At 44.1% G+C, this 285,968-nt stretch overlaps 4 protein-coding genes and 1 long non-coding RNA gene across 18 annotated transcripts; 2 read left to right on the top strand and 3 right to left on the bottom strand.

Annotated features, from left to right (window-relative positions):
- Positions 1-2,025: 2,025 nt before the first annotated feature.
- On the top strand, positions 2,026-39,711 carry CCDC62 (coiled-coil domain containing 62). Of its 5 annotated transcripts, XM_061603386.1 has the most exons (15): positions 2,026-2,594; positions 8,725-8,901; positions 9,222-9,414; positions 10,556-10,722; positions 11,888-11,989; positions 13,190-13,361; positions 14,565-14,666; positions 17,867-17,955; positions 25,342-25,442; positions 26,694-27,389; positions 30,239-30,241; positions 36,268-36,445; positions 36,997-37,125; positions 37,330-37,422; positions 38,880-39,638. In XM_061603386.1, the coding sequence occupies exons 2-14, from the start codon at positions 8,866-8,868 to the stop codon at positions 37,414-37,416; spliced, it is 2,055 nt and encodes a 684-aa protein (XP_061459370.1). In that variant the 5' UTR covers positions 2,026-2,594; positions 8,725-8,865; the 3' UTR covers positions 37,417-37,422; positions 38,880-39,638. The 5 variants fall into 5 exon arrangements, with proteins under 5 accessions (XP_061459370.1, XP_061459369.1, XP_061459367.1 ...); XM_061603385.1 differs by lacking the exons at positions 26,694-27,389; positions 30,239-30,241; positions 38,880-39,638 and adding an exon at positions 39,691-39,711; XM_061603383.1 differs by lacking the exons at positions 26,694-27,389; positions 30,239-30,241 and having other exon boundaries at positions 38,807-39,638.
- LOC133373509 (uncharacterized) lies at positions 33,462-57,852 on the bottom strand. Its single transcript, XR_009759683.1, has 4 exons — positions 57,773-57,852; positions 44,717-44,825; positions 39,989-40,094; positions 33,462-36,864 (listed from the first exon to the last, which is right to left on the bottom strand). It is a non-coding gene; the product is annotated as an uncharacterized LOC133373509 (long non-coding RNA).
- Positions 57,853-65,152: 7,300 nt separating this feature from the next.
- Positions 65,153-166,667, top strand: HIP1R (huntingtin interacting protein 1 related). Of its 6 annotated transcripts, none has more exons than XM_061603374.1 (32): positions 65,153-65,495; positions 109,429-109,492; positions 111,749-111,891; positions 112,863-112,919; positions 113,703-113,783; positions 115,583-115,659; positions 118,195-118,256; positions 120,785-120,925; positions 128,255-128,312; positions 131,319-131,394; positions 132,147-132,284; positions 133,352-133,410; positions 134,092-134,164; positions 136,626-136,809; positions 137,953-138,041; positions 139,634-139,750; positions 140,389-140,490; positions 142,170-142,364; positions 143,510-143,657; positions 144,195-144,281; positions 145,653-145,760; positions 150,593-150,729; positions 151,128-151,238; positions 152,581-152,639; positions 154,427-154,457; positions 154,722-154,784; positions 155,607-155,707; positions 156,227-156,332; positions 160,743-160,866; positions 162,071-162,132; positions 163,176-163,376; positions 165,071-166,667. In XM_061603374.1, exons 1-32 carry the CDS (start codon positions 65,403-65,405, stop codon positions 165,131-165,133), a joined length of 3,210 nt encoding a protein of 1,069 aa, XP_061459358.1. In that variant the 5' UTR covers positions 65,153-65,402; the 3' UTR covers positions 165,134-166,667. The 6 variants fall into 6 exon arrangements, with proteins under 6 accessions (XP_061459358.1, XP_061459359.1, XP_061459360.1 ...); XM_061603375.1 differs by having other exon boundaries at positions 165,086-166,667; XM_061603376.1 differs by lacking the exon at positions 65,153-65,495 and adding an exon at positions 106,793-106,866.
- A 408-nt stretch (positions 166,668-167,075) lies between these two features.
- On the bottom strand, positions 167,076-213,147 carry VPS37B (VPS37B subunit of ESCRT-I). Of its 2 annotated transcripts, none has more exons than XM_061603387.1 (4): positions 212,814-213,147; positions 177,793-177,964; positions 177,242-177,324; positions 167,076-174,545 (listed from the first exon to the last, which is right to left on the bottom strand). In XM_061603387.1, exons 1-4 carry the CDS (start codon positions 212,916-212,918, stop codon positions 174,051-174,053), a joined length of 855 nt encoding a protein of 284 aa, XP_061459371.1. In that variant the 5' UTR covers positions 212,919-213,147; the 3' UTR covers positions 167,076-174,050. The 2 variants fall into 2 exon arrangements, with proteins under 2 accessions (XP_061459371.1, XP_061459372.1); XM_061603388.1 differs by lacking the exon at positions 212,814-213,147 and adding an exon at positions 180,839-180,950.
- A 19,929-nt stretch (positions 213,148-233,076) lies between these two features.
- On the bottom strand, positions 233,077-285,318 carry ABCB9 (ATP binding cassette subfamily B member 9). Of its 4 annotated transcripts, XM_061602863.1 has the most exons (13): positions 285,147-285,190; positions 265,866-265,976; positions 263,822-264,550; positions 257,258-257,372; positions 253,558-253,688; positions 247,809-248,014; positions 243,378-243,575; positions 241,597-241,725; positions 239,421-239,609; positions 238,171-238,344; positions 237,425-237,584; positions 236,403-236,539; positions 233,077-235,044 (listed from the first exon to the last, which is right to left on the bottom strand). In XM_061602863.1, the coding sequence occupies exons 3-13, from the start codon at positions 264,438-264,440 to the stop codon at positions 234,751-234,753; spliced, it is 2,352 nt and encodes a 783-aa protein (XP_061458847.1). In that variant the 5' UTR covers positions 264,441-264,550; positions 265,866-265,976; positions 285,147-285,190; the 3' UTR covers positions 233,077-234,750. The 4 variants fall into 4 exon arrangements, with proteins under 4 accessions (XP_061458847.1, XP_061458846.1, XP_061458849.1 ...); XM_061602862.1 differs by lacking the exon at positions 265,866-265,976 and having other exon boundaries at positions 285,147-285,318; XM_061602865.1 differs by lacking the exons at positions 263,822-264,550; positions 265,866-265,976 and having other exon boundaries at positions 285,147-285,318.
- Positions 285,319-285,968: the final 650 nt, after the last annotated feature.

The raw sequence follows: 285,968 nt of genomic DNA on the forward strand, positions 1-285,968 counted from the left end.
CAGTAAATCTGTTTTAAGTCTTTTGATATGCTACAAAGCACTATTTTTTTAACATCTGCGCTGCAACAGACTCACCTAGTTGTCCCTCTGGAATTTGCAGTTACAAAGTTTGCCTTCAAGATGTTTGGCTTTTTGTGTCACCATAAAAATTCTAGCCTTCATGGCTGCAGAGAGCTTTTGAAAATGAATTTAAAAATTGTGTTAACAGATCTGTGTCAGCTTAAGGAACGAGCCTGGGGGATGTCAAAAGCAATGCCACAGTAGGGTGACACCTTTAGACCAGCTAAACTGTCCCATGGTATTAAGTAGGGTTTAGAGTTTTCGAGTACTCTAAAACAATTGCCATCCTGCAGCTTTTAAAACTAGGTTATTCTGAGGGAATTGCGGACCTGAGGAAGGCTTCCAGCAATAAAAGAGGGTTTTTTGGTGCTGTATTTAGTCCTTCATTCCTGTCCATAGCTAGTAGAAGCAAAATAAACGATGCCAAATAAGCAGCACTGCATCCATGTTCTTAATTTGTTGGTGTCTTACAATTTGGATTTTTCTCAGCATGAAATTCAGACTCCTTTTGTTTTTTTTACTGTGTTGCATGCATATTCTTAATGACTGTGTTTACAGCTGCCTTCATGGTGCTTTGAGTTGCAATCTTTCAAGTCTGATGAAGAGCTGAGCATGAACTGAAAGCATGCATACTTTTACACTGTGACCAAAAGCTGACAGATAAAAGCTATCCCTTTAAACTGCTGGATCTTTAATTAGGACCATTGGAGCATTGACAAAATGGTGCCCAAGAAAGCACATTTTAATATCTGGATGTAGTAAATCTTATTGCCCCAACATCTCATTCTCAAAATAGTGTGATTTTTGGAAAGTCTAAATTTAATACATTCTAGCAAAGTTGTGTGATTCAGCTTTTGCATAAATGTGAACATATTGCCTTGAGTTGACGCAATTCACAGATCAGTTCTGTCATCACACCTACCTGTCTGGTGAAAAAAAAGGAACTGTTGAGACTACATTACATAATAGTAACTTGGAAGTATTTGGGGATGTGGAGGGCAGTTTCTATGTTGCCATGGCCTATTTAAAGTTGCTAGAACTCTGTTCTAAATGAATATGGGGTAAATGTATTTAAGACATCTCTGTTTGGGGTGTGTGGCAGGATAGATGGATGAGCTCTAATGTGGTACTCACGTGGGATTACTTTGAGATGAGTAAGAAACCTCTGGCTCTCCAGATGTTGGACAATTCTTATCTCTCTTACAATTTGCCTTGCTGGCCAAGACTGATGGGAACTGGAATCCAACATCTGGAGGACCACAGGTTCCTCACTCCTGTTTCCAAAGGAATAAAATCTGAGGTGGATTTGTATGTGCTTATGAGCAAAGTATAGATCCTGACCTGTGGCAGTCATTCTGGATTAATGCGGAGTAAAAAAATGAGCTGAATCAGTCTGGGGCTAGTGCATGTTTTAAAATGTAAGGGCTCAGCTGGTGGAGTAAAATTTTATTCCGTCCGTTCAGCTACAGCACATTTGGAAAAAACGAGTTATGTGGTGGTCACAAATTAAATAAACCAGAGTGCAGCCCGGTGTGATCTTATATGTGTGTGTTATGTAACAAAAATGCATCGGTGGAGGAAGAGGAAATTCTAGTCCAGGAGAACAAACAGCAGCAAAACAAATGTTTAAAATGGGTGAATGCTGGTCATGCCTCCCGTGATTGTGTGCAGGGCAGTATAATCCTAGGCTTCCCTACTCTGCAGCAGTAGTGTAGTGGCAACTTCCGAAGTTCAGGGTCCCTTCATGTTAGCCACAGCCTCTCACCCTTTTTTGCAGCTGAGATCTTTGCTAATGCCTTCTCCCACAATAGACATCCCTTGCAGCCAATAAGGATCAAAGGGGTGAGTGTTAGCTACTGAGAAGAGACTTCTCAGTGGCTGACTCCCTTTCACTCTGGCTCCAATCAGTAAAAGGACAAGGAAGCATGTTCGAAGACTCTGCTCAGTGGCTAACACACCTCTTTCATGCTGATTGGCTGATAGGACGCTGGAGACATAGGGACCCTGCTCGCAAAAAAATAAAGGGTCTAAGACTCGGTAAGACCCTGGACGACTACACCCCTGCTGGGCAGTACGCCCCACTGAGATCAATTAGCCTCAGTCCCAGGGAAGCGTGCATTAGGATTGCAGCCGAAGGCTGGGAGCAAGCCCCACTGAACTCAGTGGGGCTTACTTCTGAGGAGGCACGTAGAGGAGGGCACGAAACCGTGTCCGGGGCAGAAGAGGAGATTCTATCTAGTCTGTGGGGCGCCGCCGCTTCGCATTAATGAAAATGGAGTCAAAACTGGAATGATGAATGGGTGACTGTGTGGAGACGACTAATGGGGGCAGCCGTTGGGAACAGCAGCGGGCGCAGCCGGAGGAGGAGGCGGGGTCCAACTTCGGCGGGACAGGGACAACTGGAGTTCCGAGGGCACAGGCCAAGCTAAGGGGCCGCTGCTACTGCCGCCGCCGCCGCCTCCTCGTCTCTTCACGAGGGCCGGCGCCGCGGCCGAACGACTCGCCGTTTTGACGCGCACGTGCGCCAGCAACGGGTAAGCGATCCCCCCCCCGACGCCATTTGCCTGCCCTGACGGGGGGGAGACCCACCTGCCCTCGCTCGCTCCCAGTTTCCCAAGTTGGGGCGGGGGCGGAGGCGAGGAGGCTGTTGCGCGCGCAGATGGGGGGGTCTGCCCCCCCACCCCGGCCTGCTGACCCCTCCCCCCGCCTGATGGCGCGATAAGGACTCCCCCACCTGCCCCCTTTTTGCTTCGCCCCCCACTTTCTGGCGGGGTGTGCGCGAGGGGGACTCCCCTGACTGACTCCCTCCTGGGCAGCTCCGTGGCTGGGCTCTTCCCTGAGCGATAATGCACTGTCTTCAACTTTACTCCACTGAAATGGAGTGAGCCTAAAAACTAATTAAGAGGCATGAAATTAATTCAGCGGGTCTACTCTGAGCAGGGTTAGCATTGAATACAATCCAGTGTATTCGGTCGCCAGGGCTTGCCGTCTTCATCTCACCTATGTCTGGGTATAAATTGATTCATTTTGGAAATTATTACATTTATATTCCACTTTTCCCCAAGGAGCTCAAGGTGGCATACTAACATGGTTCTTCTTCTCCTGTACCTCACAACAACCCTGTGAGGTAGGTTAGGCTGACAAGTAGTGGCCCAAGGTCACCCAGGGAACTTCATGGCCAAGTAGAGACTTGAACCCTGGCCTCCCATATCATAGTCCAATGATAACCACTACAGCACACTTTATTATCATGCTCCCTTAGTAATGACTCTCACAGGGTGATGCATGCTATGTATATATGTGTGTGTGTGTAAAAAGTGTGGCGTAGTGGTTAAGAGTGTTGGACTACAACATGAGTGACAAGGGTTCGAATCCCCACCTAGTCATGAAGCTCACTAGGTGACCTTGGGCAAGTCACTGCCTCCCAGCCTCAGAGGAAGGCAAATGGTAAACCAGCTCTGAATACTGCTTACCATGAAAACCCTATTCACAGGGTCTCCATAAGTTGGGATCGACTTGAAGGTAGTCCATTGTCATTGTCATATGTGTAAATATAGGTATTATATGCATGCAGGCATATTACTTTTTTATATTTAGTATTAAATTTATATCCCTCCCAACTAAAGGGAGCCCAGGGCAGCAAACAAGTGATCAAACGCTAAAAAAAAATTTAAGTCAATATTTTTTTAAATCCTTAACGTCTTAAAAACAGTTACAATACAGATGGAAACATGCATATTGTGTCTCTGTGTGTATTATACAGCCACGAGAGTGTTATACAGCCATGAGAGTGGCTGTATACTATAGCCAGCAGGGATTTTTCACATTCCGCAATGTTAAATTGAAAATACCCCCATGCCATTCTGAGGCTTCCTGTAAGCTCATTTCAAAACAAAACCTTACAAAACTTATAGTCCTGAACTCAGAAACGCTTGCTTAACAACCCTGTCAATTTTCATGGCGATACACAAAACAGTCAGAGATAATAGACAGTTCAAAGTGTAAAAAGAGAGAGAAAAACCTCAGAGCCCTTTTGGACTTTTTTCTCTGAGAGTTATAATCTGTTGAAATTCATTAAAAATCAGTCATGTTCACAGAGCACCTGTAATCCTAATACTGACGTTACCCCATACTCTGACCTTCATCTGCTGCAGATTAAATGTTGAAAAAATGCCTGGCTGATTTTTAATTAATTTAATAATTTTTGGCTGGGACCCAATGATAGCACGGAGCATGCTCAGTAAGAACCAACTGTCAGAGTTCTGAAAGCCTCACAGCTGCTGGGCTTGGCTAATCAGGGGGCCACACCCACACCAGACTTTGATTTCATGTGAGACAGTCATGGCTTCCCTCAAAGAATCGTGGGAAGTGTAGTTTGTGAAGGGTGTAAGAGACTCCTATTCCCCTGAGAGAATGGTTTAACAGTCAGCCACTCTGATTGAAGGTCTGTGAGGGGAACAGGGCGTCTCCTAGCAACTCTGAGCACCCTTCACTAACTACACTTCCCAGGATTCTTTGAGATAAGCCATGACTGTCCAAAGTGAAATAAAGGCCTGGTGTGGATGTGGCCAGGGACCGCTTTGGTTTAAATTTGGGTGGGAGGCTACATGTGTCTGCTGTAGAATAAAAAGGTGGGGGAAAGGCTGAAAAAGAATGATTCTGTTTACAATGTTTTCCTTTTGGAAAGGAAAGGGGCTTCCCTTCTGCCCAGTGCCCACCCACCCAATCTCCTCCACTCCCTGCCCCTTCCCTGGGTCAGTGTTGGACTACGACCTGGGAGACCAGGGTTCGAATCCCCACACAGCCATGAAGCTGACTGGGTGACCTTGTGCCAGTCACTGCCTCTTAGCCTCAGAGGAAGACAATGGTGAAATCACCTCTGAATACCGTTTACCATGAAAACCCTATTTAAAGGGTCGCAATAGGTGGGGATTGACTTGAAGGCAGTCCATTTTCATTTCCAAACATGATTGCATAGAAATAGATCCCACTGAACTCAAAAAATATGCAAATGATCAAACCCACCCTCCCTTCTCCTTCCTCCTATCCCCTCCTCTTGACCCTTCCCAGCCCCTTCCTTTGCCCCTCACTCCCCATCCCCTTCCAATCCCCTCTTTCTCCTTCCTCCTCCCCCTCCTCCCCCCCTTCCTCCTCCCCCTCCTCCCCCCCTTCCTCCTCCCCCTCCTCCCCTTCCTCCTCCCCATGGTCAGTTTTACCTATCGTAAACATGATTGCACGGAAGTAAATACCATTGAACTCTATTAGCATGCAAACGATCAAACCTGCCCTCCCCTCCACCTTCCTTCGCCCCCCTCCAATACGCTTCTTCCCACTCCCCTCCTCCTCCCCCATGGTCAGTGTTTCCTATCCTAACCAAGATTGCATAGGAGTAAATCCCATTGAAAATAAGCATGCAAATGATCAGACTTGCTTTTCCCCTCTCCTCTCCTTTCCCTTCCTCCTCCCCTGCCTACTCAAGCCCTGCCTCCCTCCCCCCCCCCCCGTCAGTTTTACCTATCCTAAGCATGATTGCACAGGAGTAAATCGCACTGAATTTAATAAACATGCAAATGATCAAACATGTCCTTCTCCTCCCCTCCCCATCCTGCCTGCTCCCATCCCAGTCCTCCCTTCTGCATTTCCTCCCCTCCCTCCTCCTCCTCCTCCCCCCATCCTCTGTGGTCAGTTTCACCTATCCTAAGCATGATTGCAGGGGAGTAAATCCCATTGAACTCAATAAGCATGCAAATGATCCATCCATTCTCAGCAAACTTGGACGGGATCCCATTTCTTACCTCCCGAATTAAAAAGCAGGGAAATTCACTAATAGGCAAAAAACCTTGTGGTTTAAGAACATACCTATAGCCCACAGCTATTCTATCAAACTTTAAAAAGCAGGGAAATTGGGCAGCTATAGTGAATGCACCAGGGGAGCAGGAGACCTGAACTCCTCTCTGAGATATTGGACTGCCCTACAAATTGGTCAAAATGCAAACACCATTTGGGTTGGTCTTTCACAGTCCAATCCAATTCCTGTGTAGCTTGGAAGAATTTGGTAAAATGTGCCTCTGAGCATATGGTGAGTGGTGGCAACACCTGCAATCAGCCCAAATAATAGAAAGAAGACATGTGCTGTGCTGATCTTGTTTTAGCAGGGAGGAAGCAACATTATTAAGACAGTTGATATAGTTCAGATGGTCACTTTGAATATGTCTGATTTCCTTTGCAATTTTAGTGAAGTTTCCTATAGGAAATCATTTTCTTTTGTTTCTATTTCTGTGAATATGTGTATAGCAACTCTTTGCAAAATTTATACTAAAAGAACTCCAAACATAATTGTGGAATAATGGCACTGACTTCTGCAGAATAGTCTCCAGTGGACTTCAGGAGTGTCTCAATTTGCGCAAGATAAAACAGTGGGAGGTGAAATATATTCTAGCCAAATGCTAGGTGTGCTCTATGTTTTTAATTGACTGTGCCCACCTTGCCTTAAATGAAGTGGTTTAAACATAGCAGGCTGAAAATATGCATCCTCTTTTTTCCAACAGCTAGAGTCATTGCTGAAGTAGCAGCATATTGGAATCAGTCTGATTTTTCATCAAACTGCATATCCAAATTCCACTGTTAATGCACCCAAAATAGAAATAGGACATAACCTCCAATTTGAAACACAAAAGGCTGTCTTCACCATCATATGACACTGACCAATAAGAAGGCTTTGAAATTAATAAAAATAAATTTGACACAGATTTCTGGGATGAATAATGAGGGAAATAAAATTTTCTAGTGTAGATTCTCTGTAGAAACATTAATAACACAGGAAAGAAGCAAAGTAAGAAGAACACCAACAAACATACAAAAATACAATTCTCTATCTTTGGAGATGGCAAGTGTTGCCACCACTCACCATATGCTCAGAGGCACATTTTACCAAATTCTTCCAAGCTACACAGGAAGTGGATTGGACTGTGAAAGACCAACCCAAATGGTGTTTGCATTTTGACCAATTTGTAGGGCAGTCCAATATCTCAGAGAGGAGTTCAGGTCTCCTGCTCCCCTGGTGCATTCACTATAGCTGCCCAATTTCCCTGCTTTTTAAAGTTTGATAGAATAGCTGTGGGCTATAGGTATGTTCTTAAACCACAAGGTTTTTTTGCCTATTAGTGAATTTATATATACACGCTCAGATCACACCTGTGTGTGTGATTTTAAATAAAGTATTTCTCAACTGCCTTTCATCCAATGGATACCAGAGTGGTGTTCAATTCACATTTTAAAAAACTGATATGTATGTATACTCATTCATCTACACTCGCACTATATTTTTTTAGTTACTTCTTTCCACTTAGGAATAGCTTCCCATAAATTATCTTGAAGCAATTTCCCAATCAAAACATCAGCAATAAAATACATATATACTGGAACGAGGTCTGCCTGGAGACCTCATTACTATATCATCTAGGCGCCTTTTAAGGACTGCTAATGTAAGCATTCTTTAATTAATTAGTGCAGTTTGATTTTGCCATCCATTCAAATGAGCCGTTGCTATAGTTTTTGTTTGCATTGATTTACTGTATCATTTTAAATTGTACTTTTCCCCCTTTTCTTTTTGGTATTTTTTGTTTCTTGGTGCTCTGGTTAGCTGTCCTGGCAACATAAATCTATTTTTAATATGCGGAACATAAATTATGTAAATAAATAAATATAAATATAGGGAGATGTTCCTTCCCCCTCAAAAAAAATCACAGTCAGCTATTGCCAATCTGATGCCCGCCATATGTTTTGGACTAGAACTCCCCATCAGCCCATTCATCATTCAGCTGTGCTAGCTGGGGCTGATGAGATTTGTAGTCCAAAATATCTGAAGGGGCACCAGATTGTCAAAGTGAGGTTCCCCCCCCCATATACCCAAATGTGCATGTTTAGCATATATGTACACCCCTGTTAGCAGCACTATTTTTTTCTATTTGTACTGCCCTCAAGTCTATCCCAACTTATGGCGACCCTATGAACAGGGTTTTCATGGTAAGCAGTACTCAGAGGGGGTTTACCATTGCCTTCCTCTGAGGCTGAGAGGCAATGACTGGCCTAAGATCGCCCAGTAAGCTTCATGGCTGTGTGGGGATTCGAACTCCGGTCTCCCAGGTCATAGTCCAACACCTTAACCACTACACCACACTGGCTCTTGCAGTTAGCAGCACTAATACTATTGTATCTAATGCTAGTTCTACTCAGAGTAAACCCATTGAAATGAATAAACATCACTATCTTAGGTCTGTTAATTTCAGCAGGTCAATTCTGAGTAAAATTTAATTGGATACAATACAATGTGTCTTCTTTGTCCCCAGTCCTCCTCCTGGCATATACCTGAAAGAGCTCCCATGTTACGTCATCATTGTTCCCCCTCATGCCCACCCCAGTGGTTCGTAAATAGATGTCTCACCACACACACACACACTTCCCAAGGATATGCTGGGAAGTGGGAATGTGTCTCTTTGCCGCCAAGTAATTAAAATTTTCCATATGGATTGAGGTGGCCTCTAGCTATAAGCAATAAACTTTGCCGCAGGGCTCCTGCCGGGAGGAAGGGCGGGATATAAATCAAATAATAAATAAATAATATTTTCCAATGTATTCCCCTCCCCCACATCTCTGTTGTGACAGTTAACAGCTGGATTACTAAGCTGCAGCACAAAGAATAGGATTCTTCACTTCTCTCGGACCTTTGAACTGAATTTAAAAATTGTCCATGCGATTTTCCACCACACCATTTTAACGTGGTAGAATCCTGATCCCAGAGCCCTTATGGATTCATCTTTGCCTCATTCCACTCCTCCCCAGGTAACAAAACCAAGTGGAACCTGAACGCAATGTTGAAAATGTAATTTATATTTTATTAAGCACCAAAGGGTGATGGACCTACATGTATATACTCCTTTTTGCTTTCAAGATTAGTTCTAGATTAGAATTTAGGACACTTCTGGAAGGCTTCTGGTTTCAGACGATAGTCTCTGGGCTTTGAACGAAACAGTTGCAAGCTTTTCATTTGATACAAACAAGGCACAGCGCTCTTAAGAAGTGCTTTGTATTTTGAAACACATACTTCTGTAACATCTTCCTAATTTGTGATGTGATGTGGGATGGCTCTCTCTCATTTGCAGAATACAGCCTCGGAACTGGAAAACAACACCATTCAGAAGCAGAGGAAAGAACTCCTGCTGTTAATTGCAGAGCTGAAAGATCGTGATAAAGAGCTCAATGATATGGTCGCAGTGCATCAGAGGCAGCTGCTGGCATGGGAGGATGATCGTCAAAAAATACTGACACTGGCAGAACGGTGCAGCAAGTTGGAGGGTGAGAGCCATACAAGCCACAGTCTGAGGAATCAAGCCATTGTAGTAGTTGTAGTATACCCATATTGCAGATGGGGGAACTGAGCCTGACATTGACTTGCCTAAGACCGCTTGGTGAGTTCGTGGCATCGGTGAGACTGGAACTGTGATTTCCTGATCCAGATCTGCTGTCCCCAGTTCCCCTTCAGGGGAGGGGACATAGTTCAGTGGCATAGCACTTGTTTTACATGCAGAAGGTCCCAGGTTCAGTCCTTGCCATCTCCAGTTAAAAGGACCAGGTATGGACCAGATGATGGCAAAGGCCCATCTGTAGCTAAGTCTCTGCATAGCCACTGCCATTCCTGAGTAGGAAAGCAATAGACAAGGTGGATTAATGGCCTGGCTCTATTTAAAGCAGCTTAAGAAGTTTAGTCTCTTAGCTGTTACATTATGATTTGTGCTCTACAATAATTGGTTAAAGACAGAAGAGATTAAATTAAATGAAAAGATAATAAGCCTAATTAAAGCACAAGTGCATCTGTTCTTACATATATCCTAAGCTGTGTGTTGGAACTTCAGAAATGCTGCAAGCCATCAGGAAACAGACTTAGAGGATCTGTTTGCCTGGTCCCACAGGTGCTGGCTGACAACAGAATGGAGATTTTATCTGAACTGAAGCACCATGGAAATGCTAGAATGTTGTGGATGGCAGGAAATGCGTAGAACCTTTTGCAAGTGATCCTGTAACAATAGCAAGATGCCCATAGAGTTTTCTCAAAGAACCAATATCTCATAAACCAGATTATGTTATGCTTTTCAAGAAAGAGCTATATCGTTTTGTATTAGAGTCATTTTTATATGCTTAGCATCTGAAAGTAAAACCTTCAAATAAAACATGAAAGATGTACTGAGAACTCTGTCAAAACTCCCAAATCGTGGAGTTTAAGAGGAAGGAACATGGCAGGTAAATCAATCCAGATTGCTGCTTTAGGATGGCTCCTAGCTATGCACTCCTTTCTGGAATTAAGATTTCTGTGCGTGTGCGTGTGTGTGTGTTTACACTTAAAACCTCAGCTTAGTACGAGAAATATTTTTTTTGTGTGTGCATCACTGCTTTCAGTTGTTGTTTTCCCAGAAATAATACCTGACCTTTTCCCCCTCAGATGAGCTGCACAAGAGAAATGAGATGATTACCACGCTGACCAGAAGGTTAAAGCGCCTTGAATCTCAGCAGAACAACCGCAAGATGACACTTGAGACTACTCAGCAGAAGCTTCAAGAACTCTCTCGGAAAGCATCTGACACATCACTCCACTGCCAGGCCCTTGAGGTAAGCGTCAGTTCAAGGCTAGATTCAGAATGCCTTGGATGGGTTTGAATATATCTCTGAGTGAAACTAGCTAAGGGCCAAACTAGACCTAGTGCCAATTCCAGCGTTGTTTTGTGGGAGGGGGTGCTTGAACAAGATGCTCTAAGTGTGACTTCCTCCTCCTACTCGCCATTGCTACCACAAAGCAGTTGCTTGCCCTTTCTCTCTGGGCTTAATCTGCACCACCTCCCACTGGGAAAGGATAAGTTGTGCAGAAGTTACCACTCCTTTGTGTGCTGGTTGTTGGTTTGGAGAGGGCAGATCAGCAACAGAAGGAGCAGGAGGGTCTTGCAATTGGCAGTCCACTCCCTACTGGATCTTGGGCCTTTGTAGGTGCCCAGCAGTTCCCACTGCTGGTCCTGACTAGCCCTGACATGGAGAATCCATGACTGAGATATTTCACTGTCTTTCTTTAGTGAAAGGCAGCTGCCAGGGATATGTGTGTGTCTGTTGCGTATGTGTGATAGGATTGGGTCATAGGAAAGAGAGTTCTTCCCTAACGAAATCTCTTGTATTGTATGTTTCTTGTTTCTCACCCTTCATGGCTAATAGCTTCAGGGAGAGGGGTGGGTTTCCATCAGGAGGGGAGCTAAATCTTTTTTCTCCCAGTGCCATGGCCCTGATCCAAATCCAGGAGGCTTGCAGCTGCTTTTAACTAAATGGGAGATCCTGTCGTGGATCTCCCACTTCACTCCTACTTTGGTGTGTTAATAAGGTTCCTGTTCATTATGCTGGTCATTGACCGTAATAACAAAGATTTGATTTGAAGGTTCCTGTGTGAAATAGATCAAACAGATGTCAGTTATAGCATATTGATAGGAGGAATGGGGAGAGAGGGGGAGAACTCAGCTAGTTCACATTGGCCAATTTGGGCGTGTTACAAGCTGGAATGCTGCTCTCATGATAGAGTGTTGAGTTTGCACCAAAGCGGCTGGTTCATCACTTCCTTGCAAACACAGGTGAGGAGCTGTCATGTCTTCTCCAGTCATCCATAAATGGCCTGAGCAAAGTTGCGGCCTGCAAGGATGGCTTTATGCCTGTGATGCAATAGGGTAGTGAAGGAACAAACTGTGCATGGGGATTGGACTCTGGGTCAATACTTTTTCCTTTCTTTTTTGTTGCCTAGGAGAAGAATCAAGGTCTCAGTTGCTCAGTGATGAAGCTGTCCAATAGAGTAGGACAACACCAAGCCAGAGAACAGGAGCTGCTTACTATGTTAAAGTTAAAGGTAATTTTATCTATCCATTGGGAGCGCCGCCATTTCTAGGCACATTTAAATGTGGCCATGGAAGGACCCAAACAAGTTTCTGCTAATTTCCTTATAAAGTGGGGAAATGAAACTGGAATTTAAAGTGTGATGTCAGAAGCGAGGAGTTGAGCTCTTTCCACCACCAGCACCTGCACATCTCTACATAAACTCATATTTCACCTGTCTCCCCTCCCAGTCAGGGTTGTTTTTTTTCAGTTGTGGAACTCCATCTGGAGAAAAATGGGTTAGATAAGCCTGGAGGAGGGGGGGATGCTCTGCTGGACATGAAATTCCCATTCCCAATACTAAGCTTTAAGTTGCTTTGTAGGGATTTGGCAACAGACTTGGTTCTCCACACAGATCTGCCGTCGTCAGGGTCATTCTGCCACTTAAAACTAGGAGAGGGCGGGAGACAATTGAAAATGCCATCATACATCTCCTTTAGATAAATTTAAGGGTGCATTCCTATGCACACTTACGTGAGAATAAACTCCCATGAATACAGTGTGGCTTAACTTCTGAATAGACATGCATATGAACACAGGAACATAGGTAGCTGCCTTATAGGAAGTCAGACCTTTGGTCCATCTAGCTCAGTATTGTCTACACTGACTGGCAGTAGCTCTCCTGAGTTTCAGGCAGGAGTCTCTCCTAGCCCTGTCTGGTGGTGATGGATCAGATCTAGGACCTTGGACATGCAAAGCAGCTGCTCTACCACTGTGCTATGGTCTCTCGGCCAATTTGCAACAAATTGTGATGTAAATGTTCTCCCCACTGGTAGTTTTATTTTTAATTCCTGTTTTTTGTTTTGGAGTCCAGTATTTTAGAATATGTTTTTCAACTTATTCAGCTCTTCTCTCTCTATTCCTCCCCTAATAGCTTTCCTTGTAGATCTATTTCTTTCATAGCTTTTATTTTGAAAGCATAAGAGTTTTGATAGAACAGTTATATTTTTGAAGATTATGAGACACTTTTGGGGACTCTGGTCAGAAAGAGGGATACAAATCTATTAAATAAATAAAATGTGATGGTGTTCCATCGGTCAGATGAACACAGCCAAGTTCTGAACTAGTGTTAAAAATGAGATGAATTACTGTCAGCATGCAAAATGAAAGATGCACAGATAGCCAAATGCAAGGCAAAGCTATGAACAAAATTGTTTTTGTTTGTTTTGGTTAGGATAATGATATACTTGAAGCAACCAATCACATTACTGAATTTACATGTAAATTTAAAAAATTAGAAAATGCTCTACGTGCAGCAAAGATGGAAGAGTCAAGCATCAACAGGGAAAAGCAGGATTTTAAACTCAGGCTGAAGGAACTTATGTTGGAAACAAACAAATTAAAAGGTAAACAATGCTTAGAATTTGATATCCATAATTTAAAATCTGAATATGGGGGAAGAGAGTATTCATATTTGCATTTCCTCAGCCAATCAAATCAGGCTGTCCATCAATTAGAGAATTTTCAGTTGATTATTCATCTCCCTTTAAATTTCAGTAAATTTTCAGTTTACCCAAAACTCAAAATATAAGTGTCTTTTTCAGATATTGAAGGAAGCATGTGAGAACTTAGAATTTAAAGAACAAAAACTGTTGCCCCTGTTTGGAAGGGAAAGGGCAATATCTAATATTTTCTCTCCCCCCCCCATTTCTTACTATAGGAACGCGTTAGAATGAAAAAAAAACTCCCAAAAACTTATATGCCACTTTTCATAATCAGACTGTGGTTTAACATATATTTGTTTTATTTAAAATATTTGTACCCCGCCTCACCAATATTGCTCCCCCCCAGGCAGCTTACCAAAATAGCATAATAGTATTAAAAATGACGCATTGCAATAAAACAAAACAAAAATGATGGAGACAGAAGCAAAATAAGATAAGCAGATTGGTTGGGAAAAAGATTTTCCAAATGTAACGCAAATGCCACCCAAAGTCCAGGCAATCAAAATGCTTTTAATTGGTGCCTGAATGATGATAATGTGGTTCTTGATAAATGTTCCCAAGGAGAGTGTTCCATAACAAGGAGGGGGGTGCCACCACAGATACGGTATCAAATGTTGCTGTTGTCAGAAGCCCTTGAGAAACTGCTGCATTTTTAATTTAACATTTCAGTTCATATTAACACAACAGATTAAGATGTCATGATTAATAAAGCTAGGCCTGGTCACCACCTCCTCACCTCTGAAGATGGGGTACCCAGAGCAGAAGATCTTAATGCGCAGGCAGATTATTATGGGAGCCTACTGTCCTTCAGTGCCCCTGACATGAATGAGCCAATTATAGTTATTACATAATTTTAATGGTAATACAATATATTGCTGCTAATAAACAGTATTTTCAGTGTGTAATTTTAACCATGAAGACTTATTCCCACTGGTTTCAGTAATGTGGATTTGTGTATTGCATTGCAACAAAGAATGGCCTAATTGGACATTTGGTTTATTGCATCACACTTACGATAATATGAGAAGATGTGAACTGCCTATATGAAAGAGTTCATTTCAGTAGCACTCTTTTATATATATATATATATATATATATACATAGGAGACCTCACTGAGAAAACAAAAGAAAGCAACGAACAGAGGGAGGAAATCATACGCCTCAAACAAGAAAATGGTTGTTTGAATACTGAATTGATGCTTAGTGGTGAGTAGACAAGAACTAAAGTTTGGACCTTGGCTTTTGAGGAGGTCTATCTCTGATTGCAGCTAATAGGTTTGGATCTTTAGACTATAATTTTGTTAAAAGTGTCGGGAAACAGCTTAGATCTTTGATCAAAACTACCCCAGCATTCAGGACTAGTTACTTTGTTTCTATGCTGGGGGTTCAAAAGTTAGAGGGTTGCCTGATCTACGTCGGGGGTAGAGAACCTTTTCAGCCTGAGGGATGCATTCCCTTGTGGTCAACCTGCCAAAGGCTGCATGCCAGTTTGTGGGGGGAACCAGAGACAAAAAGGAGCAATGGGTGTGGTCCTTACCTTTGTACTATAGGCTACATTCCAGACAACCAGAAGTAAGAAGTTTCTTCCAGATGCATATCTCGCCATCCAGACAAACCAAAAGGCATTATCACAGTTCAAACGTACATTCCAGCCAATCAAAAGCACCGAGGAGGCCTGGTGAGAGGCGCATGGCCTGGAGAGAGTTCTGAGGGCCAGACAGAGAGGTCTGGAGGGCCATATTCAGCCCCCAGAACTGAGGTTCCTAGCCCTAATCTACATATAATAGCTTTCATGAGCACAAGTAATGGCATCATGGTCCATATGTACTACACAATGATCCACAGAGGTGCTCACCATTGGCGAGGACATATTTTGCTCTAGCAGAAGCACAGAATCTAGAAGAACCCCTGCCCTCCTGCTGTGCCTGGGGAGGACTCTCTGTGAAACCAGGCTGACCTCAGCAGGACCGGAGAATGACAGAGGCTTTCCCAGATGGTGCACTGAGCCTCAGAGACATGTGGAGAGCTGTAAGGCAACTTGCTGCCTTCTGAGTGCTTAGTGCAATGGAGATGAGCTTCCATCCCTCAGCTGTTGAGAAGGGCAGGGCTCACCCACCCACCCCAGCTGTGCTGAGTCTCAAGCTCAGTGTATATTAGAAGACCTGTACTCTCCCTCAGACCTTGCTGAAAAGAAATTTTGATTGGCTGCCAAGCTGTGTTGACCCTGAGCACTACATGTGTTCTGTGACTTATCTACAATTAGATTTCTTGGAGGGCCCTTTGGCAATGGTGTTTTTATTTTATTTAAATATTTGTAAACTGTACTTTCATAGGAAATATAACAAGGTGGTGTACAACATAAAAAACAATGCTACAATAACATCAACAGCATGTCAGCAAACAGGCTGATAAAAAAGTCAAGTTACAATAGCATGCCTGAACAGCACAGTTTTTAAAAGATTCAGAAAGGCAGCTCGGATGACTCTTGCTGAACTTACATTGGCAAGGAGTTCCACAGGGCAGTGCCTTGCACACTAACAGGAAGCTGGGATGACTGTTGCCACCTTAAATCAGCAAGGTGTTCCACAAGGCAAGACCTTGCATACTAAAGGCTTGGTCCCTGATAAAGGCAAACTGAACATCAAGGGGCACGGGGGACCACCAAAAGTGACCCATCAGAAAATCTCTATGATTGAGGTAGAACATCAGGATTCAGGTGGTCCTTAAGGTACTTTGGGCCCAAGTTGTTTAGGGCTTTGTGAATACAAGAACCTTGAATCTGGCCGGGTAGCCGCCTGGCATATTAGCTTTCAGTCTTCTCTGAAGCTTTATTATACTGAACACTCCCATGTCCAAATCTACTCTCTCTCTCTTTTTAACACTTTTGTGGATTTAAAATAATCTTGGCCTACCCTCATTTCAGGCCAAGCTACAAGAACTTATCAATTCATTAATGAGTTGTGTTTGCTCCAGAACTTGTGACAGGTTTGGCCATTCAAGCAACCCAGCTGCCAGTCTCTGAAATATAGAATCATAGAATAGTAGAGTTGGAAGAGGCCTATAAGGCCATCAAGTCCAACCCCCTGCTCAATGCAGGAATCCAGATCAAAGCACTCCGGACAGATGGCTGTCCAACTGCCTCTTGAATGTCTCCAGAGACCACTACCTCTCTAGGTAATTGGTTCCATTGTCGTATGGCTCTAACAGTTAGGACGTTTTTCCTGATGTCCAGTCAAAATCTGGCTTCCTGCAACTTGAGCTCATTATTCTGTGTCCTGCACTCTGGGACGATTGAGAAGAGATCCCAGCCCTCCTCTATGTGACAACCTTTCATGTACTGGAAGAGTGCTATCATATCTCCCCCCAGTCTTCTCTTCTCCAGGCTAAACATGCCCAGTTCTTTCAGTCTCTCCTCATAAGGCTTTGTTTCCAGTCCCCTGATCATCCTTGTTGCCCTCCTCTGAACCTGTTCTGGTTTGTCTGCATCCTTCTTGAAGTGCGGAGACCAGAACTGAATGCAGTACTCAAGATGAGACCTAACCAGTGCTGAATAGAGGGGAACTAATACTTCACACGATTTGGAAACTATATTTCTGTTAATACAGCCTAATATAGCATTTGCCTTTTTTGCAGCCACATCACACTGTTGGCTCATATTCAGCCTGTGATCAACAACATTTCTAAGATCCTTCTCACATGTCATACTGCTGAGCCAAGGATCCCCCATCTTATAACTGTGCTTTGGTTTCTTTTTCCTAGGTGTAGAACTTTGCATTTATCCCTGTTGAATTTCATTCTGTTGTTTTCAGCTCAATGCTGCAGCCTATCAAGGTCCCTTTGAATTTTGTTTCTGTCTTCCACGGTATTAGCTGTGCCCCCCAATTTTGTATCATCTGCAAATTTGATAAGCATGCTTTGTACCTCCTCATCCAAGTCGTTAATAAAAATGTTGAAGAGCACTGGGCCCAGGACTGAGCCCTGTGGTACCCCACTTGTTACTTCCACCCAGTTTGAGAAGGAACTATTTATACGCGCTCTTTGAGTATGAAACAAGCAAGTTACTGATAGGAGCCTAAATCACAGCTTCAAAGTATCATTAGGGAATTAGCTATCTGTTTGCAGGGTTGGGGAACTTGTTCAGATATTGTTTGGACTCCAGATCTCATCAGCCCCAACTTGCATTGCCAGTTGTCAGGAATGATGGGTACTGTTGTCCAACAATGATGGCTGGAGATTCCCTATCCCTGGTTTACGGGACTCCCCTGACTTATTGATTTTAAAGCAAACCCTGCATATAGAAGTGACAATGTTAGGTTAATGTTTGATTTCTTTGTGACATTTATTGTTTCTCCATGTGTTTTTTTGTTGTGGAACATAACTGAACCTTCCATCCTGCTCCCCAACAGCTGAGAGAGCAAACAGAAAAGACCAGCTGCTTCAGTCTGCCAAATCTAAGCAACTACGGACTGACACAGAGCTGAGCAATTTGCGACAGGTTTGACTCCAGTTTCTGGCTGTTTGGTGATGATGGTGGGGAGGAGTTTGTATTTGTTATGTCCTTTTATGTTGCAATGAGGAATGGAACAAAATCAAAAGTGAACAGAATTTGCTGTTGCAATAAGTTCTGCTGGACTGGTTTGAAGAACCTGTTTTTGACACTGGGATTCAGCCTTGGAATATGTGAACTAAGCAGAAGGAGGAATGCCTCTAAGTATCTTCAGTAAAAGATAGTAAAGCTTTTCGAATCCACATGCGCTGGAGGATATATCCAAATGCTTGTGGTTCAATAAAAATTGGAGGAGAGATTGCATTTTTTAAATGGTGTTATTGTACTGGGAGCCTTTTTTGGTTGAAGAGCAGTATAAAATTCTTTAAACAAAAAAAGTGGCTAGACTGTGGAGGTCCAGGTTCAAATCCCCATTCAGCCACATATCTTACTGGGTAATAGTAGCCCAGTCACCATCCTTCAGTCTAACCTACCTAACAAGGTTACTAAGAGGATTACAATTTGGAAGAAGGGGTGGAAGAAACTAGGAACACCACCTAGAGCTCCTTGAAGGAAGGCTGGGACATAAAAACAATAACAATGGGGTACTACTTTGTACATGTGCATTTCTGTTGAAGATATAAGAAGACTCTTTTTCTTTCTTTTTATTCTATTATCTATGAAAACAAAATATAAATATTTTACTTCCCCTCAAAAAACTCGATACTCTTTTACACATACCTTGATTGGTGGTGTGGGAGCATGCACTGAATATGGAAAAAATGGGGTGGGATATGTTTCCGCTTCAGTTCTCTGAAATCTTAAAAACAAACCATTTAAGATTTCAGAGAACTGTATCTGAAACACCCCCATGATGATTGTTTTTGTCTTAAATACCTTGCTCATTTTAAGACTGCAGCACTGTGGGACTGGAGGAGACCTGCCCTGGGAGTGAGTATCTGAGCATCTGGGTGCTTGCTTGCTCGCTCCTCTGGGTTGCTGTCTCTTGAGACAGCTGAAGTCCCTGGTAAGTGCTGCAAGGACTTGGACCCCCTGCCTGACCCTGTCTCCAGAGAGAGGCTGCAGTCAATCTCGCAGCCTCTTGCACAGCTCCTGACTGGGTCAGGGGGCATAAAAAACTGGCTGCCCTTGGGTGGTGGGTCTGCCACGGGCAGGGTTGCACCTTGGGGAGTTCTGAGGGCGAGGGCACTACCGCCTTCTATTTTTTTTAACCAATCTAGAGGAGATTGGTAGGAGGAGAGTATGTGTAGTTCCTGTGCAGGGCGAGAGCCTGTGCTATGAACTGAATGATAGGAGAAAGTCGCCAGATGCCTTCAGAGTGAGAGTCTGTAAATGGCAGAAGGCTGGCCCTCCCTGGGTGTGAGACGGGGGGGGGAGTAGATGTGCCCTGTGTAAAAGATATTTAATGGGTCTGACTGTTTCCAGTTCTCGCAAAGGCCTACTGGGAAAATTGGTTCAGGCAGGTTTTGTTTGTGGGCTCTTACTGGGTCCATATCAGGTGTTTAGAAGGAGTCTTAGTAAGGAGGAACATGGGTGATGCCACCCCAATTTCAGTGATCATGGGTAGAGGGAGGTAAGGTCATAGGGAGGTGGTGAAGAGGATGAGGGCAAGGCTATCTGTGCCTTGTTCCTCGCTCCCACTCTCATGGACGGGTTCCTCGTTGCTCATCTGCTGTGCTCACTGGCCTGTGTGTGCTGTTGTTTAATGCCAGATTGGTGCACAATAAGACCACATTCATCCATTTTATTTATTTATTTTATTCAATTTATATACTGCCCACAGCCCGAAGGCTCTCAGGGCGGTGCACAGCATAGGATAAAATACAATAAAATCACAAAAACAGTAGAGCGTAAATATTAAAACAATAAACAACCAAATATACATTAAAAGCTTAAAAGATAGATTAAAATGCCTGGGAGAATAAAAAGGTTTTCACCTGGCGCCGAAAAGATAAAAGTGTAGGCGCCAGGCGAACCTCATTGGGGAGACTATTCCATAATTCGGGGGCAACCACTGAAAAGGCCCTAGATCTTGTTACAACCCTCCGAGCTTCTCTTTGAGTCGGAACTCGGAGGAGGGCCTTAGATGTTGAACGTAGTGAACGGGTAGGTTCATATCGGGAGAGGCGTTCCGCTAGGTATTGTGGTCCCGCGCCGTGTAAGGCTTTATAAGTCAAAACTAGCACTTTGAATTTAGCCCGGAAACGGATAGGTAGCCAGTGCAAACGAGCCAGAGCAGATGTTATATGTGCGGACCGCCTAGTCCCCGTCAGCAGTCTAGCAGCTGCGTTTTGCACCAGCTGTAGTTTCCGAACTGTCTTCAAAGGCAGCCCCACATAGAGCGCATTGTAGTAATCCAATCTAGAGGTTACCAGAGCATGCACAACTGAGGCGAGGTCGTCGCTTTCCAGATAGGGACGTAGCTGGGCTACCAACCGAAGGTGGTAGAATGCATTCCGTGCCACCGAGGCTACCTGCGCCTCGAGAGACAGGAATGGATCGAAAAGAACCCCCAAGCTATGAACCTGTTCCTTCAGGGGGAGTGTAACCCCATCTAGAACAGGTTGAACATCCACCATCTGGTCAGAGAAGGCACTCACCAACAGTGTCTCAGTCTTGTCAGGATTGAGCCTCAGTTTATTAGCTCTCATCCAGTCTCTCACGGCCAGGCAGCGGTTCAGCATATTAACAGCCTCACCTGAAGAAGATGAAAAGGAGAAATAGAGTTGCGTGTCATCAGCATACTGGTGGCAACGCACTCCAAAACTCCTGATGACCGCACCCAGCGTCTTCATGTAGATGTTAAAAAGCATAGGGGACAAGACCGATCCCTACGGAACTCCACAATGGAGAGTCCAGGTTATCGATCCATGCTCCCCAAGCCCTACCCTCTGGAGACGATCCACCAGGTAGGAGCGGAGCCACTGCCAAGCAGTACCTCCAACTCCCAACTCTGTGAGTCTCTCCAGAAGGATACCATGGTCGATGGTATCAAAAGCAGCTGAGAGATCAAGGAGAATCAACAGAGTAACACTCCCTCTGTCCCTCTCCTGACATAGATCATCATACAGGGCGACCAAGGCTGTTTCAGTGCCAAAACCGGGCCTAAAACCGGATTGAAACGGATCTAGATAATCGGTTTCATCCAAGAGCACCTGGAGCTGGCTGGCAACCACCCGTTCCAAGACCTTGCCCAGGAATGGAACATTCGCTACTGGTCTATAGTTGTTCAAACTATCTGGGTCCAGGGAAGGTTTCTTCAGGAGTGGTCTCACTACTGCCTCTTTTAAGCAGCTAGGGACCACTCCATCTCTCAAGGGGGCATTTATCACTTCCCTGGCCCAGCCGGCTGTTCCAGCCCTGCCAGCTTTCACTAGCCAAGAGGGGCAAGGATCCAGTACAGAGGTGGTTGCACACACCAGTCCAAGCACCTTGTCAATGTCCTCAAGCTGTACCAACTGAAACTCATCCAATAAATGATTTGATCATGGATGAAGGTGCCGATTTGGTGTGCATTACTGAGACCTGGGTGGGTGAGCTGGGAGGAGTTGATTTGACTCAGCTTTGCCCACCTGGATACTAGCAACACTAGCACAGGCTGCAGGGATGGGGAGGAGGAGTTGCTGTGGTCTACAGAACTTCCATCTCTGTCACCAGGAAACCATTCTGTCTTGGAGCTGGCTGTGAGGGCCTGCACCTGGTGTCGGGCCGAGGAGACAGTAAACTAGGGTTGCTGCTGGTGTACTGTCCACCCTACTGCCTGGCAGCTTCTCTGACCGAGCTGGCGGAGGCTGTCTTGGCTATGGTATTGGAGGAGCCCAGAACGATAGTGCTGGGTGATTTCAATGTCCATGCTGAGGCTGCCTCTGGTGTTCTGGCTCGGGACTTCATGACCTCCATGACAATCATGGGGCTGTCTCAAGTTGTCACTGGCCCAGTGCATAGAGCAGGGTATACCCTCGACCTGGGTTTTGCTCCAGATGGAGGAAGGGGTGGTCTGAAGATGGGGAGGTTGATGTCCCCCCATTGTCATGGTCAGACCACTTCCTGGTGAAGTTTAGATTTATAGCTCCAATCCTCCCTTGCAGGGGTGGCGGTCAGATTAAGATGGCCCGCCCCCTGAGGTGAATGGAATCCATAGGATTCCTGAATGCCCTGGGGGAGTTCCCAGTAGATAGAGCAGGTGACCCTGTTGAAGCCCTTGTCACGCTATGGAACAGTGAAGCATGCTGGGCTATTGACACGGTTGCCCCTGAATGCCGTCTCTGGCATTGTGGTGCCCGGTTTGCACCTTGGTACACCAGTGAGCTAAAGGCAATGAAATAGGCTGGACGACGGCTAGAATGCAAGTGTTGTGACGCTGATTGGGCACACATAAAACATAACATTGCCTACTGTGTGGTGGTGAGGGCAATGAAGAAGGCCCACTTCTCTGCCTCCATCACATCCTCAAGTAGCCATCCAGTGGAGCTTTTCTGTGTTGTCAGGGCTCTGTTGACATCAACTCCAGGAAACTGAGTTTTAGACCGTTCAGAGGTTCACTGTGAATTGTTTGCAAGGCACTTTGAGGGTAAAGTTGCTCGCCTCCGTAGTGATCTTGATGCCCCGTTCACATCTACTATAGTCCCCAGTGAGGTGTCCTGAGGTGTCCAATGCAACGTCTGCTGCAACTTCTTGGGAACGGTTTCAGTTGATGCGGCCTGATGATGTGCACAAGGTAGTTGCAATGATGCAGCCAGCAATGTGTCCTCTTTACCCTTGCCCTTCTTGGCTTATTAAAGCTTGCTGAGGGGTTTAACCAAGTGGGTACAGGGTGTGGTCAACGCATTGTTGTGGGAGAGAGTGGTTCCAGCTGCCCTGGAAGAGACGGTGGTCCAACCACTCCTGAAAAAGCCCACCCTGGACCCATTGGTTTGTGACAACTACTGACCGGTTGCAAATACCCTCTTCTTAGGGAAGGTGATTGAGAGGGTTGTGGCGCAGCAATTGCAAGTATTGAATGAAACGGATTGTCTTGACCCCTTCCAATCTGGGTTCAGGCCTGGTTATGGGACTGAATTGGCCTTGGTCGCCCTGATGGATGACCTTTATCGGGAGAAGGACAGGGGGAGTGCACCCCTGTTATTCTTACTTGATCTCTCAGTGGCTTTTGATACCATTAACCATGGTATCCTTCTGGGCCGACTTGGTGAGATGGGTATTGGAGGCACTGTTTTACAGTTGTTCTGATCCTATCTCCAGGGTTGTTGTGAGAGAATAGCATTGAGTGATTGTCTTTAGGCCCCCTGGCAGTTGTTTTGCGGGGTGTCGCAGGGTACTCTCTTGTTCCCTATGCTGTTTAACATCTATATGAAGCCCTTGGGAGCTGTCATCAGGAGATTTGGGGTGAGGTGTCAGCAGTATGCTGATGATACCCAGCTCTGTTTCTCTGTAACATCTGAATCGGGAGAGGCCATGCAAGCCCTAGATCACTGCCTGGACTCAATGATGGGCTGGATGAGGGCTAATAACCTGAGTCTGAATCCTAGCAAGACGGAGACACTGTGGGTTGGTGGTTCCCAAGTTTGGACAATTGGTCAGTTGCCTGCTTTGGATGGGGCTGTACTGCCTCTGAAAGAGCAGGTCCATAGTCTGGGAGTGCACCTTGTGACGCCCTTCCCTGGCTGTCCCTGTCAGGTTCCTACCTGCTCGTGGTTACTGCCTGTCTCTAGGCACCACCAGGGACTCCACCAGTCCGGACTGTCCTTTCTTATGGTTTCTCTCCCCGTTCTAGCACAGATCTCAACAGATCCCCCTGCTAGGCAGCACCACCAGTCACGTCCTATAACCAGTAGTCCCAGAGACTCTGCCTGAGTCTCTCTATCTGGTTACCTCTGTGACTGAGTGCTAAAGCTGTCCCAATCCCTTTGATTTACTCAGACTGCTTATAATTCTGGTTTGCTCTGAATACTTGTGGTGTTATTCTTCCCTTCCCCGCTGCCACCATTTGTCACTCTTCAGCCTTGGTATTTACCTCACCCTCCCTTCTGGTCTGTGAAACCCCAGCCAAGGATCAGGCCTTTGGTAAACCAAATAAGTATTTTATTATATAACAGAGATAACAAGATTTCTTTAAAAGGCACTTAAGCATATGGTTACATCTATTCCTGAGGTACTGGTCTTAGTATTAATCCGAACTCCACCCTCTCCTCTCAAAACCCACCAAAACAACCCTCTCAAGTCCACCAACGTCCACCCACGTCCACACCACATCCACCCAGATTTACCTGACATTCTTCCTTTTATACTGTCAGCCATTTTAAACATTCAGCCAATCATCCAGCATTCTACTGCCCATTCACTCCCCCTCCTCTTTCACTCCATTTACCATGTATCTTCTAAACAAACAGCACTTACCCTATTTACACTAATACAGGATCATCACACACCTCAATTCATCTTTGTTGCTAGAGGCCCAGGTGACCTCGGTGGCTATCAGTGCCTTTTACCAGCTTCAGTTGGTAAGACAGCTGCAGCCGTTTATGGACTGTGATAACCTGACTACTGTTGTCCATGCACTGGTAACCTACAGGCTGGATTACTGTAATACGCTCTGTGTGGGGCTCCCCTTGAGGTTGGTCCGGAATCTGCAGCTGGTGCAAAATGCGGCAGCGAGACTGCTCACTGGGGCAGGGTATCGCCAACATGTCACCCCGCTGCTGAAAGAATTGCAGTGGCTACCTATTAGCTACTGGGCTAAGTTCAGGGTTCCAGTTTTGGTGTACAGAGCCCTATACAGCTTGGGACCAGGATACATGAAAGACCATCTTATCCCTTATATACCCAGTCAATCACTACGCTCTGCAGGTGAGGGCCTCCTGCAGATACCATCTTACCAGGCAGTCCGTTCCGCACAACATAGGAAATGGACCTGTAGTGTAGTGGCACCAACCCTTTGGAATTTCCTCCCCTTAGAAAGGCACCATCTCTATTATCTTTTTGGCGCCTACTGAAGTCCTTCCTCTTTCAACAAGCCTTTTAAGTTGAGACCTTATCCCAGTCTGCATCTGTGTTGGAATTGCTTTTTAATATGTTTTTAAACATTTTCTTTAAAAAAAATGTTTTTAAAACTTTTTTTAAAAATGTTTTTAAATATGTTTTATTTTAATGTATTTTAAAGTCTGTTTTTATGATGTTTTAAAGTGTTTTTCGTGCATTTGTTTGCCGCCCTGGGCTCTTACTGGGAGGAAGGATGGGATATAAATCACATAATAAATAAAATTCTTGTAAGCTGCTTTTTGTGTCTGTGGAGAGGGAAACAGGGCAAAAAGAAGATCTTAAAATGAACTCCTCGGTCGTCTGAGGTTTGTTGGTTGTTTTGCTGTCTGCCTTCAGATCTATATGAAGCAGCAGAGGGATCTGCAGTTTCTGCATTTCAACTTGGAGAGTTCCCAGGAAATGAAGCAGAAATACAAGGCAGAGGCACAGGAAGCCAGGTAAGCAGGATGAATGGCTTTCCAGAGGGGAGGTCTCTTTTAAAGGGGACTTACACATTGCACACAGCCAGGGCTGGGAAGATACTTCAAAATCCTAACCCACAACAGATATTTGGAACCCAGACCTGAACATCGCTGTGAGGCAAAGTCAGGAGAGGAAATCCAATTCCTAGGCACCACCAGCATCAGTGTTCTAGGAGCCTAGATGCACAGGGGCATAGGGTACTTCTAGCCCCACTTAGAGCATATTTGAAATCAAATTCACTAACACTCATTCATAAGGAAACCCCTAGAAGACTGGGCTAGAAATATGGAAATAAATCATACCCATTATAGTGCAGCTAGCAGGAGTTGGAGAAACTGCATTTGCTGAACTGTTCCCTTCCGCTAACTCTTGGAGCATAGCCACGTAGTAGCTGACCATACTCCTGCTCTTGGTTTTTCAATGTGGCACAGAGCTTGGAGCACCCTTGTAAAGGCCAGCTTCCCTGGGCCATCCCTGTGCTGGAAAAAGGAAGCCGGAAATGGAAGCTGCCCAGCCTCTGCCAATCCCCATTAGCTGAATGAATGAATGGGAGCCCCTTGGATGTGCCACATCCCTCACAAATGGAGCTGTGACTCTGTTCCCCTACGTTTGAGCCACGTGGACTTGTCTCTGGTGAGAGCCACCGGTTTTCTAGGCTGTCTCACAGCATTTCATTTACTCAGGGAGAGTACAATAATAATTTGCTTAGGAATAACGAATGAAGTAACCAAGGAAATCTTCCTTAGGCTTGATGTTTTTCTAAAAAACAAATATTGAAAAAGGTGGGATGTTTCTGGTAATGGCCATGGTATTAAGTCCTGTACCGAGTTTGTTTCAGTCTGAAGAGGAACAAAGGACACTGTTGCAGACTAAGTAGGCATGCTGGGAGAGAGAAGCAACTAGAGGTTGAAAAACCAGGAGTTATCTGAGTCTGTCTCTACCAGTAATTACAACTCCCAGCTCCCTTGAAAGTCAGCTAACAGAAGCAAAGAAAAATAAGGTAGTCCTAATATTAGATGAATTGGAGAACACATGCAGAATCAAAAGAAGCCAAATGGGACAGGGTTACCTAAAAGGTGGGAGGATCGTGGATGTCCAGACCGGCAATGACATCCCATGTCATTGGGTGGAGGAAGAGGGTAGAGATTGATGGAATAGATCATTTATAGATTTTAGTTGTTAAGTGCAGCCTGGATAACCTGAATTCCTTATTATGCCATTTATAGCAGAGGGATGGTTTTGTCAGATCTCGAGAGTAGCAGCGACAGAGACACGGTGCATTGCGAAGTCAGTCAGAAGATACATACCCGGTTCATGCATGCTCCCAGCTGTAGTTCGACAAATACCTGCCAAGCATGCAGAGCTGAGAATAGGCTGCAAATGGGCCCTGAGGAGAGACTGCCAGCAAGCTTGGATCAATTTCAGGAAGGGCTGTTTTACGGGCCGAGGACTCTGCATAGAGAAGAGTTGAAGCAGAGCGGTTCCTTTAGTGCTGGGGAGACAGAGAGCAGACCTATCTCCCAGTCGGAGACCGTGTGGAAGGCAGACGGCAGGGCATCAGAGCCAAACTGTGTGGCATCTTTGCCAATACATGAGCATTGGCTTGACCTGACTTCCTATGCGGAGCCCTCAAACAGCCAGAGTCGTGTGTCGGGGAAGTCTGGCAAATCCAGTGAGGATACGGAGATGGACACACTTGGGATTTCATGTGGGCCAAGTCCCAACAAGCCTCCCAGTTCAGCTAAAGGGATGGATTCGGGCTACTGTTCCCACAGCTCCATCAACAAAGCCACCCTGAACCAGCCCGTAAGCGACCAGGAGTGGATGCAGATTTTCAGGCCTGTAAAAGCAGAAGGAGATTCATGGTGTGGAGCTTTTCCCAATAGTCCTCAGGCTGGGATTAAATGCACCAAGTCTAAAAGGTTCAGTATTTTGCTAATTGCCTACAAAATTAAACTATGCTGTTGTTGGCTATGATTGTCCCTACCTTGAATGCAAAGTGTAGGACAAGGAGCAATCTTTTAACGAATCAGCTAGCTGTTTAGAAACATTGCACACTTTCAAACTAGATATTTTTCACCAAGCTGTTCAAGGCAAAAAAGGAAACAAAGCAGATGTTGTTAAATGTCCAGGCAAGTGTTTACCTGGCTTGTCTGCCACCAGACTAGAACAAATGCTGTCTTAATTAGATTAGAAATAATTAGGCTTTAGCCAGAGAAGACTGCTGAGGAATCAGGTTTCTGAGGGCTTTTAAAGGTAATTCTGTGTGTTTGTGGGATATTTTTTTCAAGAGATTCTGCTGTGGGCATATGAACACTGAAAAGCTGTGGTTATTCAGATTAATAGTATCATTCATCTCCCCCTCCACCCCAGGGACAGTTCTATGAATACAGAACTCTAGAATCCTATTCTTGGAATCATCCTTAGAAGTGTGGCATGTTCCATCCTGACATGAATTTTCATTTATCCAAGACCACTTCCTCAAGTCAGCTGGGCACGAGCGTCTGAAGCTGCCTTGTGCGAGTCAGACTCTTGGTCCATTTGGCTCAGTATTGTCTAATCTGACTGGTTCTCCAGGACCTTTCCCTCTCCTTTAGCTGGTGCTGATGCTGAGGACAGAATCGATGACCTTCTGCATACAAAGCAAGGTCTCTAACCCTGGACTAAGGCTCCTTGCCAAATCATCCTGCTGCAATTGGCCCTTAAACCTCAGTGAACTTTGCTGTGTTATTATATTGTATTTGTTGGACTTTACTGCTTGAACCAGTACCTGAATGGCTGAACCTAGCCTAGAGAGCTACCTGGGGCTCTCTGTGGTCAGGCTTTAGGACTTTCTCCAGGTGGGGAGGAGCAGCCCTCTGCAACTGATAGGCAGCACAAAGCTTCTGGATCAGCCAAGCTTTATGTCAGTCTGAACTATCTGGCTTTTTGCCCTTGCCTGCACCACAGAATAGCACCTTCTGCCATCTGCACTTCAGGTTGGGGTCCCAGCTCAAGTCCACAACTCCAGCAGTGGACCTTGGGAGCTCTGGATCAGTCAATGCATGCTCCAAGCCTGGTCCTAACTATTAAAAGCTGTGCTTTAATAGTTAGGACTAGGAGGGGGTGAAAGTAGAGGGCCGTAGATGAAATCCACAAGCCTTACTCTTGGACTCCCCTCTCCCCCCCCCCCCAGTTTTAGGCAAACCGTGGTGCCTTTGATCAGAAACTAAAGGAGCACCACCCCGTAATTTGAGCACTCTTAAATCAGGCTTCATTGCAAACATGGTCTGAAATTGTAGGCTTAATTTTGGTAATTTATGTGATCCACACAGTTCAGTTCAGTTTATTTATTTATTTATTTATTACATTTATATACCGCCCCATAGCCGAAGCTCTCTGGGCGGTTTACAGCAATTAAAAACAATAAAAATAAATATACAAATTGTAAAACACAAAAAACAATTTAAAAACACAAAAAACAATTTTGAGCTTCTAATATGTGTGGGTTTCTAAGGGCCATCTTTTGGGGGGGAACAGAACGTAAGAGCCTCGTTCTACAATTCTGCAGACTTCAGAATATTATCACACAGAGAGATAGAAATCTGAAAGAAAAGAAAGGAACTGCAGGTAGCTATATGGTCGCTATCTCAGCTTTCTTGTGGTCTAGAAGAACAGCATCTGTTTCATTAGAATAAGCTTCACAGTAAATAACGGAAATAACAGATAGAAGAACAAACAAAAGAAGAATAGCATGCAAAAGAGCATGAATCAATTACCAATGAGATACAATGGAACCAAAAAAACGGTGAGGAATCTTCTGTGCTTTACCAAAACAGAATGACAGACACCAAACACACATCTAGAATCAGTATAGATAATTGTAGCCTGACCGGAGGTGACAAGTGCAGCTGCTTGAGCATTCTTATGGTCCCTGGAAGAAAATAAACTCCGGGAAGAATATTACAGTGACTATTACAATTAGAAATGCCAGCATAACAAATAATCAATTTCCAATATCATTTTGTATGTGTATTCAATTCTCAATGTTCTTGCATATGCAAGACCCATCAGTATGTGATACCAAAGCAAGAATAGAGAAGAACATCAGAAAGATCAATACTGGGTATAATAATCATTTGCACCAAGGCTCTGGGTGTTCACTTTTGCAAGTGGGTGTCCACTTAAGGCAATACAATTATCAGGAACCAAGCCATGAGATTCTCCATCTGTGGGACTGGGAATAACATTTGGACTTAAATTTACAAAAGCATTCCTTTTAATAAAGCATTTTCTCAATCAGTAAAAGACATAGCCTTAAAATTTTCATAATATCTCATAGAATGTAGTTAGGAAATCAGAATGGATCAGAGCAAGAAGGGGTGCTTATTCCTTAGTAAGTGGCCTGAAATGAGACAAATCTTAAGAAAAGGGGGGAAATTTGCAGTTAATTCTGTCATTTAACAATTGAATTATAACATGTACTCCTTGCTCCAAGGGGTTTTTTATGACATGGCAATGCATAGTAATGCTTACCTCCTCCCCTTGGTCCAAGGGGCACAGGGGTTTACCATAGGGAAGAGCCTGTTGTACTTATAGTGATTCAGCTGCTAGTAGCTTCATTGGAAAGCTCACAAACACTCTGGAACATCTGAAAGTCCGGAGCAGGAGGGTGCCTCCTCCGGGCTCAGTGCCCCCATCTGTCACTAGCAGCCAAAGAAAAGAAAAGCAATTTAGGGTCAAATCCTGAGGAAATTCCACGTGTGCCATCAGGTGTATTCAATTTGCACAGCAGGTCCTGCCATCAGGTTTACAGAAGTAGAGCCTATCTGGCTCGCCAAAATTTTGGAAAACAAGAGAAAAGCATATAATGAGCCAGATCTTTTCAAGGGTCAGATGCCCAAGCTGGCTAACAGGTCTTTTGAAGGATGAGAGCAGTCCATTCTTTTACCACCACCCCCACAGAGGATAATGACAACAGTCTTTTGAGGGCATAGAAAGAAACTCCTGTGTTCACCAACAGATACAGTCTCAGTAGAGGTCTCAGTAGGTGTAGAGATAATATAAGGAGACTCAAAACCTTTTAAATTGGGTGCACCCTGAAATGGAGAATAGAGAACTTGGGGTCCTTCTATCTATCTGCGTTGAGGCCCTTAAAGAAGATGAGAAACAGGCTGTTGATGGCAGGAGACACTGGTTGGTATAGCTGCTTAATAGGAAAAAACATGGGACTTCCTGTGTATCGAACAGGAGGAAGCTGTCTTAGTCCATAATGCATAAGAGTGGCCACATTATGAAGCAAATAAGACTTGGCTACAAAAGGCAAAAATAGCAGGCAGGAATAGCGGCAAGGGAGCAGCAGTAGGAGCTCCAAAAAGGTTATAAAATAAAAATTGAAAAAACAAAACAAAAATACTTTAAAAATTTCAGCCTCTTTTTCAAAATGCTGAAGAGGAGGAAAAGTCTTTTTTGAGGGGGGGGAACAGAGAGAGAGAATCGAGATGTAGCAACAGAAAACTGTTGGGCCTGGGGCTGGTCAGATTAGCCACATAGCTGTTTTGAAGGGCACATGCTTTAAAATGGAATGTGGTTCTGGAGCAGCCCCATCTGACTTTCCTTGGAATTCAGAAACAGTCCCTCCAGCTTACTACACCGGCTGTAAATAAGTTTCTTCACTTTCTTCCAGAGCCCATGAAAAGACCTGTGACTTTCCTTTAGCCTGCAACCATGTGAACCAATGGCAAAGCTGGTTTGTACACTGGCAAGTCAGACAATTCCCTGTGCATGGTGGCAGGTGCAGACCTGAATCACACTATGCCGGGACAATTGCCAGTTAGGGCAGGAATAGCCAACGTGGTGCCCCCCAGATGTTGTTGGACTCCATCTCCCATCAGCCCCACCCAGCATGGCCAATGGACAGGGATTGTGGGAGATAGTCCAAGAACATCTGGGGAGGGGGCATCACATTGGCTGCCCCTGAGATAGCGGAACGTATCTCCCAACTGTCCCAACTTACCTAGGTTGATCTTTGTCTTGGGTAAATCACTGTTGCTACTGGGTCCCTGTTTTTGCATTTTGGGGGTGCCTTGTTAGCATTTTGTTGCTAAAGTTGCCATTCTGCATGGTTCAGCTCTCTTTCCAGGGGGGTCTCTTACAGTTTTGTGTCTGTGTAGGAGGAAAGCGAGCATCTTGTCTCTAGTGCACATGTGCATAAATACGCCCGCATGAGCACTAAGGCACCGTATAGTGCAGAGTCTGCCATTCCACACACTGGAGTCTCTGGAGTATATGTTGATACCACACTGTTGGAAGAATGATATATTCCTGTTGCATCTATCTTGAGTTTTTCAACAATGAAGGACAGACCATTGCAGAGCCAATCGATACAGCATACAGAGAGGCAGTGGAGCCAGGACTGGCCCCACCTTGCAGCAGGCAGCCATGACCTGCTTCAGGCAACACCATTAGAGAGAGAGAGAGGTGGTCCATCAGGAATTTTTAAAGTGTTGGCCCTAGAAAGGGGGAAAGGGCCCCTTGGGCTCTGCTCCAGGTAGCAAAATGTCTTTGGATGGCACTGAGTAGAGCAAGGGTGGGAAACCTCAGGCCCAGGGGCCAAACGTGGCCCGCTAGACCTCTCTATCTGGCCCTCAAGGCCATCCCCATCAACTCAACAACAAAGGCCCTCCTCCGGGTGCCTACTCCGAGGGAAGCTTGGATGATGGCAACAAGGGAGAGGGCCTTCTCAGTGGTGGCCCCCAAACTATGGAATGATCCATCTGATGAGGTGCGCCTGGTGCCAACACTGGCGCCAGGTCAATACTTTTCTCTCAGGCATTTTAGCATGTGTTTTTAAATTGCTTTTAAAAAATGTGTTTTTAAATTTGTATATTTGTTTTTAATGTTTTTAATTGTTGTAAACCGCCCAGAGAGCTTCGGCTATGGGGCGTTATACAAATGCAATAAATCAATAAATCCCCAGGCCATATCCATCCCTAGGCCGTGTCCCCTCCACCAAAGCCACGCCCATTACTGGCCATGCTCTCTGGCTTCCTTGAAGACTTTTGCCTGCCTGGAATGTATCCTCAGACTATGATAATGCCTTTTGCTTGCTTGCATGCAGAGAAAGGAAATCCTGGGGAAGGATTTAGAAACCTCTCACTTACGTGCATCTAGAACGTAGCCTACTGTAGAAATGTAAGGGTCACGTTCATGGCTCCATCCACCACTAGCATGGAGCCCCAAAAGGTTTCCCCACATGGGAATGCAACCCTTGGACTGAAAAATGCCCCCCCCCGAAGTAGAGCTTTCAACAGTGCCTAATAGTGACGGTTTGGGCAGTGATCTTTGGCATGACAATAAAGATGTCACAAGCTTGTGTTTTATTTTCACCTGTGAAATTATGGTGGATGTAGAGGAATAAAGAAATCTCTCCTTCCCTCCAATCCTTTGTCTGTAACAGCTGGTTGTTACTTGTTGAGGGAAGGGATCTCTGCACATGCTCAAGAGCTCTAAATAGTTTCTTCATGTGTTGTAGGGCTCATCCCTGCTTCAACTTTGATTCGAGACCTAGAGGCCTTTTGCTTGTTCCTGCCTCAACCAATCCCTACCTCCTTGCCTTCCTACCTACAATCAGCCTCTGTAGAACTTAGCAGGGAGGAGGATGGCGCTAAAATTGGAATAACATGGCTCTGCCTGTCACTGGCTCTGACTCCACCTACTGTTGGCCTCCTACCCTCCCAATTCCAATGGGCACTGACCACCATTGGCTAATTGTTGTTTTCAGGAGCAACGTACGTGTGCTATGTCCAGATAGCTAAGGGAGATGGCTAGCTGTGTCATGATACAAACCTCCCTTGTTTCCTGTTTGGCGTTTTGTAACTCCTGGCAACTGCGATCCCATGACCCATTGTTGGAGAATTCTTTCTCCACTGGGATCTTTTTCTGGGGGTCCTTAAAAAAAATTTGACGACACAGGCTTGAAGCAAAAAGGTAGGCCTTTATTCTTTACAAGCATATGCAGGGTCACCCTCCCAGGAACATCCAGGAGTGACTGCACTGAAGCACTGTGTGCAAGCTCTTTTATAGAGTACAGTTACAGCATGTGACAATGATTCCACCAATCTCATGAGTTCCTGCCCACCCAACATCACAGTTCCTCCTCTCTACAATCGTTCCAAACCAATCAGAAAGTATTAGCTAACTCCAATGGTGATCCAAGATTCTGTCCATACCATTAATGTCTCGATTGTCCTACTGTCTTTTCAAGACTAATGAATTTTGGTTCTAGTTGGAACAGTTATTATTGTGAATATGCTTTCAAGCATACTTGGTACATTCCATTGTTGCATTGTTTCTGGTGGGTCAGGCTGACCAGGTACACCTGCTTGGGTTTTACCTCAGCTCAGGCTAACTGAAATCTCATGAGCATCACAGGTTTTTAACAGCTATGGGGTCTTATATGTTCTTATACTTTCTCAGAAATCCTATTTCCTTGCTTATAAAATACACAACTCATGAAAGAGGATTTTGTTTAAACTCCTGAGCTACATTGTGAAACCACACAGACTAAGGAAAAAGCTGGATGACTCTGGCTAACCAGTATCTTTCAGCCTCAGAGATATATAGAGGAGGCAGGCCACCCCTTTTTCTTAATGAAGACACACTTATAAAGTTGTAAATATAACAACACACTGGGTTATTTTTAAAAATCATTATTACATCTCACTATTTCTCTTCATTAAACATTTGATTATGCTGTAAAGCTTTTTTCTCTCTAGATGGCATAATTGCTATATTCAAGAATCAAACATTGGCAATTCCTATTTGTTACATCAATCACAGCTTCTCTCACAGGTTAAACGCTCCTTGATTCCAAACAATAGAGAAATTAATCTCAGCCAGTCATGTACCGGCCGGGTCTTGGCAAAGAAACAGAAAGTCCCTGTGACCGCTGCTGTTTTGCAACAGGTTTTCTTGCTTACAAGTCTGAATTAAATGCTAAGATTTTAGAGTCTTCTATGAGCCTGAATCTCAGTTCTTAATAGGCCTACAAGCCTATGCTTAACTTCTTATGATTATAAAACATATACCCTTTTAATATCTATGATTATATATATGTGGATAAATAAAATTCCCCATCACCATCACATCCTGATATAGTATTGATGGGACAATTTTTGCTCTCAGCCTGCTGATTGCGGCAGTAGCAGCTTTTCCGTTGTACAAGCACACTTCTTTTTCCCTGTGGATGTTAATCCAGGCCTGATAACGCTTAGAAAGCAATAGCTATAGCTGCCTTTGTCATGCCATTAGGTTGGTTGACTAGATAATTCATGCCAGCTTTATGTGGGACTGGTTCTTTCTTCCATTCTGTTTTGTGCTGTTTTTGACATGCCATTTAGGTGTGACATGCCATTTATTTGTTCAAATACAAATGAAGCAAAGCAATCACATTGTAAGGTCCAGCGCCTGCCGAGAAAGTAAGCTATAGTTTGCAGAACTGGGGCCAAGCGACTGGCATTCTAGTGAGCTTAGAGCTGACGACCTAAAGCAGAAGCAGTTAGGTCCAACTACAGTCTGGGATGCACCACGTAGTGGAAATGGGGAAAGTGTCTGTAAGATGGCCTCATTTCTTCCTTTCAGATTTCACATGACTTTTAACTGGGCACACCCTGTCTCAGGAAGAGCCCTGCATATCCCAAGTGCATCACATGACATTTATACAGTTATTTTATCCCTCTTTAAAGAAGTAACTCTGCTATCTCTGGCACCAGGGGCCACCTTTTGCAACGGGAAAAGCTGTGCAAAAAGCAGGTCTGCCACCTAAATAGCATTCTTTAAAGCTTGCACATACGCACAACAATTTAAGCCAGCCCAAGGAATTATTTTGTTTTACCTGCTTTGTATCTCCTGGATTCTTTTGAGCATTTGCTGATGCTTGCTTGTTCACTCACCTCTGAGCATTTTAAATGGGAATAACACACGAAGCATGAAGTGGACCAGCTCACCTTAGCGGCTGATAAGAAAAGGGTAACAGCCAACAATGGAGATTGGTAGCAAAGCCCCCAAAGTACGCTTGCAAATGACTGTGATCAGGGCAGAGGTTCAGCTTGCGTGTAATGAGCAAAGAGATTTAGAATCAAATGTAATACCTGCTGTCTATCCGACAGACCCCGACCCTCTTCAGCAGTTTGGGACTGCTTTCTGTTGAACATTTAATAAATCTTGAGTTTTATATTCCACGATGTATCATGTTCAACCACAGAGGGAGCAGCATCAAATTCTAGTGTTCCATTGTTTTCTGCACCCCAGACTGTGGGGCCATTATCACGGTCTACAGAACAGGCAAACAATTGTGCCCCCTGACAGAGGTATTTGATAATGGGTGCACTATGGAGCCGCACCATTAATTTCAATTGAGAAAGCTAGAGATTCTTTTGGGCTCTTGCTTGTGCAACAGAGCAGTGGGGCTTGCCTAGAGGCTTCATGGAATTGCCTAGTGGAGCCTGTCTGTCAAGGTATGCAGCAGAAAAGGGGCCCTGGCTGCACTGCTGCAGACCAGGTTTCTGTAATCACAAAAACTAGAAATTTGTTTTTTAAAAAGAGGCTTAAAATTAGAGTCTTTGGGTCAAGATGAATTGCCTTATGAGCCTTGGCATCCTGTTGTCGTCTCATCCTCTTACGTCTAAAAAAGGATGATGGGGTGCCATACCCTTGTATTTATGCTACTTCCTTACAGTGTGTGCTGGAGATGTCTTTTTCAGGTCACTTATTATTTATTATTATTATTATCATCATCATCATTGTTGTTGTTGTTAACAGTGACCAAGATGTGGATCTGAAATTTTTGGACTTGAATGCTCCATGTCTGACATCAACACAAAAGACAAGTGGGAGTAAAAGACACGAGAAGTTGTTGGACATGGAGCTGCCTTTGGAGCTCACAAGCTTAACAGACGTCCAGGCAGCCAATGGGTGCTGCCATCCTACTGTCCGCCATGTGAGTGTCTGCTTTTGAAAGGCAGCATGTTTTGCTGGGCCAGCTCTGGGCATTGTGGTGCTCTTGAACCATGGCCATCCCTTCCTCTTGGTGGCCACATTTGTCCCGGGTGCTGGCGCTGCAGAAGTCTCACAGCTGCCTGCTTTCTCCTCTCGCTCCTGCTGTTGCTCACCTTTGTCAGAGCTCTGGACTCAGCTGTTTTGCTAGATTCAAGGTGCAGTGGTGATGTGGCTACTAAGGAGCTGCACAGTTTACTCTGCACTCACCTTTGGGCCCTTCACAATCCCCATCTTCTCCTGAAGTTGAAACTCGGGACCTGCATCATCTCTGGTTTGGGTCCCAAGGCTACCACAGGTTCTTGCTTCTGGTTGTCCCTGTTCCCACTGTTGCCTGCCTTTCCAGATTACCTGTTCACAGTCCTGGATGCAAATAGAGATATTCCAAAGTTAGGCTGTATCGGCCCTTTTCTTCCAGGTGATCTCTGTGGCCAAGCCTGCCTCATATCCCTGGTTCCAGCTGCCCCTCATGCATTTTGTTCTGGTTTGTCCTAGGATTCCTGCTCACCCACCAGTAAGCTGCAACAGCTGCTTGCCGAATCCCAACAGATGGTAGCAGACCTTGAGCTCAGCAACCTGCTTGGTGCCAGCCCCGGCTGCAGTCCCAACAACAGCCTTCATATGGTATGTATTGGCTTTCCAGAAAGAAAATAATCTGGAATAGAAGGCAGAACAAAGATAGAACCTGCCTATCTATCTTATGTATCAATCTAACATCCAATTTCAGGATATTTATAAGTAGTTTTTATCCCAGCTTGTGCCCTAGAAACACACAATAATTTTTGTCCATGATTATTTTCTTAAGGATATGTTTATGTCCTTTGACAGGCAGCGGAGTATACCGAATCTGTTTGCAAAGGGAGATTGCCAGCTGTGGAGGAAAGTGAGATGAAACTCTCCCTTTTTTCTTTATAACCTCAGGTCAGTTCTGCCTTTCCTGTCCGTATTTGTTACTTCGCACAATACAGAACCCAGGTGAATGGTAAAAATACAAGTATGAACATCTATAGTTGTAAGGTTCAAGTGCCATTTGCAAAGCAGTACATCTTGTCTATACAGACAACTTGTGCCAAACTTATATCTAACTTGCCTTTTATGTTTCATATATATTGCATGTTTTCTGCACACAGCAAATTAAGTGTATTTGCAGGTGAAGAAGATGTGATATTCAGGGAGTAATTTGAGTGGGATTGGCTACCTAGTCTTAGGCTGCTGAAAACCATAGTTGCAGTACTGTATTGTGGCAAGGTTTTGGCTCCCTGGCTGCAGATCCTGAGCTGTTCCATTGCCATGTGTGGGCACTTAAATGCCATAGCAGTGACGGGATCATTTCAGCATAGTCTGGGAATCGGGTTCAGTGTGTTGTGCTCAAGATTTAAATGCTTTTAGCATTAAAAGCCCTAAACAACTTGGGGTCAGGTTACCTAAGGGATCATCTCTTCCCATATATCCCTGTTGACAACTGAGCCTCTTAGATGGGGCATCAATGAGACTGCTGCATGCCCCAGAGGTGCACTTAGTATGTTTTAGAAACCAGGCTTTTAGTGATGCAACTCCTGCCCACTGGAATTAGTTACCAGCTAAAATTAGATAACTGCCTAGCATCTTGATATTTAGGCAGTTATTGAAGACATTCTTGTTTTAAGAAGGCTTTCCCTGAACTGTGACACAGTCATTTTATGGGATATTAATTGTACTATTGTAGGAATGGTTTTATTGCTTTTAGTTTATTCAGTCTGTAATCTTTTATATTTTATTTTATTTTATTTTATTGTGTACTGCTTTCAGTAGCTTTTGGTTGTGAAGCAGTTGATAAATCTGCAAATGAAATTAAAACAATAAGGTGTACAGTCCTCAAGCCTTATGTTTTCCCATTGTGTAGGCTTGCATTGCAAAGGAGTTTAGACAAATGTGAAAGAAATGAGAAAAATGTTACATTAATGTCACATTAGAGCTGTTGGCATCTCTGGCATGTCTCATGGCTTGTAAATCCTGATGATCCTGATGTTGGCAGTAAAGAAGAAATAATTTTGTCAACATGGAAACTCCTGAGCTGCCAGCTGTTTGCAGAGCAATGGAAATAAAAGTTTCCAGCAATGACACAAAGACAGCTTTGAAGCAGGGAGTTTATCCAATGGATTAAATACACAAAAAATCTCCAGCCATCCCTGAGGTTCTTAGTGGCCGTGTTTTTCCATATGCTAAGAAACTGACCTGTCATAAAGCAGCAAACCTGAAACTCAATTACAGTGTAGAGTTTCAGCATGTTTTGCTTTTTCACAACTCTCTCTTTTTCTTTTTAAAGGTAGATGCCCTGTGTTTTCTTTGCTGCTGTGACAAAACACTCATTTTATATGCTCTCTCTCTCTCTAAAACAGGAGATTATTGTTGTATGTTAAGCTCAACAAACAGTCACCCAATCTCCTACAGCTCATCTAAATCTCTCGAAACCTCATAAGTGGCAGAGACCTGTGACTAAATACTGGCATTCATTCCTTATTTTTTATTTTTAAAACTAGAATTATGCTGAAATTAATAAAATGACTTCACAATAGATCTATGCTCAGATTAATTGCAAGTATATTTTTGGAAGGTTATTTAAATACATAATTGCTCATTCAAAAGTTATTTTTAAAAAATAAAGATTTTTTCTTGGCTTTTCCCTGTCATTGTACAAATATTCTGCATTTAGGGTAGGAGACTAAAGTGTTCATATATGCTCAGTGTTTTACCGCTGGATCCTTTTCATCCCTTATATGAAGTATTTCATAAACAAAGGAACACTCTACACTGTTGTTGGAATATATGCATTTTATATGTATGAGCCATTGTCCACAATGTGGAGAAAAGATTTTAACCATAATCCAGGAGGAAGTTTCTCCTCCACAAAGCCCCACTGAAATCAACAAGAGCTGTAGTCACAGCTACTGCAGATTTCAATGGGGCTTGTGAATGGGAACCACTTTCTGGATTATGCCTGTCTGGTCTAGGCCTTGACTCCGGATTGTAATGGGAGTAAGGCCATACCATGCAGACTGTGCTTACCTGGCTATGCCGGCAACAATATATACCTTCTGTTAGCTGCACCTTGTTTGTCTTTTAGCTGTGCCCTATTGGTCTGTGTGTGTTTCAAAATATTTTGAGCATCATGGCGTGCATAAGCTAATAAACATTATGTTTCTTTTTTAGACTTTGCTTGTCCTCCATAACAGCTGATGCTGAATAATTAATCTGTGTTTAAATTACTTATAACTTCCACAACAGTGTTGCCTAAGTTGTTGGGTGAGGTGCAGTACTGCCTGATGCCGTCACTAATCCCATGTGCCTACTGCTCCTTGGCAAGCTATTCTCAGCCGTTATATTTCCCCATGATGCTGTGCATGCACAAGTTGATAACACGGAAGGAGGAATCAGGACATGTGGAAACCCCTGCCAGGAACAGCAGGGAATAGTGGCGAGAAGGAGAATGTCACTTGCGGAGGTTTACCTGTTCTAGCTGCCAACCAGAGAAGCAGACTCAGGACTTGAAGACAGGGTTTTTCTGCATATTTATTCCAGAAATCAGAACAGGGATCTTGCTTTTCATGGTAGGCCTAAACCAGGATTCAAACAGGAACAGGCATAACTAGACACTGGAAGCAACAGCAGACGAGTTGTCGCAACAGCAAATACAAGCAGTACTATTTCTTATATACAGAAAAAAGGGGAGGCATTTAACACTATGAATTAATTCAGGCTCTTTTTAGGTTGAGCTGCAAGGCGGGGGCTGTGATGGGAATGTGTGGACAAAATTGGGCCACCTGTAACCTCTGCAACCTTGAAGACACGCCAGGTTCTGACTCTGCTGAGTCGCTTTCATTTTCCTCTGCCTGAGGAGTTTCAATGTTTTTGTTAGCACTCATCTCTTTTGCCATTATGCTTGGCCTTGGTGCCTCACCAGCCGGCTGAGACAAGGAAAGGCTGTCTCAACCTTAGTAACTCCAGCTGCTAGCTTTCAGGCTTCTGGAGACACATCCACTGTAACCTCCTCATTTCATAGAATCATCATAGAATCATAGAGTTGGAAGGGGCCTTGTAGGCCATCGAGTCCAACCCCCTGCTCACAGCAGGAAATCCACAGCTAGAGCATCTCCCGCAGATAGCTGTCCAGCCTCTGCTTGAAGACATCCAGCGAAGGGGATCCCACCACCTCCCTAGGCAGTCGGTTCCATTGCCGAACTGCCCTTACTGTCAAGAAGTTCCTTCTAATGTCCAATCTGAATCTACGCTCCTGCAACTTAAAACCATTAGACCTAGTCCTACCCTCTGGGGCAGCAGAGAACAAATCTGTACCCTCCTCTATGTGATAGCCCTTCAGGTACTTAAAGAGTGCAATCATGTCACCCCTCAGCCTTCTCTTCACCAGACTGAACATGCCAAGTTCCTTCAACCTTTCCTCATAAGACTTCTTCTCCATACCGGCTATCATCCTCATCGCCCTCTTCTGAACCCGCTCTAATTTGTCTATATCTTTCTTAAAATGAGGCGCCCAGAACTGAACGCAGTATTCCAGATGAGGCCTGACTAATGCAGAATATAGTGGGACTATTACTTCCCTCAACCTGGAGACTATATCTCTGTTTATGCAGCCCAAAACCGTGTTTGCCTTTTTTGCCGCAGCATCACACTGCTGGGTCATGTTCAACTTGCGATCCACTACAATGCCATGGTCCTTCTCACACGCACTACTGCTAAGCCGGGTATTTCCCATCCTGTACCCGTGCATTTTGTTTTTGTGGCCTAAATGCAGAATCCTGCATTTGTCTTTATTGAATGTCATTTTATTAATTTCAGCCCAATTTTCTAGTCTATCCAGGTCCCTTTGGATTTTATTCCTGTCTTCCATTGTGTTAGCTATCCCTCCCAGTTTCGTATCATCCGCAAACTTCATAAGGCTTCCCTCCACTCCATCATTGATAAAAATGTTGAAGAGTATCAGCCCCAGGACAGAACCCTGTGGCACTCCACTCGAAACCTCCTTCCAGTCCGAAGCAGAGCCACCGACGACCACTCTTTGAGTACGGTTTTCCAACCAGTTGTGAATCCACCTGACAGTATTTCCATCTAGTCCGCATTTGACCAGTTTGCTAATCAAAAGGTCGTGGGGGACTTTGTCAAACGCTTTGCTGAAATCTAGATAGATGACATCTACAGCATTTCCACCATCTACTAAGCTAGTGACCCGATCAAAAAAAGAGATGAGATTAGTATGACAGGATTTTTCTTGACAAACCCATGCTGGCTCCTACTAATCACAGCATTGTCATCTAGATAGTTGCCAATGGACTCTTTTATTATCTAATATCTTTCCCAGTATTGAAGTCAGACTGACCTGCCTGTAATTCCCCAGATCTTCTTTTTTACCCTTTTTAAAGAGTGGGACGATGTTTGCCCGTCTCCAATCCTCCGGCACCTCTCCCGTTCTCCAGGATTTCTCAAAGATGATGGCAAGAGGTTCCGAGAGTACATCAGCAAGTTCCTTCAATACTCTGGGATGCAGTTCATCAGGCCCTGAAGATTTGAACTCATTTAGGTTAACTAGGTATTTCCTGACTATCTCCTTATCAATCTGGAACTGCAATCCCGACCCCTTACTGAGATTGTTACCGATGCAAGGTTGCACACTGTTCCCTTTTTGGGAGAAAACGGAGGCAAAATAGGCGTTGAGCAGTTCTGCCTTTTCCTTGTTATCTGTCAACATTTTGCCATCCTCATTGAGCAGCAGTCCCACCGTTTCCTTGGTCTTTCTCTTGCTTCGAACATATCTGAAAAACCCCTTTTTGTTGTTCCTCGCTTCCCTCGCCAGCCTCAGCTCATTCTGGGTTTTAGCTTTCCTTACACTATTCCTGCAAGCCCGAGCCACTCGTCGGTACTCTTCCTTGGTGATGCGTCCTTCCTTCCATTCTTTATACATGCTCTTTTTTACTTTTACCTCCTCCACCAGTCTTCCGTGTAGCCACATTGGCTTTTTCCGACGTCTTCCGTTTTTCTTCCTCTTTGGAATTGTTTGCGATTGCGCTTTTTGTAATATGTTCTTCATGAACTCCCACGCTTCTTGGGCTCCTTTTTTCTTTAGTCTATCTAGCCACGGGATCCTACCTATCATTTCCCTGAGCTTGCTAAAATCGGCTTTCCTGAAATCCAAGGTCCATATTTGACTATATTCTTGTTTGGCTTTCCCCAGAATCACGAATTCCAGTATTACATGGTCACTTTCCCCCAAGGTACCGACCGCTTTAATTCCCGTGACCAATTCGTCCCTGTTAGTTAAGATCAGGTCCAGGATTGCCGATCCCCTTGTTCCTTCTTCTACTTTTTGAAAGAGGAAATTATCAGCAAGGCCCATCAGGAATTTGTTGGAGGCTTTGTGCTTCGCAGAGTTTGTCTCCCAGCAGATATCCGGGTAGTTGAAGTCCCCCATCACTACTACTTCTTGCCTCCTTGAGATTTCAGAGATTTGTTTGAGAAAGGCCTCGTCTACCACCTCTTCTTGGCCAGGGGGTCTGTAGTAGACACCTACTACCATGTCGGTTTTATTTGTTTCTCCATTTATTTTTACCCAAATGGTCTCTATTGGACCCCTTTGTTCGCTCTCTTGGATTTCCATAGAGGTGTATTTGTCTTTGACGTATAACGCTACTCCCCCTCCTTTTCTGTTGCTTCTATTCTTTCTGTAGAGTTTATATCCTTGAATGGATATATTCCAATCATGGGAGTCATCCCACCAAGTCTCTGTTATCCCTATGAAGTCATATTTGCCTTGATGCACTAAGACTTCAAGCTCCTCTTGCTTGTTTCCCAAGCTCCGCGCATTGGTATATAGACAGCAGAAGTCTCTTTTGTCCTGATTGGATTCCTCCATTAATATACCGTGAGCTTCGCCGTGCACCCCTTTCTCTGTCCCAGTGTCTCCTGTACCCTTCAAATCCTTGCGTTTACAACCTGCTGTCTTTGGATCGGTCTTTAAGCTATCATCTCCATCCCCCAGAGGCTTTAGTTTAAAGCCCTCTTGATGAGTTTTGCGAGATTCTTCCCAGTCCTCATGAGGTGCAGCCCATCTCTTGCCAACAGTCCCCCCTCCAAGAAGCTTAGACCATGGTCCCAGAATCCAAACCTCTCCCGTCGACACCATCTGCGTAACCAGTCGTTGACCTGCAGTATCTTCCTTTCCCTTTGTAGTCCTCTATCCTTCACAGGAAGAATTGACGAGAAGACCACCTGCGCCCCCAAATGCTTGACCTTCCTACCCAGAGCCTCATAGTCTGAGGTGATCTGTTACAAGGTGTTTCTGGCCGTATCGTTTGTGCCCACATGGATGAGGAGAAAGGGGTACCTATCTTGGTTCCCAATGAGCCTCGGCAGGTTGTCAACGACGTCCCGGATGCGTGCCCCAGGGAGACAACAGACTTCCCAATTCATTTTGTCCGGCTGGCATACCAGTGCCTCTACCCCCCTGAGCAACGAGTCTCCAACCACCAGCACGCTCTTTTTGCTGCGAGCGGTGGTTGCATCAGCTTCCTTCTTCTGGGGTGTGGAGTCTTCCTTTGCAGCCAGTGACTCTTGATGCAGGTGAGTTTGTTGAGGCTCTTCAGAGGTGCTGTCTGCCGAGAGACGCTGAAAGCGATTTGTTAGTTGCAACAGTTCCGAATCCCTCCTGTTTTTCCTTGCCCTTACAGTGACAGTCCTCCATGGGGATTTGTTGCTGTTGCAGTCCTCTTCTTCCTTGTCACTTTCTTCCTGTACTTTGTGTCATTCCCTTAATTCCTCTTGTGTTCTATCGAGGAAGTCCTCGTCTGATAAGTCGCAGGGTGTCTATGCGTTGCTGCAGCCCCCTGACCTTTTCTTCTAGGAGCGCCACCAATCTGCACTTGCTGGAAGTGTATGGTTTCCGTTAAGAAAATGAACATAGCACACATCTTGCAGGTGACAACAACTGATTGATCCCCCTCCATTTTCTGTTTGTTGTTTACTATTCCTGTTGTCAGTGGCAGTCTTGATATTCCTGTTGCCAGTGGCAGTCTTGATATTCCTATTGTCAGTGCCAGGAATTAGTTGAACGGATTGTAGTTTGTTTGTGTGTGTGTGTGTGTGTGTCTGTGTGTTTAATTTGCGTGCCCCTATCAGGCACATACCCCCAAGCCTGGTGGGAGAGAAAGTATGCAGATGAGCTGCTTACCTCACCAGAGCTGCTGCTGCTCCTCCTCCTCTCTTGGTCAGTTGCCTCCTAAGTCTTTCAGGGTCAGGAATCCCGAGTCCCTTCTCTCTCGCAGTGAGCGCCACTGAGTCTGGTGGGAAAGAAAGTATGCAGATGAGCTGCTTACCTCACCTCCTCCTCCTTTCTTGGTCAGCTGCCTCCCAAGTCTTTCAGGGTCAGGAATCCCGAGTCCCTTCTCCCTCGCAGTGAGTGCCGCCGAGCCTCACCAGAGCTCCTTCTCCTCCTTTCCTTCATCAGTGCTGGCCATGTCCTCCCCAGTGTTGGCAACCTCGCCTCCATCCTCTTAACTTTGCCAGAGAATCTCCTTAGGGCCCATGACATCATCTAACGAGGAGGGATGCTCTGTGGACCCATCTCTAGACAGAATCGTTTGGGGTGCATGTGTTCAAGGGGGCCTTCTCCCAGTGCCTTTTGAGTGGTGCTGCTCTTTCCAACTGAAATGTGGCCAGCAATTCCATGTGGCAACTGAAAATGGAAATAGACTGCCTTCAAGTCAATCCCGACTTATGGCTACCCTATGAATAGGGTTTTCATGGTAAGCGGTACTCAGAGGGGGTTTACCATTGCCTCCCTGTGAGGCTAGTCCTCCCCAGCTGGCTAGGGCCTGCTCAGCTTGCCACAGCTGCACAAGCCAGCCCCTGCCTTGTCCGCAACTGCCAGCCGGGGGGCAACTGGGCTCCTTGAGACTATGCAGCTTGCCCACGGCTGCACAGGTGGCAGGGCACGTAACCCGAGCCACTCACTGTGGGGGTGATCTTTAGCTGGCCCTTGACACCCAGGAGACATGAGCGGGGATTTAAACTCACAGACTCTGGACTCCCAGTCAGGCTCTCCTCCCCACTGTGCTATACCAGCTCTTGCCCCATCGAGATGCAGGGCTAGAGCTTCTCCCTCTGCCTACAGCATGGCCCAGACACTCAAATTGGTAGCTTTCAAGGAGGATGTGTGTTAGCCAAATCTTTTTTCAGTTCAGGGTCTGTAGGACTATTGATGAGCCTGTGCTGAGGGATAGGGGAGAAATTCAGTTAAATTTGGATTTTAATGCAAACCTACCTAATCAGCACTTTACAAAACAATATGTGCACCGAAATAGAACTGAAATTTGTACTTCTCCAAATTTTGTGATAGTTCTGCAACCAAATAATGTGTGCAAAAATGTGTATATTAGGGGGAAATGTGCATAAAAATTAGTGAAAATAACAAAAGTACATTATATGGGGGAAAGTGCAGAAATGTGTATATTAGGAGAAAATTGCACTAAAATGCTGATGAATTTTCATGAGGCCTTCCCCCCCAAAAAAAAATTGTTGTAAAAATGGAGAACTGAAAAGACTGAAATTGTCAGATCTGTCCATCCCTACCTCACACTATCATTTTTTGGTGGGCTGTGTGTGTGTGTTTGATTTCAGACGTTTGTCAGAAGTGTTCCCAGATGTGCACTGTGTTCTTCAGATGGCTAAGAATGGGGGTGTCCTTTTGGAAATGCAGCAAATAAGGGCAGGGTTGGCTGCCTTGTAGTCACATTCACCACTCCTATGCAAGGAAAACAACACTTCCATTAATTCCAGCTTGCCTTCAGCTAGGGTGTGTAGGCTTTCCCCATTCCTTCCTGCTTTGTGTTTAATTAGAGGGTCAAGACACAAGAAAGTGGTAGAACAGAGCTTGTTTTTTAATGTGTGTGTGTATAATCAAGTTACAGTAGTTTCTGCAGCAAAACAGTGTTGGTGATTAAAGATCAAGGGCAAGTGCTAGCAATTACATCAGCAAGAGAGAAGGGAGGAAAAGCAGAAGCAGCACAGTTTTTTCCTTTAACTTTTTTTTAAGTAATTGACAGTCATGCGGCGAAACTTTGGGTGAAATTTGCAGACTTTTATAGAACTGTTGCTGCTGTTATGTTTTATTCAGCTCCACCAATGTACACAGTATTTATTTATTTATTATTATTTATTGTATTTATTAAATTTATACCCCACCCATTTTCCTAGAAGAAGCCCAGGGTGGCAAACCAAAGCACTGCTGGGCTCCTGCTGGGTGGAAGGGCGGGATAGAAATAAAATAATAAATTAATAAATAAAAAACACTCTAAAATATCTTTAAAAAAGAAAAAAAAGTATAATTTCTGGACCATCTTATAGGCTGCAAAAGTGATATAAGAATCTAATTAGCAAACTCATAAAAGCTGCTCCCTCCGTATATAAACTGGCTGCTTATTACCTACCAGGCTACGTTCAAGGTTCTGGTTTTGTCTACAAAGCCCTATACAGTACAGCTTGGGACCAGGATACACTATCTATCCACACATTTCACTTTTTTTAAAAAAGAAACAAATCAGTACAGTTGAAACATTTTGCAGTTATCAGTCACTCGTCTTGAAAGTTTCTGGGTGACGGAGAAACTTGAGTGCTAACATCATTGTCAGCTTTACCAGATGGCTCAGGCATAGTCTCAGCAGCAGGCAAGTTTAGGTTTTCAGGTGCTACTTGTGTGTTTGGTGATTGCACCTTCTCAGGAATATGAAGAATAGGTCGGTTTCTTTTCAGTCTTTAGGGTCAGCAGAATGTGATCTGGGTGTTTCATTCTGCTCCCCCTTTTGCTCACTAATTACCATTATTTATAATTATGTTTGCAAAACCAACTGTTTTACACACGCAAACTTCAGCAGATGTAAGGTGATGAGATATAAACGCACCTAAATCTTTGCAGATTCAGCTACTCCTGAAGATGATGATGGTGGTGGTGGTGGTGGTTGTATCCCGCCCTCCTCCCAGTAGAAGCCCAGGGCTTGGAGCAGAGTGGGATGATTTCTGTCCTCTTGGCCAGAAATAGTTGGACAGCATGACACCACACACTACAGAATTTCATAGGGCGGTGATCCCAAAATGGGTATTTTCAGTGTGATTGCCCCCATGCTATGGAAAGCCCTTCCCTCTGCCATACATGAAGCAACAACCATCAATTCCCTCAGATGCTGACATAACTTTTTGCCCAGGTTTTCCCTGGTCCATAAGATCAGACTGTTTTTATTTTTATTTGTAAGAATGCTTTGAATTCCCGTTTTTATATGCTTTTATATTACTGTTTTTATGTTGTATTTTTCTTTTAATGATATTGTTTACTGATTTGCTGCTGTACACTGCATGCAATTTATAAATAAATGTCTTCAATAAGTTTGTTCTGGCCACTGTGGCAGGGCCAGCACCAGGCATGACTGGGCCCTAGGGCACCAGCCTGCCCTGGGGCCGCCCCACCTACTTCTCCATTAGTCCTTAGGAAGAATGCCCTGCGTGCTGTGCATACATGGCTGCCATCAACTAAGATGGCGGTGGGGGCTACCCTGAGGGGCTGATGCCCCCATTGCCATCTTGGTTGATGGCAGGCGTGCATGCATGCTACGCTACTCATGCACACATGCCTGCCATCAACCATAATTACAGTAGGAGCATCAGCCCTTTACAGAAGCTTCCGCCCCCATCTTGGTTGATGGCAGGTATGCAAGAGCAGCATGCACAGCATTCACGGCAAGGGAGAGGAAAGCAGGGGGTGCGGATGGGTGTTGCACGTCTGCCCAGTCTGTATGGGGGGGCTGGGAGCTCCTCCTCTGCAATCTGTGGCAGGGTCGGGAGTCAACACTGCCGTAGATTGCAGAAGGGGAGCGCTACCCTCCTACCCTAAGGAGGGGCTCCTCTGGGCCGCAGGGGCCCTCGGCCAGGGCCCAACCTGGCTGCCCTCTGCACCTGGCACTGCATTGTGGGCTTCCTTTTCTATCCATCTCTATTAATTTCCTTAAAATAGCCCCTCCTTGTGATGGGATTGGAGGTAAGAAGAATAGGAAGGACCCATATTGTCGATTATATCTCTTAGGCCAGGGGCAAGGAACTTTTTCAGCCTGATGGCTGCATAATGGATGTCCACAGGGGCTTCAAGGGGGGCAATTGTCCCCCCCCAATGAACCATAATTCCCAGATTCCCAGCTTTTCTTTTTTTAAAAAATAGTTTCTAGTATATCGAACCTGAGATACGATACACTATTCTTCTCATTTCTTGTGAGAAATTAGCTTGCCCCCCCATTTCAGTGTTTTACTCCCCACCCCACGCCAAAAAATTCCTTCAGACAACTGTGGTCACATTCCCTTCCGGGGCCACATACAAATGGTGGGTGGGGCCAATGGCAAAAGTGGGTGGAGCAACAAATGTAACTGTTACATTTGTACTAGTTTCTCTAGAGTCATATGTGACGCCCTTCCCTGGCTCTCCCTGTCAGGTTCCTACCTGCGCGTGGCTACTGCCTGTCACTAGGCACCACCAGGGACTCCACCAGTCTGGACTGTCCTTTTTTATTTTTTCTCTCCCCGCTCTAGCACAGATCTCAACAGATCCCCCTGCTAGGCAACCACCAGTAACGTCCTAATACTAGTATTCCCAGAGACTCTGAATACTGTATTGTTATTCTCTTCACCGCTGCCACCATTTGTTACAGTTCCCCTTCAGCCTTGGTCATTACCTTACCCTCCTTTCTGGTCTGTGAAACCCCAGTCAAGGATCAGGCCTTTGGTAAACCAAATTAAGTATTTATTAAAGATAACAAAGCTAACAAGATTAACAAGATTTCTTCTTAAGGCACATAAGCATATGGTTTTACTCAATACTAATCTGAACTCCACCTCCCTCCTTCTTCACTCTCTCCTGGCAAAACAACTCTCTCAAACTCCACCAAGCAACCCACTCAGTTCTCTTCTCCCCCCCAGATTCCACTCTCACTCTTCCTTTTATACATTCAGCCATTTTAAACACTCAGCCAATCATCTCGCATTCTACTGCCCATTCACTCCCCCTCTTTCACTCCACTTACCATGTATCTTCTAAACAACTAACACTTACCATATATACATTAATATAGGAACATCACATTTCCCCCCCCTTAAACAACAGCAGAGTATTATTCGTGTTCCAGGATTTATACGTCGCATTAACAAATAAAAGTCTCTATGGGGAAAATGTCTTTTTTGTTCCTTCATCTGGTCACGTCACTGCAGTCCCGGCCACTTGCCTGGAAAGTCCATCGGCCAGTACATTGTCCTTGCCTTTTATGAACTGGAAGTCCACTTGATAGTCCTGTAGGGCCCAGGACCACCTCTGCAGCATAGTGTTATGGTTTTTCATAGTCTGCAACCATAACAAGGCCCGATGATCCGTAGTCACTGTGAATCTTCGTCCCCACACGTATGGGCGCAACTTGTTCAGTCCCCACACGACCGCTAGGCACTCCTTCTGGACCGACGAATAGTTTTTCTCCCTCGGCGTCAGCTTGCGACTCAGGTACACCACTGGATGTCTGGTGCCTTCTCTCTCCTGTAGCAAGACGACTCCCAGCGCCAGGTCCGACGCATCTGTAGCCACGATGAATGGTTTCTCATAGTCTGGTGCTATTAATATGGGTCCTTGGCACAAGGCTTGCTTCAGTAGATCAAAAGCCTTCTGACATTCATCCGTCCATACCACACGCTCAGAACACTTCTTCTTTGTTAATTCATGCAAGGGGGTTGCTATTTCCCCAAAATTTCTCACAACCTTCCTATAAAATCCAGCCACACCCAGAAATGCCCTTACTTGTTTTTTGGTTAAGGGGATCGGCCACGCTTGTATTGCCTCCACCTTGCTCCATAAGGGGGTGATTTTCCCACTCCCCACCTTATGTCCTAAATAGATTACTTCCTTTAGTCCAAACTGGCATTTCTTAGCTTTTATTGTGAGGCCTGCTTTTCTTAAGGCCTCCAATACTGTTGTCAGGTGTTGGACATGCTCAGGCACCGACTTGCTAAAAATGGCCACGTCATCGATATAGGCCACTGCAAAATCTGACATGCCTCGCAACACAGTATTGATTAGCCTCTGAAATGAACTCGGTGAGTTCCTTAGTCCCATGGGTAAGGTCACAAACTCATATAACCCATCTGGTGTACTGAAGGCAGTTTTGGCTCTGGATTGCTCGTCTAGTTCCATTTGCCAAAATCCTTTACAGAGATCTAGTGTAGAGATAATGGTTGCTGCCCCCAATAACTCTAACATTGCGTCTACCCTAGGCATAGGATACGCATCTGGGACAGTAATTTCATTGATTAGCCAATAATCAATGCAAAACCTTGTCGTTCCATCTTTTTTCGGAACCAGGACAATACTTGAGGCCCAGGGACTGATGGATTCCCTGATCACTCCTAATTCCAGCATATCTTCCACCTCCTTTTTGATCTCATTCAAAACTTTCCCATTCACACGGTACAGAACAGATCTGATTGGGGCATGATCTCCAGTATCAATGGAATGTATAACTATACTGGTTCAGCCAGGTTTGTTGCTAAAGAGATTCCTATAGGTTTTCAAAACTCTCAGAATCTCCTCTTTTACTTCCTCCTTCACCTCCTCTGACCATTCCACTTGATCTACCCCTCCTTTGTCTTTGCTTTCCTGTACCAAATCTGGAAGTTCAGGCCCACTTCCCTCAGGGAATAAGGTAACTTGCAACAGCTATGCATCCCTGGTATGGTAAGGCTTCAACATATTTACATGAACCACTTTGCTTTTGTTTAATTGGTCTGTGGTGATTACATACGTCACTGTGTCAAGCCTTTCTCTGATGGTATATGGTCCTTCCCAGTTAGCCTGTAATTTGTCATGTTTCCTGGGTATGAACGCCATAACCATATCTCCCACATCATACACACGTTCCCTGGCTGTTCTGTCATACCAGTAACTTTGCTTCTCCTGTGCATGACTCAAATTCTCTTTCACTACTTCCATCATTGATGTTAATTTATTGCGGAATTCCAATACAAAATCTACTACAGAAGTTTTGTACTCTCCCAGAGTTCCTTCCCATGAATTTTTTAGCAGTTCCAAAGGTCCCCTCACTTTTCTAGTAAACATGAGTTCAAAGGGTGAGAAGCCTGTTGACTCCTGAGGGACTTCTCTGTATGCAAATAAGAAGCATCCCAACCGTTCATCCCAGTCTTGTGGGTGATCTTGAACATAGCTTCTGATCATGCCCTTCAAAACGCCATTGAATCTCTCTGTTAACCCATTAGTGGCGGGATGGTAAGTAGTGGTCTTTAGATGTTTTAGACCACAACATTTCCACATACATTGCATCACTTCTCCCATGAATACACTGCCTTGATCCATCAGCACTTCATGAGGGAAACCCAGCCTCATAAAGATTTTTAATAAAGCCTCTGCCACTACAGGGGCTTCCACGGATCTTAGTGCTTCTGCGTCTGGGTACCTGGTGGCAAAATCCACCACCACCAATAGATATTTCTTGCTATGCCTTGTGGGTTTGGAAAAAGGGCCCACCAAATCTATTCCCACTCTATAAAAGGGTTGTCCAATTATAGGAAGGGGCTTTAAGGGTGCCTTAGTCTTTACTCCACTTTCCCCCACCTTTTGGCATATTCCACAAGATAGACAATGTTGTTTTACATCTTTGGAGATGTTTGGCCAATAATAGTGTGCAGCCAATCTCCTCTTGGTCTTTTTTATTCCCAGATGTCCTGCACATGGGACATCGTGGGCTACCTCTAGCAATCTGGTTCTGTATTTGCTAGGTACTATCAATTGCTTCACTGGTTCACATTCATCCTTTCTCTCAGCAGGCATCCACAGTCTATATAAAATCCCATTCTCACACACAACTTGATTCCTCAGTTTGTCAGTGAAAGGAATCTGTTGGGTCAGGGCTTGTTCCTTTATCTGCTTCAAACTTATATCTTTATGCAGCTCTTCCCTGAATTGATCTGCTTCTTCCCCAGAGACCACTTGATACAGTTTGTCTCCTTCAGCAGGCCTGCTAGTGGTTGCTATGGTGACCTGAGGCTGGTTAACAGATTCCACCCTGTTTGTTTCAGCCCCCCTTAATATGGCTTCTTTTTCTCTGCCAATTTGCTGTCTGGTCACTACATATATCTTTCCTTGGGCGCCCATTACATCCCTTCCCAGTATTACTGGTTCTTGTTGCTGGGCATTAATGCCTACTTTATATCGGCCCTCTCGGCCTCTCCAAGTCATATCCACCAGGGCCACAGGCAAACTTTCTGGTTGACCTCTCACTCCTTGGATAGTCACAGTTTCCTGAGGTAATATTACCTCAGATTTTATTAAATCTGGCCTCAGTAATGTCTGAGCGGCACCAGTATCAAGCAATGCCCAATAATTTGCCCCTTGTACACTCACTTCCTCTCTCAGACTTGAATCAAGGTCTGTTACTCCTGTCCAGTTTATCTGGCAGAACTGAACCTTTTTCGCTGTTTCTAAAGCCTTGGGCTCTATTTTCACTACCCTTGTCTGAGTAGGATTACTAATGGGGTTGGCAACCTCACATTGAAAACGTAGGTGCCCCGGTCTACCACATTTGTAGCATAATTTCTCCTCACTTTTAGGGTACACAGATCCACTCTGGGGTGTCCTGTGCCCTTCAGATTTTACTGGAGGACTCACTCGCTGTGGTACCACATCCCTTCTGCCACCATTATATGGTCTGGGTTTAAACTCTCTTGATGTTTTCCCCACCCAGCCAGTTCTGTTGGAGGCGAAGTGATCCGCCATCTCTGCAGCCTCCTGCACCGATGTAGGGGAACGGTCTTTGACCAGGAGCCTTATTTCGGGTGGCAATTGATGGTACAACTGATCCAATATCATGAGGTTTTTCACCTCCTCCACAGACTGAGCTTTTGCACTTGTCAGCCATTTCCCAAATATGTCCATCAGTTTTGCCCCCAGCTCCACGAAAGACCTCCCTGTCTGTATCTGGCAGTTTCTGAAAAGCTTTCTAAAATAATCAGGCCCCAGTCTGAATCTTTTAAACACTGCTTCTTTGAATTCAGCATATGTTACTGGCCTGTCTGAGGGGAAGTACTGATATACCTCTGCCAATTCCCCTTTAATCAAATTTGATAAATACTGCATGTATTTATCTTCAGGTAGCCCCCACAACTGAGCTGCCTTTTCAAAGGTTGTGAGATAAATTTGAGGATCTTGACCAGGCTCATACACAGCAAAGTCCTTTGGAGTAATTTTTATTTTTGCTCCATCTCTGTCTTTCCTTGTCTCCTCAGAGTGAAATTTCTCTCTATCCAATTTTAATTTTTCTGCCTGTAATTCCGCATCCACTCTCATTCTCTCAGTTTCCATCCTCAATCTCTCAATTTCCAACTCCCTCTGCTTGTCTTTTTCCTCAGCTTCCATCCTCAATCTCTCAGCTTCCAACTCCCTCTGCTTGTCTTTTTCCTCAGCCTCCATCCTCAATCTCTCAGCTTCCAACTCCCTCTGCTTGTCTTTTTCCTCAGCCTCCCTCCTCAATCTCTCAGTTTCCAACTCATGTTCCCATCTTAACTTTTCTCTCAAATACTCTATATAAGTGGGATTGCTTGAGTATCCTTCTGGGGTCGATTCCCTGACAGGTTGTTTTTGCTGGGCAGTTGCAAATCCTATAAGTCCTACCCTCAATTCATCTACCCCTTTACCCTCGTGAGGTAAATTGAATGTTATGCACTTCTCCACCAGCTCCTCTCTTTTCATTTTTATGTATTCAGCCATGGTCACTCACTCTTTGCCACACACTCTTTGCCAGTCACTCTCACAAGGTTCGTATCTGGATTCTCTGTTGTTCGTATCCCACCGCTACTGCCACCACGTGTGACGCCCTTCCCTGGCTCTCCCTGTCAGGTTCCTACCTGCGCGTGGCTACTGCCTGTCACTAGGCACCACCAGGGACTCCACCAGTCCGGACTGTCCTTTTTTATTTTTTCTCTCCCCGCTCTAGCACAGATCTCAACAGATCCCCCTGCTAGGCAACCACCAGTAACGTCCTAATACTAGTATTCCCAGAGACTCTGAATATTCTCTTCACCGCTGCCACCATTTGTTACAGTTCCCCTTCAGCCTTGGTCATTACCTTACCCTCCTTTCTGGTCTGTGAAACCCCAGTCAAGGATCAGGCCTTTGGTAAACCAAATTAAGTATTTATTAAAGATAACAAAGCTAACAAGATTAACAAGATTTCTTCTTAAGGCACATAAGCATATGGTTTTACTCAATACTAATCCGAACTCCACCTCCCTCCTTCTTCACTCTCTCCTGGCAAAACAACTCTCTCAAACCCCACCAAGCAACCCACTCAGTTCTCTTCTCCCCCCCCAGATTCCACTCTCACTCTTCCTTTTATACATTCAGCCATTTTAAACACTCAGCCAATCATCTCGCATTCTACTGCCCATTCACTCCCCCTCTTTCACTCCACTTACCATGTATCTTCTAAACAACTAACACTTCCCATATATACATTAATATAGGAACATCACATCATACACCTCTCTCTATCCTCCCATCCAGACAAGCAAGAGCAGTCATCAAATTTCAAGGACGCGTTCGTACCACACTCAAGGAAGGGGCAAAGCAGGGACAGCAGGGGGTGTGGTGTGGGGAGAGTCCCAAGGGCCAGACAGAGCAGCTTGGAGGGCCGCACTTGGCCTTCCAGCCTGAGGTTGCCCATCCCTGTCTTAGGATGCCCTACTTCACAACGTTGTGAAGGAATCATTAATTAGACAAAGGCAGACTTCAGTACATGGCGACTGTACTTGAATGTGAGAATAGACTCCATTGTGCTTGATCTGATTGTGAAATTACATGTATGTCTGTGTGATGTCGACCTGTGAAACAATGAAGCCATCACGCAATCAACAACTTCCGTTCTGCAACTGGAATTCCAATAAATCTCCTTTCAAGGTATGCGGAGGGCATTTCCTGGAGCCTGAGTTCTGTGAAAGCCCTGTGAAGGCTGCGAGAGAGTCAGTGGCTTAAGGTACTGTGCCCTGGTGTGCTTAACCTAGAGCTGAGGATGACACCTCCGTGAAGCCCACAGCCAAGGCATAATGGCAAGAGCCTTCCCTTGCTGTTTGCCTCCAGCATCTGATATTCAGAGGTATACCGCCCCTGAACATGGAGGTTCTGTTTTACCATTATGTCTAATAGCTATTCTGAGACCTATTTTACGCAGAGTTTGTACATATGGTTCAGAAATGAGCTATAAACTGTAGTGGGTGACCATGGGCTACTCACCATCTCTCAGCCTATCTGCCCCTCAGGATGAAAACAATGGAGAGCCATGACTACCCCAAGGCATACTTAAAATATAAAGGATGTATTGTACAACCATAGTGTGAAATCGGATACTTATAGGGACACAGCATGACAAAACTGGGTGGAAGTAACGAGTGGGGTACCACAGGGCTCAGTCCTGGGCCCAGTGCTCTTCAACATTTTATTAACTACTTGGATGAGGAGGTACAGAGCATGCTTATCAAATTTGCAGATGATACAAAATTGGGGGGCATAGCTAATACCGTGGAAGACAGAAAGAAAATTCAAAGGGACCTTGATAGGCTGGAGCATTCGGCTGAAAACAACAGAATGAAATTCAGCAGGGATAAATGCAAAGTTCTACACTTAGGGAAAAGAAACCAAATGCACAGTTATAAGATGGGGGATACTTGGCTCAGCAGTACGACATGTGAGAAGGATCTTGGAATAGTCGTTGATCACAAGCTGAATATGAGCCAACAGTGTGATGTGGCTGCAAAAAAGGCAAATGCTATATCAGGCTGCATTAACAGAAGTATAGTTTCCAAATCGTGTGAAGTATTAGTTCCCCTCTATTCAGCACTGGTTAGGCCTCATCTTGAGTGCTGCATCCAGTTCTGGTCTCTGCACTTCAAGAAGGATGCAGACAAACTGGAACGGGTTCAGAGGAGGGCTACAAGGATGATCAGGAGACTGGAAACAAAGCCCTATGAGGAGAGACTGAAGGAACTGGGCATGTTTAACCTGGAGAAGAGAAGACTGAGGGGAGATATGATAGCACTCTTCAAGTACTTGAAAGGTTGCCACACAGAGGAGGGCCGGGATCTCTTCTCGATGGTGCCAGAGTGGAGGACACAGAATAATGGGCTCAAGTTGCAAGAAGCCAGATTTTGACTGGACATCAGGAAAAGCTTCCTAACTGTTAGAGCCATATGACAATGGAACCAATTACTAGAGAGGTAGTGGGTTCTCCAACACTGGAGGCATTCAAGAGGCATCTGGACAGGCATCTGTCGGGAATGCTTTGATTTGGATTCCTGCATTGAGCAGGGGGTTGGACTTGATGGCCTTATAGGCCCCTTCCAACTCTACTATTCTATGATTCTATGAAAATATTTATATAAGCATGACTATCAAATATATTTATTATTTATACAACCTGTAAAGATATAGGGCAATCCTATGTTTGTTTACTCAGAAGCAAGTCCCAATGTATTCAATGGGGCTTACTCAACCAGGGAAAACTGTACCCTGAAGTGATAAGGAACTTGTTCTTTTAACAAGTCTTTCAAGTTGAGACCTTATCCCAGTCTGCGTCTGTGTTGGAATTGCTTTTTAATATGTTTTTAAACCTTTCTTAAAAAAAAAGTTTTTAAAGCTTTAAAAAATGTTTTGTTTTAATATATTTTAAAGTCTGTTTTTATGATTTTTAAAGTGCTTTTAGTGCTTTTGTTTGCTGCCCTGGGCTCCTACTGGGAGGAAGGGCGGGATATAAATCAAATAATAAATAAATAAAAATAAATAAATAAACTTCATTCATTTTTTAAAAAAATCAGTATTAGTTTCCTACATAATAAAAACTGTGATAAACCCTGCCTAATTTCTTTAAAAATAGGGTTGGAGGAAAAGAGAAAGATTTACAACACAAACACAAGTCTGCGCTATGTTTACTCACAAGTCCCATTAATTTACAGCACAATCCTAACCATGTCTACTCAAAAGTAAGTCCTAATGGAGTTCAATGGGGTTTACTCCAGGTACATGCTTTACTTCCAGAAATTGCTTTACTCCCAGAAAAGCAGATATTGGATTAAATACTTTCATATTTCATAGCCCAGGGTCTGACTCTTGGATAGAAGAGGAAAAAAAACGTTAAGCCATATTACTTACGCAAACTGCAAAAATCTTAAAGCCACCATTTCCTGACGTTCAGCCTAGGCATGCCTGGATCAACAAGTCACAACTCTGGCTTCATTGGCTACAATCCTGAAAGGGCAGGGTTACAGCCAGAGCTTTGAAAAGTTACTTTTTTTAACTACAACTCCCATCAGTCCTAGCCAGCATGGCCACTAGATTGGGCTGATGGGAGTTGTAGCTAGAGCAAGGATCTATAAAAAAAAAGTTGTGGGGGGGGGGCGGTTGACGTTTTGGTGTATATCTCGGGAACTAGACCACCTAGAAACTTACTTTTTTTTTAAATTGAAGCTGAGAGTCCGGAGATTAAGGGGTGCTAGCCAGAGAGCTGGAGGGCCCCCCAAAACCGGATACTCCAGCCAAAAACCGGAGATTACACAACATGGAGGCAATTCTGGCTGGAGGTGAGAAAGGCAAGGGCGGGGATGGAGACTCCGGCCGTTTGCCGGAGATCTGGCAACCCTAAGTGGGGGCCACAATCGAAAAAGCCCTCTCTCTAGTCCTCACCAGTCTAGCTGTTATTATTTAGACCATTTATATACCACCATTTATATTTAAATAAAACTAAATGGTGTACAACAAGTCAAAACATCTTAAAACAGCAGATACAAAAAAATCAATAAAATAGAATTAAGTGAACAAAACACCTTCTTTAGTATCAACATAATGTAAACATTGCACATAAAATTAAGTACAAGAAAAAAATCATAACATACATAATAGACTAAAGAGAATATTCCCTACGCTTCAAGGCAAAAAGCAAAACAAAAACCAAGTTAAAACAAGCTTATTTTTAAACATAACAGATTAAACAAATCAGCTCATTTCTTAATCACAGTATAATAAAAAGCAAAACAATTAAAACAACCAGCCCCTTTTATAACAGAATTTCGTCTAACTATAGTTGGGGGGGGGAATTGTTTAGTTTACTCAAACACACTCTTACAATATCAGTGCATTCATATTTAAACATAACATTCTAAACCAACACACTCAGGCTTACCTCAGATCACACTCTACAAGCACTCACAGAATTCAGCCTCACATCCTAAAACCAACACATTCACATATCCATACTATGAGAACCACTCAAATCTACATACAGCCAAATAACGCGCACACATATTCTACGTACAACATTCATACCAAACACTCCCCCTTGTCTCTCAAGGGGGCAGAAACTATGCCCACCAGGCTCTCACCCTAGGGGTAGAGAAACCACTTTTCCAACATAGTAGGCAATGCCACTGCCCTCATCTTTCAACCGAGGAACAAAAACCATTCAAGTATCAAATATTCATCCTAAAGCAGGGCAGGCTTTCAGTCACAACTTATTGGTTTGCCTTTTCTCTCCAGCACTTGCAGCAATGATTTTTCTTGGTGGGCGACGGATTTCAGACTGCAAGATGACTCCAAGTGTGACGCTAAGTGCGCACTTAGCGTCACACATTGCGTGATGCTGAGGCACCACACCTTGGGCAGCCTTGCCAAGAAGAATAGGCCAAAATCCCTCCAACACTCTGTGCAAACGTACCCCGAGACTTAAAGCTGTTATTGCAGCGAAAGGTGGCTCTACCAAATATTAATGTGTGTGGACTGAATACTTATGCAACCAACATGTTTCAGTTTTTTATGTCTCTTACAAACATTTCCCAACATAAAACCAATGTCACCTTACAATAATTGATTTTGAGTTTCAGTGATTCAAAACAAAGTATCATACAGAACGAAATTACAATGTACCATTTGTAATTCAGTAATATGAAGGCATTGGTGAGGGGTCTGATTACTTTTACACAGCACTGTATGTGCCCTACCAATGAGCTACAGCCTTTCCCGTTTCAAAAAAAGTATCTTTTAAAATTTTTATTTTCAGTTCACTAAATGAATGCACAGCGTACCTAGGGCAGATTCACACCATTCATTTAAAGTACATTCAACACCCATTTGAAGCACATGAATCCCACCACAGAATCATGGGTTTGTTAAGGGTGGTGTCCCGTCCAGAGCTGAAAGAATGAGGCTGGAGTGTGTGTGCGAGTAGATCTCGTTTTATTAGAGTAATGGATACATCAAAGGCATTGCACTTCATAGGAAACCTTATGCTAACTCACTAAAACCCCTGACTATACTCTAGACATGCTCTGCAGCGTGTGAAGGAAGTTGACTCAACGACCCCCCACTGGGAGCGGCAGGCTTATAAAGGAAATGTTTTTGAACGTAATCTCTGGCTCCTTCGTAATTCCTGTCTTTGCCCTGTCCGTTTCTCGCGCTGGCGAGAACGAGGAGACAGGGGGCGCGCATCCAACTGCTCATCAGAAGACACCTGCTCGCGAGCAACAGGCTCAAGGTCAGAGGGCGGTGCCGCACTGGAATCCTCCTTGGAACTGCTTGGAAAAGGAGGAGCTGGCACTGACTCTGAAACTTCCCCCCACCCGTTCTCTGCATCAACTGGGGGCGGTGCGCTCGGCTCCTCGGGAAGGGCGTTACTCGTGGGAACTGGCTGAAGAGCAGGCTGCCCTCCTCCCGTTCGCTCCTGCTCAGACACAACAATCCCCAACTCTACTTCTGGCTGCGGAGGTGCCTGAAACTCATGCCTCCCCCCTTCCTGTCCCTTCTGAGTTGGCTGCAGTGTAACAGGTGGTGGGAACTCTAACTGTGAGGGGGATAGTACACTTCCCAGGATTCTTTAGGTGAAGTCATGTGCTTTAAATGCGAGTTGGATGTGCTTTAAATGGTTTGTGTGGATCTACTTAATAAACTTTGCCTGCATGTAAATCATTTTAATTAACTTTTAAAAATGAAAATCAGCTACAACGTTTACTGGGTGACCAGGGGCTACTCACCATCTTTTGGCTTAATCTGACCCTCAGGGTGAACACAACAGAGGGGGACCATGACCACCCCAAGGAAGAAGGGCACACTTAAAATGTAAAGGAAATAATAATGTACAACCATAGTATGAAATCAGATACTTATCAGGACATAGTAAGAAGAAATATTTATAGAAGCATGCCTGTGAAAGATGTTTATTATTTACACAACCTGTAAAGATATTTATAATTCAGTCCTACGCATGTTTACTCAGAAGCAAGTTCCAATGTATTCAATGGGGGTTATTCAAACAGGGAAGTGTGCAGAAGGCTGCAACCTCAAATGATAAGGAACTTCACTCACCCAACCCAAAATTAAGAATCATACCACTTTAAGCTGTTTTGCAACTGTTTTATATTTTTTTATGGTTATTGAATTTTAAATGGATTTATTTCTTGTTGTGAGCTTCCTTGGTTTCCAAGTTGAGACCTATCCCCGTCTGCGTCTGTGTTAGAATTGCTTGTTAATATGTGTTTTTTAAATAATATGTTTTTAACCCTTTTTCAAGAGATGTTTTTAAAGCTTTTAAAAAAATATTTTTGACGTTGATTTGTTTTAATGTATTTTAAGGTCTGTTTTTATGATGTTTTAAAGTGTTTTTAGTGTTTCTGTTTGCCACCCTGGGATCCTGCTGGGAGAAAGCACGGGATATAAATCAAATAATAAATAAATAAACCCTACCTCATAGGGTTGTTGGAAAGATTCCATATACACAACACTGGATAAAATAAGTTTATTGTCAAGACCAGTTGGTCATTGCAGAGCATTTTTAAAATATATATAAAATCAGTATTAGCTTCCTACAAAATAAAAGCAGTGACACCTAAGTAAGCCTGGCCTAATTGCTTTAAAAATAGGATTGGAGAGGGAGAGAAAGATATACAACACAAACACAATCCTTTGCTATGTTCACTCAAGAGATCTATTGATTTACATCACAATCCTAACCATGTCTACTCAAAAGTAAGTCATATTGAATTCAGTGGGGTTTACTACCAGTATGTGGGATTAGCATTGCACGTACACTTATTTTAAAATTCTGTTCAAAAATTATTTTAAAGATAAAATGTATAAATATGTTATTTTTGCGAGTAATTAAAAAAACCCTGCATGTACACTTTTATTATAATCATAACAAATTATTTACAGTAAACAATTGCCTAACAAGCACCTGCTTTGATTTTTTGTTCAACATCTCCTGACCTGCACAGAGAGAAATGGACATTTGCTCCTGCTGAAAGCAATAAACTTACTCAATTTATGAGATTTTCAGACAACCAGGAAAAGACAAGTTTTTCTGGTCTTGCAATGGGTTCTAGCTATCACCTAGAGGTCAACAAATCCCTTGTCATACACAACCCAGATTTCACTTACTGGATACAAACCTAAAAGGGCGGGGTTAGAGCAGCCAGCTAAGAGCTCATTTAACAGAAGTTGTGGGGGATGGCAGCTGATGTTTTGGTGTATACATTTTGGTGTATATCTGTCGAACCAGACCACCTAGAAACTTTCATTTTTTAAAAAAGGAAAGGTGAGAGATTGGGGTGACTCACCCAGAGATCCCCAAAAAGCCCTAGATGGGAGCCAGTGTGGTGTAGTGGTTAGAGTGTTAGACTAGAGACCAGGTCTCAGATCCCCACACAACCATGATGCTCATTGGGCGACCTTGGGCCTGGCATTGTCTCTCAGCGTAACCTATCTCACAGGTTGTTGTGAGGATAGAATGGTGAGGAGAGCTGTTTGAGCTCCTTGAAGGAAAGAGTTGGATAAATAAATATAAATAAATAAATGGACTAGCAGTAACATTATCAAACACCTGAACATCACCAAGTGCAATGCTTCATGCGTTAAGTGAATGGGACTGTAGTCTACAAAAGTTCTGCTGTAGTTTTTCAGGTGCCACAACACTCTGCAACAGAGTTGTTCCTTCAGTTAGCATTGAATGTGTTTGGTGGAGTTCTATTGCTGTTAAAAATCAATAACCTCTGATAACCAACATTAAAAAAATGAAAGGTTTTTAAAAATGTTGAATGAGGTGGAGAAAGCGAATTGTGTCTGGGTTTTTATTTAAATGTGCTAATTATACTTCTTGACATGCATATTTAAGAAAATTCAGTAAAATAAAAAGATGAAGTGAATAGAGAGAATCCCCCCTCCTTTCTCCCACAAGACAACTCTGGAGCTTAAGGCCCTGGGCTCCTACTGGGAGAAAGAGTGGGATATTAATCTAATAAATAAATAAATAAATAAGGGTGACCCTACTAAATTGACTGATAGGCAATTCAGATAATACAAAATTAAAGCACTTTTGGGCACACCATGTATATAAAAATAATTATAAATAAATTAAGGAACCTATATTGGTCCATTAAAAAAAAAACACCTCCAAAATCCAAAGCTAGATAATACCTTTATTAGGCACCAATACCAACCAACATTACACAGAATTGTGTACCAATGCGGCTTACAGTTTAAATCCACAGAAAGGTAAATCTTATTTGAGCTGCATATTATGCATGGAATGTAAGAAGGGTCACAGCTCAGTGGTATTTATTTATTACATTTATATCCTGCCCTTCTTCCCAGGAGGAGCCCAGGGTGGCAAACAAAAGGACCAAAAACACTCTAAAACATCATAAAAACAGACTTTAAAATATATTAAAACAAAACACCCTTAAAAATCTTAAAAAAAAAAAAAAAGCTTTAAAAACCTATTTCTTAAAAAGGCTTTAAAAACGTATTAAAAAGCAATTGGTAGAGCATGTTTTGAATGCAGAATGTCCCAGGTTCAGTTCCCTGCGTCTGTAGGTGGGGTTGGAAAAAACCTCATATGAACCCCTAAAGAGCTGCTGCCAGTCAGTGCAAACGATACGTCACTAGATGGACCAATGATCAGACCTGGTGTAAGGCATCTTCCTATGTCCCTATGCCCAGGCTTTTTAAATTTTGTAAATTTTTAAATATTTTAAATTTAACATTTTAAACTTAATATGATCTTAATTTATAAATCTCAATGGCAATTTTATTAATGTTTTATAATTGTACTATATATATATATATATTTTCCACACTTGCTCATATTTTAATTGTGATTTTATTTGTTGTACACCGCCCTGAGAGCTTTCTGCTATAGGGCGGTCTAGAAATGTAATTAAATAAATAAATAAATATTCAATTAGGCCCTTTATTTGGAACCATGAGAACTAGAACCTTCTTATAGGAAGGCCTGTAACTCAGCAGTAGATTGCCTGCTGGGCAGGCAAAAGGCAACAGGGTTCAATCCCTAGCATTTCAGGCTCGAGTTGGGAAAGACCCTTGCCTAAAACCCTGGAGAGCTGCTGCTGGTCACTGCAGACCAGTAGTTCTGAAGCATTTCCCCCCACCGGCCACTGGGAAATTGCAGAGAGTCTTGGTAGGCCACTTAAGGACGTTCCTGCCTGTTGCAGCCATTGCAATTCCATAGAATTCAGATGGCAATGCATTCAAATATTATATAAGACATGAAAGAGGCAATAAAAGACATTGACCAATCAATATGAATATTCAGGGTGATGGTTGTGCCATCTCCCACCTTCAACCACAAATCCACAGACTGGCCCTGGACCAGCTGAATGAAGCCTACAGACCACTATAGACCACGGTTTGGGAATTCCTGCGGTATTATTATTATTATTTATTACATTTGTATTCCGCCCCATAGCCAAAGCTCTCTGGGCAGTTTACAACAATTAAAAACATTACAAACAAATATACAAATTTAAAAACACTTAAAAAAAAATTTAAAAACACATGCTAAAATGTCTGGGAGAAGAGGGAAGTCTTGACCCGGCACCAAAAAGATAACAGTGTTGGCGCCAGGCACATCTCGTCAGGGAGATCATTCCATAATTTGGGGGCCACCACTGAGAAGGCCCTCTCCCTTGTTGCCAGACTCCCGGCTTTCCTCGGAGTAGGCACCTGGAAGAGGGTCTTGGATGTTGAGCGTAGTGTACGGGTGGGTTCATGGCAGGAGAGGCGTTCTGTCAGGCATTGTGGTCCCAAGCTGTGTAAGGCTTTATAGGTTAAAACCAACACTTTGAATCTAGCTCAGAAACATACAGGCCGCCAATGCAAGCGGACCAGAATCGGTAGATAATATTGAACCAAACAGTCTGGCGTTTAGCCACTGCAAGGCCCATGGCTCAGCGGCAGTGCACCCGCTTTGCATGCAGAAGGTCCCAAGTTCAATGCCCAGCGGGGTCTCCAGAGAAAGGCTGCAAGAAACGTCTGCAGAGCCGCGGCAAGCGCCACAGGGGTGTGGCGGAGATCATTTTGGAAGGCGGATCATCCCGACCCTTTCAGCCACGAATGAGCCTGGAGGGGGCGTGGATTGGCTGCCTGGCAGATGGGCGCGGCTGCCCGTCGCCTTGCGAATGGCCAAGCCAGGTCAGGGAGCCAGGAGGTGTGATTGCTACGGAAGGCGGAGAAAGAGGCGGAGCGGCAGTTGCGCGGCACGCCCTCTAGGGGCGCCCTGGTGCGCGGCCGGCGCTGCCTCGAGCGCCTTTGCATTCCGGTCCCCGGGAATAAACGGCTGAGTCTCCCGGGTCGACGGGGAGTTGCTGCTGCAGCCGCCGCTGCTCTTGGAGAAGCGAGCGAGCGAGCAAGCAAAGCGGGAATCGCAGTAGCCAGGGACCTGCCAGCCTGGGCCAAACCGGATCGGACTTGCTGCTGGTGGAATCCTTCGCCTTGCAACATGAACACCATCAAGAACGTGCCTGCGCGCGTGCTGAGTCGCCGGGTGGGCCATAGCCTGGAGGCAGAGAGGGAGCAGTTTGACAAGAATCAGGCAAGGCATTTCTTGGGGTTTTTTGGGGGGGGGCGTGTTTATGCATGATGGGAGTAACAGCATGGCAGCCCTGGAAATTGCATTGGAAAGGGGTGTGTGTTGAAGCATAACCTTCTTTATGAGTGAGAGCGTATGCATATTATTTTTAGGGGAGGGATAAAATAGACCCCCTTTGCATGCATGCTTTTGTATCCCTCCCCCTCCACCGCTTGATCCCGTGGATGGTCAGTAACCCCCTCGTCCTGTAAAAGGAATCCTTTCTCTTTTGACACACACCCCGGACTTTATGCACGCTTCCTCCTTAGCTAGGGGAGAGGGAACTCTTGTAAAACGACCCCCCACTCCTTCCCAAGCCACCTGGAGCATGGCTACAAATTAGCATTGGGGGGGAGGCCGAGGACATCAGAGCACGATGGAGCCTGTGTGCCTGGAAAGGGGCTACCTGGATAAGACATCCCCTCCTCCACAAGACAAGGAGATGAAGCATGCCTAGGACCTGGGGGGGCAACAGAGAGGGAAAGAGGTGTCTTTGGCAGAGTCATAAAGGGGGGGGAGAGGATCACCTTGATCAGAAATAGGTAAGGAGAAAGGAATATTTGAGGGAGGCTGTCCTAAGACAGGCCAGAACCCCAGATTTCATTTGAAATTATTATCAAGGTTGTAGTCCTTATGGTTACAATGGAGGAGGGGAAAGAGGAGTGACTCTCTCAGATGTTGGGAGGATGGTAAGAAAGCTATTTTTTCCTTCCGAGGAGGCAAAAGACAAATTAAGAACATAAAAAGTAACTCTGCGGGATCAAGCCAGTGGCCCATCTAGTCCAGCATCCTGTTCACATGATGGCCAGCCAGATGCCCCAATGGGAAGCCCGCAAGCAGGACTCGAGTGCAAGAGCACTCTCCCCTCCTGTGTAATTGAGGGACTATTCATAATAATAAATAAAAATTGTGAGGTTTTTCATAATAATAGTATTAAGGTTGTAGTCCTCATGGTTGCAAGAAGGGAGAGGAGAAAGAGGAATGACTCTCCCACATCTGGGGGGTGGCAAGGAAAATATCTTCCTTCTGTGGAGGCAAAAGAAAAATTGAGGTATTTACTGGAGCAGTATGTGGAGCAGTATGGCTAAAGGAAGGTATCTGTGCACCCAAATAATGTATCGGTGAATGTATGAGACATGTGAGCATGGGTTTTGGGAGAGGGGGCAAGATGCCCCTAGGCAAGATAACCCCCAAATTGAGGTTTGTGATTGTCATCCCCACCCCTGTCTCTCTAACCCCTCAAGGACTGGTTTGTGAAACATATGGCAGAAAAGCATTGAGGGGTGTGTGCTTCTGCTGCACCAGTTTAGCACAGGGTCTCACATCCCAAAGGCGCAGGGAGCATGCCACTTGCTGGCCACAACTGTGTGGTTGCCTTGCTGATGAGAACTAATTTTAGCTGCCACTTTTAATGCTTAAACCACCCCCACCCCATATTAATCCAGTGATTTTGATCATTTCTTTTTACGTTATTTTAAAAAAATTATGGTGTGTTATTTATGAAAGCCACCCTGGATGTTGTGTTGAAGAGCAGTATGTAAAATGTTAAAATAAATAACTGTGTTTGTGTGTCACGTCTGCTGTTCGGGACTGGTGTGTCCCCGTCAGTAAGTTCTGTGTTTGAGTTGTGTTATCTGAATGTGCGTATTGTTAAATACTGTATATTTAACCCTGATGGTTTGAGGGGAGAGGCTAGGTTTATAATCTTCAAGAACGGCTTTTTTTTGAGGGGATGAAGGGAGGGGAGATTGGCACTCCAAACATGAGCTTGAATAATGATTTTGACATGCTCGGTATTTGGCCTCTGGCTTGACCTGTGTTTTGGTGTTTCTGGGGAAATTGTCAATAGGTTCAGAATGTATATTTCTGTTTGACATTCCTCACGTGTTGTGTTTAGGGCTGATGCATAACTTCTCAAAGGGAAGTCCTGAGGTGCTTGCAAGCCACACCCCATGATCTGGAATTCCTTTCCCCTGATACTGGCTGGGTGTGACTTGTGTTTACTTCAGTGTTGGGGAGGAGAAAGCCCTCTGCAGATGCTCAGTAGTGCTGGTGTCTCTTTATTTCTGATGTTCCTGGGCAGAGCCTTGGCAATAAAATCACATCTGGGGCTTGAGTCCTTGTTTGTGTGAGCTTCCTATGGCTTCTTTCTTTGGCTGTTTCACCCTATATGGTTGTTTTATGCTCTGTGCATACATGTATCAGGAATGTGCATGGCCTCTCTGGTACCCTATAACAGAATTTTGTGTGTATCTGTGAGTGTGTGTGTATGTTCTTACGTAAATACTACTGGAGTAATTCTTTCTAAGTATATAATACATAATGGGTAACAGAGAATTTGTATTTTCTTTGCTGGTTCGTAGGGCTGTATTAGTTATTCTGTGTATGTGAGTCTCTACTTCTCTGGCCCCATCAGCATTATACATTTAAAGACCTAGGATTGAAACAGTCATGGCTGCCCCCCTCCCCAACAATCCTGGCAACTGTAGTTTGTTAATTGTGTCAAGGAGATCTCTATTCCCCTTAAATGGAAATGGCCTGCCTTCAAGTCGATTCTGACTTATGGCGACCCTATGAATAGGGTTTTCATGGTATGCGGTATTCAGAGGCGGTTTACCATTGCCTTCCTCTGAGAGGCAGTGATTGGCCCAAGGTCACCCAGTGAGCTTCATGGCTGTGGGGGGATTCGAACCCTGGTCTCCCAGATTGTAGTCCAGCACCATAACCACTACATTACAGTGGTTAAGGTGTTGAACTACAACCTGGGAGACCAGGGTTCGAATCCCCCCACAGCCATGAAGCTCACTGGGTGACCCTGAGCCAGTCACTGCCTCTCAGCCTCATGAAAACCCTATTCAAAGGGTCGCCATAAGTTGGAATTGACTTGAAGGCAGTACATTTACATTTACCCTTTGGGATCAAAACAAAAAGAGCTACAATTGCCAGAGTTCCCTCTGAAGAGGGATTGACTGTTAAACTACTCTGAGAATTTTAGCTCTGTGAGGGGAAAAGGGCGGGGTCTCCTAACAACTCTCCGCACCCTTAACAAACTACAGTTCCCAGGATTCTTTGGGCGAAGCCACAACTGTTTAAAGTGGTATGATACTGCTTTAGATGTATTGTGTAGATGGGACCTTTCTAGAGATAAAAATCTGGTCCTAAGTGGTATAAATGGTTTGTTTGTTTTTAAACAGATCTTTTATTAATACCTGTAGCATCTTGAAGAGGAATGTACTTATTGGGGCAGAAGTTTGCGTAGCCTGTGCATGAGTCCGCTGAAGTGGCCTGTAGTTCACAAAAGCTTCTGTTCCACTTTCACACGCCACAGGACACTGTATGTGTATGAGTGTTTGCAGTAACATATGAACACGCTTACTCTTCTGAGGTCTTTTCTGTTGGTCAAGAAAAATAAATCCTGAGCATATGCAGAGTCCCTTTCCATCACCAAAACCAGCCTGTCCCTGAACACTTACAATGAAGGAGGGACCCTCTGAGGCAGGTGGCATGCGTCCTCAGGACTGGCTCAAGACATTTTGCTGCATGAGGCCAAAGACAAGATGGTGACCCCTTCCCCCCCCCCCCCCCGCAATCCCATGTAAAGAAACTGACCAGATCGGCAGTTGAATCTTACTGGTAATGGAACAGAGCACCTGGGGGCAATTTTGGGGACACAAAACAAGTTGTGTGGCACACATAACTCTGCCCCCCAACAGAGGAGAATGACTGTGAGGCTCTTAAACTCTGCCCCACCTCTTTTCAAAATAGAGTTTTGAGGACAGAATTGAAACTCTTTTATTTTGCCTTGGGAACTTCTTAAGTCCCTGATTCAGGTTTGGAACTGATACCAGAGCTCCACCATAAGCTTCAAAACAGGGGTGCCCTCCAGATGTGGTTAGACTGCAACTCCCATCATCTCTGACCATTGGCCCTGCTGGCTGGGGCTGATGGGAACTCGAGTCCAACAACATCTGGAGAACTAAATCTGAATCGGGGACTTGCTTTCAAGACTGACTATTGTTCCTTTGCAGGGAGGAAATGGTGCTTTTGTCGGTGTGAAATACACTGTGTTTATTGTCTCCAGATGCTCTGCGTCTTTGAAGGTTTGAGGAAGGACAGGCTGCTCTGACAGCCTAGAAGCCACACACCTTTACAGCAGGTTTCAAAATGGTTTTGGCAGAGCCGTGTTGACTCTCTCTCTCCTCCCTCCCTCCCTCCGCATGTGTGTCTATGTGTGTGTGTGTGTATGTGTGTGTGTGTGTGTGCACGCTCCAGGAGAAACAGGCAGAGTGTTTATGGATAAACATCAGGAAGTTGGGGGAGGCCTTCCTTAAAAATTCCATCTTTCCTGGTTAAAAATGAATCTGGGAACACTTTTTTGTGGGTGGTTTGTGTTCCGTCTGCGTTTGTTCTCTATTTCTCTCATAACTGTTAGGGTTCCAGAAACAGATCTCTCTTGCTTCCTAGTTGGTCTGCTCTCGAATCCGGTTTGGCACACTCCAAAACTGGAGAGGTCAAAAGTTTGTTGTAGGTTTTGTCATTGGGGCTCAGTTAAGTGACATACTTATTGAACCACAGTTTTGAACAGTGGGGTGGCACAGAGTTTGTAAAAAGATCAATATCTTTTTAAAAAGGGGGGGCTGCCCTTGTTTTAACAAATGAGCAAATTTTATATTTCATGCATATACTATCTCTTGGCAAAAAAGGCCCAGTTATTTATTTATTACTTTTATATCCCACTTTTTGTGCCTGGCAGCATATCTAGTTCTCCCTTTACCCCTTTTATCCTTGCAACAACCCTCTGAGGTTGGTTAGGCTGGGAGAGAACACCCTGGTTCTCCTATGGTGTGAAGCCATGGTTAATTTTAACCGTAGTGAAGCCACATTCACACCAGACATTTATTCTACTACTATTCTTCTTTAAACAGGCATGGCTTCCCCCAAAGAATCCTGGGAAGTGTAGTTCATTAAGGATGCTGAGAGTCGGCAGGAGACTCCGATCCCCTTCAAAGAGCTGGTTTAACAGTCAGTCCCTCTTCCCAGGAAACTCTGGGAACTGTGGCTCTGTGAGGGAATATGGTGACTGAACAACTCTCAGCGCCCTTCACAAACTAAGTTCCCAGGATTCTTTGGGGGAAGCCATGACTGTTTAAAGTAGAATAATAGTTCTTTAAATGTATGGTGTGAATGTGGCCTTAATAAACTATGGTTAAAGCTGAGGCGTCATTAAAACCTTTGTTCGTTATGTCTACCCTCCCTTCCCCTGTTAAAGGGGACATAATCCAGGAAGGGCCACTCTCCACTCACGGTTCTGAAGCATTTGGGTGGTGACAGCTCCTTCCCTTAGTTGAGGAGGTCCATGTTCACACTTAAAAGGCCCAGTCTGCATTATGCATCATACCACTTTAAACCATCTCACTTTGTTTAGTCATGGCTTCCCTCAAAGAAATCTGTATTTTGTTGAGGGTGCTGAGAGTTGTTAGGAGATCCCTCTTCCCCCCTCAGAACTACAATTCCCAGAGTGCCCTGGGAAGAAGGATGGATTGATAAACCACTCTGGAAACCGTCACTTGAGTGGGTGGAAGTTGAGCCCTTGGTCTTTCACTCCAGTTCCATGGTCAGAGTGACCTTCCACAAATGAACGAACACATCCTGCAGCTGCCTCACAGCAAGGCAGAGTCCTGGCCCAACTTTCATAGAATAGTAGAGGTGGAAGGGGCTACAAGCCCATCGAGTCCAACCCCCTGCTCAACATTGACGTTATCCTCATGGCCAGAAATTCTGCAAGATCTCAGCCACAGATGGACCTTTCTCAGTCCTGTTACAGTATAAGCAAATTTGTTTTAACTGAAGCTACCAAGGAATGAATCCAGGACTTTGTGCATGCAGAGCATCTTCTCCACCTCCCCCTAGTTGCTGACTAGGAGCTCAGGGAGCGGAGGGGCATGGAAGATGGAGAAGCGGAGTATTCATGGATTGTCAGGTGGGGGTACATATAGGGCACTTTGGGGCAGGAAAGGCTGGGCAAGGAGAAGGGGATGCAGAAAAGTCATTAGGACCAAGTTCTGCATGCTTAATTGCTTCTGAATAGGAATCCGTGCCTGCTTATAAAATCTGGGTTAATTTATCTATTCTAATTAGCATTTCAGAATAACTTTGTGTGGGGCTTATCCTCTAGGAAAGTATCCTGCTTGAGGGTTTTCTGGCAGATCATGTTGTTGTCCAAGGAATTTGCCAGGTTTGAATGAGTGAAGAAGAAAAGAAGTGCTGAAGATCGGTAACTGTTTTCTCTTTTGGCTCAGTCCTAAAACTTGTTTACTTAGAAGCAGGGATGGGAGAGAAATTCAGTTTAGCTCACATTTAAAACGCAAGCCTACCTAATTTGCAGCTTCTGAAACAACAGACGGACTGAAACAGAGTCGTCCTTTGAAATTTGCGCTTCTCTGAATTTTGCAATGCGATTCTCCAGCCAAGTACCAAAATGCTCAGGTTAGGATAAAGTTTGCATATGCATGCATTTATTAGTGAAAGTAACATGCACAAATGAATACTGTTAGGGAACACCACTTTGCGAAAATGGTACACTAGGCAGAATTGCATGCGAAGATGTGTATGTTAGGAGAAATTTGCACTAACATGCTGATGACTTTTAAAAATAAAGTTCACAAACGAATGTGGAGAACTGAACTGGATTGGGAAAATAAACGGAGAGAGACCAAAGGTGACAGATTTGCTTCTCCCTTCTTGGAAGTATAGAGTAGGGCTGGAAAGATCTGTCAGTGTCAGTGCTCTCAGTTTCTCATTTTTCCAATCTTAAATTGAGTTCTCCAGTTTCTGCTGCAATTTGTGGGTTACTTTTTAAAAAAAATTCTTTTCAGATTTAGTGTGAATCTCCTAATAAACACATTTTTGTATGCACAGTTGACTAATGTACACATTTTTGCAAGTAATTTCTCCTAATACAATGCATTTTTGTTTGCAATTTTCATACACATTTTATATACATTTTTATGCACATTTTCCCCTGATATATGCATCTTTGTAAATGTTGTTTGTTTGGAGAACTGTATAGCAAAATTTGGGTAAGTGTGAATTTTGAAGGATGGCTGTCTTTTGGTTCTTGCATTGTTTAATAAAGTGCAAATTTGATTGATTCAGCTTTAAATGCAGACTGAATTGAATTCCCCCCTCCATCCCTGCTCTAGAGTCCTTATCCCCTTGGGAATGATTACCCTGACCCGCCTGTCCCCCACTAGGTTTGAACAGAGGGGAATATTGTTGTAATATGGTAGAAGACCTTTCTTCTCATCCCACCTTATCGCCTATTACAAACATATCTCCAGCGTTAGCAAAGAAGTGAATAGAAAGTTTTATCGCAGTGGGTTAAGATCTGGAGGAGGGAGAAACGATATGGAATCTCTCCAGGCATGAGGAAGCCCTCTGAAGGTTAAAGAAACAACAGCAGCAGCAAACGCTGAGATGGCATTTTCTTTGCTACACACCCGAAGTGCAATGTGGGCAAAACTGTGCCCTCCTGATGGCCTGGTTGCTATTGCAGTTTGTAACCCTGACTGGGGATGAGTAAGTCTCAACTATTTTTGTCTCAGGGACATATTAAAATTCACTAATAGGCAAAAAACCTTGTGGTTTAAGAACATACCTATAGCCCACAGCTATTTCTACCAAACTTTAAAAAGCAGGGAAATTGGGCAGCTATAGTGAATGCACCAGGGGAGCAGGAGACCTGAACTCCTCTCTGAGATATTGGACTGCCCTACAAATTGGTCAAAATGCAAACACCATTTGGGTTGGTCTTTCACAGTCCAATCCACTTGCTGTGTAGCTTGGAAGAATTTGGTAACATGTGCCTCTGAGCATTTGGTGAGTGGTGGCAACACCTGCCATCTCCAAAGATGGAGAACTACATTTTTGTATGTTTGTTGGTGTTCTTCTGACTTTGCTTCTTTTCTGTGTTATTAATGTTTCTACAGAGAATGTGAACTAGAAAATTTTATTTCCCTCACTGTTCATCCCAGAAATCTTTGTCAAATTTATTTTTATTAATTTCAAAGCCTTTTTATTGGTCAGTGTCATATGATGGTGAAGACAGCCTTTTGTGTTTCAAATTGGAGGTTATGTCCTATTTCTATTTTGGGTGCATTAACAGTGGAATTTGGACCTGCAGTTTGATGTAAAATCAGACTGATTCCAATATGTTGCTGCTTCAGCAATGACTCTAGCTGTTGGAAAAAAGAGGATGATGTTTTCAGCCTGCTATGTTTAAACCATTTCATTTAAGGCAAGGTGGGCATGGTCAATCAAAAACATAGAGCACACCTAGCATTTGGCTAGAATATATTTCACCTCCCACTGTTTTATCTTGTGCAAATTGAGACACTCCTGAGGTCCACTGGAGACTATTCTGCAGAAGTCAGTGCCCTTATTCCACAATTATGTTTGGAGTTTTTTTAGTGTAAATTTTGCAAAACGTTGCTGTACTTCACACATTCACAGAAACAGAAACAAAAGAAAATGATTTCCTATAGGAAACGTCACTAAAATTGCAAAGGAAATCAGACATATTCAAAGTGACCATCTGATCTATATCAACTGTCTTAATAATGTTGCTTCCTCCCTGCTAAAACAAGATCAGCACAGCACACGTCTTGTTTCTGTTATTTGGGCTGATTGCAGGTTTTGCCACCACTCACCATATGCTCAGAGGCACATGTTATCAAATTCTTCCAAGCTACACAGGAAGTGGATTGGACTGTGAAAGACCAACCCAAATGGTGTTTGCATTTTGACCACTTTGTAGGGCAGTCCAATATCTCAGAGAGGAGTTCAGGTCTCCTGCTCCCCTGGTGCATTCACTATAGCTGCCCAATTTCCCTTCTGTTTAAAGTTTGATAGAAATAGCTGTGGGCTATAGGTACATTCTTAAACCGCAAGGTTTTTTGCCTATTAGTGAATTACCCTGCTTTTTAATCCGGGAGGTAAGAAATGGGATCCTGTCCTATGCAAGTTTGCTGAGAATGGATTGATCATTTGCATGTTTATTGAGTTCAATGGGATTTGCTCCCCTGAATCATGCTTAGAATAGGTGAAACGGACCACAGAGGATGGGGAGGGAAGGAGGAGGGAGGGGACGAAACACAGAGTGGAGGAGGGGGATGGGAGCAGGAAGGAGGGGGAGGGGTGGATCATTTGCATGTTTATTGAATTCAGTGCGATTTACTCCCGTGCAGTCATGCTTAGGATAGGTAAAACTGACCAGGTGGGGAGGGGGGGAAGGCTGGAGTGGGCAGGGGAGGAGAAAGAAGGAGGAGGGGATGGGAGGAGGAAGGGAGAGGAGAGGGGAAGGAGAAGAAAAGCAGGTCTGATTATTTGCATGCTTATTGAGTTCAATGGGATTTACTCCTATGCAATCATGGTTAGGATAAGAAAAACTGACCATGGGGAAAAAGGGGGGGAAGGAGTATATTGGAGGGGAGCAAAGGAAGGGGGAGAGGAGGGCAAGTTTGATCATTTGCATGCTTATAGAGTTCAATGGTATTTACTTCCATGCAGTCATGCTTAAGATAGGTAAAACTGACCACGGGGAGGAGGAAGGGGAAGGAGGGGATAGAAAGGGGATGGGAATGGGGAGGGAGGGGCAAAGGGGCAAGAGGGAGAGGATAGGAGGGAGGAGAAGGGAGGTTGGGTTTGATCATTTGCATACTTCTTGAGTTCAGTGGGATTTATTTCTATGCAATCATATTTGAAAATGGAAATGGACTGCCTTCAAGTCGACCAGACTTATGGTGACCCTTTGAATAGAGTTTTCATGGTAAATGGTATTCAGAGGTGGTTTTACCATTGCCTTCCTCTGATGCTGAGAGGCAGTGACTGGCCCAAGGTCACCCAGTCAGCTTCATGGCTGTGTGGGGATTCGAACCCCGGTCTCCTAGTTCATAGTTCAACACTGACCCAGGGGAGGGGCAGGGAGGGGAAGAGGAGGGGGGGAGGATATTTGGTGGATGGGCACTGGGCAGAGGGGAACCCCCTTTCCTTTCCAAACGGAAACCGTGGAAGACAAACAAAGGGACCTTGATAGGCTAGAGCATTGGGCTGAAAACAACAGAATGAAATTCAACCAGGATAAATGCAAAGTTCTACACTTGGGAAAAAGAAATCAAATGCACAGTTATAAGATGGGGGATACTTGCAAGAAGGATCTTGGAATTGTCATTGATCACAAGTGGAATATGAGCCAATAGTATGATGTGGCTGCAAAAAATGCAAATGCAATTTTAGGCTGCATTAACAGAAGCATAGTTTCCAAATCGCATGAAGTATTAGTTCCCCTCTGTTCAGCACCGGTTACACCTCATCTTGAATACTGCATCCAGTTCTGGTCTCCGCACTTCAAGAAGGATGCAGACAAACTGGAACATTCATTACATTCATTACATGCCACAGGGGGTTTGGAGCAAGTTTAAAGCAGACTTTTTGGAATCTATTTGTGGCACTATCCTGAAGAGCAGGTGTTTAACAAGCAACAGTAAGAGTCACATGATGACACACTGAACATTTAACAGACATAATTTTTATAATATTTATTGATAAATCACCTAGTATTTAAAGGAAAGAACTGAATTTAGAAGTTAAAGGCTGTAATTCTATGTTCACTTTCACTTCAAGAGTAAGCTGCAATAAACTCAGTGGAACTTACTTCTGGTGATGTGTGTGTGTGTGTGTTCCCACCCCCGCTGTCTCCCACAGCCTGCCCTTTCCATTGGCTCAATCACCCTGCCCCCACCTGCACTCTCTCCCACTGCCTACCTTCCCCACTCGCTGAATCTAGCTTGAGGGAAGGAAAGAGTCAAAAAATTGGGGGGGGGGAGCTTTGAAGGACTCTGCAATTTTTAAAAAGTCTATTCAGAAGCTCTGCTCCACTTACCTGGGAGTAAGCCCCACTGAACTCAATGGGATTTACTTCTGAGTAGACAATTTTCCACCTTCGTTCCCTGAAGCTCATCGCTAGCACACACATGCTCCGCTCCACTTACCTGGGAGTAAGTCCCACTGAACTCAGTGTGATTTACTTCTGAGTAGACTTTATCCTCCTTCCCTTCAAAATCATGTGCAATCAATCTAGCTTTAAAATCTTTCACAATAATTGCGCAAAAATCTAAAATGTAGCTGCTGCACCCAGATATATTGGGTTGCATCTGTGCTTGCATGTGTGTTCCTGACCCCATCCCTGGTTTAACCCTTCATGTGTTAACCTAAACACACCTAAATAAGTATCTGCTTCTAACATGGGAAGGGCTAAAGGTGTGTATATTCACAAGAAAGACAAATCATGTAAAGACCACAGTTCAGCTAGGAATGGGGGAGAAATTTGATTCAGTTCACATTTAAAAGGAAATGTACCTAATTTGCACTTTCCAAAACAATATGCAAGCTAAAACACAGTATCCTCTGTCGCTTGTATGATTTATAGGTGTACCCCAATTACTTAAACCTGTTAACATGGGAATCCACAATTTTCCTTACTTGATTTATTTATATACTGCCCCATAGCCGAAGCTTTGATGTTTTAAAAAGAAGCCTGTAGGTTTCATGAGAGTTTACTTTGGAAACCAGTACATTTCTCCAAACCAATCTTATGTTACACTGGAAATTCATTCTAGCTATAGAAGCACAGCACCATTCAATGCTTATAATTACACAAGGCAGAATCAAGAAAAGCAGGTTAACGTGACCTTCTGGAGGATCCAGCTAGCAAGACTTAGCTGGGCTCTAGGTCTTCTTATTTGTTCACTCTGAAGCACATCAGACTGGAAAAAAATATTCTAAACTTTCCCACTCACCTCCATTCTGCTGCTGCTTTCTCCCTCCATCGGCCATTTTCTCTCTCTTGCTTCCTCACACAGAGCAAGCTCAGGAGAAGGCCGGTGTGAGTCACATGTCTGTTGCCCACCAATCACAGGCTTCCCCTGCTTCCTCCACGTAACTGGAAGGGGAGGGGGAGGGAGAGGAAGAGTGAAACCGAAAGAACTCTTCTACGCATGTGGTACGTTATCACCCACTACAATGCATTTTTTTAAAAAAATAATTAAAAATAAACCATGCCGGTTTTTTTAATATAAACCTACTTCAGATGAAGTACTGTGTTTGAGGCAAGCTCAGGCAATTCATTAGGGATACCTTAGAGTCATCTCTGAGTTGTAATCAAGGACAACAGATTATGTCAATTTCAAGAAAAAAAAGTCCAAACAGCTTCTAGTTTTTTTCCCTCCCGTTTTTCACTTTAACCTGTGGATTCTCCGTGGGGGGGGGGGGTTGTGTATTACCAAGAAAACTTCCAGAGTTGTAGAGCAAGCGATTCTGAATCCAACAGTATAAGCCTTGTAAGTTTTTGTTTTGAATTGGAACTACAGAAAGCACCAGAAAGGGGTGTGGGGGGGTATTTTCATTTAACATGGTAGAATGCGAAAAATCCCTACTGACTATGACTATAGTATACAGCCACTCTTGTGGCTGTATAATATATTGAATGAATTAATTAATTTATTTGTTACTGTCATAGACCAGCAAGTATACAAAACAAATAGTGTCAGAAATATAATTATACGTGATTACAAAAACAGCTCCAAATTTAAAACTGCGTCATTAAAACTGCATGAGCCCCTATTAAAATGAATGGTGACTTCCTGATGGATTTTGGTATTTTCCACTTAAAGGGGTTTGCAAGAAGGTCTATGTTTGCTTTTTATTTTTTAAATTTGGAGTGTTTCTATCCTGCTCTTAAGCCAAAAAGACTCCCAGAGCAGAGCAATGAATAAAAACAAGGCGGTCCCTATCCACAGGCTTACAATCTAAAAGACAGCACACGAAAGGAAGAGGGGATGAGGAGGGAAGAGGAAAACTTGCACACTCAGGCACCACTTTGTAAAGTTAAATAGTTAATGACCAGCTGGAACAGAAAGTGGAATGCTTGCGATCTAATTTCACTGGCAAGATAAAGATGAGGTTGCCGATAGATTCCCAAAACTCTCTTATGCATGTGCGTGCACAAACAAAAATGGTTGTAATTTTTGATTGTTAAATTTTAAACACAGACAGACCTTGGAAGCTACCTTATACTGAGTCAGGCCATTGGTTCATTTAGCTCAGTATTGACTGTACTGAGTGACAGTGGCTCTCTGGGGTTATGGATAGGGAATCTTTCTCAACCCTACCTACAGATACCAGAGATTGAACCTGGGACCTTTTTCATGCAAAGCATGCACTCTGCCACTGAGTTACGGCACTGCCCCTTAAAATACACAAATATTATTGTATATTGGACTTGGAACCTTTGGGATGGTTGTTATGTGCCTTCAGGTCGATTACGACTTATGGCGACCGTATGAATCGGCGACCTCCAATAGCATCTGTCGTGAACCACCCTGTTCAGATCTTGGAAGTTCAGATCTGTGGCTTCCTTTATGGAGTCAATCCATCTTTTCTTTGGCCTTCCTCTTTTTCTACTCCCTTCTGTTTTTCCCAGCATTATTGTATTTTCTAATGAATCAGGTCTTCTCATTATGTGTCCAAAGTATGATAACCTCAATTTCATCATTTTAGCTTCTAGTGATAGTTCTGGTCTAATTTGTTCTAACACCCAACTTTGGGATGGAGCAGAATATAGATCAAGCAAATGACTTCAACAGAGCATGCAATGGAGAGCACCTGGAAATCCCAGGGCTGAATTTATCCCCATGAGTGATGCAGCCTCCCCAAAGCAAAAGAGGTGTGGAGAAAGCTATGAGTGAATTGGTAGGCCACTGTGGCTGGTAGTGTTGAGGTGCTGGCCCATCTCCCTTTATTTGTGGTCCTTTCATCAGTGGCTAACACAGTTGGGCACTTGCCAAGGTGCAGGCACTAGCAAAGGATCCACCACTGAACTAAGGTTTTGCCCCCATCTTCCACTTCCCCAATGGAAAGAGAATTTGGTGGCTTCAGAGGAAATGGAGCACATGTTATAGATGGCTTTGAAAGGGGCTTGGACACATTTAAGGGGAATGGGTTTAACAATTCCAAAACAAAAAGGAAATGACGGATCTTTCCGAAATAGATAAGTTTGCATACGGCATAAAGTCAAGTTAATTAGCACTAGTTAAAGTTCTTGAAAACATCCCTGCAAGTATTTGCAATGGTCGTCTGGACAAAAACACTTTAATCCAGCCTTTCCCACCTTTGGGTCCCTAACTGTTGCTGGACTACAACTCCCATCCCCAGCCAGCATTGCCACTGGTCAGGAATTATGGAAACTAGTCCAACAACATCTGGGTATCCAAAGGTTGGGAAAAGCTATTTTAATCCATTGTTCTGGTGCATGACACATCTCATTTTCAATTTATTATATTTATATCCCACCATTTCTACAAGCTCCACCCCCATTTTATTCTCACACCAACCCTGTGAGGTGGGTTAGGCTAAAAGAGAGAAAAAATGGCTGCCCTAAGGTCACCATGGCTTGAATGGTGATTTGTTACATTTAATGTTTTTGCATAATAACTCAAAAATTAAATAATATAAACTTAAACAATGGCATACTTTTTTTTGCCTAAAATCTGTTTCTGCCTAAAAAACTGATCTATAAATATTTCCTATTTGAGTTCCTGAAGTTGCTTTACTGAAGAATTTTATGCTTTGTGTCTGAGTTGTGTTGCCTGGCATTAGTTTTTACCCCAGATGATTGCTTGTAATTGAAATGGGAAGCGCAAATCAAACTCGGGAACCCTTTGACAAGTGGGCTGCAGCAAGGACAGGAAATGGCGGCCAAGCTGGGGTGGGATTAATAGCTGTACTTTCTGGAAGAAGCATCTCTTCTTGACTATTGGCAGTCTTTCGAGGCTTCCTATAGCTGCTCTGGTGCACCCATTTTTGGGAAAATGTTTGGTCTGCTTTGGTGCCACAGCTCTCCAACCAAACCAAAAACTGGCTGGAGTTATTTTTGCCAAAGCAGTAGCATTATTTGAAAGTCTCAGTTAAAAACAAATCTGTTTGTTCCCTTACGCATTTCTATGTTGTCTCCCCACCCCCTCTGACCATGAGGACTACAACCTTTAATTTTTGTAAAAAAAATGAAATGAGATGAAATCTGATTCTGGCTCTTCTTACTTTACCTGGTTAAGTGCTGATGTTGCAAAGCTGCAGACAAATAAAAATAAACTCAGCCTAGAATGGGTGGCTGCTCTGTGCCTGAAACCTTGGAGACTTGCTGCCGGTGATGGCAGACAACACTAGGCCATACAGATCAGTGGTCTGACTCAATATGAGGCAGCTTCCAGTTGTCATAACTAATACAACCTGCTGAAGAATGTCACTTAGCATGTGAGTCAATCTCTGCACTTTTGATTGAAGCAAGCTCCTTCTGGAAACAGTGTTCTATTATTTGGAAATGGTGCCTGTGAGGTAAGTGTTGCTCATGGGGAATGGTTTGGTTTGCACACCCAATGAGGCTTTACATAATTGCAGGTCTCCTCAAGTTTAATTGTTCCAATAAATTCTGGAGGGCACCAGGTTGGAAGGTTGCCACACAGGTGAGGGCCTGGATCTCTTCTCGATCATCCCAGAGTGCAGGACACAGAATAGTGGGCTCAAGCTGCAGAAAACCAGATTTCAGTTGAACATCAGGAAAATCTTCCTAACTGTTAGAGTGGTACGTCAGTGGAACCAATGATCTAGGGAGGTGGTGGGCTCTCCAACACTGGAGGCACTCAACAGGCAGCTGGACAGCCATCTGTTGGGGTGCTTTAAGTTGGATTCCTGCATTGAGCAGGGGGTTGGACTCGATGGCCTTATAGGCCCCTTCCAACTCTACAATTGAATGATTCTGTGGTTCCCCACTCCTGCTTCCAGGGCTGTAGCTGAACTGTAGAGCAGGTGCTTTGCCTGCAAAAGGTCCCAGGTTCAATCCCTGGTATCTCCAGTTCTGAGAAAAGGTCTCTTTTTGGAGAGCCACTGGCATGCAAAGTAGATGATATTGAACTAGATGAACCAGTGACTAAACCCAGGCTATGTACCCCATACATTAAAACACACACACACACATGAATCCTGGTAGCCGTAGTTTAAGGTCGCTGGGAATTGTAATTCTGTGAGGGGGTCATCTATAGTTTCCAGGATTCTTTGAGGGGGGGGGGAAACCATCAGGGCTGTGGAGTCGGTACGCTAAACCTTCAACTCTGACTCCTCTATTTTTCTACTGTCCGACTCCACCCAAAATTGCTTCTAACACAGCCCTGGAAAGGGCTGTAAATGTCTTTTTAAATTGGAAGCTCTCATAGGAGCATTTTTATCGCTGCCTGAATATGCGCTGATCTTGGCAGCATTTGTCTTCATCTGGGTCCAGTGTCATACCCTGACACACAAAATGTTTTCCATCTTGAGTTATGGTGAAATGCTCAACTACAGATGACTTCGTGGGAAGCTTCTTTGACGTTGTGAATTTATATTTTAAAAAATTTGTCAATCAAAATTTATTTTGAAGTTGGAGTCGGTACATTTCTTCCAACTCCACCCAAAATTGCTTCCGACTCCACGACTCCAACTCCACAGCCCTGGAAACCACGTTGCTTTAAATGAATAGCCCTTGTAGCATGCAACTTCACTTGTTTGTAAGGGTTGACTGAAAGCTTTGATGAGGTCTGGTTTGGCTTTCTTTTGGTGCTAGTTGTCTGCACTTCTCTGTCACTTTCCTGGAAAGGTTTGAATGATACTTGTTGGGGGGGGGGATTTAAAAAACAATCCAGAACAATCTCATACACCAACCCTTTCCTGATTCCCTGTGATTTTTGTTCTTTCGCTTTCGGTCTCAACTTTAAGTCAGTGGCCAAAGGGGAAATAAGATCAACTTTGAAGGAAGTATCCTTTTTTTTTTTTTTTTGCAATCGGGAAGCCTAAATGCATTTGCCACCTCCGAACCAGAAATACCAGTTTGGTTTTAAAAACAAAGCAATTACAGCCTTGCTTCATGACTGTACATTTACTCTGGTTCTGAGCTGTCTCTGAGTCATTTCCTTTTCCCTGGTTGGCTTAGGAGACCGTGGGGGCGGGGGACGGACGGATTGGCACCTCGGAGCCTAGTTGCTGGTTGGCAAGGGGAATGAGGCTGGCACAAGATGTTTGGATCTGGGAAACTTGTTGCTAAAGAACTGGCCAAACAGCTTGATTGCATTGAAGGAGGGATTCGTGTCTCTTAATTTTAGTAACCATGATAATAATGCAAAGCTTAATGAGGGACAAATTGTTGTCCAAATGTGGAGGCTAATGTGCTGATCCACTAGACTTTTGTTTATCTATTACGTTTATATCCTCACTTTCCTGCAAGGAGCCATACGTGGCTCTCCCCTTCCCCATTTTATTCTTACAATGACCCTGTGAAGTAGGTTAAGCTGAGAGAAAGTGGCTGCCCCAAGGTCACCCAGTGAGCTTCATGGATGATTTGGGGATTTAATCCCTGGTCTCCCAGGTCCTAGCACAACCACTGTACCACACCGGCTTTCTTTGTTTGGATTTTGAATGAATTTGGATGTAATGCCCCCCGCCTTGGGGGGGTGGTTCAGGAAACATGATTCCAATTGTGTGTGTTTAAGATTGCAGTATGTGTTGCATGGTATGCCTTCAGCGGGGGGCTTTCTGTGTGAGATTCGGGGTGTGCTGTGGTGCCATAACTAGTGGTTTGTCTGCTTGGGGAAGAGTTGCCTGGACTGTTGGTGTTCAGAGGCTGTGTGCCAGGGAATGCCAGTTGTTAGAGAGCAACAGCAGGGAAGGGCCATTGCATTGGTGCTCTGCTTGTGATCTTCCTCACAGCATCTGATTGGTAACTGTAGGAAAAGGGTGGGTGGGAGTAAATGAGCTTTTGATCTGATCTAGCAGGGCACTTCTTACATACACCTTATTCTTTCCCTTTCTCCTTCACTGAAGACCTAGTAATTGGGGGAAAGTATTTAAAATAGTTTATTTTTCATGTATTATTAAATTTATATCCCACCCTTCCTCCAAAGGGCAGCAAATAGCAAGCGATAAAACAATGCAAACCCCTTTAAAAGAATTCCAAAACACATGAAGACTAGGATAAGGCCTCTCCTTAAAAGGCTTGTTGGAAGAGGAAGGTCTTCTGTAGGTCCCTGAGACTACACCTGTCTAATATTTAAAGGGAGGGAATTTCAAAGTATAGGTGCACAACATTAAAGGCCTGATCCTTATATTATGCGAAACAGGCCACCTGGTAAGGCCCTCACCTGCAGACCATGGTGATAATCTCACCCCTTATATACCTAGTCTGTCTTTCAGGCTGTGGGCCTTTACAGCTGCTGAGATTCAAAGTTTTTGTAGTTTCACGAGATGTGTGAACAAACTATCCAGTGCTGCATTTCTCCTAATTTCCAGTAGCATTTCAAAGGCTGGAAGCTCTTAATTGTGTTAGGTTGCAGGGATAATGAGGACAATATTACCTTGCCTCCGCTTTGCATGTGACCCTTCCTATGCCTGTAATCAAGCTGAAGTTGACCCTTTCACTTCCTATTGTGGGAAACCTGCTTGATTAAAGATACCAAACAGCAAAAACAATAAGCAGATTATGTACTCTTTGCCCGTCTAAGTTGTGGTACAGTTGCACTGCTGGCACGTATCCTTCAATACTGTGATGGAAATAATACAAAAGTGTGGCCTCCTCAGGTTCATACCATGCTATAAAGCAGGAGTGGGCTACTTTTCTCTTGAGGTCACTGTCTTGGGGTATCTGTTGGTGGCCACATGCTGCTGCTGGTGGTGGATAGAGTCAGAAATGAGAGCAATTCCAAATCAAGCTCCAGTGGGGGCTATATATACCTCTCACTGGATCATCACCTTGTGGTGGTGAGTGGGCTTGTGTGTTCCAATGAACCCTTGTGAGCGATGCCGTCGGGAGTCATGTACTCCCAGCAGGTTCACCCATGGCAGTAAGGTCAAGGAACCAGACAAAGAACGATCCAAGAAAGTCCTCAATGGCAGAACAGGCGGAGGATAACAATGTGTACGTTACAGCGGCTGTGAAGGAAGATGAAGGCTGCAGCAGATAAAGGACTTCCAATCGTCTTGATATCCCATGCCATTGGATCAAAGCCTTTTTCTGTCAAGATTGCGTGTTGATCGTTGTGCACCGATCTCCCCACACGACACAAATTCACGCACAGGCGTCTTCCAAGCAAATCCATCTGGAAACCTATGTCTGTGTGGATCCAGAATTGGCCTCCACAGTCACTTACGGACCCACTGTTAAAGACCTTATCTTGGAAGACAATCTTACTCAGCCTCGAGTGATCACCAATGATGAATGATATATAATATATATGTATATATATATATGTGTGTGTGTGTGTATGTATATATATATATATATTTATTTATTTATTAAATTTATATCCTACCCTTCCTCCCAGTAGGAGGATGCTTTGAATGAGATGAGTACTTCTTGAGGCATGAGCTTATCCCCCTTTGCATTGTAGAACTGCAAAACCCCTGAGCTGCTGCCTCTGGAGGAAGAGGAAGCCACTGCTTTGCCCACTTTCCTTTTCTTTCATTCACTTCTAAAAACTCTCTTAGGGCCTTTCCACACTGGAGTTTTTATGCGAGTGTTTTCTGCAACATGTCATTGATGCCACAGTAGTGCATCAGTGGTGGATTTATACAGGACTGTCCACCCATAATTCCACTTTATTAGTTGTACCGCAAAATAATTTACTGGAGGGGAGCACTCTTGCGCTATAGCACAACAAAAAAGGGACAAAATATGAACTGGAACGTTTGTGGTGTAAAACATTTCAGGATTTCAGCAGGAAGTTACAAAATGTGTACTGTTTGGAAATGAAGCAGCATGTTGGCCCTGAAACTTTTGCAGGCGGAAACAGTATTGAAAGCAGGATTGTGCATAATCTCCCCATGCCATCATGAGCACACATCATCATGAATGCATAATAAAAAGGACCACTGAATGGCCCCTTAACATCTTTAGCACCTTAGCCCTGGTTGACACAGACAGCAAAGTCATGAGGTGACATGATGATGTCATGAGGTGGTTGAAAGGACTGTCCCTTATTAAAGGGGTATCTTATTTAAAGGATTTCTAGTTCAAGGTTGCAGTTTTGGTGTACAAAGCCCTATACAGCTTGGGACCAGGATATCTGAAAGACCATCTTATCCCTTATATACCCAGTCGATCACTGCGCTCTGCAGGTGAGGGCCTCCTGCAGATACTATCTTATCAGGTGGTCCATTCTGCACAACATAGGAAACTGACCTTTAGTGTGGCGGCACCAACCCTGTGGAATTCCCTCCCCTTAAATATTAGACAGGTGCCATCTCTGTTATCTTTTCAGTGCCTATTGAAGACCTTCCTCTTTCAAGAAGCCTTTTAAGTTGAGAACTATCCCAGTCTGCGTCTGTGTTGGAATTGCTTTTTAATATGTTCTTAAACCTTTTTTTAAAAATGTTTTTAATCTTAGACAATGTTTTTAAAGCTTTTTTTAAGAAAAGTTTTTAAAGGTGTTTTGTTTTAATGTGTTTTAAAGTTTGTTTTTATGATGTTTTAAAGTTTTTAGTGCTTTTGGTTGCCGCCCTGGGCTCCTGCCGGGAGGAAGGGTGGGATATAAATCAAATAATAAATAAATAAATAAATAAACAAACAAACAAATAAATAAATAAATAAATAAATAATGTCTATGCAGGCCTTCAGCAGAGCAGTTTACAAAAACAGGATACAGTAAATTACAAACGAAACATAGACAACATGTTAATACATTAAAAGGCCTGGGAGCATGACAATGCTTTGTTATCCTTTCAATGCCAGGCAAAGTTGGCACACTGGGAGATAGATCTCTATAGGGAGGGAATTCCATCACCAGGGTGCCATCAGTACGAAGGCTCTGTGGTTACCACCCACCTTACCCCAGTTAATGGGGGGACTTGGAGGAGAGCCTCCAAAATTGGCCTCAGAACATGACCTGTGAGCAGGAAAAGTTTAGGAACTGCTGATCTAAACTAAAAAACAAACATGGGCTTGTTTCTCATTCCCAAATGCATTGCTGATGTCACTTTTTCATCTGTTGTATCTTGCATTCACTCACTATTTTTACTTTTTTATTACAGGGTGCTTTCAGAGACAGATGTTTATTGTGGGATTGGTGTTCCTCATGCATGCAAGCTTTTTTGGGGCGGGCAGCATATGCATACCATTGTTGTCACCAAAATGCCCCCCTCATTTAATCCATATTTTTACTCTTTTCTGGGAAAATATGATGTTTAAAAAAACCAAACAGTTGCCAATGACCCATTTACCACATTAAGCCCCTGTCTGGAAGCACCCTCAATATTTAATTGTCCATGTGTTCTGTCTGAAAAGGGCCCCCATGGCAACTTACAGAAATGTTGAAAAGGTATAAAGAGAATTTTAAAAAATGATCAAGGAGTACAAAATCTAGTTGCATCAGAAAAAGCACTACGGTAAAAACATTTTTTTAAAAAACCTACAAACCAGTCTAGCAACAGACATACCCTTCACTCACATGAAAAGACTTCCAGAAGAGCCAGCTATCTACTGCTTGTTGAAAGGAAAGCAGTGTGATTAGGGTCGGTGGGCCTCTCTTGGGAGAATGTTCTGTAGCTGTGGTGCTGTGATGGAAAAGGCCCTCCCTTTTTTTTTTTTTTACTCCAGTCGGCTTGTTTCTGAAAGCAGGAGAAAGCTAGGGCAGGTTCCCCCAAAGGTATTCATATGGTAATATTGGACTTAATATTGCAAATGGGGTGAGGTGTTCTTCATACTAACTCTGTGGGAGTTTGTGCTGGTCTGGTTTTTGAAGCAGGACTCGTTTGTAGGTGGGACACAAGTTACCTTTTTTATAAAAAGAAAGAAAAAGGCAATAATGTTTTACCGGTGTGTGTGCTTAATTTCACATTGGATCTAGTGAAATGTGCTACTAGATAACAGCAATTCAAACTTCTTCAGCAACATTTGTTCCCCTGGGCTCCTACTGGGAGAAAGGGCAGGATATAAATCTAATAAAAAAAATAAATAATAATTTACTGTCTCTGGACAGGTAGGGGTGTGTGGCAGGGGACATTCAAAGGAAATAATGCGCAAGTGTTTTGTGTCCATGCACTTTCATTTCTACACATGTGCCTGAAAGTTGAGATACATCTTCCACACAAGGGCCCCCAATTTTAAATGTGCCACTTGGTGGGTAAGAAAAAAAATATCTCCGCAGCCAGCATCTCTATTAAAGATCTTTGGTCTATCATGGTAGTGGGTGAAGACCTGGTTTTTAATGAGACACCAGCCTCAGAGGGAGCCAAGTGGGGTTTTAAACTGATGCTGTAATCTGTCTGGGAAAGTGCTTACAGCCTCCTTCTCCTCTCCTCCCTCTGCAGTGGGTGGGATGGGCTGCTCTGTTTTCCTTTTCCTTTTTTTGGTACTAAACTGAGCTTCAAACGCGTTGCTCCTATAGCTTAAGGGGTCAATACGGAAGCTTGCCAAATGCTGCTTATTACAGAACATGGCAGTGAAGAGAACGTGATAGATCGTGTATGTGGGTGAGAGGGGTTTGTTTACTTCCCCTCTGCCTGCACACACTCTTCTGTGGAATCTTCTATAGAAGAATCTAGGTTAGTAATCCCGAACTCTGTGCTGGGAGAAATGAATTACTTAACCTCACATGAGGGTTGTTGTTGTTTTTAATCCATCCAGAGGGGAATTTTCCTATTGCGTCTGCATAGTATGCTCCTAGGGTGTTGACACCTTAATGACTCAGTTCGCACCATGATGGTTTACTGTGAATGCACCCAAGAGAACTGTTTGTCTCCTCACCACTCACATTGAGAGGAAACAAGCCACAATCCCTGGCAATGGGTGAATCTGTCTATTTAATGCAGAAGAGGTTAATTGCCTTCTGAGGAGGTTACTTGCTGTATCTCTGCATGCATCACTCTTCTGAGGATATTTCCTTCCAGTTAGCAGGCATGCCCAGACCAGTAATTAGCAATGCTTCCCCACTGTGGAAGGTATGAAATTAACTAAGACAGGTTTTTTTGACATATTCCTCTCAATTTAATTTGGGGAAAACAGCATGCCCCAAACATATTTTATTATTATTATTTATTTATTATTTGGTTTATATCCCGCCCTTCCTCCCGGCAGGAGCACTAAAAACTTTAAAACATCATAAAAATAACTTTAAAACACATTAAAACAAAATATATTTAAAATGTTTTGTTATATTATGCTATGTTATATAAAATGTTATATTGTAATTTTTGGTGATGCTGTGCTATGACCTGGCTTCTAAATAAGAGTCTGTTAGTGTGGACAGATTACCATTGCAGCTGTAGGATCCTTGCTGCATCAATGATCATTCATTTGTTAAATTACATACAGGAAATTTAGGTAACCATTTTGGAGAAGTGTGGAACTGCTTCCCTTTCACTTGAACCCGCTACACATCCAGTGCTTTCAATAAGTGTGAACCTCCCCCCTAAGTATAGCAATCTTCTCCCGTCCCCTTCCCTCGGCTATCGCAGTGCTGTCAGTTGCTGCTGCTATAAATGCTCTGCGCATTGCACAAGATAGTTCCACAGGTTTGCAAGGGACAGAATGCCAGGCATGCTCTTGGGTTAATTAAGAGAGAGTGCCGTTGATGCCTTGCGTTTGGTCATCTGCTTCACCTGGCTTTTGCATTATGTTACCTGCTGCTGTGCTGCGTAAGATACTCAACTCCTGGCAACAAATCTGGTACATATTTACATTGAGGCGGAAAAAGATCACAGTTGTGGACAATTCTTGTTTTTCCAAGGTTTTCAATGCTTGCGTTGGTGTGACCCTTAATTGGCCCTGTATATTTGCCTTTGGGATTAAAATGTTGAGAATGGCCAGTTGTGCTTTCGTGAAGGAGCTGGGGATTCCTAACAGAATGACGAAACTATAATTCACAGATTTGTATGCCTCTAATTTTCTTGGATTTTTAGTGTAGTTTTTTTTAAAAAAATCAAAAGTGACATCTTAGCAGCTTTTTATACACATATTATGATTCAGAAAAAGGGTGAGTGCATAAGAGCACAAGAATTAGGAAGGTGCAAAGCCTGACCTGGCATAAGATAGCTTCCTATTTGTCCATCCATCCCGGTAATGCCTACTCTGACTGGCAGCAGCTTTCCAGAGTCTCAGGTAAAGAAGGCCCTTTCTCATCATCTCCTCTCTGATCCTTTTTAAACTGGGAATGTTGAGGATTGAACCTGGGACCTTTTGCATGCAAAGCAGTTGCTTTAGCACATATCTGTGGCCCTTCCTGAAACAGAATAGGCTGGAGAGACAGAGCAGAGAAAGCAGACTTTTTTTATTTTTAATGGAACCGCCTTTGTACCAAGTCAAACTCTTGGGTTTGTCCCATCACCTGCAGTCAAAGAGCCTTTCTTCAACTGGAGATACCAGGGAATGAGCCTGGGATCTTCTGCATTCAAAGCATCCCTGCAACTAGGGATGTAACGGGTAGCATTTTCCATTCTGCCCTCTATTTGTCACATGCCGCGACAGTTCCATTGTGCTGCAGTTAATCTTCCACCAAAAACTACATTACACATCTCACCGTCTGCATTGGTGAAATGACATAGCTTTTGTAAGTTATGTAATAAATGACCTAAGTTGAGTTGTTCCACTCAATTCATTTCAGTGCAAAGGAAACACAATGCAAATTGGGGGGAACGGGGACTTAATCAATTGCATATCATTTGTGGACTGAAAGCAATAACAACAGTAAATACTGATTGTATTCGCTAGATTGATTTCCATTCCGGACATGGGACAAATAAGCAAACACTGGCAATTTCCGCTTCTGTTTCTGTTCTTGTTTGGAATTCTCTGACATCCCTTCCTACAACTGAGCTATGATTCCTTCTCCAAATTAACCAGATAATTCTTCCACATACAGTAAATGCTGTTACAACTGCTTCCAAAGATCTACTGAATCCAGAAAGTCTGTTTCCAGTAGTCAGTTTATTATTATTATTATTATTAGTAGTAGTAGTAGTAGTAGTAGTAGTGGTAGTGCATTTGTTTCCCTCCTTTCCTCCAAGGATCTCAAGGTGGTGTACATGGTTCCCCCTCCTCCTCATTTTATCCTCACAACAACCCTGTGAGGTAGGTTAGGCTAAGAGTTGGTGACTGGCCCAAGATCACCCAGGGAGCTTTATGGCCGAAGCATACCAGAGGTACACTGCCCCTAAATTACATGTTAATGGCAAATTGACAGTGGTAGATTTGTCCTGGATTGAATTTTGGTATTTGATGAAGCAGTTTATCAAATTTTGCTTTCTGTGGGAGGCCATGATGCAGTCAGTTTCATTGTAGGCAGAAATATGCTGGTATCAGTGAGTGACATACTTGCATGCGTTGGTGAAAGGAAATGTAGTTGATGTTCTGTCAGTGTGAACAGAAAAGTTCCTGAAGGGAACACCCCTTTACATTAGCATTGAAGGATTCATAATATAATCACTGAGCATTCTTACAGCACTTCCTAGGTGTTCACAGTGCTATTCTTTTACCACAGCCCTGTGAGGTAGGTCATTGGGATCATCCCTGTTTTATTTAACTGATTTATTTTAAAGATTATAACCAACTTTCAGTGTTGCCATTCCCAGGGTGGCTCACAAGAGTATTAAAACAAACAATTCAACCTTATTAAAAGCAAACAAACCTCAACCATTACAAAAAACTACTACAACTCCCATTATCTCCAACCATTGACCATGCTTGCTGGGTCTGATGGGAGCTAGAGCACAAAACATCTGGCGGCTCCACCAGGTTGGGAAAGGCTGGTCTGGTAGCTGCTTCCTGAACCACAAACTGAATGTCTTCAAAAAGTGCCCCATGGACAATACACTGTGGTAGTCCAGTTTGGATGTTACAGACTGCGCATAACAGTAGAAAGGGGGATTGAAGTTGAGAGAGAAAGTGGCTTTCATTATGCTTCACTAGGATCACCCATGAGATGGATAATCAAATATCTTTTGAGTCCTCCCAAATTGCTTTCCAATACTAAAGATAGCAAAGTGGCACTCTATAACCTTTGAAAGACTGGCACTCACTAGTTGGTTCCTCTAGTCTTACCTGGGTTGGCATGGTTGCCCATTCAAACTGCTGGTTTTGGCCTATTAAGCCTTATGAGGCTCAAGACCTCAGTATATTAAGGATTGCCACTCCCCGTATGAACTGACCCGGACCCTGCCTTCATCCTCCGAGGCCTTTCCTGATATGCCCCCTGCACTGGAAGCGCAGAGTGTAGCAACAAGAGAATGGGCCTTTTCAGTGGTAGCGCCCCCGGTTGTGGAATGCTGTCCTCAGGGAGGCATGCCTGGCACCTTCTCTATCCATCTGTAGGTGCCAACATTTAGTGTAAAGGCGGAATACAAAATTTATTAATAAATAAAATGATAAATAAATAAACAAAGACCTTCCTCTTCACTCAGCCATTGGGCCTTGAGATGTGCTGTCTTAGTTATTCCTTTTTGTTATTTGATGGGTTTTAGGTTTTTATTGATTATTGTCTATAGCTTTTAATGTATTGTTTTTATTGAGGATTCTTATTTAAATTTGTTTTAAATCTCTTGTTAAGTTGCCTAGAGACTGCTTGTTAGTCACCCAAAACCAAATAAATAAATAAATAAAGTGCCATCTTCTCTCTGCCAATGCTAGAGTCTGGCAGAAGCTTACCATAAATGCTGTCATTTTAAAAAAAGAACCCAGTGAGGTTGACCCTGTTTAAGAGGGTGGCAGCCTCACTAGCCTCCTTACGGTGTAATCCCTTAGCTAAGCGCCTTATTAAGAATTTAGTACCAAATTAAAATGTGGCAGAGAGCGAGCGAGCAAGTTTCTGTGTGCTAGGCCCATCTCGCTCCGATTAAACCCTGTCATGAGCAGGATGTGGTGGCGTTGTTGTCATTGTAGGGTATTGGTTAAGACACACAAGTGATGAATTGAGGAAATACTGAAGATTCCTAAATCAAGTTCCTGGTAAAATGACAGCTTAATGAGAAGGTGCCAGAGATCAAAGGCAGAAGGAGCTTGCTTCAATTAAGGCGCACAACTTTGTCTTGCATCTGTATGTAGGTGGGGAGTTGCCCTTGTGGGGCATTGTATCGGCTGTGGCTAACCTGCCTTCAGTTTGCATAATACATTAGGAAAGGGCTCAGTGGGTAGCCAGTCTTGTATAACAGAGTCAAACAAACCTCTTCCTCCCCCTTGCATTGAGGAAATTCCTGTTTCTTGATTTAATAAGGAATATCTTTCTAGTATTTTGATGTTTCCATTTGAATGGCTGTAACAGTTGTTAGTCTTGATTTTTATGCGAATAGTTTGACTTAACAAATTGTTAGTTCTTTTTTACCTTGTTAGCTGCCTTGAGTTTCTTCTGAAAAAAGTAGGCAGGACTATGAGCAAAGACTGAATAACTTTCATGCTTATGGCTGCCAGATTAGAGTTGCCCAAAAACTGGAAGGATGCAAGCAGGTGCTTATCAATGGTTCCTTCTCAAACTGGGCGGAAGTAACGAGTGGGGTACCACAGGGCTCGGTCCTGGGCCCAGTGCTCTTTAACATTTTTATTAACGACTTGGATGAGGAGGTACAAAGCATGCTTATCACATTTGCAGATGATACAAAGTTGGGGGGCATAGCTAATACCATGGAAGACAGAAACAAAATTCAAAGGGACCTTGCTTGATAGGCTGGAGCATTGGGCTGAAAACAACAGAATGAAATTCAACAGGGATAAATGCAAAGTTCTACACTTAGGAAAAAGAAACCAAATGCACAGTTATAAGATGGGGGATACTTGGCTCAGCAGTACGACATGCGAGAAGGATCTTGGAATTGTCATTGATCACAGGCTGAATATGAGCCAACAGTGTGATGTGGCTGCAAAAAAGACAAATGCTATATTAGGCTGCATTAACAGAAGTATAGTTTCCAAATCGCTTGAAGTACTAATTCCCCTCTGTTCAGCACTGGTTAGGCCTCATCTTGAATACTGCATTCAGTTCTGGTCTCCACACTTCAAGAAGGATGCAGACAAACTGGAACGGGTTCAGAGGAGGGCTACAAGGATGATCAGGAGACTGGAAACAAAGCCCTATGAGGAGAGACTGAAAGAACTGGGCATGTTTAGCCTGGAGAAGAGAAGACTGAGGGGAGATATGATAGCACTCTTCAAGTACATGAAAGGTTGTCACATAGAGGAGGGCTGGGATCTCTTCTCGATCGTCCCAGAGTGCAGGACATGGAATAATAGGCTCAAGTTGTTGGAAGCCAGATTTTGACTGGACATCAGGAAAAACTTCCTAACTGTTAGAGCCATATGACAATGGAACCAATTACCTAGAGTAGTGGGCTCTCCGACACTGGAGGCATTCAAGAGACATCTGGACAGGCATCTGTCGGGAATGCTTTGATTTGGATTCCTGCATTGAGCAGGGGGTTGGACTTGATGGCCTTGTAGGCCCCTTCCAACCCTGCTATTCTATGATTCTGTGATTCAGGTTGACAATGAAGAATTGGTACAGCGGACTGTGGCAAATTGCTATAGCAGAAAAAATTAACGCCTAACTTGAAGGTGGCCAGGGTCAAGGGTAATGTACTAGACTTCTGTTCAAAATGTTTCTGCTTTATCCAGAACACCAGACAACAAAATGTGGATTTGATGCTTGCACCTGCCTTTCGAAGGCTTTGGGAGGGTGGGTGAAGTGGGAATTGTTCTGTATTGAACTTGCATTGAGCAGAGGACTTGGGGATGCGGACATGGGGTCAAGAGGGGTAATTGTTTTGTGCCGGACTGGACACTCAGACGTTGTCATACTTTTCTATGTACTTATAACAGCCTTGCAGGACTGCCAAAGAACGGGGGTGCAAATTTGAAACCATCCCTGGATGTGGTTTGTTTCTTTGTGATGTTTCTTATGTTTTGTTCTGTTGATGTAGATTGGTTGTGTTTGTACACACTGACAACAAATGAAATTCTTTTAAGAATATAAGTAGGCAGGATATAAGTTTTGGAAACACATGGCCAGCTTTTCCAAGTATTCTTCAAAGCTTTACAATGAGGTACACAACACATATGGTATCAAACATATTTTTCAGAACAAGAGGAGACACCATATAAAATGAACAAGCAGTTACTAAAGTTCCCTCAGCAAGATGGCTAGCCCTTTCTAGGCCCAAGACTGTAGAGGAGAATCCCGCCCTAGCTAGGCACAGGCTGGTACTGCTGCTGGTAATGCTGGCCTTATGCCCATTGCCCTGTTCACACATTCGGTGTGTGTAAGTGAGTGAGTGACAGGATCATAATGGCAATTCTTATCCCCCAACTGACACATGTCCAGGACGGAGACGGGATCTCTGGGCTGGTGCCGGTTCAAAAGCATTCCATGGCCGGTATCGACTGAAGCTGGTTCTTTGTCCGCTAGTCTCTGCTTATACCAATCTGTTTCTCCCCCCTCGGAAAAAATATTTATATTAATACTGATATTTTGAAAGGAAATATTGATCAATGAAATATCAATAAAATTGTTGTTCTTATTTTAGAGGCGGCATTTTTTAAAATAGTTGTGGAAAATTGCTACATAAATATCTAATCCACGATGACAGAGAGTAAGTGAATTAATAGAACATTCAGTACCAAATCCGAATTGGGCAGAATTCTAGCACATCCCTAGTCCGGGGCGGGGGGACCTTTTTTTAGCCCGAGGGCCACATTCCCTTCTTGGCAACCTTTTGAGGGGCCGCATGCCAGAGACAAAAGTAGGCAGAGAAGAAATGTGAATTTTGCCTTTTGTTCACTTTCTGCACACACCGCTCTCTGTTCTCCATTCAGGCATACAAGAGAGTATCAGAGTTCAGGGCCACATTCCAGCCAGGCCAAAATGCCTCAAGGAGAGCATGAAGCAGGGCGAGTGAGGGATGTGGCCTGCAAAAAGGAATGTAGTTGATGAGGGGGAGAGTCCCAAGGGCCAGATAGAGGGCTTTGGAGGGCCACAGTTGACCTCTGGACCTGAGGTCCTGATAGCCCTACGATTGTCCTCACAGGAGTTCTCTTTCTCCACACGGCAGAGGAGCTTGCATTTTCAGAGTTTCTGATTATGTGGAGAGAGCTCCACACAGGAATGCACAGCTGGGGGGGGGCACAAGAACTCCCCCTCCTTGCATTTATTGACTTTGTAAAAGGCTGGGTGTTGGCATTGGTTTTTGTTGATCCATAAGGCAATAAAATCAAAGTATCAACCTGACAAGTGAAATAATTCCCCCGCAAAAAACCCCTAAAAGGAATGTAATCCAGGGGTAGCCAATGTGATGCCCTCTAGACCAGGAGTTACCAAATTCTGGTCTGCAGACCACTACTGGTCCCCAAGTGTCATTCAGGTGGCCTGCGATGTGTATGTAGATTTGTGGTTGAAGGTGAGAGTTGGCACATCCATTGCATTCAGTATTCATAATGATTATTAATTGTATTTTATTCCTTCTTTAATTTCTTGTATTGTTATCTTATTATATTACAGTTTGAATTCTGTGGTAGTCTTTTCCTAGCCTTTGGGTCTCCAGATGTTGCTGGACTGCAGTTCCCATCATGCTGACCATTGGCCATGCTGCCTGGGGCTGATGGGAGTTATAGTCAGCAACATCTGGGGGCCCAAAGGTTGGGAAAGGCTGTTCTATGGAATGCAAATTGTAATACGATAAAATACAACATCTGAAAAATAAAAAAGCAATAAAAATACAACTAAAAATCAATATGAATGTTTAATGCGATGGATGTGCCATCCCCTGTAAAAATCGTGCAGCATCTAGCACAGCCCATTCAAATTGCTGCAACAATAACAAAAAACATTAAATAGTCCACCAATTCCCTCAGCAATTTTCAAGTGGTCCATGGTGACAAAAGGTTTGGGAACTGCTATTCTAGATTATGTCGGACTACGGTTCCCACCAGCCCCAGCAGTATAGCTAGTAAACAGGGCTGATGGGAGTCGTAGTCTGTCACTGAATCTGTAACTTAAGATGTTTTCTTAACAAAAAAAATGATATGATGAAAATTACATTTGAAAACTGACAACTTTCTTGAAGTTTTTCCACAAGCATTGTTTCAACTCTGCTTAAGAGTTAAGATATTAATAATGAGTATCATGACAGAAGTTTATGTCAAGTCGAGCCCAAAAATTCACTCTCCCTTACTCTGTCGTGACAACCGGAGCAGCAAATAGCAGTTTGCGCTAACAATGTGTAAGAACAAGTCTAGGGTGGCTCTGTCAAGAATGGATATATGATTTTTTTGCTGCCGACATGTGGAAACCTTGCAGGTTCAGAAGACAGGACAATTAGTCATATATAGCTCTCAAAAGAGACATCTTCATTCATTTTTGTACAGTTCAGCTGCAGAGCTAGTTCTTGGAATCTAAATGAATCGGCGCCACAATGGACTTCTGTATAAAATGAGGTCAGGCCTAGAGCGATTGAAAAAAAGCCCCTCTGCCCAAGGGATGGAGCGTCCACAGAAGGCGATCAATTCAGCTTTCAGATAAAAGCTCGTCCAAAATCTGAGGGCTGAATGTCACTTTTTAAACATCTCCAGACGGGTGCTGCTAGCAAACTCCGTAAATTAATTGTCCGCTGTGTGAAGATGGCTGTCCTGAATCTCGTGCCATTCAGCTTCATTGCATGACCTTAAGTTCCAGCATCATAAGAGAAAGGGAAAGGGAAAATAGCCTCTCTCTATCCACAGCAGGCATAGACATTATAAATCTCTTTCATGGCCCATTTCTGTATAGTTGCCTCTTTAAACCCCCACACCATTTTAGTCTTTCCTTGCAGTCCTACTTCCGACTGTGAATGTTAATGTTACAGTGCCACTGGCAAGGATATCCTAATATATCTTAATATCAGTTACTCCTGTGCTATCCTTGCTTCATGAATGTTTCAAGACAGCTGCTGCAGCTGCTTTGGCTTTTTGTAAAGATACTGTGAAATTCCTGCCCTCAAGGTGTTGGTAGAAAACAGGATGTTGCATTTTAAAAGGCACACAGTAGGATAGCTGTCCAGATGCAGGGGATAATATTTTGGATGTGGCTCAAGAAGATCTGGTTTTAAATACCTACTCTACCATGAATCTTGCTGGGTGACTTTGGGACAGCCACCTTCTCTTGGCCTAAACAGATTAAAACAGAACTCCTTGGGGGAGTGGTGTTTAAGGATGTCAGAGAATTCTTATGGAAACGGAAATGGGAGTGGAAATTGCTGTTCACTTCTCCATCCCATGTCTGGGCAGAAATAAGTCCAGCGAATATTATTGGTATTCACTGCAATTGTTGCTTTCAGTCCGCAAATGATACGTAATTGATTGTTTCTGCACCCTCTCATTTGTATTGTGTTTCATTTTCTTTGAAATGAATGTGTTGGAATAATGTAATGACAGTGTAATTTGTGCAATTAATTACGTACATTAGGTAAGCTGGGTCATTTTGCTACAGGGGACAGCAAGATGAATAACGTAGTTTTGGGCAGGAGACGAACTGCAGAGGAACAGAAACCTTGCTGTATGCAACGAATACAGAGCGGAACAGAAAGCGATGCTTTCTGACATCTGTGGTGGCTAAGCACATGGTAGAACTGTTTCCAGTCAACAGCATGTGGAAGGTACAAGCATGCACCCCTCCCCAAATTGAAACAACATAAATAAGCAACAGCAAATAAACCTCACTGCAAAAAAATCTAGGAGGCCTCAAAAGCCTGATTAAGAAGAATAAGCTCAAGCAGTGATGGAGCCATATAAATCTCCAGGGGGAGAGAACTCCACCAGCGGCATGGGAGGGGGCACCACAGAAAGCATTGCCTTGCTCATTATCGCCTTACCAATACTTGAAGAGGCAGCCCGAAGGGCTTCTGTGGAAGATCTCGATTCATCTCAGCAGTTTTATAGATCAATAAAATGTCCATTGGAGTTGTGTTTAGAGAGGAGTGAGTCATTTTGTGTCTCTCTACATGGGTGTCCAAGAGGGAGGGAAGGGAGCACAGTTCACCCTGCTCCAAAGATGAACCATGATCTCCAGAACATCTGCTTTCATTTAAAAAAAAAAATGTCGGAATTCTATTGAGTTGTGTAGTAGAGTTGCGTAGTGCTGCGGAATGGAGAGTATCGAGCGAGCTTAGTGTGTGTGTGTTTGAATCTTTGCTAAGATTCTACCTTCCCTGCAAATTAGTCAGACAGAAACTTTAAGCTTTAAAATAAGAAACAACTACTTTATTCTGGAAGTACATGCTTGATAGGAAAGAGTTCTATATCTAGCTAACTGGCTATGCTGGAGCAGCAAGCACTGGTCCCAGTACTCGCCCTCATCCTGGTTGAGAGGAGAGACAAAGGAAAGATGTCTGCTCCCCTCTCGAGAGAAAGAGAACACAGAGAGAGGCGGGAAGGAACTGGGGTCAAACATCCTGTTACTTATCAATCTAGCAGGAAGGGAAGAGACGCAGGATCAAAGGGATAGGTATAGCCTCAACCAGCAAGAGGTCTAGCTCTCTAGCTACCCTTATTAACCCCATGCAGCCTCAACCCACCAAGTTGGAGTTGAACCTCATACATTCCAACAAAATAAAGAGTAAGTTTCTAGCATTTGTAGAACTTGAGATAGGAGGCAAAACGTTCAGGCACTTTCTGCTCCTTTGCTGGTGAGAAATTAGCCTGGTCCCCCCTTTCAGTATTTTACTCCTCCCTGGAAGAAAATTCCTGTCGATTCCTGTTTGTGTGAGTGTGAACATATGATGTTGTTGTCTTGGATATATCCAAGATTTTAAATTAGATTGCAAATTCTTGGGGCAGAGACTTTAAGATGGAATATCCCATACTCTGGATCTATATGCATCATTAATAAATAAACGATACTTTTTCAATAAAGCAAAGTTATAAACACAGCTGAAAACATTTACTTTTTTAAAAAGTGAAGGCATTTTTGGCATGTAAACCCAGGTTTATATTATGAGATTTATGATTATTATGAGTGGTTCAGAAATAAAGTTGCTGCGGATAAATATCCACATGTGATTTGAAACTCAGGGGCAACACCCCTCCACACACGCAAACATTTGTAGGTCTCCCTAGAGAAAAATGAAATGTTGGAGGTGTAGCCATATCCAGTTCCAGCCTTGAAGAATCCTTGGAAGCTTTTAACAACAGGTCAGGTTACAAACCTGCCCCGATGAACATTGCTGAGGTGGTAATTAATTCTGTCTCGATGTGGGATGCACCCCGTAACCTTGTGAGACTGGGTTGAGAGATTATTTTTGGCACACACAGAGCCTTGTTAGAAATGTTTCCTCAAATGGGGCCACATCACTCTTCTCTTGTGACTGAGCCTGAGGTTTGGTTTTGGGACTAGTAGAGGCTTCTGTGTTTTGTTTGTTTTTTAAAGGGATTTTCTGGTGTTGTTCAGCAGTAGAACCTCAGACGAGTCCTGCTGGATCACACCAAAGGTCCATCTTGCCTAGCATCCAGTCAGATACCTCTGAGAAGCCCACAAGCAGGACTTAACTGCAATAGCCTCTTGCACTCATGTTCCCCAGTGGCTTCTACTCAAAAGGCATCGTTCCTCTGGTGCTGGCTTGTAGTGCTCAGATATCATGAGCAGTAGCCACTGAGATGCCACGTTTGACTCTTGAAAATGCACATATTTTCACATAGACTGTGCCACTTTGAGAGTCTATACATCTGTTTGATTCCATGTTCATGTATACCTTGGGCATTAATGTTTTATCTGCAACCATGAGGTCTAGAACCCTGGTTCCCAACTATTCCCCCCCCCCACTGACCACTTGAACATTGCTGAGGGTCTTGGCAGACCACTTGATGATTTTTCTGCCTGATGTAACCATTGTAATGCACTGTGCTAGATGCCATATGGTTTGGGGATGTATTTTGCTTCTAACAGCATTTGATGATCATAACTAATTCAGAAGTGGGAATCTTATAACCGCAAGATCATTTAATTCAGGTTGCCACCACTCTTTTTATTTTGATTTTCAGTTTAGTTAATGGAGTCTGCAGTTATTCATAGGGCTTCTTCAGAATCCTCTTTTAAATCCTCTTGGTTGTTTTCTGTGTGTTTTTGAGAACTGGCGCAGACTTCCTCTTTGGTCTGCGGTGGACAGGAGAGACAGAAATAAATAAATAAAAGATCTCTGTCCCTTCCTAAACACTGTATCACAGCTTAACACTATATGAAAGTACTGCAGTGGAACATGCTTCCCGCCCTGACTATTATCAAAACGGTCCATCTGTTCAGGTAGTTCCTCAGTTTAAGTCTGTAAATATACCTTGCTGCCTGATTTTTCCAGTTCAGCCAGGATAAGTATTTCAATTCAGAATGCACACTTTGAAACGTCATGAGAAACAAAGAAGCACAGTGTGTTGAGACAGGGAAGAACAAAAAACTATGGATATGGGTGGTCTGTTTCCGAGTGAGCTGTGGTTAAAAGATGATTTGCTGTAGAATCGAGGTGGAAGATTAGCCTTCCTTAGCTTAGTGGCTCTCCCAATATTGTTGGACTTCCAACACCCATCAGCCCTGATCATTGGCTGAGCTGGCTGGGGCTGATGGGAGTTGTACTCCAAAACATCTCAAGGGTACCAGGTTGTGGAAGACTGTTATAGATATATGTATCAGGTGTAGGCTACATAGTGCCCTCCAGATCTAGTTGGACTACAGCTCCCATCAGCCCTAGTCTGACCAGTGGTCAGGGATGATGGGAGTTGGAGTCCAGCAACATCTGGACAGCATCACATTAATTACCCCTGCTGTATATTTATTTTATGTATTTAACAAAATTTATATACTGCTTAATGTAAAAACCTCTAAACGCTTTATAAAAAAACATTAAAATTATCAATAAAACAGTTAAAAGCAAGTAATTAAAACCTATTTTAAACAATTAAAATAGCTGCTAACTAAGGGTGCAATCCAATTCATATTTATACTGGGCTGAGGGGAGTTGGATCAGAGCTTGGCAAAGTTACTTTTTTGAACTACAACTACCATCAGCCCAATCCAGTGGCCATGCTGGCTGGGGCTGATGGGAGTTGTAGTTCAAAGAAGTAACTTTGCCAAGCTCTGAGTTGGATATGGCAAATCCCAGGCCAAGCCTGGTTTAGCCAGGGGTCTGCTGGGAAAACCCAGAAAAAGGAACATTCTGGGGTGTGTCAGAGGAGGGGCTGAGGGGGGGACTTATGCAACATCCAGCTCCCCTTCAGAGTGCTCCTATGGGTCCCGATGCGGGCCAGTTACTATGGAAGAAAGGTTCGGTCTAAGAAAATAATTACAATGGAAGTCTATGGAGAGTGTTTACTCCCTGGTCAGGCTTTTACTCTGTGGTCCCTGCATGCAGCTCCCGGCTGAGCCGTCATTCAGCCAGCCCGGTGGCTCCCAAATGCAAAATGGACGCTGTGGAGCTTCCAACTGGTCCTTCGTCTGCCAGTCCCCCTTTCACCAGCTTCCCATGAGTTGGATTGCTCTGTAAAAAGATTAAAACAGATCAACATCTATGTGTCTGCACAGGCTTTCCTGAACAGAAAGGTTTTAAGCAGGCATCGAAGGGAATACAGCGAAGGCGCCTGCCTGATATCAGTAGGCAGGGAGTTCCAAAGGGTAGGTGCTGCCACACTAAAAAAAATGTTTTTTTTTACAATGGCTGGAGGGCATATTCATCCTTTTAACAAAATAAAACTGCAGGAAATAGCTCAAAGCGTCACAGAAGAATAAAAAAATCTTCATTCAAATTTGTGTTAGATAAAAGGTCTTGAAGCCTGGAAACATTATGAAACCTCACCAGTTAATAGCCTTAAACTTTTGCTGATAAAGATTATCCCTCGAAACAAATGGAGAAATCTGAAAGTTTCTTTTTAAAAGATGAGATATACATTTGTTTAATAAAGAAATGAAAATTCCAGGAGCTATAAAAAGTATACAAAATTATCATCATTGCATGAGGTCTGATTTTGTTTATCATTTCAAGAGATAGCAAAGAGAATCCATTTCTGAAATAAACCTTTTTCTACAGTGATCAACTTTGTGCCTTATTTTCTTGTGAATAGGACTGTTAACATTTTTAATAAATGGGGAGGGGTGTGTGGTTTACTAAAAATTGTTATTGGAATTATTCATAAGGAAAGAAAACATGGAGGTGATCAGAGGAAAGTGTTGGATGTTACTGTGGATGAGAATGAGCAGTGTCCCATTTCACTTGTAACACTAACCCAAACTGTAGTGTAGCATGAACAAGCAAGCATGTTGGCGCACAATTGGTTACAGCTTGTGGTTGTTGAAACGAGACAAACCATAATCCCAGGTCCATACATAATGCTAAACCAAACCATGGCTTATGTCTCAGTGGTAGCAGCAGATGAATGAAGTGGCTGTAACGTCCTGACTGCATGCTTGTTTGTCTGTGCTAAACCATAGATTGGCCAAGTGGTATGTATGAACAAGGCCATATATTGTTGAACCAAACATAGCATTTAGAATTTAGAACACTTGAAAAAGTTTTTAAATGAACACTCAGTGTTCAGTGTGTTCTGTATAGCTTGAATAAGGTGGAAAATGTCGATTTTTAAAATGGAAAATGATTGTCTAGTTTTTCTCCTAACAGTTGGTTCAGTGATAAATGCATAATTTTACCTCCACTTATAATGCAAGACCCGCTTGCATTGGCTGCCTGTACGTTTCCGAGCTCAATTCAAGGTGCTGGTTTTAACCTATAAAGCCTCACATGGCTTAGCACCACAATACCTGATGGAACCCCTCTCCCAACACAAACCCACCAGTACACTATGCTCCACATCCAAGGCCCTCCTCTGGGTGCCTACTGGGAGGGAGGCTGGCAACAAGGGAGAGGGCCTTCTCAGTAGTGGCCCCAATTATGGAATGATTTTTCTGACGCCAACACTGTTATCTTTTCGGTGCCTCTTCTCCCAGGGATTTTAGCGTGTGTTTTTAAATTGTTTTTTAAAAAAAATAAATTGTGTTTTAATTGTTTTTGTGTTTTAAAATTTACATATTTGTTTTTAATGTTTTTAATTGCTGTAAACCGCCCAGAGAGCTTCAGCTATGGGTCGGTATATAAATGTAATAAATAAATAAAATAAATATATCTGTCCTATATAGCAGAGATGGGGGATCTGTGGCCCTCTCAGTATTGTTGGACTCCAGCTTTAATCAACCTAAACTGGCATGGCCATTGGTCCAGGAAGATGGGTGCTGCAGTCCAGCAACATCTGGAGGGCCACAGGTTCCCCGCCCTTGCTTGAACCAGAGATGCTGAGGATAGTTCTCTTTATCATACACGTGCAAGCTCATTCTGACTGCTGTTATTTATTTAGCCACAAAGGCACCATTCACACCCAAGATGAATGTATCCCCAGGCTTGGGGGGAACCCCAAGGTTTGTGGATGTACCTAAAAAAACTTCTAGGGGGGAGGAAAAAAAACAAAACGGAAGATCCCAAAACATTCCATAGACAACTGAGCATGCTCAGCGGCCACAGAATGTGTGAGTGTCTGTTGGGCAGTAGAATGGGCAAGCGAAGAATGGATGGGAGGAATGGAGTGGAATATTTTGGGAAAAGGCATGGCTGACTGGCTAGAACTCCAAACCTAAACACTCCATGCTGCAGCACTTTGTTGCGGGTCCCGCTTGTCAGTATTAAATATCAAGCCTGTGTGCCTAATCTAATCCTGGAGGATAGGGCTGTGGAAAGCTATTAGGCATGTACATTCAATGAAACCTCCATGTTCAGGAACAGTATGCTTCTGAATCCTAGATACTGGAGATCAACAGCAGGAAAAGGGTGTTTTGCCTTGCTTGGGAGCTCTGAAAAGTATTTGGCTGGCCAGTGCTAGAAACAGTCCTGGGAAGTGTGGTTTGATTCAGCAAGGCCACTGGGTTTCAAATTATGTTCTAGGGAATTTTGGAGTCCCTCAGAAAATTCTTGGGGGTCCCTCAATGAAAGGATTAGTAACAATCAATAAACTTCCCTGGAAGATTGGTCGTCGCTGCCAATCTATCTATGCCAGTTTTGCTGTAGAGTTTATTTCTAATGTTGTTGGACTACAACTCCCATCACCCTTGAACAGTGGCCATGCTGGCTGGGGCTGATGGGAGCTGGAGTGTTATTTAACACTTTGGCTGGGGGGGGTCTAAAAAGAGGGATCGTTTTGGATTAGAATGGATTGATTTTATGAAGTAAGTGAATAAGAAAAGGAATTGTGCAATGCTGCCATTTCAGTAGGCTACTCTGTGGAACTTGTAGTTCTTTGGGTTTGTTTTATTTGGGAATAGTAACATTATGGATAATAGTGATATTTGTTCTAGGGAAGTGCCATAGTAGCTCAGTGGCAGAGCAGCTGCTTTGCATGCAGAAGGTCCCAGGTCCAATCCCGGCATCTCCGAGTCGGGCTGGGAGAGACCCCTGCCTGAAACCCTGGAGAGCAGCTGCCAGTCAGTGTAGACCAGCCTTTCCCAACCAGTGTGCCTCCAGATGTTGTTGGACCACAACTCCCATCAGCCTCAGCCAGCATTGCCAATGGTCAGGAAAGATGGGAATTGTGGTCCAACAACATCTGGAGGCACACTGGTTGGGAAAGGCTGATGTAGACAGTACTGAGCTAGAGGGACCAAAGGTCTGACTCCCTATAAGGCAGCTTCCTGTGTGACATTTCTGCTGTACTTTATAGAGAGTAATTCTTACGTAATTTTTGATGTGCCATTTAGTCTGTGGAACTGAATTTTCTTAAAGCGATATTCAGAATTTTATATATGTTTTAAATTCTGTTCTTTGTACGTTTCTGTGGATGAAATCAGTAAAAATATATATTCAGGCCTCATCCCATGTCTATAGGGACTAATTTCTGTCAATTTCATTGAATGCTTGTATTTCATTGAATGCTTGTATTTGTAGTGGGTGATTCGATCATTAGGAACATAGACAGTGGGGGGTGTGATGGGCGTGTAGACCGCAAGGTGTTTTGCCTGCCTGGGGCGAAGGTTGCGGATATCGCCCGTCGTTTAGATAGTTTGGTAGACAGTGCTGGGAAGGAGTCAGTGGTCGTGGTGCACGTTGGCACCAACGACATGGGGAAATGCAGCCGTGAGGTCCTGGAAGCAAAATTTAGGTTGCTAGGTAGGATGCTGAAAGCCAGGACCTCCAAGGTGGCTTTCTCTGAAATGCTACCGGTTCCACGCGCAGGACCAGCCAGACAGGCCCAGCTTCGCAGTCTCAATGCGTGGATGAGACGATGGTGTCGGGTGGAAGGGTTCGGATTTGTTAGGCACTGGGGAACATTTTGGGACAAGCCGGGCCTGTACAAAAGGGACGGGCTCCACTTGAACCAGAATGGAACCAGACTGCTGGCACTTAAAATTAAAAAGGTAGCAGAGCAGCTTTTAAACTGACTGAGGGGGGAAACCCGACAGGAGCTGAGAAAGGTCCGGTTCGGAATAAACCTCCCCCCTGGGATAAAAACCAAAGAAATGATGAAATGTTAAAAGGGGTAGGCCTAGAAGTAGGCATTGTGAGAGCAGGGGCACAGGATATAAATTCAGAAGAGCAAAATTACCACAGGCCTAACCACAAGTGCCAAAGACACTTGAAGAAAGACACTGCTTACAAGTGCCTGTACGCTAATGCTAGGAGCCTCCGAACCAAGATGGGAGAACTGGAGTGCTTGGTCTTAGAGAAGAGCATTGATATAGTGAGCATAACGGAGACCTGGTGGAATGGAGAAAACCAGTGGGATACGGTTATCCCTGGATATAAACTATATCGGAAGGACAGGGAAGGACGTATTGGTGGCGGAGTCGCTCTATACGTGAAAGAAGGCATTGAATCCAGCAAGCTCGAAACCCCAAAAGAGGCAGACTCCTTCACAGAATCGTTGTGGGTGGTGATACCGTGCCCCAGGAGGGACTTAATACTGGGAACGATCTATCGTCCCCCTGATCAAAATGCTCAGGGAGACCTTGAGATGAGATATGAAATTGAGGAAGCATCCAAACTAGGAAATGTGGTAGTAATGGGTGACTTCAACTACCCGGACATAGACTGGCTGCATATGTGTTCCAGTCATGACAAAGAAGCAAAGTTTCTAGATATTCTAAATGACTATTCCCTAGATCAGTTGGTCATGGAACCGACCCGAGGGACGGCAACCCTGGACTTAATCCTCAGTGGGGACCGGGACCTGGTGCGAGATGTAAGTGTTGTTGAACCGATTGGGAGCAGTGACCACAGTGCTATTAAATTAAACATACACGTAACTGGCCAATTGCCAAGAAAATCCAACACGGTCACATTTGACTTCAAAAGAGGAAACTTCACAAACATGAGGGGATTGGTAAAAAGAAAGCTGAAAAACAAAGTCCAGAGGGTCACATCACTCGAAAATGCTTGGAAGTTGTTTAAAAACACTATATTAGAAGCTCAACTGGAGTGCATACCGCAGATCAGAAAAGGTACCGCCAGGGCCAAGAAGATACCAGCATGGTTAATGAGCAAAGTCAAGGAAGCTCTTAGAGGCAAAAAGTCTTCCTTCAGAAAATGGAAGTCTTGTCCAAATGAAGAAAATAAAAAAGAACACAAACTCTGGCAAAAGAAATGCAAGAAGACAATAAGGGATGCTAAAAAAGAATTTGAGGAGCACATTGCTAAGAACATAAAAACCAACAACAAAAAATTCTATAAATACATTCAAAGCAGGAGACCATCTAGGGAGACAATTGGACCCTTGGTTGATAAGGGAGTCAAAGGTGTACTAAAGAACGATAAGGAGATTGCAGAGAAGCTAAATGAATTCTTTGCATCTGTCTTCACAGTGGAAGATATAGGGCAGATCCCTGAACCTGAACTAACATTTGCAGGAAGGGATTCTGAGGAACTAAGACAAATAGTGGTAACGAGAGAGGAAGTTCTAAGCTTAATGGATAATATAAAAACTGACAAATCACCGGGCCCGGATGGCATCCACCCGAGAGTTCTCAAAGAACTCAAAGGTGAAATTGCTGATCTGCTAACTAAAATATGTAACTTGTCCCTCGGGTCCTCCTCCGTGCCTGAGGACTGGAAAGTGGCCAATGTAACGCCAATCTTCAAAAAGGGATCCAGAGGGGATCCCGGAAATTACAGGCCAGTTAGCTTAACTTCTGTCCCTGGAAAACTGGTAGAAAGTATAATTAAAGCTAGATTAACTAAGCACATAGAAGAACAAGCCTTGCTGAAGCAGAGCCAGCATGGCTTCTGCAAGGGAAAGTCCTGTCTCAGTAACCTATTAGAATTCTTTGAGAGTGTCAACAAGCATATAGATAGAGGTGATCCAGTGGACATAGTGTACTTAGACTTTCAAAAAGCGTTTGACAAGGTACCTCACCAAAGGCTTCTGAGGAAGCTTAGCAGTCATGGAATAAGAGGAGAGGTCCTCTTGTGGATAAGGAATTGGTTAAGAAGCAGAAAGCAGAGAGTAGGAATAAACGGACAGTTCTCCCAATGGAGGGCTGTAGAAAGTGGAGTCCCTCAAGGATCGGTATTGGGACCTGTACTTTTCAACTTGTTCATTAATGATCTAGAATTAGGAGTGAGCAGTGAAGTGGCCAAGTTTGCTGATGACACTAAATTGTTCAGGGTTGTTAAAACAAAAAGGGATTGCGAAGAGCTCCAAAAAGACCTCTCCAAACTGAGTGAATGGGCGGAAAAATGGCAAATGCAATTCAATATAAACAAGTGTAAAATTATGCATATTGGAGCAAAAAATCTTAATTTCACATATACGCTCATGGGGTCTGAACTGGCGGTGACCGACCAGGAGAGAGACCTCGGGGTTGTGGTGGACAGCACGATGAAAATGTCGACCCAGTGTGCGGCAGCTGTGAAAAAGGCAAATTCCATGCTAGCAATAATTAGGAAAGGTATTGAAAATAAAACAGCCGATATCATAATGCCGTTGTATAAATCTATGGTGCGACCGCATTTGGAATACTGTGTACAGTTCTGGTCGCCTCATCTCAGAAAGGATATGATAGAGTTGGAAAAGGTTCAGAAGAGGGCAACCAGAATGATCAAGGGGATGGAGCGACTCCCTTATGAGGAAAGGTTGCAGCATTTGGGGCTTTTTAGTTTAGAGAAAAGGCGGGTCAGAGGAGACTTGATAGAAGTGTATAAAATTATGCATGGCATTGAGAAAGTGGATAGAGAAAAGTTCTTCTCCCTCTCTCATAATACTAGAACTCGTGGACATTCAAAGAAGCTGAATGTTGGAAGATTCAGGACAGACAAAAGGAAGTACTTCTTTACTCAGCGCATAGTTAAACTATGGAATTTGCTCCCACAAGATGCAGTAATGGCCACCAGCTTGGATGGCTTTAAAAGAAGATTAGAGAAATTCATGGAGGACAGGGCTATCAATGGCTACTAGCCATGATGGCTGTGCTGTGCCACCCTAGTCAGAGGCAGCATGCTTCTGAAAACCAGTTGCCGGAAGCCTCAGGAGGGGAGAGTGTTCTTACACTCGGGTCCTGCTTGCGGGCTTCCCCCAGGCACCTGGTTGGCCACTGTGAGAACAGGATGCTGGACTAGATGGGCCACTGGCCTGATCCAGCAGGCTCTTCTTATGTTCTTATGTTCATTGAATGTGTGCATGCTTTAATTTGGATTCCTGCATTGATCAGGAGGATGGACTCGTAGGCCCCTTCCATATAACTGATAATTGTATCGCTAGAAATAAGCACTGTTTTTCATATTGGTTTTCCTTTTGTCTCCCTCCCAGGCCATGAGCATCAGCAAAGCTATCAACACAGTAGAAGCACCAGTGAAAGAGAAACATGCTCGCCGTATCCTTTTCCCTCATCTTTTTCTTTTTAACTATATATCCCTTGCTCTCTTGGCTTCCTTGAGTTAAAAACTTTGTTGCTGTTTAATAAAGCATACCTTTAATACAGTACACATTCAGTAGAGTCTATACCAGTATATATGATGGTTTACAAGGTAACATAAGCAAGTGGGGGGAAATCTGGTCTGCGCCAAGTCCTCAGAGGAGCCGTGCTGGATCAGGTCAAAGGCCCATCATGGTCCAGCATCCTGCTCTCGCAGTTGCCAACCAGAGGCCTATGGGAAACTCACAAGTAGAACCTGCAGGCAACAGCCCGACTTGTGATGCCAAGCTATTGGTGTTTATGAGATATATAGCAGCGGGGTGCAGAAATAAAAACAGTCTGGTAAGACTGATAGCTGCAAGAATAAAGAAACAGTAAGGTTTATTACTCCTGGCAAATAAAGCCTTTCTAAGTACAGACATAACGTATGGCCATTATGCAGTCATGAGTTTAACACTCGCACACTATCTAAAAAGAAGGAAGAAGGAAGTAAAACCTGAGAAAAACAATATACATATCAACAAGTGGATTCTAAAGAAGGAATCAGCGGGGCAAGAACAGGTTCTCTTTCTGCCTATCACCCCCCCCCCCCGGTTCAGGTTACTTGTTACAAGTGTTGGTGCACTACTCCAAGCACCAGCAACTGGTATTCAGTGCCATACTTCCTCCGACAGCAGAAACAACATAGTCACCATCGCCAGCAGCCATTTGATAGCCTTACCCTTCATGAATTGGTTCAACAATGTTGAATCTAGGAGTACCTCTAGACTATGTGCCTGCACCTTAAGAGGCAATGCAACCGCATCCAGGACAGACAACCTACCCAATTCCTGGACACATGATCCTCAGTTTTGTCAGGATTCACTCTCTGTTTATTGGCCGTCAACCAGCTGACCAAACTGAGACACTGGTCAAGAACCTGCGTAGCCTCTTCTGACTTGGATGCCACAGAGAAATGAAAATACTGTAGATACCTCTATTTCTATATTGAAAAGCCTTAAACACGTTGGCTTTAATTTCTTTTCAGTTGAAGTTGTGGCATTCCTGGAGGTTAAGCCAAAAATGGAAGTATTTTGGGAGGGATTTGTGGTGGGGGGGAAAAGAGAAAGAGTGGCATCATTTAAGTCTTCTGAGAGATGATTAAAAACATTTGCATGCTTCCTCTGCCCATAAATGAGCATGGGAATGGCCCTCATAATGCCCACACACTCTCTAATGTGCCTAAATGAGATCTTCCTCTAGGCCTCTAAAGCCTTCTTTTCCTGACGAGGCAGGCTATGTACCAGAGAAATGACCTGAGGGCAGGACAACAAGCTCTCGGGATACTAGGCTGCCATCCAAAATGGCTGCCTAGTGTTGCGTTGCCTCGTCTCCCTCTTAATATGAAGTTAAACTCACTTGGTGTCCTGCTATCATTGTGCTGTGTGTTTTCTCCATCCTTGTGCCACATGATTGGCTGCTGTTGGGAGAGGTGGACAAGCACCCAATATAAGGGCCGTAGAAGATGAGGTAAACTGAATTGCTTATCACAGAGGGAAAATTCAACATGGGGCTGCCATTTTTGGTGCCAATATTCTTTTCCAAAATGTGGTGTTTTCTCACCAGGCGGTGTGCACACTGTACATTTAAAGTGCATGGCTTTCTGAAGAATCCTGGGATCTGTCATTTGTTAAGGCTGTTAGGAATTGTAGCTCTGTGAGGGGTAAACTACAGTTCCCAGAATTCTTTGGGAATCCATGTGCTTTAAATGTATGGTGTGTATGCAGCCACAAGCACAAAAAGAAGTTCTGCCATGATAAGCTTTTGAATTCTGTTGCTTACAAAAATGAAGCTAATAACTTGAAACTTGGCATGCATGATCTGTTTGGTGAGGCTTACAAATGTGCCAAACTGCAAATTGCCCCGGTTAAAAAAGCCACAGGTAAAGCAAGTTAAAATGTTGGTGAATACTGTTGATGTGCTTTAATTAGGTTTGTTGAGGAAGACAATCCTTCATTAGTTTCTGAGCAGCAGGTCAAAAGTTATGAGAGAAATTAATAAAAATTCTACTTATTTATTTTTTACATTTATATCCCACCCTTCTTCCAATGTTTAAATGTTTTTAAATGCCGAAGTATCTGAGAAGGCTGGTCGTGTTTGGTTGTCATTACCTTTCCCCCTCCCCTCCGGCACTCAAACACCTGGAATTTAATACCGACCTTGACTTCCATGAAGGAATTATTTTGGGGACTCATCATGAGAAAGGAGCCTTTACCTTTTGGTCGTACGCGATTGGCCTCCCTCTGCCTAGCAGCTCCATCCTCAGCTGGAAGTTCTGCCATGTTCTCCACAAGGTCCTCCGCGATGGGCATCCGAATGTAAGTTCGCTGGTCTCCTTCTATTCACCTGATGTGTAAAGGCCTCTTGACAAAAGCAGAGCTCGGAAAAGTTACTTTTTTGAACTACAACTCCCATCAGCCCAATCCAGTGGCCATGCTGGCTGGGGCTGATGGGAGTTGTAGTTCAAAAAAGTAACTTTTCCAAGCTCTGCAAAGAGACCATGTACCTGAGGCTCTGTATTAAAGTGGATATTCTAGGTGGGACAGTCTATGCGATGGTTAAGAAAACAACAGCAAAACATCCAGAAATGATTATCAAAAGTAACTGGATGGCCTGAAAAGAAAAGCTGAATTTTGCAACCTCTGTAAATTATGCAGGTATTGCAACCTGTACTGCCCTTAAGGGTCGTCAAAGGCCATAATGCTGCTGAATTTCACACACTGCTTTGAATTAATCAGCCAACTCTTGAGCTTCTACTTTGCATCATATATTCCCTATTGATTATCAGGCAAAGGTGCCTTCATTGTACTGTTTCATTGCCTGCTAAACACTTTTTTGTTTAGGCAAGCCAGCTCAGACATGTAATTTTATGAGATCCTTTCATTTGTATCTATGAGCTGTCTCCAACTAAGTCCTACTCAGAGTAGACCTGTTGAAATTAATGAACCTAAGTTATGTTCATCCATCTCAATGAGTCTACTCTGAATAGGGCTGGCTGCAATCCTATATTTTGAAATTGTAATTATGACTGTTCCTTTTAGTGCTAATTTTAAATAAAAAAGCCATTTTATGTTAAAACAGATTTTTTTAAAAAAGAGATTAAGCAGTAGATAAATCTAGTTAAAGAAAAATAAATAAATAAGACTTGGATCATCTTTTTTTTGCTGGGGGGACGGAGGGCAGACAGACTGGGATCAGTTTAATATTGTTTGGAAGTTATAGCTTGAATTTCTCACGTGGCTGATTCTCTTGTGTTCCTAACCTTTCTTGACAATGCCGTCTTCTCTAGGTTCTTCAAGATTGCCAGCGGTATCGGAGTAACATCCGAGAAACTGGAGACCTCTGGGTAAGTTCCAGAAACACACTGCTTACTCCAGCTTCTCCAAGAGCCTTAAATTTTAAAGAGATTTGGAATGCTTTCTTCAAATATTGTCCTGGATTTAGGACAGGGGCTATAGGCCCCTGGTCAGCAACTACACTTGGTCAGTCCTGTTGGGAGCCATTTTGATCTGGGAGGGGGGAGGGGCAAGGCTACCATCTTCCCTTCGGCAAAGGCCCTATTGCAAGGGTGGGGAACCTTTGGCCCTCCATATGTTGCTGAACTACAACTCCCATCAGCCCCAGCAAGTATAGTCAATGACTAGGGACTATGGGGGTTGTAGTTCAGCAGCATCCGGAGGGCCAAAGGTTCTCCAGCCCTGCTCTGTTGCAACAGATGCTCCTGATCTATTGTGACTTGACAGTTGACAGGAGGAGGGCAGACGACACATCCAAAGTGATAGATTTTGTCTTGGGGCTGCCAGTTGCAGATCTAAGCCAGTAAGGTTTGAGAGCCAGTGTGATGTAGTGGTTAGTGGTTAGAGTGCTAAACTAGAACCTGGAAGACCAGGGTTCAAATCCCCACTTGGCAATAAAACTCATTGGGTAACCTTTGGCCTGTCACCATCTCTCAGCTTAACCTACCTCACAGGGTTGTTGTGGTTGTTGTGAGGCTAAAATGGGGAGAGGGAGGACCATGTATGCCACCTTGAGCTCCTTGTTTACTAAATGTAAAAATAAACAAGCCTGGTTTGTTTTCATCTCTTTTTTTTAAAAAAAATTTAATGAAGTCCATTTTTTTCCTTGTTAGGGCCATCTCCACGATCGATACGGCCAGCTTGTAAATATTTACACCAAACTTCTGCTCAATAAAATCTCCTTCCACCTAAAGGTAATTTCTGTTTATGCAGTTCCTGCACCTCTTGCAACCTTTTGAGTGATCTTTGCTGTGGGGCTGGTACTCTCCTGTTTGTGTGGGGTAGGGAAGGTGACTTGGGGTAGGTGTATAACTGGTTTCAACCCCAAGACCTGCAGCCTAGTGTGGGAACCATGGGAGTTCTTTCTCCTTCCCCGCAAAGAGGAAGTATTTTTATCATCACCTACAGTGGACATTCACGAGGAAGGTAGTCTTACTTATTAGGGTTAACGGGTATGCACATCTGCCTTAAACTATGGCTGCCTTGTAGCCAGGATTTTATTGATGTGGCCACTCAGGGATGCTTCCAGGCTGGCGTTTTATTGCGGGTGAATTCTACAATATGTTCTTGACGCAATGATAATGCATTAGTGGTGGATTTGTTCTGCTTTGTTAGTTGTCCTGCGATGCTTACCCAGCGCTACCACATGATTGCTGTCTGGAGGGGCTGTAGCACAACAGAAAACAGGACAATTAGATTTATTAGTGGCTTGTTAGCCGAAGGTCTCCAAGAGACTGACAGCATTGTTAAAAACAAAAGTAAACATGTCCTACCAAATAACAAAACAACCACCCCCATACAGCCACACAAAACTTTGGCAGTATGCTAGTACAAACCACATCATCTTAGTCTGTCACATGCCTGCGGGGAAAGGTGAGTCTTTACCTTACACTGAAAAGATGTCAATGAACGGGTCAGGCAGACCTCACTGGGAAGCTTCTTCCACAGATGGGGAGCCACCACTGAAAAGACCTGCTTCCTTGTCACCGCCCTTCAAGCCTCCCTCAGTATGAAATGTTAGAGGGTTTCAGCAGGAAGTTACAGGTTATGCACTAATTGGAATGAAGCAGTATGACTGCCCTAAAACTTTTGCAGGCACAAATGGTATTAAAAGCAGAATTCCGTATGTCTGCCTGATACCCTCATGAGCACCAATCATTATGAATGCGCAATAAAAAGGGTGTTTGGAGGGCACAAAACTGCAATAAAAAGGATGTCTGGAGGGCACAAAACTGTTCTGTTAGATAACCAGTGCTGAGGTCTGAAAAGCCAGTAAACATGAGATTTTGCCAGGCTCAACTCAGCTATTCATACCAGTTCTAGCCACCACCCTATCAAATTGCGCCTTGGCCCCTGGATTCTGTGCCATGACCTCTCCGGAGGAGAGTCATGCTTTCAAAGGTTGACAGCCCGGACCTTCAGCTGAATGAGATCATCATGTAGCTTTGAACCGTCTGCTGTTAGAGCCTCATCATACCTAAGGAGCAGAGCTTGGAAAAGTTACTTTTTTTTAACTATAACTCCTATCAGCCCAATCCAGTGGCCATGCTGGTTGGGGCTGATGGGAGTTGTTGTTCAAAAAAAGTAACTTTTCCAAGCTCTGCTAAGGTGGACCTGTAAAAATATTCTTCTGGGCACATGAATGAAACTGATGTGTGAATGTGCTGGGCCCATGGGGGCAAAACATAGGAAGCTGCCTTATACTGAATCAGACCATTGGTCCATCTAGCTCAGTCTTGTCTACACTGACTGGCAGCAGCTCTCTAGAGTTTCAGGCAGGGAGTCCCTCCCTGCCCAAACTGGAAATACCACGGATCGAACCTGGGATCTTCTGCACACAAGGCAGATGCTCTACCCCTCAACTATGGGCCTTACCCAGCAGAGGGGGTTTAGACAGCTACTAGCACGGGATGTCTCTCTCTTTGGGTTTGTTTAGGGGCAAGGCAGCACACTCCTAACTAATGAATGCCATTTCTTATTTTTCTCCTCAAAGCACCCTGAATTCCCTCCAGGCCTAGAAGTGACTGACGAAGTGCTAGAAAAAGCTGCTGGAACAGATGTGAATGACATGTACGTTTCACCCCTAGTCCCCCACCACCACCTTTCTGGTTACTTGAGATCTTCCACAAAGCATAATGGCTGCCTTTGTTCCCAGGGTGTAAATGGAGTGTCCCAAGAGTGAAATGTACCTCATTAAGGATGCTTTGGACAGGAGCCCAAATAGCTCCTTGGCTGCTTTGTGCTGATATTAACTGACCCTCCCAGATCACTGTTTCCCAAACTTCCAATACCTGGACTGGTATCCAGTGTATCATTAAGTAACAATCCCACAAGAATTTATGAGTGTGCAACAGAAGTCTCCCTCCTTCTGCTCTTCTTCCTCCTGTGCAGCCCCTAAATCTCTCCTGGTGGTTCTCCCAACACTCTGGAGCAGATTGGGAGGAGAGTGTCAGGTCCCAGCCGGGGGAGTCCTCATGAGAGGATAACCAGGAGGCTCCAGCCTTAGACTCATCCAGTGTCCTGCAACGAGGCCAAGGAACGGCCATGTTTACCCAGGATGAGTTCTGCCTCTGACCTTGAGGCCGGAGGGATTCCAAGCCCAAGAGAGAGGCATCACCTCAAACACCAGCTGGAGTCCTGGCCTATCCAGAAAAGTATCTGACTGCAAACCATGAACTGGGCTTAACCATTGCAGATTAGAAATGGACAGCTCTGTGGTTGACAGAACCCTTTCATTCTCTGTTGGCTCAAATAAGGGAAAACTCCTTTGAGGTCATCCACAGATGGTACATGACCCCAGCCAAACTATCCAGGGTTACAAGCTCTATGTCCAGATTGCTGGAGGTTATGTGGTCATCTTGGAACTTACTTACATATGTGGTGGTTTTGCCCTTTAATACAAAACTTTTGCATGGCTGTATTCTCTGAAATTGTTCTAATTACGGGGCAATCCATTACTATGTCACCGGAGCTAGCTTTTGTAAATGTGTTTGAAGGTTCTATCCAAGATGTGTTGTGTAAAGCTTTAATTCTATTACTGTTGGTGGCAGCATGCCTCGAAATCGCTTATAAGTGGCATACATTGGTTGGGCTACTCTTAGACTCATGGTGTGGTCGAGTACGGACAGTGGCGTTGGCAGAGAAGCTAACCGCAGAGATCAGAAAAGCACAAGGTCGAACCAAGAAAGTCAAATTTGAACTTGTGTGGCTTCCCTTCGTTCAATTTGTTAATGCTCATGATAGATGGACCCATCCTCCCAGTACACATGGCCACTTATGGAGGTCTACTTTGAGACAATGATTAATCTTTTGTTTGCCAATTTCCAAATGCCTAGCTCTTCTATGATTGCATTTGTCTCTTTCCATGTTTCCTGTCTGTTGTTTGCATTTCTGTACATTATATAAAATGTTAATAACAAATATTTCCAAAGAAAAAAGGAAGTACTCGACTACAAGCAAGGTCTCCTCAGGAGTAAAGTCCTCCTCTGGAATAAAAGTCTGGCTGAAGGTGGTTGATAGGAGTCAGCTGAGGTTGGGGATGTGGTTCCAGCAGCTGCAGCTCAGAAACCCCAGTGCTTGGCTAGAAGAGCTGCTGGATTGACATCTATATACCAGCTTTGTACTTGGCCTGTTAGCTGATCTCCTGCTGACTCCAAGCCTGACCCCAGACTACTCAGGACCACCTCCTGGCCTTGCCCTTGCCTGCCCCGGGCTGACCAGACCCTGACCGTAGACTGCTGTGAGCCTGCCTATTGCTTGACCCTCTGTTGTGGACTCTGCTTGTGTGAACCCTGATGTTGGACTGGCCCTCGGTCCTGCCTGAATTGGTGTTGTTGCTTGGGAAGTCTCTGGCTTCCTCAGGCCCCTAGTGTGTGGGGCACAAGCAAGGGGCAGGAGAAGCGCCGTTGCACAGACATAAATCCTTGCACTGATGGGACGGTTACTTACTGTAACACGGGATACAAAACCTAGGTCAGAGTTTTGGGCTGTTGGTTTTTTCCTGGATTAAAACGGAAGGTACCAATTCTTTCCTTGCACTCAAAAAGATCTGTATATATTCTGAATCGGCTCCCAGAATGCTGAGAGGCCTCCTCCTCCTTGCAACTGTGGGATAGCCCAATTAATACTGCCTCCTGGCATCCACCCTTCCCTTGGACTAGTCAGTCCAGGCTCAGGTATGGGGCCATGTTTTCTGGGCCAAGGGGATGCTTCAAAGCGTCCCCCATGCCCATCAGTTGAAATGTAGGTAGTGTCTTTGAATCACGATGGGTTGATTCAGATGTAATGCCAAACCATGGTTTGCGCTATCCGTCGTGCAGACTCCCAACTGGGATGTGTCTTCCAGGTGTACTGGCAAACAGTGGATTGTGTGGGTTGGCCTGTGGCCCTCCAGCTGTTGCTGGACTACAATTTCCATCATTCCAGACCGTTGGCCCCATGGGCTGAGGCTGATGGGAGTTGTAGTTTGACACCATCTGAAGGGCACCAGATTAGGGAAAGCTGGTATACTGTCTCTGAAAAGGCAGGCTAATTATGGGATATTTTGACAATCATTACATCCCTTGTTTTATGTCTTCTTTTTTTTTTAACAAAAAAAAATTATAGCTTTCAGCTCACGGTTGAGATGTTTGACTACATGGATTGTGAACTCAAATTGGCAGAGTCGGGTAAGTTGACTTCAGTCCCTCCCTTTATTTTATTTTCAGTGTTTAATATCCCACTTACTTCCCTCCGTTTTTGTACATAGTCTGCATGTACTCCAGGACTGCTGACAGAGCCCCCCCCCCCAAAAAAAGTTCGAACTTGCTCCCATCTCTTTAACAGCAGCTTGATTTGTACAAATCAGCAATTACAGTTTTCCACAGCAATAGGCATTACTTGTGGATCAAACTGCTGTTAAAAGTACAGGAGCAGGCCAGGCTGGTATTTTCCATGTAATATATTACACATTTCCCCTCCATTTGCATTGTGCTTCCTTTGCATTTAAATGAATGGGATGAAATACTGTAATGGCAACGTGATTTACGTAATTTTGCCACATCAGATGGCAAGATGAATAACATAGTTTTTTGACAAAAGGTGAACTGCAGCGAAACAGAAACAGTGCTGCGTGCAACAAATACAGAAATCGAAAAATGATTCTTTCTTGCATCTCTAGCTACTAGTCATCAAACCCATTCATACCTTTTTAAGTTTAATCACCTCCTAGCCATTCAGGTCCCATTATTTCTAGCCATTTGACATCAAAAGCTTAGGGGGAAACTTTTCTTCAGTTGAAACAAGACAAGGACATTCCTGTTCCAGACTTCTACATGTGACATTTCTTAGAACAGGGCTGTGTGGAGTTTCTCCTGGCGCAGAGCATCGAATGGGCCTGCCCTCAGGAAGTTGCTGGTCATGACTGCACTACTGTTTAATCCTTTCCTCCTATCAGTCATTATGTGAACCTGCTATTCCTTCTGCCAGCAGGCAAGGCTGTGTAGCTCCTGGTTAATGATAAAGCTTTTGTAATCTGGGTAGAACCTGCTTGGTCCTACCCAGCAGCAACCTGAGTAAACAAAGGCAGTCACAGGGAAATCACAGTTACCTGCTGCATGCCAATTCTTTAACAGGCCAGGTGTCCTATGCTTTTCGTTACCTTGGGCATTAAAATGCTGGAAACTGGAATCGCCTTGCTGGATCCAAGCAAACGTGTCCTGGGTCCAGGACTTTTTCCTTTTCCATTGGTGGCCTGCCAGATACAATGGTGGCTGGTGCCCATTGGGAATGGTAGGGCAGAAGGCAACGAGGCCCAGCAGTAGATGGAATCAGAGCCAATGACAGGTAGAGCCAGAGCCAATCACAGGCACAGCCAACTAATTCCAGCTTTGTCCCAATCCTCCTCTTCCCTGTTGAGTTCTACAAGGGCAACACTGGAGAGGAGGAAGCTGTTGGGCAGCGCCACCTCCTGGAATGGATGGAAGTAAAAAGGCCAGCAGGTAGTGGCTGCCTGAGCACAGAGTGAAGTTGGTGGGGCAGTGCCACATTTGCCCTCATGGACCAGCTTCCATTGGCCAAATATCTCTGCCATGTTCACCAAAGGGTGTGAAAGTGGATGCGAAGCTACTGTGTTTTGTCCTTGACCTCTGGGACACAGTGGGTTATTTATTTAGAAACAATTACACCTTCATCTTTCTAGACTTGGTTAGAACAATCTTGAAAACATGCACCATTTTATATAAGCTGCAAAATTCAGTTTATCTTATCATGTTTATATATTAAGTATGTGTGATTGATTAATAAATAAATACATAAAGTCAGAGAGAGAGAGAACCTACTAGTCTGTGGTGTTGTTTAGCTGCTTTTAAGACTGATTGATCGAAGATTATATATGTGTGTGTGTGTGTGTGTGTGTGTGAGAGAGAGAGAGAGAGAGAGAGAGAGAGAGAGAAATAAGTAAATGATGACACAGATATAGATTTCACACTGTTTAATTAAACACTTCAGCAGAGGAAGATAGAAAGTGAAAGTATTAGATCTATTTGTTTTGTTGGTTCATATTTATTTTATATAGTTTTTGGAAAATTATGTATAAAAATAAACCTACGCATGTGCATACACAAGCACATGTATTCCACAGATCTTTTTGCAGTTACTGCTGCAGCATTTGTTGTTGTTATTATTATTATTTCCATTACCCACTGTTCACCAGAAAATCCCAGGGTGGGCCACAACAATATAAAATACAGTATTAAAAACAAATTACAAACACCACTAGAAAGGGTCCTAAAAACATGTATCTTAGGTGTCAAAGGCCAGGGTGAAAAGGTACGTCTTCAACTTATGATAAAAGCTGTACAGTTAAGATGCCAAATGCAACTCTGTGGGGAGGAAGTTCCACAATTTAGGGGCTGTTGCAGAAAATGCCCTCTTCTGGGCCACTCCTGCCCAAACTTCCAAGGAATAAGTAAGAGGGCCCCCTCGGCTGTTCTGAACACCCGTGGGTTTGTAGGGAAGGAGGGGGTCTTTCAGATATGTGGGGCCTAAGTCATAATTACTAAGTACTACCACTAGCAGTTAAAAGCACCATTTCATGCTTGGCTTTCTGTCCACAGAGGACACTCAAGGCACCTCACAATATGAAAAAATAAAGTGCAATAAAACAGATGTCTCCAGTCAGTGTATGGAATTTCCGTTGCCCCTTTCCTCTGTTCAGTTTTCAGACAGCTCAACACCTCCATGGCCGTCTCCCAGATGTCAGCAGTTCAATGCCGGCTGGCTCCTCTCATTCAAGTGATCCAAGACTGCAGCCACCTCTACCATTATACTGTCAAGCTGATGTTCAAGCTCCATTCCTGTAAGTAGCTTTGTGGGAGTGGGGGTGGAAGCATACCCATTGTTCAGGCACAACTCTGGGACATTTTGGTTCCCTGATGCTGGTAGGCTCAGGAAATGGCTTTAACATACTTTTCTGGTTAATTTGGGAAAGGGTCCCTAGCTCAGTGATAGGGCACATGCTTTGCATGCAGGAGGTCCCAGATTCATTCTCTGGCATCTCCAGTTAAAGAAGGGTTCTCAGGTAGGAGGTGATGGATGAGACACTGGCCTCAAAAATGACAATATTCAGCAACCAGGAGGGGAACATTTTAGTTTACTGGAACACCTTGCCACTGGTAAGGTGGATAAACAAAGGAAACCGATGAAGGGCAATTAGGGATGGAAGGATCTGCCAATTTTGGGTTCTTTCAGTTTCTAATTTTTCCAATCTTGAATTCAGTTCTCCACATTTCTGCAGCAATCTGCAATTTATTTTACTTGCTTTTTAAAAAAATGCTGTTGAAAATTCTTCAGTATTTTAGTGAGCATTTCTCCTGATAAACACATTTTTGGATGCAATTTTGACCAACGTACACATTTTTGCAAGCAATTTCCTCTAATATAATTCATTTTGTATGTTATTTTCACAAATATATTAACTGTTATGCATACTTTCCCCTAATATATACATTTTGTAAACATTGGTTGGAGAACTGCATCCCAAAATTCAGATAAGTGCAAATTTTGAAGGATGGCTGTGTTTTGGTTCTCATATTGTTTCAGAAAGTGCGAATTTGATAGATTCACTTTTAAATGTGAACTGAATTGAATATTTCCCCAGTCCCTAACTGCAATTCATCAAGAAGTTCAACTCTTTATCATTTAGGTTTAAAGAGAGACAGTGTTTCCTTTCCCATTACAGATGTTAATTAACTCTGTGTTGCCAATTTGATTGTTTTATCAACTGTCGCTGCTGTTGTAAAGGGTCCCTGCTCATATCTGCATGTATTCTGCCTCTAACTGAATAGTCAGTATCTGTACTTTTTGCATTTCATTTCCCTCTGAGCTTACTTGCTTAAAACACCCCTGTCCCTTATTGCCACATGTGTATATCTGCAACTGAGGATTGCACTTCATGCATTTGATGAGGTAAACTCTAGTCCATGAAAGCTTATGCTACAATAAAATTATTTTATGATTCCCTGTTGATTTTGCTGCAGCTGACTGACACTACCCTTCTTGAAGTTACCCGATGGTGTAGCCAATCGGTAGATAAAGGGTCTGACCTGGTATAAGCCCACTTGCTATATTCCAGGGGTGGAGAATGTTAGTATTTGGAGCTGAATGCTGGCAGAAGCTGAACTGTAACAGGATTACTACTGAGTGACCACACTTTACCCTGGATGTGATCACACTGAAACTCTGTCTTTAAGAAAACAAGAGAGTGTACATTTATTGTTGGGGATGGGATCCATAGGCAGGTGCTGGTTCAAAAGCATTCTGTCGATCTAACAGGCTGGTATAGATTCAGATTCATTCTTTGTCCACTAGCTGCAGCTTTTACCAATGCATTTTTTCTCACGCAAAAGAATTGATGTTGTTATTGATACGTTGAATGGAAATATTGATGTTTTGAAAGGAAATACTGATAGAATTATTCTTAATATCAGTATTTTAGAGACTTTAAAAATAAAAAATCCATTTTCGAAAATAGCTGTGGAAACTAACTACATAAAAAGCCAATCTGCAACAACAGAGAATAAGTGAATTAATGGAAAATTTGGTATCATTTCCGAATTGGGCAAAATTCTAGCACGTCCCTATTTATTTATTTCAGGAAATACATAATGGATAGGAAAGATCCTTATTCTAGCTCACTAAAGTTGCCGATGCAAAGAGCCATGCTTGCTCCTTTAACTCTGCAAGCAGAGAGAGAGACAAAGGAAAGATGCCTCCTCTCCCAAGGTGGGACAAAGAAGAAGGGAGGGAGGCTCAGGAAATGAGGTCAGCAACTGCTAAGAGTATCAGTCTAGCACCTGAAGGAAAATCAGCACAGGCTAGGTCAGAAAGACAGTCTAGGAAGCACGGAGGTTCCCTCCTCTCTCTTCCCTTTCCCATGCAAACCCTCCAACAAACTGAGTTGCATCCCAGCACTTTCAACAGGGAATCCCCAACCCCCCCAGGCCAAACTTGGCCTGTGAGGCAAGTTTGGGGGAAACCACGCCCACCTGCCTTGCACCCAGCAGTGTAATGGCAAATTCAGAAGTGCACGGTCCCTTCGTTATAGTTACAACCACTCCCCATTTCCACTTTCCCTCATCTTCCTTGCTCTCCATGCAATCCAAGTCCACACTCCACTACAACAGACGTCCCTAAGAGCCAATCAGCATGAAATGGGAGGCTTTGTGTTAGCTACTGGGAAGAGTCTTCTCCGTATTCTTAGTAGCTGACTTGCCTCCTTTCACTCTGATTGCCTCCAACCAGCACAAAAGGACAAGAACTCTTCTCAGTGGCTAACATGCTCCCCTTACATGATGAGTGGCTTGTACATAGAGACCTGGCTGGGACCTCAGATGACTGCACCACTGCCTACTCCTGACGTCATATATGACAACACATGTGGGGCAGGTTGAGATGTTTTTCAAGTTGTGTTTTAAAGACGTTTTTGAGGTGTTTTGTTTTAATATGTTTTTAAAGATGTTTTCTTTGAATATGTTTGAGTTTTGTTTTTAAGATGTTTTAGAGTGTTTTTTAGTGGTTTTGTTTCCTACCCTGGGCTCCTTCTGGGAGGAAGGGGCAGGATATAAATTTAACAAATAAAAGAAATACTCCTCCTGGTGGTTTACAAAGAAATTTAGGAACCCAGAAACCTGCCTTTTGCTGAGTCGGACCACTGGTCCATCTAGATCAGTGCTGTTGACACTGACTGGCCATGGCTCCCCCGGGTTTAAGAGGGAGAGCCATTCCCAGGCGTTACCTGGAGATGCTGAGGGTTAGTTTTCATTTCAACGCTGAATCTATCAAAATTTGTACTTTCCGACACACTTATGAGGACCAAAACACAGCCACCCTTTGAAATGTTCGTATTTTGCAATGCAGTTGGCCAACCAACCAAGGTTTACAAAAATGCATATATTTGGGGGGAAGTGTGCATAAAAATAAATATGAGTGAAAATAACATAGAAAGATGCATTATAGGATGAGAAATGGTTTGCATAAATTGCACATTAGTCAGAACTGCCTACAAAAATGTGTTTATTAGGAGAAATTCGCACTGAAACGCTAGTGAATTTTCATGAGGATTTGTTTTTTTAAAAATTGCGAATTGCTGCAGAAATGTGGAGCATTGAATTAAGATTAGAAAAATGAGAACCAGAGAGAACTACAACGGGCAGATCTTTCCATCTCTACCGAGGATTGAACCTGGGATCTTCTGCATGCAAAGGAGGTGCTCTACCACCAACCGCTGAGCTACAGCCCTTCCCCAAAGCAACGGAAAAAAACCCAGAGGAAGTAACTCCAGATGCTTGAAAGATTTATTTCTTCTAAATTTAAACCTTCCTTCAAGCCCCTGGAGTTGCTTCCTCTGTTTTTTCCTGTGGAGCTTTCTTTGTTTGCTTTACAAGAGGATTAGACAAATTCACGGAGGGCTCCGTTCTCTCTCCACTGTCGAAGGCAGCATGCTTCTGAATACCAGTTGCTGGAGGGGAGAGCGCTCTTGCACTCAGGTCCTGCTTGTGGGCTTCCCACAGGCATCTGGTTGGCCACTGCAAGACGAGGATGCTGGACAAGATCGGCTGTTGGCTCGATCTGGCAGGGCTCCTCTTACGGTTTTCTGGTTGTTTTTTAACAATAGCAACGATAACAAAAAGGCTTCCCATCCCTTGTGAATTAGGCTGATGGAACCAAGAAAGCTTTGCGGGGGGCTGGGTGGGAAAACCAGGAGTGGATTTCTATGTGAAAGGGCCCACCGTGAGCTCAGTTTGCAACACCTGCATCTGCTCATTGCTCACCCTGGCCTTTAATTCTAAGGGTAGGTCTGCCTCCTGAATCTGTTCATTTTGATTTCTCTCTGTTTCTCACTTTTCCATCCTTAAATTTGGTTCTCCACTTTTCCATGTCAGTTTGCGATTTAAAAAAATTAAGTCCTCATGAAAATTCATCAACCTTTTAGTGTGAATTTCTCCTAATATACACATTTTAATGCAATTTTGCCTAATGCACATTTTTGCAGAGCAATTTTCATAATATATCACTTTTCTGTATGTTATTTTCACACGTGTGTGCGTGTTTGCATTTTATGCACATTTTACCCTAGTAAATGCATTTCTGTACACATTGCTTGGCTGGAGAACTGCACTGCAACATTAGGAGAAATGTGGATTTCGAAGGATGGCTGCGTTTCAGTTTGCACATTGTTTCGGAACGTGAGAATTAGGTAGGTTTGCCTTTAAATGCGAACTGAACCCAATTTCTCCCTCCCCCTAGTCACTATTTTGTGCCTTGCTCCAGCTGGTTCTACTATTAAAAACCCCGCAGCACCATAGTACAGATGTGGGGATCCTGTGGCCCTCCAGCTGTTGCTGAACTACAACTCCCATCAGCCCCAGCTGTAGTTCAGCAACAGCTTCAGGGCCAAAGGTTCCCCATAGCGGCTGCTACAGTAGATCCTAGGAAGCTGCCCATTCTTCAAGGTCAAGCAGGTAAGGCCCAACCTGTCCTAGCCAGTCCTGTGTGGACTGGCTAGAGCCCAGTTTTCACTCAGGATGGTAATGCTCTGTCTGGGCTGCTCCGCTTCCAACTGCACATGGAGGCTTGTGTGATTTGAATTCCACTCTATTCAAAAATGCTCTCCATAAGTAAAGAGCATAGTTGTAGCTGTCCACAAACTTGTATAGTTAAACTCTGGAATTTGCTCCCATAAGAGGCAGTGATGCCCACCAACTTGGATGGCTATGTTTCATCTCCACAGCCGGAGGGCTCAGGGGTGTAGTCGTCTGGGGTCCCGTGGGGGTCTTAGACCCCTCACTTTTTGGGGAGCCAGGTCCAAGCAGGGTCTCTATGTCTCCAGTGTCCTACAAGCCAATCAGCATGAAATGGGAGTATATTAGCCACTGAGAAGAGTCCCAATGCAAGTCAATTGCAAGCAAGTCTTTATTACTTCCTACTTCAAAAAGGCAAGACAAGTTGTGGAGAAGGAGAATTCTGTAATTGCAGAAGGAAGGGATAGTGAATTCTGATGATAGCATCCCATCTGCATCATCAAGCAGTTCAGTAGCAGCAGGTAGATCAATGTGTAGATACTGAATTCAGAAATTCAAGTCTCTGACAGTGAGAAAGACATTCAAATGGTGATAGCGATAGAGAAACAGAAAGCAGTGTATAAGCCTGGGCACATTATTCTATAAACTTAGAAGGCTGTATAATCTTAGAAGGGGTATAGCTGTGGCTATCATGAACGGACCTTGCACTTCTGAATTTACTGCTACAATACTGCCTCTGGCAGTATGCCTCTGAGTACCAGTAACTGGGAACAGGCCAATTCCCAGAATTCCCTGGGAAAAGGGAGTGACTGTTAAACCACTCTGGAAACTGTAGCTCTGCGTGGGGAATGGAGTCTCCTAATAACTCGCAGCACACTTCACAAACCAAACGTCCTAGGATTCTTTGGGGGAAGCCATGAGCGTGGAAACAATGTATGGTGTGAATGTGGCCTATGTGTGGACAGCCTCTTACAATCCCTGCTGAGAGTTCTCTGCTCTTCCCTTCCTTGAGTTCTCTTAACTAGCTTCCTTCTTTACTGTGGCCTCTCTCTCCCTCTCTTTTAATTTTAAGAAGGGGGAGGTTTGACAAGGATTCTTGAGGAGATGTGGAAACCGGCATTCCCAGGTTTCAATTCCTCCTTCAGTCAGGGAGCTCAAACACACCTTGCCATTGGCTTTTCTGAGGGAAACCAGAGGAGCAAATGCCTCTGTCCAAGATTCAGACATTGCAGTGGCACCTCTCAGCAGAACCGGACTAGCCCTTAAGTATGTCATAGGAATGCCAGCTTTGGGAACCTGCGCATTTGTGTCCCTTTAGCCTCTTTTGGGTTTGTTCATGTTGCTCCTGTAGCCACAGGAGAGGGCAGGTGAGGAAGGGAAAGCCTGGAGCCTCGCCTTCCGAACACCTGGGAAGGCCTGCTTATTGTGGTTGTGAAGGGAGTGCATTTGCCCTCAGAAGAGCTCCAACATCCAGACATTAAATGCTTGTGTAAACACATGGCCCTGCCTTACTCTGAGGCAGACCAGTGGTCTATCTAGCTGAGGGGTAGAGAAACTCTTTCAGCCCGAGGGCCACATTCTTTTCTGGGAAACCTTCCAGGGGCCACATGGCAGTGATGGGGCAGGGGTAGAGCAAAGAACGTGAGTTTTACCTTTGTACGGTAGGCCAGTTTCTACGCACACTCTCACACCCCTCTTTCCAGGCAACCAAGAGTTCACGAATGCATTCCAGCCACGCGAAAACACACAAGGAGAGCATAGAGATGTGAAGGGCTGGGAAAAAAACTTGGAAAATCCAGGGAAAGTACAGTGTTTTCCCATTTTTTCAGGAGAAAAAACTGGAAATTTTCAGGGGAGAGGAAGTGAAACAACCCTCCCCCCCTGATTTTTTTCTGGCTTTTTTCTGGGCCTTCACATCTCTAAGAGGGTGTGAAACTGGGCTCATGAGGTGTGGCCTGGAGAGAGTCTCCGAGGGCAGGTGGAGAGGCCTGGGGGGCTGCATTCGGCTCCAGGCAAGAGGTTCTCCATCTCTGATCTACCCCAGTAATGCCTACCATGATTGGCAGTGACTCTCTGGGGCTTTGTGCAGGGAAGGGCTTTTCCCAGCACCTGCTGCCTGGAGTCCTTTTAACTGGAGATGCCACAGATGGAACCTGGGAGGTTTTCCATGCAAAGCTTGTGCTCTCCCGCTGGTGCTGTGGTGGCTCCCCTGGGTAAACAGACAACCCACGCTGTCTGCCAGCATCCAAATCAGTGACTGTGTTCAAATACGTAAACGGTCTAAGAAACATGGAAGGGTCATAGCTCAGTGGTACAGCATCCGCCTTGCATGCAGGTTCAATCCTCAGCCTCTCCAAGTAGGGCTGGGAGAGACTCTGGTCTGAAGCCCTGGAGAGCGGCTGCCAGTCAGTGTAGACAGTACTGAGCTAGATGGACCAAGGATCTAACTTGAAATATGGCAGCTTCCTGCATTCCTGACTCAAGTTGAAAGTCCTGGTTGGGTACTCGTGCTTTTCTGTGCCTCATCCCCCTGTGTGTGAACAGCGCTCACTCGACCAAAGGTTCTGACTTCCTGCTCCGGTCTCTTGTCCCCTTGGTTTCCTCAGGTCTCCCCGCTGATACGCTGCAAGGACATCGCGACCGTTTCCACGAGCAATTCCGCAGGTAACGACGTGAGACCTGTTCATCAGCCTGCGCCTGGGCTGGGCTACATCAGACTGTGGGAGCGGGGAACTCCTGTGATGGGATCCTAAGTGCAGATTTATGATCTGCACGTTTTTAAAAAAGCTAGGATGTCAGAGGGGACGGTTGTAGCCTCACCTCCTCTTTGTCCGATTCTTGTCAGTTGCCACAAAGCACCCCACAAATCAGCTGGAGTGGGAAAATTCTGTGTTTGCACACCCAACCTCTTCTAGGTTAAAGAATGGTGCTGCATACACCATTCACTATTTTATTTATTTGTTATTTATTAAAAACTTTTATACTACACTTCATTAAAAAAAACCTTCAGGGTAGTGTACAAGAAAATATCAGAACCCAAAATTACAGTACTTTTTTTTTTAATGAAACTAAGGTAACAACCATCCACAGCAGCAAAAACAAGCCAGTATTAATCAAGAATAAAAGCTTGACTCTTGGAAAAATAACTCTCTCTCAATGCTAGGCAGAATAGCTGCATTACAGATGATGCTACTTCCTTGATTCCTATTTCTATTTCAGGTTTTACCTATCCATATATCTAGCGATGTCATAAAATCATGGTAACGTACAATTATCAAATTTATTTTTCAGCAGAAAAAATCTGGATTAGCCCAAATTTTAATCTATAGAAAATCAAATTTAGGGGGATGGGGCATTCCAAATCTAACATATTATCACAATGCCTTTCAAATTCGTCAAATGGTGTACTTAATTAAAAACATAAAGGAGAAACACTGGGTGGAGATGGAAATCAACCTTGCCGCTGATGCTTCACTTAGGTCCTTACCCTTTCTCTCAGTAAGACAGCAAACTATCAATAACATGGCCAATCCATTTACTAAATGTATGTTTCAGATCTGGAAATTATGGCAGAACAGATTGGCCCCCATAATTTCACTTTTGATACCTATTGCCTTTCATCCCAAATTTTATACTACTGACAGGGAATATCAGCTAAAAGAGTGGAGTATGAGGGGACTCCATAGATTATGTGATTTCTTTGCAAACTCTCTTCCCCTTTCAGTTGAACAATTAAAACTGAAATTGAGAGGAATAAAACTGGACTGGCTAACATTAGCCCAGGTCCGCAGCTTTATTATTTTAAAATACACGAAACAACAAGCAACAAGATCTCTAACACAATTTGAGCACTTACTCCAAGATACACACAAAGGAGAAAAAGGTCTGGTCTCTAAAATTTACTCCATTTTGCTTAACTCATCTCTAAAATCCACTCTTTCTCTCAAGGAAGTATGGGAGACAGATCTGGGCTCTGAAATACAACTTCGAGACTGGGATAGGTTATGGGAAATGAAACCGTTTAAGACTGTCTCTAGCTATGTCAAAGAACATTCATTGAAAATGATACATCGATGGTATCGCACACCTGTCCAGGTATCACGCATGTTTTCCACGGCCTCTCCACTATGCTGGAGAGACTGTGGAAACAAAGGAACATATTTTCATCTCTGGTGGGAATGTGAAACAATACAAGCTTTTCGGCTCAGGGTTTATGATGAAATGTTGTTGATTTCTAAAGAACACTTTGATTTTATGCCAAAATTATTGCTATTAAACATATTTGATGCTACAAACGCAAAGCTGCTCTCCAAAGAATTGATCATCTACATGACCTTAGCAGCAAAATTAACAATTGCATCGCAGTGGAAATCAGCAAATGACCTCTCAATAAAACAATGGTATAACTCCCTCTGGAATATAGCCATAATGGAAAAACTTACACATGAACTAAAACTAAGACAGGGTAAGGAAAAACCAGACTCCTTTTATTTAACTTGGCACTCCTTTACTGAATACACTTCGGAAGATACGTTTATGCATCGTCCATCAATGGAAGCCTGGCGGATATGGAGACACTTATAAACGATGTAATGGCCTAACAGAAAGGAAACAGAATTTATTCACAATCATTTAGACTGCATATCAGTTTAGTCAGAGGTTGAGTGTCTGAGAGATTTTATTTTCTTTGTTAGCATTTGAATACTTCTTTGTTTGTTGTTGTTGAATAACTATTGCTTCTTAATTATACTGGTGTCTGATGTAAATGAGAAAATTCATGTCATATAAAGATACCTGTGAAGAAACAAAATAAAAAAAATATTAAAAAAAAAAAGAATAAAAGCTTGGGCAATAAGAAATCAGCAAATGCTCAGAGGAAGAGAAATCCTGCCTGAAATCATGGAGATTTCAAGATTTGTGTGTCAGTGTGGTGTAGTGGTTAGAGAGTGTCAGAATGGGACCTGAGCGACCAGGGTTATAATCCCCACTCAGCCATGAAGCTTGCTGGGCGACATTGGGGCCTCTTACCATCTCTTGGTCTAGCCTACTTCACAGGATTATTGTGAGGATAAAATGGAGAGGGAGGAGAACCGTGTACACAACCTTGAGTTTCTTGGAGGAAAGGTGGGATATAAATGTAATAATAAATAAAATATACTGAGCTAGATGGTCCAGTGGTCTGACTCAAGATAAGGCAACTTCCTTCAATCTGTCACATCAGGTTTCCACTGCCACTTAATCCAGTAATTTTGTCTCTGTTTTTTTTAATAGTATATACCACAAGAAAACTGAGTGAGCTAAATTCCTAGTGAATATTTTATTCAACAGACTCCCTGTTTGTGTAATCTGCATTATTTACAAGAAAAATCTGCAGATATGTGGGTCAGGAATTGCCTGCCCACCAATACATCTTGCAATCATGAGGTCTAGAAACCTGCTAGTCTTTTTTTTTAAATGCAGAGCCCTGAATTTGTGTGGTTCAGTCATGAGACTTGTGTGCCACTACAAGATGTGGTAATGACCTCCAGTTTGAAAAGGTGCGGAAAGACTAGACTAGACAGTTCTTTTTCTCTGGTGTACCTGGACTCTTCTTATGTTCTTAAGAAGCAAATTACCTTGCTGTTGGCCTCTGTATTGACAATTCTGCTTTTTTTTCTCCCCTCCCCGTAGCCTCAAAAACTTTTTCAAAAGAGCATCAGACATGTTGTATTTCAAGCGGCTCATCCAGATCCCACGACTGCCTGAGGTACCGTCTCCCCATCCCGACAAACGACCCTGGACATAGGCCCACATGACACATATTTGCATAAACGAATCTAGAGTGCCTAGGGCAGCCTTTCCCAACCAGTGTGCCTCCAGATGTTGTTGGACCACAACTCCCATCTTTCCTGACCATTGGCAATGCTGGCTGAGGCTGGTGGGAGTTGTGGTGCAACAACATCTGGAGGTACACTGGTTGAAAAAGGCTGGCCTAGGGAGACAAAGTTGGCAGGCGGTCTGGGGTCTCGGTGGCCCTGCGCTTCTCAGCACACCCTGCCACCCTGCAAACCAGGTGTGGGGAACCTTTGGCCCTCCAGATGTTGCTGAACTACAACTCCCATCATCCCTGGCCATTGGTTCAGTAACATCTGGAGGGCCACGGGTTCCCCACACCTACTGTAAACCAAGTAAAATAAATATGTTTATTACAAAATGGAAGGCAGTGTCAGGAAATCTGGGGCCCTGAAGAAAAGACTTGGGGCTTGTGCCCCCTGGGGCACCCCCTAACAACAGTCCTGCCTGCTTCCGTGTTATAAAGTTTTTCCAAAAATGGGGCCAGTTGACCCTAGAATGGTGGTGTGTGTGCATCAGAGACAGAGAAAGAAAACGCATGTTCACCCAGTTCAATAGGTGGGTCACCAGCCCAAAGAAATATTTGTGAAGCTGTCATTTTGCTGGTGCAGTCTAGTTTTATTTACAGTGCAAATGTGTCTGACGCCTTTCCCCTCCCTCCAATAGAACCCTCCTAACTTTCTCCGGGCATCAGCTCTGGCAGAGCACGTGAAGCCTGTTGTGGTGATCCCAGAGGAAGCCCCCGAGGATGAAGAACCAGAGAATCTGATTGAGATCAGCACAGCCCCTACTGTGGAGCAGCAGGCAAGAAATATTAGGGGGGGGTGTCTCTGGATTGGTCAGCTGAGACTGGAGAAAGACTCCTGTGCTCCTCAGAAGCTGTAACTCCCTCTGTCTCTTCTGCTCCAGGGGCGTACTTTGAGCTCATGCTCAGCCCCAGTTTCTTTTCCCTTCTTCAGGGCCATGCTTTCTGGCCCTGGAAAAAGTGGAATCATAAGAGTGCTTTTGAGCATGGGCAGAGTGTCTTCTCCTTGCCCCACTGAGTAATTGTAGAAAATTCCTTGCAATTGTGTACCTGGCATTGCAGGTACACACGTGGATGTTGAAATAGTAGATTTTTGTTTATGTTGTTTCATTTTGGGGAGTGCATGTTTGCATCTTCTGCAAGCTGTCAACCGAAAACAGATCTGCCATGTGCTTATATTACTACTGGAGGTGTAAGAAACCATTGTTTTCTGTTCCACCCTATATTCATCACATGCAGAACGGTTTCTGTTCCACTGCAGTTTGCTTCCGCCAAAAACTACATTATTCATCTCACTATGTGCTGTGGCAAAATTCTGTAACTTATGCCATTTATGTAATTAATTAATTACATAAATTATTTTGTCATGACATTATTCCATCCCATTCATTTCAATGCAAAGGAAACATAATGCAAATGGAGAAAAAATCAATTACGTAACATTTGCCGGCTGAAAGCAAATACTAATTGTATTCACTGGATTGATTTCTGTTCCTGTCATGGGAGAAATAAGTGAATGGCAGTTTCCATTCCCAATTCCATTTTTGTCAGAATTCTCCATCATCCGTAGCCCAATCTCGGGAGAGTTGTGCTGATGTTTTTATGGCTGCTTCTTTTGCCATTGTAGTGTTTCAGTACTGCCACATGAGGGCGCATTCAGAAGAATGATTGATCACCGGCATAATGGAGCAAACATTCAATTCATGATGGTGCATTTTATCTATGTGTAGATAGATGATAAATGCAGTGGTGCAATCTCTTCCTGGGAATGTAAAACATTCATACTATGCAGCCCTATATTTAAGACTTCCCCCTCCATTGTCAGTCTTTATTTTTATTTTTGCAGAATGTGTCTGATATATTTGAGCAGACCTTTGGGCCACCCAATGGAATAAGAGATGACAGGTAAGGCTATTTGTTGGCAAAATCAAGGGGAGTAATTAGCCAGCCTCTTAATAATGAGGCTTAGTGTTTATGTAGCATTTGGATTATTCAACAGAAAAAGTTGAATGTACCTAACAGCCCTGTCAGGTAGGTCAACATTATCATATATACTAAAAGCAAACTCCATTCTCTGAGCACTTTTGCTTATGTAGCCAAAACAGCTACACCCAGGCACATAGGCTTGCAGGGACCCCATGGGTTGCAGAACTTTAGGAATTCTTAAGTGGGACCCCCCACAACAGCCCAGTGGGTTCTGAGCATGGTCAGTGGGCACAAAATATTGGCTGACTGTTGCTGGGGAGTGGTAAACTAGAAAATCTGGGAATTAGTGGGATGAAATGGAGTATCCTGACAGAGGGCACACCTGGAAACTAGTACAGGGACACTCTCTACTGCAACATTTCATTACAGACCCCCACTTGTAATCCTCAGATTGCTGAGAGGAGGTGGGTGGGTTGAGGCTGGAACAGATAAAATGATATTATTGTTATTATTATTATTCTCTCCCTCCCCAAAGGAGTCCAGGATGGCATACGATACACCAATGTGGTCTTAAGTCTACCTGGCGGTGCTCTTCACCACTAGATCGGTTCAGAGGTTGCATGTTCTTGTGTTTTTTGAAAAAAATATTTTCCCCCTCAGGGATCTCCAGATCGAAAACCTGAAGAAAGAGGTTGATCTGCTTCGAGCAGAGCTAGAGAGGATTAAACTAGAGGTAAGATCAGGGTGCTGTGTGTGTGTGCACACATGCATACTGCATAAAGCCAGCTCTGAAAATGAATGAAATGGACGGCCTTCAAGTCAGTCCCGACTTCTGGCTAACCTATGAATAGGGTCTTAATGGGGGTTGACCATTGCCTCCCTCTGAGGCTAGTCCTCCCCAGCTGGCTAGGGCCTGCTCAGCTTGCCACAGCTGCACAAGCCAGCCCCGGCCTTGTCCGCAACTGCCAGCTGGGGGGCAACTGGGCTCCTTGGGACTATGCCGCTTGCCCACGGCTGCACAGGTGGCAGGGCACGTCACCCCTGAGCCACTCACTGTTGGGATGATCTTTAGCTGGCCCTTGACACCCAGGAGACACGAGCGGGGATTTGAACTCACAGACTCTAGACTCCGAGCCAGGCTCTCCTCCCCACTTTGCTATACCAGCTACCATTAGGCAAAGGGAGGCCCCCACCTCCCTCTGCCAATTTTGGGCACTACAAAAAGGCAGAAAATTGATAATTATTTAATTTGCTGTTGTTATTATTATACTATTTCTTACTGCCAGGGAGGTGGAGAGGTGCTTGTGAGATTTTCTGCCTCAGGTGCCAAAAAACTTGGTTTGCTTGAGCAGTCTGACTCTGCAGCTTGGCTCCTTCCAGACTGTTGCTATTTTGGGGCAGGGCTCAATCACGTACCGGCAAATCAGGTCTTGCAATTAAAGCCGATTTGCAGCTCTTATGAAACAAACTGACTTCCTCCAAACATTGGTGTTTTTCTGATAAGGGAAAGGAAAGTGGACTGGAAAGTGAAGGATAAGACTTGCTTGATATAGTGTTGTCTAGTAAAGCAAATCAGGATCAATGCTCTTTAAACAGCTGATGTGGTAGAATGCTCAATTAAAGGGAATGGAAGCAACCCTTGACTTGGAGATGGACTGCCTCCATTTGCTGCTCTGTCTTGGGCAACAAAAATGTTCTGGGCCAGCCCTGATGCTCTAATTTTGCTGTGGTGCAAAATATGCTGGGCTTCCTGAGAATCTCTGAATTCATTTGTTAAAAAAACAAGTTTCTAGCTCTCATGAAGTATGTAAAAATGCTTGCTGAAATCCTAGAAGCCACCGGGAGGGGGGGGCTGAACAGACAGACAAGTTTCCTCTGCCCGGCACTGCTCCAGAGGTGTGTTCTAGATCTGGTTCATGCCAGGATCCACAGGTCTGGCTGGTATCCTGAAAGCCAAACTAGACATGATTATGTTGATCACATGTTGACCTTCTTCACATCTAAAAGTGACGGTGGATGTCTTTATTAATACAAATATAAGATTGCCTCCAAGCTGTCTGTATTTTGCACGAGGGATTCAAGTGCATGCCAGTCCCTAAACTTTGCGCTAGCAAATCAGGTTGAATGCTCATTAAACAAGTCTTCTGGAGCACTAGCCCATAAATACATTATGGGGGAAACAACCATCTCCCTCTCCTGTCCTATCTCAAGCAGTGGAGTGCTCACAGTACTGGAAGGGAGCCGGGCTGGAGAGAGAGGCCCATTTCGCATCCAGTATTCTGTTTGTTCATTATTGCATTTATATCCCACCTTTCCTCCTCTCCATTTTATCCTCACAACAATCCTGTGAGGTAGGTTAGGCTAGGCCGATGACATATAATCATGGGTTGAATTTGACCCCTTTTGTCAAATACTCTGTCATAGTTATTTTTTAGGTAACTAAGAGTAGGGATGACTTCAACTCCCATCAGCCCTAGCCAGCACGGCCAGGGGTCTGGGATTTTATTCTTTATTTATTTGTTATTACATTTCTATCCCACCTTTTCCTCCAAAGAGCTCAAGCTGCTGCACACGGTTCTCCTTTCCCTATTTTATCCTCACAACAGCCCTATGAGGTAGGTTAGGCTGAGAGATGGCAACCGGCCCAAGTCACCCAGCGAGCTTCATGGCTGAGTGGGGATTCGAACCCTGGTCTCCCAGATCCTAGTCTGACACTCTAACCACTGCACTACACTGGCTGTTACTTTTTCCCAGAGTGGCTAACCAGGTGCCTATTGGAAACTCAAAAGCAGGATATGAGCACAACTGCGCTGTCCCCAGCAACTGTTTATTCCAAAGCATGCTGCCCATGATCCTGCAAGTCTGTTGTTAGATTACCTGCCCTTCACCAGCAGTTCCCAAGACGGGTTACTACAATTTAAAATTCAGTACTAAAAACCGTTAAAAGCAGATTGCAGTCATAGGAATAGCCACCCTATTGAAAACACACACCTCAAGTGTCAAAGGCCAGGGTAAAGAGATGCATCTTCAGCCTACGACGAAAGCTGCACAGTGAGGGATGCCAGACACACCTCTGTGGGGAGGAAATTCTGCAGCTTAGGGGCTGCCACAGAGAAGGCCCTGCGACCTTCTGAGGGGGTGGAACTACTAAGAGGGTCATCTTTGCTTTGTTTGTGTGTTGTTGTGGTCCTCAGGCTCAAAGATACATCGCTCAGCTGAAGGCCCAGATTAACAGCCTGGAGGCGGAGGTGGAAGAGCAGCGGAAGCAGAAGCAGAAAGCCCTTGTGGACAACGAGCAGCTCCGGGACGAGCTGGAAAGGCTGCAGAAGGCCAAGCTGGAGGGAGACAAGAGCCGAGGGCTCTACCTGGAAGCGGACAGTAGGTGGCGCTGTCGGGTGGAAGGTCTGGGAAGCAGCTGGGGGGTGCGTGTCTGTGTAAATGCATGTTCTGCCCTTTAAAAACAGCAACAGTAATGGAATCTGGTATATTTGCTAGGAAGACCTGAATGGATGTTTATATTTAATTTATTATTACAAGCCTGTTCCATCTTGCCTCTAAGGCAGCCTTTCCCAACCAGTGTGCCTCCAGATGTTGTTGGACCACAACTCCCATCAGCCTCAGCCAGCATTGCCAATGGCTGAGGCTGATGGGAGTTGTGATCCAACAACATCTGGAGGCACACCTGTTGGGAAAGGCTGCTCTAAGGAGCTCAAGATGACATACAAACATGGTTCTCCCTCTCTTAATTTTGTCCTCGCAGCAGCTCTGTGAGGTAGGTTAGGCTGAGAGAGAACAACTGGCCCAAGGTCACCCAGCGAGCTTCATGGCCAAGTGAGTCTCCCAGGTCCTAGTCCGACACTCTAACCGCTGCATCATGCTGGCACCATACTTAGGACCATCTACGTCAGGGATGGGGAACCTCAGGCCCAGGGGAGGCCTCTCTGTCTGGCCCCCAGAACTCTCCCCAGGCTGCACCCCTAACGCCCTGTTTTGCATCCTCCTTGCGTGCTTTTGCCTGGCTGAAATACGTCCTTGAGCTCTAATCATGCCTCTTGCTTATCCAGATGGAGGACAGAGAGGGGTGTGTGAGGGAGTCTAGAAACTATATTGTGCAAAGCTAAACGTTTTACATTTGTCGCTCCACCCACTTTTGCCTCTGGCCCTGCCCACCCCTGGCATGTGGCCCCCAGAAAGTTGCCTAGAAAGGAATGAGGCCCTTTGACTGAAAACATTTGCCTATGCCTGACCTATATAGAAAGCGTGTGCTTGACCTCCACATAGAGACACACAGCGCCAGACATTTTATGATGATCTCATTTTCCAGCCTCTGTGGAAGCTAGAAAGACGCAAGTCAGCCGCCTTTGAGGTAGCGACCTGCCGTCTGGGCCCCACGACCCATTTTCTGCCAGAAGAGCTGCTTTGTCCGCTAAGACGGACTCCTGTAGACTGCATGGCTTCTGAGCACGGGTTCAGTAGCTGGGCTGAGGAAGTAAATCGTGACAATCTCCTTCCCTTTGCCAGAGAAGGCCAGTGCCACGGAAATCCGCTACACCAAGCTGAAAGAGAAGCACAGCGAGTTGATCAACACACACGCAGAGCTACTGCGAAAGGTAACATCTGTGAGGCCTGCCAGGTTTCATTTCCACACTGTTTTATTTGAGCAATTTTCATTTTGAGCAATGCTAGAAGAGAATAATAATGATGATGATGGTGATAATAATTAATAATAATAATCACTTTTTTTCCCAAAAAAGAAACTCAAAGCAGCTTACAACAGAAGAAACTCAGATTCCTTTTCCATGGGCAGTCCACAAGAGCCCAACTTAAACACTGGAGGCTGGTCCATTCGGGCGAATGGGACGCTGCCCCACCAACTTCCGTCTACCCTCCGCCAGGCCCCCACCCACCTGCCTTCTTACTCAGAACAACCAGTCCAGGGGGTGGCCTTCCTGTCAGCCTCTTCTTCCTTAGTCTCAGTGCTGCCCTGTGTAGAACTCAGCCGAGAGGAGGATGGGGACAAAATGAGAATTAGTTGGCTCTGGTTTCACTGCGGCTCTCAAGGGTGGTTTAACAATCCATCCCTCTCCTCAGGGAACTCTGGGAGTTGTCATTCGGGGAGGGGAAAGGGGATCTTCTAACAACTCTCAGCAGCTTTCAACAAACTACAGTTCCCAGGATTCTTTGAGGGAAACTGGGCCTGTTTCAAGTGGTATGAGCCTACTGCAAACGCATCATGCAGATGGAGCCTAAGAATGGCTTTTTGCCAGCAACTTCTCTTAATGGTGTAAATGCTGGCCCAGAGCACGTCCCTTCAATAGGAGAGCATTCTGGGGCAAGATCTGGCTGTTTGGTCCACTTGTGGGTGCAAAGAGCTCCTGGGGAAACCCAGCATCTGGAGAGGCCTAAAGTTTCGGGAAGCCATTTGACAGCCAAGAGATTTTAGTGTATGTTTTTTTGAAAAATGCATTGGTTCTTGGTTTCTTGCTTTGTTGATTAACATATCGATGCCTGTTCTTGGTATCTGTAACTGAGCCACATGTTCAAAGAAGTCTGTGATCCCCCTCTGGAAATGGATTCTGGTTTCTCCTTGTTGGTCCAAAGCACCAGGATGCTCTGGTTGCTGTCTATTAGGAGGCAGGTTCTTTGAAGAAAGCTACAGTTTGGTGGGCATGGGAGGACTTTGTAACCACAGGGGAGGGACGGTCCCTCTTGGGGATATTCAAGACCTTCTCCCTGAATGTTCTGGTTTCATTTAAGAAAAGATCTAGTCCCTTTTACTTGTGGAAATAGAAGGAAAAGCATGCAGGCAGATTCTATCCAACCAGTCATACAATTAGGTCACTACTAGTATCTATTTTCTGCAGTGATTCCCTGCCCCATCAGATCTCCTCTCCACAATATTTCTGGCTGGAGGCTGACCTAAGAGGCACTTCCTTCCAAAACGTGGCCTTTCTCCTGCCTCCATAGTGAACAGTTGCAAGTTCTTGAATGCAGGCCAGGCAGTGAGAAAGAGGCAAGAAGGAAACAGAACTGGATTCTGAGCCCTTGCTGGGATGCGTCCGTCTGTCTCACATCTCTGCCCCCTCTTCCCCTGTGCAGAAGACTGAATAGGAAAGGAGTCTGTTTTCCAAGGCTTCCCAGTAACGTCCGTCATCTCCAATATACTTTAAACTTTTTTGTGTGTTTTGTTTTTAATACCAAGAATGCAGACACGGCCAAGCAGTTGACAGTCACCCAGCAAAGCCAAGAAGAAGTTGCCCGGGTCAAGGAGCAGCTGTCCTTCGAGATGGACCAACTGAAACGGGAGTCGGAAATGAAGGTCTGCTTTTCGCGCCTGAAGGAGCTCTTTGGCTTCGGAATGCTCCTAAATCTTGCCTCTTCTCTCTCCAGGGTTGTCCCTGACAGTTTTGATCTATGGGTGGTAAGATTAGGGATGGCAGGATCTATCAGTTTCAGTTCTCTGTTTCTCATTTTCCCATTCTTAAATTTGGTTCTCGCAGCTCTGCAGTAATTTGTGATTTTTTTTTAATCCTTGTGAAAATTCTTCAGCATTTTAGTCCAAATTTTTGACTAATGTACACATTTTTGCAAATGATTTCCCTTCATACAATGCATTTTTGCATGTTATTTTCACCAATACTTGCATTTTTGTGCCCACGTTCCCCTAACGCAAGCATTTTTGTAAACATTGTTTGGTTGGCAGACAGCATTGCAAAATTCGGATAGGTGTGGATTTCAAAGGACAGCTGTGTTTTGGTTCTCATATTGTTTTGGACAGTGCAAATTGGATGAATTCACCTTTAAATGCAAACAGAATCGATTTTATGCCCTTCCCTCGGAGCCACCCGTCATCTTGATCTGCCCAGAGGAGATCTATATGTATAAATTAGCACCTGCACATTTTGCACGTTTAAAAGATTCGTGTTCTCTCTCTGTCTCTCTTATCCCTATGTGTAGTTAGACGATCAGATGCTGCAAATGGAGCAGGTGAAGAGAGAATTGGAGTCTAAGCAAGAGGAATTGGCTCAGATTCAGCAATCGCTCTGCCGTTCCAAGCAGGTACATGGCCGGGCAAAAGGGTCTGTGTCGCAGGGCTGGGCTGAATTGCTGTTGAGGGGGGGGGTCTGAGGGTTAAAGCCTTGCAGTGGTGCCCACCCCACCCCTGGCTAATTAACGTGATACTCAGCCCCACTTAAATGTACCATTTGATTTGATTTGATTTTGATTTGATTTTAATATTTCTACCCTGCCTTTCAGCCAAAAGGCCCTCAAGGCGGCTTACAAAAGAACACAAATATAGAGATACATCAATAATACATCAGTAAAACATCAATAATACATCAATAAAACAATAAAAACAATACAATTTGCAAAAATTAAATAGTTAACCTTCATTTTAGATATTGATGGTGGAAATCATACAAATAGCACATGCTGACCTTAAAAAAAGGATAGCCTTGCAAGCATCTTTTTACAGTTAATGCCTCAGCTAAACAGCAAGTCATCCTCATTGGAGTTATAGGTTATATGCAATGTTAGCCATACTCAGAAATTAACGAACATGAAATTATTTCACTGAAGTTAATGGACGTGATTAATGTGGATCCATCCATTTCAGTGGGTCTGCTCTGAGTATGACTTAGTTGAATACAACCCTATGCATTGTGGGTCAGATTTCTTTCTTATTTATCAAAAACTTTTAGAAAGCTTCCGAGGCAGCTTACAACTATATGAAATTTGAAATATACAAAATTATTGATGGTGTGTGTTGTGGTGGCTGTTCTATTGCTCTTGCTTGTTGTTTAAGATTGTTTTTTAGATTTTTTTGGCTAATTATGTCTTTGTAACTGCACATGCTGCTGTGAGCAGATGTAGGTAGAGTAAAGGAGGATTTCAGTCTTGAAATAAATTAAATTAAAACAGCATCTACAGGCAATAAAATCCAACAAGAGTTTTTTAAAAATAGTAGGCAGCTCTCATAAAAAGAACAGTGAGACTATCCTAGTGGGTTGTCTTGCCAAAGGCTATTAGGAATCTGTCTACACTTTGCTGTCTTGCTGTGCACCCACAATCCTTTGCCTGAGGCAGCCATCTAGCATTGTCTCGACGTTAGGGATGCTTTGGTTGTGCCTTCCACTCCTCCCTTATCTCCTGCTTTGGGTGGGCCCAGTTACTAGAATGTTTGAGACCCTGTACTGCTATAGCTGGTAGATGTATTATTTGGTATTTATTCATCGTATTCAATGCATTTATATGCCACCCTTCAGCTGCAAAGGAGCAGCTTACAAATCATTAAAAATAACTCAGGTTTACAAGCTAAAAAGACACGACATAAAAAGGAAAAAAAGGGAGTTAGGGAGGGAAGAGGAAAACAAACTCGCGTTTGCTTGGAAAACAAATTTCTGCACCAGATAGTTGGACAGTTCTTGTAATAGCTGGGATGGAAATGGATAGTTTTTGTTGTCCGAAACGCTGCAGATTCTGGTTCAGATGCTTCACTCCATCAAGCCTTCTGTGCTGTCATGTGGTTTGGTGGAGGAAGCTCATCTTAAGCCTCCCTGTCCAAATCTGCTGCCGTTACCTCTTAGGTTAAATCTCTTTACAGAGAGGACGATGGGGGAGCAAAAAGCCACGGTGGCAGGGGGAGGGAGAGTGCGGGGCCAAGCTGGAGTCAGGGAGCTCGATGATGACGTAGTCAGCCAGTGGTTCCTTTCTCCTCCTTGCTGTGTTGCCTGCAGGTTGGCTCAGACCTCAACAGCCAACTGGAAGCCCTCCAGGCCGAGAAGGACATGCTGAGGAAATCGGCCAGCGAGAAGGAGTGTGAACTCATCTCCACGAAGGGTCTGATCCAAGAGAAGGAGCTGCTGTTGAGCCAGGAAGCAGAGAAAAGGGCCAAGGAGGTCCAGGAGCTGCAAGGGAAACTCTTGGAAAAGGTACTGGAGGGAGAAATGAAGCCTTGGCTGTGAAGGCTGGTCCACGAGGGCGAGTGGGGCACTGCCCCACCAGCCTCAGCCAGCCCCTGTCTGCCTGCTTCCTTACAATCAGCCCAGGGGGCAGACCTGGCTGTCAACTCTTCCCCCATAGGCCCTGCTCTGTTTTTGTGGATGTATTCTGCTCCGTGGGTTGCACAGTAATAGTGCATTTGTGGTGGATTTATAGTGGCTCATCTACACATTATTCCGTTTTATTAGTTTTGTCTGTTACTTCCCCAGTGTTACAGCATTATTATCCTCCGAGTTGGCAAAGCTCTTTAACACTGACATGAAATTTATGTCATCGGCCCAGTTCTCCGGAATGCTCTGCTAACAGGCTTATGCTTCAATAGGCTTATGCAGGCAATTGAGAAGTTGTCTTTTTGCAGCAGCTGACCTTTGTTTTTACTGTATTTTTAAATGGTCTTTATTGTACGGTTTTTATTTGTTGTAAACCACTTTGATTTTTAACGAATGAAATAGCAGTGTACAAATATGTTTATACATAAATAACTGGTGGTTTGAAGGGCCACTCCTGCGCTGTTTCACAACAAAAGTGGGACAAAAAATCCCTCAGAAAGTTCGTGGTATGAAAAAGTACAGGATTTCAGCAGGATGTTATGGGACATGCACTGGTTGGAAACGAAGCAGTATGTCTGCCCTGCAACTTGAAAGTGGAATCGTGTGTGACCACCCCAAGAGCATCATGAGCCCAAATCGTCATGGATGTGCAATAAAAGGGACATCTGGAGGGGCCCTTAGTCTCAATGTTGCCATTGTAGAAGTTAATATGAGAATGGGGGCAAAACTAGCATTAGTTGGTTCTGCCTGTCATTGGATCTGGGCTCCACCTATTGTTGGCCTCCCTGCCTTCCACCCCACCAGCCCCGACAGGCATTGTCTACTTTTGACTGCGGTGTGGGAAATGGGCAGGTTTGGGATGGGAAGAGCAAGGAAGGTGGCAGAGCTAAGCCAAGGAAAGGGGGAGTCAGCTAGCAGCAGTACAAAACCGCCCTTTGCCCAGGCTGGATCACCTTGATTTTCGGGGTGCAACATGGGTCCCAGGAGGGTAATGTTATCTTGAACTTTTGGGGCCCGTCCCACAGAAAAGTCAAGAACAGAACCTACAGCAGAAGCTCCTGGAGGACCAGTTCGGCATCCTGCAAGGGACGGTGAAGGAGGCCGAGAGCATCATTCAGGACGCAGTCGCCAAGTTGGATGATCCCTTGCACATTCGATGTACCAGTTCACCAGGTAGGCCCAAAGGTCCACAAACACAGATGGATCTGGTGGTGGCTTTGCTTTTTTAAAATAAAAAAACCTAATCTTTTTTAGAAAGAGCAAAGTTGCACAGGCATCCTCGAGTAAGCCTCTCAAGCAAGCCGGATGCCAGTATTTGGAACCCTTAGTCTGTGCCCCAGGGCCTTCCAGCGATGTCTGTCCTAGGCCTCCCTTAAAAAAAAATCCCCCGTGCATCCAGGTCAGAGAGAGATGCCATCTTCATTTCCCACAGTGCCCCAAGTGAACCCACTTTGGGGCCATTGGGATAAACGTAAATGGCAACTCCCCCAGCCATGGCCGCCTGCCACTCATTGGAGCGCTGCTGCTGCCGCCAGGTAATGTCACCAGTGCAGAGTCCGCCCACTCCCTTCCTAAGGATGCTGGAGGGAGCCCACCGACTGAGCCCCCCTCAGTCTGGAGCCAGCCCTGCTTTCAAGCCACAAAATGCATCTGTGCCAGAGATTCTGATTTCATTTCCCACGGCCTCCCCCTTCGCTTCCTTCTCTGCAGATTACCTCGTCAGCCGGGCACAAGCAGCTCTGCAGTCAGTCGACGCTGTGGAGAGCGGGCATGGGCACTACTTGGCCAACATGGCAGGTAAAGGCCATTGGGTGGCCACTGCGGTTCCCCTACCTTGAGAGGGTGGGAATGGAGGTGCCTGGAGTTGCAAGCAAGGAGTGGTTGTGCCTCCTCAGCCCCCTCTTTCCCCCTCCCCTGCTGTCACGAAAGTTTTTTCTTTGAATCCTTCTCTTCATCCCCCTTCTTGACCTCTACTCCCAAAAAACAAAAGCCAAATGTCTGGTCAGTCCATGAAACATGGTTTAATTTTGCCATGTTGCTCAAGCTTTAGTTTGAATCTTTTCATCATCATTTCAATTTATATCCCACCCTTCCTCCCGAAGGAGCCCAGGATGGCAAACACATCCATAATAAAACAATCTTTAAAAAAACATTCAAAGCAATCTAAGAACAGTGGTCTCAGGGTTGCCAGGAACAGTATCTTTCAGCCACCACATGCTTGGGTAAACACGAATGCTTTTAAATTTCTCCTGTCAGGCAACAATGAGGAAGGCAGATGCATCTCACCAGGGAGGGCATTTCACGAACAGGGAGCTGCTCCTGAAAAGACCCTGTCATGGGTCAACGCCAACTGGGCAGCCCCCAGAGGCACTGTGGTTAGAAATGATCCTGTTTTGGAGGTGGTACACCTCTGTGTCAGGGTTGCTGCGAATCCCAAGCGGGGAAAGTGTTCAGTTCTTACTTACTTACTTATTAATTAATTAATTAAATTTTTCTCCTGCCCTTCTTCCCAGAAGGAGCCCAGTGCGGCAAACAAAAACCCTAAAAAATCTCCAAAACATCTTAAAAACGGACTTTAAAACAAAACATCTCTAAATACATATTAAAGCAAAACAACTTTAGAAACATTTTTTAAAAGCTTTAAAAACATCTTAAAAAGCAATTCCAACACAGACACAGACTGGGATAAGGTCTCTTTAAAAGGCTTGTTGAAAGAGGAAGGTCTTCAATAGGCGCTGAAAAGATAACAGAGATGGCGCCTGCCTAATATTTAAGGGGAGGGAATTCCACAGGGTAGGTGCCGCCACACTAAAGGTCCGTTTCCTATGTTGTGCAGAACAGACCTCCTGATAAGATGGTCTTGCTTTTGGGCTTCCCAGAGGCACCTGGCTTTGCCACTGTGACCCAGCACAGAGGCTGTTCTGACGTTCTTATGGAGTGTTAGGGGTAGGAAGGGGAAAGAACCAGGCAAATGCCAGGACTGAGGCTGACCTACTTTTAGCCTGCACAAACCTCAGGCGCACTCTGCTCTTTTGCTCCCTCCTGCACTCAGCCGAATGCCACCACTCTGGGGAACATTTATGTTTGCCTGGTTCTCCCGGATGAGATGAGCTATCCCTGCGATCTGCTTATTAGATTTCCATCCTGCTTTTTCTCTTCCTCTCCCAGATGTCACTGGTTTGGTTGGTGCTCTGGCCCAGTTTGCCCACCTGGCAGCAGACACCATCGTGAACGGCAGTGCCACTTCCCGCCTGGCACCCATGGACCATGCTGACAGTGAGTGCAATTCGCAGAAGTGGTTTCTCATAAGGCCAATTCCCCTCTCCCTGCAGTCTAAAAGTGGTACAATCCGGGAAGGACTCTGTCCCATGATTTGCTGGACGTGTAGCTTGGGTTTTAGAATTAGCAGGAATCCTGCGTGTAAGGACCAGCAAAGACTTCAAGGGCCTCTTCTCCGTCTGGTCTTTTTCTTGTGCAGTTTGCTAGACATCATGCTGCAACCCATGCATATAGCCCCTAAAACATGGATAGGGAACCTCCAGACCCTTTTACCTGGTCTTCTGGACCCTCCCCAGGCAACATCCCCTCACTTGCCCTGCTTTGCAGCCTCCTTGATGGTTTTTGCCTATCTGGAATATGCCCTTGAAGTCTGAAGATGCCTCTTGCTTGCCTAGAGAGAGGAGAGAGGGGTGTGTGTGTGTAGAAACAAGCCTTATGTAGAAAGGTAAAATATACTCTTGTTGCTCTGCCCGCTGGTGCTTTTGATCCCCCGGCCACTGGCATGTGGCCCCTGGAAGGTTGCATAGAAGGGCATGTGGCCCTTGGGCTGAAAAGGGTTCACCACTCTTGCTCTAAAAACAGAAGTTAGAATGATTGGGTCTTCTTCATAGGCAAACGTGCACATTTTGAATCTATTAATTCATCTAAGACTCATATGATTTAAGCAGTTAAGATTTCTGTAACTGGGTGACAATCCTATAACTTGTATAATATTTATACTGTCTAAGGGTTCAGGGAATATTTACATGGCTCTTGTGCGAGGATGACATCCGTATTTCTGACGAGTTCCTTTTTTATAAAATTGTGTATAGTATACTCTGCTCTTACTTCGGCCTTGCAGCTATCCCTTATCCAGATTCCAGATCAGGCCAAGATCCTCTTAGCATCCATAATACTGCAGCGTCTGTTATTGATAGACCATTGATAGACCATAGGTCCCAGGCTATGGTCTGAAGGCACATGAGGCCAGCACCCTGCTGAAGCTAAGCAGGGTGAGGTCTGGTCAGTGCCTGGATGGGAGACCGCCTGGGAACCATATGTAAGCCGCCCTGGGTTTCTATGATGAAAAGAAAGGCAGGGTATAAATGTAATTTATTTATTATTTATTTATTAATTCAATTTATATACCGCCCCATAGCCGAAGCTCTCTGGGTGGTTCACAACAAGTAAAAACATCTGACATACAATTAAAACCTCATTGAGCAGTTTAAAAATAAGTTAAAAATATCAAGAATTAAAACATAATTAAACACACACTAAAATGCATATTAAATACTACTAAAATGCTGAAAATGCCTGGGAGAAGAGGAAGGTTTTTATCTGATGCCGAAAAGATAATAATGTTGGCGCCAGACGTATCTCATCAGGAGGAATATTCCATAGTTCGGGGGCCACCACTGAGAAGGCCCTTTTTCTTGTTGTTCTTCTTTCCGGGCTTCTTTCTGAGTAGGCACCCGGAGGAGGGCCTTCGATGTTGAGCGCAGTGTGCGGGTAGGTTCATATCGGGAGAGGTGTTCCATCAGGTATTGTGGTCCCATGCCATACAAGGCTTTATAGGTTAAAACCAGCACCTTGAATCGAGCCCAGAAACATATAGGCAACCAGTGCAGGCGGGCCAGAATCGGTGTTATATGTTCAGACCGCCTGGTCCCAGTTATCAGTCTGGCCGCCACATTTTGCACAAGCTGCAGTTTCCGAACCGTCTTCAAGGGCAGCCCCACGTAGAGTGCATTGCAGTAGTCTAATTTAGAGGTTACCAGAGCATGGACAACTGAAGCAAGGTTTTCCCTGTCCAGATAGTGGCGTAGCTGGGCCACCAACCGAAGCTGGTAGAACGCACTCCGTGCCACCGAGGCTACCTGAGCCTCCAGTGACAGGGATGGATCTAAAAGAACTCCCAGACTACGAACCTGCTCCTTCAGGGGGAGTGCAACCCCATCCAGGACAGGTTGTACATCCACCATCCAGTCAGGGGAACCACCTACTAACAGCATCTCAGTCTTGTCTGGATTGAGCTTCAATTTATTCACTCTCATCCAGTCCATTATCGCAGCCAGGCATCGGTTCAGCACCTTGACAGCCTCACCTGATGAAGATGAAAAGGAGAAGTAGAGCTGCGTGTCATCAGCATACTGGTGACAGCGCACTCCAAAACTCCTGATGACAGCACCCAGCGGCTTCATATAGATGATAAAGAGCATGGGGGACAGAACTGACCCCTGCGGAACTCCATATTGGAGAGCCCAGGGTGCCGAGCAGTGGTCCCCAAGCACTACCTTCCGGAGATGACCCGCCAGATAGGAGCAGAACCACCGCCAAGCAGTACCTCCAACTCCCAAATCCGCAAATCTTCCCAGAAGAATACCATGGTCGATGGTATCAAAAGCCGCTGAGAGATCAAGGAGAATCAACAGAGTTACACTGCCCCTGTCTTTCTCCCGGCATAAGTCATCATACAGGGCGACCAAGGCCATCTCCATGCCAAAACCGGGCCTGAAACCCGATTGAAATGGATCCAGATAATTGGTCTCATCCAAGAGTGTCTGGAGCTGGTCCACAACCACTCTTTCTAGAACCTTGCCCAGGAATGGGACATTCACTACCGGCCTATAATTATTAAGATTTTCTGGGTCCAGGGAAGATTTCTTCAAAAGTGGTCTCACTACCGCCGCCTTCAGGCAGCCTGAGACCTCTCCCTCACACAGTGAGGCATTAATCACTTCCCTGGCCCAGCCCGCTGTTCCATCCCTGCTAGCTTTTATTAGCCAAGAGGGGCAAGGGTCCAGAACCGAAGAGGTCACACGCACCCGTCCAAGCACCTTGTCAACGTCCTCAAGCTGCACCAATTGAAACTCATCCAAAAAGTCATGACCAGGCTGTGCTCCGGATACCTCATTTGATCCAACTGCTATAACATTGGAGTCCAAGTCCTGACGGATGCAAGAGATTTTATCCTGGAAGTGCCTAGCAAATTCATTACAGCGTGCTTCAGATGGTTCTACCGTGTCCCCAGGGCCAGAATGTAATAGCCCTCTGACAACTTTAAAAAGCTCCGCTGGACGGCAGATAGAAGATTTAATGGTGGCAGCAAAATATTGTTTTTTTGCTGCCCGTACTGCCCCTAAATATATCTTGGTATAGGCACTTACCAGTGCATAATTGCATCCATCAGGAGTTCGTCTCCATCTGCACTCAAGCCGTCTCCTATTCTGTTTCATTGCTCTCAGCTCTGAAGTATACCATGGAGCTGTATGAGCTCCACATAGGAGAGGGCGCACAGGAGCGATCATGCCAACTGCCCGGGTCATTTCAGCATTCCACAGTTCGACCAGGGTTTCGACAGGAGCGCCAGTCCTATCAGCCGGAAAACTCCCCAGAGCCTTTTGAAAACAATCCGGATTCATTAGTCTCCGGGGGCGGACCATCTTAATGGGTCCCCCACCCTTGCAGAGGGGAAAAGCTGCTGTAAATCTAAACCTCAACAAGCGGTGATCTGTCCATGACAAAGGGGCTGATGTAAGACTCCCTACATTCAGATCACTATCTCCATGTCCAGTTGCGAAAATCAGGTCTAGAGTATGCCCTGCCACGTGTGTTGGGCCAGTAGCGTGGTCGTTACGGAAGCCATGAAGTCCTGAGCCGCCCCAGATAAGGTGGCCTCGGCGTGGATGTTGACATCCCCCAGCACCAACAGTCTGGGTGATCTCAACAATACATCCGAGACCACCTCCGTCAGCTCAGTTAGGGAGTCTGTGGGGCAGCGGGGTGGACGGTACACCAACAGAATCCCCAATCTGTCCCCCTGATCCAACACAAGGTGCAAACACTCCAGACCAGTAATTGTATGGACATGGTGCTTGGAGAGAGAGATGGAACTCCTATAGACCACAGCAACCCCCCCTCCCCGGCCCTCAGATCTACCCTGATGCTGAACCAAGTACCCCGGTGGGCACAGCTGGGAAAGACTAACTCCTCCCTGTTCACCCACCCAGGTCTCAGTTATACACGCCAGATCAGCTGCCTCATCTACAATTAAATCATGGATGAGAGAGATCTTATTATGTACCGATCTGGCATTTAGGAGCAGCATCCGGAGATCGGAGAGCTGGCTGATAGGACAACCAACAAACCTATGGGTGTGTGGAGGACCGGAACCCAGCACAGCCGTTAACTGCCTGGGCCGAGTTCCCCTCACCTGGCAAGTCCTCCACACAACGTCATATCTCCCTCTACCCGTCACTACACTAATTGGGGCCCCCTCAAATCTTCCCAGTCGACTTTGACTCCTCTCTCCCAGGCACATAATGCAAACCCCCACGACACACACTCACACCATACACACCCCCACATAAAAAGGGCCACTACAAAGTCACTCTTTCTCTAGCAAGGACTCGTCGCTGGGGAAATGTGTCGAGCCAACTTCCTTAAAACGGGCAGCGTCGCCACCAGCTGCTTCCTGCTCTGTCGAAAATAGCCTAGCCGTTGTCCTCATCCACCAAGTAGTCGAGAAAGACACAAACAATATACGGCAGGCGCTGCAAGTCCAGCTGTAGCTCCTGCCCGCGGATCTCAAGCGTTAAAGCAGCTCGACGGACATCAACCAGATCGTCTAGGTGCCGAGTCCTGTTGGACTACACAAAAAACAATACTGGAAAGTCCAGCGCTAGAGGATAGGAGCCTTAAGGGTTCCCTATATTTGTTTTAAAACGCTTTTCTAGGGTTCCGATCTGTAATCAGACAGTGAAAGCTCAAAGATGAAACTTATTATTGGGTTTCCCACAGTCCTTGCTAGACTTTCCTGTGTGTAATATTTATTTCCTTCTTCCAAGAATTGACCGAAACCTGCAGGGACTGTGGGCAGCGGAGCCTGGACTATCTGGACAAGCTAAAAGACAAGCAAACTCTCTGGCAAGCAGATCCGGCAGATGTGAAGAAAACACTGCAAGGGCTTCTCCAGCTGGGAGAGGTAGAGAGGGAGTTGAGGAATGTGGTGGTGGTGGAGAATCCATTGGGGGGACGGGACACTGTAATCTCACCTTGGATGCTCATTAGTGTGTGTTTTTACACTTCCCTAACTTGGCCATGGTGGTGAGGAGACAAAGGATAATGCTGATCTTTCACTAACAGAGCAGCTCATTTTGTATAACCCAGGGATGGGGAACCTCCAGCTCTCCAGACTACATCTCACATCGTCCCTGACCGTAGGTCATGGTGGCTGGGGGCAATGGGAGTTGGAATCCAAAACACCTGGAAGGAGAGCCTCAGATTCTTCATCCCTGGTGATCCATACACGAGCCCCTCTTACATTTTTTATTTGAACCTAGTTTCCTTTTAAGCCCTCAGCCTCTTTTTCTTTTTGGCCAGGAACTGAGGCCCAAAAGTTTAGACATCCGGCAAGAAGAGCTGGGTGATATGGTCGACAAAGAGATGGCCTCCACCTCTGTTGCAATCGAAGATGCGGTCAGGAGGATAGAGGTGAGAGGAATCGGCTTGGTTGGTTGGTTGGTTTATATTCTGCCCTTTAGGGAAGGCAGCATGCAACTAAAGGAGATCCACTTGAGTGGTAAAATCTTTAAGACCCTGGAATTATAAGACTCAGGAATCAGTGGCATAAAAACATTGTTAAAGGCAGGCTGGAACAGACGAGTCCTCAAGGCATGTTTGCAAGCCTGTACAGAAGGGGCTTTTTTTAGTTCTGTAGTGAGTTCCACAACTGTGGGGCCACCACCAAGAAGGCCCTGTCCTTTGTTCCTGTCACCCTAATGAACAGTACTTGTGGGCCTCTCTAGTTGATCTTAACATAGCAGGCAGTATCTTATGGGTGAAGACAGTCCTTTAGATTCCACCCTGAAACACAACTAACCCCCCTCAAAAACAAATAGTCGTCGTGTGAATATAGGAAAAGGAAAGTACAACTCGACACAACTTATTATTTTTACTTTTGTTCCATATTTTTAGGATACTGTAAGCTGCTTAGCTATTTTCTTTGAAAAACGAAGCACTAGATAAATTACCTAAATAAAATAAATACAATATAAATTCCCTGAAAAATAGTTAACGTATGGAATTGGTTGCCACAACATGTGGTGATTGGTTGCTGGCTTAGGTGGCTTTAAAAGGGAGTTGGACATGTTCATGAAGAGGTTTGTCAATGGCTGTAAGACAAGATCAGCCTCACAAGACCTTCTCTCGGTCCCGCCAGTGAAAACAACCAGGCTGGTGCGGACTAGAGAGAGGGCATTCTCGATTGTGGCCCCCACCCTCTGGAACTCTCTCCCATATGATCTTCACCATGCCCCCTCCTTGGTAGGCTTTCGCCAAGGATTAAAAACGTGGCTATTTCAGCGGGCATACAGGACCCCTAGCAAATTTTAGTATATAACGTACAGATGTGGGTGGGTTGATTAGTTGAAGACTGTATTTATATGTCGTATTTATATTGTATTTATATGCTGTATTTTATTTTAATTTATGTGCGCCGCCTAGAGTGGCCGTTCACTCGGCCAGATAGGCGGCATAAAAATAAAATTTTATTATTATTATTATTATTATTATGATATCTACATGGAGACCTACCCTCCATGGCCAGAGGCAATTTACCTGAAAGCCAGTTACTGGGGAGCAACGGACAGGCCCTTCACTGTCCTGCTTTCGGGCTTCCAGGAAGCATCTGGCTGGCTGCTGTGGGGAACAAGATGCTGAGGTGGACCACTGGTCTGATCCAGCAGGGCTGCCGCCTCCTTTGTCGCTTAGGAGCTGATCATGGGCTTGCTTGGTGATGCCTGACTGACTGAAGTTCTTTTCCATTTTTCCACAGGAAATGATGAATCAAGCCAGAATAGAGACTTCTGGTGTGAAACTAGAAGTAAATGAAAGGTGAGTCTGCAGCATCAAAGTTCTGTGAGGATGAAGATTATACCTGGTCTACATTTCATATAGAAATGTGAGAGTGTAGCTTTGGGCATAGATGCTCTGAAATTCAGTCTCAACATCTCTAGCTAAAATGGATTTCAGGTAGCATGGATAGGGAAGCCCTTTGCCAGAGAGACTGCACTTGGAATACAGGGCACAATTCTGGTTGCCTCACCTCAAAAAGGAGAGTGTCGAGCTGGTAAAGGTACCGAAAACAGCAACCAAAATGATCAAAGGTTTGGAGCAACTCCCCTGTAAGGAAAGGTTTCAGTATTTTGGACTTTTTTCTCCCACCCCAGAAAAAAGGTAAGTATGGAAGGAGATGATAAAAGTGTGTGAGATAAAACGCATGATGTGGAGATGATTGAATAGGAAGCCACTTTTTCTCCATCTCTCATAATACTAGAACTTGGGGCTATCGAATGAGGCTGAATGTTGGAAGTTGACAGAAAAAGGAAGGACTTCTTCATGCAGTGCATAATTAGACTATGGACTTTGCCTCCACAAAAGGCAGTGATGGCCACCAACTTGGATGGCTGTAAAAAGATTAGACAAATTCATGGAGTAAAAGGCTATCAGTGGCTACTAACCATGAAGGCTATGCTCTCCCTCCACAGACAGAGGCAGGATGTCTCTGTCTAAATACCAGTCACTGGAAACTGAAGGAAGGGAGTGTGCTCCTGCACTCTGGTCCTGCTTGCAGGCTTCCCATTAGGGCGTCTGGTTGGCCACATGGGTACAGGATGCTGGACTAGGTGGGCCACTGGCCTGATCCAGCAGCCAGGCTCTTCTTACATTCTTAGATGTTTCCTGTCGGAGTGCACAGTCCTTAACTAGATGAACCAGCAGTCTGACTCATTTTAAGCAAGGTCTGTCTATATAAATCTTTTAAAATAATATTATAAATGCTTTCTTTGAAATGTTTTCAATGTACTCACATTTCAAATCACTGCTTAGCCATGAAGCTCACCCTGAAGGTATATTTGGGAAAGTAGTTCTCTCTCTTGCTCTGAGCTGCCTACCTCACAGGGTTGTTGTGAGGATAAAAAGCAAACGTCAACTGTAAGTTGCCCTGAGCATGTGGATTTGCATAATATTGGCTCACATTGCACCCTCAGCACTCACCCTTTGAACTGAAGCATGAGCCTGTGGGTGGTATCCAATGCTAGAACTACTCAGAGCAGACCCAATTGAAGTTAATAGATGTGACTAACTTAGGTTCATGGATTTCAGTGGGTCTTGGTTAGTTTTGCTTGTGTGTAATAATAAGTGCAGTATGCTTCCAGGGAACTAAGAGGCTTTGCCATAGATAAGTAGGGAGGGAGAGGCTGTTTGTATGCATAGTTATTTTCCCCTTCAGTATGATTTTGAATTCTAATGCTGTGTTCTATCACTAGGTGGTGCTATAGTGCTGGCTGTTCACTTTTTATATGCTAAGACACTAACAAAAGGAAGGATGAAACAACTAAACTACCCTCATGCCTTTTATTTTATCATGCACCCTCAAAGAATCAGTTTCAGTGTTCCTTGGGAAAAGGCACAGCAGGAAATGTGGTTTTAAAGTGGTTTACCTTAGTAGTACAGATGCGCACGTAATGCATCTGCAAAGAATAAAGCATTCTACATTACTAACCTTGGTGTCTCTGGGTTGCATTTTTGTTGTCATGATTTTTTAAACTGTTGATTCCAAATGTGAGGGTTTAATCAATCCAGCTGGAGGGATTAAGCACCTTCCTCTTTGTTTCCCACAGAATCTTGAACTCCTGCACAGATCTGATGAAGGTGAGTGCCTTTTTAATTAATTAAAGCCCCGGCTAAGTACATGAAAAACCCATCTGCTGCCAGAAGGCTGGGCCTCAGGAGGGTATTCAACACTGCAAAGTTAACCAGAACTCTAGATATTTGGGATGAGCTTTTGCTTAAGGTTAGTGTTACTGCTCACAGAAGTTTTGTAATGGGGGTGGTGGCTTTATTGTTGTACTAGAAGACTTAAAAGTATAGACAAACCCTTATATTAAATAGAGTTGGGGGGCTTGTCTCTTTCAGGCAATCAGGCTTCTTGTGATGACATCTACACATTTACAGAAGGAGATTGTAGAAAGTGGACGGGTAAGCCTGGTTTCTGGATCCTCTGTTCTTCCTTTCCATTAAAATGGGGGAGGGGCACTAAGCATCTCGCAGGGAGGAGCCTGGAGATCTTGGCCACACCAGCTAATAGGGGGGAGGGGGCCTCCCTGTCTCCTGGAGACGCATCTGTGTTTAGATTGTGAGACTTCAAACAATGACTTTGCCGTCTTTTTAGGACCCAAATTTATTATTTATTTATTGCATCTGTACACCGCCCCATAGCTGAAGCCGAATGCAATGAAGCATTTAAATTTATGGCAAGTGCCATTTAGAGAATAATCTGACGGATGCCTCTGCCTTCCTTCCAAATTTGGTAGAGAATCTTTTTGTATGCAGAAGGCCCCCGATTCTATCCGCAGGATCACCAAACGAAGGAACTTCCGTTTTCTGACAGTGAACCACCCCCAGTGTCAGTAGGGAGCCTTAACCTGCATCAGGGGTGAGGAGCCTGTGGCCCTCCAGATGTTGCTGGACTGCAGCTCCCATCCTCCCTGGCCATTGGCCATGCTGGCTGGGGCTGATGGGAGTGGAACTCCAACACCATCTGGAGGACATGTTTGCAATTCCTGAGCTAGATGGACCCATGCCATCAGCAACTCCCCCCGGTATAAGGCAGCATTGTTTACTCATGCGTGTTCTTTCAGCAACCTGCACCTGCCACCCCTATTTTCAAAAAACAGAGCAGAGGGCGTGGTTTCCAGGCAGAATTGTGTCATCTTTTCCATTGTGTTGCGCGTTTTGCCTGCAGAGCAAAACTTAACCTCATTGTTCGACCTAAGTGTCGTATCTCTCCTGGGACACTAGGGTGCAGCAACATCGCAGGAGTTTTATGCTAAGAACTCCAGATGGACAGAAGGGCTCATCTCTGCTTCTAAGGCCGTGGGATGGGGAGCAACGCAGCTTGTGTAGGTATCTGGGCTGCTTGTGGTCTTTCTTTTTCCAAACTGCTTAGTTTGTTTCCTGAAGTGCATGGGACTGCAGAGCTGCTTATCTGCTGGGGAACAAAAAGTTGGACTTACCGTGAAGTGTCCTTCTGTTCAGTGGGGAGTGGAGCATACAGGAATGGGTTAACTCCTCCTGTAGGCAGAGCCAAACTGAAACAAAGTGTTAGATGGTGGCTAGCCGGAAAGGAAGGGAACCACCCTTTAACTGCCAGTCATGATAAAGCTGACCTTGCGAGGCCGGCCACCAAAAAATCGTAAAAAAACTACGCAACATGTGAAACATAGACAGTAAAAGAATAAGGAACAATAGTAGACAGTGCAGGAGGTTGTCATGGGAGGCCACATGAACGCAAATCACCTATGGACCTCGAAGAGGAGGTCCTTCCCACCCCTGGCCTAGCCACTCTTGCAGGGTGGGACTGTATGCTCCAGGCCTGCGTCTGGTTTTTCTGATCTGTGCCTTTTTGCTCCCTGCTCCAGGGAGTCCGCAGACAAAGTTGTCCTACACACAGGCAAATACGAGGAACTGATAGTCTGTTCGCACGAGATTGCAGCCAGCACAGCTCAGCTCGTAGCTGCCTCCAAGGTAATCATCCCGGAAAGGAAAATAGTTTGCATCTTGCCCTTTTTTTGTTCTTCCCTAAGTGTCCAAAACTGAACAAGCTTTGTATTGGGTCTTGAATTATGGAGGATTTCCTTTTAAAGTTCTCTGCTCTTAGGTCTGTACCAAAACGCAGGGAAAATGACCAATGAAATCTCAAAACAGGAAAAGGAGAGTTAGGGTTCAACAGTCACAGTGTGGGGTCTAGCACTGTCCTTCATGACTTGCAGAAGCAATAGCCTGCGTGCAAAGTAGTTTCACAGATACAAATATACCTAACTCTACCCCAAGAAGTCCGCTCTGCTCCCTCCCTGATGGTTTTCCGGAGACTTCTGAAAACGATCTTGTTCCAGAGAGCCTTTGGGAGGGACTGAAGGTACAGCCTGACACTGATTATATGCCTTCTACGTTAAATTTTACCGTTGTAGTTCCTTTAGTACCAATCCCTATATATATGTATGTGTGTGTGTGTGTATATATATATATATATATATATATATATATATATATATATATATATATATATATTGTATTTTATGTATTTTAATTTATTTTAGTATTTTAATTTATTTTAATGTTTTTGTGATTTTACTGTTTACAATTTTATTATGTACATGTTTGATTTTATTTTTGTAAGCCGCCCTGAGTGCCCTATTATAGGGTAGAAGGGTGGGATAGAAATATTTTAAATAAATAATAACTTCCATAACTTCTTCATAAGAACATAGGAAGAGTCCTGCTGGATCAGGCCAGTGGACTTTCTCGCCCCAGTGGGAAGCCTGTGCGCAGGATGTGAGCACAACAGCGCTTTCCCCGCTTGTGAATCCTAGCAACTGACGTTCAGAGGCATATCTACAACAGGGGCGGTAGAATATAGCTCGCAAGCCATTGATAGCCTTATCCTCCATAAATTTGCCTAATCCCCCTTTAAAGCCATCCAAGTTGATGGCCCTCGCTGCTTCTTCTGGGAGCAAATTCCATAGTTGCCTTAGTACTTTCTTTGTCTGTCCTGAATTCAGCTCCATTGAAGCTCTAGTATTACGAGGGGGAGAAATATCTCTATCCCCTTCCACTTTCTCCGCATCATGCACAGTTTCATGCATCTCTGTCATGTCCCCTTTTATTTGTCTTTTCTCTAAAAAGCACCAAATGTTGTAAACTTACCTCATAGGGGAGTCACTCCATTCCCTTGATCAGTTCTACAACATGCATTTTGAAGTGAGGCAACCAGAACTGCACACAGTGTTCTCAATCAAGTTTATTTGCAGTCAAAGACCCGAAATACAATATACAGTTGACTTTACTCATAATAAAAAACCAAGAATAAATAGAGAGAGAGAGAGAGAGAGAGAGAGAGAGAGAGAGAGAATAGCCTGGTTGACTAGGAGGGAGGGAGGATCTTCCTTCGAATCCGTTGGGCAGTAAAAATAAAGTTTGCGACGGATAAGGTTATTGATTTGTCCTTGCCATCCAGAAGATATTGCAATAAAACTATCCTGGACCTGCCAGGAACGTTTATTAAAATAGGATTTAAGTATCTGGAACGTGCCATGCGATAATAAGGGCAAACAAAAAGGACATGAGACAAGGACTCAATGTCTACAGTATTACAAGGACAAAAACGGAGATCAAAGGGGGTACCCTGGTATTGACCCACAATAAGCGAGGAAAAAATACAGTTAAACCGCGCCCTAGAGAAGGCGTGGTGGAATTTAGGTGTAGTCAGGTATTCCAGATAGGGGGCTGAATTGGGGAAGGGGAAACTTAAATTGGAGTATAAGGGAGAGCAAGTTTTAGTCGCATTTGTGAAGGAGCTTTAAAGGTAAGTATCCTTTAATCGAGTCTCTATGGTCCATCTGGCTGTCTCAGGATCCAATGAGGATAAATAATCCACTGAGAAGCCTAATAAAGCTAGTTTAGCAAGGAGGGCTTTGGACCACGAACTTGAGAAGGGATCACACCAAAGAAGATGTAAGTAGCCGGGGTGAAGGTTCATATAGGCTAGTTTGACCCAGTATCTAAAAGTTAATACCCAAGCATGGAATTCAAGGGAAGGTAAGCCAGCCTCCAGCCTGAGGGCTGCGCCCGGAACACAACGTGGGACTCCAAAAATTAGTCTTAAAAAAGTTGACAGGATTGATTCGATTTTAGGATTAAAACTTGGGGCCCGTAGGGGGGCACCATACAAAAGTTGAGGAAAAATATTTGATTTAAAAACCTGAGATGCGGCGGGAATGTACTGTCCACCTCTAGTATAAAAAAAACATGAGATAGCTTTCATTGTATTCCTGACAGTTTGCATCGCCGAATATATATGGGGGGACCAGGATAGGGAGGAGTGGAACAAGACCCCCAAGTACCTGAATTGTCTAACCTGGGCAATTTTTTCCCCATTAATTGTCCATTCGGAAGTTGCACGACGGCAGGAAAAAGCCAAAATTTTAGTTTTGTCAAAATTTATGAGTAATGAGTTTAGGGAGCAATAGGTCATGAAGGCTCGGAATAATCTTTTAAGGCCTATTGGAGACAAGGCAAGAAGGGCTGCATCGTCTGCATAGAGGAGCAGAGGACATTTTTGGTCAGCCACCTTTGGGGGATGGAAAGTGGGAGAATGACAGCATACACTGAGGTCACTTAAATAAAAATTAAAAAGTGCAGGGGCCAAAATACATCCCTGCTTGACGCCATTATATACAGGGATAGAATTTGTTAATGTCCCATCGGAACCACAGCAAACACGGATGGTAGTCATTTGGTGGAGACGATGGATAAGGTACAGAAGTCTCTTATCGATGTTAGAGTGATAGAGCTTGGCCCAGAGTTTGTCTCTTGGGATGGCATCAAACGCAGATTTAAGGTCAACAAAGGCCACGAATAAGCCATTACCCAAGGGGCCCATGTATTTTTCTGCCAAATGATTCAATAGGATGCAGTGGTCCAGTGTGGATCTCCCTTTCCTAAAGCCAGCCTGTTCCCAGCCTATGTTTTCATCCTCTAGCCAAGAGGTCAGCTTTAGATTTAAGTAGCTGGCATAGAGCTTGCCGACTACCGAGAGGAGGCTGATTGGCCTATAGTTTGACGGCTCGTCTCTGGCTCCTTTCTTGTAAATAGGAATGACAATGGCTTCAAGCCAGGAGATGGGAAAATAGCCGGTGTTATTAATTGAGGTAAATAGATTTGCTAGGAGAGGCGTCCACCAGGCTTGGTTGGACTTTAGTAATTCAGAGGGAATAGCATCTGGACCAGGTGCCTTTCCGGGTTTCAGAGTGCCAATCAGAAAGGAAATCTCACTCTGTGTAACCGGCAGCCAGAAGGGTTGGGTAGGAGAGTCCGCAAGAGGGAGAAATAGCGAGGACTGGCCATTCTGAGTTGCGAATAGGTTAGCGAAGTATTGCTCCCAAGTGCTGGCAGGAATATTACAGGAAATATGGTTGGAAGAGGTTAGGGCCACACAGTGTTCTATATCCCAGGATGTCTCTTGGCCCAAGGGGTACTCAGCCTTTGAGCTTGCTTCTAGCTGTAGGTAGTGGGCTTGAAATAAGGGGTTCTTGCCACTAGCGGCTGGTGCAGAGCCCCCCCTGGGACTCTGAGACAATTTTCCTCCACTACCACCTTCATTTTGAAGCTTTAGGCTTTTTTCCTGGGCTCTTTCCCCTGGTCTAAGATCAAGGGCCCAAGCTGAATCCAGAACAACATACTCTTCTAGCCTTCTTATTTCCCTTCTTTTAGAAAATGGCTCCAGGGATCAGAGGTTGGTACTAGGGGGCAAGGTTCGCCTCCCAGCTCCTCATTCAACAGGAATTGTCACAAATTGATGGAGAAGGATAAGGCTATGATCTCTCCAACTCTCTGAGGCTGTAATGTGTCTGAATACCAGTTGCTGGGAATCACAAGTGGAGATGGGGTTGTTGCACTCACGTCCTGCTTTTGGGCTTCCCAAAGGCATCTGGTTAGCCACTGTGGGAACAGGATGATGGCCTAGAAGCCTTTGGCCTGAGCCAGCAAGGCTCTGCCTAACAGGATGCCCCCATTTCAAAGTGTCGGGGGACTCCTTCGCCATCTCTTGAGCTCCGCTGAATGCCACCAGTTTGAAGAGCGTTCATGCTCATTTCTCTCAAAGGTGATGAGTTCTCCCTGTGATCTGCTTATGGATTTCCAGCCAGGCCTTTGGTCTGATGCAGCAGGATCCTACTTATGTTCTTCACCTTCATATACTAGGAAATGAAGGAATTGGCCCAAGGAAAGCCCCCAGCTGCCACTGCTCAAAGCTTTATGTTGGACTAGCAAACTTGTACTTGGCTCTGCGCCAGAGAAAACTAACCCTTTGCGCCTGTGTTTTCCCTACACCCTGGGAAAAAATATTTAAAAGAGTTATCTTCTTGATGATGACAACAGGTGAAAGCGGAGAAGCACAGCAGAAACCTGGGCAAGCTGCAGGAGTGTTCCCGCACAGTCAACGAGAAGGCTGCCAACGTCGTGGCTTCCACCAAGTCAGGCCAAGAGCAGGTTGAAGACAAAGGTGGGGGCAGGCACGGAAGCGGGAGAGGCGGAGTCGAATGGCTGGCATAGGTTCCACGGAATGCTTTTTTAAAGTCTTCCAGGAACTGCAATTCATGCAGTGCTGCTTGCTGGCTTGCAAAATTATTAGGGGAAGGAAAGTGGTGGGAGGAGAACAGGGCCAATATAAAAGGCAGACATAGCAGCACAATCACTGTAGTCGTAGCAGTCTTTATCATCATCATCCTTTACTTCCTCCAAGAAGCTTAGGGTACTGTGCATGCTCCTCTTTTATCCACACAACAACCCTATGAGGTAGGGTAGGCTGAGATACTGATCAGCCTGGGAGACTCATGTCCTGCTTGTGGGCTATGAGAATAGGATGCTGAACTAGACAGGCCATTGGCTTGATCCAGCAGCCAGGCTCCTTTTATAGTCTACTAATGGGGGGAGGCGGGAATGACAACTAATTTGAGCAGGGTGGTGGGTTTGTGGGTTTTTTTGCATGGAAGAGCAAGCTTCTAGCAGTTCATAGCTATGATGTTTTATACTTGGTGACACGTGTATCGGCCAGAGAGGTGGAGGCAGAACTACCTTGTGGATCAAATTAAGATGTGTCACTGGCAAATCTGTACTATTTAATAGCAAAAAAAGAGTGGTGGATGTGGGCTTTTTTCTTTTAATAAAGCAAAAGAGTACAGAATACTTTTCCCAAATACTGTCCTTGATCAAAAATGACAGAGATTGGGGGGGGGGGAGGAAACCCAAGATGCTGGAGACAAAGGAATATGAGTAAAAATTTCCAAATCAATTTATTGAGAGAATGAACCCAACATGTTTCAGCCACATAAAACTTGGCCTTCATCAGGGGCAAACGTGAAACATGTATCCAAAGTAGTCTTTTAAACAAATTGTACAAATATTGCAAACAGCTTTAGTCTAATTCTGCACGTGATTAATTTCATACGTTCCCCCCCCCATCTTTGCCTTTTTGGATGCCAGCCACCTGTGCTACCTACTTGATCAAAAATGTCATGAGGGCCCAGTCTCCTATTACATACTATGTTGCTCAACACTTCTGCTGAAGCAATCACAGACTGGAGAGGGGCAAGGATTACGCTAGCAGTACATGACAGCCTTTTTTTTAAAAAAAAATTAACGCTCCTCTCCCTCTGCAGAAAGCACATGTAACTTCCATAATAAACTTGATCTTCTCTTCCTCTCAGATACGATGGACTTCTCTGGAATGTCCTTAATCAAACTCAAGATGGAGGAAATGGAGACACAGGTACTACGAGGTCTTTGATAAGGTAGAAAAAGCTGGTGAAAGTATAAGTGTTGGACTAATAGTTCCTGAAATGGCTCTCATGGATGCTATTAGAACCAACTGCCCTGTGCACAACAGAGGAGAAAGCTGCCATCATTGGCACCCCTTTAGAAAAGGCTATGTAGACACAGCCTTGATTACTGTCAGCTGAAGAGTGGGTAAAAATGCTTAATGGCAATGGGTAGCTATTAGGGGAGAGGAGTGGGGCCCCTCTGCCTCCTCACTTTTCAGAGGTTGGGGCTGATTTTATCTAAGGGCCACGGAAGTAGCTGTCCAGGGGGTCTGTCCAACAGCCCTAACGCCCACCTTTTCCCAAAAATCTGGTCTGACTTCAGCAAGTGTGGTTAGTTACCAGCCACGTAGTTAAACAAACAGATTAAACAAACCAGAAAGAGACTAACCGTGGCCAACCTTGTGCCCTTCCATTGCTCTGGACTACACATCCCATCAGTCCCAGCCAGCATGGCTGGGGGCGATATCATCCAAAACAGCTGAAGGGCACCAGTTGGCAAAAGCTAGGAGCAGGTAGCAGACTCTGCAGATGATTCAGTAAAAGTTAATGGCCAGCTTACATAATATTTATTAATATAGCACCATTCATGTGTAAGTAGACAGGACTCTACCCAGGGGACATCACAAGTTAGGGGAGACGGTGGAGTGTGTCGTATTTTATTTCAGCTAAACAATCTAGGCCCCTGTACCCAACTGCTTGTGCCACAGGCTTCACAGAAGACATGGAGGCAGAGGGGACATGTTTGTGGGGCTGCGTGGAAGCACTTCCAGGCAGAAGGCAGAGAAAGGGCTGCAGTGGAAGGGAGATATTTTGAAAGTGGAAGGGCGGAGGTAAAAAAATGTTCTCGCTGTCTGGTCCATGCCAGTGGGTGTGACCCCTGGGTCACGTGTGAACTAAATGAGTCAATGGCTGTATAAGAAGTGTGTGTGTGTGTGTGTCTTTGATAGTGGTCACTTCCCTGTAGCTCAGCAGAGACTATTATTTGTTGCAGGTGAAGGTGCTGGAATTGGAAAAGACGCTGGAGAACGAGCGGCTTCGCCTTGGCGAGCTGCGACGGCAGCATTACGCTTTGGCTGGGATCTGCAATGAGACCACCGCTGGGGAGAAACCAGCAGTTGCCCATAAGCGAGGCAGCTTGAAGAAGCCACCTGTGGCTCAGAAGCCAGCCCAGCCCCTGAAGCCAGACCATGAGGTAGGGTGGCTGCTCTCAACCACAGAGCAGGAGGCAGGCATGGTTGGTTCTCTAGATGGAAAAAAGGAAGGACCTTTTCTCAGCTGTCAGGGCCGAAAACCATTCTGAAGCTTCTAGGCTTATCTGAACCGTTCATTATCAGAACAAGCTGCTGTTTTGTCACAGCTGTGTGGAATTTATGTTGGGAAGCCCACTTGAGATCTTTCTCATGAACAATTGAAATAACCTGCTTGCCATAGAAATGGTAATATCCAAGCAGAATGCTGTAGAGTAGGGGGTGGAGAACCTGTGGCCCTCCAGCTGTTGCTGGACTATTACTCCCATCAGCCCCAGCCTATGGGGGCAGTGATCAGGGATGATGGGAGTTTATTATTATAATTACATTTTTATATCTCACTTTTCCTCCAAGGAGCTAAGATGATATACAAACATGGTTTTACCTCTCCCAATTTGGCCCAAGGTCACCCAGTGAGCTTCATGTCTCAGCAGGGATTTGAACCCTGGTCTCCCAGGTCCTAGTCTGACACACACAGGAACATAGGAAGCTGTCTTACACAGAGTCAAACCAACAGTCCATCTAGCTCAGTACTGTCTACACTGACTGGCAGCAGCTCTTCAGGCTTTTAGGCAGGGGTCTTTCCCAGCCCTATCTGGAGAGGCCAGGGATTGCACCTGGGACCTTCTGCATGCAAGGCAGATGCCCTGCTACTGAGCTGCGTCCCTTACCCAACACTAACCCCTGTACCACACAGTTGTAGTCGAGCAACAGCTAGAGTGCCACAGACTCCCCACTGCTGCTGTACAGCGTGCAGGAAAAAAGCACCCCAAATGACGGCAGGTTGCAATGGCTAATTGGAGGGGGGGTACACTTTCCCACCAAGGAAAGTGATTGGGTGTATAAATCTGGGCTATAAAATAATGACTAGGGTTGCAATAGCGGATCATAAAACTTTTCCTTCTCCTGTACTCCTAGAATTCAAGGATTTACTGCCCCAAGGCAACTTTAAAATGAGAGGCTTTGCAAGGCTGGGGAACTTGTGGCTCTCCAGCTGTTGCTGGCCTGCAGTCCTTGTTGTCAACAACATCTGGAGGACCACCAGAAGTTCCCTAGGCCTGGACTGTGGTTTTACCAAGTTGAGAGGTAACAAGTTGTTGAGTATCAGCTCCTGGGAAGCAACAGGGCTGCAGGGCTTCTGAGGGCCATTATACTGACTACCATGGGAGGCAAGATGCTGACCTTTAGAATGATCCTTTGGGCTTGTTTTACTGAAAGAGTCCCTTAGTGGAGAGAAGCCCTCCAGCTGTTGTTGGGACCATATAAACCACCATCCCTGCCCACTGAGCTGGAAATCCACAACAGCTAGACAGCATGAAGCTTGAGGGTTAGAATGAGGAATAGAAGCCATTGCCTCTATAGCAAGTAGGATTGCAACCGTTTCAGTCAGCTGATATAATTATCAGAAGATGCCATCACTGCATCATGGGCCAAAGTATTTTATTTTAAAGCGTTTATAACTTTGCAGGTGCCATCTTAAAATAATTCCCTCTGTTCTCAAGCACATAGAAATGAATGCTTAAAATGCCCACACACACACCCTTTAAAAACAAAAGTTTGATTCAATTGTGGCCTGTTGTAAGACTAACTCATTGCATTAAGGTTTACTTGAGTGATCACTAAACTATCCACATCTCAGCCTTCTCTTTTACAGCTGGTTCAGGACGACAGCATGTACCAGGCACATCTTGTAAACTTCTAAGATGCAAATGACTGAACACAAAAAGGAAGAAAGCAGCAGCAGAGAAAGAGACCTGTGGGATTCCACGTCTAGCCAGCTTCCTACATGCCCTGCTGTCCTAAGAGATTCAGGCATGTTGGTGCCTGCTGGTGCCATGCAACAGATTTCTGGGTGGAGGTCCAAGACGACTGCCTCGCAAAAGAGAAGGGGGGTTGCCCAGGAAGGCCCCTGAAGTATACAGACATTCCAACACCATCAAAAATGTCTGTGTTTTAAACAGATACTGACTGGATAAACCCTCAGTTGCCTTGTTTCTGGCATTGCCTTCATTTTGAAAAGATCTTTCCAAAGGAACCCTTGAATTGTACGCATTTGCCTGACCTCTAGAATTAGAACAGATCTGCATTCTTAAAGCAACAGCAGACTGTCAGATACATATGAAGACGACCAATCCTAAATGGAAGGCAGGGTGGAGGGAGAAAGCTCACTCTGTTGACATCAGTTATTTATAAGCAATAGGAATCTTGTGTTGTTTGGAGTAAATGTTGGTGTATCTATCACTGTACTACAGAAGTCTTTTTAAAGATATATGGGTTTTTTTAAGTAGGCTGTTTGGATTTCTCCTTGTAGTGTTTATGCTACAAACTGAAAAAGGAAGTTTCTCCTGGGATGAACTCTCAAAGGACAAGATCTTTTTGGTGTCAGTTTTTATATGCATTAAAAAAAGAACAGGATTTATATACAGAGAGGAGGCTGGTTTGGCAACTTCTGTAAGAGAGAAAAGTCTACACTGGTTTCAGATAAAATTCCAGTTTAGAAATAAAATGCAAAAAACCCCACCCAGCCCTTCAACACATTTCAAGATTATTGAAGCAGTTGTAGTGCTCAGCATTTAATTTGGGGTGAGAAATGGGAAGCTGACACATTTGCAACTTAAAGAAAAGGTGACAGGAGGGGCTGAACCAAACACTAAGTTTTAATAGGACTATTTAGCTTATCAAACAAATTACCTGAAACATGTTTTATTGTTTTTCTAGATAACAATTTTTTACAACTGTTAATCAGCCCATGCCCCTATTTAGAAGCTAGGTGGCTTCAATGTGCGGAGCCTCTTCCCTTAAATGGAGAAGTCCAGGGGTGCTCAGCTTGGTTTCTATTTTTTTAAAAAATGTTATCTCTGAACAGTTGCCTTGTGGTAGCCAGGTTAGATTCTTGCAGGCTACCCCCTAAAAAGTATCCTCACTGGGTTGTTTTTCTTACAAAGTACGCTTAGTAGGATTGTATCCAGAGCAAAATTTCTCTTCTTGAAATTGAACCATGGCTGTCATTTTTGGTGGTCCAGTTGTACCTGCAGCTAGTAAGAGATTTTAACGCCAGAAAATAATGAGCCTCTCTCTCCTTTTGTGTGTTTCTGCTGTTTAAGCTACCAGTAAAATGAGAAAATTGCAAGCAAATAGCTGCAAGTATGTCCTGGTCTATTTGTTACAGTTTGAATAGCAAGAAAAGTGGTTTCTGGTATTCTTGTACATAAGCAATAAAAATATGACAAGTGGTATGTGAGGGCACTGAAATTGCTGTGTGAATGGTTGAGAAAATGGACGGGTTATTTCTTGCCTTGACATTCAGCAGTAGCAGCTGTACAAAAAGAGTGCAGCACTTCCAAGCCTGGCAGTCAAACCACCCTAACACATTAGTACAGTTGTATTACCTGCAAATTCAACTTATTTCAAGGTATTTCCCTTCTGGTGGCTGAATAGGTGGATGGTTTGGAAGGGGGTGGTAATTTTACCTGTCTGAAAGATCATCCTTCTATCATCTCCCTTTCATGCAGTGCACGGAAGCATCAGTCACTTATTCTAGTCTTTGCCAGGGCAAGAGAGAGAAAAGCAAAAAAGTGGAATATTGCTCCTCATTAAAGTGATGACCAGCAGTCACACACAATGTAGGAAGTCAGTGACACAAATTTGTACAAAATCTAGTAATTCTTTTATTCAGTAATCACTGCAATCCTGGAGTCATTAACAGCCAATTCTACAAGAAAAACAGCTAGCCTTCAATGCTGAAGCTTGCTTTGAAACCACATTCTCATCAGTTGTACAGCACAAAGGAAACTTTTACAGTCTTGTCACATTAGGAACAGCCCTACTTGCAGAAGCAAGAGAGATTCTGCTAGAGGCTTAGTTAAAAGTTCTTCCATATCCAGCAGCTTCTTTTGGGATTACAGGTAGCATGCTACACTTTACAAAACTGGCTCGTGCTGGCATGAAGTGTCAAGGACCCTGCCTCCTGCGGCCCAAGTAACAGGATTAATGCCTCGGAGTACAGCCCTACGACAAAGGGTTATCAAATTGCCACCACCTGACGCTCCTTTCTCTACTTGGTTTAAATACACTCCCATCCTCCCTTAATAAAACTAAGTTACCTATCCCATACTTGAACACACATAGTTCTTAAGTGCTTTTTAAAAAACAACAACACCCAACATCTCTGATGCTGCCACTGGATGACAATAAACCAGCAAAATCCACTCAGGCTTTTCCCATAATATATACAAATTAAGAAACAGATTAGGACTTAATGGCAAGCAATTATTTTTTGAAATTCCACTTTAGCTCAGACATCCATCCATGTGTATTATAGAAAGGGCAATTAAGACAGTTGTATATAAAAAGTGGCTATTCCCCCCAAAAACACACACACACACACAAAACCTTAAGGGAACATGGCTTCCTCCACCTCAAAATAGTATACATGGGGGTTTTCATTGACCTTTTTAAAAACACCACCAGCTGCACAGTACAGGTATAGTGAACAAAACACATTTGCAAAATTTTTATATAAAGATCAGCAAAAGAGCAATACCCCAAATGCAACACTAAAATAGTTTCTCTCTATATTCTAATACCATCTAAAGTTATGCATTTCAACTGTTTCTGTTAATTAAAAAAACTTTGAAGTTTTCAGGTAGTATTTGCCATTTGCAGGCATTTTACATCATAATGCATGCTCAACTGTCTTGAACAAGGTTATAACCACACTACTAGTATTTTGCCACTATTAGACCATGCTTTCATAAAAGGGGAGAGCCTTGCTCAACAATTTTGTTCTTCAGGTGGCCTAAAGGCCAGGAACCCCTCCCATGCAGGGTGGAGGGGTCTGCCTCCCATTCATGTCCTCACCTTAGTTGCCCAAGCCCTCCCCCTAGGCAATACTTCTTTCTGACATACGCAGAGTAAAAGGATGCAGTGGGGGGGGGGAGAGGCAGGATTTGGGTGCAAACCTGTTCAAGAGTTACCGGTGGGAAAGAAATCATTCTTCTATTTGCATCAGGTTCCTTTGGTTTATTCCCCCCCAGCCCCCTTTAATCAGAGGAAATGTCAACAGCATGTGCTCAAGTGCTACCTGTGTAGGAGGCATTGCATTCACAGGACCTCAGTAGTTATACATAGCTTGGCTTGGAGTCAACCCTCTTGTCAATGCTGATAGGCATCAGTTTTGCCTCAGTGCTTTCTGTGCTCACCCTCAAATGTGAGCTCAATAAAGTTTTGGCTTCCAATAAGCAAGAGGTGACCAAAGATCTTGCTCTATTGCTCTCCAGAGGCCAAGCAGTTACAACACGCATAAGCACTTCCTACCGCCACTGGTTTGAACTCAATGACATACAACAAGTAGCGCCAGCAAACAGATAGGCCCACAACTGCAACACCCTCCTCCCCCACAGCCCCATATGGCTGTTGCCAGCTCCCTTCCCTAACTGCCACCTCAGAGAAGAACAGAAGTTCTTCCGGCAAGCTTGATAGTGGCCTGCTCACAGGAAGGCACGTCAGACCAGACCTTCCCCACCTTTTCCTTCATTGTGTTGGTTTAGCAAAACTGTTGCCAACCACAGATGTACACTTCCCACCGCAAACAAATAGCACTTACTGCCTTATGTTTAGTTCTAAATCCTGTTAACATCAGAAAGAAGCCCTTAGAAAAGGCCAGTTGAATGGCCACTGTATTGAAAGATATGCAAGTATCTTTTCTCAACAAGTCACAAGCAGTAATCCTAAGGCACACTTCAGCTCCTTGTCTCCCGTGATGCTTTGCTTCTGGATTGTAGCATGGTTCTCTTCTGCATGAGGTATTCCTGAACAGTTCAGCAATTACAAAAAGTGTGTGTTTTTTTAAAGGTATTTCTAAAAACTAGTAACAGATTTTCAGGTTCTTACTGGAACACTCAATCAAAAAACATGTCAGAAAGTATATAAATATGCATTGCGAAATTCGTAAGTAGGCTTATGACCTTCTCTCTTGTGCACTTCAGATGATAAACTGGTAGGCACATGCTGTTAAAGCTCCCCCCTAATTTGTTCAACATCTCTATTTCAATTTGAACAACATTTGACTCAAGTTTTTTCTTTTGAATGTGTGATGTATTGGGGTGCTGGGGAGAGCGGAAATGACAGCCGGTGTTACAAGGAGAACAAATTTCTTTTGTTAAATGAAATGTGTATTTGAAGAGACATAACTAGTACCTTCTAATTGGGGAGGGGGTGAACTGGCAAGAGTTACAGCACTAAACAGGTCTGCCTGTCACTTAGGGATTCAAAGATGAGCTCTGAAGCAGCAGTAAAGAGATGGCTATGTTAGCACCAATGTTTGCATCCTGGTTTGTGGAAAAAGAGGACTCTTTGCCATGCTCCAAGACTCACCTGAGACTGAACTTTTGAGAGAATGTTTAACCAAGTCTCTAAAATATGCAAGAAGCCACGTTACAACCATCAAATGGCTTTGATAAGCTACTCTCCCATTCCAAAGGGTGACTCATATGAACAAGTAACAAACAACTTTGTTGAAACACACATACTAGTTATCCAAAATCTGTTTTGGAAGCTTTAGTTTTATGGCTCTGTCTGTGGTCAAGTCACGCATCTTACTCATTCAGCCACATAATCTTTCAGGACACAGGAGTGACTCATAGGAGTCATCCCCGTGCCTTTCGAGTAGTCATGTAAAAAGCATCCTTTGTAAGAATAATTATGAACAGGTGATCACAGCTAGTTGAAGGACCAAATACTCAAAGCCACTTCATCTCTGAAGGTTCATACTCTACAATAAGCAAAATGAAAAAAAGAAGATAAAACTCAACAATTCACTAGCTCATATCAAATTATAATGGATAGTGTTCAGCAGATACAGGAATGCACTTGTCATCTTTTTTTTAAAAAAGAAATTGCATGTCATCCATGGAGTACTGAAATCTCATGCTTGATTAGACAAAAAGTCTCTAGAAACCCATTTTCCTGTATCAAGCTAGGCTTTCACAAAATCGCCCAAAGGTACACAGTGGGAGTTGGTTCATACACCAGGATCAAATCAAATGAGAGATTCTGGTCTTGTCAGAATAAGCCTCAAGAGTCCCATAGCCAGATGGGAGGAGGATATCCTGTTCCAAGGCAAACGGAGTTGTCCTCTTAACAGGAAAATGGCAGTTCAAGGATGGGCACAAAAGCACACTGAGTCCAATTTGTGACACACGAATAATGACCAGGGTTTCATCTTTCAGCAGAAGATTTATGGCTTGAAGAAAGAAGCCTCCAGGCTGAAGAGTTTTTGTATTTTGCTCTTTTAGTCAGTCATCCTTGCAATTTATCAAAAAGGAGCAGAGATCACAAGAATGACAATATGATACAATATAAAAAAATTCCCAATGGCTGACTTATGCTTTGCAAAACTGGCAAAAATGTAGCTCTTGACATCACAAAAGGGGTTCCAGCCACAGACTGGGAGGAAGCACTGGGAGATAAACAAGAATGGAAGAATGGCAAAAAGGAAACTGGAGCATGCACAGGAAGGTCTAGATTGGCAACTGTGGCTTTGTTTTTTTTAAAAAATATATTGAAAAGGACACAATGCATTAACAGCACCCTTCCACAGTGAAACAGTTAAGGCAGGCTGCTAATTGATGCACCGTTCCAACAGCTTCACACTTTCGTATCTGTACTCTGAGCTGTGAGAAATTACACCCTTTGTTAAAACCTGATAAGAGATGTTGCACACCGCTTCCCATTTCCCCCTTCTCTTCATGAACAGCGTGTGGCAACACAGATTTAACGAAGCTGCCTATGGACTGCAACCAAGTTTTACTTTCACCAATTTCTTTGCATTCAGGATGCACCTTAATGGAATGATGCTGTAAATTAGTTTGAAGGATGCTTCCCAGTCACAAATGACTCAAGATCCATGCAGATCAGCTTTCCCATTTAATAACTCTCCCCCCAGCTCTCACTCTCTCTTTTTCACACACACCCTCTACATAATTTGGAATTAAGTAGGTGTAACTGAAATGTCACTTTCTTCCTACTTCTACAACCTATGTGACTTTTTCCTGTATGGACACCACACCCAAGTTTGGGTCTTTCCCATCCACTTCAGCAGAGTTCATAGCTAGAATTCCCAAGACAAATTTTCAAAGCCAGGCTAAGAGAAATGGGGGAAATGGAAAAAGATGGTCTAAGGCCAAGCACTTGTTTGAGAAGGTTGAAAAATCCCAGTTAAAGCCAATTTCAAAAATCAGTGATCTAACTGTTTAGGATTACCTTGCCTTTCAGAAGGGCCTATATACTGGTAACCAGAACACAGCCTCTCTGTGCAACACTGCCCAAACACACTGGCACCGTTCACAAGTAACTCTGAGCCAAACCATAGCTTAGCACAAATGAGCAAACATGGGTTTCTGGTGCAAAGATCGCAACTACTCTGATCCTCCAGTCCTGCAACTGCCGCCACTGGTGTAAACTAAACCATGCTTTGGCTTAGAGCTATGTGTGAATTGGGTCAGTATCTTAATCTGCTTATTAAATGCAACACTGCTGTCCCTTACAAGAGAGGCTTGAATTCAAGGCTTGCTTTACGACTGCCAGTTTGAAGTCAAACTCATTCGTTGAGATACATCATTCAACAGCACACAAGGCAATCCTCCTGGCTACTGAAGAAACAGCAGCAGTTTTTTATTATCTGCATTTTGCTTCATAGAATAGAATGTATAGAATGAGCTATCCCTGCAACATGCTGTGGCGAAAAGGTAAGTAAAAAGTGGTGACAGAAGAATTTGGACTAGAACTAAGTACTCTGCCATAACTACACTGTGTGTTAACTTCTATGTATGTATTCTACCCTTTACCTTCCTCACTTCAAAATACTTTATTTTCTCCATATGCTTCTTATTAAAGCTTCTGGCAATTTAATGCAGAAGGATGCAAAAGCTTACAAAATGCAGCCATAAACAAGGTTACCTTCACCTGGAATATGGATGTTTTCCCAAAAAATCTTTTAGACTCTGTTTAAGAGAAAAAATTCCTACCAAATTCAGCAACAACTGTCCCCCTCCAAATCCTCTTGAAACACAAGGCATTTTCAGAGCTACTTATGCATATTAAAATTCAGGAACAACTCAAACACAAATGAGCACTAGTGTCAAATGGGAAACTGATCCCTCTAAAATCTTTTACTTTCTTCCAGACTCCTGGAAGAAACTCCAATGCGATGAAAATTTCCATTTAGCAAATGTTCAGTACTCTGTCACAGATCCGTCTGATAGCAAGTTAGCCCCCAGAAGGATTAAAGCAACACTGAAATCACAAAATTTGTTGTGACTGCAAAAGATTATTGAAGAGAAAAACCTAATAGCCAGGATTCATAGAGAGAACAATAGTAGTCTCGCAAGACCTGTAAACAGAAGCAGGCCTTCAGTTTTAGGAAACAAATGGTCTAGAAGAAGAGGGAGGTTTGGAGGGTACAGAGGGGGGAGAAGGATCTCTCCTGGCTCAACACAAAACAAATTTGAGGTTCTCAGTTGGGGTAGGAGCTTTGGCTTAGGACCAAGATGTAATGAAAATACGAATGGATGGAAACTAGTTGCCCACAAGATTAGACAGAAGCCACAGACTAAAAAGTGTGTTTGACAGAACTTGCTGCCTGAGATGCATAAAGACATTGCAAGCCAAAAGCCTTGAAGAAGAGCCTCTTCCCGACATGCTGCAGTGAGAGACTGATGGGAAGAGAAGAGTGGCAGCAAGCAGGAGAGGGAGGTGCCCTAAAGATTTCCCAACACAGGCTGATTTCGAATTTGGTCAAGCAACAAGAGCAGGAAAAGCAGATCACTCTTTATATATATATATATATATGTATATATATATATATATGTATATATATGTATGTATATATAAATCCTGAGGTTTCTGGAGGTCATAATGTTTTTAAAAAGTTGATCCCCACCAAATATTTTAAAAGGGCATTTTGGAGACCTGCTTACACTGGCATCATCTCACTGAAATGAATGGGATTACATCAGCAACGGAAGCAACTTGCTGCACATCAGATGCCAACACCAAAGTTAGCTAACTCTGAAAATAATAATTTTGTAGTTTAAACAGAGTTTGTGTACCACAAGCACTGAGTCAGCAGCGTTGCTGGCTAGCCCATTTTACTGTGTTCTTGTAGTCAGAATACATATGCAACAGCTACCATTCAAATATCAGAATGGGGATTCTTTTCTGGAATTGGTTGGCAGTTCTTCATGCTCAAATAAAGTAGAAAAAGAAACAAGATCCCATCGAAAGAGGCAGGCATTTCATGCTGGCTGAAATCTCTTTAAGAGTTAGGTGAGTTCCCACTTATAATGGAAATACTCCACCTAATTTACACAATTCAGCTGCCTACCACCATTCAAAACAAGTGTTTTATGCAGATGTCAATTCTTTTTTAAAAAAAACAAAAACACAGCGGTGATGATGGAAAACACAGGATGCATTGATGCACAGGCTATCAGCCTAGATTTCTTGTACTCCTCTGTGCAAAAGCACTGGAGGTTTCCCACTACTTAGGTTGAGTTTCTGGGAGATAAAGAGCAAAAAGGTCAGCATCAATACACAAGAGTCAGGTCCCGATGGCATCTTCATTGCAGGATAAAGCCAGGATTTGGTGGCAGGCGAGGCGGTGGTCTTTGGGCCAACGCTGGTGGGTACTGGGGGACAAACGGAGTTGGATATCCTGGTGGGAGCATTTGACTAGCAGATGGAGCTCCTGTTCGAGGGGGGAGTGGAGGGTATGGAGCGCTTGAATAAGGGAGGGCTGGTCCCGCACTCAGTGCCGCTGTAAAAGGTGTAGGGAAGCGTCCTGCTGGGACTGCTGGCACCAGAGGAGGAGGAGGAGGATTGCGGCGAGGCATAACAGAAGGCGGGGTGTTTGCCTCTGAAGTCTGAAGTGCTGGTGGTGTTTCAGTGGTTCTCGGCTGAGGTGGCATTGGGAGAAGTCTTGGTCCCTTCAGCACCATCTCTTGGAGTTTTTCTATTTTCACACGTCGCAAATGAGCCAGTTTCCTTTGGCTCTGATATTCATCAATGAAGGTGTCCAGTGGAACTTCACCATCCAGAAACTTCTCAGCCATGTTCTGTGACAACCAACAAAGAAACCATTAGGAAAGGACACATGTGGGAAGCACAGACCCTATTCCAACATCAGTATCCACCTGTAACCATCTCTTGCTGTGAAATAGGGATGGGGAACCTGTGGGCCTCCAGAGGTCGCTGGACTCCACCTCTCATCAATCCCAGCCAGCACAGCCAGTGGTCAAGGATGATGGGAACTGAAGTCCAACAACCTCTGGAGGCCCTCAGGTTCTCCATCCCTGTGCTGCATGAAAAATGGAATATACGTGGGTGGACTGGCTTAGCTCACAGCAGCTGCAAGCTTGTGCTGCCAAGGCTGGTTCCTTTATTTTGGAAACTGGATGACAGCTCAGTATAGTCTACTGTAACCGGCAGGGGCTTTCCAAGGTCTCAGACAGAAGTTGCTTTCAGCCTCACTTTTCAAGATCCTTTAACTGGAGATACCAGGACTGAACTCTCTACCTGTTACGTGCAAAGTATGTTGCTCTACCGTTAACCAGCAAGCCTTCCCCATCTTATGCTAGCTGTGGCTTTGGAACAGGCCTTTTGTTAAACAATGAGAGGCTATATCATCAGCTCTTTTCAAGTGCACATCTTTATCCAAACAGCACCGTAAAACCAAGAATCGCTTCACTGTGCCTCTTGCTAGCAGGGTTAGATTGGTGTTTCCTTGTCTGTTAGAGAAAGGAATGTGCCGTGACATAATTTTCCAAATGACCAGCCAAGTTATGCAAAGGCCATGGGCTATGCTAACTGGGAAAGTCTTAACAGTAAACCTCATAGGCAGCCACCAAATTCAGTCAAAGCAGAAAGTCAAGATTTTTAGGCTGCTTAATCTTGGTAAATTGCTATTTTAAGTACACAGAAACATAGGAAGCCACTTTATATCGAATCAGACCAATTGGTCCATCTAGCTTAGCACTGTCTACACTGACAGGGCAGCAGCTCTCCAAAGTATCAGGCAGAGAATATTTCCAACCCTACCTGGAGATGCTGAGGAATGAACCTGGGGCCTTCTGCATGCACGGCATCTAGATGCTGTACCACTCAGCTATGGCCCTTCCCCTGGCTTTAAGGCATCTGGGAGTGGACAAAATGCCAGGGAGCACTCTATGCAACTCTTCCCTACTCTAAACAGAACACTCAGTAGACTGAATGTTGTGAGGGTGTGTACCTAGATAGAAATGTTTTCCCAGGGAAGAGGTAGAAGAACAGGGATGGAGAACAGTCATTAGGGACAGTGGAGGGTTCGAGCATGAAGCGGACTCAACCAGGGTTTTTAGTTTCTAAATTGTAGCCTGCAAGTTAATATGCATATTATTTATTCTATGCATATTATTTATTCTATGCATATATACACACACACCCTTCTCCTTCCTCATTTTCTCCTCAACTCCTCTTTAGGAGATTTTTTTTTTCTTGTAGACATGAGCACTAGTTTTGCTTTATGTCAAAATCAAAGTTTGTGTGGTATTTGGAGGTCTTGACGAGGACAAGGAAACAAGCTCCTTCTCCTCACCCCCTCCAACCCTCTCTGATTTGAACCTATAGACATTGTCCATATGTTTGCAACCATGACTACTAGAGTCCTTTTTTGTTCTTAAGGCAAGATTCTCAGGATGATTTACTGAAGATATTTCACAGTCTCGCTCTGCCAAGAACCTGGCATTCAACACAGCTTACATAATTGCTGTTCATGCACCACACACGCCTTGAAAACATGAGGCTAATTCTTTCCATGCACAGTATGACTGATACAGACAAACTATCTGCACTCATTCTGAAGTGCAATGCTCAAGGAATTTGCTTATTTTCAATCCTGAGCAGCTTAAAAAAAAGGAATGTCATCTGTAGCAGTGATGTGGGTTCTGGAAAATTGTCCAATTCAACTGGGGGGGAATCCTATGCAAATTAGGGTGATTTGCATAAAAACTTTCTTGATGCCCTATAAAATGATTTAATTTAGCATGTTTATTTCACTAGCATTTAGTAAACAAGAGTAAAAAAATGGAAGCTGCCAAGGTTGCCTAATATTGTATTTGCAATTAGCATCCATTCACTGTTACTGGTGAACTTATGAAACAGAAAATTTTCTATGGAAAAATAAAGCACTGGGGGGAAAATGTCCATTTTGGAAAATGTAGCTACATTAAGACTGTTATCTTAGCAGCCCAACTGACTGTTGGAACTTGGGCTGGTGATGTACTAGGCAAGGGAGTGAGGAAAACCTTCTAGCAGTGCCCACAATTCAACTCCCCAGCAGAGCCAGAAACACCATTTCTGTAAGCACTCCAATAAGCTGCTCTGTCACTAAGCAAACAGGCAGCAGGTCTAGCCTGGATTTTCATGCCAATTCCTATGGGATACCAGAGGGGGAATACCATCAACGAGCCTGATTCTCCAGGCCAAGCTACAACACTGAATCTCACTCAGCAGGGCTCTAGGAAAACCCCATCACATAGAGACAGACACCCTTCCCTACTCCCCAGATGAGCCATTGGTCAACCAGTCCTGTGGAAACAGCCATGTTCAGGCAAATATTGAGGTTGGTGGGCTGATAAAGCAGTTTGTATTTATCTGTTTATCTACCTTTTAGGTGAACTGACCAGCCTTGCAAAATTGCAACAAGCACTGAGACGTAAGAAGAGCTCCTCTGAGGCATGGTGGCAACTCAGTTTTGTAGGCTCCTTCCACTTACCTCCGTGCCTTCTTCAATTTTAGCCCCTTCGGTCTGAAGCAGCGCTAGAAGGGTCTCCAGGGAAGCATTGCTGGATTGTCTGTCTGTAAACAGAACAAAGAGCAGCAAGGACCATTAATCAAAGCAGAAATGTTAAATGAAATATTGGACTTCAGACATTCAAGTAAAATAATGTAAAAATTAAAGCACCAATTAAAAAAAAGATAAATGCACCAATACTGGTTGATCTAACTGAGGGATGACTAACCTGTGGCTTTCCAGACATTGCAGGAACTACAACACCCATCATCCCTGGCCAACCGCCATGCTGGTTGGGTCTGATGGATGTTGACGTTCTGCAACATCTGGGAAGCCACAGGTTAATCATCTAACTGAGTGACTGATCAAGCACTGCAGTCTTACTGACTGACATTTCTATTGACCCCCAACACCCTGTACACATTTATACCAACCAACCTAAGAATCAGCAACGTGGGTCACAGAGAGCTATATTACATGCCCATCGTGCAAGACATGTTAAAAAGGAAGATGCAGGAAGAAGGGTTCATTACCTAGCTTGGTTTTCTTGATCTGATATGCTTCAAATAGAACCTGCAGCTCCTGGTATTTCTGAGTCAATGCAGCCTTCAGAGCATCCAGCTTTGGCTGGTATAAGAGATTGCCTTCTGCTAGGCTGCGGTTGCTGGCAAGAGTCATGTCTTTGCTAAGCTGAACGTTTTGGGCCTGCAAGAGAAAAAAAAGGGGGGTGTTAAATGGGCAAGACATGCTAGAGCATTCTATTGGTGTAAGACATGCTAGAGCATTCTATTGGTGTAATAACAGTACCTGTTGGTCATCTACTAGGAGCTATGCCACCTGCTTGCAGCAGAGGGAAAGGTGGGGCAGCAGGGCCTACTTCATCATGTCGGCTGAGAGACCAGCTGCGATTAGCGCCTCCCCTGGGAGGGAGAGGTAACTCCTTAAATAAGCACAGAAGCCTTTATGAATAACATCTCTCCAGAGATGGCAGGTTTTGGATGTCACTAAAGGCTGTAGAGTAGGAGAGACAGATTTGACCTACAGACACAATCTATCAGGAAATTCTCCTGTGCAGGCCACCACTAAAATGAGGGGGACCAGCGCAACCACACAGTACTGATGTTAATTAATAGGCGGAAAGGAAGCAGTGCCATTTGGATTTTCTGCCTCACTCAGGCACAAAATGCTTGTATGTGCAGCCTCAACAGCGTCAAATCCAACTGGCCAGAAATGCTTATTCTCAAAAGATAAACCTGTCATTTTAATCTAATGGGGGAGGGCACAGGGAGAAGGTATGTTTTCAAGGGAGAGGCTTGGAAAGCTAAACACTACAGCGTGTGCTTGGCAGCGTCTCATATGAGACCTCATAATGAGATTTGTAGATCAAAGGGGAATTGTAAGATCTGAAGTTAGTTATTCAGCAGGAATGAACAGCAGGATACTGTTTCCTCTGATGGGATAGGGAGAACAAGGCCCTGTTTCCTTGATTATACAAATCTGATAAAGAGGTCTTTATTGGATTCAGGGATTAGCGTGCACATAGGCTGTTCTCAAAGACGACTGAAATATCATTCTTTTGTTGTCATATACTTACTTCCTACATTTTAATGTATACCCACACATTTTCTGCAAGTTATTCGAGGCAGGATAAAATTTAAAGACCTGGCTTACAATCTGATAGGTGATACAAATCTTGTATAAAATGGGTTACATCCAACTAAGTTTTACTGACAGCAAACCCACTGAAATTAATGGGTCGGTCTATTTGTCTATGCCTCTCTGTTGTGCCCATGTGTTTTCATCTGCATTTTTAAAAAAAACAAATCTGTATTTTTATATTAATTTTTGTAAGCCACCTTTGAGCCCCAGTTTTGGGGCAAAGTGCGAAATAAATTAATAAAATAATAATAAACAAACACTGATAAATTTAAATGGGTCTAGTCTAAGTATGACAAACCTTGGATACAACCCAGAGTTTTGCAATGACTCAATGCAACAATGGCTGCATGAGATTTTTCCTGTCCTGTTGCTCTACCTCCTCAGGACTCGAGGAGAGAAACACACAGTACACTCAGTCCTCTGCTGAATCACTCCTCTTTGGATCACACACCAAACTACAACACCGTCCTCCAAGATATTAAGTCATATAATGAGTCATACCAAGCACCCACATCTAATCTAATACTGTTAATAGGCCCCCTGGAAGATAGGGCTAATGAGCTGCTAAGACCTGTGATGGCTAATTGGAACTCCTGAAAAGCATGTGGTTGGCAGGCTCTTATGTCACTCCTGAGTCTGACTGGGTTTTCCTGGGATCTTCCAAGCTTAACCCTAGTCCACCAATACCACAAAGCTTAAGATCCACTGAATCTTTTTTTTTTAAAGGAAATCCTGAAATTTGCATAGATAATTTGTTCTCTACATCAATCACTAATTCGTTTCACACCGTTCTCTCCACTTAAGTCTTCTTATGTGGCTTGCTCTTAATAATTCTTTCCAGTTCATCCCCCTATGCCATCTACTTTTATATCTAGAACAGAGTACCCACACAAGCCCACTCCCAGCTACATATTATATTGTGCAAAAACCTCAAATGAATGTCTGCTGAATCTATACATTTCGCTTTGAGAAGTTGGCATATAACTTAGTATATCAACTTAAATATTTCTGTCAGAAGCAATAAATATCTCTGTCCTCCCTACTGGTAACTCACCCAACTTTGTAAATGTAACAGATATAGGGCGACCCCATAAATTAACAAAGCCAGAGTGTTCCTGAAATTGGCTTCCATTACACACAGTAGCACTAGGTTTTTCCAACACAATTACGTTGGGGGGGGAGGGAAGATGCTTTCCAAGACAGTAAAAAGATTTCCCCAAAATTATTCTTAAATAATAAATTACGGTATTAAAACTGTTAGTGTAGTGTGCATCAAATATACCAATACTAGCACAGAACCATAGAGAAAGAAAATTATCAAGGACGCCAGAGGGCTCCAGATGAGAGCCAGTCACATTTAAAATCAGGATTAAAACTGATGAGCAAGGAACACATTCACAAAGAAGAAGTGATGCATCAACTATAAAAAAAACCTCCACTAACTTCATGACCAGGGTTAGCAAGAAAAAAGTTGTGTAATTGGCCTCTTTATTACTAGATTCTACAATACATGAGTCAGTTATGAAACAGAGGGTGGGTTACCCAATTCGTCAGCCTTTCCTACCTGCAACAGAGGAAGTAATTCATACTAGTTGAAAGACTATGTATCCCAAGGAATGTCCTGCTACTTAAGCCACAGGGTGGCAGAATGACATAAAGCAATGGGGGATAGCATCTACTAGCAGCAGAAAGGGGGGGGAAGGGGGGGAGAAAACCCCAAGATGCTGAGAAATATAGTTTGTAAAAAGTATTCCAAATCCGTTTATTGAAAGGAAATGAGTCCAACGCGTTTCGGCCACGTCGAGTTGGCCTTCGTCAGGGGCTAAAAGTTAAAACATACAAATATATATTCAGTGATACATTCTTACAGTTCAATAGCGATGGTATGGGAAAATCATAACACCCATATTACTCACATACCGTTTACAAGGTGTAGCTTCAAAGTTATCTTGTAGTTAAAATGCTTCAGTTAATCTTAACAGCAATTCTTTGTAATGAGAAATTACCCATGTAGAATTTTGACCGCAAACATAGAGTTATATACGTCCTCTCAACTGCCTTTAGGCTCTGAGGCAGGAAAATAGACCACAGCTGTGTCCAAGGGAACGTCACTAAAGTGCAAAACTCATAAAAGGGGAAGAAACTCCAACTCCTCGTTTAATCCATGGGGGACTAGTGTGTTCAGTTCTAGGATCCAGGCCAATTCTCTCCTCAACATAGTTGAGTGTCACGTACATGTACCTGTTCTAGCGCCCAGAAACTGAAGTCTGTCAGATAGTGTCCACACCTGGCGAAGTGCTCAACCAGGGGAGCCCCTGATCAACTATTTCTGATGTTATTTATATGTTCACCAACTCGCTTCTTTAGAACCCTGCTAGTTTGTCCTAAGTATAATTTCGGGCAGCTGCATTGTATGACAGATATGACATTGGGTGTGTTGCATGTGGAAAAATGTTTCAAGGTGTACTGCTTCTGATTAAAAGGATTAATAAATCCTTTTTTCTTTTGTGTGTGTTTGCAATAAACACAGTGGCCACAGGGATGATGTCCTTTAGGGGCATTTGTGTCAAATACAGTCCTAGACTGCTGTAGGTTTTCTCTGAAAGTACTTCTAATCAGTATGTCCCTGAGGTTTTTTGTTCTTTTAAAAGAAACTATGGGGTTTTCTCCCCCCCTTTTTTCCTTTCTGCAGAATGACATGCCACAGTAAAAGCAGGGATGCAACAGAGTACATCTGCCCCACACCAAGTCTGCTGCTCTCCAACCCAGGAATTTACAGCCCCAATCCCTGCATGTCCCACCCAATCTCATTATACTGTGCAACTTTCTGCTCTCATGATTACCACTGGCTGCTGCTTGCAGGAAAATAAACTGTTCTGCATAACGACTTAGGGACATATTAACCTGTGTGATGACACTGATTTATGAGACAACTTTTATTATATAATAATAATAATAATAATAATAATAAATATCCTGCCCTTACTCCCAGCAGAAGCCCAGGGCGGCAACTTTATGTGACTACCTGCTATTTTACAGTGCCTCAATGCCATTTTAGGAGGCAGCCAGTAAGCGCCTTCACTAATTTTAAACAACCTGTAGATAGAAATTATTATTATTATTATTATTATTAAATTTATTAGTCGCCCATCTGGCTGGTTATCCAGCCACTCTGGACGATGTACAAAATAAATCATACGAATACATTAAACATTAAAAATCTGAAGCAATAATAGTAAAACCTAGCCCACCCCAAAAGCCTGCCTAAGGAGCCAGGTCTTCAAGGCTCGGAGGAAACTCATCATAGAAGGGGCATGGCGGAGATCATTTGGGAGGGAGTTCCACAGGGTGGGGGCCACAATTGAAAAAGACTTCTCCCTAGTCCTCACCAGTCTGGCTGTTTTAACTGGTGGGATGGAGAGAGGGTCTTTTGAGGCTGATCTTGTTGGGCGGCATCGCTGATGATGCTGGAGGCACTCCTTCAGATAGACTGGGCTGAAACCGTGTAGGGATTTAAAGGTCAAAACCAACACCTTGAATTGGGCCCGGTAAGCAACTGGTAACCAGTGCAACTCTTTTAGCACTGGAGTGATATGATCTCGTCGTTGGTTGCCTTTAATCAGGCGCGCTGCTGCATTCTGTACCAGTTGCAACTTCCAGACCGTTTTCAAGGGTAGCCCCACGTAGAGCGCATTACAGTAGTCTAGGCAAGAGGAGACCAGGGCCTGTACCACCGATGGGAGCAGATGATTGGGAAGGTAGGGGCGCAGCCTCCATATCAGATGTTGATACAGCGCCGCCCGGCTTACAGCTGAGACCTGCGCTTCCATGGACAGTTGAGAGTGAAGAATGACCCCCAGGCTGCGGACCTGGTCTCTCAGGGGGAATTGTACCCCATTGAGCACTAGCTCCAAATCCCCCAATCTTCCCTTGACTCCCATGAACAGTACCTCAGTTTTGTCAGGGTTCAGCTTCAGCTAATTTCTTCCCATCCATACACTCACCGACTCCAGGCACTTGGACAGGGTTTCTACAGCCACTCTCGGTGAAGATTTAAATGAGAGATAGAGCTGCATGTCATCCGCATATTGGTGACACTGCAGCTCAGATCTCCTGATGACAGCCCCAGCGGCTTTATATAGCATCAGGGAGAGGATGGAGCCCAGTGGCACCCCACAAGTGAGAGGCCAAGGGTCCGAAACCTCAAATTTAAATTTTAAAGGTTGAGAGGAAAACGCTTTCCACTCCTTGATTCTTTTATACCACACACATTACAGGGACTGGAGAACTCAGCATTATGCACAGGGTGGATATAATTTAAATCAAATTGATTTAAATTGCTTCTCTGAAGGACTTAGTTTTAATGATTTATATCACAGTTTAAATCACTAGTGAGGAAGGTTTTTTTTCATAATCATTTTTTAGTAGAAACACATTATTGTTTAATATAACCTTAATACATATTCAGAGATGTAGGCTTCATTAGAAGGTAGGTACACACTAAGCAATTATTCTGAATTGTTTTCAGATTAATGTAAATGTACTGTACTGCCTTCAAGTCGATTCCAACTTATGGCGACCCTATGAAGAGGGTCTTCATGAGGCTGAGAGGCAGCGACTGGCCCAAGGTCACCCAGTGAGCTTCATGGCTATGTGAGGATTCGAACCCTGGTCTCCCAGGTCATAGTCCAACACCTTAACCACTACACCACACTTGGCTCTCGACTAATTTTCTTGATTTCAGATTAAATTTCATTAAAAAATGGGATGATAATTCGCTCATTTTAGTACTAAAGCAGAATGAACTTGTGAAGTCATTCAGGAGATGAACCAGCTCTGACTGTTCAATAAATCATGATACTTTTGTCATGATGTGCCAGAATCACCACCACCAAACAGGCTTTTACATTGTACTAATAAGACTGTTTATTCTTCAACAAAGAACAACATTAAAAATCCATGTGCATGTTTTCTTAATGGTTAACTATTTCAGTTTTTAGATAAATGTAAAGTTCTTAAAAAATATATTTTAGACAATCTCAACCAAGTCAACATGAGAAACTTAAAATATTGGGTGGTACCGTTAACTCAGCCTTCTTCTCCACCTTTATTTTCCTTGTTCATTGTCTGGAAAAGAAACTTTCCTGCTTTTTCAGTTCCCAACTTACTTCTCAATTTAGAATGAATTAGTCCGAAGGAAGAAAAAATTCTCTCTACACCTGCAGAAGAGGCTCGTGAGGTTAAGAGCAGGGCCAGCACCAGAGGGCAGCCAGGTTGGGCCCTGGCTGAGGGCCCCTCCTTAGGGTGGGTGGGTAGCACTCCCTTCCGCGATCCATGCTGGCATCGGCTCCTGTCCCTGCTGAGGATTGTAGAGAGGAAACTCCCAGGCACCCCCTTACTGCTGCTCAGGCCCGCAACACCGTCCTCTCTAAGTGCAAAGATTGAGGTCAATAAATAGAGTTTGTGGAGATGGAGTAGATCTGAACAAGGAGGAGACCACTGAAGTGATAATCCAGCTCTTAATCAGCACCAGCCTCCCCTGGCACCCCCACCTGCCTTTCCCTTGAAGTGAATGCTGGCCGCGTTGCGGGCACATGCCTGCCATCAACCATGATGGCGGCCGAGGCTTCTGTAAGAGGCTGATCTTCGTTGATGGCAGGCATGTGCGCACAGCGTGGCCAGCATTCACTTCAAGAGAAAGGCAGGTGGGCCATGTGTGTGGGTGCTGGGGCAGGCTAGTGCCCAAGGGCACAAGTATCCCTGATGCTGGCCCTGATTAAGAGCTGGATTACCACTTCAGTGGTCTCCTCCTTGTTCAGATCTACTCCATCTCCACAAATTATCTATTTATTGACCTCCTCAATTTTTGCACTTAAGAGAGGCAAGGCCAAGAGAGAGTTACAGTGTGTGCACTTCATGTATACCATTTGCAGAACAGGACTACTTAGGTTGTCTCCTATCTCCTGCTGTTAACATATCCATAGAATATAATCCAGGACAGAGAAAAGGAAGTACTTCTTTACCCAGCGCATAGTTAAACTATGGAATTTACTCCAGCAGTAATGGCCACCAGCTTGGATGGCTTTAAAAGAAGATTAGACAAATTCATGGAGGACAGGGCTATCCATGGCTACTAGCCATGATGGCTGTGCTCTGCCACCCTAGTCAGAGGCAGCATGCTTCTGAAAACCAGTTGCCGGAAGCCTCAGGAGGGGAGAGTGTTCTTGCACTCAGGTCCTGCTTGCGGGCTTCCCCCAGGCACCTGGTTGGCCACTGTGAGAACAAGATGCTGGACTAGATGGGCCACTGGCCTGATCCAGCAGGCTCTTCTTATGTTCTTATTAGTTGTATAATTAGTATTCATGATAGTCAAAAAAGAATCTAGGTCACAGTTATTAATTTTTAAATAAAATTTCAAAATCTGATTTAAATTAAAAATCTGATTTAAATAAATGGGTTTTTTATTCTCCCCCCAAAAAAATGCTTTTTATCAACCCTTACACATTGTCCTGCATATTACTTGGACATGAGGTGTTAAATTCTATTCATATCCCTACCACAGACACGCTTTGGGAACTTAGTTAAGTCAGTTGTCTGGAAAAATTCTGATCATGTGAACAATAAGGACAACCATTCTTGTAGAAGGGGTAAAATATACTATAAAAAGGGAAATGATCTCAGATTGCACATGCCATGTTAATGGAACACTGCAGCCCGGAAAAGGCAATCTTTGTCTGAATATCCCTTTGAAGGATAGGCAGAAGCAAATCTATTTTTTATTCATTTCCATTTTTCAGTGAAACACATCCAGCAGGTGTAGACAAAGTAAAACTTGGTTTTAGCTTTAACACATTTTTGTCAACACAAGTCTCTCAAAGTTGAAGTCTTTGCATGGCCTCAATATGGTACTAACCTCAATATGGCAACTGCTGATTGTGGGGATGGGGAACAGGGAACAATCTTCCCCTTCTCATTCATAGAACTAAAAAGCTTTTTGCTACTTATGAATTCTTTATCAAGCTCTGCATGTTAGAACACCTTTCTACCACTTGAAGCACTTCTAGTTTGAAAAGTGCTCTCTCGCTTCTCCAGGCAGTTCAGCTAAGTATATGACTCACTATTTGGTTGACTCACTTAGGACTGAGAGTCCAACATTCTACCCATCACATTAATTAAGCCTAGTTTCTATATTCATTTGTTATAAAGCTCTCATGCAAAATTCACAGAAAATAACGCTACAAAGGTAGTAAACATAGGCATTTATGTAAGCAATTCAAAATCCAGTGGAGAAGTTAATAAGCAGGTCAAAGCAGGCCCACTCACAGCATTGTTTGTTATGTGCCTCCAAGTCGACTACGACTTATGGCGACCCTATGAATCAGCGACCTCCAAGAGCATCTGTCATGAACCACCCTATTCAGATCTTGTAAGTTCAGGTCTGTGGCGTCCTTTATGGAATCAAGCCATCTCTTGTTTGGCCTTCCTCTTTTTCTACTCCCTTCTGTTTTTCCCAGCATTATCTTTTCTAATGAATTATGTCTTCTCATTATGTGTCCAAAGTAGGATAACCACAGTTTCATCATTTTAGCTTCTAGTGATAGTTCTGGTTTAATTTGTTCTAACACCCAGTTATTTGTCTTTTTCGCAGTCCATGGTATCCGCAAAGCTCTCCTCCAACACCACATTTCAAATGAGTTGATTTTTCTCTTATCCACTTTTTTCACTGTCCAACTTTCACATCCATACATAGAGATCGGAAATACCATGGTCTGAATGATCCTGACTTTAGTGTTCAGTGATACATCTTTGCATTTGAGGACCTTTTCTAGTTCTCTCACAACTGCCCTCCCCAGTCCTAGCCTTCTTCTGATTTCTTGACTATTCCCTCCATTTTGGTTATGCACCTCTGTCACAGCAATTAATATTTCACAATGATTTATATAGCACTATTTGCAAATGCTCAGACAGATAACATGCACAGCCTCCATAATCTTTACAGCAACCATTAGGTTTAATTTCCACTTTTATGTAGGACAACCAAAGCAACTTAAAAGAAAATACACAAAAAATACATTTTATATATACTCACATGCACATATTACACTTTGGTATATTATCTCTCAGTTGGAACGTGGAGTCTCAGAGACAGCAGCACGACTTGTGACAGGCACCTAGTGGGTTCATGACTGAAATGAAACCTGAACTGGGGATTTTGCAACTTTCTCTCCTAGCCACTATGATACCCATCAGAACCTATATGTTGCTGACTTCCGGGAAGGGTGACTTCACTTGTGCCTGCTTTTGAGACGGGCTCCCGCCTCAAAAGAAGCTTATTCAGATATAAATCAGTCAGAACGTTTTTTTTTTGACTGATGAAATTTCTCCCGGGCAGGGAGAAACGTAGAGATCAACCTCAAAAGCCTGTTTTTGTTGGGAGGACTGGATTTCATTAATTTATGAGAGAAGGTCCAGCCAGCAATGCCAGACGGACTTCCGAACAAACTCTATCTGATTAATGCGATACGTTTATCTTTTCTTCAAAGAGAAAACGGACTAACAGGCAAGCACCCTTCTTTCTATTATTTTTTTTACTTGGTTTAAATTGTTGCAGCAAAAAGAGATTTGTCAAATGAATCAGCTTTAAAGAACTTCTGGGTGAGCTATAACTCTTCTCTGTTATTCACGAAATTAACAGCTTATCTCTGTTTCTATTGCAAAAAGCTGTCCTGGAAGTGCATTCTAAAGATATAAACAGAAGAGGGATTTCTATTCCGAGGAACATTATATTGTCTGGGACTATTCTCTTTTTGGTCTATTTTATTTTGACGAATCTGCTTCTTCACAACGCCACTAACTGTTTTGATGCTGGGAACTAAATTTGTTTTGTGTTCTTGAACATAGAGAGATAAGGCAGGCTGCTCTGTTTATACTGTGATGTCATCAAGCCTGGAACATTAACCCAATTGTTGCTGAAATAAGAAGTGGTTCTTCTTTATTTTTGTTTTGTTTTGTTTTCGTGGTTTTAAAAATGGCAATCAAGAAAGTGGCTGAGAATCTGGAAGTAATTATGTTTCAGAAAATAATGGATGAGATTGAGATAACGAAACAAACCCTGCGACAGGGCAGTAAGGAGCTGAAAATTGAACTGAGCAAAATGACGCAGGAGCTTAAAGAAATAGGGGATCCTGTGAGAGAGGAGAATGAGATCAGAGATGAGAAAAGAAAAAATAAAGGGAAGATACAAGCCCTGGAGATTGGAACAAATGTGGAATTGGAAAAAGATCTGGAGTTTATGGATATTAGAAATAAAATATCAAATGTTTGGAATTTAACGTTCTCTCTGAAGAAATTAATGAAGATATTAGAGATAAAGTTATCAATGGCTTGGATAATCTTCTGGACTGGAATGACGTGATGGAGCTTGATATAGAGAAAATCTATGGAATTAACTGCAGCCATGTGACAATGGAAAAACTCTCAAGAGATGAGCCAGTGCATTTTGTAAAAAAGAAGAACACAGATATGACTTTACAACAATATTTCAGCAACTTATTCAGAATTGATGGCAAGAAAATATTTGGGATAGAGGAAATTCCCATCAGACTCTTATTATATGACTATGGCTATGACAGCAAGATTATTATGGAATACTGATAATGGAAGATTGGACACTGAAATTACTGGACTTAACAGGACTATTGAAGATGGAATTAATATGGATAATGGAATAATGGCTATTGAAATTATTGGACCTAACAGATTTTGATGAGATGGATTAATCAATATGTTTATTTGGACTATGGTTATGACAATAAGATTATTATTATTATTAACGAGATGGATTAATCGACATGTTTATTTGGAGAAAAATTGATAGATACATTTCTTAAAGAATTGAAACCTCTCTTTGACTTTTTGTGGAAAGAATAAAGTAATGTTTATGAGATTTGATGATTAATTAAGATAACTACTGGAGGAAAGTGATTTTATAATATAATTTAAGAGACAGGATTGTTATATATTGTAGACCTACAACTGATTTGATCTGCGACAAATGGGAAGTCAACATTTTATTTTTTTGTTTAATCATTTTTGTTTTGTTTTGTTTTTTGTCTTTGAATGTTTTATGATTTTGTTTTGTATGTTTTATGAAAATTTGAATAAAAATTATTGTAAAAAAAAAAAGAACCTATATGTTGCTGGACTACAAACAACCATCATCCCTGACCACTGTTCATGCTAGCTGGGGCTGCTGGGAACTGGAGTCCAACCCCCACCTGTTCCCTGCTATACATATACATAGCACAACACAAGAAATAGGCATCCCTTCCAGCCACCTAGTACAGACTGGATTTATAGCAGTGCAGAATTTCATAATGACCATAAAAATGGCTCTATTGAAGCACACACAAAGCACTGGCTCATTTTCCCTTCTCACTGGCACAAAAGAATTAAAAGCAGAGGAGTCATAATAAACATTTAGTCATATAAACCATTCCAAAACACAATAGTAGCACGATATGGCCTCAGCTGAATAATTCTTTCTTGCAGCCCTCAATGTTTCAAACCCTGATGAAAATTACTTCACCAATTTCATTTCCCTATTTGTTGTTGTATATTTAGAAAACCACAAACCAAAGCCCCTTTGTATACAAGGGCTCTCAGAGCTTTATAAACCCCAAAACAATCAACTGTAACTATCAACCTTGACCAATTCTAGAGTTATTTGCATACTTCGAGGGTTAGCAAAGACTGATGCGGATTAATGCAAGGCTGTGGAGTTGGTACGCCAGACCTTCAACTCCGACTCCTTCATAAATGGCAAATGTATATTAACTAGTAATAACAAATTTACTGTAATAAAATGGTAGCACAAGGCATTTCATCAGCACCACGTGAATCCAGAGCTTGGAAAAGTTACTTTTTTAAACTACAACTCCCATCAGCCCCAGGGATTTCTACCAACTCCGACTCCACCCAAAATTGCTCCTGACTCCGACTCCACGACTCCGGCTCAGACTCCACAGCCCTGGATTAATGTTGCAGTTCAGTGTTGTTCTGAGCTGTAGTTAATAGTAACATGAGAATACAAGAAGAAACCTGACTATTTCAGTGTATAACATGATATATACAACAGGAATATCAGGGTGGAGCTGGTGGTGTGTACGTATGTGTATGTTAGTGAAAGGAGGTGCAGCTGGGACCCTGACTGAAGGCTGGTTTCCCCCCCCCCTTCAGGTACCGATTTAAACTTGTGCCTGGCAAAGGGTGCGAGCCCTTGGCGTTAGCCCTGGGCTCTCATCCAGACGCAAGCAGCCTGAGCGCACGATTCTGGCCTTAAGACATTAATGGAGTATGCCAGCTTACTGGTGGGGAAAGAAAGTATAGTTGCTGGATGGCTTTAATCCAATGTATCTTCAAATCCCAGTCCATGGGCATACAATTTGTGCTACTGCAGATCACTCTATGTGCATTATCGACAGGATAACGGTGTCACCCGTTGTTGTCATGGATGTTCAGGGTGTGTGGAATGATTGTGCGTACTCCCTGGTGAGAGGAGGGAGCTCCGGGGTGGGGAGTGTGTAGTTTTGCTTCACCTTTTGGTGAGAGTATAAATTGGGGTGGTAGCAGCAGAAGTGGGAATGATGCTGCAACCTGTACATACACGCTCGTGTGTTTGGTGGGTGGGATTGTCTTTGTGGTATATTCATGTTTTGATCTGCTAGTAGTGATTTATTATGTTATTTATTTTAGGTTATATTGATATTTAAGATGATCTTTTACAATCCTTTGTATTGTTTTAAATGTGTATATTTTGTTTTTATGTGTTTAATGTTAATCTTTTCAAATGTTCTGTATTATTTTAAATGTGTAATTTTGTTTCATTTTTTAAAGAGAGGTGGAGCTCTTTCATTTTAAATAAAGTAGCTGAAGAACACAAATGAAGTGAAAGTTGAGTTCTTTAGAATATTTTGCTATACAAACAAAAGGGTTCGCAATCAAACTCCTGAACAGTGTCAAAAGCAAACTCCCTCTGAACCTTTTCCAGACAGAAGGGGCATGTGTGATGATCCTGTATTAGTGTAAATAGGGTAAGTGCTGTTTGTTTAGAAGATACATGGTAAGTGGAGTGAAAGAGGAAGGGGGAGTGAATGGGCAGTAGAATGCTGGATGATTGGCTGAATGTTTAAAATGGCTGACAGTATAAAAGGAAGAATGTCAGGTAAATCTGGGTGGATGTGGTGTGGACGTGGGTGGACGTGGGTGGACGTTGGTGGACTTGAGAGGGTTGTTTTGGTGGGTTTTGAGAGGAGATTGTGTGGAGAGTTGGTGGATGTGAGGAGAGGGTGGAGTTCGGATTAATACTAAGACCAGTACCTCAGGAATAGATGTAACCATATGCTTAAGTGCCTTTTAAAGAAATCTTGTTATCTCTGTTATATAATAAAATACTTATTTGGTTTACCAAAGGCCTGATCCTTGGCTGGGGTTTCACAGACCAGAAGGGAGGGTGAGGTAAATAACCAAGGCTGAAGAGTGACAAATGGTGGCAGCGGGTGAAGGGAAGAATATAACACCACAAGTATTCAGAGCAAACCAGAATTATAAGCAGTCTGAGTAAATCAAAGGGATTGGGACAGCTTAAGCACGCAGTCACAGAGGTAACCTAATTGAGGGAGACTCAGGCAGAGTCTCTGGGAATACTGGTTATAGGACGTGACTGGTGGTGCTGCCTAGCAGGGGGATCTGTTGAGATCTATGCTAGAGCGGAGAGGGAAACCATAAAAAAGGACAGTCCGGACTGGTGGAGTCCCTGGTGGTGCCTAGAGACTGGCAGTAACCACGCGCAGGTAGGAACCTGACAGGCAGAGCCAGGGAAGGGCGTCACAGCATGCTCCTCTCATTTATGGCCCCATTAATTTTATGCTGGAGCTTTGATAACTTTATTTATGTAATACCCACATCAAGGCTCAGAGTGAAATATTAAGTATGTCAGAAGCATCAGCCTGGAAACAAGATCAAATTACAAACTAAAAGCCATGTCACATGCTCCAATAAAAAGGGGTAATTCAATAAGCAGAGGAATACTTGGCAAAAAGTAGAAAGCCCAAACAACTTCAAAATCACATGCCTTTACGTCAAGGAAGCCCAACAGAAGCAAACTATCCTCCTACTAATAATAGTTCCTTGTGAATTGCCAACAAGGCAGAAAAGCAAAACAAATTCCCAAGATAAGGACTGCTGTGAGATCATCAAGCCCCAATTTCAAAACAGCTTGGCTTCTAATTATATAAACAGTATTTTGGATCAAAGAGAGGAGCACAGCGCAGGACCCAACAGCTCAGTTTTTTAAAGTGAGCTGCTGGACCTAAGAAAGCTGGACAGTGAAAAAAGCAGATAAGAGAAAAATCAACTCATTTGAAATGTGGTGTTGGAGGAGAGCTTTGCAGATACCATGAAACACGAAAAAGACAAATAATTGGGTATTAGAACAAATTAAACTAGAGCTATCACTAGAAGCTAAAATGATGAAACTGAGGTTATCATACTTTGGACACATAATGAGAAGACATGATTCATTAGAAAAGATAATAACGCTGGGAAAAACAGAAGGGAGTAGAAAAAGAGGAAGGCCAAACAAGAGATGGCTTGATTCCATAAAGGACGCCACAGACCTGAACTTACAAGATCTGAATGGTTCATGACATGCTCTTGGAGGTCACCGATTCATTGGGTCGTCATAGACTTGAAGGCACATAACAACAACAACAAACTGGACCTAAAATTATCCTAGAAAACTGAAGGCTGACCGGGCCACCCTGAAATCACAGCATGCCTAAAGTGTACAGGTTAACACAGGCCTCAAGTAGATGTATGTGAGGAACGCAAGTTCCCTGGCCCACTGACTCCCACTTACAATTTTTCATGCCCTGCCTATATCAGTGTGGACTGGGGCAAAGCAGTCAGAGTCAGACTGTGAAGTCCAACTGAGAATACTGTCACTATCCCCATTTCTCTTGTCATATTTGAGGGGTTGGGTTATGGAGTGCGGCAGAAGTGTTTGCACTCTGGTTTGCTTCAGATGTATGTGATATTCTTAACAATTTAAGAAAGCCAGTTTTCTTCTTCTCTCTCCCCGCTCTCCCCAAAAACAGAGTTATTCAAAGGGCTTAAAGAAAAAGTGCTTAGATAGCAGGCCTAGACTTATTTTAGAGCAGGATGGGACCCTGGGTCATTTTACTGTAGGTTATGATTAAGTAATAACCCTATTAAATAGCTAACAGCTGCCATCTGGAGTGCTGACCTTGCCCTCTCCTACAAGCATATACTCTCTTTTGTGTTTTTTGAAGGGGGAGTGGAGAAAGGGAAAAACTGATGTATGTAGAAACAAGTTTTCCTACCACAAAATTACCAGATAACTAAAAAATAGTGATTCATATGAAATATTTGCCAAGCTGAGTTGTGGGAAACAAAGCTAGCCCGCAGGGAACTACTAAGGGTACAACTACAAATACCTTCTGAAATGCGATCTCTGAATAAAACTAATCCCAATTGCCCATCATCATAATCTGGCAAACCCAGTTATAATCATAATCTTGCTTTGGCAGATGATACAGCAAGGAATTCTGTCAACACTTCCATAAGAATTTTTAAAAAAACAGGGGGTTCACAAACACTTTTACCAGGATAGCAGCTGTTTAATATTTATCATGACTTTCAATTTCAGAGATATTTCTCTCCTGTCCTAATACTAGAGATGCACATTTAATTCACATGCTTGCACATAACAGTTGAAAAATAATAAACCAGATAAAATCCTGGAAAATGTGTACTACTACTTGGATGGCTTTAAAAGAAGATTAGTCAATTCATGGAGAATGTGGCTATCAATGGCTACTAGCTATGATGGCTGTGCTCTGCCTCCATAATCAGAGGCAGCATATTTCTGAATACCAGTTGCTGGAAACCGCAGGAGAGAGAGTGCTCCTGCACTCAGGTCCTGCTTGCGGGCTTCCCATGGGCCACTGGTTGGCCACTGTGAGAAGAGGAAGCTGGACTGGATGGGCCACTAGTCTGATCCTGCAGGCTCTTCTTATGTTCTGCTGTACGTGTTTAGTCATCCTGATCACTTTTTGTATGCATGGACCTTTTGGTTTGCTTCCTTCTTTTTTTCTAGATCTAGCACATGCTCCTTGTTCTTACCCACAAAGCCCCTAGTAGCCTTGCCCCTGATCTCTTTGGTTCCTATGCATCCTACACACACCCCAAGAACGCTGCCTTTTCTCCCTTGCTGCCCCTTATGCCTGGAACTGCCTCCCACTTGTGCGATGTTATCTCTCACTTGCCTCAAATTCCTCCTCAAAAGCTTCTCTATGAACCCTCTGGTTCAATACCTAGTTCCCATGTGTTACCGCAGGTATGGGGAACCTCTGGCGCAGAGGTCAATTTTAACCTACTGGGGGTCCAATTTGGCCCTGTGAAACCATTTCCCCCAATCTACCCCCGCTAGTCAATCACCTGTGACATCAGCTGAAGGGTTGAAGGGCAGGATTGAACTCTGCACTGTATATGTGTGCCTCCAACCTAAGCAGCAGAATTCAGCCCTCACTTTACAGCTGACAAGTTTGGCTGCATAAGTCTGTTCCCTGATGGGAACAGGTACACACAGCTTTAAAAAAGCAGCCCTTTCCCCCCAAAATATCAGCTAGTTGAGAGAAAGGGGAAGACTTCTCCCTCCCACAGCTGATGCTTGGGGAAAATGGGTCTGCTTGCTTTGGCTGCATGCACATGCTCTCAGCAATGACAGACATGCACAGCCAGTGCAGCAGGATTTAGCCCTGTCCTACTGCAACCAAACCTAAGCACATGTACCTGAAATAATGCATACCATATATTCATTTGTTTTTGTGACTTTTTGTTATAGATCACCCTTCGAATATAACTGAAGCGCAGTATAAAATACTTTTTCCTGTTTACCCTTCCCGTGTGTTGATTTTTACTTTGTAAGCTCCTCAGGGCAAGAACCTGCCTGCTTCTACTCTGTAAAGCACCATTTATACTGATGCTATATAAAGTGATAAAACACTTCATAAGCAGAGCAGCTACACATGCACATCTAGTTGTTCACTTTGTCACTGAAGAGAATGATGAATGGTGCACACTTGAGAAGATCTCTGGATTAAAGGTGGAGTGGCATGAGATGGGAAACACTTCCTGTTTTGGGATAAATCAAGATAGGAATTCTCAAATTAGCTTAGATTTTTCTCCTCATTAGAAAAGTGGGTACACCTTTTGGAATACTTGTCTTCACGTGGTCAGCCAGGCCCTGACGTGTGGTTGGTCAATAACATTTGGTGTGTTTTTGTTTTAAAAAGTAATTAGGTATAAAGAACAGGCCTCCTGTACCTCTAAGAGTCAGACAGAAGAGGAAACTTAAGTAGGTACAGCTTCTTGCCTCTGCATGACAATTATTAAAAGCATGTTTTTGCATGCAACTATTAAAAGTACATCTCCCTTTTGTGTGGTCACTCGAGAGGAGTGGGGAACCTGCAGCCTTTCACCTAATGTTATGGAGGTGGAGGAACCCAAGGAAGAATATCCCTTTGCAAGCAATCAGTTCAGACCATCTGCACACACACCCAGCAGCCTGAGAGATAGAGGGGTGGGCCTTCACATTACCTGCATGTGCCCGCCAGATTATCCCAAAGGGAAAGCAGCACTTAACAGAAATGATTCCCCACTTCTGCCCTAGAGACAAAAGCAGGAAAGTGGATAAATATGATTAAAAAGTAAAGTGGGTTACACATTGCAATCAAAGGGTCTGAAAAGGTTGGAAGCCTAAGAACCAAAAGACAATTCTCTACAATGCTGCTTTTCAGTGCTCCATAGCGCCTTTGTCCTGAGTGCCAACAGAGCACATCCTGGTTTCCTTCTCCCCTCCCTGGCCCAGAGTTCTCTATATAGCAGGGAATTCACTGTTGTTTAGAGAGTGCAGAAGGAGAAGCCCTGCTACACAACACTGCAGGCTCAGACTGTACTGTATCAAGTTGTTTTCAGATGGTGTATACTTTTATCTAAAAAAATCTGTTTGAAACAACACTTTGTCAGGCCAGAAAGTTTCCTAGAAATATGTAGCGGGAAACCTTCCACAGGAATGCCTCCTTCCCCCTAAGTACCGGTTAGGAGGTTGGTTCATGTTGCTGCAGAAAATGAGACAATACCATGACTGTTGTCATCAGCATTTCAATCAATTTGTGAAATTTTGAGGTGCAACTATTTAATGTGAGCAATAAAAGTGCTTCATAAACTTGGATTTGGAACTGATTTTACATGTGTTACACTTAAGTTCAAATCAATACTCAGATCACTTGGATGGAAAAAGCCAGGACAGAGTTGAAACAAAAAAAGCTCAAATGAAGTGGTATCATTTGCGATCCTACATTCACTTGGGAGTAAACCGCACTGAACTGACTGGAACTTGCTTCTGACGAGATTAAGCATAGGATTGCACTGTAAATCTGACAGAAGAGTGGGCCTTTTCACTGAGGCAAAGTACAACAATGATTCACTCTTATGCAATTGATCATTTGTGTCCAATTTTAAGAGTTACATTTTGTGATTTAAAAAATGCCTTGCAGAGCTACATTTAAAAGAAGAAATACATTAGTTACTTGATATGGAGCAAAGAATCCTGTGGCGTCTTAAAGACTAAGAAGTAATTATGGCATACATTTCTAGACTTCATCAGGTGTATCAGACTAACACAGGTTACCCATTCTCCAAACTGATATTAAATATTAAATATTATCCGTTATCTTTTTGGTGCCTATTGAAGAGGGGGGACTGTTGGCAAGAGATGGGCTGCACCTCACGAGGACTGGGAAGAATCTCTTGGGCAGAAGTATGGCAAAACTCATCAAGAGGGCTTTAAACTAAAGCCTCTGGGGGATGGAGATGATAGCTTAAAGACCGATCCAAAGACAGCAGGTTGTAAACGCAAGGATTTGAAGGGTACAGGAGACACTGGGAGAGAGAAAGGGATGCACGGCAAAGCTCACGGTATATTAACGGAGGAATCCAGTCGGGACAAAAGAGACTTCTGGTGTCTATATACCAACACGCGGAGCTTGGGAAAGTCTTAGTGCATCAAGGCAAATATGACTTCATAGGGATAACAGAAACTTGGTGGGATGACTCCCATGATTGGAATATAGCCATTCAAGGATATAAACTCTACAGAAAGAATAGAAGCAACAGAAAAGGAGGGGGAGTAGCGTTATACGTCAAAGACAAATACACCTCTATGGAAATCCAAGAGAGCGAACAAAGTGGTCCGGTAGAGACCATTTGGGTAAAAATAAATGGAGAAACAAATAAAACCGACATGGTAGTAGGTGTCTACTACAGACCCCCTGGCCAAGAAGAGGTGGTAGACGAGGCCTTTCTCAAACAAATCTCTGAAATCTCAAGGAGGCAAGAAGTAGTAGTGATGGGGGACTTCAACTACCCGGATATCTGCTGGGAGACAAACTCTGCGAAGCACAAAGCCTCCAACAAATTCCTGATGGGCCTTGCTGATAATTTCCTCTTTCAAAAAGTAGAAGAAGGAACAAGGGGATCGGCAATCCTGGACCTGATCTTAACTAACAGGGACGAATTGGTCACGGGAATTAAAGCGGTCGGTACCTTGGGGGAAAGTGACCACGTAATGCTGGAATTCGTGATTCTGGGGAAAGCCAAAGAAGAATATAGTCAAACATGGACCTTGGATTTCAGGAAAGCCGATTTTAGCAAGCTCAGGGAAATGATGGGTAGGATCCTGTGGCTAGATAGACTAAAGAAAAAAGGAGCCCAAGAAGCGTGGGAGTTCATGAAGAACATATTACAAAAAGCGCAATCGCAAACAATTCCAAAGAGGAAGAAAAACGGAAGACGTCGGAAAAAGCCAATGTGGCTACACGGAAGACTGGTGGAGGAGGTAAAAGTAAAAAAGAGCATGTATAAAGAATGGAAGGAAGGACGCATCACCAAGGAAGAGTACCGACGAGCGGCTCGGGCTTGCAGGAATAGCGTAAGGAAAGCTAAAACCCAGAATGAGCTGAGGCTGGTGAGGGAAGCGAGGAACAACAAAAAGGGATTTTTCAGATATGTTCGAAGCAAGAGAAAGACCAAGGAAACGGTGGGACTGCTGCTCAATGAAGATGGCAAAATGTTGACAGGTAACGAGGAAAAAGCAGAACTGCTCAACACCTATTCTGCCTCTGTTTTCTCCCAAAAAGGGAACATTGTGCAACCTTGCATCGGTAGCAATCTCAGTAAGGGGTTGGGACTGCAGTTCCAGATTGATAAGGAGATAGTCAGGAAATACCTAGTTAACCTAAATGAGTTCAAATCTCCAGGGCCTGATGAACTGCATCCCAGAGTATTGAAGGAACTTGCGGATGTACTCTGGGAACCTCATCATCTTTGAGAAATCCTGGAGAACAGGAGAGGTGCCGGAGGATTGGAGACGGGCAAACGTTGTTCCACTCTTTAAAAAGGATAAAAAAGAAGATCCGGGGAATTACAGGCCGGTCAGTCTGACTTCAATACCAGGAAAGATATTAGAACGGATAATAAAAGAGTCCATTGGCAACTATCTAGATGACAATGCTGTGATTGAATGAATGAATGAATGAATTCATTCATTCATTCATTCATTCATTCATTCAATGCTGTGATTAGAAGGAGCCAGCGTGGGTTTGTCAAGAAAAAATCCTGTCAAACTAATCTCATCTCTTTTTTTCATTGGGTCAACTAGCTTAGTAGATGGTGGAAATGCTGTAGATGTCATCTATCTAGATTTCAGCAAGGCGTTTGACAAAGTCCCCCACGACCTTTTGATTAGCAAACTAGTCAAATGCGGACTACATGGAAATACTGTCAGGTGGATTCACAACTGGTTGGAAAACCGTACTCAAAGAGTGGTCGTCGGTGGCTCTGCTTCGGACTGGAAGGAGGTCTCAAGTGGAGTGCCACAGGATTCTGTCCTAGGGCCGATACTCTTCAACATTTTTATCAATGGGGTGGAGGGAAGCCTTATGAAGTTTGCGGATGATACGAAACTGGGAGGGATAGCTAACACAATGGAAGACAGGAATAAAATCCAAAGGGACCTGGATAGACTAGAAAATTGGGCTGAAATTAATAAAATGACATTCAATAAAGACAAATGCAGGATTCTGCATTTAGGCCACAGAAACAAAATGCACGGGTACAGGATGGGAAATATCCGGCTTAGCAGTAGTGCATGTGAGAAGGACCTTGGAATTGTAGTGGATCATAAGTTAAACATGACCCAGCAGTGTGATGCTGCGCCAAAAAAGGCAAACGCGGTTTTGGGCTGCATAAACAGAGCTATAGTTTCCAGGTCGAGGGAAGTAATAGTCCCACTATATTCTGCATTGGTCAGGCCTCATCTGGAATACTGCGTTCAGTTCTGGGCGCCTCATTTTAAGAAAGATATAGACAAGTTAGAGCGGGTTCAGAAGAGGGCAACGAGGATGATAGCCGGTATGGAGAAGAAGTCTTATGAGGAAAGGTTGAAGGAACTTGGCATGTTCAGTCTGGTGAAGAGAAGGCTGAGGGGTGACATGATTGCACTCTTTAAGTACCTGAAGGGCTGTCACATAGAGGAGGGTACAGATTTGTTCTCTGCTGCCCCAGAGGGTAGGACTAGGTCTAATGGTTTTAAGTTGCAGGAGCGTAAATTCAGATTGGACATTAGAAGGAACTTCTTGACAGTAAGGGCAGTTTGGCAATGGAACTGACTGCCTAGGGAGGTGGTGGGATCCCCTTCGCTGGATGTCTTCAAGCAGAGGCTGGACAGCTATCTGCGGGAGATGCTCTAGCTGTGGATTTCCTGCTGTGAGCAGGGGGTTGGACTCGATGGCCTACAAGGCCCCTTCCAACTCTATGATTCTATGATTCTAAGACCTTCCTCTTTCAACAAGCCCTTTAAGTTGAGACCTTATTCGAGTCTGCGTCTGTGTTGAAATTGCTTTTTAATATGTTTTTAAACCTTTTTTAAAAAACAACAACCATGTTTCTAACCTTTTTAAAAAAATGTCTTGAAAGCTTTTTAAAACAAAACATCTTTAATACATTTTTAATGTATTTTAATGTCCATTTTTTAAATATGTTTTTAAGTGTTTTTAGTGCTTTTGTTTGCCGCCCTGGGCTCCTGCTGAGAGGAAGGGCGGGATATCAATCAATCAATATGGTTTCCACATTTTTGGCTCTCCTTCAACACTCAACTTACTACAAGCCCATCAGCCTCCTTTTTGCAATGCGCTTTGCTCATCCAGCTAACATTTTACCCAGGGTCCTCCTCTGAATTCTCTCCCCATTTCAGAGAGTTAGCTGTATTAGGCTGCAATCCAATACACACTTACCTGGAAGTACAGCCTTAGTACATTACCAAAAACACACATAAACCCAGAGTCTTGTGGTGCCTTAAAGATCAACATATTGTTTCATGAGCTTTCATAGACTGAGACATGAAGAGAGAGATTACATGAACACAGGATGCCTGCCAATTATTTTTTTTAAATGTGAACAAACAGCAACATTCTGTGTTTCTAGAGGAGTTCAAGTCCACAAAAGCTTGTGCCACAATAATTGTTAATCCTTAAAATGCCCTGTTTTGTTGTTTTCTTTCCCAATCACTGCCTTTCAGGCAGATTTGTGTTGGTGCAAGATTAAGCTACTGTACAATCCCCCACCCAAATCTTAAAATGCCCCATTCCCATTTTACAGCCCATTCTGGGGGGAAAAACTCACTAAAACTATTATTATGCCTGGGTGACAGAACAGAAATTTACAATTGTTAGATTCCTGTTCTGCGCCCGGTACTTACCGGGCGAAGGGGCGCATTTGCGGCCATAGCCGAAGCCTGGGCCACCATCTTTGGGGGTGCGCTGGTGCACGCAGCACGCTGGCGCGCTGACGTGTCACGCAGCAAGGGGGCGGGGTGGCTGAAGGCCGTTTAAGGCCTCTCTGCCAGCTTCCCGACCTCATTTGAATTTCGGCGGCAGGCTTCATACGCAGCAAGGCCTTTGGTGTTGCGAGGCCATCCTGGTGCGGCGGCGAGGCCTGGTGCGGCGGGGCTTCCCTGGGTGGCGGCAGTGAGGCTTCGGGCCCTGCAAGGCCTTGTGGCTCCGGCAGCTGCGGGGCGGCGGCGAGGCTTGCGGCGGTGCTTGCCTGGGTGGCGGCGGCGAGGCTTTGAGGTCTGCAAGACCTTGCGGCAGCGGCCGCAGGGGCTGCTCCGGGCCTTCGACGGAGGCCTGTGGCTTGTTGCCAAGGCTTTTGCGAGGCGGGCCTTTCTTCTGGCGGCGGCAGCGGAGGCCCCCTTTCCCGGCCTGCACTTCTCAGCGGCAGCAACATGGGAGCAGATACGGCGGCAGCAACAAGCACAGGCTAGGCGGCCTTGGGGCTGCATTTTAATTGAGGGTTTCTTTGGAAGGGGTGGCGGGTGGTGCATTAGCACAACCAACAACCCTTAGCGGGTGCGGGGCAGTCAGACTCCCCCTGGGAAATTGGGTGGCAGGCAATCAACGCCGTCATCACTGGGAGGCCTAGATGACTGGGGGCAAGAGTGGGGAGCCAGCGGGTCCGGGGATAAAGGGGAGCAGGGTGATGCAAGGATAAAGTAAGGTTAGGCCCCCCTTTAGTGCAGCAGTCACCCCCACTTCCCACCTCTCGCTTCTGAAAGTGGTGCCCCATCTCTCTTCTGAACAGGGTATAGGCCAGCTGCACGCAAGGCGGCTAAGGCACGCAAGGCAGCTAAGGATGCCATCCAAAATAGGGCAAGGTGGGCCAAAAGGGAAAGGCCCCCAAGGTAAGGGGTAGACACCCACCCCCAGCAGCGATAAATGAAAGGAGTGGGGGGGGCGCCATGGGCGGCCATACTGGCTAGGTTGGAAGCCCTGGAGTATGGCTCACACCAGCCTAGTGCACCTCAGGTCCAACCTGTGTCAAGGGGAGGGAATGAGTCACCCCCTAAATGTCTCCAGAAAAGAACACAGCGTCCAGTAAGCGGGGCTAACAAAGGAGCCCTAGAGAATGGCTTAAGCCCGCCTAGTGCGCCTCTGGCCCAACCTGTGCCAGGGGGAGTGAATGAGCCACCCCCTAAACGCTCCTGGAAAAAAACGCAGCATCCAATGAGTGGGGCTAACAAAGGAGCTATTGCGTCCATCCTAGCACGACTGGACGCACTTGAGGCTGGTCCCAGCAGGGCGGAGGCAAGGATGCCCAGCACAGAAGCAGCTCCCACTTTACAAGCAGCCTCGGCAATGCAGGACACGCAGGGGTCTTCAGCAGGCAGCACACTGGGTGAGTCTCCCATTGCACCACACCAACATTGGCAGCAGCAGTGAAGCTGGCCCCCGTGGGGATACCCCTACTGGCCCTTTTCTCTGCCAGCTGGAACCAAAGGATGCGGGTAAGCAGGGACTCCCACAAGGGGAGGGGATGGTGCACCACAGCAACAGCAGCCCCTAAGGGAGGCCTGCGAGCAGGTCTGGCAATCCACCACTGGGACAGTGAGGGAAGGAGGGACCCAGCCCTCTCTGTCTGCCAACCCCCCTGCAGAGACAGCTGACCCTCTGGGATCAGTTAGAGACGGGGCTATACCTTTTGTGGAGACATCAGCCCCACTAGGTTTTCACCTGCTGCCTGCTACGAAGGAGAAAATATGGAAAACGGAGTATGTGGACCTATTCTCACTTCTGTACAGGGAGCCAGTTAAGAAAGATAAGGGTGAAGATGTGGAACCGGATAGGCCCAAGCAGCGACGCATAGAGCGCACTTGGGCTAACTGGTTGCCTGCATTCCTGACGTACATGGGGGTTGTAATACAGAGGCAGCCTCAGAGGGCCTCAGTATTTCTCAAATACGATATCATATATCAGGGCTACTCTGAGTTCCAGGGGATGGCATGGCTCGCCTACGACAAGGCGTTCCGTATGAGGACGGCCTTTGACACCTCCCTCCCCTGGGACAAAAAGGAGGCCGACCTGTGACTGCAATTTATGTCACACTCCAAGCCCGTGGCCGGCAATAGGACGGACAGCGGCCACCTCTTGGCGTGGCATGGGTCAGCAGCTCCTTCCCGCGGGGCAGGGGATTCAACCCCGCCTGCTTTGCTGGGAGTTCAGCTCCCGTGGCTTCTGTGGTCGAACCCCCTGTAGGTTCAGGCATGAGTGTGCGATATGTGGGGGGCCCCATGCCTGTACTAGCTGCGCTAGGGGGCACCCCTTCAGAGGGGGAAAAAGGGATTCAGCTGGTCCAAGGAAGCTGGGCGCTGCAGGCACAGCTCAAGGAAAGGGGCCCCAGTCCAGTTAAACTGGCTGAGCTCCAACAACTGCTCTGTCCAGGATGCCCAGTTTTTGCTCGAAGGCTTTACAGTGGGTTTCAGGATCCCCTATTCGGGTATCAGGCAGCCTTTCATGTCCCGCAACCTTAAGTCGGTGGTGGGCAGGGAAGCGATTGTGGGGGGGGGGAATTGCAAAAGAAGTAAAGGCAGGCAGAGTGTTGGGGCCCTTTACAGCACCACCCATCCCCTCACTCAGAGCTTCCCCGCTGGGCCTTGTCCCCAAGAAGGCACCAGGCAAATTTCGCCTCATACACCACCTGTCCTTACCTCAGGGCGAGTCTGACAATGACTTCATCCCATCAGACCTGTGTTCTGTCCGCTACACATAGTTTGACTGTGCAGTACGGATGGTTAGGGACTTCGGGGTTGGGGCCCTTACGGGAAAATGTGACATCAAGGCAGCCTTCCGTCTCCTCCCTGTCCACCCATGGGACTTCGAGCTGTTGGGCTTTACGTTTGCGGGGGAATATTACATGGACAGGGCGGTGCCGATGGGCTGCTCCATCTCATGTTCGGTTTTCGAGCCCTTCAGCTCCTTCCTGGAGTAGGCGGTCAGAAGGCGGGCGGGCCTGCAATCAGTGGTACACTATTTGGACGATTTCCTGTTTGCAGGCCCTGCAGCATCTGGCATCTGTAAGGCATTTATGGCTCATTTCGCGGGGCTGGATGGAGAACTGGTGTCCCCCTCGCGGCTGAGAAAACTGAGGGTCTGTCCACCACCCTCACTTTTTTGGGCATCGAGTTCGATACCGTGGCCCAGTGCTGTAGGCTCCCTATGGATAAGCTGATAGCCCTGAGAGGGAAAATCTCTGAGGTAGTCAGGTCTAAGAAGGCGACATTGCACACGCTCCAGGAGCTGGCTGGCCATATGAACTTTGTGTGCAGGGTTATAGCGCCTGGGAGCACATTCCTGTGGCGTGTATATTTTTGGCCGGCCGGCCTCGCTTTGCCGGCAGGTTTCTTTTGCCTACTCCACACTGTGGTTGGGGGGAAGGGTCATGGGTAAGCACGGGCGCCTTGGGGTCAATAGGCTGATTGGCGGTTTTTAGCTGTAATATGTCACTGGTCGCTTATGAAGGTGTGGGCAAAGAAGCGTGGGGGAAAGGTAAAAGGAAAGGGGCAGCTAGGTGACACCTTTAGGCACCTTTGGGGGTGACAGGTGGTACGGAGGCCTGCAGCTCAGGGCTATACGGCCCGGGGGCAGAATACGGGCCACCTTTGGGACCAACATGCCTCTTCCGCTCGGAGTTTCAGGGCTCCGGGGGGTGGTGATGCGGGTTGGACCCCCTACACATCTTCAGGGTGTGGCTGGAGCCGGGGGGCTGGCACAGGGCAGCCCCTGGCTCAGGCAGGGTTTAGTTGCTCTATAGCTGCAAGCAGGCTTTGCCTGGATCGTCAGAATGCTCCCGCACTTAATTTCCCCTCTGCAGGTTCATGATTCTAATTGGCTATGTTTAATAAAGTGGCCCATGATTTAACCCAATGAATGTTGTTTGTGTGTTATTTTGGCAACAGGCCGCAAATAGGCCTTTCCTAATTGATAACCACAAGACAGAATCCAAAGACTGTAGTTATAGGCATGTTTAATTAGTAGCCTTAAAACCTAATTTCATGTTGGCATAAGAGAACATGACCACATTCATAGCTGGGATGAAAAACAGTACTATGGAGCCAAGGAATCCATCTCTTGGCTTGTTTTTCATCTGTTGAACAAATGGCTGTCTATGAAAGCCCTATCAAATTTACCATCCCTGAAACTTTCTGGGAGTTAAACCTCTCATGCCTTGATTTTACATGATGGATTACAGTACACAACCATTAAAAATGTTAACTCTACAAGTCTGTAACATTACAAACTACAGTAGATATTCTAGAGACTTTGACCATTTGACACACAAAAAGATGTATCTCAGTGGCCCATTTCCACTAGTTAATAACAGCAGAAAGATTTCCATGTTTTGCATGAATGCGTATACAGAAGACTTCATGAAGCCAGCATCAAAACGTTTCCACTTTCAGAGAAAAAGCAGAAGTCAATATTCACACAAAGTAAGGCTCTCACACTGCACTCAAGCAAAGATTACCCCCTGCTCTAATAACCTATAGTTAACTGGGGAAATCTCTGGCTTAATCAGATTTTTTTAAAGTAAACAATACAAGGATCTTGTTTTGCACAACTCCAAAGCACTTCAAATAATAAGAAAAAAATAAAAAATAAAAGCATGGGGAAACAAACATAAGCAGGTCATTTCAGGAACAGAGGACAAACCCAATTTCAAGAGGACTTTTGGGTTCCCTTTAACTTTAAGGTTATTTCTTTCCACCTAAGTAGAAAATTCTTTGAACTTGAAGAATTAACAGCTTTTAAAGTAGCAAGTTATTTATTTTTTAAAGGAGGATCAGTTTTTTAATTATATCCTGCCTAATTTTCAAAGAAAGTCAAAATGGCTTAAATAAAGAACACAATAATAAATAACAATTCCATATAACAAAAAGACTTGACATCAAAGTCAAACTCCCATTAACAAAATCCAAAATCAATGAAATCCAAGTCAATGAAACTGAGATACACCAGCAAAAAAAAAAAAAAAGAATAAAAGGTGAAAGTCTTTTTAAACCACCATGTTTTTACTAGCCATCTAAAAATACAGTAAGTGACAATACAGCTACTGACAGCACAGAGTATTCAGCCAAGGGTAACCCAGGCATCCTTTTGTTCCATGATCTGGAACTAAGCACAGGTCTACATATTTTAAGATAGTAATAAGCCTGACAACTAAAGAGTGGTGAGAATTTAGCAACGGAACGGGAGAAAAGCAAGTATGTAACTAAGAATAGGGAGAAATTCAGCAACACAGTCTCATTGTCCAAACACCTCCTCACAAAGGTTTGAATTCCATTTCCACTAGTATAGATTGAGAAAGATTGCACATGAAGTACCCTACCAATTTCATTTTGCATGCAGATACATTTTACATGGTGATAAGTCACACCGCCTCACAAACATTCCAAAGATCATCCCTGATGCTTACTAAGAAAACCTATCAAGTACAGAATCAGAGAAGATACAGTATTCAATTATGCCCTACTAGGAACCTAAAAGGCTGCCTTATACAGCATCACTGGTACACGAGCACCTTTGGCCACAAAAATGCCTTCCCTGAGTAGCTAAAAGGACTGGAGATTAATGTTGTGCTTCACCTAATTTAGTAAAGGCTGGAAATTTCTCAGGCTCCTCAAAATCTAATGCTGGTACCTAGGAATTCAAAATATCCATTTGACCCCAAGCAGGGCTCATACTTATAACATTTCAAGATGGCTCCTAGGCAAAATAATCAAGTATTTCTCTTACCCAGTCTTGACAAGCTGCAATACCACTGAGGGAATGACTGTCAAAAATGATGGTATCCCATGCAAGTGAGATGTGCAACAAAATGTTGCAGTGTGAAGTACCTTGTCAGGATTCCATCCAGTCATGTCCCTTTTCAGGATAACATAAGAACATAAGAAGAGCCTGCTGGATCAGGCCAGTGGCCCATCTAGTCCAGCATCCTGTTCTCACAGTGGCCAACCAGGTGCCTGGGGGAAGCCCGCAAGCAGGACCCGAGTGCAAGAACACTCTCCCCTCCTGAGGCTTCCAGCAACTGGTTTTCAGAAGCATGCTGCCTCTGACTAGGGTGGCAGAGCACAGCCATCATGGCTAGTAGCCATTGATAGCCCTGTCCTCCATGAATTTGTCTAATCTTCTTTTAAAGCCATCCAAGCTGGTGGCCATTACTGCATCTTGTGGGAGCAAATTCCATAGTTTAACTGTGCGCTGAGTAAAGAAGTACTTCCTTTTGTCTGTCCTGAATCTTCCAACATTCAGCTTCTTTGAATGTCCACGAGTTCTAGTATTATGAGAAAGGGAGAAGAACTTTTCTCCATCCACTTTCTCAATGCCATGCATAATTTTATACACTTCTATCATGTCTCCTCTGACCCGCCTTTTCTCTAAACTAAAAAGCTCCAAATGCTGCAACCTTTCCTCGTAAGGGAGTCGCTCCATCTCCTTGATCATTCTGGTTGCCCTCTTCTGAACCTTTTCCAACTCTATCATATCCTTTTTGAGATGAGGCAACCAGAACTGTACACAGTATTCCAAATGCGGCCGCACCATAGATTTATACAACGGCATTATGATATCAGATGTTTTATTTTCAATACCTTTCCTAATTATTGCTAGCATGGAATTTGCCTTTTTCACAGCTGCCGCACACTGGGTCGACATTTTCATCGTGCTGTCCACTACAACCCCGAGGTCTCTCTCCTGGTCGGTCACCGCCAGTTCAGACCCCATGAGCGTATATGTGAAATTAAGGTTTTTTGCTCCAATATGCATAATTTTACACTTGTTTATATTGAATTGCATTTGCCATTTTTCCTCCCATTCACTCAGTTTGGAGAGGTCTTTTTGGAGCTCTTCGCAATCCCTTTTTGTTTTAACAACCCTGAAGAATTTAGTGTCGTCAGCAAACTTGGCCACTTCACTGCTCACTCCTAATTCTAGGTCATTAATGAACAAGTTGAAAAGTACAGGTCCCAATACTGATCCTTGAGGGACTCCACTTTCTACAGCCCTCCATTGGGAGAACTGTCCGTTTATTCCTACTCTCTGCTTTCTGCTTCTTAACCAATTCCTTATCCACAAGAGGACCTCTCCTCTTATTCCATGACTGCTACGCTTCCTCAGAAGCCTTTGGTGAGGTACCTTGTCAAACGCTTTTTGAAAGTCTAAGTACACTATGTCCACTGGATCACCTCTATCTATATGCTTGTTGACACTCTCAAAGAATTCTAATAGGTTACTGAGACAGGACTTCCCCTTGCAGAAGCCATGCTGGCTCTGCTTCAGCAAGGCTTGTTCTTCTATGTGCTTAGTTAATCTAGCTTTAATAATACTTTCTACCAGTTTTCCAGGGACAGAAGTTAAGCTAACTGGCCTGTAATTTCCGGGATCCCCTCTGGATCCCTTTTTGAAGATTGGCGTTACATTTGCCACTTTCCAGTCCTCAGGCACGGAGGAGGACCCAAGGGACAAGTTACATATTTTAGTTAGCAGATCAGCAATTTCACCTTTGAGTTCTTTGAGAACTCTCGGGTGGATGCCATCCAGGCCCGGTGATTTGTCAGTTTTTATATTGTCCATTAAGCCTAGAACTTCCTCTCTCGTTACCACTATTTGTCTCAGTTCCTCAGAATCCCTTCCTGCAAATGTTAGTTCAGGTTCAGGGATCTGCCCTATATCTTCCACTGTGAAGACAGATGCAAAGAATTCATTTAGCTTCTCTGCAATCTCCTTATCGTTCTTTAGTACACCTTTGACTCCCTTATCATCCAAGGGTCCAATCGCCTCCCTAGATGGTCTCCTGCTTTGAATGTATTTATAGAATTTTTTGTTGTTGGTTTTTTATGTTCTTAGCAATGTGCTCCTCAAATTCATCATTTCATTTCATTTCATCATTTCATTTCCCCTGCCCTAAAGTTTTCTTCCTACTTCCCCCAGACAGCTAATATTCTTCAGTCACTGAATATGTTCAGCCCTCACTTGGCTGTTTTTATCCCCCGCCCCCTAGGGCCCCCTCTTATGACACTGTGGCCCTGAAAACCTTCAGGTACCCCCCCCCAAGCCTGCCAACAATTTCCTTGTGAGTGTGGAAAGTGCTGTTTTGGCTGACCAAAGATCGGAGAATGAATTAGTTCACTATGTCTACAGAAGAATATGACTATTACCAGCTTACAGTGCAAAGCTACAGTGAAACATCAAAAAACATACTTAACTTCTCACTTAATAATCCAATGCACACATACTTGGGAGCAAGTCCTACTGAACTCAATAGGGCACACTTCGGAGTGAACATGGTCAAGATATAACTGACTTTATATTAAACTAGCCTTTTAAAGTAAAGTTTTACTGAATAAAACCTTTGACCACTGATTTACTGTTCTACAGCTGCCACCTGCTTTTCCTCTCAAAGTTCTCTGAAGATGTCACCCAAGACAGGAAGTACCAGAGTGTTTGCATTTCTTTATGGTTTTTTACCTCTCATTCCTTAAGGCATTTCAATCTCATTTCTATGAATATGCAAAAATACTCATGGAAAATATTGTACAGTAGCTATCAAACTACAGTACAAACCATGCAAAAGGCACCGATGGTATGTCCACAGTCCTTTTTGAAAACTAGGTTTCTTTCACAGCAGTTTAACTTGTAGAGAAACCTAAATCTTAGAACGTAGACGGTTTCTTAGCTGCTGGAATCTACTTGGCTGTTTTATGTTTAACTGGCCTATGTTAATTGATTTTGTACTGGTGCCATTTGAGTTGTGTAGCTTACTGTTTACATTGTACTGATTTTATGAAATGGAAGCCGTCTTGTGTGGCCTATGCCCAAAGAGGTGGCTTATAAATAAATGTATACTTAATTAAGACAGACCCTCCCAACTCTTGGTCGCTTTGGGTTTTTTTCCCATGCTTGCATGAAATGAAAACTATGAACAGATTTAAGTTTCATTCCACTGCACATTTCTTTATAGCCTTGAAAATTAGGGGCATATCATCAGAAAACTTGATACAATCTTAGTTACAGTAGGGATTTCTACAGTTTACCACAATGACTTTCAGACCTGTAGCCCCATTCCTCCTCTCCCCCCCACGCTAATAGGCTAGCTTTTGGGTTCTGTACTAGCCGGTTACCAAGGAGTGACTGAGAACTAGAGATCTTCCCTCCATTTATAAATTCCAGACAACAAAAGAGCACAGAGAGAAGCAGCAAATATTTCTCAGGATTCAAAAGCCCTTTATTTGACCAATGACTACATAAAGATCCTAGAAACCAAATAAGTGAAGAGTGGGTGGATGACAGAGAGTGAAAGGCACTACACTTATGAACCTTAAAACTGCCAAATAAATGGGAAGGTGGTGAGAAGTCACAAGTCTGAAAGGTGTGCATCTGGTTAATTAGCAAAGCTTATATGCTAAATTTGAGAGGAAGGAAAAGAAATAAAAGAATCTTTTCCCCCCTAATCTCCAAGGAAATGTAAAAGGAGTTACCTTCACAATGGAAAAATAGCTAGATGTACTTAACTTTCTTCATGCTCCTGGAATTCCAAACACAAGGAAGTACACAGAAGAAATTTCTTCAAGTTTGTACAGCCAACTCCAAGAGCAATTCTAGGCCAAAAGGGAAGGGGGTAGTCTCAAATCATGCCGAGAGCTCAGCCCCTTTACATTTTGTGATGTGCCCCTTAGCTGCTATTATTACTGGGAGGGAGGGAGGGGGTATGATTTAGTTAAAATTGGAAAGAGACATGGGATGGAGCTTGTAAATTTTATTAAGGGGTCCCTACTGTTCTCCCATCCTCCTCAAGACTAGAAGAAGGGGCAGAGAGGAGAAGCACTGCATCTGCCACTGAAGCAAGCTGAAATTAACAATGAATTCATGCTACCCCTGTGGGGGCAGAGTTACCAGATGTCCTTTCTTTTAAGGGAGTGCCCTTTATGCCAAACACATTACAGCTCCAGAACGCCATAATGGGCACCTCCCCTTTTTCAAAACCGATCCGGTTCTACAGCACAGGAACACACAGACCTGGGTGGCTCTCATATAAAAGTTTTGCTTGGTGTATGTCACGAAGGGGAAGGAAGAAAAGAACATGTCTTTGCCAATCAAGGGTTCCTTAACTGAATGGGGAGTCTAAATGTGGAGACAGGCAGGGGAGGAGGGCAGGCCTCTAACTATATTTTTATTCATAGTCCATTTTATTTCCGTGTGCTGAGAAGCTGAGAACCTTCTGTAGGAGGCTGCCAAGTCTCTTGCTTCTCTCTCACCTACTTCCACAACAGCACATGATTTTAAACCACACTCTCACACTGACCCATTGCAGTCGCACTTGTCACTCCTACACAGACACCTCTTGCCCACCCAACACCAAGACTCTGATCTTCCACTAGCAGGACAGCTGCAAGACCTGATCCAACTCATGTGAGGACATTAGTCATACTTCAAGCGGAAGGGCTATTCTGAAGATGGAATTCCCTAAACAGGGACATACCTGTCCCTTGTAGTTTGCAGCATCCCACAATGGGGTAGGAATAAAAAAACACTCTAAAAGAAAAATTGCACAGAACCCAACACATGGTCCCAAACATTTCAGTAACAGGGAAAGAGGAACATTAATGGATAGAGAAAGACAATGAAAGGATGAGGGTTGGTTAAGTTTATGGGCACTCTCGCATCCCACAAGCTGTAAGCAGCTGTATTTCATACAAGGGTAAGAAAACAAGCCTAGGAATATGGAGTTCTAAACAGGGCAGAGGTATCCTCATCTAGATATGTCTCTATCTTCTCTTCTCTGCCAAAAAAACCCTCATTCTCTAAAACTATGTAACACATTAAAGCACTGGTTTCCCAGACAACAGGGACAAATGGGGGCAGCTAAGACTAAAGTCTGTTTTCGAACGACATGAAGATCAACCAGCTACATACATAATGCCACCCCCCTCCAAATCTTCTATTGGGCCAAACTACTATGTACATTTACATGGGAGTAAGCCCTACTGAACTTTTTGGGGCTCCTCTGGAGTCAATACACATACAGAGGATGGGGAGACTCAGTGTGATATACTGGAGGCGATATTGCTGGAGAGACCTTAGTCTAGTACGGCTGCAATCCTGCGGACCCTTCCTTGGGGTCAATCCCATAGTCTTACTTCCAAATAAACATGCATACAATCAAGCTGCAAACATATTAAACGATATTCAGGCTTTGTTGTTCTACCAACAAAGTCTTGTGTTTTACCAACATTAAGCATACCTTCCCCCCCTCCTCTCTTTTAACAAAAGCACAACAAAACTCCCTAGTACAGAAGAACAGCAAAGACATGAGATAAGATTTCGTTTAAGGTACTTCCTACGTGGCTTTTGAGCAGAGAAGCAACTAACACCTTTATGGTACAGCGATGGGAATAGCAGTCAGTCTCATCGTCACTCAACACAAAGGGCCAAACCCGGGATTATTAAGCACTCAAGGCTAACACTGAGCACTCCGCGCCAATATTGCAAAGTAATAACAATCAAGGCCCAAACTGCAAACTATTTTATCTGCTTAGGACATTTGCGCACCACCCCATAACGAAAGTTTTCTGGACAACTTGCAATAAATAAAACCCCTATTTGAAACACAGAATAATATCGAAAGTTACACAGATACAGGAAAAACACTTCACCGCACCCTCAAAGTAAACACAGAGATGTTAAGGTGGGAGAGGTTTTGTTTTTTAAAAAAGAAAAACACACAACTAAGAATATATTTAGTGCCAATACGCATAATATACGGGAGGAGGAAACCCGCTCCTAAGCGCCGGTCTCCAGGGCAACAGGACACGGCTGTTCCCCCTCAGTCGTACCTCCCCCCCCGCCGCTCGCCCCCCTCACTCTACCTCCTCCATCTCTCTGGCCATGCTCTGGAGCTGCTCCTCATCGTCCAGCAGCTCGTTCAGCTGGTGAAGGCTCAGGCCCTCCAGCCGCCTCATGTCCACCGCCATAGCAGGTGAGAAAGAGGGAGAAAAGGAAGGAAGCCGGCAAACACCAAGCTCCCGTTCGCCTCCCTCAGCCAAATGTCGCTCCTCTTGCTCGACCGACTCCACTGGAGGAGGCTGTTCCCACCCCTCCCACCGCTCGCGGCACTCCACCGGAAGTGCCGCGGCCGCTCTTCTCTCCTGTCCTCTCCTCCCTCTTCTTCTTCTCTCGCCACCAGGTGGAGTGCAGGGGGGAAGGGGGAAGAGCGGAGGGAGACGTCGCCCGCCACGCCCTTCCTTTTGTCCCTCCCCTCCGGCACAGTGCCTCCTCCAGATGTGGCGGGGGTGGGGGGAGAATAGAGAATAGGGCAGAAAAGAGGCGGGAAACCGAGGGAGGGCTTGGAGCGCGCGAGATGCGGTTTTTCTGAGGAGAAAAGACGGGCAAAGTGCGGAAACTACCGCCAAAAAGAACTTTCTCCTCTCCTTGCTATCACCACTTTTATTTCCTTTCACGTTTGTTTGTTTGCAATTTGTTTTATTGTTGTTATTATTAATAATAATAAAACTTCCATCCTGCCCTTCCTCCCAGAAAGAGCCCAGGGCGGCAAAGAACAAAGCACAAAACATTTTTAAAAACATTTTTAAAACAAAACATAATCAAAAATTATCTTTTAAAAATATTTATAAACATTATAAAAAGCAATTGCAGCACAGATGCAGAGTGGGATAAGGTCTCTATTTAAAAGGCTTGTTGGAAGAGGAAGGTCTTCAGTAGGCAGGAGAAAGACAATAGAGAATAGGGAATGCTGTGGACATAATATACCTCAACTTCCGCAAAGCTTTTGACAAAGTGCCCCATGATATTCTGATTTGCAAGCTAGCTAAATGTGGGCTGGATATTAGATGGATCCATAGTTGGCTCCAGAATCGTACTCAAAGAGTGCTTATCAATAGTTCCTTCTCGAACTGGGCGGAAGTAACAAGTGGGGTACCACAGGGCTCGGTCCTGGGCCCAGTGCTCTTTAACATTTTTATTAACGACTTGGATGAGGAGGTACAGAGCATGCTTATCACATTTGCAGATGATACAAAATTGGGGGTCACAGCTAATACTGTGGAAGACAGAAAGAAAATTCAAAGGGACCTTGATAGGCTGCAGCATTGGGCTGAAAACAACAGAATGAAATTCAACAGGGATAAATGCAAAGTTCTACACTTAGGAAAAAGAAACCAAATGCACAGTTATAAGATGGGGGATACTTGGCTCAGCAGTACATGTGAGAAGGATCTTGGAATTGTCATTAATCACAAGCTGAATATGAGCCAACAGTGTGATGTGGCTGCAAAAAAGGCAAATGCTATATTAGGCTGCATTAACGGAAGTATAGTTTCCAAATTGCTTGAAGTACTAGTTCCCCTCTATTCAGCACTGGTTAGGCCTCATCTTGAATACTGCATCCAGTTCTGGTCTCCGCACTTCAAGAAGGATGCAGACAAACTGGAACGGGTTCAGAGGAGGGCAACAAAGATGATCAGGGGACTGGAAACAGCCCTATGAGGAGAGACTGAAAGAACTGGGCATGTTTAGCCTGGAGAAGAGAAGACTGAGGGGAGATATGATAGCACTCTTCAAGTTCATGAAAGGCTGTCACATAGAGGAGGGCCAGGATCTCTTCTCGATTGTCCCAGAGTGCAGGACACGGAATAATGGGCTCAAGTTGCAGGAAGCCAGATTTCCACTGGACATCAGGAAAAACTTCCTAACTGTTAGAGCCATACGACAATGGAACCAATGACCTAGAGAAGTAGTGGGCTCTCCGACACTGGAGGCATTCAAGAGGCATCTGGACAGGCATCTGTCGGGAATGCTTTGATTTGGATTCCTGCATTGAGCAGGGGGTCGGACTTGATGGCCTTGTAGGCCCCTTCCAACTCTACTATTCTATGATTCTATGAGAGGGTGCCTGTCTAATATTTAAAGGAATTCCACAGGGTCGGTGTCACCACACTAAAGGTCTGCTTCCTATGCTGTGCGGAACGGACCTCCTGATAAGATGGCATCTGCAGGCCTTCATCTGCAGAGCGCAGTGATCGACTGGGTATATAAGGAATAAAACGGTCTTTCAGGTATCCTGGTCCCAAACTGTATAGGGCTTTGTACACCAAGACTAGAACCTTGAACTTAGCCCAGCGGTATTTGTACATATATTTTGTATATCTCACTATTCATTTTTATCAAGACTTTCTGTCTGAAAATGACATTTTGTTATATGGTTAACAAAAGTTAGATAAGGTTTTAAAAAAGAATAATAAAGCATCATTAAAATACAATTACAATAAAATGAACATTTATGGACCACATTCCAGAAGGAATTGTTTATTTATTTGGGAATTATTACTGCATATCCCTCGTTTTGGTACTGAAGTGGGGCCATCTACATTGTGTCTGAACAAAAGTTTAAGACTATAAATAGTCTCAACAATGAAACGAATCAAAATAAAACATACAGGATACGCCAACATAAATTCTACAGCTGTACAAATACAAGATACCATCTGAAATAAAACTAGTTTTACTCAGCAGCAGGACATTAATAATGGTGGAATATTTCCCCCTTTTCTGTTTTTTAGATAGCTGTTGAAGACTTTTTGTTCTTTCAGCAGCCTTTCAACATCTTATTGATCTGCTGCTATAACTATTCCTATGGTCTGCTGCACTTCCACTGTTATTTTAAACAATGTGGGCACTGCTATTTTAGCGTTTTGCTTTTATTTCTTTTAAATCTTGCTTTTATTTTATTTTTGTAAGCTGCTTTCATTGTTTTTTGAGATCAAAGTTCGTAACAGGTATACTGTTATTAAAAAAAGAAGTGGAAAGATAGATGATCCTCCCTGGGAAGCAAATTTGCCACAACCTTTGTGCTGCCATAGATAAGGCCATGCCTGCCCCATACCTCCCACCAAGCAGGCACATAGATGAGGGCAACCTGGGTGTGCAAGCAAGAGTAAAATAGAGAAGGCTGCCACTGAGATATCCAAGGGCCAGACTATTTTAAAACTATCTCAAAGTGATTAAGGTCACATCCACACCACACATTTAAAGCATTATCATACCTAGGGTTGCCAGGTCCCTGGTTTTTGCCCAGTGACTGGTTTTGGGGGGATTTCTCCAGGTCTCTGGGTGAGTCCTCTTAATCTCTGAACTCTTAGCTTTAATTACAAGAAAAAAGTTTCTAGGTGGTTCAAAATATATTAACCAAAATGTCAGCCACCCCGCAACTTCTGTTAATGCTGGCTGCTCTAATCCCTTCCCTTTCACGGTTTTAGCCAATAAGTGAAGTCAGGATTATGATTGACAAGATTTGTTGACCCCCAGGCAATACCTAAACCCTATTTCAAGTTCTGAGAACAGTTTCCTTTTCATGCTTGTCTCACATCAGGAATTCAGTAAATATATAGCTTTCGGCAGCATGTTCTTTTTTTTTATGACCTGCCTTCAAGTCGATCCTGACTTATGATGACCCTATGAATAGGGTTTTCATGGTAAGCGGTATTCAGAGGGGGTTTACCATTGCCTTCCTCTGAGGCTGTGAGGCAGCGACTGGCCCAAGGTCACCCAGTGAGCTTCATGGCTATGTAGGGATTGAAACCCTAGTCTCCCAGGTCGTAGTCCAACACCTTAACCACTACACCACACTGGCTCTCTTCTGGGAGGAACAAAATGCTTTTGCACAAGCAGCATAAAGAGCACTTTATCTGTACAGGATTGGGATTTGTTTCTGAGTAAACATGCATAGGATAGCACTACAACAGAAGATCACAGCAGGATCTTGGTAGGCCTACACAGTAAACAATTTTAGTTATAATAAAAGTGTACATGCAAGATGTTTTAATTACTTGCAAAAATTACATATACATTTTATCTTTCAAATAATTTTTGAACAGATGTTTTAAAAAATGTACATGCTGCATTGGTATACTTTTCTAATTAAGGAGTCAAACAAGCTTAAATTTTACTGGACTGTTGAAGAGGGCAGTTTATTTGTCTTATTCATAACCAGTTTTGAAAACCTTCCCAATATGAAGCTGCTAATTCCACATACAGTAGGGCCCTGCTTCCTGGTGCTTCGCTTCCCGGCGTTCCGCTAATGCGGCGGCTTTCGTTTTCTATTTTAAAGCCAATTTTTGCTCTTTTGCAATGTTTTGCGACGTTTTTGATGTTTTGCGACGGCCCCATTATAGTCTATGGGTTCCGCTTTACAGCAATTTCCGCTTTACGGCGGGGGCCTGGTCCCTAACCCGCTGTATAAGCAGGCCCTATTGTACCTGGGATTTAGCCCCATTGAATCCAATAGGACTTACTTTTGAGTAGACATGGTTAGGGTTGTGCTGAAAATCAATGGGACTTTTGAGTGAACATAACATAGGAAAGGATTGTGTTGTAAATCTTTCTCTCCCCCTCCGATCCTTTTTTTTTTAAAGCAGTTAGGCAGGGCTTACTTAGATGTCACTGCTTTTATTTGGCAGGAAACTAATATATTTTTTAAAAATGTTCTGCAGTGGCCAACAGGTTTTGACAACAAAACCTGTTGGCCATTTTGACTACTATATGGGGTGTATGTATTTTTACATCTCCAGTGTGTTTGTGTATGGAATATTTCCAACAACCCTGTGAGGTAGGGTTGGAAACCAAGGCAGCTCAAAACAAGAAATAAAGCAATTTAAAATCCAATAACCATCAAAAAAAAGTATAAAACAGGTGCAAAACAGCTTAAAGTGGCATGATTCTGAATTTTGGATTGGATGAGTGAAGTTCCTTATCACTGAATTGCAGTCCTGTGCATGCTTCCCTGTCTGAGTAAGCCCCATTGAATACATAGGGACTTACTTCTAAGTAAACATGCATATGGTTGCAATATACATATCTTTACAGGTTATGTAAATTATAAACATTTTTGACATTCATGCTTATATAAATATTTATTCATACTATGTCTTGATACGTATCTGATTTCACGCGATGGCTGTAAATTATTTACAAATTATTATTTCCTCTACATTTTAAGTGTGCCCTTCCTTGGGGTGGTCATAGTCCCCCTATGTTGTTTTCACCCTGTGGGGCAAATTAGGCTGAGAGATGGTTCATAGCCCATAGTCACCCAGTAAACTTTGTAGCTTATCCATTTTAAAATTAAATTAAAATGATTTATATGCAGGCAAAGTTTATGAAGCAATGCAGATCCACATAATACATTTAAAGCACACCCAACTCGCATTTAAAACACATGACTTCCCCGAAAGATTCCTGGGAAGTGTAGCTGCCTCCTCACAGTTATAGTTTCCACCACCCTTAAACTACAGTTCCCATGATTCTGTGGTGGGATTCATGTGCTTTAAATGCATGGTGTGGATCTGCCCTAGTATGCTGTGTATTCATTAGTGAATTGAAAATAACAATTTTAAAATATACTTTTTTAAACAGGGTTGTAGTTCAGTGGTAGGGCACATGGTTTGCATGCAAATGTCCAAAATTCAATCTTTGGAAGAGACTATTGCCTGAATCCTGGAGAGCCAATGCTAGTCTATGTCATCAGTACTGAGCTAGATGGTATTAAATGGTCTGACTTGTTATAAGGCATATTCCTTTGTGCCTAAAAGAGGAAAGAGACCCAAGGGCCACAGTGACTCATAAATTTATTTATGCATTTTATTTACAACATTTATATACTGCTTTATTGTAAAATAAAACTCAAAGCGGTTTACAGAAGGAATTAAAACAATAAAATTATTGGCAAAAACAGTTAAAGACAGGTATTTAAAAACATTCAAAATAATAAAATCAACAATGAATTAAGAACAGATAAAAAAAATAGCTTCTACATGCCTGGGTAGGATTGCCTAAACAAAAATGTTTTTAGCAGGTACCAAAATGAGTACAATGAAGTGCCAGCCTAATGTCAATAGGCAGAGAGTTCCAAAGTGTAGGTACTGCCATACTAAAAGACCGATTTCTTACAAGAGCAGAATAAGTACTATGTGGCACCCGAAACATAGAAAGCACACCTTGAACTTTGCCTGGTAGCAAACTGGCAATCAGTGCAGATTTCAGAGCAGAGGTATTATCTGCTGATAGGGTCTCACTCATGTCAGCAATCATGCCACAGCATTCTGCACTAACTGCAGCCCCCGAATCAGGTTGTGCTGCATGGGGATTTCTGTGACCTTGGCTGACTGGCTGCCAGGATTTTTTTAGTTTTGGTTGTTGGTTAGGAATCCTGACTGGTTGTGGGATGCTGAGTTTTCTATCTTACTCATAGGAATCTTGTGGTTAGTATGGTATTGCATTTAGGAAATCATCACTGTCTTGTTTTTCTTTTTCTATTTGCATTTCATTTACCTCTGACCTTACTCCCTTACAACCATAGAAGCAACAACAGTGGTTCCATGTGGTCAGCTCAACCCTCTTAAACCCACTGATGATGCACCTTGTTATTTGCATGATGGTTTGTTTGTTGCCCAATAGTGGGAAAAAGAGAATCCATATACTGGGAATTGTGGCTTCAATTGCCGCTGTTCCCAATCTACTGCCTGTGAAGGTAGACCAAACCATGTGTGTTTTCTCTCTGTCAATTATTACTCCCTGGAATTGGGTTGGCTGTCAGTGAGTTTACAGCAGCCCACAGAGTGAGCAGGAAAGAGCAGAGAATCTTCTTAACTCTTACGCATTTCTCAAACCTCTCTCTGCAGTGAAGGGTCAAGTCTGTAAAGAAGTTTGGAGCAACCATGTTAAAAGGCCGGCTGGGCATTCCAGGCAGGGCATTGCCAACCCTGCTTGGATATGGATGTTGTTGCAGAGGATCCCTAGTCAAGTCTTACCAACAGCACAAACCTAACAATATGTACTCAGAAGTAAGTCCCGCTGAGTTCTATGGGGCTTAGTCCCTTAGTAAGTGTGTTTAGAATTGCAGCCTTCAGGGGCATCCATCTTTACTCCTGAGTGCTCCCATCTAACATCTCCACAACGCTAGGCTCCTTTCTTCTTACAATGGCTTTCTGGTGATAGGCCTGGCCTGAGGGCACTTAAACCCTTTTTGCCAGAAGCAAGTAGGCTACATTAAATGTTCCTTACCCAGGCTCTCTAAGCAGGTGAGAAGAAATGATCCTGTCACTCCAGCTGCACCTGGAAACACCCTCATTTAGCTAAGATTTCTAACTCAATATCCAATCAGAATTTTTTTTGTTTGAACTGAATGCTCCAAGCAACTGTGGTTGATGCTTAATGTATCATGCTTGGTGACATCACTAGGGCCCACTGCACCATGACATTGCTTGGGCATTCCCCCATTACATCACTAGGACCCACCACCCCATGACATTCCTTGGGCATGCCCCATTATATCACTAGGATTTGCCCCTGAAATCTCAGAGTTTGGGATGCTTCTGAACTGGCAGCCAACAGGCATGCAGAACCCTAGGAACTGACGTTTGTTAAGGATGCTGAGAACAGTAGCTCTGTGAGGTCAGCACGCTTAACAAATTACAGTTCCACGATTCTTTGGGAGAAGCCATAACTGTTAAAGTGAGTGTTTTAATGTATGGTGTAGATGTGACCTAACATAAGCTCCTAACAAGGTGTGTAGAGAAAAGGAGGGCATGCTGATGATGACAATGAAATCTTTGGTGATTAATGATGTGTTTTAATTGATTAAACATGCAAATATTTGCATATGCATACAATGTCTTGAAGGGGTAGCACATTTTCTTTGATTTTAGATGGTGTATACTTATGTTGTAGAAAGCACAATTTCAGAAGAGGCATTCTGTCCATGATTCAGAAGGGAATGCCCTTGAAAAGAGGACTTCTGCTGCCCTCCCAATTCGTATTAGTGCTTATTTATTATTTATTTATTAAATGTATATCCCACCTTTCCTCCCAGAAGAAGCTTAGAAGGAGTGCTTCTTTGCAAGTTATAAGAATGTATCTGCCTTTTAATTTTTGCTACATATGATCAATATGGGTGGGTGGGTGTTAAAATCTGGATATATGCCATTAATTTTAGTTACATAACTGTAGTTATTATTGGAAAGCAGTCTGTTCAGTCAGATAACATTCAACTTCTTGTGGCAAACTTCATCAAAAGCCAAATATGCAGGTAGAGACAATCTGTGCAATCATCAAAGAATGTGAAAGCTGTGGCTTTGATAGGATTATTATCTCTCCAGTAGTTGAGGATGAAACTTTATGAAAAGCTGGCTAAATCAACACACTTTTAAGCTGTTTTTTGTTTCCCCTTTTTATCTCTGTGGGCTGATAAGTGATCTGGATGAAATCTTTGCAGCTGCTGCTACCACATGGACTTTATTATGTAAGGGGGGGGAAGCACATAGTTGCCATGACAATAAGAGCATCACTTAGCATCCCTGCATGTGCCAGTTCTAGCTGAGCAATTAATAGAAATAGCAGCCAAATTAAAATTAGTTTTAAATTAGTTTAAAATTTATGTGAAGAATTAGAAAGCCTCTTTTTATATATAAAAAAGTGGGTTTTACTTTCTTGTGTAGCATTAGAATAATTTTGAGGACTTGGTCAATTTTTCAGGGTTCCTTTGTAACACTCATGAGCTCCTGAAGGCTATTGCTTAGCATTCAGATTGAAATCATGGGGTTCCAGGCTTTTACTAGCTAGAAGCAGCTTTTTAGAGCAATTAATATTAGAGTGCCCTTGTGAGAGACAATCTGAGTTTTGAATTAATGGATGTGAAAGTCCCTTTTTAGACATACATTCTTAATTTGCTAAAGCACAGATTAGCAAATTGGGAATGAGCTTTAGTTCTTTCCACCTTTAGTGCGCTGATCCTGAGGAGCTTAAGCTACACCTGTTAAATTAAAAATGGGGAACTGTAATTTAATGCCACCTTACATACTAACCAGGATTGTAAGCCCCAGTTTTGAAGTTGTTTTAAGATCCTACTTAGTAAAATAACGATAAAACAGTTCCTTCCTTCTTCAGATGTAATGGGGAACTGTAGTTTAAAGTAACCCAGACAGGCACACCAACAAAGGGAGCAAACAAGGGGGCCTGACACTTATTTCGGCTTGCTGAATGTAAATGCATGTCTGAACGAGCTCATTTACTGCTTATTAAGTAGCATCTGACAAAGAATGAGAATGAATGTAATATTACTGCTAATGTCTGTGTATCTATTAGTATTATAGTTGCTCATTTGGATGGAATCATTTATATTGTCAATATTTTACATTTATTGTTGTATATGTAATATTTTAATATTGCACTAGGCGTACTATTTTCTATTGCTGTGTGTTAAATCTTTCTTCTTCTTTTTGGACTGCATACAGTAGTATTTGAATTTATTTTCAAATTCAGCAATATTTTGTGTCCCTAGCTCCTCAGGGAAGGTCTGTAGCTCAGTGATAGAAGACATGCATTGCAAAAGATCCAAAGTTCAGCATCTGCAGGTAGGTCTGGGAAATATTCTTGTCTGAAAGCCTGGAAGGCTCCTGCCAGTCAGTACTAAGCTAGGCAAACCAATGGTCTCACTTGGTATGAGGCAGCTTTCTATGTGTGCTGGGCTGGGATCATGTATTTTTACCAGCACTGCTGCTGCTCTTTGTTTTCGGGAGGCTCTGATGGTGCCATCTTAAGCCACATTGTTGCCATTTTGAGATGGAGGTGCATTTGTACAGTGTGCCCAGTCCTCAGGCCCCACAGCAGCTAAAAGGTTCTGCTTGGACTGTTCCCCTACTGAGCCACATAACTAAATGGCTTCCTTCCTGCATATGACTGTCCCCGCCAAAGAAGAAAAGTTCATGCCCGCCCCCTCCAGGAATGCTTTTGCTGTAGGCCAAAAGTGTTCTCCCTCATTCCTCCAGAGTGGTTGACTTTGATTACTTGTTGGGTGGAGTAATTGGCCAACGTGCATTTGTATTGCATAAGTGCATACCTGGCTGTGCATAGACCACACGTAATCACTCAGTTTTCTTGCTGGGCAACTAGGGCAATTTAAGTCATAACAAAGATGAGAGAACAAAGGACGAGTACCGGTGCTTGTGCAAAAGCATTCTGTTCCTCCCTGAAGAGAGCCAGTGTGGTGTAGTGGTTAAGGTGCTGGACTACAACCTGGGAGACCAGGGTTTCAATCCCCACACAGCCATGAAACTCACTGGGTGACCTTGGGCCAGTCGCTGCCTCTCAGCCTCAGAGGAAGGCAATGGTAAACCCCCTCTGAATACCACTTACCATGAAAACCCTATTCATAGGGTCGCCATAAGTTGGGATCGACTTGAAGGCAGTCCATTTCCATACTTGTGACTTAGGATTTGCAGTTTAAAGATCCTAGGCTACCGAGTCCAGAGTAACCCTATTGTCTTCAGGGTATTATATTCGTCATCCTATATTTCTGGGTCCAGTTCGGGGTGGTTTTAACCTATAAAGTTTTACACACCTTGGGACTCCAATTCCTATTTGAACTCCTTCCTCCTGGGTTTCGCTTTTTGCTCGCGTTTACCTGCAAATGGAGAGAGCCAGTATGGTATAGTGGCTAGAATGCTGGATTACGACCTGGGAGACCAGGGTTTCAATCCCCACACAGCCATGAAGCTCACTGGGTGACCTTGGGCCAGTCACTGCCTCTCAGCCTCAGATGAAGGCAATGGTAAACCCCCTCTGAATACCGCTTACTATGAAAACGCTATTCATAGGGTCGCCATGAGTCGGAATCGACTTGAAGGCAGGCCATTTCCATTTTTTCCTCCCTGAAAGACTGGCCTAAGACGATTTGCTGCTGAAGGCAAAGGATAAAATGCTTTTCTCACCCCCTCCATGTACAAAAGCAAACTAGACTAGTAGTTTAATTTTACTTTGTCTGAGTAAAACAAAGCACAGCCCCTGATTCAGATGCAACTCTAAACCAAGTCTTGCGGATTGTTGCTGCTACTCACTACCACAAAGGAGCAAAGCGGGAGTGATCTACACATTCACAGTAAACCAATGGGAGATAGTTACAACTAACTTGAGCTGGATTGGGGTCAGTGATTATTAGATCAGTTATATTCCAGTTTAAGGCTGCATACTTTAATCTATTAGATGAATTTATTTTTAAAAAATCAGCAAAAAAAGCATAACAAATTTTAATTCAGCATAGGTAAGAGAAAAGCTACATATAAAATCTATAGAAGACAGACGGCATATTGGAAGAGGCATCCCCTATCCATTTTCACACAGGAGCGAATAGCTTTTCTGAAATGGTGTCTGCAGCAGTGTATATACACTTTCTAATAACGCATTCTTTTTCTTAAAAATGAATATTTTAGCAAATGTAACTATATCATATATATTTGTCATCTTTTTCCAAGCAGCAGTTTGTAGAACAACTTCAAGGTGAAGGCTCTGGCTAGAAAATGTTGCACAGCAAATAGATAAGGTGTGGCTTCTTGTTTGGCTGGGAATCATTTGTGTGTGGACAGGGTTATGAGAGCATTCACTTGTAGTTATGTTAACAATTGCACAGCTGATCAATTTCAGACAGGATTTCCTGGTTGTACAACTGAATAGGTCAGCCTTTGGCTCACATACAAAGCATGGAGGGAATTGCACTTCAGACACTGAGGGGAAAAAATCTCAGAGTAAACAAAAGTATGATTAATCCATTTAGAAAAAAGTCCAATTATATGCATAAAAACAGACAAAATAAAAGTTATTAAAACTTATTAATATCTATACAGAAACCAGTTCCCTGTCCTATATCACACTCCAGTGTGACCAAGAGGCAGATGAGGCAGTATGACTTGATTCCCAGTTGTTCCCATTAAGTTTTATGGAATACAGCAAACTGGCTACTATCTGGGATACAGTTGAACTGTGCATGTGGGAACTGTCACTTGTGTCAGTTAGTAGCTATAAATCAGGGCCAGTTCTAAAGGGCGGCCAGGTGGGGCACTGGCCCAAGGGCTCCTTCACTCCTCTTTCATGATCTGCTCCCCTTCCGCGATCCACGGCATGAGCCACGGATCGCAGGGCAGGAGCTTCCGCCTGCCTGCCATTCCCTCGCCCCACCTACCTGTCTCCTGCCTTTTAGCATTGCCCTTAATGAAGATGGCAGCTGCGGTTTCCCTAAGGTACTGAAGCCCCTGCCGCCATCTTAGTTGATGGCAGAGATGCGCACATGTGCCATCAACAAAGATGGCGGTGGAGGCATCATCCCCTTAGGGAAACCATGGCCGCCATCTTCGTTAAGGGCAATGGTAAAAGACAGGAGACAGGTAGGTGGGGGGGCATGGGGGGGGCTGCTTGTGTACGCACGTGCACACACCAGGGCCCAGGGCAAGCTGATGCCCAAGGGCCTAAGCATGCCTGGAGCCGGCCCTGGCTATAATATCCACGACACAGGTTTCTCCAGATGCACGTCTCTACTTTCCCATAGCTAAGTGAATGGAGACCGTTAACTCATGTGGAGAAAGCAATGCACTTGTGGGTGGGGGAAGGGGGTGGGGTTTGCAGATGGGGATACCAATGACAGATGTCCCATGGGCTGTGTATGTGTGTGCACACACTGTGGGCACAACTAACTGTGACAGCAATATAACCCCCTCCCCAAGTCCATAATCTCCCTGTAAAGCAGAAAGTGGGTAGATAAACTTTGAAGCACGGCAGGGCTAGGAGAGATGAACATGGTAAGTTGCCATACTACTGAGTCCATCTAGTTCACTGTTGTCTGCATTAACTGGCCGCAGCTCTCCAGGGTTTCAGACAGGGACTCTGTCCCAGCCCTGTCTGGAGATGGCGGGGAGTGAAACTGGGATTTTTTGCATGCAAAGCAGATGCTCTACCACTGAGCTACAGTCCTTCCCCTAAATTGGGGTCACTGCAATGGTGCCTGCAAAGGCCTTCAGTGGTGCCCCCAGCAGGCAGCCCAGATTCTGAGTTTTCATTTTAAAAAAGTAAGTCTCTAGCCCACCAAGAAAGTTATGGAGCAAAATGTGGAGGTACCCTTCTAAGTGATTTATGTGAAATGAGCCAGTCTGGCTACTCCTGCCTGTCAATATTACTAGCCCATGAGTACAGTCAGAGCTGTAATTGATAAATGAGTTATTTGGACACCAGGCATAGGTATCCCTAGGGTCCTAAAGAGCTGTTTCTCCCCTCCCTTTTAGTGCACTTTTCCTGCTTCTGTCTTTTTTTCTAGTCCTTTGAATCTTCATTGTCCTTCCTTTCCCCCTTAAAACCAGGATGCATCTTTCCTGTGCTGGGTTTGCCTGAAGTCAGGTAGTGCCTAGATATTATTTTCTGCAAACACTACTACACAATAAATTTGGATAAATGTTAAAGAATCCCTCTCTCCACAAAAGGCAAATGTGAAAACTTTTCAAAAAAGGCTTAAGCATGTCTTTGCAGCAGATGAAGACCAGGGACTCATTAAGAATTCATTGTATAGTTAACTTACAGTACAATGGTATACATGTCTACTGAGAAGTATCTTTGTAGATCTTTGTGTTTAATGGGGCTTACATCCAGGTAAGTGAGTACAGGATGTAACCTAGTATTTGTTTTAGGGTTGACATTTGGGAAAAACAGGGTTTTTAATAGTTGCATAGTAAGCAGAAATTAAACAGGTCAAGCATCTTCTAGTATGGAAATACAATTATGGGAAAAGCTTCACCATGACTACACTCTAATTTTGTTATGCCATGCCCCCATGGCAGCCATTTTGTAACTGATGCCCCCAACGCTCTCAAAATGTGAAATGTGCCCTTTGGTCCAAAAAGGTTGGTGACCCCTGCCCTAAATCACACCCTTCCTTCACCTACTTTTCCCCTGTCTCTCTGCAGCTGCTTTTTCATAGCTGTGCTTTTTGTTATAAGGGGAGGTATTTTTTTCCTGGTTATGGAGCCCTGCTGGAAGAAATATAGAGAGCATGGGCAGGTTTCGCTTCTCCCCCTGCCCACTGGCTATGCTTTGTAGAAATTTGGCAGTGACCAGAGCCTAATGTATGCCCTCATGTTTTGTTTGGGTGTCAGTCTCTCTGCATGTACAGTGAAGACAGGGTCTGGCTGACAAGATCCTGGCTATAAGGGAAGGTACTCTTAGCAAATGCTCTTTGTGCATAGAGCGGCCCCATTTGCACATTGCAGTAAATCATAGTTAATGATTTTCTGTAATACTACCTCTTCCATTTCTCCCTGCTTTCACCGAGGAAGCAAAACCACAATCCTTGGCTTCATATTACATCCCAAACCAGGAATCATCCCAAACCAGGAGCAAAACAAACCACAATCAGTAAGCCAAGAACGCATCATGGCTTCTTGGGAATGAAACAGAACACACACCCTGTAATACAAAGCCAGATATCAGGCCTGCAGTCAGCCTAAAAGTTGGGGATAGGGGACCAAAAATAGTGTGTGTGTGTGTGTGTGTGTGTGTGTGTGGAAAACATTTTTAAAATTTTTAATTTGGGGGGGGTTAGGGGGCCTGCCTGGGATCATGGTTCCTTCCCAGTATCATTGGGTAGAGCAAGAGAGACCTGTTAGGTGCATTCATGGTAAACCATTAACTATGGTATGCTGTGGCATGCAAAATGGGCCAGTGTAGCCTCAGTACTGCAGAACATAGGAAGCAACTTGCAAAAGAGGCATTGCTAGCAGATGGACACGTCTGAGCGAGAACTGTGCCATCTAGCTCCATTTGTGTTAATGAAGAGAAGGTGATGCTAAGGCCTTCAGCAAAGGCTGCGTGATTGGTCGATTCCAGGAGAGCCTTCCTGTTCCATCATTGGAGAATTCCCTTACCTGAGTAGACAAGGTTAAGGTCTTTCTTCCACCTGAAGATCAGAGGGACTGGCCATACTCCGTTACTGAAGTCAGTAGTTGTACCCACAAGAAGAGAGAGATCACTGTTTAGTAATTATCCCTTGTTGTAGTTGGAATTTGTGACTGATTTATTGTTTAATAAATTGGGTTGCATCTTCCTCATTTTTGCACTGTGGATTCCTGTTTGTTCCCGATGACACACTCTGTTGAACCCTCAAGCTGATATGTATCTTCTCTTAGTAACTTTCAAGAAGTACACTGCTGCACATATATCCATATGAGCGCGCACACAGCATCCTTGCAATACAGCAGCCCTTCCTACACGCCCCACCCATCATAATTACAGGCAGGTTGTTTGTTCGGAAGAATTAGCATCCAGCCAACTTGAAATTTGTGGAGACGCTTGACCTGGTTTATTAGTAAATGTGCTCTCTTGCATGCTAACCTGCACCCTTGACCTTGTATCTTTTCAAGGTTAACTTCAGCATGCTTGTTGGGTGCATATCCATGTTCTGTAAGTCACCTTTACAGCAGTCTGCTTGTACTGGAAAATTCAGAGGAAATGAATCTGCAAGTCTAATTTTTGGAACTCTCTCTCCCAAGTTAGGTTGCAAAATCCACGCAGCTTGTTAAAGTTGCCCTGAACCAAACTGCATTCTGTCTTGTTAAAAAAAAAGTTACTGTACAAACATGTCTTCATTATTGGTGGTACAGAAACAGAACATTTCTCAGTATTCAGGCAAGACATAGTCTGGCATGTCTTTGGGGAAATGTGCACAAGTAAAGCTTTGCACAAAGACAGATTAAACATTTTGTAGAGCATCGTTGCCAGTTTGGCACAATTCTGGAGCCACTGCATTCCACTATAAAAACAATTCTCTCTTCCAATCGAGGGTAGAAACTAGGGATGGGCGAGAATTTTGATTCCGTTTGCATTTGGAGCCAACTCGATCAAATTCACTTTCCAAAACAGCCATCCTTTGAAATTCGCACTTAGTCGAATTTGCAATGCAGTTCACCAACCAATGTTTACAAAAATGCATATATTAGGGGAAAGTGTGCAGAAAAATCAATATATAATTCAAACCAACATGCAAAAATGCATTATATGATGAGAAATGGCTTGCAAATATGTGTATATTAGTCAAAACTCCTTACAAAAATGTGTTTATTAGGAGAAATTTGCACTAAAATACAGGATAATTTTCATGAGGATTTTTTTGGAAAAAAATCACAGATTGCTGCAGAAATGCGAACTAAATTTAAGACTGGAAAAATGAGAAACGGAGAGAACCAAAATTGGCAGGTCTTTCCATCCCTAGTAGAAACACACTCACTGTTCTCCCGGTTCTAGTGCCTCTCTACCTCTTTTCTCAAAACAGGGGCACACGATGCTAGGCAAACTCCTCCCCTTTTTACTGTAAAACCTGGTGGGAGCAGCTCCAGTCCATTTTAAAAAAAATCAGCTTCAAAGGGATTTTGCAACTGATCGGCAGATCAGCCCATTCCCCCTCCATGTGGAATGGAAACACTTTGCTCTGGCAATTAGTGTGTTTACAGCCAAAGTCAACTGAAACTCTTAAAAGTTTTTTACCTTTGACAGAAGGCAAGGCCATATCAGGAGGAGCTGCAGACTGAGAGGTACTGCTCCTGGGGTGAGACTGCTGGGACCATCAAGGGGCAAGCATTTCCATCTGCCTTGCTCCACCCCTCTGCGTGGGCCTTATCAGGAAGAGCTGCAGACTGAGACGTGCTGCTGCAGGGATGGGACTGTGCTGGGACCATCAAGGGGCAAGCATTTCCATCGCCTTGCCCCACCCCTCTGCCTGGGCCTTATCAGGAAGAGCTGCAGACTGAGACGTGCTGCTGCAGGGATGGGACTGTGCTGGGACCATCAAGGGGCATGCTTTTCCACCTGCCTTGCCCCCCACCCCTGCTCTTAGTGACATTTTTCTGGGGACTGCCCTTTACCAGGAAGATTAATGCTTTCGGTTTGCTGCTCCTGTTTTTTTAGAGATGTTAGGACTTTGTTAGTTTGATTTTTTTTTTTGTAAATTGTATTGTTTTTATTTGCATTTTGTATTTGTATTTTTATTTGTGTGTAAGCCGCCTTGGGGGCTTATTTGGCCGAAAGGCGGCCTAGAAATAAAACGTAACATAACATAACATAACATAACATATAGAAATGATAAGTTGTGACACGTTACTTTATTTTTGTTGAGGGTGGATAGTTGGCTTTAAGTATGAAGGGGAGTGGGGAAGACTGGCAACTGACCCAGGGTTTGACGCAATAGAACATACACCTGTTGTTGGGCACATTACAAATTCAGAGGGCAACTAGTCCATGGTACCAGTGAAGAAGCCACTATGACTTCTAGCTAAATATTGTGTGCCCATATTTACCCTTGACTTTGCTTATGCACAAGTAATATAAGAAGCATCCCAGACATGGCTGGTAACAGAGGCACATGACACAAGGGAGCTCTCCTTCTTGCCAACCTCCCATTCTGCATCTAATAACTGTTGAGAAATTTGCACTGGACGATAAGGAGAGAAAATGGATAGGTGTCATCCCACCATGAAAGCCTCTCTTGGCATAAAATGCCCACAGAGGTGCCTACGGTGTTATTACATTTGCTTCACCCTCTTAAGGTTGCCTCTTTGCCAACGCATTTATAAAAATATACCATTTAAATGGAGTAAGATATAATGAACTGAAACATAAATAATTCAAGTAAACTATAAGAGAGAGCCAGGGTGCTACGATGTTTAGAATGCTAGATGAGGATCTGGGAGACCACAGTTCAAATGAAGTCCACTGGGTGACATGGGTTAGTCTCTCAGCCTAACTTACCTCATAGGGTTGTTGTGAGGATAAACACCATGTATGCCACTTTGAGCTCACTAGAGGAAAGGTGGTGTACAAGTGCAATAAATTAATAAATATAAACATTGCCGCTTTGCTTTGGACACCCCAGAATCAGACACTCAACTCCTTTGAGCAGAGTACAGAGAAAAATAGTTTAAATTAACTCTATTAGGAATAGGTAGTATGGTACCTAGAACCCACATATTTAAATAATTTTAAATCAGAGGCATTAGTCACTAGCTCTGGAACATCTTTTTGCTGTTTCTTAGGGGGCCTGTGGCTTATATCACATCTGATAAATATCCTTGGAAACTGACAATCAAGACTTTTTACTGAAGCAACCTTTCAGGATATAGCTTGAAATTTGGCACAAAGCGATAGGAGAGTTGCTTCATAACAGTGATAAAAAAATAGTGTGTTCAGAAATGGAGTAGCTGAATTATATATTCATTTCTGCAGCTAAGTGCCTACATTTCATACCTCCCTACGAACCAACGTGGCTGTAGGGCAAACTGTGTTTTCCTCTGTCTTTGCTTTGTTGTGACAGTCGTACCTAGATTCAAACGTAAGATGGATTTTTTTTTGCTTCTCCCCCTTGGTTTGGACAAGCTTTTGACTTTTAAAAATCTAGTTAAAATGTTTATACCGCACTGATTTTTCCCCAAGTCGCTTTCTTTTTTAACATTCACAACACCGCTCTGTCACACTGGAAGGTGGATTCATGATTGTTACAAGAGCAGACCAATCAGCATTCTGCATAGCCAGCTTCAACAGGAGACAGGAAGAACCGGTTGCTCCTGAGCTGGATTTTATATCTGGCCAGAAAGGAGCGAGTAGAGATCCACAAAAGCTGTACCACTCAAGATACTTGGCTCTGTTCGGAAGTAGGGACTTGGTGAGTGCTTGAGTACCTAATTGCAAACCACTGTTTCCTTGCTTATATCAGTCCTTTGTGAGGTGAGGCAGGATACAAATGTATGTGTACTGCTTTCAAGTCGATTCCGACTTAAGGCAACCCTATGAAGAGGGTTTTCATGAGGCTGAGAGGCAGTGACTGGCCCAAGGTCCCCCAGTGAGCTTCATGGCTATGTGGGGATTCGAACCCTGGTCTCCCAGGTCGTAGTTCAACACCTTAACCACTACACCACTACGATGATAAATGAGAGAGAAGCAGCACATTCCAGAGTCACGCAATCCTACAACTGTGTTCACACATCACAGTAAATTATGGTTAATGGCTTACTGCAGGGGGTGGGAAACCTCAGTTGTAGGGTTGAATTCAGCCCCGCAGGCCTCTCTTTCCAGGCCATACCTCTCACTGGCCCCGCTTTGAACCTTTGTGTGTTCTTGCCTGGCTGGCCTGTGTCCTTGAACTCTGACAATACCTTTTGCTTGCCTGGATGGAGGGGAGAGGGCAGTGGAGGGAGGTTCCTTAGGGCAAATGGGGCACCCCCTTACCAAGCTCAGTCTTGACTCCATCAAGCCCACCTGCCTTCTTGCTTATAACCAGCCCAGAGGGTGGCCCTGCCTGTTACGTTTTCTCCTTGATCTCAGTGTTGCCCTTGTAGAACCCAGCAGGGAGGAGACCAGGGGCAACAGCAGAATTAGCTGGCTTTGCCTGTCAGTGGCTCTACCCACTTGTCCACCCAATGGGCACCAGGCACCACCAATAGAGTGTGTGGGTGCATAGAAACAACCCTACTGTACAGACATTGCTCTTCCAGCTTTTGCCTCTGACCCTACCTGTCCACTTCACTCTCATCTCAATTAGTTGGTGCTGAACCGACAGCTTGAAGAAGCTGGGCTACCAGTCAAGAATGATGCAGTTATCAGCAGCAGACCACTGGATGGCCCCATGCTTCCAGCAGTGGCCTTTGGCTAACAAAGGTCCACCAAGCAGCCAGGCACATGGTGAACTTCTCAGCAACGAAAGCAAGTCCCCTTTTGTTATACACGTCACTGGAAAAGCATGAGGTGTTAAGAGTATCCTGAGTGATCAGTGCTGCCAGTGGTCGAGGGCAAGACTTCAGGCAGAGGCCCAGGGCCTCGCCCAGCAAAATGAGGGGGCCCCTCAAATGGAGCAGAGCCAGCTTATCACATTTTGAAGTAAAATCCACATTGCCATTGAAAAAGGAGGGCCCCCATAAACCCCCAAATTTAACACCTAAGTATACCAATGAATGCTGGCTCCAGGATTATGGGAACAGGGGTTTTCTCAAGCAAGTGACCTGCAGTGGGATCCCTTTACTGGAAAAGGCAGAGTGCACAATAATTCTATCAGACTACTTCAGTGAGCTTTGTGGGTATTCCATGCACAGTGTGAATGGCTAGTCTTGGGAGCCTGGCAAACACCCAGCCTTTCTACCCTCTGGGAGGTAGCTGTGCCAATAAAACACCTTCTAGAAAACAGCAATAATCCTGGAAAATTCTCAATAAACTGAGTGTCAGAGGTAGTCTTTTTTATTTTGTAAAGTGTTTGTAAAATATCACTAAATCAAATATAATACATATATTTCTTTTAAATATTGCAAACGGCAAAAAACCTGCTAAAAACACAGCAGCATCAAAATATCAGAAAGGAATTCAAATGAGTTAAGTGCTTGAGGTCATTTCACAACCAAGTGCAACTAGAGAGACTCTAAAGAGAGAGATTTTAAAAATTGCTCAATCCTCAATTCATAGCCTCCAGGGAAGGGGCCCCTTTAACACACACTTCTGGCTGCCTGTGAGCTCCTCCTAATCATTTATGGAACTGTAAAAAGACTGGGTTGAATTAGGCAGTGCAATACAGAGCTACAATTCAATTGGGGTGTGGGTTTTTTTGCAACCCCCCACCTTGCTTTGCTACAACAAAAACACAACAACAAAACAGGATATTTCAAGCAACTGACAATTAAATAAAGCAAAAGATCAGTGCCAGCCCTCACCAATTATTTGGAATTGCTAGCAGAATTCATACCTTAAACAAGATTTTGCTCAGATTCCCAAAACAAAACTGGTCACAACCAATTGGGAAAAGCTCTTCCGTGAACCTCACTGAAACAAACAGAAGCCATGCCAAAGAAATGGTCTGCTCCTGCTTCTTTGAAGAGGACTTGCATAGAAATTGTTCCCAGTGGAGTGGACTCATGTTTGGTGTTTAAGAAAAAAACTGTTCAACTTTAGGCATTAAAAACAAAAAAGAAAGCCTTGAGTGTCCTTGCAAAATCAAAGTTTTGAAAACAGGATTGTCATATTTGCTGTGAATGTTGGTGCACAAACTGACACTGTGCAACAATTAATAAAGGGCAACAGAAATGTAAACCATTTTAAGTTGTTCCTCCTTTAAAAGTGCACACCTCTAAAATCAAAAGCTAACCAAAGGAAGAAGAATCTATTTCGGGGATTACTTCCATGAAGGCAATTGCTTCAGGTCAGGGACACAACCCACCACTCACCCGTATGCTGCAATGCCACCTGGGGGTCTGAATGCAAGGTTTTTCAAAAAGGAATTATGATTCTGGATGCCCAGTTGAAATGGGCTTAAAACCCATCATGCATATTCACTGTGCGACTATCACACCATATTCAGTTGCACTCTTCAAGTCGGAGGTCTCCAGAGCCACTAGCCATTTTTGCAAATTCTGGGTCTAATGCGGTCAAGACCTGAGCCAAGTGCCCTAAAGAAAATTTGTTTCAATGAGGTTGCCATACTTTAGGCCAAACTGACCTTTCATAGAATTAGCAAGGATGTTTACAGGCACTGGAGTGATCCCAATCAGCAGCTACTGACTGGCCCCAACTCTAAGCCAGCCCACACAACCACCCTCAGAGATCCTCCACAGGTCATCCTTCTCCCCATACACCTAAAAAAAAAATCACACCTGTTTATAAATAACAGCAGGTTTTGCATGCGTTACCAGTGGGAAAAGAAAAAACATGGGCAATTGTGGGGATCGTTGGCCCACTGGTTCTCTCTGATCAGCAGGATGCTGCCGACTGGGATCAGTATGCACCAGACGTTTAGTGCTTATGAGTGTAAATGGACATCATTGTGAAGCTGTGCTAAAGTGGAGAGGGTGACTCTTCCAGTGGGTTTTCAGTTGGATTCCATAGTATTTTCACCTCTGAGCTCAGCTGACAGCCCATCCGTGCAGTTCAAGATTACCAAGTCCGACAAGTGCAATGTTACGCTTGGAACTCCTCGGCCAGTCCCATCTTTGGTGACTCTCTCTGGATGCCAGCCAAGCTGCCATCCAGCTGACTGCCATCCCCTGTGCCTGTCTCATGGCCCAGGATCTGTCTTTGCACCAGCTTGTAATAAAGGCCGCCTTCTTCCATGAGCTGCTTGTGTGTCCCTTGCTGTACCACACAGCCCTTGTCGAGAACAATGATGTTGTGTGCCTTCTCCACAGTGCTCAGTCTGTGGGCTATGACAAGCACTGTGTGGTTCTGGACATCCCCATAAATGGTTCGCTGAATCTGCCATGAGAAGTTAAAGAAGTGAAAAGAAAAGCCTCAAAAACCGTGCTGATTTCTTTCTAAATATTAGAGAGGTACTGTCTCTGTTGACTTTTAGGCTCCTACTGAAGACCGCCCTCTTCCAACCAGCCTTTGAAGTAGAGATCTTTCGCAGTCTGCATCTCTACTGGAATTGTTTTTAAGATTTTTTAATTGTTTTGTCACTTGTTTGCCACCCTGGGCTTTGTTTGAGAGGAAGGGCAGCAGATACATTTAATAACAACAACAGCAAATATCCAAACACACCCATCCCACAGGCTTTACAGTAGGGCAAGTTAAAACAGGGAAACAAAAATACCCCTGAACTCATCCCTCTCAATATATACAAACACACAAAACCAAGCTTGAAAATAGCTAACCTGGTTACCTGTGGCAAGTAATAGCAGCCTCCAGTTGACAAGGCAGGAAAGCCAGTGTTAAAAAAAGAGCGTTTTAACCAAAGCCTCTGAAATCTTTCTTGGGAAGCAGGGCTCATCCCACCAGCTCTGCTTGAAAGTCCAGCTCCATCACGCACCTCCTCCCCCTGAGCTGTTTCTATGCCAGCTAGTTAAGAATTGGTGCCTGTGTTTGCTTTTTTCCTCTTCCCTCCCTGCCCCTTTCCCCTTGTGTGTCATGGTTTTTTTAGACTGTAAGCTTGTGGGCAGAGACTCTCTTGTATTAATGGATTGTATATAAGCCACTCTGGGAGTCTTTTTTGGCTGAAGAGTGGGGTACAAATACAATAAATAAAACAAATAAAAAATAAGGCCACATCAGTAGTCCGACTCCCATATCCCTATATTTTTGCTTTGAATTAGTTTATTGAAATATTTATAACCCACAATTTCATTAAATATATAAAGGTGGTATACAACATAAAAATTAAATCATGGTAAATATCCATAAATTAAAACAGTGAAGAACATTAATAATACACCATAAGATACTGGCTGGTTAAAAAGAAATTCATATTGTGCAGGCCAGTCTAAATAGGGCCATTTTAAGGCGATGTTTAAAAGAAGTCAGGGAGGGTTCCTGCCACACCTAAACTGGGAAAGGGGTTCCACAGGGCAGGGCCCACCAAACCCAGGCTCAGTGTCTACTGCCCAGCTCCATAGCTCAGGGGCAGAGCACCTGCTTTGCACGCAGAAGGTCCCAGGTTCAAACCCTGGCATTGCCAGCCAGGCCTGGGAAAGACCTCAGTCTGAAACCCTGGAGAGCTGCTGCCTGTCAGTGGTGGGTCCATGGTGGTATCAAGTGTAGCAATTCCTTACGACTGCATATTTGGCACCCTAACCCTGCGCTTGAACAAGAACATCCCCCCAAACATTCCCGCTCACCGCATGTTCGCTCTCCGCATCTAGGGCGCTGGTGGCTTCATCCAATATCAGGATAGGTGGGTTTCTGATTAAAGCTCTCGCAATAGCCACTCTCTGCTTCTGCCCGCCAGAAAGCTGGGTACCCTTTTCCCCAGCTTCTGTTGGTTCAAAGGAAAGGGAAGAAGAAGAGTCAGCATTAAAATCTAGAATAGCGGGAAGAGCCAAGAGGGCTGAAGACGTCCCAGCTGAAAGCCGCTATGAAGGCTGTAACAAGCTCAGAAGCAAGCCACACTCTCCACACCCCAACTCAACCTTCCATAACCTGCAACATGAAAATAAAACTCTCCTTGCCTGTGTGGGATTCCTGGTCACCAATGGTGACTAAGTGAGCAGCTAAATATTAGACTGAGACCTATATCTGTGTACACACACACACCCTTAATTATTAAGACTTTATTCTTTCTTGGTGACAGTTATCAATTGGTCAATCTCATATCACACTTTGAGGGGGCAAATAATAATAATAATAATAATAATAATTTAATTTATGTGTCGCCTATCTGGCCAGTGGCCACTCTAGGCGACATACAACTCAGTTACAATAAAATACATCATAATAATACAATACAAATGATAAAAATTATAAAACAATGACAGTTCAGAGTAATAGGCAATTAGTCATAGAGATTAACCCTCCCCGGAAGTCCCGAAGGCCTGTCTGAAAAGCCAGGTCTTCAAGGCCTGGCGGAATACATTCAGGGAAGGGGCATGCCGGAGATCATACGGGAGGGAGTTCCAGAGAGTGGGGGCCGCCACTCTAGTCCCTGAAATAAGTGTGCCCTCTGTGTGTGTGAGCACGTATATGCACATGAGCATCAGAGAGACTACTGAGCAGCTCTGCACACAAGAGAGGAGTGCCCATCTTACTCTCCATCCCACAAGATCACCACCACTTGTAAGTTATCCCCACAGCTTGCAAGTAAATTTGACCCTGGGCTCAGCTTCTGATCTCTCACAGACCCAGATAAGTGGACTTTCAATACCTGTGTGGTATCCATCCTGCAATTCCGTAATAAAAGTGTGGGCGTTGGCCTTCTGGGCAGCCTGAATGACCGACTCATAAGGGACAGAGGCCAGGCCATAGGAGATGTTTTCTGCAATAGACCGGGCAAAGAGCACCGGCTCTTGGCTCACCAAAGATGTCTAGACCGGGGGGGTGGAGAGGAAAGGAAGAGTCAATTTAAACGACTGGCTACCCTGGCTTGTGAAGGTACCCATTGTTCAGCAGAGTGAATTCCAGTCATTAATTACATGACTTCATCTTTTGCTAGCGAGTGTTGTCTTTAGTCACTGCACTGGATTTTCCCACTGCAGAGTGGAATGCTCACTGGCTAATAGCTACATGGTCCTTTCTTATTTTAAATATAAGAGGGAGAGATTCTGAGCAGGTCCCTTTGATTTAAATAGAGTCCTGCAACCTGTATAAATCAAAGAAGTCTGTACAATCAGTCTTATTTCTCATAATGTATTCTGGATCTGCTAAACACAGTAAGGGACAAAGGCACTAAAGCCCCCTCCTCACTACTAGAAACCTTGTTCAGCTTCTGGGGTTTCAGCAGAAGGACTTTCAAACTTATCTTCACAGTCATAAGGGCTAGAAACTTGTTTTCTCTCTCTTTCCAAATGGAAAATAGTATTTTCAAGAAGCTCAGTCCTGCACTTCCACAGAATTGGCTCTGCCTTGGCCAAGGCTGGTTAGAGCTAGAATACGGTTATTGGCGACTCGTACCACTGTGTGCAGGTACTTGTGCTCGTACATGTTAATAGGCTGCCCATCCAGCAGGACTTGCCCATCTTGGAGTGGGTAGAAGTTCTCCATGATGTTGACACAGGAACTCTTCCCACTGCCTGAGGGACCCACCAGTGCAGTCACTTGCCCAGGAGGGAGAGTGAAGGAGACATTCTGCAAAACAAAAGGATACCCACTGAATCTTTTTTAAATTGTTTTAATTATTTTTAACATAAACAATACAGGCAATCTAACATATACAAACAACTAACAGAGATATGCTCACCACAGTAAAGATCCGTGGGGCATTTTCAATGCATCAGTCAAGCACTGTGTTGAGTCCAGATGAAAAGCAGAAAGAAGTGTAGATTGTTCTCTAAATGCATCCTTCCATAACTGTCCAAGGGGATATGGTGAACATCTTTCTTCTCATTGTCCAGTTATATATTTCATAGAAGTGTACCAAATGACAGAAAACTTGCCTGTTTTCGTGCATCCTTGTGCTTTATAAAAATTTGGTTTATTAATTTTTCTAGACACACCATGCTATGAGTTCAAGGATATGCCTTCCAGAGTTCGCTATGTCTCCTAAATCTTCATATGTCTAATATGCCTTATTTCAGCCTTTCCCCAACCTGCTGCTCTGCAGATGTTTTGGACTACAACTCCGATCATCATCCCAAGCCATGGCACATTGCTTTCCTCTCTCTCTCTCTGTGTAATATGTATGTATATATGCACATGTATTAAGGAATTGCTAGAACTCCATCCAATTCAAATGTGGTACCAAATTTTCCATTAATTCACTATCATTGCAGATCAGACTTTTATGTAGTGATTTTCCGCAGCTATTTTCAGAAACTGATTTAAAAAAACCCCTAAATATAAAATATTGACACTATCAGTATTTTTATTGATATTTCAATTTATCAATATTCCTTTTCAAAATTTCAGTATTTCCTTTTAAAATATCAATACTGATATCAATACTTTTTCTGAGGGGGGGGGAAATAAGATTGGTAAAAGCAGCAGCTAGCGGTCAGAGAATGAACTCACACTGATACCAGCCTGGTGGGTCGACAGATTGCTTTCGAACTGGCACTGGCCAATGGATTCCATCCTTAGTATGTATATATTTATCTTGCATTCCCACTGAAAATTCTTTAATGTGGTTATTAGGATAAGAAACTGTGACCATCCCCCATCTCAAGACCAAAAGCACAGGAGCAAGGCAGTGGTGAGAAGGTTACCTGCAAGACCTGGGTTGTAGGTCGAGTGTGGTAAGCAAATGTGACATTCTTGAACTCCACTTTGCCCTCCAGCTGGCTGGGGGCCAGGGTCCCATCATTCACCATGGTTGGCTTACGGTCTATGAACTCAAACACTTTCTCAGCAGCTCCGACACCCTGCATCAGCCCACTATAGACTGAGCCTATGGACTAAAAAAACAAAAAGAAGCATAGGGCATGACCATTCAAACAACTTCTTTCTTTACAATAAAGATGGATGAAACCAGGAAAAAAATTCCCTTTAAAAAAAGGTATTTTTGCAGAGAACTTGTCACACAACAAGCAGAGTCCTTCAGGGTTCACATAACGATGTTCCCAAGGGGTTAAGCCAGGAAGGTGTGGTCAATGCTGAAATTTACTCAAGTTGCCTCCCTCAATTCTGGACAAACCTTCACCCAAGGGCATGGTTAAGGGTGGCTGTGGAGGCCTCCTGAGTCCTGGATATTTTGTGCTGGGCCCCAGATCTCCTGTCCCTTCCCCTTTTTATGGAACTACTGGGCATGCTGCAAAGTGTACTGCCACCCACCATCTTAATATCACAGAAAATCTAAATTTATATAAATATGTATATTTTGCACAGGGGTTGGGCACCGACAGCCTGTGGGCCAAACATGGCTCATCAGGGTTTCCATTTTGGCCAGTGAGGCCATTCTCCCCAAACCATGCCCACCTGCCCCACATCTGATATCATATGCAGAAAGCAGGCTTTGCCTCATAGATGGTAAAGCCAAAGCTACATGCGCTTTAACGACATGCACAGGGACTTCAGATGCGCAGGTCAAATTTGACTTGCGAGGCTAGGATCTGATAAGGATCCAGCCTGCAGAGCCAAAAAGGTTCCCCAACCCCTATTTTAGCATATGGAACTCTGTGTAATTCATCTGTGCCTTTTAAAGAACTTAAGAGTGCCCCTGCCTTCATTTGTGCTGTCTCCTCAAACCTCAAGATACAGACTTCCTCTGTGCCCTCTCCTTTATTTACAGAAGCTCGTTTGGAATGCAAAGCAACTTCTTCTCTGTAGTGGTGCCTTTTTTCTTGAGGTGTCCGTAGAGAACTGCCAGGCTACTTCTTGGCTTTCTTGTCACAGGCATTACGTTTTAAAAATTGTTTTAGGTTCTTTTCTTTTTTTTAAAAAAAATACTTTGTTTCTGAAAGCTACCCTGAACATTGAGGGTATAGATTCCCCACTCCAAAGCCGACAGGAAAACTCTTCACACAGCACTTAATTATCAGTGGAGACTGGTGGCTCTGATGTCAGTGGAGCAGTGAATCCGCTCCGGGTTTTAATCAAAGCTTTCAAGGAGCTGTCCAAGGAGCACCTGAGTGATCTGAATGTGGTGACCCACAGACCACAGTTTGGGAACCCTTGCTTTATTTATTTTATTTTTATTTATTTATTATTTAATTTATATCTCGCCTTTCCTCCCAGCAGGAGCCCAGAACGGCAAACAAAAGCACTAAAAACACTTTAAAACATCATAAAAACAGACTTTAAAATACATTAAAACAAAACATCTTTAAAAACATTTTTTTAAAAAGAGGTTTACAAACATATTAAAAAGCAGTTCCAACACAGACATAGACTGGGATACAGTCTCAACTTAAAAGGCTTGTTGAAAGAGGAAGGTCTTCAATAGGCGCCAAAAAGATAACAGAAATGGCACCTGTCTAATATTTCAGGCTTTAGTTATATGCATTGTTTCATACACAGTACTTGGCTGAAGAACTGCACTGCAAAATGCGGAGAAGTGTGGATTGTGAAGGACAGCTGGCTTTCAATCCGAATAGCACTTTGGAAAGGGTGAATTTGGTAGATTCACTTTTTAAATGTGAACCGATCTAATATCTTCCCTATCCCCGGCAACCATCAATATGGAATTCTACTCCATGCATTTGTCTCGTCCCCTTTTTATGAAGCCATCCAAGCAACCATTTCTGGCAGCAAATCCAGCATATTAATCAGTGGAGACTAGTGGCCACAGGTTATTTTTCACAGAAAAAGAGCCCTATATAAGACTGGAAAACAACTGGAGTTTGTGAGAGAATGACGAAGATCCCGAGAAGAAACTCCATCGTGATCTGATATCGCAGCTTCTCTTAAGATTGGAACACAGATGTCCCCAGGTGGGTGACTTACCTCCATGCAGTCTCCCAGGACGAATTCATAAATAATGAAGGATATCAGGTTCCCGCTGGTCATCTGGTCAGAGATCACCAGGTGGCCTCCATAGTACAAGATGCTGACTTGAACGATAAGGAGCGTTAGCTGAAAACGAGCACAGACATCCAGACTCACAAACAGGATGGAGCATCTCCTGGGTTAGAGAGACGGAGGACTCCACTTGAATGCACGCCATGTACTTTACATTGTACAGCAGCCTTAACCAACCTGGTGCCCTCCAGGTGTTGTGGACTATATGCAACTGCCATGAGTTGTTTATAGGCTCAAACATCTGGAAGGTACCAGGTTGGCGAAGACTAGCCAAGACGATTAGTAATTTTGCACCTCCGCTCTGGGTGGCCAAAAGGTGCCCCTTCAAATGCCACCCTTTCTCCCTCTTACACCTTGAACAGCTTCCTAGTATCACCCAGATGCTCTTTCTCTCTTCCTTTGATGCCTACCTCTTCGGTGAAGCCTTTGGCCCAATAACTTAGGTCCCCTCTGCACCACTCATTTAAAAGCAGTACCATACCACTTCAAACAGTCATGGCTTCCCCCAAAGAATCCCGACAACTGTAGTTTACTAAAAGTGTGGAGAGTTGCTAAGAGACCCCCTATTCCCCTCACAGAGTGGTATAACAATCAATCCCTCTTCCCAGGGAACTCTGGGAATTGTAGCTCTGTGAAGGGAACTGGGCCTTCTAACCACTCTCAGCACCCTTCACAAACTGTCTTTCCCGGGATTCTTTTGGGGGAAGCCATGATTGTTTAAAGTGGTACAACAATGCTTGAAATGTGTCGTGTGGATGCAACTTTGGGCTTGAAAAATGGGATAAGGGGAGTAAGGATGTGTAGCTGAAATAAAACACATTATCCCCCTTTACCTTCCTACCTTCTGTTGTCTCTCCTGTGGCAAGATTTAAATTGTAATCTCCTCTGGGCAAGGCCCCACCCACTTTTACTTGGTAAAGGACTATGCACATTGAAGTCACTATATTAACAAATGTATTGTGTAAACTGGCTGTTATTAATTTAAGTCTGCAGGAATAAGGACTGGATGAGTGGTCCTTTGGGCAACAAAACATGAATGGGGTGCAACATAGTTCTAGGAACACACTCACTGAGTTGTATGCAAGCATGCAGTTCCCAGTCCAGGATGGGACTGACAGGAGCCAGCTGTGTATAGGCTGGTGCTTGCAACATCACAAACCCACATTCCCCTCCTCCCCGGAGTAGTTCTGCAGCTCTTCCAAAATGGAGATTTCTCCCCTTTTCATTTTCAATATAGCAAGGCAACAGATATCTAAATCCAAATTGGTCTCTCTATTGGATTTGAACTGATTTTATGTATGACGTTGTGTCAAATTCATTCTCATTCACATATATGTATATGTATATAATTGTGTAATTATTTTTAGATATGCAACTTTTCAATACACGTTTTTATTGTGGGATGCCTCATGGGAAGCAATTCATAAATGAATAATAGTAATAGTACTATTCTACTACTACTAATAGTTATATTACTACTAGTAGTAATAAACATTCATGGACTGGAATCCACTTAATCAGATGCGTGATTCTGTTTCTGCCATTATACATTTGTTAGTCTTTCAGGTGCCACAAGATTCTTTTAGTGTTTTTGCTGAACCTACTCTGGGTTCTCATGCTGAAGGGCAAGTAAGAAATCAAATCAGTAATGACAATAATAATACAGGCAGCCTAAAGGGGAGATGGAGAAAAGAGTTCCCGCCTACCCCGCTGGACCACACATAGTAAGTATAAGCCATGGCTTCTTTTTTGTTGAGTCTGTAGACTTGCTGCAGTTTGTCCCGATAGACATTTGCTTCCACCTCCTCGTTGGCAAAGCTGCGGACCGTCTTCATCGCCGAGATGGTTTCCTCCGCAGTGTTGTTGGCTTTTGCCAAAGCATTCTGGACCTCTTTGGAGAGCTTCTAAATGATGGACACAGAAGGGAGGGAGGAGAAGTGTCAAGCAGGCAACAAATAGAGCAATGCTACTTCAGTGGTTCCCACGCCTTCAGAGTTTGGGAGCCCCCAACAAGTCCCAGTCACTGAACACATAGCCCATTTATTTTTTAAAAAAAGTTATAGCCCATCTTTCCAAATAAAAACTTCCAAGACAGGTTATAACCATTAACACAACTAATACATACAATATCAGGACCACTTCACACACATTATCTCATCAGTATTCCATTCAGAATCCCTTCATTATTTCCCACCTTGCGGTGGTGGTGAAGGCCAACATTTGAAGGTCCCAACTGAACAGCCTGGAAAAAAACTTTTTCACTGGTGACTTTAAAGGAAGGCTAGTCAGTCATCCATCAGCAATGATTATATGGTCAAGATCAGCAGCATGATGATCTCTAAGCTAAACTTGTCCCCTTGAGTGTATCAAGTATGGGGATACATGGCTTAAAGGCTGATCAGGACTAGCCCCAATGTGGGGCTGATCTGAGCCACATGAAAAATACAACAGGGGCCATTTGCGGATGCTTTATCACAGTCAGGGTTTAACTGCACAGAAAGGAAAGACAGACAGTGTGGATGTATATGGGTGTGTGTATAAGTATATATGCCTGTGTGTGTAATACATGTTGTGTAAATTTGTATATTTGTTAAGCAGAGAACAACAGCGGTCTGAAATGCATGTGTGCCAGTCTGTGCGTTTACCTAAGAAAGCAGGCTTTTACCCTGCATTGAGATCACTGAGACTTAAGACTTAGTAAAATAAGAAAAGCTACTTTATTTATAGAAATACATAGTAGATAGAAAGGCATACCTAGTTCTAACTAACTAACTAACTAAGTTGGAGGCGCAACGCCCAGGCTTAGGAGTTGCCCCCATGGCTTAGGAGAGAGACAGCAGAGACAAAGGTGTCTCCTCTCTCTCGCACAGTAGAAGAAGAGAAGAGAGGAAAGGGCGGAAGGAGGAGGGGCAGATAAGCTTCCCTAAGACATATCAGTCTAGCGACAGAAGGAAGTCAGTCAGAGCATCACAGGTAAAGGTAATCAAGCCTATCCATCTGGAGGACCCTAACTCTGTCTCCCTTCTGGAACATAAACAAAAGAACAAATCAGGAGTTGCTCTTGCCCCACTTCCAACAATACACACACACGGGATATACAAATCTATCAATTTCAGTTAATCTCAGTTTCCAATCTTCAGTTCAGTCCTCCACATTTCGGCAGCAATTTGTGATTTTTTAAAAAAAAAACTCATGAAAATTCATAACCTTCTTAGTGCTAATTTATCCTAATAAACACACTTTTGCATGCAGTTTTGACTAATGTACACATTTTTGGCAAGAGATTTCTCCTAATATATGCATTTTTGTTCTTTATTTCCATTCATATTTGCATTTGTATGTACAGTTCCACCTAATGAGTTGCATTCAACTAAGTCCTATTCAGAGTAGGCCCACTGAAATGAATAAATCTAAGTCATGTCCATTAACTTCAATGGGTCTACTCTGAGTAGGGCTAGCGTTAAATACCATCTATTATATGCTTTTTGTTGGGTTGGAGAAATGGCAAAATTTGGAGAACTGTGAATTTAAAGGATAGCTGTGTTTCTGTTCGTGTCTTGGTTTGAGAAGCACAAATTAGGTTGTTTCTCATTAACATGCAAACATGAGTTTTAATTGGTCTCCCCTCCCTAACACACACATGCTGAAAAGGGTCCATAAATTATGTGAATCCCACAGACCGGAATTTAGCGAAAACCTCCCCTATTCCCCTCACTCTTGAGATGGATTAGTCTTGCGGCACAAGAGCCAAGACTCTGCTGCTGGCCAGAAGCCAGTCGTTCAGTGACTCAACTTCTGCAGGGCTCCACGGGGTTGCCCCCTCGCCTCTGCAGCTGGCGGCGCATGAAGGACGTGGCAGGACAGGAAGCGCACAGTTGCAGACTCCAGTGCTCCGTCCAGCAGCTGGTGGGGTGTCTGACCTCAGGTGGCGAAGGCTTACACAGAGGTAAGGAGGGCAATGCCAGCTGGTTCACAAACAATGAAGGATTAGCCAAGTGCACTGACGCCCCAACTGGTATTACAAGTTGTGGAGGGGAAGAGAAAGGAGGAGGAAGGGAGCATACAGTGCACAAGCGGACGCCTCATATGGAAGGGAATGATCCCCGTCAATCCCAGGCAGGAGTGGGGAGAAATGGAAAATTCTCCTGCTTGGTTTTTAAAATGTAAATGTACTGCCTTCAAGTCGATCCTGACTTATGGCGACCCTATGAATAGGGTTTTTCATGAGGCTGAGAGGCAGCGACTGGCCCAAGGTCACCCAGTGAGCTTCATGGCTATGTGGGGATTCGAACCCTGGTCTGCCAGGTCTTAGTCCAACACCTTAACTACTACAGCACTCTAAAAGTGTGAGCCTTCCAACAGGCGAGACAGATAACCCTGGAATCAAAATAAACTCTACAAAAGGTTTTCTGCAAATAGCAAACAGGCTCTTGTGGGGAATTAAAAAAAAGAAGTATCAGAAGATGGGTGCTCCTCCAGAGAGCTTAGAGTCTACCTTTAAACAATAATACTTAGGGCTGTAGTCAACTAAGTCCTACTCAGAGTAGACCCATTGAAATGGCTGGACATGATTGACAGGCCTATTCATTTCAATGGGTGTACTCTGAGTAGAACTAAGATTGAATACAAATACAACCTATTAGCCATTATGCTCTCCTTTCAGAGTATTGAGCAATGTCATTAGCCGGGGGAGACAGCCTGCCATGAAAACGCAGCTGCCTCACTAGACAGACAGTGTATCAAAGGTTCCCAGACTGTGACCACCGGTGGGCTGCAAGCTTCTTTCTGTCTGTGAAGAACACAACATAAATTTTACGTAATTCAGATGGCAATACAATAAAACACAATATAAGAAACAAAAGCAGCAATGAAAAGACAATCTTAAAAAATCATACAGCATCTAGCACAGCACATTACAATTTGCTACAGCAGGCAGAAAAATCATGAAGTGATCTGCCAAGACCCTCGGCAATGTTAAAGTGATCTGGGGCGGGAGGGGGGGGAATGTTTGGGAACCACGATTCATGTCATCTACGGAGGATAGCTATCCCTCCCTCCCAACTTGGAAAGATGTATCCCTAGGACTTCCTCTCTAGAGACGGCTCCTATTTCTTTTTGAGCCATCTGAGATGGTAAGATGACCAGCAGCTGCCTATGCCACTTCCCCCACCTGCTTCGGCGAGTGAGACTGCAGCTCTGTTCCACAGGGAGAACAAGGCAGGCAGCTGGTGGACTGCAGCACAGGCAAGGCCAAAAAAGCAGACAACCTCCACACACACCTCGGATCTCCTCAAGGCCTCCCTCCTCCAGGGTTCCAAGAAGAGCAGCTGGGCATATCATGCCCCCACTTCTGTCTCTTCTCCGCAACATACAGCTTCTTTTGGGACTGGTAGTGGAGAAGCCAAGAAAGGAAGGCGGATGGGTTTGGAATATGGCACCGAAATAGCATGTGCAATATTATGGAACTAAATCAGGAATGCACGCTCTGCCAGCCTTTTCGAATTCGGACAATACAAAGCCTGAGCATGGAGACACTTTGCAATGTCCAGATTTATTTTTGTGATGTGTTCTCTATTGCTGGTTAGTTTGTGTGGTTAGAAATGCAATAAAAATATCTAATTTTTAAGAAGGAAAGTAATCCAGAGGTGGCTGGGAGATGCTAAAACCACCCCAAATTTGCAGATCTCTGCTGACCAGAGTTATGGGCTAGAGTACTCTAGTACACCACTAAATGCAATGTCAGTACTTGTACCCAACCATACCCAGTCACTTTTATCACTGATGTGCATTCCAGGTTGTGGTCATAAGGGAAAGGCTCTCTGCACATACTTTGAAAAGGATCTTAGCTCAGTGGCAGAACATCTGCTTTGAATGCAGAAGGTCCCAGGTTCAGTCCCTGGAATCTCCAGGTAGGGCTGAGAGAGGCTCCCTGTCTGTAACCTTGGAGAGCCTCTGCCAGTCAGTGTGGACACTACTAAGCCACATGGACCAGTGGTTCTGACTCAGCAGCCCATGTCTGAAGCACCTTCCTTTTATACTTAACATGCCTCAAAGCGGAACCGTCACAAAGACAGACACAGTCAACCTTGAGGCTAAGCTCTGGGGATGGGGCTTAAAAGATCCCAGATATTACTAACCTTGTAGTATTTCCCATAAAGATCCGATACGAGCATGATTATGGGGAATCCCATGAAAGTCACCAGGGAGAGCTGCCATGAGAGGCTGAACATGAAAACAATAACCCCCGTAGCCTTGACCATGTTGCGCAGGAAGATGTTGATGTTCTGAGAGACCAGGTCGCTCACAATCGTAGTGTCTGAGGTCAGCCGGGAAATGATGTCACCTGTGAGCAAGCAAAAGAAAAAGAGAACAGAGGCAATGTGTGGTGGCAGACAAAGGAACAGCAGTAAAACTGCTTGGATAGCAAAATCCATGAGCCAGGAAAGTGGTGGACTTGGGGCCACGTGGGCCTTCTCTGGCCACAGATGGTGGAACTGGGCCTGTTCTTTCCCTTTACATGTTTTTTTTAAAATAAAACAACTTTCAAATGCTACAGATTAAGGTCCTAACATGTACAGCCCTGGAAAAGGAACCTATGGTTGTTTAAAATGGACTGCAATGTACAGCAATGTCATAAAAAAAGAAATCAAGCATAATAAAAATTCTTGAAAAACTGAAATAAAGCAAGCAAGCAAAAAAAGCAATAGCAATGATTGTAACAAAAACAGAACCAGCTGATCAATTGCAATTAAAAAAACCCTAGAAAACAGAACTTAACCCCACTTAGGAATGGAAAGATCTGCCTGTTTCGGTTCTCTCAGCTTCTCATTTTTCCGAAGTTAAATTCAGTTCTCTACATTTCTACAGCAATTTGTAAATTTTTAAAAAAAATCCTCATGAAAATTCTCCACCATTTTAGTGCAAATTTCTCCAAATAAACACATGACAAAGGTGCACATTTTTGCAAGCCATTTCTCATCATTTCATGTCTTTTTGTATGTTATTTTCACTCATTTTTTCATTTTTATTTATTTATTCATTTTTATGCACACTTTCCCGTAATGCATACATTTTTGTAAACGTTTAGTTGGTGAGCTGCATCCCCAAATTCTAATAAATTCTAATAAAATTCTAATAAATGCAAATTTTGAAGGATGCCTGTGTTTTCATTCTCACATTGTTTCGGAAAGTGCAAATTTGATAACTTCTGCTTGAAATGCGAACTGAATGGAAATTCTCCCCCATCCCTAACCCCAGTTTAACTGAAATCCAGTCCGGAGCCCCGCTCCACCTGGGTGATGCCCTCCTTGCCCAGGGCCATCTGCCATGCAGGAAGGGGCCGTGGCTGAGGGGTGAAGCATCTGCTTTGCATGCGTAAAGTCCGGGTTCAATCCCTGGCATCTCCAGGTAAGGCTGGGAGCCTGGGAGACTCTCCTGCCTGAAACCCTGGAGAGCTGCTTGCCAGTCAGTGTGGACAGTACTCAGCTAGGTGGACCGAATGTCTGAGTAGAGATAAGGCAGCTTCCTATGCCAGGAGAGGGAAGCAGACAGGTCTAAGACCAGGCACCTGCTCTCATTCCAGCTGCCCTGTGTGAAGACCCCTGATGACTTCTCTTTTTTACCCTGCCTTTTCTCCAAGGTGTTCAAGGATGGCATCATTCTCCTTCCCACCCACTGCATCCTCACAACAACCCTGTGAGGTAGGGTCAGGCAGAGAGAGGAAGAGAGAGAGAGAGACTGGCCCAAGGTCGTCTGGCCATCTGGTGACCTTCATGGCCAAGTGGGGATTTGAACCTGGGTCTCCCCACTATCTAACCACTACATCACAGTGGTTCCCTTTTAGCTTTTCCTACAGTTGTGATTTTTATTAGTGAATGTTGATATCGCTCAAAAGCTGCCTTGAGAACATTTTTTTTATCCTGAAATGTGGGATATAAATAACAGTGATGAGCAATTTCCACTGCAAGCCATTAGACTAAACTATGCATTTCAATGGCATCATATTCCCTGGAGCGCCTATTTTGCATGGGAGACTCCAATTCAAAGCACCGGTAACCCACTTGGCCAGGTGGGAGGCTCTTACGGAAGGGCCAGAGCTCAGTGGTGGAGAATCTGCTTTGCATGCAGAAGGTCTCAGATTCAATCCCCGGCACCTCCAGGTAGGACTGGAAAAGATTCTGTGTCTTGAGTCCCGGGAGAGCTGCTGCTAGTCAGGAGACCATACTGAGTTACATGGATCAGGAGTCTGACTCAGTACAAGGCTGCGTTCAGACAGCAGTTTATCCCATTTTACCGACGTTTCCTTACCTGATAATTTCTGCATTTTATTTGATATTTCACATAACGTAAAAGCCACTTCTGGAAACCTAGTGGAATGTTGTGGAAGTTTAGCACTTATTTCCGTGTTAATTGCTTCTAGAAAAAAATCCATTTGCAAGCCCATTAACCCAGAAATCGCGGGAGTAAAGTGATGACATCTGAGGCAGTATACCAGCATACAGTTCTTTTCGGCCATTTTCATGGGGGAATCATGAGGGAACAGAAGTGTGCATGTGCGGAAAGGGTGGGGGAGTAGTGACATGTTGAATTATGTTCATTATTGTGTCACACCATGCCCACTGGTGTGAATGAAATTTACAGTTGATGTGGTGGTAAAATCAGTAAAAAAAACCACAGTTCCATAATGCAGCAAGTACTGCAGTGTGAAAGGAATGTTAGAAGTTGAGACAGAAGTGCTATCATTATAATCAGTAAAATTAATGCAATAAACCCCATATCTGAACGCAGCCTAAGGCTGGTTCTTATATTCCTATGCAATCTACCCAAGAGTTACAAATTAGGGTTTCTCACAAAATAAGTCCAATGATTTCTCCCACTTCAAACCCTCTACACTAGGGTTGGCTAACCCTCTGCCCAGAGGCCTGATCCAGCCCTTCAAGCCGTTTTTTCTGCCCTCACACTGATTTTGGCAGCAGCAAAAAGAAAAAAAATCAAAATGCCACTGGGATGGAGTGAGAGATTTAAAGCTCTCAGCCCAGCCCAGGACCCTGATGGGGATGCAAGGGGCACCTTTCCAACTCATCCCTGTGTGTGTCTTGTATGTCGTCTGTGTGTCTCTATATAAGCGTGTGCGTTTATGTGCATAAATATGGCCCCTTGTGCACTACATATTTAAAGCAGTATCCCACCACTTTAAACAGTTGTGGCTTTCCCAAAAGAATCCTGGGAAGTGTAGCTTGTTAAGGGTGGTGAGAGTTGGGAGACTGAAAGAATTGGACACATTGAGCCATGAGAAGAGAAATACCTTGAAAGGCTGTCACACAAAGGAGGGCCAGGATCTTTTCTCAATCATCCCAGAGTGCAGGACGCTGAACAATGGGCTCAAGTTACAAGAAGTCAGATTTCGGCTGAACATCAGGAAAAACTTCCAAATTGTTAGAGTGGAACATCGAAGCGTGGATGCAACTGAATGACTGGACATTCATGTGCTCCTGTAAGATTCTGGCTGCTTCCATTCCCAAGAAGGAAACCTATCCTGTCAAGAGACCACTGTCCACCAAGGAAAAAGGGACAAAGATCAAGTGCATAATTCTAGGAGTCCGTGATAGTGCAGTTTCTCCACATAGCCTGTTTCACTAGGAAGGGCAAATTGTTTTTCTGCAGCTGCAACACAGAAGTACAACCACAGGCTCCAAAAGACCTTGCTTAATGGGACTTGGGGAGGAGCACGCGCTATGAATACAATAGCACACAGGGCTTCTGTGTCCTTTAGCTGAGCCCCAGGTCAATATTTGCTTCCTGGTGCAGATCCAGCAAGCCTTGTGCCTCTCTCCTTCTCAAAGGACTGCTGGAAGGCAGGGAGCCAAGGATCTTGTGGTGCCCTCTGGTCCAATAAAAGCTCACTGCCAGAACCCTCAACAGGACACAGAAAGGTTTAAATACACCCTTTGCTTAAAAGCCCTTTAGATCAGAATACCAAAAAAAAAAAAAAACCCTGTGCAGCTAGCTGCATGTACCCAAGGAGGGTTTTGGAACAGTGTTTCTTGAACAATAGCCTTCTCTCCGAGTCATGCAGCAAATCCCTTTTAAACCAAGAGGAGGTCCAAAAGTAGTTGCTGGCACAGCATGGTGTGGAGAAGGACAAGAATTCAAAAAAGACTATTGTCCAAACTCTTGTGCACACGTTGAACATTTATATCTAAAGCCCAAAGTTCTGTTTTAAGGAACAGAGGAAGCTGCTGTATACCGGCAGACTGTCGGTCCATCTAGCTCAGTAATGTCTACTCTGACTGGCAGTGGCTCTCCATGGTTTCAGACAGGGGTCTCTCTCGGCCTGATCCAGAGATGCCGGGAATTGAACCAGGGACTTTCTGCATGAAAAAACACGTGCTCCGCTGCAACCGGAACACCTCTACAGATTAGTATCACATTGTGAGATCTGTTGATTGGATTAATAAACTGATTGGCTGACACAGCAGAGAATTATTCACGCAGCAGGAAAAATACATATTCGGCTCTTCAAGCTTCCTGCTTCCTTAAGTGGCTCTGCCCACTTTTCCTTGCTACCTCCATATGCTTTGATTTGGATTCCTGCATTGAGCAGGGGGTTGGACTTGATGGCCTTATAGGCCCTTTCCAACTCTACTATTCTATGATTCTATGATATCTCCCCTCCCCCAGAGTGGTGTCACTTTTCTCTAATCCATCAAATCCTACTTGAAGCCCAGCGTTGCTATGATGTCCTGAGCCCTCACCTTGCACCAAAAAATAACCTAATAATGCCTACCTGCATTTCCACATACCAATACCGTTCTCTGCACAGAACTTGTGTGGATACAGCCCTTAGATCATAAGAGCCTCAAGGCAGGGACCTGCAATTTGCTGGGGGCAGGGGCTGATGTTACTTGGAAAAACACACACATTTATATACATTCAGATTTATACACATCAGTTATATAGATTTCAAATTGTAAGCACCTGGGCAACCAGGTGGCTGGAATTTTGCCAGGTCTGTCGCTGGCTGGCTTTGAGCACATCCTGTCAGCCTCAGTCCCCTGGCAGTAAAATGGGAATAGTGCCTTAGCTCAGAGAGTTCTGCAAGTATTAAAGTTTTGTCCTGAATGCAACTGAGTGGCACTGATAAGTGTCTGATGCTGCTGCAAACTTGTAGATCATTTAAAATATTTATAGGTTGTTTGTCCTGTGTTCAAAGTGGGGGACAATATTTAAAAACAAATTGTAGAACAAAACAACAACAACAACAACAAAAGGCACAAAACACCTACTGAAATCAACCAGCGCCTGCTGGAGGAACTGGGGAGACGTGTGGAACCTGCGGCCCTCCAGGTGCTGCTGGACTACATCAACCCTGACCACTGGCATGCTGGGTGGGAGTGAAGGGAGTTGGGAAAGGCCACAGGTCAGTGCAAGAGCACCTGCTTTGCTTGCAAAAGGTCCCGGGTTCAATCCCTGGGATCTCCAGGTAAGGCCGGAGAGATTCTCTGCCTGAAACCCTAGAGAGCCGCTAGCTAGAGGGACCAATGGTCTCTGACTCAGTAAAAGGCAGCTTCCTATCTTCCTATGGGAGTCCAACATCATCAGGAAGGCCAGAGGATCCCTGTGCCTGCCTTAAGAGAAAACAGAATGAGGAAGAGCCCATTCCTGGTTGTTCCAAAACATGGCTCTTCCCCCTTCAGCCAAAGCTGACTTCAACAGCTAAAATCGCTCCACATACAGAGGGGGGCCTGAGCAACTGAGCACAAGGGAGTCCCTCAGGCCCCCAAATAAAAGGTTGTACTGGAGATATTCTTTCCAATATAAGGGTAGACATCGCCATTTCCTGACATGAATGAAAAGATCTCATGAGATAGCTAAAAAGGAACCCACCGGTAAGATTTTCATCAAAGAAACTCATTTCCTGAGAAACCAGTGATCGGAAGAGACTGTTGCGCAGCCGGATGTTCAGCCTAGCAAACACGAGAGTGAAGACTCCGCCCCGGATACCTGCGGCAAATGAGCTGATTGCAGATGAGAGACGTTACAGGACGGACAGACAGACGCCAACACACAACCCCTTCAGCCCAGGCCTACCATGCAAGAGGAAGACAAGACAGAACCTGGGGACAGACACAGTCAAGCAAAACAGATACCCAACGTGGCCCGATGATTGACCTGGGGCTGATGGCAGCTATACTCCAACAACATCTGGAGAGCACCATGTTGGCTACCCCTGCTCTAGAACTCAGGAAAAACAAGCGCTTCAGAGGCTTTGGCTAACGCCTGAGAGTTGCAAATTTCGCTGCACTTACTCAAAAGCAGGGATGGGCCAGCGGTCCGGATCTGGCCTGCAAGCAGTTTCCCCAACCTTACCAAATTTTAGTCAGGATACGGTGATTGATTTGTTACACAAGCTTTCACTCCATAGGAAATCAAAAGGTATTTTCAAGTTGTAAAGCAGGGGGTAAGGAACCTGTGGCCCTCCAGATATTGATGGACTCCATCTTCCATCAGCCGGAGTCAGCAGGGCCAAAGGTAAGAGGTGAGGGGAGCTGGTGTGCAACATCTGGAGGGCCACCAGGCTCCCCCTGCCCTTCTGTAAAGCAATGGAAACCTATACAGCTTTACATCTCTGGTTTGGATTTTGACGGTAACATGTAAATGTATATATTTATATGTAATGTTTGCTCGCGTATCTACTAGGAAGGGAGGTCAGCTTGGCAGGTATAAGGGACAGGAGCTTTACTGGGGTTGCCCCATAGCTATGCAACTCCTTCCCATAGATACACAATCAGCCACCTTCTGGGTAGCATTTAGGTGGGCTCTAAAAGCATTTTTGTTCAGGATTACTTTTAACTGAGCAGGTTCAACAGCTTCTGTTTTTAGTCTTATACTCTTGTGGCTGGCTGTGATAGAATTCACTTGAAATGTTTTCACTTGTGCCATCGTGACTGTAATCAGGCTGTTTATATATCTTATATGGTTTTGAATTTTGTAAACCACCATAGGGTAAATACTGTGTTTTGAAAGTCGGCTAATCTGTGATCATCAGATGAAGGGCAGCCTCAAAAGAAAAGAAAAACAAAAATTTATTAAATAATAAAATAAAAGAAATAATGAATGGTGCTCTGTAACTACAAAGGCTTGACTGCAAGGATGTAAAGCCCATGAACTGGAGTGCCAAATTCACCACCTAGCAAATGCCAGAGGGAAGGTCTGCATCTGTAATGTTTCACCCTGAGATGTCAATTCCACATCAATCTGAGGAACATCCATTCTCTGAGGTCCTCTGCCTGACACCCACCAACCACAGAAAGCATTTCATGACCTTTCTCTAGCAGGGAGAAAGTCCACAATGGCAGTGGAGAAAGGCAGCTTTGGAAGAGGATCCCCCCTCAAAGTCCACTTCCTGAGGTCCACCTGGCTGATCTTATCTCTGCAATTTAAGGAAGAATGACTAGCCTGAAAGCTGCCTCGAGCACATGAAGTGGTCTAAATGTTAAGCTGGATCCATTTCAGTAGCACAGCTTTCCTTAATCTGATGGCCACCAGACATTGCTGGACTACAACTCCCATCATCTCTGACCACCGGGAATGATAGGTGCTGCAGGCCACCACATCCAAAGAGCACTTGGTTGGGGAAGACGGCAATAGCAGATCTACTTCCAATTAAGTATGTCAGCCTGCTGTTTGTGGTTTCTTAGCCTTGAAGACTGAACTACCTAGAGTTGCCTTGGGCCACACAAGAGACCCCAAGACCTCATGTTTGACAGTCTTGCTTTCCTGCAAGGTGGCGCCAAGCTTATGCTCGAGCCTGGCAACTTGCGAAGGGACTAGTCTGTGGAGTCGATTGTACTTCCCACACCAGGCATTGGTCTACCTTGGAGAACAGACTGGCCCTCAAGACCCTGCGGTTGGCCATCCTTAACAATCAGCTTGAGAAGTCAAAAGGGGATGGACAGGTGCCACTCAAGCCTATATTCACACAAAAAATAATTCATTCTAACACATTTTAATGTGCATAAGAACATAAGAAGAGCCTGCTGGATCAGGCCAGTGGCCCATCTAGTCCAGCATCCTGTTCTCACAGTGGCCAACCAGGTGCCTGGGGGAAGCCCGCAAGCAGGACCCGAGTGCAAGAACACTCTCCCCTCCTGAGGCTTCCGGCAACTGGTTTTCAGAAGCATGCTGCCTCTGACTAGGGTGGCACAGCACAGCCATCATGGCTAGTAGCCATTGATAGCCCTGTCCTCCATGAATTTCTCTAATCTTCTTTTAAAGCCATCCAAGCTGGTGGCCATTACTGCATCTTGTGGGAGCAAATTCCATAGTTTGACTATGCGCTGAGTAAAGAAGTACTTCCTTTTGTCTGTCCTGAATCTTCGAACATTCAGCTTCTTTGAATGTCCACGAGTTCTAGTATTATGAGAGGGGGAGAAAAACTTTTCTCTATCCACTTTCTCAATGCCATGCATAATTTTATACACTTCTATCATGTCTCCTCTGACCCGCCTTTTCTCTAAACTAAAAAGCCCCAAATGCTGCAACCTTTCCTCGTAAGGGAGTCGCTCCATCCCCTTGATCATTCTGGTTGCCCTCTTCTGAACCTTTTCCAACCCTATAATATCCCGTTTCAATGAAAACAAGAAAAACAGGGTATATGCATTTTAAATTAGATATACATGCTTTATCTTTTCTAGTGTTTTTACCAAAGGAGAGTTTTACTGACAGAGAGAGAGAGAGAGAGAGAGAGAGAGAGAGAGAGAGAGAGAGAGAGAGAGTTGCCAGATGAAAACTTGCATTTGTGCAACAACTCTTACTGATCACACACCACAGACGAAGCTTTCGTATCATCTCATATCAGTTCAGGAACAATATCTTGCAATAGAAGCTGTTCATACAATCATAGAGATATGAAGGCTCGGGGGGGGAATGGAAAAATGGGGGGGGCATTCTTTAACCACTCCAATTTTTCTGGGTGAAAAAACAGAATTTTTTCAAAGGGGGGAACACTTTCCCCCCAGTTTTTCCAGGCCTTCACATTCCTGTGCAATCAGCTGAAAGTCATTGAAAGACATCCATGCAATGGGTGAATCCTATCCAGGGAGGGAGGGAGGGGGAGAGGTGGGGCTTCTGTGAATATTACCAGAGAAGGATTTATTCAAAATCTTCCTAGGGTGTCTCGCTACACTGGGGGCATCCAACATGGTGCCTTCCAAATGTTGTTGGGACTACAACTCCTATCATCCCTGGCCGTTGGCCATGGTGGCTGGGACTGACGGGAGCTGCAGTCCAGCGATATCTGGAGGGCACCACGTTGAGTATCCCTGCTCTACATCAGAGAGAGGAATTTCTGTTTTAAGAAGCAGAACAGAGAAGAAATCTCAGATAGCATCACATGACTTGAGTGAATGGGATCATCTATGCGAGTTAAAAAAAAAAGCTTTGGCTATAGATTCCTATACTCAAGACCACAGGCAATTCCGTATGGAAGATACATCCTCCTGAGTAACAACAACACTGTCACACACATTCTGTAACATTTAAAGATAAGGAGAAGGATTTGGCCCAGGGACTCCAGCAAGGTTACCTTCCGATGGCCAGAAGGGCCATGATCACCACAGCCATGGAAAATTGCTCCATGCTCTTCCGGATTACTATTCCGTCAATAGCCCGGCCGGTGTAGTACGGAAGGAACGTCTCTCCTGTTTGGGGAAGGGAGGGGGGACAACAAAGGTAGATTAAAGGCAAACCCCCCAACAGGATTTAAACACAAGGGTTCCCATTGTGTCTTCAAACTCATTTGGTCCCTCCCTGTCTTCCCAAGCCCTGAAAAAGAAGAGCCTGGGAACAAAACAGGTTGATTGTGCACAGCAGGGTGCAGGTTACATTTTTCAGCCCAAGGGCCACATTCCCTCACAGGGAACCTTCCGGGGATCGCACAACTAGCGATGGATTCAGCCTAAGGCAAAAGTGGGCAGGGTAACGCATGTGGCTCTTCTCTTTGTACAGTAGGCTGTTTTTTTAAACAAATAACTTGTTTCCAACTTTAATTTTTATTGACAATTTTAATGTATATTTTCCATTCTTTGTAAACCACTTCGAGGTTTTGTTTCAATCCAGCAGTATAGAAATTTTGTTTGTTTATTTATTTTTAAAAACATTCAGACAGGCATAAATCAGAGATGTTTTACACAGACACAAACCTGCATCCATGCAAAAAGAGGCATTCCCACAGCTCAAGGACACATTCTAGCCCAGCGGAAGCACTTGGGGAGGCAACGTGGCAGGTCCAGCGATAGGTGCGGACTCTGCCCTCGGGAGGGACATGGCCAGGGCAGAGTCCCAAGGGCCAGATGGAGAGGCCTGGAGGGCCAACCTTCCCCATCCCTGATGTAAAGCTACCATTTCAACTGTCCTGGCTAAGGGCGCAAGCTTAAGCCGGTGTGGCAAAGCAGTTAAAAGACTGAGGCCCCATCTGCATTATACATCTGAAGCAGTATCCCAACACTTTAAGTCTGAGCACTGTCCTTTGTTCAGGGTGCTGAGAGTTGTCAGGAGACCCCACCCTATTCCCTTCACAGAGCTACAATTTCCAGAGTGATTTAATCAATCCCTCTTCCCAGGGGACTCTGGAAACTGTCGCTCTGAGACCTCTCCTAACCATTCTCAGCACTCTTCACAAATGACACTTCCCAGGAAGCCATGACTGTTTAAAGTGGGATGATGCTGTTTTAAAACATGTGGTGCAAATGCGGCCTGAGCTACATATGAGGACATCCCCAGTTTGAATCATACTCCCACCACAAACTCCTTTTGAGCGAGGCACAGCTTCTCAGCTTCACCCCATCCCATAATACAGGCAGTGGGATACTTACAGGGCGGTTGTAGTACGGATTACAACAAGAGCATGTATGCCACACAATTTGTACACTTCAAAGGGTTACAACAAGTATTGGATAGTCATACATTTATTGGCATCAGCCGGGGTGGCAACTCTCTCAGCCTACCCCACCTCATAGGGTTGTTGTGAGGAGAAAATGGGGAGGAGGAAGTACCATGTGTCCCACCTAGAGCAATTGGAGGAAAGGAGGGCTATAAATGAAATAAAATAAATAAATCACCAGCTAGTGCAATGTATAACTGCTGGAAAGTATTGTTAAGGGATGGGCCATAGAATCATAGAGTTGGAAGGGGCCTTGTAGGCCATCGAGTCCAACCCCCTGCTCACAGCAGGAAATCCACAGCTAGAGCATCTCCCGCAGATAGCTGTCCAGCCTCTGCTTGAAGACATCCAGCGCAGGGGATCCCACCACCTCCCTAGGCAGTCGGTTCCATTGCCGAACTGCCCTTACTGTCAAGAAGTTCCTTCTAATGTCCAATCTGAATTTATACTCCTGCAACTTAAAACCATTAGACCTAGTCCTACCCTCTGGGGCAGCAGAGAACAAATCTGTACCCTCCTCTATGTGACAGCCCTTCAGGTACTTAAAGAGTGCAATCATGTCACCCCTCAGCCTTCTCTTCACCAGACTGAACATGCCAAGTTCCTTCAACCTTTCCTCATAAGACTTCTTCTCCATACCGGCTATCATCCTCGTCGCCCTCTTCTGAACCCGCTCTAACTTGTCTATATCTTTCTTAAAATGAGGCGCCCAGAACTGAACGCAGTATTCCAGATGAGGCCTGACTAATGCAGAATATAGTGGGACTATTACTTCCCTCGACCTGGAAAATATAGCTCTGTTTATGCAGCCCAAAACCGCGTTTGCCTTTTTTGCCACAGCATCACACTGCTGGGTCATGTTCAACTTATGATCCACTACAATTCCAAGGTCCTTCTCACACGCACTACTGCTAAGCTGGGTATTTCCCATCCTGTACCCGTGCATTTTGTTTTTGTGGCCTAAATGCAGAATCCTGCATTTGTCTTTATTGAATGTCATTTTATTAATTTCAGCCCAATTTTCTAGTCTATCCAGGTCCCTTTGGATTTTATTCCTGTCTTCCATTGTGTTAGCTATCCCTCCCAGTTTCGTATCATCCGCAAACTTCATAAGGCTTCCCTCCACCCCATCATCTAAGTCATTGATAAAAATGTTGAAGAGTATCGGCCCCAGGACAGAACCCTGTGGCACTCCACTCGAGACCTCCTTCCAGTCCGAAGCAGAGCCACCGACGACCACTCTTTGAGTACGGTTTTCCAACCAGTTGTGAATCCACCTGACAGTATTTCCATGTAGTCTGCATTTGACTAGTTTGCTAATCAAAAGGTCGTGGGGGACTTTGTCAAACGCTTTGCTGAAATCTAGATAGATGACATCTACAGCATTTCCACCATCTACTAAGCTAGTGACCAGATCAAAAAAAGAGATGAGATTAGTTTGACAGGATTTTTTCTTGACAAACCCATGCTGGCTCCTTCTAATCATAGCATTGTCATCTAGATAGTTGCCAATGGACTCTTTTATTATCCGTTCTAATATCTTTCCCGGTATTGAAATCAGACTGACCGGCCTGTAATTCCCCGGATCTTCTTTTTTACCCTTTTTAAAGAGCGGGACGACGTTTGCCCGTCTCCAATCCTCCGGCACCTCTCCCGTTCTCCAGGATTTCTCAAAGATGATGGCAAGAGGTTCCAAGAGTACATCCGCAAGTTCCTTCAATACTCTGGGATGCAGTTCATCAGGCCCTGGAGATTTGAACTCATTTAGGTTAACTAGGTATTTCCTGACTATATCTTTATCAATCTCGAACTGCAGTCCCGACCCCTTACTGAGATTGCTACCGATGCAAGGTTGCACACTGTTCCCTTTTGGGGAGAAAACGGAGGCAAAATAGGTGTTGAGCAGTTCTGCTTTTTCCTCGTTACCTGTCAACATTTTGCCATCTTCATTGAGCAGCAGTCCCACCGTTTCCTTGGTCTTTCTCTTGCTTCGAACATATCTGAAAAACCCCTTTTTGTTGTTCCTCGCTTCCCTCGCCAGCCTCAGCTCATTCTGGGTTTTAGCTTTCCTTACGCTATTCCTGCAAGCCCGAGCCACTCGTCGGTACTCTTCCTTGGTGATGTGTCCTTCCTTCCATTCTTTATACATGCTCATTTTTACTTTTACCTCCTCCACCAGTCTTCCGTGTAGCCACATTGGCTTTTTCCGATGTCTTCCATTTTTCTTCCTCTTTGGAATTGTTAGTGATTGCGCTTTTTGTAATACGTTCTTCATGAACTCCCACGCTTCTTGGGCTCCTTTTTTCTTTAGTCTATATAGCCACAGGATCCTACCCATCATTTCCCTGAGCTTGCTAAAATCGGCTTTCCTGAAATCCAAGGTCCATGTTTGACTATATTCTTCTTTGGCTTTCCCCAGAATCACGAATTCCAGCATTACGTGGTCACTTTCCCCCAAGGTACTGACCGCTTTAATTCCCGTGACCAATTCGTCCCTGTTAGTTAAGATCAGGTCCAGGATTGCCGATCCCCTTGTTCCTTCTTCTACTTTTTGAAAGAGGAAATTATCAGCAAGGCCCATCAGGAATTTGTTGGAGGCTTTGTGCTTCGCAGAGTTTGTCTCCCAGCAGATATCCGGGTAGTTGAAGTCCCCCATCACTACTACTTCTTGCCTCCTTGAGATTTCAGAGATTTGTTTGAGAAAGGCCTCGTCTACCACCTCTTCTTGGCCAGGGGGTCTGTAGTAGACACCTACTACCATGTCGGTTTTATTTGTTTCTCCATTTATTTTTACCCAAATGGTCTCTACCGGACCCCTTTGTTCACTCTCTTGGATTTCCATAGAGGTGTATTTGTCTTTGACGTATAACGCTACTCCCCCTCCTTTTCTGTTGCTTCTATTCTTTCTGTAGAGTTTATATCCTTGAATGGCTATATTCCAATCATGGGAGTCATCCCACCAAGTTTCTGTTATCCCTATGAAGTCATATTTGCCTTGATGCACTAAGACTTCAAGCTCCCCTTGCTTGTTTCCCAAGCTCCGCGTGTTGGTATATAGACACCAGAAGTCTCTTTTGTCCCGACTGGATTCCTCCGTTAATATACCGTGAGCTTTGCCGTGCATCCCTTTCTCTCTCCCAGTGTCTCCTGTACCCTTCAAATCCTTGCGTTTACAACCTGCTGTCTTTGGATCGGTCTTTAAGCTATCATCTCCATCCCCCAGAGGCTTTAGTTTAAAGCCCTCTTGATGAGTTTTGCCATACTTCTGCCAAAGAGATTCTTCCCAGTCCTCGTGAGGTGCAGCCCATCTCTTGCCAACAGTCCCCCCTCCAAGAAGCTTAGACCACGGTCCCAGAATCCAAACCTCTCCCGTCGACACCATCTGCGTAACCAGTCGTTGACCTGCAGTATCTTCCTTTCCCTTTGTAGTCCTCTATCCTTCACAGAAAGAATTGACGAGAAGACCACCTGCGCCCCCAAATGCTTGACCTTCCTACCCAGAGCCTCATAGTCTGAGGTGATCTGTTCCAAGGTGTTTCTGGCTGTGTCATTCGTGCCCACATGGATGAGGAGAAAGGGTTACCTATCTTGCTTCCCAATGAGCCTCGGCAGGTTGTCAGCGATGTCCCGGATGCGTGCCCCAGGGAGACAACAGACTTCCCGATTCATTTTGTCCGGCTGGCATACTGGTGCCTCTACCCCCCTGAGCAACGAGTCTCCAACCACCAGCACCCTCCTCTTTTTGCCGCGAGCAGTGGTTGCACCAGCTTCCTTCTTCCGGGGTGTGGAGTCTTCCTTTGCAGTCAATGTCTCTTGATGCAGGTGAGTTTGTTGAGGCTCTTCAGAGGTGCTGTCTGCCGAGACACTGAAAGCGATTTGTTAGTTGCATCAGTTCTGAATCCCTCCTGTTTTTCCTTGCCCTTACAGTGACAGTCCTCCACGGGGATTTGTTGCTGTTGCAGTCCTGTTCTTCCTTGTCACTTTCTTCCTGTAGTTTGTGTCGCTCCCTTAATTCCTCTTGTGTTCTATCGAGGAAGTCCTCATCTTCTCTGATAAGTCGCAGGGTGTCTATGTGTTGCTGCACCCCCTAACCTTTTCTTCTAGGAGCGCCACCAATCTGCACTTGCTGCAAGTGTAATCGCGTCTGGTTTCCATTAAGAAGATGAACATAGCGCACACGTTGCAGGTGACAACAACTGCTTGATCCCCCTCCATTTTATGTTTGTTGTTTCCTATTTCTGTTGTCAGTGGCAGTCTTGATGTTTCTCTTGCGAGTGCCAGGAATTAGTTGAACTGATTTTGGTTTGGTTTTTTGGTTTTTTTGTTTTATTTAAGCCTGGTGGGAAAGAAAGTATGCAGATGAGCTGCTTACCTCACCAGAGCTCCTCCTCCTCTCTTGGTCAGCTGCCTCCCAAGTCTCTCAGGTCTTTCAGGGTCAGGAATCCCAAGCGCTACATGCACGCATTGCTGCCATCAACCAAGGTGGCGGCAGAGGCTTCAGCCCCTTACAGAAACCTCAGCCGCCATCTTGATTGATGGCAAACCTGCATGAGCAGTGCGCGCAGCCACAAAAAAAAAGCGGAAAGGTAGGGAGAAGGGGGTCCCAAACACCAATCAGCCTAGGGGCCCTCCTCAGCTTAATCTGGCCCTGCCTGCAAGGGAGTAGCTGAAAAACATTCCCCACCTTTGGTGCAGACAATACTGATGGACCCACGGACTGACTCGATATAAGGCAGATTTCCATGTTCTTACCAATGGACATCAACAACAGAAAGAGCACGATATCAGAGGCTCCCAAAAGTGGTCCGCAAGCTTCATTCAGGTGGTCCACGGTGTTTCTGCAGATCTGTGGCTGACGACGGGAGATGGCACTTCCATCGCCTTCAATATTCATATTGTGCCATTTTTCATTTGCATTTTTATTGCCCCTTTTACTTCTTATACATTGTATTTTATGAAATTACAATCTGAATTCTGTAGAATTCATACTGGAATACAATAAAATACAAGAAAGAAAAGAAGCAATACAAACACAATTACAAATCACGCAGCATCCAGCACAGCACATTACAATTGCTACGACAGGCAGGAAAATCATGAAGTGATCCGCCAAGACCTTTAGCCAATTTTCAAGTGGTCCGTGGGGGGGGGGGAGTTTGGAAGCCACAGCATTAGATGTCATTCCGTTTTAAAATCCAAGTCACTCACCTAAAGCGGCTACTAAAAGGAAGACAAAGGCCACCACGAGGAAGTGAGCATCTGGCTTGGTATAAGACAAGAGCTTACAAATGGTGGCCGCCGACGCCTCCTCTTTTTTCCCCTGAGCATCAGGCAAACGTGGATCACCACCTTCCTCTGCTTCAGTCCTAGATTCAGAATTCACTCCCAGAGTCTCCCTGGAAGGTCTCACCGAAGACAGGAGCTGCCACAAGGAGAAGGTGGCCGCCAGAGACAAGTACGTCCAGGCAAACAAACCCCAAAACCAGGGGTCCTTGATGGTCTTCCTCACCTCCGAGTAGAGCAGCAGCTTGACCAGGGCGTAAATCCCCACCACAAGGCAGACAAACATGATAAAGATCCGGGAGCCTTTCAACCGCTTGGGACCATAGTTGGTGTTTTTGGCGACCCCGAAGGCAGCCCCCAAAAGCACGCAGCTCCGGTAGAGACAGGCCCCCCAGATATCCAGCATGGAATCAAAGATGTTAAAGTGTTTCAGATCCTGAAGGATGCTGCCGTCGCTGCGGCTGTATTTGTACAGCAAGGTGGTCACCGTCACATCCACGCCCGTAAAGGCCAGAGTGCCGGCCACCACTTTCCAGGCACGCATAATCCAGATGGTCCCGGTGTGAGGTAGAGGTGGAGAAACAGCCAGGGATGGGGAAGGCGAGGGAGGAACAGGAAGCTCCTAGTAGAGCCAACGTGTCTGCCCAGTCTTTCCTGCAAGAGAAACAAGAACATGAGAAGCACAATGAAGGTGGCACACAGTGAATTTTGGGCGCCAGCCTCTCCAGCCACTGTGGGAAGGTATTCCTTTCTATTAACTCGGTGGCGAGGTGTTGTCTTAGGAAATCTTTGCTACCTTCTTAAACACAGCTGCTACAACTGAAGCTACCAGGAATGGAATTCAGGGAGGGGGGCACCCGGGGGGGGCTGAACTACCTAGTTTTTTAAAGGGATGGATTACCTGGTTATTATCTTGGGGTTTCTTGTGCTTAATTCCAGTTTATTCCTTATATTTTAGATCAAAAGGTTACATATGTTATAAACTAGCGGAAACTGCCTGGCATTTGCTTAGGAATTCTAAGAAACCAAAAAAATCAGTGCAGTTCTAAAAGGTTCAGTCCACCATCTTTATTCAAAATGGTGTCTAACTGTAACTTAACACAGACAAGAATTTGCTTCTTCATCTCAGGTACCATGATGCACAATTTGGTTCTGGTATCTTAAGAGGTCTCCAAAAATATGGAGAACAAAGACATATTTCCCCCCAAAATATATAGTAGAATACCCAAACAAAACATTAAATAGATATTTATTTATTTATTACACTTATACCTGCCTTTCTTTCATCAGAGAATCCAAGGAGGCATAAATGTGGTTCCCAGGCAGTCTCCCATCCAGGCACTGACCAGACCTAGACCTGCTTAGCTTCAGCAGTAGTGCTACAGACTTCACATGCCTTTATAACATAGCCTGGGACCATGGCCTTATTTGCACATCATGATAAGCAAAACTATAGCTTACCAGGACCACATAAATGTGCTGGCTCCCAGAGTGGAGCTGGCACCCACTGTGTTCTTTCCTGGTCCTTTTAGCTCAGCACAACAGCTCAGCCAAGGCTTGGCTAAGTGTGCATTCCAAACCTGGGATCGTGGTTAAGTGATCACCTCTTTAGCCACAAACTGCAACTAAGAATAGATTGTGGTTAAGGAGAAGAGAGTTTAACCACGATACTGGATTCAGACAACACATTAAGCCAAACCTTGGTTTATCTGTCACATTGCCCTGAGGTAAGGAACAGGAGGAGGAGCAAAGCAGCTTCAATCTCCTCCCAGTAAGCCAACATGTATGCACTAAACCATGGTTGGGCTTAGAGTTACATGCAAATGTGGCCTATAGCTGGCTCCAGAACAGCTCCGATTTTTTTGCAGCATGTTTATCTGGCTCATTGCTTGGCCCTGATACTTAACGCTGAATGATGGCCCACAAGGAGCCACAATTTGACATAATGCATTTGGGTGCCTCATATCACCTGCATCGGCCTGCCTTCTTTTGGAGTTAGAATTCCACCTCTGGGAGCTACATAGCCATAACTTTGCCATGGCTCTGACCACCTGTTGGGAGTCACGTAGGTCTTGTTCATCTGAGAAAAAAACAAAAGAGCCTGATGAATGACAGACTCCACAGCCAACACTCCTTTGACAACCCAGGTTTTTGCAAGTGGCCCATCACTGGAGCCAACGATGCAAAAATCACTTCCAGGAGCCAACAAAGGAGGAGAAACATGTTTGTCCAAATTCAAGCTTCATGCAACTTCTCTTTTCACTCTAGTTTCCATTTGTCCACTGGGTTGTTCCCTAATCCAAACTTCTCTTTTCTGTGCTTTTTCCTTCAAGCCCCACTAAAATCCTGGTCCTCTATGCCCAGAGTATCCTCTACTCTACCCACATTTGCAGCTTGGGGGTACTCCTGCATCCCATATTGTTACTGGAGGCTCAGGTGGCCTCAGTAGCTAGGAGTGCCTTTTTCCAGCTCCGGCTGGTTCACCAGCTTCGACCCCTTCTGGACAGAAATGATTTGGCCACAGTACTCTGTGCTCTGGTAACTTCCAGATTGGATTATTGCAATGTGCTCTATGTAGGTCTGTCCTTGAAGATGACTCAGATGCTTCAACTGGTCCAAAACACAGCTGCTAGATTACTAGCTGGGGTTGCTTTTAGATCTCATATAACTCCTGTTTCAAAACAGCTGCATTGGTTACTAGTGTTTCCGAGCCCAGTTCAAGGTGCTCATGCTGGTATTTAAATCACTAAACAATTTCAGTCCCAAATATCTGAAAGACCACCTCCTACCCTACAGACCCTCTCGGGTGCTGAGATTAGCAGAGGGGGCCCCTTTAGTAGTCCCATCATGTTTAGAAGCTTTGGGGCTGGTGGCCCAGGAGAGAGGATTCTCTGTGGTGGCCCCTACGTTGTGAAACTCCCTCCGCACTAGGGTTGCCAAGTCAGAAGCATCCCAAAACCTGAGATTTGAGGGGCGGGCCCTAGTGATGTCATGGGGCGGGCCCGAGTGATGTCACGGGGTGGGCCTGAGTGATGTCATTAAGCATGATAAATTAAGCATCATTCACAGTTGCTTGGAGCATACAATTAAAAAAAATATCTGATTGGAAATTAAGATAGAAATCTTAGCTAAAAGATGAAACCTGGGTAGGGAACATTTAATCTAGCCTACTTGCTTTCAGCAAGAAGGGTTAAGTGCCTTCAGGCCAGGGCAGTCACCAGAAGGCCACTGCAGAGACAAAGGAGCCTAGTGCTGTGGAGATGTTAGATGGGAGCTTTGGGGAGTAAAGATGGAGGCTCCTGAAGGCTGCAATTCTAAACACACTTACTAAGGGATTAAGCCCCATAGAACTCAACAGGACTGACTTCTAAGTAGATATAGTTTGGACTGTGCTGTTGGTAAACCTTGACTAGGGTTCTTCTGCAAAGACATCCATATCCAAGCAGGGTTGGCAACCCCCTGCCTGGAATACCCTGCCCTTATCTTTTAACGTGGCTGCTCCAAACGTTTTTACAGATTTGACCCTTTACTTCAGAAAGAGGTCTGAAAACTGAGTAAGAGTAAGAAGTATCTTTTAAAATTGTTCTTTTCAATTCACTCTTGAATGAACATCATACCTAGGGCAGATCCACACCATTCATTTAAAGCACATTCAACACCCATTTGAAGCACATGAATCCCACCACAGAATCATGGGAACTACAGCTTGTTAAGAGTGGTGAGAACTGTAACTGTGAGGGGGAAATGACACTTCCCAGAATTCTTTAGGGGAAGTCATGCGCTTTAAATGCGAGTTGGATGTGCTTTACACATATTGTGTGAATCCACTTGATAAATTTTGCCTGCATGTAAATTGTTTTAATTAATTTTTCAAAATGGAAATGAGCTATAAACTGTAGTGGGTGACCATGGGCTACTCACCATCACTCAGCCTATCTGCCCCTCAGGATGAAAACAATGGAGAACCATGACTACCCCAAAGCATACTTAAAATGTAAAGGAAGTATTGTACAACCATAGTATGAAATCGGATACTTATAGGGACACAGCATGACAAAACTGGGTGGAAGTAACGAGTGGGGTACCACAGGGCTCGGTCCTGGGCCCAGTGCTCTTCAACATTTTTATTAACTACTTGGATGAGGAGGTATAGAGCATGCTTATCAAATTTGCAGATGATACAAAATTGGGGGGCATAGCTAATACCGTGGAAGACAGAAAGAAAATTCAAAGGGACCTTGATAGGCTGGAGCATTGGGCTGAAAACAACAGAATGAAATTCAACAGGGATAAATGCAAAGTTCTACACTTAGGAAAAAGAAACCAAATGCACAGTTATAAGATGGGGAATACTTGGCTCAGCAGTACGACATGCGAGAAGGATCTTGGGATTTTCGTTGATCACAAGCTGAATATGAGCCAACAGTGTGATGTGGCTGCAAAAAAGGCAAATGCTATATCAGGCTGCATTAACAGAAGTATAGTTTCCAAATCATGTGAAGTATTAGTTCCCCTATATTCAGCACTGGTTAGGCCTCATCTTGAGTGCTGCGTCCAGTTCTGGTCTCCACACTTCAAGAAGGATGCAGACAAACTGGAACAGGTTCAGAGGAGGGCAACAAGGATGATCAGGGGACTGGAAACAAAGCCCTATGAGGAGAGACTGAAGGAACTGGGCATGTTTAACCTGGAGAAGAGAAGACTGAGATATGATAGCACTCTTCAAGTACTTGAAAGGTTGCTACACAGAGGAAGGCCGGGATCTCTTCTCGATCGTCCCAGAGTGCAGGACACAGAATAATGGGCTCAAGTTGCAAGAAGCCAGATTTCAACTGGACATCAGGAAAAGCTTCCTAACTGTTAGAGCCATATGACAATGGAACCAATTACTAGAGAGGTAGTGGGCTCTCCAACACTGGAGGCGTTCAAGAGGCAGCTGGACAGCCATCTGTCGGGAATGCTTTGATTTGGATTCCTGCATTGAGCAGGGGGTTGGACTTGATGGCCTTATAGGCCCCTTCCAACTCTACTATTCTATGATTCTATGAAAATATTTATATAAGCATGACTATCAAATATGTTTATTATTTATACAACCTGTAAAGATATTTATAGTGCAATCCTATGTTTGTTTACTCAGAAGCAAGTCCCAATGTATTCAATGGGCTTTACTCAACCAGGGAAAACTGTACCCTGAAGTGATAAGGAACTTGTTCTTTTAACAAGTCTTTTAAGTTGAGACCTTATCCCAGTCTGCGTCTGTGTTGGAATTGCTTTTTAATATGTTTTTAAACCTTTTCTTAAAAAAAATTTTTTAAAGCTTTTAAAAATGTTTTTAAAGATGTTTTGTTTCAATATATTTTAAAGTCTGTTTTTATGATTTTTAAAGTGTTTTTAGTGCTTTTGTTTGCCGCCCTGGGCTCCTACTGGGAGGAAGGGCGGGATATAAATCAAATAATAAATAAATAAAAATAAATAAATAAACTTCATTCATTTTTTGAAAAAATCAGTATTAGTATTAGTTTCCTACATAATAAAAACTGTGATAAACCCTGCCTAATTTCTTTAAAAATAGGGTTGGAGGGAGAGAGAAAGATTTACAAGTCTGCGCTATGTTTACTCACAAGTCCCATTAATTTACAGCACAATCCTAACCATGTCTACTCAAAAGTAAGTCCTAATGGAGTTCGATGGGGTTTACTCCAGGTACATGCTTTACTCCCAGAAATTGCTTTACTCCCAGAAAAGCAAATATTGGATTAAATACTTTTATATTTCATAGCCCAGGGTCTGACTCTTGGACAGAAGAGGAAAAAAAGCGTTAAGCCATATTACTTACGCAAACTGCAAAAATCTTAAAGCCACCATTTTCTGACGTTCAGCCTAGGCATGCCTGGATCAACAAGTCACAACTCTGGCTTCATTGGCTACAATCCTGAAAGGGCAGGGTTACAGCCAGAGCTTTGAAAAGTTACTTTTTTAAACTACAACTGCCATCAGCCCCAGCCAGCATGGCCACTGGATTGGGCTGATGGGAGTTGTAGCTAGAGCACGGATCTGTAAAAAAAAAAAAAAAAGTCATGCGGAGGGGCGGTTGACATTTTGGTGTATATCTCGGGAACCAGACCACTTAGAAACTTACTTTTTTTTTTAAACTGAAGCTGAGAGTCCGGAGATTAAGGGGTGCTAGCCGGAGAGCCCCCCCAAAACCGGAGATTACACCACAAGGAGGCAATTCTGGCCAGAGGTGAGAAAGGCAAGGGTGGGGCAGGAGACTCCGGCCGTTTGCCGGAGATCTGGCAACCCTACTCCGCACCAAGGTGCATCTGGCAACCTCACTGTATGGCTTTAGCAAATGTTGAAGATGTATCTCTTTACCATGGCCTTTGACATCTGAGATATATATATTTTAGGACCCACCCTATTTTGTGATACTGGTGGTTTTTAAATGTTTTTAACACTGTATTTTAAGGTTATTGTAACCCACTCTGGGACCTCTGGGTGAAGGGCAGGCAATAAATGCTAATGCTAATAATGCTAACCATAGTAGTAGTAGTAATAGTAATAATAATATATGAATGACCACAGGTTAGTCACCCTTACGTTAAGCACAGAGGAATCAGAGTCTCTGGTCAATCCACTGTTGCAGTTCAAAAGCAGAGGGCTTGGTTAATAGGCAATAAATAAGTACAAATAAGCACTTTACGTGGGGCTGCCCTTGAAGACGATTTGGAAACTGCAGCTTGTGCAGAATGCGGCGGCCAGATTAATAACCGGGACCAAACGGTCGGAACATGTGACACCTATTCTGGCCCGCTTGCACTGGCTGCCTATATGTTTCCGGGCCCGATTCAAGGTGCTGGTTTTAACCTATAAAGCCTTACATGGCATGGGCCCACAATACCTGATGGAACGTCTCTCCCGATATGAACCTACCCGTACACTACGCTCAACATCGAAGGCCCTCCTCCGGGTGCCTACTCAGAAAGACGCCCGGAAGGCAACTACAAGAAAGAGGGCCTTCTCGATAGTGGCCCCCGAACTATGGAACACCCTTCCTGACGAGGTACGCCTGACGCCTACTTTATTATCTTTTCGGCGCCAGGTGAAAACCTTCCTCTTTGCCCAGGCATTTTAATATTTTAATATTTCTATCTTTTAGTATTTGTATTAATGTTGTAAAGATAGTTATATGTTTTATCTTTTCTGAATTTTTTACTTTTGATTTGTATTTAATATGGGTTTTTATGTTAATTTTGTCTTTGTTGTATGTATAAATTGTTGTCTTGATGATTAGGTGGTTTTAAAATTAACTGTTTATATATTTATATTTGATGTACACCGCCCAGAGAGCCTCGCTATGGGCAGTATAAAAATTAAATTAAATAAATAAAATAATAAAATAAATAAAACAAAGACGCTCTGGCAGCCGTCTTGCCCTTCGGGCCTACTCTAAAGCTACAATTCTAAACACAGTTACTAAGGAATAAGACTGCAGTCCTAACTCCACTTACGTGAAACTAAGCCTAGGGTTGCCATATTCCAGTTCCAGAAATCCGGGCAGGTTAATTTGCATATTGTGTAAAGTATTTGCATATTATGCAAATTATTTGCAAATTATTTGCATATTATGCAAATATTTGCATATTAATATTTGGATTGTCCAGTTGTTTTGTTTTTGTGCCCAGGAATTACCACCAAAAGCTGGGGAAAGATGTGAGAAATCTTTTTTTTAAAAGCAACATTTTCAGCCTTAAATGCCTAGACTCTAGTTTCCAACACTATGGAGTATTGATTGATTGATTAAGAGAATTTATACCCTGCCCTTTTGCTGTTAAAAACAGAGCTCAGCACAGCTTACAAATATAATAAAAACAATAAAAATACACAATCACTATAAAAACATAATAAAAACACAAAATAGCGACAAACATAAAGTAAGTCAGGGCAGCAGTATGGTTAACCATATACGATATATTTCAAAGATGTGGTGGGTGGAGAAAAACAAGAGGCCAAAATGTTAGGAAAAGGAGTCTTTCACACCACATGCTCAGTTGTAAATACTGTTGCAACAAGTTTTACAAGTTCCTCCAGTATTCCACTGGTGCAGGCACTCAGACATTCAAAGTATCTGTATGTTTCTTAGGTTTTATAAAAGCAGAGCTTTGCTTAACTCAAAATTTCTTCTCCCTTTGATCAACCACATCTACACAGGTTCCACCTCCATACTCAAAATGAAACTGGGCCTGGAAGTGTGCAACGACCCCACACATACCTTGCTAATTAGATTATCAATGCCAGGATGTCTGTCTTATCGACTACTCTCCTGCTCCCCCCCCCCCCCGGGCATCATGAAAGACCCAGTCCTGGGCTCAGAAACAAAATAAATATCGGTCCTCTTCAAAGTATTGATAAGCCTCTTGTTTTAATTGAAATAATAATTATAAATTCTTGTTCTTATCACTAATGGGAGTTAATTATCTTACATATGCTGCTGTTGCTTCTATGGCTGTAACGGAGTGAGGTTAAAGATAAGTGAAATGCAAATAGGGAAAAAAAACACAGAAGGCAGTAACACTTTCCTAAATGTAATACCATACCAACCACAACAAGATTCCTATGAGTAAGGCAAAAAACTAAGCATCTCACAACCAGTCAGGATTCCTAACCAAAAACCAAAATATGATAAATGAAGAAATATTTATATAAGCATGACTATCAAATATATTTATTATTTACACAAACTGTAAAGATATTTATAGTGCAATCCTAGGTTTATTTATTCAGAAGCAAGTCCCAGTGTATTCAGTGGGGCTTACTCAAACAGGGACAGAAATGCAACCTCAAGTGATAAGCAACTTCATTCACACAACCCAAAATTCCGAATCATGCCACTTTACGCTGTTTTGCAACTGTTTATACTTGTTTTTATGGTTATTGGATTTTAAATGGCTTTATTTCTTGTTGTGAGCTGCCTTGGTTTCCAATCCTACCTCACAGGGGTGTTGGAAAGACTCCATACACACACACGCACACACTGCAGATGTATAAATACATACAGCCCATATAATAGTTTATTGTCAAACCAGTTGGTCATTGCAGAAAAATCAGTATTAGTTTTAAAAAAATCAGTATTACTTTTGTACAGAATAAAAACTGTAATACCTAAGGAAGCCCTGCCTACTTGCTTTAAAATAGGACTGGAGAAGGGGGCAGAAAGAGTTAGAACACAAACACAATTCTTTTTTACATTCACTCCAAAGTCCCATTGATTTTGAGCATATTCATAACCATGTCTACTCAAAAGTAAGTCCTATTGAATTCAATGAGATTTACTCTGGGCATATGGGATTAGCATTGCTTTTACAAAAAGCAAGCATTGGGAAGGTTTTCAAAACACTGCCCAAGATCTGACTCCTGCACACAAGAGGAAAAAAAACTGAAATGTATATACTTACCCAATTTATGAGATTTTCAGATAAACGGGGTGAAACCACCATTTTGTTTTCTAGACACAGCCTCAGGTCAATGAAACTGAAACACAATCCCTGATTGGCTGCAATCCTGAACGGGCGGGGTTAAAGCTAGGAAGTGCTGTACTACTGTATACAGTACTGTTTAAAGAAAGATTTAACAGTTGGGGGGGCGGCTGACGTTTTTATGTATATCTCGAGAACCGGACCACCTAGAAACTTAATTTTTTTTAAATTAAAGCTCAGAATCCGGGCCACCTAAGGGGCTAGCCGGGCGCCGGGTGGCATGCATAGATTCCGGGTAAACCCCGGCTAACCAGGCAATATGGCAACCCTAAGTAAGCCCCACTGAATTAAATAGGATTTAACATGGTTAGGGTTGCACCAAGAGTTGATTTACTCACAGGGACCAACTTCTAAATGAACACGCTTTGGATTCTCCTCCACGGCTGAGAAACGGGCATTCTATTTCTTCCCAATGTGGGAAATAGAACAGTTCCAGGTTTCCCACTCCTTGCTAACAGAGAGACATAAATTCCCAGAATAAAGGGGATCAGGAAGCTAAACTCTGCAGTCTCCTGAAGCAGAGGGTGGGTTTGGGTTCAGGCTGCATGCACAGGCCTCCCCACAGTCTCTCCTGAACACCCAGGTCTTCAGCAAGGCCCCTTCCTGGAGCAACTTCTCCTTTATCACTGCCTCAAGCATCCCATACACTGTGTATGTTCCCCGTGACATACCGTCCTGCCCAAGGCCTCTTGTCTTCTACATCCTCCCGCTAGAGAGGCCCACATTTTATATCAAGAAGTAGGGTTGCCAGGTTCAATCCTTGAGACTGATCCTGTATCTTTAGGAGAAGAGAAAGTCAGCCAAGTGCAGGTGTTCTGGCAACTCTGTAATGGGAAAAACCACCAGGTGGAATTCTCCTTTCCCCTTGCACAACTTTTAAAGATACAAAAGACGGTTGCCAGGCCCATCCTCCAAGAGGTCTTTTGTATCTTTAAAAGTTCTGCAGGGGGGAGGGAGAATTCCACCTGGTGGTTTTTCCCATTACAGTGTTGCAAGAACACCTGTACTTGGCTGACTTTCTTTTCTCCTAAAGATACAGGATCAGTCTCAGCGATTGAACCTGGCAACCCTATCAAGAAGGCATAAATCTGTGGTTAGAAGGTTGCTTTCTGGGAGGGCTACTGAAAAGTGGGTGAGGAATATAGCATTTTTTTTAAAGGGATGAATACAATAAACAACACTTTATTTTTTGCCAAGAACCCATTCTTATTTCTATAGCAAATAAAGCATTCCAAGCCCAAAGCTACTGAAGCATAAGAAACCCATGTGTTAGGCATGAACCCATTACATGGAACAGCACTGCTGAGCTCCGGGGTAGGAGAGAGAGCAAGGGTACACATAAATATTTTTTAAAAAATAAGGATTGTAGAGTTGAAAATCCACCCTATCCTTGCGACTGTAATTTGTTTTAAACTGTTTTTAGTATTGTATTTCCCATAAGCATCTGATTGGCTGCTATGTGAACAGGATGCAGGACTAGATGGACCACTGGCCTGATCCAGCAGGCTCTCCTTATATTCTTATGTTCTGATTTTTAAATTGCTGTAACCCACCCTGGGATCTTATGGTGAAGGGTGGGTGATGGTGGTAATCATCATCATCATCATCATCCATAACTCTTGAGTTAATAGGTAGACCAACATCTCAGCCATCACACACCCCCAAAGTATCCAACTCCCCAAGTTCTGCTTCCATATAGATGCTGCTTTTCCCACCTGAAGGTGGGTGGAAGAGAACGAAGCCACAACTGGGGCCAACCGAGATTTGGACAAGGCCAAATTCCCCGTGTGAATCATCTGATCGGGTCATTGCTAAACTTTGCAAGTGCTTCTCCCATTTGCCACCCAAAATGGAAATCAGCAGGGGTCTACCCTCACCGGCCTTGCAACTGTTCCCTGTCCAGATTGCAAAATTGACCAGGTAAAGACCAGGTGCAAACAACCAGGGGCGTCACTACCGGGGTGAGGAGGGTGCGGATCGCACCCAGGTGACAACATGAGGGGGGTGACACCCAGAGCCGCCCCGTCCCGCACCGTTGCCTGGCAAAAGAGCCGAGAAGTGCTCCGGGTTGGCGTAGGAGCAGCCAACTCCTCCTCGGAGGTGGGCAGGCGAGACCGAAAGCAGACACCCGCTCGCTGGCGGTGAAGCCAAGACGGGCCTTCCACAGTCACACAGGGCCAGCCACCCCCGTCCATACACCTGGGAGGGCACGCGCCAGAGGTCCGCACCACCCCCCCGCACTCCTGCTAGTGACGCCGCTGCAAACAGCTTCCCTTTATGTCCATGCTAGGATTCAACTTTTTTTTTTTAATGTTTTGCCTCAGTTACCTGAGGCTTCTCTTCTCTTTTCGGGGGTGGGAAGGAGTACTTGTAATACCAAACGGGCTATAATGCCAGCTGGCAACAAGTCCCAGCCTCCCTGTCTATTCTCGAGAAACTCGAAAGCCTTTAAACATTGAAGAACTCAGGATATAACCGCTCTTCTTCCTTTACAGGCCCCCTGGCTGTTGCCATGGAGATAGAACCATGGTACAAGCCGCCGCCCCCAGCAGTTTTTTTTTTAAAAAACAGGAGCCATTCTACTGGAAAATATGGCGACACCTGTCCTGAAACTGGGTTCTCCACAAACAAGAAGAGATGAGGAACTGATGGCCCTCAAGCAGGGGCTGAGAAATGTTTTCAGCTTGAGGGCCACATTCCCTTCCTGGTAACCTTCTGAGGGGCCTGATGCCAAAGCAGGCAAAGTGATGTATATAGAAGTCGGCTAGCTTCTACATACACACAGCTCGCTATCCTCTATCCAGGCAAAACCACTCAAGGCAGGGCAAGTGAAGGGTGTGGCTGGGGAGATTCCTGAGGGCCAGAAAGAGAGAATTGGAGGGCCGCATTTCACCTTCGGGACTGAGGTTCCCCAAGTATGGAAAGAGTTCCGATGTGAGAGAGAGGCAGAACGCCAACTTTTTGATTTCTCTACAGGGCAGGTGAAATCTCTCCTCTGCGTTAATTTCCGGTGGAGCAGTTGGGCTAATCTGTTACAGCAAAGGCATTTTTGGAAAAGGTGGCAGATGCTTGCGGCAGACTAGAGGCTGCTTTGTCAGATGAAGGAAAGGCTCTCCTCGGTTGGTATATGTAATTTATATAATTTATTTACACCTTGCTTAATGCCAAAATAGGCTCCTAAGTGATTTACGAAGTATTAAAAAGTATACCGAGTTGTGTGGCGTTGGGGGCCTGAGAAAGAGCCTGTTTCAGTGGCAGCTCCTTGTACCTGGAACACCATCCCCACTGAGGTGCATAAGAACATAAGAAGAGCCTGCTGGATCAGGCCAGTGGCCCATCTAGTCCAGCATCCTGTTCTCACAGTGGCCAACCAGGTGCCTGGGGGAAGCCCGCAAGCAGGACCTGAGTGCAAGAACACTCTCCCCTCCTGAGGCTTCCGGCAACTGGTTTTCAGAAGCATGCTGCCTCTGACTAGGGTGGCACAGCACAGCCATCATGGCTAGTAGCCATTGATAGCCCTGTCCTCCATGAATTTCTCTAATCTTCTTTTAAAGCCATCCAAGCTGGTGGCCATTACTGTGTCTTGTGGGAGCAAATTCCATAGTTTAACTATGCGCTGAGTAAAGAAGTACTTCCTTTTGTCTGTCCTGAATCTTCCAACATTCAGCTTCTTTGAATGTCCACGAGTTCTAGTATTATGAGAGAGGGAGAAGAACTTTTCTCTATCCACTTTCTCAATGCCATGCATAATTCTATGCATCTGGCCCCATCTCTTAGGAAGCTAATTAAGAAGCATCTTTTTTGGCAGGCGTTTGGAGGAGAAGAGACCTAACTAATTGCTGCTGCTGTTTCTACTGGTAATGGTTCTTTTGTGATCTGTTAGGCGTTTTTAAGGACTGTGTTATGTATTTTTTATCTATTTGCCTGTTGTAAACTTTTTTCAGTGCAATCTGTTATTAGGCAATTGTGCATAAATTCCACCCTAAGTGGCAAAGAATTTACTACTCACAACACCCCAACACTCCTTAAAGCTCTTTTGTATTGTCTCCAAAGACAGTGACAACTGGGCTAGGCCCTCCTGCCCCAAAATCACAAAATTCTAGCACAAGTCTGCTAGTGAAAGAAGGATTTCTCTCTGCATGTAACACTGTCCCCTGCTGGTTAAATGCACACATAAACATTCTTTGTGTGGAAATCCTCAAAAAGAAGTAGGAAAGTATTCTCCTCCCAAAAGTTCTACCTTCAGGGAATCCTTTCTTCATAAGGCGACCAATCTCTTTAAGAATTCCTCCATACGTGCCACTACACCTCTACACTGCAGAAGTGCACTGAGCACAGAGATGGAGAATCCATGGCCTTTGGAATGATGTTGGACTCCATCACTCCCAGCCAGCATGGCCAATGGTCAGGGATGATGAGAGCTGTAGTCCAATTGCATGCGGAAGGCCATAGATTCCCTATCCCTGGGTTAGAGTGATGAAGGACAAGAACTGATACGATCCATTTTCAGATCACTGCTCAGCCTTGAATTCCAGTGGGTGGCCATGTCCCAGTCACCATCTCTCAGCCCAACCGACTTCACTGGGCTTGTTGCGAGGACAGAATTGAGAAAGGGAGAACCACATACAACCCCTGACTTGCAGGAAAAGCAAACAGAGCTTGGAAAAGTTACATTTTTTGGACTACAACTCCCATCAGCCCACTCCAGTGGCCATGCTGGCTGGGGCTGATGGGAGTTGTAGTATAAAAAAAGTAACTTTTCCAAGCTCTGAAAGCAAGTTATACATGAATTCAATGCATAACAAATGTTCAAGAGTTCACAGTCAGTCCACAGAGGGCACTACATGTTGCTGTCCCACATGAAGACAGCATGACCTAAATACATGCACACATACATATCACTGTCTTTGTAGCTTCATGTTACACAAGTGACACTATTTTCAGAGAAGCAGGTCAGTCTGCTAGCTAAGAAACTCCTTATCCATACAGCTGCAACGCCGAACTGGTTAACCGATGAAAATAAACGTTTAAATCAGCCGACGTAGCCCTAATTAACCAGGCAGCACTTACTAAATAAATATATAATATACATTATTATTAAAACAAGTACTTATAAAAGCTGCACATGGCAAAGTCAGCCTTAAATGAGGTCTCCCCCTCATCTCTCACACTTAGGAGATGCTCTTCTAAGATACCATATGCGCAGACCATCCAAAAACAACAAAAACAGTACACATCTTGCTTCAGAACTGTTTTTACCCATAGGCAAATTTAACGAAAAGCTCAGTTTTTCAACTAGCACTCATACAATTAATCAAGTAAACTGTCATTAATTTAACTGTCCAACTTTTTTTTAAAATCGACTAACACACGTGTGTTAAATTTTTATTACATTTGTATCCCACCCTACCTTCAGATAAATCAGGGGCATATACGATCCCTGCCCCTCCAATTTTATCTTCAGAACTCCCCTGTGAGGTTAGGCTGAGGACAGTGGTTGACTCAGAGTTACCTAGTGAGCTCTGTGGCTGAGTGAGGATCTGAAAACTGGTCTTCCTAGCATTAGTCTGATGCTCTAACCCAACCATCCCCAAGCTGGTGCCCTCCAGATGTTTTGGACTGCGGCTCCCTGATTGGCCATGCTGGCTGAGAACTGATGGGAGTTGTAGTCTGAAACACTGGAGGGTACTAGCATGAGGAAGGCTGCTCAACACTTGATTACTGTAACATACTTTATGCGAGGCTACCCTTGTATCTGGTCTGGAAGCTGCAGCTTGTGCAGAATGCAGCAGCCAGACTGATCACGGAAACAGGCTACTAGCAACATGCTACCCCTTTGCTGAGAGAACTGTACTGGCTCCCAATTTGCTACCAGGCCAGGTTCAAGGTTCTTGTGTTAATTCACAAAGCCCTGAACAACTTGGGCCCAAAGTACCTTAAGGACCACTTGATCCCTTATGCTTCACCTCGACCCCAGAGATCCTCTGATGGGGCACTTCTTGTGGTTCCTCATGTCCCTAAGGTTTGGTCGGCCTTTGCTAGGGACTGAGCCTTTAGTATGGCAGGCCCTGCCCTGTGGAACTCCCTCCAATAGAGGTTGAGCAGGAACCATTCCTGCCTTTTTTTTTTTTAAGATGTCTCCTCAAAACTGTGTTACTCAGACAGGCGTTTACAACATGAATTTCTTTTTACTGATGTTCTTACTTTTTACAGATTTTTATTTATTTATCTCATAGTCAAGAAATAGTCAAGAAATCAGAAGACGGCTAGGACTGGGGAGGGCAGCTGAGAGAGAACTAGAAAAGGTCCTCAAATGCAAAGATGTATCACTGAACACTAAAGTCAGGATCATTCAGACCATGGTATTTCCGATCTCTAAGTATGGATGTGAAAGTTGGACAGTGAAAAAAGCAGGTAAGAGAAAAATCAACTCATTTGAAATGTGGTGTTGGAGGAGAGCTTTGTGCATACCATGGACTGCAAAAAAGACAAATAATTGGGTGTTAGAACAAATAAAACCAGAACTATAACTTGAAGCGAAAATGATGAAACTGAGGTTGTCATACTTGGGACGCATAATGAGAAGACGTGATTCATTAGAAAAGGCAATAATGCTGGGGAAAACAGAAGGGAGTAGAAAAAGAGGAAGGCCAAACAAGAGATGGATTGATTCCATAAAGGAAGCCACAGACCTGAACTTACAAGATCTGAACAGGGTGGTTTATGACAGATGCTCTTGGAGGTCGCCAATTCATAGGGTCACCATAAGTCATAGTCGACTTGGAGGCACATAACAACAACATTTCTCTCATTGTAATTTTGTATGCTGTATACCACCGTGCTGTATTTTTTTGTGAAAGTGTGGTCTATAAATATTTCAATAATTAAATTAATTAAATAACCATTTGACTCTCCATTAGGTTTCCATTACCCCCCCCCAAATAATTCCCTTTTAGTTTAGCAGCAACCGGGGAAACCTACCAACATCACATCCTCAACTTTTGTCTCCCTCAGCATAACAGATCAGATACCCCCTAGGCAGCAGATCTGAGGTGTCAAGTTGCAACCTTTTTGCTCAGATTCATAGAATCAAGAACCCCCATCTATCTATTTTAACGTATTTAGTCAAATACAAGGACTGGAGGATTGAGAAAGAGGGAAAACACTTCAAGGGACACAAAACATACTTTTAAACACACTCACAGTGTCAATCCTCAGTGCCATTATCTGTCACATGGCACATTTCCTACATCTTATTTTGTTCATTGATCGGTCTTTTTCCACAGAAAAATAAGTCTGACAAAAGTTACATAAATACTAACCAATCAGTTTTTTAAAAATGGTGTAATCCATAATAACTTTTGGTAAACAGTAATGCAATGAAAGCTCGTTATAATATGGGGGTCAGGGAACAAAGGATATAACTGTTACAGGGCTTCTGCGTTATAACGAAAGCTGTACTCAGAATTCAAAGTCGACTGTAAGCACTTTGATAGCACCTTATCTTAAATATCTATAGGCAGGCCGGGTTACTCAGTGGCAAGGGGAATGAACTGTGTATCATACAATCCAGCACTGAACCTAGAATCTGAAAACTTATTCTAAGGTCGAGTTTGAAGCCTGCACTAGAACCAAACTTCGATCAATTTTCTTAAAAAATCCTAGTTATTCAAACACAAAAGAATGAGTACAGTCCCGCCTCCTAAGCAGAGCTTCTATGCTGTTAACATCTAAATAACAGGCAACTATTAATTTGATCAAGCTTCTGCCATCACTGCATCTTCAAAGCCAGGAAAGGTTCAGCTGTTTAAAGGCATAGAATCAATCTATCTATCAATCTATCTATCTCATATAGCATCAAATTATGGAGGCAGACTCACAAAATCTAGAGTACACTTTGGCCAAACTTCCAAACTGACTAGGTCTGTCAACAGCATAGGAAGCACGAAGCCTGATATCCTGAAGAATCTGCCAAATCATTCTGCTCTACGGGGGTGGTGGGAAGGTTCAAATATGAAATTTCTGTAGAACAGTCATTTCATCTGCCAGCTCCATTTCACCCACAGCTGCTACAGCTGTCCTTATTTTATTTAATATATGTACTCATAACCAGTAACTAAATGTTGCTGGATTTTTATTACAGCTATGCTCAATTTGAAAAATTGTCTGTATTGTCTACAGTGCAATAGGCAAGGGCATCCACAGCTCAGTGGTAAAGCACCTGCTTTCAGTGGCTGCTGGTGGCTCCATGTCAGTGGGGCAGTAGAATCCACTCCAGGCCCTAGTCAAAACTTTCAAGGAGCTGTCCAAGGTGCTGAAAACCTTAGATAGTGTCATGCCTCCCTTGGAGGACCCAACAGATGAAGGGGAATGGGAGAAAGGACCAGCAGAGAGATAGCTCAAGACACTTCACCTTCAGACAAGGAGCAAGGAATCCTGTCAGATTCAGAAAACAACCAGGAAGCTACGCTGATCCCAGCAGACAGGAGACGCCAATGGGTGTTGGAACAATGGAGGCAGTCGGCCTGTTTAAGAATCATAAGCTCTCAAAAAGGGGAAGGCTGATTGCAAACTCCTGGCCCCAGACACTGAGCTTAAAAGGCTCTTCCTGGAAACGACGACCTTTCATGTCTCCTTGTAGCCAGGCCAGCTTGTGATCCTGTGTCTTTGACCCTGCCCTGCCTAATTGGATCTCAGGTACCTTGACTTTGGACTCCCCCAGGACTTGTCTGTTCTACACTCTTGGCTCTTCCCACCCAGTATGTTACTGCTGCCATAAGCTATTTCACTCGGTCAGCAAAGACTGACAAGACAGCTCTTTGAAAGTTCTGACAAAAACCTGGAGTGGATTCCACTGCCCCACTGACATGGAGCCACCAGCTGTGATGGCCTGCTTTGCATGCAGAAGCTCCTAGGTTCAGTCCCTGGCATCTCCACTGAAAAGGATCGGGTAGCAGATGTTGGGTTTAAATGAATCATGGAAGAAATAAAGTTGATTTCGGTTTATTTGCCCCTAACCTGAACCCCATCCCAGGAAGCTTTGCTGAAAGAACTTTGATCCCGAATGCAAGCTGAAACTACCCTTTTCACATGCTCAGTGTGTTTTAACAGATATGTGCCAAAGGACGAAACCCTTTGTTCCCTCAAGGATATGTTTTACATTTGTTTTGCGTGATGTCTGTGTTTTAAAATCCTCTTCCTGGTTGAGATCTCTGGCTCCAGCCGTTATCTCAAGGCTGTAAAATCTAATTTACAAAGGGGCAGCATGCCCTGGGCAATTTCGCCTATCTCCCCTTCCTCTCCTTCTCCCCCTTCTCATGACCTTTTTGCCACCATGTAGTTTCTTTACGCTTTATGGAGTTCATCCCCCTGACCTGTAGCCCCTCCTCGAGGGTATATAATCTGAACCCCTTTCAATAAACGGGGTTCCCATTTTCTGGAAGGCATCTGGCTGGACAGGGTTGGGTCCCCTTTGTCAAAGGTTCTTTGTTGTCGTTTATTTCCTGGGTCTCTGGCAGTGGGTTCATGTGACTCAGCTCCGCACTCTTCCTGGGGTGAACATGAGGTGAGTAAGGTTAAGTGGACAGCTCAGAATTTTAGTTTTGACCTAACACAGGTATTGTGAAAAGACCCCTATGCCAGAGGGAGGCCTTGGAGCGCTGCTGCCAGTCGGAGAGCTTAGATGGAAAATTAATCTGCCCTGTGCTGTTAATTAGGCAAATTCTTCTGTTCCTTACACAGCAGTCTAGCTGCTGAGGCACTGAAAGGGGAAGCTCAGCAGCCAGAGCATCTGGTTTGCGTGCAGAAGGCCTCAGGTTCAATCCCCGCCATCTGCAGGCAGGGCTGGTTCTAAACCCTGCCTGAAACCCTGGAGAGCTGCTGCCAGCCAGAGTAGTCGGTACTGAGCTAGATAGGCAAATGGTCTGACTCAGTATAAGGTAGCCACCTATGTTGCGAAAGGACTTTGCAACAGATTCAGCATATAAGAGAGGACAAGGGAAACTCAGCCAGACCAAACACGTGTCTGGAAAAAGAAGGAGAAAAAGGCCTGACGCAGGCAAGAAAACTGGTCAGGGGCTTGGAGACCCAATGATAGGAGAAAGGATTGATGTTCATTGCCTGGAGAAGAGGCACTTAAAAGAGGCGACAGGTCAGTCGTCTTCAAAAACCTGAAGGGCTGCCACATAGATGATGCAGCAACTCTGATTTCTGGTGGTCCAGAAGGCAGGACCAGCACCCTATGAATTCAAAGCTACAGAAAAGGGATTTTGATTAAATATGAGGAAGAACTTCCTGGTAGTAGAAGCTGTTTGACAGCAGAACAGACTGCCTGGAGGATTATTAAGACCCAGGCTCCCAAATGTCATTTGGCTTCGGTGTGTGACTCAGCCGTTTTGCAAGTGACAGGCACTCTGGTGCAAGTGCCCGGGAAGTGATCCTTCTGCTGTTGCAGTCTCCCTTTCTATTCCCAAATGCTTGGGGAATGGCTGTGGCTTACCAGCAGTCATGGAGAAATCACTCTGTGCATGTCCAGAGGTACCTTCCACAGGTTCCAGGACTGAGCCCTAGACCAACATTTGTCACCTTTGCATTCAGGTCCTTCCTCTAATGTAGGCTGTACGAAATAATCCCCATCTTTGTCCTCACACTAACCCTGCAAGGTAGGTGAGGCCAAGAGACAACAGTCACATCCATAAACTTAAATTGGATTATATCTACTTAAGGGAGGGAGTCACAGCTTAGTGGCAGTCCTCCTGCTTTCCAGGCGGGGTAATATCTAGCATATCCAGGTTTTGGCTTTTTTAAAGCATCCTAGGGAACAAATGGTGGGAAAAACCAGGGCCACTTGCTGCCAATCAAAGTAAAAGGCTATATAGACCATTCAGTGGTGCTGTCAGGGATGGACTTTAGGGCAGGCGTCCAGGGCTCCACTTGACACAACGGGCAGAGGGGCCCGCAAACACAACAGGGTCAGCTTGCCATGCTTTGAAGTAAGTGATGCAATATCCTTGACCATCTAAAGCAGGCTTGGGGCACAAGACCAGGAAGTCCAGAGGTCAAGGCTGAAATCCTCACCCCACTTACCTGGGAGTAAGCCCCACTGCACTGAGAACGTAGGAAGCAGCCTTATACAGAGTGAGCCCATTGGCCCATCTAGCTCAGTACTGTCCACACTGACTGGCAGCAGCTCTCCAGGCTTTCAGGCGGAGGCCTGAATTCAACCAGGGTTCCTTCCGAGTAGCTATGGCTGGGATCGCACTGCGAAATTACTTAACCGCATCACTGGGACCTTCCTGTAGGATCTGAACTCGGGTCTCTCCGCTCCCGGCGCAACCCCGCTACATCCCACCGCTGGGCTTCCGCTCTGCCTCAAATTACTCAGGGTCCGTTTAGAGTTGGATCTCCAAAAAAGGACAGGCAGGTTCTGGGATCTGGTTGCAAAGCCCCGCAGACGAAAGCAGCACCGCCTTGCGCTTGCGTCAGGAAGCAACGCAGCAAGAAGGAGAGATGCAAATAATAATTGTTAGGAACAGGCAGGTGTCAAGGGCTGGTCTTGGGGAGCAGGGCGGAGAGGAACAGGCCCCCCCCTTTCCCACCAGCGATGGGGCAAAGAAATAATAATCAGGGGAAGGCGACCGCTGTGGGAAGGATGCTCCGTCCCCAGTATGTACGGCCGGGCCGGAGGCAGCCGCGGGCTCCGCAGTGCTTACCTGCAGACAAAAGCCGGGCGCGACAGCCTCGCTCCGAAGCAGACGCGGCGTCGGCGTCTAGAAGCCTCTCCGGGACAAGGTCGGCGGTGGGCGGGGCATTTCCTCGGGTGCATCACCAGGCCACGCCCCCGCCCACCTATGCAGCTGATAATCTTGTCCCTAGCAGCTTGCTTCTCCGTCAGGGCAAAGGGAACGCGGAGAGCAAAAAGGCGACATCCTCATCCTCAGCCAAGCGCTTTGATTAGCCAAGGGAAAGAGCTGTATAGCGCAGCAGCGTTGCTTGCAAAAGGTGGCAGGCTCCGTTCCCGGCATCGCCAGACAGGACAGGGAGAGACCTCTGGCTCAAACCCCTGGAGACCTGCTACCTGTCAGTGTAAACGCTGAGCTAGGTGGAGCAATGGTCTAACAGGGTAGAAGGCAGCTCCCGATGTTCCTATTTAATTCAGCTCTTTCATTCAAAACCCAAGGACTAGGACCTCTTAATTTGTTTTTAAGGGAAAGTCTCTAACTCCGTGGCGGAGTACATGCTTTTCTTGCAAAAGGTCTCAGGTTCAATCCTCTGCATCTCCAGGTAGAGCTGGGAAAGAGCTCTTTCTGCCAGGATACAATGGAGAGCTGCTGCCAGTCAGTGCAGGCAGTACTGAGCTAGATAGACGACTGGTCTTATTCAATATAAAGCAGCTTCCAATCTATCTATGCTCAGAAAGGCAGGCAGCTGCTAAAGGCTGCAGTTCTATGCATTTCTGCCAGGGAATACATTCTGCTGAATTCTTATTTTAAAGCCCTGTTTAAACAGAGCAGGAGCAGTTTCTACAGAAGAGT

Source organism: Rhineura floridana, chromosome 19 (genome assembly GCF_030035675.1).
Source record: "Rhineura floridana isolate rRhiFlo1 chromosome 19, rRhiFlo1.hap2, whole genome shotgun sequence".
Lineage (NCBI taxonomy): Eukaryota > Metazoa > Chordata > Lepidosauria > Squamata > Rhineuridae > Rhineura > Rhineura floridana.

Excerpts from the sequence above, each read along its gene's own strand:
- CCDC62 (XM_061603386.1), top strand. The coding sequence starts at position 8,866 with ATGGATTCATCTTTGCCTCATTCCACTCCTCCCCAG. Across the intron at positions 10,723-11,887 it reads TCCACTGCCAGGCCCTTGAG|GAGAAGAATCAAGGTCTCAG; the intron begins GTAAGCGTCAGT and ends TTTGTTGCCTAG. Across the intron at positions 14,667-17,866 it reads TACTGAATTGATGCTTAGTG|CTGAGAGAGCAAACAGAAAA; the intron begins GTGAGTAGACAA and ends GCTCCCCAACAG.
- HIP1R (XM_061603374.1), top strand. The coding sequence starts at position 65,403 with ATGAACACCATCAAGAACGTGCCTGCGCGCGTGCTGAGTCGCCGGGTG. Across the intron at positions 131,395-132,146 it reads AGATCCCACGACTGCCTGAG|AACCCTCCTAACTTTCTCCG; the intron begins GTACCGTCTCCC and ends TCCCTCCAATAG. Across the intron at positions 133,411-134,091 it reads AATGGAATAAGAGATGACAG|GGATCTCCAGATCGAAAACC; the intron begins GTAAGGCTATTT and ends TTTCCCCCTCAG.
- VPS37B (XM_061603387.1), bottom strand. The coding sequence starts at position 212,918 with ATGGCGGTGGACATGAGGCGGCTGGAGGGCCTGAGCCTTCACCAGCTG. Across the intron at positions 177,965-212,813 it reads TGGCCAGAGAGATGGAGGAG|GCCCAAAACGTTCAGCTTAG; the intron begins GTAGAGTGAGGG and ends TTTCTCTTGCAG. Across the intron at positions 177,325-177,792 it reads GATCAAGAAAACCAAGCTAG|ACAGACAATCCAGCAATGCT; the intron begins GTAATGAACCCT and ends TTCTGTTTACAG.
- ABCB9 (XM_061602862.1), bottom strand. The coding sequence starts at position 264,440 with ATGCGTGCCTGGAAAGTGGTGGCCGGCACTCTGGCCTTTACGGGCGTG. Across the intron at positions 257,373-263,821 it reads CCTTTTAGTAGCCGCTTTAG|GAGAGACGTTCCTTCCGTAC; the intron begins GTGAGTGACTTG and ends TTCCCCAAACAG. Across the intron at positions 239,610-241,596 it reads TCCTGGGAGACTGCATGGAG|TCCATAGGCTCAGTCTATAG; the intron begins GTAAGTCACCCA and ends TTGTTTTTTTAG.